Source organism: Pseudophryne corroboree, chromosome 8 (genome assembly GCF_028390025.1).
Source record: "Pseudophryne corroboree isolate aPseCor3 chromosome 8, aPseCor3.hap2, whole genome shotgun sequence".
In the NCBI taxonomy this organism is placed as follows: domain Eukaryota; kingdom Metazoa; phylum Chordata; class Amphibia; order Anura; family Myobatrachidae; genus Pseudophryne; species Pseudophryne corroboree.
In genome coordinates, this window is record NC_086451.1 from 44852332 (window position 1) to 45140689 (window position 288358).

General features: G+C 47.8%; 2 protein-coding genes across 2 annotated transcripts in view; one reads left to right on the plus strand and one right to left on the minus strand.

The window, feature by feature from the left end:
* The first annotated feature begins 41121 nt into the window (after window positions 1-41121).
* Window positions 41122-160335, plus strand: BCAP31 (B cell receptor associated protein 31). Its single transcript, XM_063936308.1, has 8 exons — window positions 41122-41256; window positions 44948-45058; window positions 74258-74358; window positions 81303-81447; window positions 90329-90464; window positions 92326-92446; window positions 108832-108932; window positions 159838-160335. The coding sequence occupies exons 2-8, from the start codon at window positions 44967-44969 to the stop codon at window positions 159874-159876; spliced, it is 735 nt and encodes a 244-aa protein (XP_063792378.1). The 5' UTR covers window positions 41122-41256; window positions 44948-44966; the 3' UTR covers window positions 159877-160335.
* Window positions 160336-261141: 100806 nt separating this feature from the next.
* Window positions 261142-288358, minus strand: part of SLC6A8 (solute carrier family 6 member 8) — a 95352-nt gene continuing 68135 nt past the window's right edge. The window contains exons 5-13 of the mRNA XM_063936309.1: window positions 287554-287688; window positions 286733-286836; window positions 282511-282635; window positions 281003-281115; window positions 279787-279924; window positions 276895-276997; window positions 268726-268826; window positions 266347-266517; window positions 261142-263550 (exon numbers count right to left, since the gene is read on the minus strand). Of these exons, the coding sequence (XP_063792379.1) occupies window positions 263413-263550; window positions 266347-266517; window positions 268726-268826; window positions 276895-276997; window positions 279787-279924; window positions 281003-281115; window positions 282511-282635; window positions 286733-286836; window positions 287554-287688 (1128 nt within the window). The 3' untranslated portion in view covers window positions 261142-263412. The remainder of the gene's footprint in view (window positions 263551-266346; window positions 266518-268725; window positions 268827-276894; window positions 276998-279786; window positions 279925-281002; window positions 281116-282510; window positions 282636-286732; window positions 286837-287553; window positions 287689-288358) is intronic.

Sequence of the window (288358 nt, forward strand, 5' to 3'; positions counted from 1 at the left end):
TATATACACATAATACAGTCTGGAAAACTGTATATGTGTAAAACCCCCGCCATTTTTAGTCAGAAACAGGACAGAAGCCCGCCGCTGAGGGGGCCGGGCCTTCTTCCTCAGCACACCAGCGCCATTTTCTCTTCACAGCTCCGCTGGAAGGAAGCTCCCCAGCAGTATCCTGGTACACAAAGGGTGAAAAGAGAGGGGGGGGGGGCACATAAATTTAGGCGCAAAATTTGTATATACAGCAGCTACTGGGTAAACACTGAGTTGTAGTGTAATCCCTGGGTTATATAGCGCTGGGGTGTGTGCTGGCATACTCTCTCTCTGTCTCTCCAAAGGGCCTTGTGGGGGAACTGTCCTCAATTAGAGCATCCCCTGTGTGTGTGGTGTGTCGGTACGCGTGTGTCGACATGTCTGAGGTAAAAGGCTCCTCTAAGGAGGTGATAGAGCGGATATGTGTGTGAGAGGGTGTCTCCGTCGACAACGCCGACACCTGTTTTGGATATGTGTAAGTGCTAAGGTGAATTTATTGCACAAAAGGTTAGGGAACAGACAGGAAATCTACCCATGTCTGTCCCTATGTCACAGAGACCTTCAGAGTCTCTCAATGCTCACTATCCATAATAACAAACACTGGTATCGACATGGAGTTTAACTCCACTGTCGACTACGATAATGCAAAGTTACAGCCAAGATGGCTATAAGGTATTCAATATATGATTATTGAACTAATAGATGATTTGCATATCACTGATGACTCATCTGTCCCTGACACGAGAGTACACATGTTTAAGGGGAAGAATGCTGAGGTAAATTTCCCTTCTCTCATGAGGAAAAAGAGACGGAATCTCCAGACAAGAGACGGCAGCTTCCCACAAGAGAATTCTCAGGCTGTATCCTTTCCCCACTAGGGCCAGGATATGTTGAGAATCTTCCCCTGGGGTGTCCTGTTTGCACGGTAGCACGGTAGCACTTGCTATTCTCAGGGATCCTGCAGATAGCGTGCACATTCTAGTATACTACCCAGACCGGCGATTGTGTCGGCATTGGTTTATAGCGCTTTGGCAGCGTGGACAGGTACCTTATCAGCAGAGATGAGACCCTAGTATGCAATATAAATATATTAAAGATGCTGTCTTAAGTGATAAATATATAGTTATAAAGCATGCCCAAAGAGACATGAGTATACTGGGTCCTAGAGTCAAAGCTATGTCGATCTCTGCTTGACGTATCCTGTAGAATATGCATTGGACAGATGATGCCGACTTAAGAGGCATATGGAAGGCTGAGGATTGTGTGGAGAAGGGTTCTCGGGCCTGGTCTCCACAGCTATAGCTGGTAATTCTGCTAGTTTGCCTTATATTCCTGCACAGCCTAAGAAAGCACGACATTATTAAATGCAGCCTTTCGTATAAAGAAACAAGAAAGTATGAGGGGCGTCCTTTCTTGTCAGAGCCGGGCAGCTAGTTCCCAGGAACAGAAGTCCTCCCCGGCCCCTACAAAAATCCACCAATGTCGCTGGGGCTCCACAGGCGGAGCTAGGCCCGGTGGGGACACGCCTTCGTAAGTTCAGCCACAAGTGGGTTTGATCCCTGGGCAATAGATATTGTGTCTCAGCGATACAAGCTGGACTGTGAGAAGATGCCCCCTCACCGACGGCCCTGCGGGCTTCCCCCCAAGAGAGGGAGCCAGTGTTATCTGCAATTCACAAATTGTATCTTTAACAGGTGGTGGTCAAGGGTCCCCTCCTTCAACAAGAGGGTATTATTATTAGACCATGTTGTAATCCCGAAACCAGACGGTTCGGTCAGACCCATATTGAATTAAAAATCCCTGAACATATACCTGAGAAGGTTCAAGTTCAAGATGGAATCGCTAAGAGCGGTGTCAGGAACTGGTGCAGAATCCGGAATTCGGGATCAGGTACCAAGTGGTTGACGTTACCCAGAACAGAGGCGCGGAGTCTAACACGCCGGAAGGTTTTCACCAGTGATAGGGTATGTTAACAATAGGTCTGATTATGAACTCTCTTCAGTCATCAGTCAGAATGCTGTTTCCCTTAGCAACCGGTTGGAGATCAGTGAATGAATAAGTGACACCGGATCATTGTGTAACCTAAGCAGTTCATAGTTGATCTGTTTGGGGGCCGTCATGGCTTTATTATTTATAGCTTGAACACAAAGGGTTTATGCTTGCCAATATATTTAGCCAATCAGAATACACCATGTATGTCTTGAAAATACATCGATTGTTATACAATGTTAGAAGTGGCAACTAGGACAGCCTTGAAAATGGTTATTGTTTCGTTTATCAGTCTTTCGGACATAAACTCAAAAGATTTCTTTCTTTATTCTTCTCAATTAGCCTTGGATATATCTGGTGTTGCTTTGTCCGTCCTAGATACATTTCCAATACATTTAATGTTGCATTTGTCTTGTACAAGTCATGCCTTAAAACAAGATTATTCAGCAAATACAACATTCTGACCAGCTCTGCACATTTTTCTTAAGGACATATCAACTCATTTTGTGATTAACAGTAAATATCTTAATAAATGCGAAAAACGTGAATCAATATATATATATATATACTAAACTGCGGAAGCTCCTACACTATCATTTCCCCTCTTTTTGATTCCACTTTTTCTCCCTATTCTACCTACACTATCTAGGCCTGAAACATTCTCTTTCAGTAAACCAGTCCCCTGGACTTATAGTCCAAACCTTGGGGATTACCCCTAACAACAATCAAAGGATAAGCAACTTCATTCTTCTGGCTGGAGAGTCACTGTCAACTTCTTCAAGTGGGATGCACGTAGTCAAGTATCACGACCTTTCATCTTAATTTAAGGTAGACATGGTTAGCAGCACTTGATATGGACCATCATATCTTGGTTCAAAGGTCTTTCTCACATGTCTCTTTAAATAGACCCAATCTCCTGGATTTAGCTTATGCGTAGCTGATCCTTCTGGGTCTGGAATGGAAGAAAACACTCGGCCATGGAGGTTAGTCAATGTTTTACAGACCTCCTGTACATAACCTGTAAAAATCATCATGATTATGTTGTAATTGTTGTGGATAATAACAACCTGTTCTTAGAGCTGACCCAAACAATATTTCATATGGAGTCAGTTTACTAGGTTTCATGGGTGTGGTCCTAATATTAAACAAGACTATAGGTAGGCATTCTGGACAAGTTCTTTTGGTTTCTGTCATTTTCTGTAGTTTTAGCTTAAGGTCAAAGTTCAGATGTTCCCCCTCCCACTCGCCTGGGGCTGGTAAGGCACATGGAAGGCCTGCTGTACCCCCAAATCTTTCATTATATGCTGCATGACTTCTCTTGTGAAATGTGTACCTCTATCTGATTCTATAACCTCAGGTATCCCAAATCTACATACTACTTCTGCTATCAGTTTCTTTGCAGTGGTTTTTGCTTACTGGCCAGGCTTCGGCCCAGTGACTAAACATGTCCGTTGCTACTAGTACATATTCATATGGACTGCTTCGTCGCCACTGTATATAGTCAATTTGTAGTCTTTCAAATGGGTAAGAGGCTTTGGGTATAGTTCCTAGAGGTGTCTTGGTTCTTTTTCCTGGATTGCTGATTCCACAGATCCAGCATCCTGCTACAAAGTTTGTTGCAGCTTTATTGAAGCCTGGAGCTATCTAATGCTCTTGTACTCTATTCACCGTGGCTTCCTTTGAATGGTGTACTTGTCCATGAGCTACTTGTAATATAGGTGGAAATAGAGCTGCTGGTAGACAGTACTCTAATTCTCTTGACTTCCAAAGTCCATGTTCATCTTCTTCTGCCCCCAATCGTCTCCATTTCTCCTTTTCTCCTTGTGATGCTTGTTGTTGAATTTTGATCAGCTCCTGTTCACTGGGCATTTGCTTCACATCTTGAGCTACAAAGACTTGCTCAGGTTCTTTTGATTGTAAGGCAATTCTCTTGGCTTCTGCATCTGCAAATGCATTTCCTTTAGCTTCCATGGTTTGGCTCTTAGTATGTGCTTGTACCTTGATTATTCCAATTCTTTTAGGTAGTTCCAATACTCTGAAGAGTTCCATAATCAAACTGGCATGTTTGATGGGTTTTCCGTTTGCACTTTTGAAGTCCCTACTTTTCCATATAACAGCGTAATCCTGGGACTAGATGTTAGCTGTCATGTTTTCAGCATGTATGCAGGCTTTGGTCATTGCTATGAGTTCTGCTTCTTGTGCTGACATACTTGGTAGCAATGCTCCAGAGTCTATGACTTCAGTTTCAGTTGTTACTGCATATCCTGTCTTTGGGGATCCATTATCATAATATCTTGATCCATCGACGAACAGGTTCATGTCTGGATTGTCCAATGGTGTATCTTGGACATTAGGAAGAGGTAAAGTCTCTAATTCCATGAAGGCTAGGCAATCACTTCATATTTGGTAAGTCTGGCTGCAGAAAGATGCTTGCTATTTTCTTGACTTAATATTTCTGTTACAGCGTGAGGTACTTGTATACACAGTGGATGATCAAACACAATGATGTCTGTCACCTTTTCCTTCATTATTGCTGCTGCTGCCACTGCTCGGACACAGGATGGTGCTCCTCTGATAATCGGATCCAGCTGGGCTGAATAGTATGCCACTGGTCTTTGTTTTGGTCCGTATTTCTGGGTGAGCACCCCTAAAGAATGCCCTCTGTTTTCATGGCAGAATAGGTTAAAAGGCTTTTTTGTAATCAGGCAATCCCAATGCTGGGGCTGTGATTATGGTTTGCTTTAGTTGTCTTACTGCTTCTTCAATGGTGTCCCTGTTTTCTGCTGACGCCTCCTTTTTTTATTAATTCATATAGGGGCTGCATCAGTAATGAGGCCGATGGAATCCATTCTCTGTAATAACCAACTAACTGGGTGTCTGTAAAGTGTGGTCTCCATTTCTGCAGAATTAATGCCATTGCCTCTGAGAAATCTGATGGACTAGTGGCTCCTGCCTTGGGGTAATTGTCCCTCCTTTTGAATCTTGAGATTCAACACCTTTATTGATCAATGTTGGAAAAGGGTTGCTGCGTTGAGGGTAATACATCTTCTGATGGTTACTTGTCGCATTTTGGCAGTGCTACTTCATACATGGTCAGCCTTGCCACTGACAGGTGTTTGGTTCTTGCTTGTTGAAGCTTCTCTGTACCTGCATGTGGACCCTGGATGATAAGTTCATGATTCAGCACTATGCCTGTGCTCTTGTCCTCTTCTAGGACTTCTGATTCATCACTGTGTCTGTGCTCTTATACTCTTCTAGGGCTGTTGCTGCTATCACTGCTCTGATGCCGGTAGGTGCTCTTTGATTACCGCTGTCAAGCTTGCTTAAGTTGTAGGCCACTGGTCTTCACCTCAGTCCATGATTTTGCATAAGGACTTCTATGTATGGCCTCCTTCTTTAATAGTCAGGTAGTTCTAGGGCTTGAGATGAGGCAACTGCTGTTTCCAACTGTTCAATAGCCTAATTCATCTGTTGCTGTATGTAGGATGCGGACCCTCCTCCCTTTCAGTGTTGTCATACAATGCTTGCTAGAGGTATCCGTGTTCTGTAGTATCCTACTAGGCCCAGGAATGATCATCTGACTTGCTTGACACTAGTTGGCATCTTAGCTTGCAGTCTGAATCTTTTCCTTTTCACTTTTGTTAGATGTCTGGTACCTTGAGTGTCCTAGGAAGATTAACTCTTGCTTGACTAGCTGCAATTTCTCCTTCTGAGGCTCTGCAGTCTTGTTCTTCCAGAAACTTCACTAAGGACACTGCCCCTTCTTGGTGCTTCTTTTAGTAGTGGTGGCAATCAGCAGTTCATTCACATCCTGTATTTAGCTGTGTGTTTTGTAGATAAATCACTTGGTGATATAGCCCCTCCACAGGGCTATTCTGGTCCAGTAGTATTGCTTCCTTTCTTCTACAACTGGTACTGCGGGAATGAGCCAATACTGAACTTCTGTTTTAACTTGCTTCTAAATGGCTTTTTTTTTTTTTTTTTTTCTTTCCTTTGATAAGTTGCTGGAAAGTTAAACTTCTGCTGGTGTGTACTGTATTCTCCTTAGATAAGGTTTAGTACATTGTGCTTCAGCAAAGTCACTGTGTTACGATTCCTGTACTCCAGACTGGAGAAGATCTTATGGCAGAGATCTGAGTACAGGAATGAAATACAGGTTGTGGGAGCTGGAAAGCCTAGTAACCCCTGGCACCCTAACTCCGTTGTCTCGCCCGTGTTATCAGAAATCCCCTGCGAGACTATGGTTGCTTGAGCCCATGGCAGCCGCGTTCGAAGGGCGGATTATGTCTGCCCAACCCCGATGCCCCCGCAGGTCTTAATGGGAGACAAGGGGAAGTCCGAGACAGGGTGATAACAAGGGGCCCTCTGACTAAGCAACCAAGCCAGGGGTTACAAGCTAACTTAACTAAATCAAAAGGTATGTGCGGACTAGCCGCCAGGGAAAAGGACAACCAAAGATCCACTGATCCGACACTCCTATCCGGCACCGCTGGACACCAGAGTGGATCTTGTGGAAGCGGAATCCTCCGCAAAGCTCCAGAACACAATATAAACAAAATAATAAATAATAGCGGACAAGCCGCAACACACGGCTGCGCCGCGACTCACGAACACCACCAGATGTTAAAGGTGCTCGATCAGACTCCAGGAACAGATGGTAACTTCCGAGTACAGGATCACTGAGAACAGGAACAAACGAACAGACCGGGACTGGGAACTCTCTCAGCAGCAGAATCAGACAAACAGGAAGCTATCACCGGCGTCTGTGAGGAGTCCTGGGAGTGCTTTTAACAGAGAGTCCTAATTAAACAATCCAGAGCAGCTGGCCCACTGCATGATTCCAACTGACAAAATGCAATCAGCAGCCAGGTGAGGCTGAACACATGGAACAAGCTGCAATTACACAGACTAACCAGCGGCAGCAGACAAGAGCATACTAAAACAGAGCAACAGGAAATCCTGGCATGCAAGACAACTAATAAACATGAAATACCTAACAAAAATGCAAAACAGGAATGAGCCACAGCCGTGGCTCATAACATTACCCCCCCCTTGAGGAGGGGTCAAAAGACCCCAAAATTCAGACTATCCAGAACAAGGGATACAAAAAAAAAAACCTGACACATTGGTCTAACAGACCAGAAAACAAAAAACAAGCTGTAGCAACAACTTGTAACAGTGCCCTCCCCTTGATGGTGGCCACTGGACACAAGACAAGGAAAAAAAAAAAAAAAAATCTCTCTTTTTTTTTTTTTATCAAGGCAAGAGTCAAAAATTATTTCTTTTTCTTCTTCTTCTTTTTACAAAGCTCTTTAGGTCTGACCAAGGTAATTCCCCAAACATTGTCTGAACTGATGGTACCACCCAGCAAGGCTGCGTTCAAATCAGAGACAGGTCTCTTACCCTTGGGAGCTGAACTTTCTGGTAAAGTACTATTATTAGAAGAAGAAGTCAGAAAAGCACATCCTGCAGTCAAAGCAACGGGCTGGGACTCTTGTGCCGAGTTTACAGTATTTGGTGGACTCTCAGCAGACAAGACGGGTGACTTAGAGGAACCTGAACCAATTTCTTTGAAACCGTATCTTTTAACAATTGCATCACAGAATGCTTGGGGATCCTGAAGAATGGGATCTTCAGCTTTCATTAGGCTGGTTGCCCACTCAGAAGGCTCTCCTCTAAAAGAATAAATCAGATAGAGCCCAAGGTTTTCTGAAGTGATGCCCAGAAATGGTCTAGACAACATAATAGTGTAATAGTGTTTGAAAAGCGCCATAAATTGGGCGAAGTCCCCATCAAAGGTTATGGATGTTGAAATATCAGAGTCAGGATCTGTTTCCTTTTCATCTGACTGACTGGAGTGCTTTGCTAGGACCTGGTCACTATTGACCTTACTCGAGGCTGAGACTCTCTGAACCCCACCCGGGGCTGAGACTTTCTGAACCCCACCCGGGGCGGTGACTTTCTGAACCCCACACGGGGCAGTGACTTTCTGAACCCCACCCGGGGCAGTGACTTTCTGAACCCCACCCGGGGCAGTGACTTTCTGAACCCCACCCGGGGCAGTGACTTTCTGAACCCCACCCGGGGCAGTGACTTTCTGAACCCCACCCGGGGCAGTGACTTTCTGAACCCCACCCGGGGCAGTGACTTTCTGAACCCCACCCGGGGCAGTGGCCTCCTGAACCCCACCCGGGGCAGTGGCCTCCGGGAACCCCGCTGGGGCAGTGGCCTCCGGGAACCCCGCTGGGGCAGTGGCCTCCGGGAACCCCGCTGGGGCAGTGGCCTCCGGGAACCCCGCTGGGGTCAGCACCTCGGATTCTTTTACTGGGACCGGGCCGTTGGCCTCCCTGACTGGGATCGGGCCACCGGCCTCCCTCTCTGAGTCGATAATTATCGAAAGTTCTTCCGTGACTATGACTTCCGGGACTTTTGCTGAAGCAATAACGTTCAGATCCTCCACTAATGCTATGCTTCTTAAGTTCTTTCCTGGGGAAGCGACTTCTAGACCCTTCTTTGGGGCTGCGTCTCTCGAGACCCCACTTGGGGATATTACTTCAAAGATCCCTTCTGGGGTTTTGCTTCTCGAGTTCCCTTCAAGAACTATGGTTTTAGATACCCTTTCTGGGGTTGCGCTCCTCAAGTCCCTACCTGGGGTAACAGCTTCTGAGACCCCTTCTGGTATGGAAACCTGAGCTACAATATTTGATTTCCCTCTATAAGCTTGGGTATCGGGTACCGCTCCAGCACTCTGGGCATCGGGTACCGCTCCAGCACTCTGGGCATCGGGTACCGCTCCAGCACTCTGGGCATCGGGTACCGCTCCAGCACTCTGGGCATCGGGTACCGCTCCAGCACTCTGGGCATCGGGTACCGCTCCAGCACTCTGGGCATCGGGTACCGCTCCAGCACTCTGGGCATCGGGTACCGCTCCAGCACTCTGGGCATCGGGTACCGCTCCAGCACTCTGGGCATCGGGTACCGCTCCAGCACTCTGGGCATCGGGTACCGCTCCAGCACTCTGGGCATCGGGTACCGCTCCAGCACTCTGGGCATCGGGTACCGCTCCAGCACTCTGGGCATCGGGTACCGCTCCAGCACCCTGGGCATCGGGTACCGCTCCAGCACCCTGGGCTACGGGTACCGCTCCAGCACCCTGGGCTACGGGCACCACTCCAGGACCCTGGGCTACGGGCACCACTCCAGGACCCTGGGCTACGGGCACCACTCCAGGACCCTGGGCTACGGGCACCACTCCAGGACCCTGGGCTACGGGCACCACTCCAGGACCCTGGGCTACGGGCACCACTCCAGGACCCTGGGCTACGGGCACCACTCCAGGACCCTGGGCTACGGGCACCACTCCAGGAACTTGCAACTCCGCTTCCACAGGAACCTCAAGAGAGGAGAGAAACATTCTCTTTTGATTCCTGAATCTATAATGGGGCTCCCTTGCCCAAGGACCCCAATTATAGGACAGAGAGCTTTTTTGTGTGGGTTGTGTGACAAGTACCTCTGCCACAGTAGAGACAGGAGTAGGTCTTGTATCATGACTCAACTTGGACAGAGGGCAAGACTCGTCACCACACTTTGGCTTGCGCAACTCACAGGTCTGCAGATAATGGCCTAAACCCCCACAATATAGGCATAAGTTTAAGTTTCTGCGACGCAGACGCTCCTCTTCTGAGAGCCTGGGCCGCAGAAAACTTTTAAACTTTTTCTCTTCAATTAAACCAGAGGATTCTCTTGTCACCATACTGTGAACAAGAGTCTCTTTAGAGATAGATGTACTCTCAACGACTTCTGGCAAAATAAGCAAGATTTTAGTCAGAAGGTTTTGCAGTTGCTTTAGGGATTGCTGAAAAGCTTCTAGTCGCTCTGGTCTCAAAGCACTGAATACAGAGTTCAGGGCTGCGAGAGATGCCTGCAGGGCTTGCATAGTAGACATAGGAGGATTTAAAACTAGACAAGACAAGACAAGGCAAGACAAGGCAAGGCAAGGCAAGGCAAGGCAAGGCAAGGCAAGGCAAGGCAAGGCAAGGCAAGACTAAATTTTGCTAAACAAATCAAGACTTTTTTTTTATATTTTTTTTTTTTTTTTAAAACACCGGACTGGATTCTAAACACCGGACTGGATTCTAAACACCGGACTGGATTCTAAACACCGGACTGGATTCTAAACTCCGGACTGGATTCTAAACACCGGACTGGATTCTAAACACCGGACTGGATTCTAAACACCGGACTGGGCCAAAAAAGAAAAAAAAAGTTTTATTTCTTTTTTGTGGTATGGCCGGTGATAATGTTACGATTCCTGTACTCCAGACTGGAGAAGATCTTATGGCAGAGATCTGAGTACAGGAATGAAATACAGGTTGTGGGAGCTGGAAAGCCTAGTAACCCCTGGCACCCTAACTCCGTTGTCTCGCCCGTGTTATCAGAAATCCCCTGCGAGACTATGGTTGCTTGAGCCCATGGCAGCCGCGTTCGAAGGGCGGATTATGTCTGCCCAACCCCGATGCCCCCGCAGGTCTTAATGGGAGACAAGGGGAAGTCCGAGACAGGGTGATAACAAGGGGCCCTCTGACTAAGCAACCAAGCCAGGGGTTACAAGCTAACTTAACTAAATCAAAAGGTATGTGCGGACTAGCCGCCAGGGAAAAGGACAACCAAAGATCCACTGATCCGACACTCCTATCCGGCACCGCTGGACACCAGAGTGGATCTTGTGGAAGCGGAATCCTCCGCAAAGCTCCAGAACACAATATAAACAAAATAATAAATAATAGCGGACAAGCCGCAACACACGGCTGCGCCGCGACTCACGAACACCACCAGATGTTAAAGGTGCTCGATCAGACTCCAGGAACAGATGGTAACTTCCGAGTACAGGATCACTGAGAACAGGAACAAACGAACAGACCGGGACTGGGAACTCTCTCAGCAGCAGAATCAGACAAACAGGAAGCTATCACCGGCGTCTGTGAGGAGTCCTGGGAGTGCTTTTAACAGAGAGTCCTAATTAAACAATCCAGAGCAGCTGGCCCACTGCATGATTCCAACTGACAAAATGCAATCAGCAGCCAGGTGAGGCTGAACACATGGAACAAGCTGCAATTACACAGACTAACCAGCGGCAGCAGACAAGAGCATACTAAAACAGAGCAACAGGAAATCCTGGCATGCAAGACAACTAATAAACATGAAATACCTAACAAAAATGCAAAACAGGAATGAGCCACAGCCGTGGCTCATAACACACTGGACATGTACTCCAAGGTCAAGAACTGGGCTGGTATTGGTGACTGTATTTCTTTCATCTCTTGTCCCTTTAAGAATTTCTGATATCACCAGTTCTTGTGGTATCTCCCTCTGCTGTCTTCTGCGTGTGCTGGCTCCAGTATTCATTAGGCACAGAAGTATTTCTCCAGTGGGCAAGGTGACTGTAATCATACCTTCTGCTGTTCCTTCTGGAGACATTATGTTCACTGGGGAGTACCTGAAGAAGCTTGTACTTCATATTGGCAGAAGAAGCATCATTCATTTGTTTTCTGGAACTTTTTTCTGTCTTGTTCCTTATTATTTGCTTTAAATCCCGGAGCTTCTGTTGCTTTAAATCATGGCATTATCTCTGTTAATCTTGCCAGGTAGTACTGACCACTTGTCAGATGTCTTTCTTTGTCCTTCTTAACTTGCATATTCTTTCTCACTGCTGCTAGCATGTCATTTTCTTAGTCCAAGTCCACCCAGGCTGATGTTTAACATAATGATGTTTATGCTGGGAGTTGTTGTTCCTCTTTGTCTTACTTTTCCTGTGAGAGTTGGTCTTGTATAGCAGCTTGTATTTCAGGTTACATCTTTGCTTTCTTGCAAGGGTAGGGCTTAATCTCCCAATCCAGTCGTTGCAATGGCTTGATCTGTAAGTAAACGTAGAGGAATCTGGTTGTGCATAAAAACAGCTCTTGAAACCCTTGGGTCTCCTGTGGGTAAAGTCACTTTTATCGAACTGCCAGTGGTGACTGAGTACACTGTTGTCGACACAGGAGTTGCACACCTTCATATTCTATCATCTTGTGTGTTGTATAGTGACTTTATCATAGTAAGTTCTGATGGACTCAGTCTTTTCCTGTTTCAAATCTGGGGCTGCTGGTGCCCTGAGTGTCTGTGCATGACACCATCTCTTAAGTCTTGTCATGTACATCTTTCCACTTTCAAACGTTGTTCTATTTTTCTCTGTCGGAACGTCCGTTATGGCTGGGCAATCATCTACTGCATCTGTTTTTAACATGGTGCTTACTGTTTGGGCAGTTGCTGGTCCTAGTATAGCTTCACACAACTGGTGGTAGTCGACCCATGCCGGTGTCCATATGGTTTGAATTCTTTCCATATAGGCATAAACTGCTATTGGGTTTTATCTAGGATCTGGGGATTCTGCAACTATATTTGCGAGGTCATTGCCATACCATGGTTTGTGGTGTTGGCTCTGTACGATGTATGGTTCGTTCGTCCTGGCTGCATTATCTGGGTTGCGTATTCTCTGTACTTGTGCTGGATACAGAGAAACAGGCAATGATCATATCCTTCTGGAACGCAAAACTGACATACCGGACACAATCTTTCTGGAAAATATGTCAGTTTATTCTGTACATTATGCACCTGGGCATGAAAAGCTGTAGAGGCTGTGTCTTGACCCCTTGCTTCTCCTCTTCACCTGATTTGCACCCTTTCGCCTATAGTTCCTGATTGTGGACTATTATTTTCTGGACTCATAACTTGATTGCAGGTGTCTATCACTCGTTTAAACATAAGGGGAACTTTAGCTGCCCAATTTCTTTGGTTGGTCTTGTTGGGGTTTCTTGTGATAAAGTATCAGGACACTGGGGCATACTCTGTACACATAGCTCAGGTAAATCATTCGGATTTTCAACCACAGATCCTTCTAAAATAGGGCTGATTATTCGTCACTCTTTTCCTTGCTCGTATCTTTTTAATTTCACTTTTAGTGAGCTTGTAGGTATTTGCATTCTGTTCATACTAGGGGTACCTGGGTGTGCATGCATGTCTGGGTATAGGGGTGGGGTATAGTGTGGAGGTGCTGTTGCTGGACTAGGTCTCAGTTATGCTTTAGGTTTTTCTTGCTGGTTTTCACACCATTTCTTGTATTTTCTGCAATTCTTCTTGAAATGTCCTTTTTTCTTACAGAAATAACACTTTCTGTCATCTTGCTTGGTTCCTTCTTTTGAGTTCCTTCCTGTGGCCCCTTGCGTTGGGTTTCTGATTTTCCACTTGCTTTGTTCCTGGACAACGTGAACTGTTACCTTCGGTATGGCATTCTTTTCTTTGGCTTTTCTTATTGTTTCATTTTCTCTTTCTTGTGCTTCAGTGATCCAGATGGATGCTTGATCTCTACTATTATGAATTATCCAACTCTTGTTACAGGAGGCAAATTTTTCCCATTTCTCTAGGTCAAGTGTCCCTTCTGCTCTTTTGATTCCTTTCCGAGATTTATTACCCTCCCTGTTATCAACAATATCCACGGGTTTGTCGGGCCCTGACATCTTTTCAGACCGCGCTCCCATGCCTGGGTGAACGTGCGCGGAACCCCTCCTGATGTGGTATTTTAATAACTCCTTTTGAGGGACTTAAAATCTCCTTTTAAAGAATCTCTATCTAGGTCAAGTGACGGGAAGCCTGTTCTTTTTGAAATTCCTTTCAGAGATTCATTACCCTCCCTGTTATCAACAATATCCACGGGTTTGAACCCATCCTGATGTGGTATTTTAATAACTCCTTTTGAGGGAATTAAAATCTCCTGTTAAAGAATCTCTAAAAGAGCTTCTTCAATCCGTCTGTGGACAAATGACTGGGGTTGTAGTGTTGCCCCTTCCTCCCTGTGTTGGTGGAAAATCTGTTAGTACTGCTCCCCAAGTGAGACCTGCATAATAGATTATTTCTTCTGGATCACTGAGATGCGTCCCTAATATTATTGTTAAGTTACTCCAAGGGTCTATCCCCCTGCCTATATGGACTCCTGCTTGTATCAGTAACCCTGTTGTAGTTTAATGCTTGTTTCTCTTCAGAAAGTAACAGCTAACTCCGGGGACTGCTTAGAAATACCTATCAGTGCGTGTAGGAGACTCTAGTTTCATTATTCAGCAGACAACCCGACTCCCCCCCACCTTTTCAAAAGCATATTGACAGAGTACATATAACAGTGCAAGGATACAAAAACAAAGATGACAGTAAATCCTATATCTGTTATCTGCGTGCACGGCAGCTGTTTGAGATTGCACGGCACATGGGTCTTAGACCTGGAATTATGTGGTTCCTAGGCCAATAGGTTATGATGTTAAATCAATCATTCTTAATGTAATGTTCCAACAATTCTCTTTTTAAAATGACAACCTTTTGTACAATAAAATTCATCATCATTTTCCACATAACCAAATGAGACTTCAGTGCCTGTAATTGCCAGCAATCTTGGTGCTACAGACCCTTCGTATTTTCTTAACACAACAACACAGGTACAAGATTTGCATATACCTCTTTGGTTATTTATCAATTCAAACTGGTTATCAGCATTAGAACATATCTTGGCCATGCGCCACCTTTATAAAACGGCTCTATTTTCTCAACAAACACACATCAGTATTTGCACAATTTAAAAGTTTTCTGCATACTTGATTAATTCCCCCTGTGCACTTGTGACAAATTATCTGAAATTATTTACCCACAATTCAACAATATAACATAATTCAACAATATAACACAATTCAACAATATAACATACATGTATGGTACCTTAAAAAAAATTTCTTCTGACTGACGCTGGGCTCTTTAAGATATTCTCTGACCTTCTCGACTGGACTTCCCCTTGATTTACACAAGAAGCGCTGAGTTCAAGTGAGCAGGTAGAAATCTACACAGTAAATCTCACTTACCGGTTTTGTTTGTTATCAGCGGTTCCTGAAAGATCAGAGGATTTATTGCCAGTGGAGGAGATGCTGGAATATCCCTGGACGAGATCCCCAAAATGATAGGGTATGTTAACAATAGGTCTGATTATGAACTCTCTTCAGTCATCAGTCAGAATGCTGTTTCCCTTAGCAACCGGTTGGAGATCAGTGAATGAATAAGTGACACCGGATCATTGTGTAACCTAAGCAGTTCATAGTTGATCTGTTTGGGGGCCGTCATGGCTTTATTATTTATAGCTTGAACACAAAGGGTTTATGCTTGCCAATATATTTAGCCAATCAGAATACACCATGTATGTCTTGAAAATACATCGATTGTTATACAATGTTAGAAGTGGCAACTAGGACAGCCTTGAAAATGGTTATTGTTTCGTTTATCAGTCTTTCGGACATAAACTCAAAAGATTTCTTTCTTTATTCTTCTCAATTAGCCTTGGATATATCTGGTGTTGCTTTGTCCGTCCTAGATACATTTCCAATACATTTAATGTTGCATTTGTCTTGTACAAGTCATGCCTTAAAACAAGATTATTCAGCAAATACAACATTCTGACCAGCTCTGCACATTTTTCTTAAGGACATATCAACTCATTTTGTGATTAACAGTAAATATCTTAATAAATGCGAAAAACGTGAATCAATATATATATATATACTAAACTGCGGAAGCTCCTACACTATCACCAGGGAACCCCGCAAGGGGATATGGGCTTCGCGGCTTCCGACGTGCAGGTCGCGGCCCCCTGTCTGGGTCACTTGATACCTGAACTTGACTAGAGTTATGGTAGAGGTGTTGTATATGATCAGCCGCAGGGATACACAGGAACAAACAGGAACTGGAGAAGGTGGCAGGGTGCACACGGCCAGATGGTATGCTGGGGCTGTGGAGATGGAACAGCAGCAGGCACTCCAGGGGTGACACAGGAGGTAGCGGCACACGGACGGACTGGGGTGCAGACACTTGGAGACAGGGTAACGGCAGTCGACAGACTAAAGTCGTCAGCAAGATGTTGAAGCTGGAATTCAATACTGGAACAAGGCAATACCCACTGGACAGATGAACTGAGACCAGAGAGGAACCAGAGAGCAGAACACCACATGGAGTAGCTATAACTGGCAAAGCTTCTTGGGATTGAGAGGCTTAAAAGAACAGGCTGGATCAATCAGTTGAGAGCACCAGACAGGCCCCCAGTAATTGATAGCTGCAGTGCAGACTGAGCAGGCTGACAAGCTGAATAGTAGTTTTCAGGTAACGAGCTGTAATTACAGAATCCAGACACCTGTGAAGTCAGTTGCTGAGTACAAGAGCAAAGGCACTGGGAGACAAATATGCAGGAGCTAGCTGTGACCTGTAGTTCCACAAACTGAAGCAAAGGTAATTATAACAATAACAAAACATGAGTGCTCAGGATTGTAACAAGCGGTCAGTGCAAGCCTAAAAAGGGGGAGACTTTATTGTGAATCAGGACCTAAGGGATGCATACCTTCAGGTCCCCATTTATCCACCTCATTAGGCGTACCTCAGAATTGCGGTACGGGATTGTCATTACCAATTTCAGATGTTGCCGTTTGGTCTCTCCACGGCCCCGAGAATATTCACCATGGTAATGGCGGATATGATGATTGTGCTCCTGCGGAAGCAAGGTGTCACTATTATCACGTACTTGGACGATCTCCTCATAAAAGCGAGATCAAGAGAGCACTTGCTGAACAGCGTATCACTTTCTCTGGAAGTGTAACGGCAACACGGCTGGATTCTATATATTCCAAAGTCGCAGTTGTTTCCTACAGCTCATCTGCCTCTCCTAGGCACGATCCTAGACACAGACCAGAAAAGGGTTATCTCCCGATAGAGAGAGCTCAGGAGCTCATGACACTGGTCAGGAATCTATTAAAACCAAAACAGGTGTCAGTGCATCACTGCACTCGAGTCCAGGGAAGGATGGTGGCATCATACGAGGCCATCCCCTTAGGCAGGTTCCATGCGAGGACCTTCCAATGGGACTTACTGGACAAGTGGTCCGGATCACCTCTTCAGATGCATCGGTTAATCACCCTATCCCCCAGGGCTAGGGTGTCACTCCTGTGGTGGCTGCAGAGTGCTCACCTTCTCGAGGGCCGCAGATTCGGCATTCAGAACTGGATCCTGGTGACCACGGATGCAAGCCTCCGAGGGTGGGGGGCAGTTACACAGGGAAGAAATTTCCAAGGTCTGTGGTCAAGTCAACTGACTTGCCTTCACATCAATATCCTGGAACTAAGGGCCATATACAACGCCCTAAGTCAAGCGGAGATCCTGCTTCGCGACCAACCGGTTCTGATCCAGTCAGACCGCAGGGGTTCATGTAAACCGCCAAGGCGGCACAAGGAGCAGGGTGGCGAGGGTAGAAGCCACCAGAATTCTTCGCTGGGCGGAGAATCAAGTAAGTGCACTGTCAGCAGTGTTCGTTCCGGGAGTAGACATCTGGGAAGCAGACTTCCTCAGCAGGCACGACCTCCACCCGGGATAGTGGGGACTTCATCAGGAAGTCTTCACGCAGTTTGCAAACTGATGGGAACTGCCTAAGGTGGACTAGATGGCGTCCCACCTCAATAAAAAGCTAAAAAAGGTTTTACGCCGGGTCAAAGGAACCCTCAGGTGATAGCTGTGGTCGCACTAGTAACACCGTGGGTGTTCCAGTCGGTCTCTGTATTCCCTCCTCTTCCTCTCATACCCAAGGGCTGAGAATTGTAATAAAAGGAGTGAAAACAATATTCTTTGCTCCGAATTGGCCAAGAAGGACTCGGTACCCGGAGCTGCAGGAAATGCTCTCAGAGGACTCAGGGCTTCTGCCTCTCAGACAGGACATGTTCAACAGGGGCCCTGTCTGTTCCAAGACTTACCGCGGCTGCATTTGACGGCATGGCGGTTGAACGCCGGATCCTAGCGGAAAAGGGCATTCCGGAGGCAGTTATTCCTACGCTGATAAAGGCTAGGAAAGACGTGACAGCAAGACTTTTTCACTGTATATGGCGAAAATAGGTTGCTTGGTGTGAGGCCGGGAAGGCCCTACAGAGGAATTCCAGCGGGGTCGATTCCTGCACTTCCTACAGTCAGGAGTGACTATGGGCCTAAAATTAGGATCCATAAAGGTCAAGATTTCGGCCCTATACATTTTCTCTAAAAATGAACTGGCTTCACTGCCTGAAGTTCAGACGTTGTTCCGGGGGTGCTGCATATTCAGCCTCCTTTTGTGCCACCGGGTGGCACCTAGGGATCTTAACGTTGTGTTGGATTTCCTGAAATCCCACTGGTTTGAGCCACTTAAGACCATGGAGCTAAAATATCTCACGTGAAAAGTGGTCATGCTATTGGCCTTAGCTTCGGCTAGGCGTGTGTCAGTATTGGCGGTTTTGTCATGTAAAAACCCTTATCTGATCTTCCATATGGACAGGGCAGAATTGAGGACTCGTCCCCAATTTCTTCCTAGGGTGGTATCATAGTTTCATTTGAACCAGCCTATTGTGGTGCCTGCGGCTACTAGGGACTTGGAGGATTCCAAGTTGCTGGACGTAGTCCGGGCTTAGAAAATTTATATTTCCAGAAAGGCGGGAGTCAGAAAGTCTGACTTGCTGTTTATTCTGTATGCAGCCAACAAGGTTGGCGCTCCTGCTTCGAAGCAGACTATTGTTCGCTGGATCTATAGCACGATTCAGCTGGTTCACTCTGCGGCTGGATTGCCGCATCCAAAATGGTGAAAGCCCATTCCACAAGGAAGGTGGGCTCTTCTTGGGCGGCTGCCCGAGGGGTCTCGGCTTTACAGCTTTGCCGAGCTGCTACTTGGTCGGGGTCAAACAAGTTTGCTAAGTTCTACAAGTTTGATACCCTGGCTGAGGAGGACCTGGAGTTTGCTCATGCGGTGCTGCAGAGTCATCCGCACTCTCCCGCCCGTTTGGGAGCTTTGGTATAATCCCCATGGTCCTTACGGAGTTCCCAGCATCCACTAGGACGTCAGAGAAAAAAAGAATTTACTCACCGGTAATTTTATTTCTCGTAGTCCGTAGTGGATGCTGGGCGCCCATCCCAAGTGCGGACTCTCTGCAATACATGTATATAGTTATTGCTTAACTAAAGGGTTAGTGTTATGAGCCATCTGTTACTGAGGCTCAGTTGTTGTTCATACTGTTAACTGGGTATAGTTATCACGAGTTGTACGGTGTGATTGGTGTGGCTGGTATGAGTCTTACCCTGGATTCCAAATCCTTTCCTTGTTGTGTCAGCTCTTCCGGGCACAGTTTCCTTAACTGAGGTCTGGAGGAGGGGCATAGAGGGAGGAGCCAGTGCACACCAGATAGTACCTAATCTTTCTTTTAGAGTGCACAGTCTCCTGTGGAGCCCGTCTATTCCCCATGGTCCTTACGGAGTTCCCAGCATCCACTACGGACTACGAGAAATAGAATTACCGGTGAGTAAATTCTTATTTTACCATACTACCAAGTCGCAGCTTCTGTTGTATCATTGCTGGTGTGTTGCTGCCATCCTGTGGTTAAGAATTAGTACTACACTTGGGGATCAACTGTATTGCCTGTGCCCTAATGATTTAATCATGTGGCTTTTCTGTCCTCTCGCTTCCATGTTTATGCTAGGCATCATGTGACTTTGTGTCTCAACTTTTGCTGGCGACAACTTCTCAACCAATGCTTCTAAACAATCAGATGAAAGCAATGTCCTCTTTAACTAACAAGTTGGACTTAGAAAATTGCAACTAGAGAGTGGTTGCCATCCCTGAGGGGGTCATTCCGACACGTTCGCATGCAGCGGTTCTTCGCTGTGGTGCAAACAGGTTGCCCGCTATGCGCACGCGTGTTGTTGCCCGGCCCAGCGATTGCATGAAGACTGACAGGCGGGAGGCGTCCGGGGTGTCAATTCCCCGTTTTCAAGGCGTGGTTAGGCAAACGCAGGCGGATCCAGACGTTTGACGTCAAATCCGGGACCTTCGTCGCTGGATCCGTCGCACAGTGTAAGTAGGTCTGACCCTGGTCTTGTTTTGTAGGATACTTTTTTAGCATAGCAGGGCTGCACAAGCGATCGCAGCCCTGCTATGCTAAAATACACTCCCCCCCATAGGCGGCGTCAAGTTGATCGCACGAGCAGCAAAAAGTTGCTATGTGTGATCAACTCGGAATGAGAGCCTGAGTCAGTAGGCTACTAGACCTTCTCTCCCAACTGAATCCTGCAACATTTGTCAAGGCTGTCTACTGGCCATTGTAAGAGCACATAGAGCGGGCCTGGATTGACAGAGGGAGTTGCATACCCTAGACCAGTGATCCTGAACTATGCAAACAAGAGGAAGCTACCTGACCATTAAAGAAGAAACACCACCTTAACTTATCTTGGGGAACATCTTGTCATTTTCCAGGACTCCACATTGTCAGTAAATGCAAACAATTTGCTCCTAAATGTAAACAATTATTTTAAAACAAGATCACATTTTCGCAACTGTATCCCAAAAAAAAAGTTCCATGGTTTTTTTTCATGTTGGGTATACAATGCCGGTGTTTGGGATGCCGATGGTCAGAATAATGACCACAGCGTCCTGATGGTGGGAATCCCGACAGGGGAAAGGTAAGTATACTTACCTTTCCCCAATGGCCCTCTAACCCTAACCCTCAGACTAACCCTACCACCCCCCCCCCCCCACCACCACCACACACACACTACGCAGCCTAACCCTAACAATCCTCCTACAGCCTAAACCTAACCACCCCCACCACCCCCCGTGTGCGGCTTACCTATCCGGTGGCACGGTAGATGATCGTTCGGATTTCCAACGGCCAGGATGCCGTCGCCGGTCTTGTTTACCTTGTCAGGATGTCGCCGCCGCCGCCATCCTCAGGCGTGTCGGGATTCCGGCGTTGGCACTTTGACTGGCGGGATCCTGACTGGATCCCTTTTTTTTTAAAAGATTGCTCACTAGCGACACTTACCTCGCTCACTTTACACATTTTCGCTAGTCATTCCACCCACAGGCATACGCTTTGCCTGATGTTTCTATAGATAACCTGCCTAATATAGAACAATACAGCATTGCTTGGATTGGAGATTGACTAGATTAGAGGCTCTTCCGCCTCTTGTGGAGGTACATCCCTGGAGTGTCCGTTATGTGCTCCTTTATCCTGTGTTCTACTGGCCAGAAAGCACATGCTCTACAACAGTCATATTCGCTATTCCATCCTTTTCTGGGAAACAGGCTTACTACATAATATTGCCGCACAAACCTTTTCTTGATATCACTTGGTGTCACCAAACTTACGCACCTTTTATGATGGTCCCAGATGCGGTTCAGATTTACCAAAGTTGTTGACAGTTCTCCTTCGGCTTCCACGCCATAGATTTTCATATCCACAAGTCAAGTAAACTGCAAAAAGAGACCACTTACTGCAGAGGAACGATATTAAACCCCTTAGATGCTCTCATTCAATATGGGTCAGACTCTACTGCTCTACTGCTATTTATGTTCGGATTAGAACAGAAATTGTCCTAGAAACAGAAATTTCTGGTGTCCAAAAGTGAACAAACCAACTTCCCCGACCTTTCCACCACTGATGTGCCATCTCATTCTCCCCTAAAGGTGACCCTTAATCAGCCCTTACATGGACGTCATGCGTACAAAGTGCCAGGTATAGGTGGCTAATCTCTCGCACTGTTTCAGGGACTGCCAACACAAATGGCACTTTTGGGATGAACTAATTTGCTGTGGCAATTACACTGTAGGAATCCAGTTCAAAGGCACTGTCCATTGGGCAACCTATGATATCTGGCTGACCAATCACGGATCCCAAGAAAACACAAGAAATGATTGATGATTTAAGTGGCAGTTGGCCAACAATGGACTCACATGTCCCCGTCATCTCTAGAGATGGACACATATAGGTTCCCCTGTTTGCTTTATATGGATTGGTTGGAAACCACACAAAACAAGGAGCTATTAGTGGCAGAATTGTTTAAATATAATTAGAAATATATCCAAACTCTTAAACAACAAACCAAACATTGTTTCCAACATACAACTTGGTTTTCCTACCAACTCTTAGCTATTATCTTCTCATATTTCCCACACACCTGCCCCTTGCAGGCTCGCTACACGCGCCACGCTATCTATTCTCCCTCCAGAGAGGTTGTGGACCCCCAAGAGGGAGAAAATGTGTCGGTATGCCGGCTGTGGGGATTCGGCGCCGGTATACTGTGCGCTGGGACCCCGACAGCCGGCAAACCGAAGACTACCCGCTGCAGGATAGATAATAATGTGGGTTAGCGGGATGGAGGCTCTGAAACGGGTTGGGTATGAAATGCCGGCTGTCGGGATGCCATCGATCACATGACCGACTGCAGCATGCAGACAGTGAAAATCCTGATATTGGACGGGGTAAGTATTTTACCCCTCTCTCTTCCCCTACCCTAACCCTCCAGGGCCGTCGGCCACGGCTAACTCTCCGTGGGTGTCGGCTAGGGCTTACCCTCCCTAGTGCCTAAACCTAACCCCCCACCAGTGCCTAACCCTAACCCCTCCAGTGCCTAACCCTCCCTCCCTGGGCCCTAATCACCACCCCAAGACTCAACTTTGGGATGTCGGCTGTCGTTGTCTCAATGCTGGTGTCCTGAGTGGTGTCCCATTGAATGGGCGTTCGGGATTCTGGCTGTTGATATTGTGACGCCAGTATCTGATGCGGCGTCAGTTTCTAGATGCCGGGATTGCAGCTTCCTTCGGGATCCCGGATGCAGTAACTGCTTTTCCATGCACCATGTTAGGACTCGGTCAGGAGATAGAACTAATATTGACATCTTCAGAAAACAACCCTCATCACCAACTTTTTCTTAGAATAAAGCTTCCTTTGAAAATCCAGGAACAGATTTTCTTCCCTCCCCAAAAAGAAAGGACTGCACCCTTAAGAAGAAAATTGAGGGTATTAGAAGAGGAGCTAGAGGAGGGTGGAAATGCCTCAAAGAGAAGACAAAATTAACTAACAATCAAGGTATCTTCATCATGAGTAGCTTACAACTACTTGATATGCACTCACAGCCAAAGTGAACCCAATCAATGTCTACATTGAACTCTATGTATATGTAAGGAACGTTAATGTAATGAAATATGTGTTTGAAGAACATCGTCAATCGTCAGTCAGGAACTACACAAGTATCTATTAAGGTTCTACACACCATGTTAAAGAAGAACTCAACCTTTATCTTTCTTTTGTGGAAACTTGGCCTTCGCAGGTAGTGTGAAAGGCTTATTTGCAGACTATATTAGTGAGGATCTACCATCAGCTGGAGATACTGGCGTATTCCCATAAAAAATGTGACGTTTCAATACTAGGCCTGCACGAGCCTATAAGGCCATGCAGTCCCAGTAAGCGTTGTCACTTTTTTAGTACTGTGCATGCTCAAGGAGAGTGTCCACCTCTTCCGTAAATCTGTGGGACTTCCCAAAATTTTGAGGGAATATCTCTGGCATTCTGGGAGAGTTGCCAAGTATGCACTAGTACTTAAACTGCACCTGCAACAACCTCTGGATTATTCCAATGATGTTAGAGATGACGCCGTCACACATATTCATTCAGCACAGGTCATCCCAGTTTGGAAATAAGCAGGAGAAGCTGAGTGGTAAGGTACAGTAGGGAAGGAGGCTAGTCTTTCTCAGGTAACACATAGCACTGATATGATACTATCTGTTTCCAGGCGTGTTATCTATCAGTGATAGTCTCATGCTTGTATTGTACACTCACACAGCTATTAAGATTACCATGCTTTGGCATAACATCATTTTATTATCAGCAATGGTTCCATTAATACATGCAGAGGTGCTAGTTTCTGCATGTTTTCAGTAACAGGCCTAATCCCTATTAGGGGCAGGATGTGGCTTACCTAGGTTGACCATACTATCCCTTTAATCCGGGACACCAATGAATTACACAAGTTCTGTGGCTGGATGACTTCAAGCATCTTGAAAAGGGGTGTGGCCTATGGAAAAGGGGGGGTGTATTTGTGGGAGTGTCGCTATAATGAGGGACAAGACCCCCGTTTTCGTCACTGAGGGGGCATGCCCAGCGCTCTGTCCCTCTTGTCTCCGCAGGGCCGGCTCCAGGCCTAATAGCACCGTGTGCGAGAAAATTTCAAAGCGCCCCATCCCATACGGTGCGCGCGCTCCTGGAAAAGTGGGCGTGGTCTCCTGGAAAAGTGGGCGGGGCCTCACACCCCCTCTACGCACACAATTAGCAGCATTACACATAACAGCTACAGCAGTGTTCCTTACACACAATGTCTCCAGTATAGTGACAGATACACATAATGTCTACAGTAGTGCAGTGCCAGATAGACATGACATGCCCCGCAGCAGTGCCAGCTACACATGACATGCCCCCCAGCAGTGCCAGATAGACATGATATACCCCCCAGCAGTGCCAGATAGACATGACATGCCCCGCTGCAGTGCCAGCTACACATGATATGCCCCCCAGCAGTGCCAGCTACACATGATAGTGTTCACTCTAGGATTGTTTTAGGGCAGGGGTGCTGATCACGGGGAGGGCACATTTTGCATTCGGGAGGGCACATATTTAAGTTAGAAGGGCAAAATTATGTACATACTGTAATGCTTGTTGCTCCGTTCAAAATCATGGACCTTGCGCGCCGAAGGCGCGCATCAAAAACTTAGGGCCGTTGCTTCGTGGGGAAGGGGCGCGGCCACATAATAGTGGCAATTCGCATTACACCACACAGTAGTGCAGTTAATACACACTGCACCAGGTAGAACCTCCTAGACACTTTGCGCCAGGCAGAGCACGTTAGACACTTTGCGCCAGGCAGAGCACGTTAGACACTTTGCGCCAGGCAGAGCACGTTAGACACTTTGCGCCAGGCAGAGCACGTTAGACACTTTGCGCCAGGCAGAGCACTGATACTCATTGCCTAGCCACAGACGCCTAGCGGGAACACTACATGATATGCTCCCCAGCCGTGCCAGCTACACATGACATGCCCCCCAGCAGTGCCAGATACAGAAATGCCCCCACAGTGCCATAAATGCCCCCACAGTGCCAGATACATAAATGCCCCCACAGTGCCAGATATGTCCCCACAGTGCCAGATATGCCCCCACAGATCCAGATATGCCCCCAGTGAGCCAGAAATGCCCCCAGAGTGCCAGAAATGCCCCCACAGTGCCAGAAATGCCCCCCACAGTGCCAGAAATGCCCCACGGTGCCAGAAATGCCCCCACAGTGCCAGATAAATGCCCCCACAGTGCCAGATAAATCCCCCCACAGTGCCAGATAAATGCCCCCAGTGTGCCAGATATGCCCCCAGTGTGCCAGATATGCCCCCAGTGTGCCAGATATGCCCCCACAGTGCCAGATATGCCCCCACAATGCCAGATACATAAATGCCCCCACAGTGCCAGATATGCCCCCACAATGCCAGATACATAAATGCCCCCACAGTGCCAGATATGCCCCCACAGAGCCAGATATGCCCCCAGTGAGCCAGAAATGCCCCCACAGTGCCATAAATGCCCCCACAGTGCCATAAATGCCCCCCACAGTGCCAGAAATGCCCCCACAGCCCCACAGAGCCAGATATGCCCCCACTGTGCCAGAAATGCCCCCCACAGTGCCAGAAATGCCCCCCACATTGCCAGAAATGCCCCCACAGAGCCAGAAATGCCCCCCACGGTGCCAGAAATGCCCCCACAGAGCCAGAAATGCCCCCAGTGAGCCAGAAATGCCCCCACAGTGCCAGAAATGCCCCCCACAGTGCCAGAAATGCCCATACAGCCCCACAGAGCCAGATATGCCCCCACAGAGCCAGATATGCCCCCAGTGTGCCAGAAATGCCCCCACGGTGCCAGAAATGCCCCCCACAGTGCCAGAAATGCCCCCACATTGCCAGAAATGCCCCCACAGAGCCAGAAATGCCCCCCACAGTGCCAGAAATGCCCCCACGGTGCCAGATATGCCCCCACAGTGCCAGATATGCCCCCACAGAGCCAGATATGCCCCCAGTGAGCCAGAAATGCCCCCACAGTGCCAGAAATGCCCCCACAGTGCCAGAAATGCCCCCCACGGTGCCAGAAATGCCCCCCACGGTGCCAGAAATGCCCCCACGGTACCAGATCAATGCCCCCACAGTGCCAGATAAATGCCCCCACAGTGCCAGATATGCCCCCAGTGTGCCAGATATGCCCCCACAATGCCAGATACATAAATGCCCCCACAGTGCCAGATATGCCCCCACAGAGCCAGATATGCCCCCAGTGAGCCAGAAATGCCCCCACAGTGCCATAAATGCCCCCCACAGTGCCAGAAATGCCCCCACAGCCCCACAGAGCCAGATATGCCCCCAGTGTGCCAGAAATGCCCCCACGGTGCCAGAAATGCCCCCCACAGTGCCAGAAATGCCCCCACGGTGCCAGATATGCCCCCACAGTGCCAGATATGCCCCCAGTGAGCCAGAAATGCCCCCACGGTGCCAGAAATGCCCCCACGGTGCCAGAAATGCCCCCACGGTACCAGATAAATGCCCCCACAGTGCCAGATAAATGCCCCCACAGTGCCAGATATGCCCCCAGTGTGCCAGATATGCCCCCACAGTGCCAGATATGCCCCCACAATGCCAGATATGCCCCCACAGAGCCAGATATGCCCCCAGTGAGCCAGAAATGCCCCCACAGTGCCAGAAATGCCCCCCACAGTGCCAGAAATGCCCCCACAGCCCCACATAGCCAGATATGCCCCCACAGAGCCAGATATGCCCCCAGTGTGCCAGAAATGCCCCCACAGTGCCAGAAATGCCCCCACGGTGCCAGAAATGCCCCCACGGTGCCAGAAATGCCCCCACAGTGCCAGATAAATGCCCCCACAGTGCCAGGTAAATGCCCCCACAGTGCGATCCATAAATGTGCCCCCCCCCCCCCACAAATACCTGCGGCGCTGAGAGGGGGAGGAATACTGCTGTCCGAGTGCGGGAGTGCTGGCGGGCGGGCGGCCGGGCGAGTGAGGGTCCGGGTGCGGGTGGCCACTTGTGTGCGCTATGCGCGTTGCACGGCGCCTGACGTCAGACACCGGCGCCGCGCAGCGCGCATAGCGCACACACGGACGGGCCGGGCCAATGCTGCACACACAGGGCCGGCTCCAGCTTCGAATATGGAGGCGCCAGCGCGCGGCGCCCATTAAGGGTGGCGCCCTGCGCGGCCGCTCTATTCGAACATGCCTAGAGCCGGCCCTGTGTCTCCGTGAATGAGTCTATTCACCGCTGCTGTGCTAAGCAGGGCAGCGATGACAGGAGCCTCCCAACTGCCCTTCCCCACCGTGGGATATTGCAGCCTGCGGGTGGGACAGCGGGATAGTCCCAGAAAAATGGGACTGTCCCACGAAAATCGGGACAGTTGGGAGGTATGCATCAGCGTCCCGGTTTAAAGGAACAGTATGGTAAGCCTAGGCCTACCTAATATTCAGCAAACTCTGAAAACTGAAAGATTCCGGAGATTGCCTGCCTATGGCAGCGCCAGAGCAGTGCTCACCGGTGCCGGCAGGAGTGTGGGAAGCTGCCCGTCCGCTCTGCGTGGCTTTACAACTACAGGGTACGTGCCTATATCCTTTGTACGGTCCGAGCTGCACTACTGGCCACAGCACCCTACTCGTCACATGCAGTGGCCGTGTGGCAGCCATGGTGCCACCCCAAGGGCCCTGCGCCCTGGGCGACGGCACCGGCTGCACACCCCTGCCTACTGCCCTGACCTACATCATCTTCAAATGGTGTTGGTTCACGGACCCCCTCACTCATCCCCTCCAGTCATAGCTGGCAGTGTATTGCTGCGCCGCTACTATGTATGTCAGCGTTCGGGGTCTTACCGGAACGCTGGGGCCACGGAGCGGGCTTCACGGGCGGCTGGGCAGCGGCGGTGGAGGGCTGCGGCACTGGGTTCAGGGGTACAGGCGGCGGTAATGTCGCTGAGGGGGTCCGCTCGTGGCGGTGGGAAGCCGCTGCACTGGCTCCCTCTCACTAAACCGTTGCCTAGGAGACATGGGGCAGTGAGTAGCATGTTGTCAGAAAAGGTCTGCATTACTGGGCGCCGCCATGTTGGAGACCAAGTTTCTGGCAAAATTCTTGTTCCTAGTTTTCCAGCCAATCCAGGGAGACTTCTTCCTATAAAAGGAGGCTGGTTTAGGACAGGGACACCAGTGCTTCAAGTTACAACCCTGTTGTAGGTGCTTTAGCCTGTGCTCCCAGGATTCCTGCTGTATTCTGGTACTTCTAACCCTGCTTTGCCAGTTCTCAGTTGCTGCTGCAGTCTTGCCGTCCCTAGCCTGCTGCTGCCCGTGGAGACGCTCTTGGAAAACCCGGATCAGTAAGACCCTTTGGACACGGACGACCCCGGGTCTCCTGCCTCGTCCTCCAAGCCACAGTCCGCAGATTCTTGCTTCCAGCCAAGTCCTCGAACCACCGTTCACAGTCCTCAGCTCGTTATCTCCAGCTTCATCTTTCAAGCCACAGTCTACAGTTCTCAGTCTCCAGTCCCGACCCAAACTACCGTCCACAGTTCTCAGCTCCCCAACCGCAGTCTCCTCTTATAAGTCACAGTCCACGGTTCTTGTCTTCAGCCTCGTTTTACCCTCACTCACAGTTCCGCAGTTCTTTGTCTACAACTACGTTCTCAAGTCACCATTCATCAACCTCAGTTCTCTACCTCAGCTCTGTACATAACAAATACTTTCCATTGACTCTCAATCCCCGCCTACATCCTTCATTGCTCCGTGTCCCATGCGAAGGAACTATATCCAACCCCTTCATCTTGTTCTTCCACAGCCTACTACCTCCTTGGGCAAATCTCAGCTGCCGGATCCTCAAACTTTGCTAGACGTGACAGTAGGCACTGGCCAGATGGATTCGACGGGTGATCAGGCCTCAGGAGGGGATTCAACCGCAGATATCTGGTCTCGCTTAAGTAAGCAGGAGGCCACACAATCTCAAATTGTGCAGTTCATGCAGAGTATGTCCAAACGTCTCGATTCTCTCTGTGTTGCCATGACGGCTCCTCAAGTTTCTACAGCTGCTCCCACATTAGTACCTCCGGTTCCGCTTCCCACTGTACCAGTCCCACTTCCACGGTTGCATTTGCCATCTCCCAGTAAATTCGATGGGAATCCAGAGCAATGCCGCGGGTTTCTTAACCAGTGCGAAATCCAGTTTGAACTACAGTCGGCCAATTTCCCATCAGCACGAACCAAGGTAGCCTATATCATTTCTTTACTTACTGGGCAAGCGTTGGAATGGGCGTCACCGTTGTGGGAGAGGTCGGATCCCATCCTGTCTAACTACTCGGAGTTTGTAGCCGCCTTTCGAAGAATTTTCGACGAACCGGGCAGGACTTCTGCTGCCTCATTGGAGATCCTGCGCCTGCGTCAGGGCACGCGTACGGTCAGTCAGTACGTGATCCAGTTTCGTACTCTCTCCTCAGAACTGAACTGGAATGAGGAGGCTCTCATCGCAGCTTTCTGGAGCGGTCTCTCCGAAAAGATCAAAGATGACCTCGCGACTCAGGACGTACCTGATAAGTTGGATAGGTTAATTTCCCTATGCAATAAATTAGACTTAAGATACAGAGAACGCTGTATGGAGAGATCACGGTCAGATCGTCCTAGGCCTCGAGTCGTTCTTCCACCAACTCCATCAACTCCAACTACTGAAGAACCCATGCAGATCAATCGGTCCCGTCTCTCCAACGAGGAACGTCAGAGACGGCGACAAGGGAACTTATGCCTGTACTGTGGTGCATCTGATCATTTTGTTAAATCTTGTAGCCAATGTCCGGGAAATGCCCGCTCCTAGCTTGTGCCGGAGAGGTCAAGCTAGGAGAATTTTCAGAATTACTTGCCAAGAAAGAGTCAGTCTTGTTAACCCACCTGGAGCTTCCTTCTTCCTCCATTCTCATTCCTGCACTACTCGACTCCGGAGCCGCCGAAAGTTTTATTACATCAGCTCTGGTCAAACGATCTGGGATACAAATGGTCCGTTTGGATCGTACCATCTCAATTACTGCTGTGGATGGAAGTCATATTCCTGAGGGAATTATCATTCTTCGTACAATTCCTCTTAAGATGAAGGTTGGAGCTCTTCATTCGGAAAACAACTCTTTCCTACTAATTCCTAAAGCCTCTCATGAACTGATCCTAGGATTTCCATGGTTAATAAGACACAATCCCCACATAGATTGTCAAACCATGGATGTTCTTTCCTAGGGACGAAACTGCTTCCAGAACTGTTTGCCCTCTGTAAGACCTCTCTGTTCTTCTAGTCCTTCCAGCCTTCCTGCAGAATACCAGGCCTTCCAAGATGTTTTTAGTAAGCATGGGGCGGACACCTTGCCTCCGCATCGCACTTGGGATTGTCCCATTGATCTGGTACCCGGCAAGACTCCTCCCCGAGGTCGAATCTACCCTCTCTCACTCCCTGAGACTCAGGCCATGTCGGAGAATATCCGGGAGAACTTGGAGAAAGGGTTCATTAGGTTGTCCACCTCTCCGGCTGGGGCGGGGTTTTTCTTTGTCAAAAAGAAGGATGGGGGTCTGCGGCCCTGTATTGACTATAGAGGTCTCAATGACATTACAATTAAGAACAGATATCCATTACCTCTAATTCCAGAACTGTTCGACCGTGTTAAAGGAGCTACTGTATTCACTAAGCTGGACTTACGGGGGGCCTACAATCTTATACGTATTCGCCCAGGTGACGAATGGAAGATGGCATTTAATACCCACGACGGCCACTACGAATATCTGGTAATGCCTTTCGGCCTATGTAACGCCCCAGCCGTCTTTCAAGAATTCGTTAATGAAATCTTCAGAGACCTCCTCTATGACTGCTTGGTGGTTTACTTGGATGACATCCTCATTTTTTCTAGGGATCTGAAGACCCATCGAGAACAAGTCAAAGAAGTTCTAACTCGTTTACGGAGGAATCAACTATTTTGTAAGCTCGAGAAGTGCACCTTCGAAGTACCCACGATTCCATTCCTCGGTTACATCCTCTCAGGGCAGAAGTTGCAGATGGACCCCACTAAAGTCCAAGCGATTCAGGATTGGTCGCTTCCAGCTTCCCTTAAGGGAGTTCTACGTTTCCTGGGGTTCGCTAACTTCTACCGAAGATTCATTCAGAATTATTCCTCTGTCATAGCCCCCATAACAGCATTAACTAGGAAAGGAGCCGATCCAGCCAAATGGTCTCCAGAGGCTTTAGAAGCCTTTTCGTCGTTAAAGAAGGCCCTCATGACCGCTCCTGTTCTTCGACAACGTAATCTCAGCCGTCCGTTCTTGGTGGAAGTCGATGCCTCCACGGTAGGAGTAGGAGCAGTTTTATCCCAGCTCTTCGAGGACAAGAAAGTCCATCCTTGTGCATTCTTCTCGCGAAGATTCTCCCCCGCTGAGCAGAATTACGCTATTGGGAACAAAAATTACTAGCAATTAAGTTAGCCTTTGAGGAGTGGAGGTATTTGTTGGAGGGAGCTCAGCATCCAATCTCAGTAACCACGGATCATAAGAACCTCTTGTATCTACAGTCAGCTCGATGTCTGAACCCACGTCAAGCAAGATGGGCACTCTTCTTTACCCGTTTCAACTTTAAACTTAGTTACCGTCCAGGGTCCCTCAACAAAAAGGCAGATGCATTATCTCGTTCCTTGAGTTCTGAAGAACCCTCTGACCGTTCAAAACAACAATACATCTTAGACTCCACCTCTTTTTCAGCAACCAATACCTCTCCACTTCCTCCTCCAGGAAAGATCTACGTTGCTCCAAATCTTCGCAAGAGATTGCTTACATGGGCTCACTCCTCCTCCTTCATGGGCCATGCGGGTGGTCATAAAACGCTCAAATTCATTCAGCGCTCCAACTGGTGGCCTCATCTCAGGACTGACGTTCAGGAATTTGTGGCTGCCTGTCCAAAGTGTGCTCAGCATAAAAGTCCCAAGGGTCCTCCAGCCGGGTTACTTCATCCGCTACCTGTGCCACAAAGACCATGGACACATATTTCTATGGACTTTATTACTGATTTACCTGCGTCTGGCGGACAGAACACTGTATGGGTCATAGTTGATCGATTTTCTAAAATGGCACACTTTGTTCCCCTTGCCAGTCTTCCAACAGCATCCCAGCTGGCAAAATTATTCATAGCAGAGATTTTCCGACTCCATGGTTTACCGCAGGAAATCGTATCCGATAGAGGTCCCCAGTTTGTGGCCAAGTTTTGGAGATCCCTATGTTCTGCTCTTGGCGTGAAATTGAATTTCTCCTCAGGATATCATCCCCAAACGGATGGTCAAACAGAGAGAGTGAACCAGGACCTGGAGACATTTCTGCGTTTATTCATGTCCTCCTCTCAGGACGACTGGCTGGACTTCCATTCACCGAATTTGCCCATAACAATCTTTATCACTCTGCCACAAAATCTTCTCCATTCTTCATTAATTATGGTTATCATCCGAAAGTTCCTGACTTCCAACTTCTGCCTACACTCGAGGTTCCTGCCGCAGAGTCAACACTTCGACAATTTACTGAAACCTGGAGACAAATTCACAAGGCCTTGCTCAAAACATCCAAGAAGTATAAGACCTACGCAGATCTGAAGCGAAAAGCTGTACCAAGTCTTAAAGTGGGAGATCGGGTTTGGGTTTCCACGCGTAACCTAAGATTGAAGGTTCCTACTAAGAAGTTTGCTCCCCGGTTTATTGGGCCCTACCCAATCGAAAAAGTTTTGAATCCTGTGGCTTACAAGGTGAAGTTTCCTCCGCATTTAAGAATCCCTAACGCTTTTCATATTTCTCTCTTAAAACCGTTGGTACTCAATCGATTCAGAGCTGCTCTGCCTAAATCACCCAAGATCCAGTCAACACAAGGAGACAAAATTGAGATTCATAAGATCCTCGACTCCCGCAAACGATACGGTCGCCTCCAGTACCTTGTTGATTGGAAGGGATATGGACCTGAGGAAAGGTCCTGGGTAGAGGCAGAAGACGTCCATGCCCCAAGACTTCTTCGGACATTTCATGCCAAATTTCCAGCTAAACCTTATAGGTGTCCGGAGTTCACCCGCAAAGGGGGGGGGGGGGGGTACTGTCAGCGTCCGGGGTCTTACCGGAACGCTGGGGCCGCAGGGTGGGCTTCACGGGCGGCTGGGCAGCGGCGGTGGAAGGCTGCAGTGCTGGGTTCAGGGGTACAGGCGGCGGTAATGGCGCTGAGGGGGTCCGCTCGTGGCGGCGGGACGCCGCTGCAGCGGCTCCCTCTCGCTAAACTGTTGCCTAGGAGACCAGGGGCAGTGAGCAGCATGTTGTCAGAAAAGGTCTGCATTACTGGGCGCCGCCATGTTGGAGACCAAGTTTCTGGCATAATTCTTGTTCCTAGTTTTCCAGCCAATCCAGGGAGACTTCTTCCTATAAAAGGGGGCTGGTTTAGGACAGGGATGCCAGTGCTTCAAGTTACAAACCTGTTGTAGGTGCTTTAGCCTGTGCTCCCAGGATTCCTGCTGTATTCTGGTACTTCTAACCCTGCTTTGCCAGTTCTCAGTTGCTGCTGCAGTCTTGCCATCCCTAGCCTGCTGCTGCCCGTGGAGACGCTCTTGGAAAACCCGGTTCAGTAAGACCCTTTGGGCACGGACGACCCCGGGTCTCCTGCCTCGTCCTCCAAGCCACAGTCCGCAGATTCTTGCTTCCAGCCAAGTCCTCGAACCACCGTTCACAGTCCTCAGCTCATTAACTCCAGCTTCATCTTTCAAGCCACAGTCTACAGTTCTCAGTCTCCAGTCCCGACCCAAACTACCGTCCACAGTTCTCAGCTCCCCAACCGCAGTCTCCTCTTATAAGTCACAGTCCACGTGTCATGACTGAGGTTTTGTGAACCCGGTGTTAGTGAAGTCTGTGCGGGCGACTGGAGGATTATACGAATACTACCACTGACCTGGTTTGGGAGTGTTGTGGACTCGGGACCTCCCCCGGCGACTGGGAAGAGGAACCGCAGCAGAGATGGCCGAATCTAGGTTCTCCTCATGCAGGATTAGGTCGGCAGACAGGAGGCACGTGTGGATGCTAAAGGTCTCCTGAAAGACAGAACTGGAAAGGCACTGATGAATCAGTGAAGAATACCAGGTACAACTGTGCTAAAGGGCACGGGGTGCTTGGAGACACTGAGATGCTTGGGGACACTGAGGTGCTTGGAGACACTGAGGTGCTTGGAGACACTGAGGTGCTTGGAGACACTGAGGTGCTTGGGGACACTGAGATGCTTGGGGACACTGAGATGCTTGGGGACACTGAGGTGCTTGGAGGCACTGAAGTGCGTAGAGGCACTGGGGTGCGTAGAGACACTGGGGTGCGTAGAGACACTGGGGTGCGTAGAGACACTGGGGTGCTGAGGCACGGAGGTGCTGGAAGCACGGAGATGCTGAGGCACGGAGGTGCTGAGGCACGGAGGTGCTGGAAGCACGGAGGTACTGAGGCACGGAGGTACTGAGGCACGGAGGTGCTGGAAGCACGGAGGTACTGAGGCACGGAGGTGCTGGAAGCACGGAGGTACTGAGGCACGGAGGTGCCGAGGCACGGAGGTACTGAGGCACGGAGGTGCTGGAAGCACGGAGGTACTGAGGCACGGAGGTACTGAGGCACGGAGGTACTGAGGCACGGAGGTGCTGGAAGCACGGAGATGCTGAGGCACGGAGATGCTGAGGCACGGAGGTGCTGAGGCATGGAGGTACTGAGGCACGGATGTGCTGAGGCACGGAGGTGCTGAGGTACGGAGGTACTGAGTCACGGAGGTGCTGGAAGCACGGAGGTGCTGAGGCACGGAGGTACTGAGTCACGGAGATGCTGGAAGCACGGAGGTGCTGAGGCACGGAAGTACTGAGGCACGGAGGTGCCGAGGCACGGAGGTACTGGAAGCACGGAGGTACTGAGGCACTGAGGTACGGAGGTGCTGGAAGCACAGAGGTACTGAAAGCACGGAGGTACTGGGATACGGGAGCTCTGGAGATCACAACTTTAGGGAGCTCAGTTTGAATGCTCATACATAGCTGTGTGTGACACAAGGAACTGGCCCCGTTTCTAACTCAGCCTCCTGATTTATACTTCCTGGTCCTTGGTGATTGGTGAGCAGGATTAGGTGATGCAGAGAGTCTCAGGCTGGCAGAGGATTGAACAACTCTGGGTCAGGTGAACAGTCACTGTCATGTGACTACTCTAGCCAAGGCTGTGATGTAGAATGAGGCCTAGCAGGCCGAGAGAACACTGAAGCCTGAACTTCTGCAAAACACAGGATGCTTGCTTTTAGACCTAAAGTTCAGATTACTGAATTCAGCCTCACACAGGAGATCACCACAGGTGGAGCTAATTAACTATTACCTCTCAGGCAGAGAACTCAGGAAAACTCATAGTGCTGACAAGCTGTTTAACTCCGTGAGTGAAAAGACACAGGATCCAGGACAGATGGCAGGGGTAAGTCACCAAATATAAAACCTACAGTCAGGATTGTGACAGTATCCCCCTCTTCAAGGGTGGACTCCGGACACCCATCTTGAATCTTAGAGGAACTTGATGAATAACTTGTACACAAAGCTTCTAAAAAGTGGAAACCAGAGGGTCCAGAAACAAAACTAAAGCTGGATTCTTTAGAAGTCTTCCTGATCTTCATCTTCAGAACAGGTAGACCATCCATCATAGACAAGACTGGAATTTCCTTCATCAGAAAGGACTGAGGAATAAACTGTAGAAGGTTCCTCTCCTCGTTTTGTAGTGCGAGAAGATTGTGCTTTCGAAGCTAGCACTCCACTGAGGCTTAAATTAAATCTTGTTCTATAACGAGGACTTTTCATACAGAGACCTGTAGAGCTTTTTGGTGATTCTGGAACCTCTTCATGCGTGGAAGCATAACAGGAAGGAACAGCACCTCCCAGGAAAGGAGTAGCATCATAAACTGGATCAAATTCAGAGTCTGAGTCCAAGTCTAACGGAAAATACGAATCTCCTTTAGATACACAATTTGAAAATGACCTAGAAGTGCACTGTAACTTTAAATTCTTTGGCGGAGAACTTAGTATTGAGCTAGGAGAAACTCCTACATGACCAACCTGAATGGTCGGATTCTTACGGAGGGAGATACTTGGATTATCTTTGGCAAGACTGCACAAACTTACTTTTGTATCAGACTGTTGTAGTTTGAATGAAGACGAACTGAGATTCTTTTTGGAGCATGATCTTTTAACTGAGTCAGATTCCGAGGGCTTTGGAGTAAATTCTTTAAAGACTGCATTACTAAACGTCTGTAAATCATGGAACACAGGATCATTCCTCTCAAAAAGCCTGTTGGCCCACTCCAAAGCTCTTCCTCTGAATGCCAGGAATAGATATCGAGTAACGTTTGAAGGAGTTACTGCACCTGAAGGATCAGACTCCATCAGAGAGAGAAATTGTTCAACCAGAGCGGCATATTGCAATAAATCTCCATCAAAGTAAATAGGTGGTAAACCATCAGACGAAAGGTTAGAGGCTGAAACTGGAGAAAGCTTTGGCTGGACGAGTAGGACTGGATTGGATTTGAGAACACTTGAATTGGCTGGAGCCAATGAAGACTGACCAGGCTGGTCCTGGAGTATCGCTGGACCGGATGGAACCGGGACGGACTGACCCCCTTCTTCACGGGGCTGAACTAAGGCAGGAGCCCCCTCTTCATGGGGCTGGGCTGAGGCAAGAGGCCCTTCTTCACGGGGCTGGGCTGAGGCAAGAGCCCCCTCTTCACGGGGCTGGGCTGAGGCAAGAGCCCCCTCTTCACGGGGCTGGGCTGAGGCAAGAGCCCCCTCTTCACGGGGCTGGGCAGCACTCTGTAGACTCTCTGGCTGGGCAGCACTCTGTAGACTCTCTGGTTGGGCAGCACTCTGTAGACTCTCTGGCTGGGCAGCACTCTGTAGACTCTCTGGCTGGGCAGCACTCTGTAGACTCTTTGGCTGGGCAGCGCTCTGTAGTCTCTCTGGCTGGGCAGCGCTCTGTAGTCTCTCTGGCTGGGCAGCGCTCTGTAGTCTCTCTGGGGCTGGACCCTCTGAACCCCTCACTGGGGCTGTAGACACGGACGCCCCTCCTTGGGCTGTAGACACGGACGCCCCTCCTTGGGCTGAAGACAAAGACGCCCCTCCTTGGGCTGAAGACAAAGACGCCCCTCCTTGGGCTGAAGACAAAGACGCCCCTCCTTGGGCTGAAGACAAAGACGCCCCTCCTTGGGCTGGACACTCTGAAGACGCCCCTCCTGGGGCTGGACACTCTGAAGACGCCCCTCCTGGGGCTGGACACTCTGAAGACGCCCCTCCTGGGGCTGGACACTCTGAAGACGCCCCTCCTGGGGCTGGACACTCTGAAGACGCCCTTCCTGGGGCTGGACACTCTGAAGACGCCCCTCCTGGGGCTGGACACTCTGAAGACGCCCCTCCTGGGGCTGGACACTCGGACTCCTCTGTGACTCTAAATGGCTTGAATATTCTTCTCTGGACACCCAACTTGGGATAAGGTCTTTTAATCACCGGACCCCAGTCATAAATTTGAGTCTCTTTCAGAGTAGCCTTCTTGATACCCCTGTCAGCAGTAGCAGGATCGGCTACTGTGGATGACTTGTAGACATGAGCACTGTGAAACTGAGATTTGTCACCATTCCCTGGCTTACGAAGAACGCAATCTTTAACAAAATGACCGGAATTTCCACAGTAAAGACAGAGGTGTAGCTCCCTACGCCGCTGACGTTCAGCTTCAGAGAGCTTGGGCCTTGGATAACTCTGATGAACAACTTTTCCTTGCACAGAGGAAGAGACTCTATTAACTGGATGGGACAAAACAGGATCAACAACGTTGGTAGTATTCCTGAAGAGATCAGGCATCACAGAAAGAATACTAGACAAAAGTTCTTGTAACTGTAATAACATCTGGTAGAAAATCTGCAGTTGGTCAGGAGTCCTAGTGCAGAAGGTCAGGGAATCTCTGGAGAAAGAATTCCGCTGCAGACACTGTGCCAATTGATGCTGAGTCGACTCCAGACCTTCCAAGCGTCCTGCAATATTGCTTAGGAGGTCCTGCGTCAGACAAACACTTTCGGCCGGGTCCATGTGGCCAGTTCCTACTGTCATGACTGAGGTTTTGTGAACCCGGTGTTAGTGAAGTCTGTGCGGGCGACTGGAGGATTATACGAATACTACCACTGACCTGGTTTGGGAGTGTTGTGGACTCGGGACCTCCCCCGGCGACTGGGAAGAGGAACCGCAGCAGAGATGGCCGAATCTAGGTTCTCCTCATGCAGGATTAGGTCGGCAGACAGGAGGCACGTGTGGATGCTGAAGGTCTCCTGAAAGACAGAACTGGAAAGGCACTGATGAATCAGTGAAGAATACCAGGTACAACTGTGCTAAAGGGCACGGGGTGCTTGGAGACACTGAGATGCTTGGGGACACTGAGGTGCTTGGAGACACTGAGGTGCTTGGAGACACTGAGGTGCTTGGAGACACTGAGGTGCTTGGAGACACTGAGGTGCTTGGAGACACTGAGATGCTTGGGGACACTGAGATGCTTGGGGACACTGAGATGCTTGGGGACACTGAGGTGCTTGGAGGCACTGAAGTGCGTAGAGGCACTGGGGTGCGTAGAGACACTGGGGTGCGTAGAGACACTGGGGTGCGTAGAGACACTGGGGTGCTGAGGCACGGAGGTGCTGGAAGCACGGAGATGCTGAGGCACGGAGGTGCTGAGGCACGGAGGTGCTGGAAGCACGGAGGTACTGAGGCACGGAGGTACTGAGGCACGGAGGTACTGAGGCACGGAGGTGCTGGAAGCACGGAGGTACTGAGGCACGGAGGTGCTGGAAGCACGGAGGTACTGAGGCACGGAGGTACTGAGGCACGGAGGTGCCGAGGCACGGAGGTACTGGAAGCACGGAGGTACTGAGGCACGGAGGTGCTGGAAGCACGTAGGTACTGAGGCACGGAGGTACTGAGGCACGGAGGTGCTGGAAGCACGGAGATGCTGAGGCACGGAGGTGCTGAGGCATGGAGGTACTGAGGCACGGAGGTGCTGAGGCACGGAGGTGCTGAGGTACGGAGGTACTGAGTCACGGAGGTGCTGGAAGCACGGAGGTGCTGAGGCACGGAGGTACTGAGTCACGGAGATGCTGGAAGCACGGAGGTGCTGAGGCACGGAAGTACTGAGGCACGGAGGTACTGAGGCACGGAGGTGCCGAGGCACGGAGGTACTGGAAGCACGGAGGTACTGAGGCACTGAGGTACGGAGGTGCTGGAAGTACGGAGGTACTGAAAGCACGGAGGTACTGAAAGCACGGAGGTACTGAAAGCACGGAGGTACTGGGATACGGGAGCTCTGGAGATCACAACTTTAGGGAGCTCAGTTTGAATGCTCATACATAGCTGTGTGTGACACAAGGAACTGGCCCCGTTTCTAACTCAGCCTCCTGATTTATACTTCCTGGTCCTTGGTGATTGGTGAGCAGGATTAGGTGATGCAGAGAGTCTCAGGCTGGCAGAGGATTGAACAACTCTGGGTCAGGTGAACAGTCACTGTCATGTGACTACTCTAGCCAAGGCTGTGATGTAGAATGAGGCCTAGCAGGCCGAGAGAACACTGAAGCCTGAACTTCTGCAAAACACAGGATGCTTGCTTTTAGACCTAAAGTTCAGATTACTGAATTCAGCCTCACACAGGAGATCACCACAGGTGGAGCTAATTAACTATTACCTCTCAGGCAGAGAACTGAGGAAAACTCATAGTGCTGACAAGCTGTTTAACTCCGTGAGTGAAAAGACACAGGATCCAGGACAGATGGCAGGGGTAAGTCACCAAATATAAAACCTACAGTCAGGATTGTGACACCACGGTTCTTGTCTTCAGCCTCGTTTTACCCTCACTCACAGTTCCGCAGTTCTTTGTCTACAACTACGTTCTCAAGTCACCGTTCACCAACCTCAGTTCTCTACCTCAGCTCTGTACATAACAAATACTTTCCATTGACTCTCAAACCCCGCCTACATCCTTCATTGCTCCGTGTCCCATGCGAAGGAACTATGGCCCTCTTTCCGAGTTGTTCGCTCGCAAGCTGCTTTTAGCAGCTTTGCACATGCTAAGCCGCCGCCTACTGGGAGTGAATCTTAGCATAGTAAAATTGCGAACGAAAGATTCTCAAAATTGCGATTACACACCTCTGTGCAGTTTCTGAGTAGCTTCAAACTTACTCGGCATCTGCGATCAGTTCAGTGCTTGTCGTTCCTGGTTTGACGTCACAAACACACCCAGCGTTCGCCCAGACACTCCTCCGTTTCTCCAGCCACTCCCGCGTTTTTCCCAGAAACTGTAGCGTTTTTTCACACACTCCCATAAAACGGCCAGTTTCCGCCCAGAAACACCCACTTCCTGTCAATCACATTACGATCACCAGAACGAAGAAAAAACCGTGAGTAAAATTCCTAACTGCATAGCAAATTTACTTGGCGCAGTCGCACTGCGGACATTGCGCATGCGCGACTAATCGCTCCGTTGCGAAAAAAAAATAACGAGCGAACAACTCGGAATGACCCCCCAGATCCAACCCCCTCATCTTGTTCTTCCACAGCCTGCTACCTCCTTGGGCAAATCTCAGCTGCCGGATCCTCAAACTTTGCTAGACGTGACAATGTAACTGCAACACCTGCAGTGATTTTCGGCTCAGCTGTCCATGCAGCTGAACAATCTTGTATGGCTCCTGAAATTTGGTATCCGAAGCGGCAACGCTTACTCGCTGTGAGTCGGATACCTAAAAAACAGTCTTGTTAGGGACAATATTGATGGATATGCCCTTTAGATGGGTAGCCATAAAGGTGCTAGTGGTTACTGCTGGTTACTAATAGTACACAACATTCACATTAATATTGATCTCATAGGCATACCCTGCCTGCTTGTCAGACTGTATCGCTTACAATAAAGTTTAATGATTTAAAAAACAAAAAACAAAAAAAAACAACCTAACCCTGATTGGAGGCCTCAGTTGCACGCCAGAATCCGTAAGTGACTGTATGTTGGCGGCGCTGCTGGCAGCAGGCAGGCGCAGAGTGTGGGCAGAGCATGCGCAGCAGCAGCTCGCCGGAAGCCGGAAGCGTCTGTCTGTATTATTTGGTGTGGCAGCTGCAGGAGACGGTAGTGTGGGAAGCAGCAGACGTGCGTGTTACTGGGAGCAGGTGCGTGTGATCTGGTGTATTACAGAGGCTGTAGGGTGAGGGCCCATGTACATGGCACGTCCATACGGTGTTACTGATCCTCATCAGCCTCCTGTACGCTGCTCTGGCAGTAGTGCTGTGTAGCCTGGCTGTACATGCTGTTATTAGTCCCACCACAGGGTGCTACCAGAGGGGGAGATGTATCAAACCTTGGAGAGGAAGAGAGATAAAGTACCGGCCAATCAGCTTCGAGCTGCCATGTTTCTGACTGTGTCTGAAAAATGACATTTGGGAGCTGATTGGTTAGTACGTTATCTCCATGGTTTGATACATCTCCCCCTGAGCCTTCTCAGTGTCCTCTAATACTAGAAGTAGCTTGCCCTTATCAGCTGCTGTGGTACTACAGGTCTCAGCATGGCTCCAGAGCTGCTGTTGGTGTGCTGCCTGCACGTGTGTAGTATATGCAGGCTATATTATAGATGTTGCCCAGCTCCTGCCTCTGTCAGTGTTACCTCTGTATCTGATATTCAGGAGGGTGAGCCTGGTATTGGCGTTATCTGGGCAATACATCTCACAATCAATGTGAACTCTCACCAGCCGCCAAAGTCCCAATTTGCATTTGTGCAAGAATCTCATTGTCTGGAGCTGGGTGGATGCCGGTCACATTTGGCACTAGAGAAGGCTGCTTATTACACAACTTTTATTTACTGAAATGGGGAAATATTTTGGTTATTTGCCATTGGAAAAATATTTTTATTTATTTGATTACTGACTAATTGCGTGTACACTTTTTCTCTTATGTAAACTCTGCCTAAACTGCAGTGCACGTGATTTGGTTAGATGCAGAAGGTATTGTTTAAAGTTGGCAATGTTGAAAAGATTTTTATTGCTAACAATGCACTTTTGGCAATTGCTGTCTGCTTATTCCTTGGAAATATAGAAGCAGCTTAATATAGGGGGAATTCAATTGTTTTTGGTCACCCGTCTAAAATGATGGGATGTGTTCGGTTTTTTGTGCTGATAGGCGTGAATACCATGGGCACCCATTGTTTCTGATTGCATCATCCTGAGGTGGCGAGCAAGAATCAGACTTTTGGATGCCCCAAACTGCCATTCTGGCAGCGTGCCCAATACTTTGCTTGGAGTTAGATGTTTTGTGCGTCTAAACCCGGTGTATTTGGGCACGATGAGTGCTCTTGTTACGCACTCCCATCTGCAGAACAATTTAATATCGCCGGTCAGGTGCCCATTACTTAAATGTGCCCAAAAACAATAAAATTCCCCCCTAATGTATGTGTTAACCTGTATATAAAGGGCTAACGCTGCTCCTCACCTCTACGGGGGGAATTCAAGTGTTTTGCACGCCTGACGGATTAATGACATTTTTGCTCCGCCTGGACACACACAGCCGCCGACACCCTTCCCCCTCCCCCATCAAGCTGGCGAGCAGAATTGACCGAAAAGTGACCTGTGCTCAAACAGGACTGTTGGTGTTGCACCCATTACTCTGGTTGGGTTTAGCTGCTGTACTTGGCTAAACTCTTCCTCTTTGTGCGTGACAATGTTTCGTCATCTTGATTGGCTGGTAACTAGTAAATATTTATTTGTGGCACTGACACAATTATTAAGTCAGTATCGCAACGAATATTTTAATTTTGAATGAAAATATCCCCGCGTCTGTTTCTGCCGCCAAGCGGAGGCTGTGTGATAGGGATTGTAAGGTTCCTCTCCTGCGGGCATGCCTCTGTCGGCTGAGCTGTTTACACCATCTCTGGATGGCATAAACTTACAGGTCCAAACTCTGAAAAAACGTTGCTTTTCAGTGTTTGGTACCTTGGGGACTGCTCTCTAACCCCTTTGACTATAATGGGGACTGCGATCTCCGCTGATAAGTTTTAGCATTTATTTGGGGATTATTGGAAACTGACGTCCATCCTACGTCACTGACCTGGAAGAGTTTATGTCCTTCTATAGAACGCTTCCAGTAAAACGTCATTTTCTTTGTTCTTAATGCAGTACTACACAAATTGGAAACCTCTGAATGTAGTGCTAATGAAATGTATGTTCTTTTTACACACAAACCAATCAATGAAATGCCAATTACTTATTATTTATTATTATTATTATTACCAGTTATTTATATAGCGCACACATATTCCGCAGCGCTTTATAGGCCCTACACACTGGCCGATTTTTAGAAAGATATGAACGATCTCGTTCATAAATGAACAAGAACTCGTTCATATCTTTCAGTGTGGAGACTCCAGCGATGAACGATGCGCGGCCCCGCGCTCGTTCATCGCTGGTCTCCCGTCGGCTGTGCATGCAGGCCAATATGGACGATCTCGTCCATATTTGCCTGCACTTCAATGCAGCCGCGTGACGGGGGGAGTGAAGAAACTTCACTCCCCCCGTCACTGCGCCCCCGCCGCCGGGTCGCTCGTCGGCCGTATCCGCTGTCGGGCAGCTCGGCGGCGGGTCGGCCAGTGAGTAGGGCCCCTTACAGAGCATATTTGGCCATTCACATCAGTCCCCATCCCAGTGGAGCTTACAATCTATATTCCCTACCACATGCGCACACACATTCACACTAGGGTTAATTTTTTTTTTGGGGAGCCAATTAACCTACCAGTATCATTTTTTTTGGGCTGTGTGAGGAAACCGGAGTACCCGGAGGAAACCCACGCAAGTACGGGGAGAATAAACAAACTCCACACAGTTAGGGCCACGGTGGGAATTGAACCCATGACCTCAGTGCTGTGAGGCAGTAATGCTAACCATTACACCGTCCATACTACTTCAATAGTAATTAATCAGATATGACCAGTTGTCGGGCTTGTGTGTACCATTTGTTTCAGTAACGTCATCTTCCCTGGGGTTTCACTATTGATATCTGTGTTAGACATTAATACCTGTTTCCGCAGGCACTATGTGATTTGCATAATTTACATAGATGGCTTTCAGGTTCCGTTTAATGCTTGGAACTTGGCATGAGTTATGCTGGCCGAGATAATATAGTATTGTGTAAACATAAGTAGAGCAGGGTTCTCTTTTCCAAGGCAAATTAAACAAACCTGGAATTATTTTTTATTCCTCCCTACCTAGTGTGGGGTGGTCTTCTGTTTGCCGGCGGTCGGGCTCCCGGCGCTCAGTATACCGGCGCCGGGAGCCCGACAGCCGGAATACCGACAATTATTTTCCCTCGTGGGGGTCCACGACCCCCATAGAGGGAGAATAAAATAGTGTGGCGCGCGTAGCGCGCCACCGTGCCCGTAGCGTGGCGAGCGCAGCGAGCCCGCAAGGGGCTCATTTGCGCTCGCCAAGCTGTCGGTAAGCCGGCGGTCGGGCTCCCGGCGCCGGGATGCTGGTCGCCGGGAGCCCGACCGCCGGCCAGCCGTAGTGAACCCCTAGTGTGTTGGTGTTGCATTGTATTACAATAATGCCTGACCCTTACTCTGTTGTCTGTACTGTGGGGCAGATGTATTAACCTGGAGACGGCATAAGGAAGTGATAAACCAGTGATATGTGCAAGGTGATAAAGGCACCAGCCAATCAGATCCTAACTGTTCATTTACATATCGGAGCTGATTGGCTGGTGCCTCTATCACCTTGCACATATCACTGGTTTATCACTTCCTTATGCCTTTTCCAGGTTAATACATCTGCCCCTGTATTACTTACTGTGCTTCCTAATGTGAATGTTTTCTTGTAGATAATAGAATTGGTGAACAATGAGTCTCCAGTGGACAGCGGTAGCCACCTTCCTCTATGCAGAGGTGTTCATGGTATTGCTCCTGTGCATTCCTTTCATTTCACCCACAAGGTACCAGCATCTCTTAGTAACTATTGGTTCTTCCAGCGTTCTCAAATGCCTTTATGATTCAGTATTTATTTTGTAAATTCTTACTCTCAAAATTGCATCCAACATTTTTGTAAAACCTTTAAAGGTGATTGCATTATACATATTAAACAGCGGCTTTTCATTCAAAGTAACTGTCAAACATTCCAATACTGTCAGCTATATAAGACCTATAAATGTAGAATGGAATTTGAAGGGGTGGAGAAAGGATTGCAGAATAAGAGGGGGGGGGGGGGGGGGGTTGGGAGAGGTGAATAAACATCTTTATTTTATAAATGTCCTAAGCATTCCCCTTTTTTAAACTTAATTCAGCATTGCGGGAAAAATTTGTTTTTTGGTTGGGAACAAGTTCTGTCTTGCATGCTTTCTCCCATTTAAGCATGCTCATTTGAACACTTGGCTATCCAGTGTTGGATTTCTGTCCATCGCTGCCTCCAAGCCTCTGGTCCAAGCTGCATTAACGGAGTCTCTAGGTTCATCTGATCCTGCTAAAACCACCTTGTAAATCCAAGATATCGTTCCTTTTTAAATTATGGATTGTTTTTGCCATCCTGTTTATACACTCCGAAAAAGAATCTGAGAGTCTAGAAACTATATGTACAGTAATGTCAGTTGTAAGTTTATAACATCTTTTATGTAGGACGTAGTGTCTTTCTCCGGCAGGGTCCACAGGTTATCCACAGGATAACAATGGGATATGATGGAGCGACAGCAGATTGGCACCAAACGATCACAAGCTTTCAGTCCTCCCAGGATGCAACGGGCCTGTCCATATATCTCCACCCACTGGCTCAGGAAAATCAGTTTTTTGTTTGGTGCGGCAGGAGCCGGACCGTGGTCACAGGGCTGCTGTTCTTGGCAGCCCTAAGCTTTCTTATATTATTTTTATAGTCTTACTATGTTTTTGAGCGATCTTTCTTAACAGCGTCTTATACGCATATTGGAAAGAGTCGCTCCAACAACTCTCCGCCAGGGTTGCAACAACGCTTACCCATGTGTACAGTGCTGTCTCGACGGGTGTCTGTGTCGGATATACTAGCAGGTCCAGCAGACGCTACCAGGCTGTGGCCGGAGCACGGGGAGAAGGTAAGGCATCGGTTCCACGTAGTCGGGGAATACGGACACAGCCGCACTGTATTGGGAGGAGACTACCAAACAGTAGCTGACGCGCTGCCACCACGGGTGCTCCAGCGCTAGGCCTTAGGGATCATAAGGCGCCAGGATTAGGTTGAGGCTGCGATCCCTAGGGTTGATGTCAGCGGTGAGGAGTTAGACGCTCTCCTGGTTGCCCCTCCCCCCAGTTCATGAGTTTCCGCGAGTCTCCTGCCATGAACTGTTGCCTCACTTCCATCTCAGACGCTACCACGAGGGGTCTCGGTCGCAGCATAGGCCGCTGCGTCTGTGTTCACTAAGCGCTACCGCGAGGAGACCCGATCGCAGTACAGGCGTCTGTATGACCGGTGCGTCTGTATGCACAGTGCATCTGTGTCCACTTAAGAGTTCCCAGAGCGGCAGTGTACACTAGTAGCATCTGGATCCGCTAGGTGAGTCTCCCTGTATCCCATTCTACTGAGTACGGGTTATACAGCACTAAATTTCTATCTACTTTTGTCAGTATGAATAGTTAAATTTAAGTGCCTATTGCATACGAGTCTGTGTACATTACTGTGGTTTTCTTCTCATTGCGTCTGAATACTTTAAGATCTGTATAAAACAGAATTCAGTAATATGTACTCCTGCATACTTTAAAATGTGTTTGTCGTTGATTATGTGCTCATATGACTAGTATATAACATATGACTGACTGCTAGTGTGATTGCTGACTTTAATATGTTTGTCAGTTGTTTCTTCTGGTCCTCAATGCAGGTGCATGGGTAGGGTCTGATTGATATCACTTTAGAAGGTTAGAGTGATTTCAGTCACAAATTGTGTAGTACACTGTGAAAGTGCAATTATTTATCATGTCTAAGAGCGGCAAAGGTGACGAGGGTACACTCACAGTAACACCAACACTCATATCGTATCATGTTTTGTTTTGCAAAACTGTATTATCCTCTCAGGATCTAGTACAGGATGGTTTATGTGCAAATTGTTTTGCGTTTCAGCAGATTACAATGCAGATCCCTGTTCAACGTCTGGTACAGATAGATCCACCTTGGGTGATGTTTGCACAGACCTTGTCCAGTATAGCTGAACGGGTTATTCCTACAGCTTCGCAACCAGGAATGGGGTACACTAATAACCCATACATGCAGCTCCCTACTTATGGGTATATCATTTCCCTCACCAGCTTCTCCAAAAAGACAAGCTGATAAACCAAGTGTAAGTAAACCGGCTACACAGGATGATTCATCGGACGATGAAAGCTCTATATACTCTACTTCTGCATACGAAGAACAAGTAGAAGGTCTCAGCTCAGTGGATATAGCTGAGCTAATTAGAGAAATAAAGGCAATTCTATCCTTAGGGGATTCAGCAGAGCCTGTATTAAAAACCAAGGTACCTGTATTTAAACGGCCCAAAGCAGGTAAGACTGAGTTTCCAGGGTCAGACCAGTTTACGGAAATCATGGAAGAGGCTTGGGCTACACCCAGTAAAAAAATATAAAATTCCCAAAAAATGGGATTCCAATTATCCTTTTCCAGCTGGGAACTGTTTAAATGGGAAATGGCTCCCAAAGTAGATACGCATGTCATTCGATTAGTGTGAAAATCTATATTGCCTTTGCCATCAACGTCATTGGATGATGTCACGGATAGGAGAGTGGATGGTTTTCTGAAAACCATATTTTCTCTGTCTGGGGCATTCACAAGGTCAGCCATGGCTTCAGCTTGGATGGCAAAAGCAGTTGCTGCCTGGATAGAGGTTCTGGAAGACGGCCTTTCAGCACCTTCAAGGGAGCAAGAATCCTATATAGCTCACATAAAACGGGCTGCAATATTCTTAGAAGAAGCAGCATTAGATATGGGCACTATCGCCTCCAGGGCGTCGGCTTCAACAATAGCTGCTCGCAGAGCACTTTGGTTACGTACATGGAAAGCTGATTCAGAATCTAAGAAGGTTCTGGAATCTTTGCGTTTTACTGGAAGCATTCTGTTTGGTAAAGAATTGACAGATATTCTGGAGTCAGAAGAAGACTCCAAAAAGGTAAAATTTCCTTCTACATATAACCCCAAACGTAGGGGTCCCGCTTTTCGGCCCTTTGGGTCACAAGGAAAAGCAAAATGAAAAAGTGATCGTAAGCAGCCCAAATATAATAAATTTGGTAAGGCGAAAAAGCAATGGGCTACCAGAACGTCAGCCTCAAAACCAGAGAATAAGCCATCAGCTTGATGGTGTGGGCCTCCTCCTGGGGGACCTCATGGTAGAGGCCAACTTCTTCAGTTTGTACAGATATGGCAGCAGTCTACAACAGATGCCTGGGTGCAAGAAGCGGTATCTCTGGGTTATGTTTTTCCCTTCAAAAAGCATCTGCCTCGAAGGTTCTTCTGCACCAGCCCATCTCGGTAGAGAAGAAGGCCAGGGCTTTGCAAGAAGCAGTTCAGAAATTGCTTCAGTCAGGAGTAAATATTCCAGTACCCCCTGCACAACGGGGACAGGGGTTTTACTCCAACCTGTTTTTGGTTCAGAAGCCAAATGGGTAATTCCGGCCAATTCTCAATCAGTGCTGAACAAATACATTTGGGTTCCTCTGTTTCACATGGAGACGTTATGCTCCATAGTTTTGGCCATGGAACACCAGGGGATTATATGGTATCCCTGGATATTCAGGATGCTTACCTACAGTACATGTTCCTATAGCACTGTCCCATCAGTGCTATCTCAGGTTCGCTATCCTCCAGCAGCATTTTCAGTTCCAGGCATTACTTTTTGGGTTAGCCACGGCACCCAGAGTGTTTACCAAGATCATGGTGGTTATGGCAACTTATCTTCGCAAAAGGGGATAAGAATTTTTCCATACCTCGACGACCTGTTAATTCTAGCACAATCACAGGAAATGCTCCTCGACCATCTCCAACAGACAATAACATGTCTGCAGAGGCACGTATGGCTCATAAATTGGGCAAAATCGCCTCTAGTTCCGTCACAACGGATGATTCACTTGAATCCAGTACAGCACCCAAGTCTGCACAAAATATTTTTACCTCTGGACAAGAAAGCCAAGGTACAGTCAAGGACTCAGGAGTTGTTACACAGTCAAACAATATCAATCCACGCAGCTATGCGACTGATGGGATTGATGGTGTCAACATTCGACATGGTGGAGTATGCACAATTCCACTCAAGACCTCTGCAGCGTCTGATTCTGGCCAGATGGAATGGAATACATCAGACAATAAAGAAAAAGACTATGGTACTTTCACACAAGGTAAGAAGGTGGCTACAAACATCCCATCTAAACAAAGGGAGACCCTTTTGGATATCAATATCGCCACTTTATCCTTCGGCTCTTTTTAGATCGGATGAATGACCGTTTCTAAACTCTGGCTCCTCAGGTGTTTCTCCAAAGCGGACAAATTCTCACAGCTTCTATATGCTCAAGAGATAAAGAAGAGGAAATCTCATAGTGTATCACCCCTTCAATAATTTTCACACACAGGGTTAGTAATATAGCCTCCTACCGGATTTGGTGGTCTACTGACTAAGTAGACAGTAACACTTTTTTACTGGAGCGGCTATAGCCTGTTATGAATCCCCTCCTTCCTTTAATATTCTTTCAATACTCCTCCATTGCATATGGAATAAAAGAAAAGCTTCCAATAGTGTATTAAAATCCCCAAAAAAGAACACAGTGCAAATAGCAAATTATGGATGGACTCTCACCCGGTCATATGGTCTACCATGTAAAAAGTAGACATAAGCGTATTATTAAACAGTGTCACAGGCGTCCCCGAATACCCACTGTACCATCTGACCTCTGGAGAGCTTCACCAAAACAGTCCTCACCAACGCGTTTCGATACCTAAGTATCTTCCTCAAGGCATCCTTGAGGAATTTGCTATTTGCACTGTGTTCTTTTTTTGGGGGGGATTTTATTACATTTATTACACTATTGGAAGCTTTTCTTTTATTCCATATGCAATAGAGGAGTATTGTATATTAAAGGAAGGAGGGGATTCAGAACAGGCTATAGCCGCTCCAGTAAAAGTGTTGTTGTCTACTTAGTCAGTAGACCACCAAATCCGGTAGGAGGCTATATTACTAACCCTGTGTGTGAAAATTATTGAAGGGGTGATACGCTATGAGATTTCCTCTTCTTTATCTCTTGAGCATATAGAAGCTGTGAGAATTTGTCCGCTTTGGAGAAACACCTGAGGAGGCAGAGTTTAGAAACTCATTCATCCGATCTAAAAGCGCCGAAGGATAAAGTGGTGATATTGTTTGTTTGTGTATTGTTTAGTGGTTTGGGTAGAAGCCACTTCACCTGCTTGTCCATTGGGCTGCTGTTGAGCACACTTGATCTGGTTACACAAAAATTTGTTCCCTTTTGGATATCGGATTGGGAGATCCTGACAATGGATGCCAGTCTTCAGGGATGAGGAGCAGTGTCCGGAAGATTATGGTTCCAGGGACAATGGACCACGGAAGAAAGTTGCCTGCCAATAAATCTGTTAGAACTTCGGGCCGTATACATGGCACTGATTCAGGCAAAGGAAACTCTTCAAGGAAGACCAGTCCAGATCCGCCCGGACAATGTAACGGCGGTAGCATACCTCAACCATCAGGGAGGACCGCGCAGTCAAACAGCAATGAAGGAGGTAAAACGGGCAGAACTCCATCTTCCAGCATTGTCGGCAGTATTCGTTCTGGGAGTCCTTAACTGGGAAGCAGACTTTCTCAGTCAACACGCCATTTAAGCAAGCGAATCCGGAAGTCTTTCAGACTCTCTAGTAGACAAGTGGGGTTTGCCAGAGATGGATCTCATGACGACCTGTCTGAACAACAAGAACAAAGGATCCCGGAGCGATCTTTGTGGACGCCCTGTCCGTTAAATGGGATTCATCTGGCGTATCTGTTTCCTCCGATCATCCTGCTACCCAGGGTGGTGAGAAAGATAAAAGAAGCAAAGGGTGCCGTGATTCTAATAGCCCTGGCTTGGCCTAGAAGGCATTGGTACGCAGATCTGCAGAGAATGTTGATGGATGCTCCACTTCTGCTCCCTCAACGTCCAGATCTACTAATGCAGGGTCCTTGTTACCAGAGGCATCTGTATCGACTATCATTGACGGCGTGGCTCTTGAAACCTCTATCCTGAAGTCAAGAGAATTTTCACAACAGGTAATTCAAACAATGCTCAGAGCAAGGAAACCCTCCTCAGCTCGCATTTATCACCGAATATGGCAGGCCTATATTCATTGGTGCAGTGAAAGAAATATGGACCAAATTTCTAGGGTCTTAGATTTCCTTCAAGCGGGAATGGTTAAAGGTTTGAAGGTGGCTTCCTTGAGAGTACAAGTATCAGCAATGACTGTATGGTTCCAAAAGAAAATTGCCAATTTACAGGATTTGCGTACTTTCTTCCAGGGAATGCTGAGCATTCAACCTCCCTTTGCATGTTTTTGCAAGTCTACTGCGTCTGAAATCAGTTGTGAATGCACCACTGAATCAGGCCGCCCTCCATGCATCGTCTTATGTAATGGTTGTTAGAGAGGTGAGATGTGTGGTAAATAAATATAATTTCTCTCACGTCCTAGAGGATGCTGGGGACTCCGTAAGGACCATGGGGTATAGACTGGCTCCGCAGGAGACATGGGCACTCTCTAAGACTTTAGATGGGTGTGAACCGGCTCCTCCCTCTATGCCCCTCCTCCAGACCTCAGTTAGATCCTATGCCCAGAGGAGACTGGATGCACTGCAGGGGAGCGCTACTGAGTTTCTCTGAAAAGACTTTTGTTAGGTTTTTTATTTTCAGGGAGCACTGCTGGCAACAGGCTCCCTGCATCGTGGGACTGAGGAGAGAAGCAGACCCACTTTCCTGGACTGATGGGCTCTGCTTCTTGGGCTACTGGACACCATTAGCTCCAGAGGGTCGGAACACAGGTGTCGTCCTCGCTGTTCGTCCCGGAGCTGCGCCACCGTCCTCCTCACAGAGCCGGAAGATAGAAGCCGGGTAAGTATATGAAGTAAGAAGATTTCAAAGGCGGCAGAAGACTTCGGATCTTCATGAGGTACCGCGCAGCGGTCGCGCTGCGCGCCATTGCTCCCACACACACACAAGGCACAGCAAGGGTGCAGGGCGCAGGGGGGGCGTCCTGGGCAGCAATAATTACCTCACATAAAACTGGCACCATTATCAGATACTGCGGAGGCAGTATGTTATGAAACCCCCGCCAGTATAAACAAATGAGCGGGACCGAAGCCCGCCATCGAGGGGGTGGGGCATGATTCTCCAGCACTAACCAGCGCCACTTTCTCCATGCTGCAGAGAAGCTGCTCACGGACTCTCCCCTGCTGAACAAGTGACAGGGGACAAAAAACGAGGGGAGGGCACATTTATTTGGTGCAAATTATATATAAAAAGCGCTGTACAGGCTGGGACTTTGTTTTCAGTATCTAGTGGCGCTGGGTGTGTGCTGGCATACTCTCTCTCTGTCTCTCCAAAGGGCCTTATTGGGGGGGCTGTCCCCATATTCATATATCCCAGTGTGTGTGGGGGTGTCAGTACGTGTGTCTCGACATGTCTGAAGCGGAAGGCTCGTCTATGGAGGATGCAGAGCAGATGGTGGTGGTGTCTCCGTCGGCACAGCCGACACCTGATTGGTTGGATATGTGGAATGTTTTAAATGCTAATGTGACCTTATTACATAAGAGATTGGACAAAGCAGAGTCCAAGGAAAAAGCAGGGAGTCAATCCATGGCCTTGACTGTGTCACAAGACCCTTCAGGGTCCCATAAACGTCCCTTTTCCCAGATAGCAGACACTGATACCGACACGGATTCCGACTCCAGTGTCGACTATGATGATGCAAGGTTGCACCCAAGGGTGGCCAAGAGTATTCAATATATGATTATTGCAATAAAAGATGTTTTGCATATCACAGAGGACCCCTCTGTCCCTGACACAAGGGTCTGCATGTTTAAGGAAAAGAAACCTGAGGTAACGTTTCCCCCATCTCATGAGCTGAACGCTTTATTTGAAAAGGCTTGGGAAACTCCAGACAAGAGACTGCAGGTTCCCAAGAGAATTATTATGGCGTATCCTTTCCCCTCACAGGATAGGTTACGGTGGGAATCCTCGCCCACGGTGGACAAGGCTTTGACGCGCTTGTCCAAAAAGGTTGCACTACAGTCCCCGGACACGGCAGCCCCCAAGGATCCTGCGGATCGCAGACAGGAAACTACCTTAAAATCAATTTATACGACTACGGGTGCCCTGCTCAGACCGGCAGTAGCGTCGGCATGGGTGGGTAGCGCAATTGCAGCGTGGGCAGAAAACTTGTCATCTGACATTGACACCCTAGATAAAGATAGTATTTTGTTGACCTTGGGTCACATTAAGGACGCAGTGTTATATATGAGAAAGGCTGCGAGAGATATTGGGCTGTTGGGTTCAAGAGCCAATGCCATGGCAGTTTCTGCTAGAAGGTCCATGTGGACCCGTCAATGGACAGGTGATGCTGATTCAAAGAGACATATGGAGGCTTTGCCTTATAAAGGTGAAGTTTTATTTGGGGAGGGCCTCGCGGACCTGGTTTCCACAGCGACCGCGGGTAAGTCTTCTTTTTTTGCCTTACGTTTCCCCACAGCAAAAGAAAACACCTCAATACCAGATGCAGTCCTTTCGGTCGCATAAGTTCAGAAAGGGTCGGGGCTCTTCCTTCCTCGCCAGAGGTAGAGGGAAAAGAACACCAGCTACGGCTAGTTCCCAGGAACAAAAGTCCTCCCCGGCCTCTACAAAATCCACCACATGGCGCTGGGGCTCCGCTGAGGGAGTCCGCACCGGTGGGGGCACGTCTTCGGCTCTTCAGCCAGGTCTGGGTTCAGTCGGATGTGGATCCTTGGGCGGTCGAAATTGTATCCCAAGGCTACAAACTGGAGTTCGAAGAGGTGCCTCTACACCGATTTTTCAAATCGGCCTTGCCAGTTTCTCCCCCAGAGAGGGAAATAGTTTCAGCTGCCATACAAAAGCTGTGTCAACAGCAGGTGATTATCAAGGTTCCCCTAATGCAACAGGGGAAAGGGTTTTATTCAACCCTATTTGTGGTCCCGAAGCCGGATGGCTCAGGCAGACCAATTCTGAATCTAAAATCCCTGAACCTATATTTGAAAAGGTTCAAATTCAAGATGGAATCTCTCCGGGCAGTGATCTTCAACCTGGAAGGGGGGGATTTTATGGTGTCACTAGACATAAAAGATGCATACCTTCATGTCCCCATATATCCGCCTCATCAGACGTACCTGAGACTCGCTGTACAGGAATGTCATTACCAGTTTCAGACGTTGCCGTTTGGGCTTTCCACGGCCCCGAGAATTTTCACCAAGGTAATGGCGGAAATAATGGTGCTCATGCGCAAGCAAGGAGTCAAATTATCCCATTCTTGGACGATCTCCTGATAAAGGCAAGATCAAGAGATCAGTTACTGAAAAGCGTGTCTCTCTCCCTGAGAGTACTACAACAACACGGCTGAATTCTAAATCTACCAAAGTCGCAGTTGGTTCCGACAACTCTGCTGTCATTTTGGGCATGGTTCTGGACACGGGGGGAAAAAAGAGGGTTTTTCTCCCAATGGAAAAAGCCCAGGAACTCCAGAACATGGTCAAGGACCTGCTAAAACCAAAAAGAGTGTCGGTTCATCAATGCACTCGAGTATTGGGAGAGATGGTGGCGGCTTACGAGGCCATTCCGTTCGGCAGGTTCCATGCGAGAACTTTTTCAGTGGGACCTTCTGGACAAGTGGTCAGGGTCCCATCTACAAATGCATCATAACATAAGCCTGTCCTCCAAGGCCAGGGTATCTCTCCTGTGGTGGCTTCAGAGTGCTCACCTTCTAGAGGGTCGCGGGTTCGGCATTCAAGATTGGGTTCTTGTGACCACGGACACGAGCCTCCGAGGATGGGGAGCAGTCACACAATAAAGACATTTTCAGGGAATATGGTCAAGCCAGGAGGCTTGTCTACACATCAATGTGCTGGAATTAAGGGCCATATACAACGGCCTACAACAAGCGGAGAATCTTCTTCGCAACCTACCCGTTCTGATCCAGTCAGACAACGTCACAGCCGTGGCGCATGTAAACCGCCAAGGCGGGACAAGGAGCAGAGCAGCAATGGCAGAAGCCTCCAGGATTCTTCGCTGGGCGGAAAAATCATGTAAGCGCTCTGTCAGCGGTCTTCATTCCGGTAGTAGACAATTGGGAAGCAGACTTCCTCAGCAGACACGATCTCCATCCAGGAGAGTGGGGACTTCATAAAGAAGTCTTTGCAGAGGTAACAAGTCGTTGGGGACTTCCTCAAATAGACATGATGGCGTCACGCCTCAACAAAAAGCTTCGGACGTATTGTTCCAGGTCGAGGGACAGTTAGGCAGTGGCGGTGGACGCCCTAGTGACACCGTGGGTGTTTCAGTCGGTCTATGTGTTCCCTCCACTTCCACTCATCTCAAAAATATTGAGAATCATAAGACGAACAAAAGTACACACAATACTCATTGTTCCAGATTGGCCTCGAAGGGCCTGGTATTCAGATCTTCAGTAAATGCTCACAGAAGAGCCGTGGCCTCTTCCTCCCAGGGAAGATCTGTTGCAACAGGGGCCCTGTGTGTTCCAAGACTTACCGCGGTTACGTTTGACGGCATGGCGGTTGAACACCAAATCCTAGCTAGGAAAGGTATTCCGGGGGAAGTCATCCCTACTCTAATCAAAGCTAGGAAGGAGGTAACGGCGAAGCATTATCACCATATCTGGAGGAAATATGTATCTTGGTGTAAAGCCAAGAATGCTCTTACGGAAGATTTTCAGCTGGGTCGTTTTCTCCATTTTTTACAGACAGGAGTGGATATGGTCCTAAAGTTAGGCTCCATTAAGGTGCAGATTTCGGCCTTATCTATATTCTTTCAGAAGGAATTGGCTTCTCTCCCAGAAGTCCAGACTTTTGTAAAGTGAGTGCTGCACATCCAACCTCCTTTTGTGCCCCTAGTGGCACCGTGGGACCTTTAACGTGGTGTTACAGTTCCTTAAATCACACTGGTTTGAACATCTTCAAACGGTTGAATTAAAATTTCTCACTTGGAAAGTGGTCATGTTGTTGGCCTTGGCATCTGCGAGGCGGGTGTCCGAATTGGCGGCTTTGTCTCACAAGCCCCTATCTGATTTTCCATGTGGATCGAGCAGAGTTGAGGACTCGTCCTCAATTTCTGCCTAAAGTGGTTTCGTCGTTTCATATGAACCAACCTATTGTGGTGCTTGTGGCTACGGGTGACTTGGAGGATTCCAAGTCCCTTGATGTAGTCGGGGCCTTAAAAATTTTATGTAGCCAGGACGGCTCGGGTTAGGAAAACAGGCACTGTTTGTCCTGTATGCAGCCAACAAGGTTGGCGCTCCTGCTTCCAAGCAGACTATTGCTCGCTGGATCTGTAACACGATTCAGCAGGCTCATTCTACGGCTGGATTGCCGTTACCAAATTCAGTAAAGGCCCATTCCACTAGGAAGGTGGCCTCATCTTGGGCGGCTGCCCGAGGCGTCTCGGCATTACAGCTTTGCCGAGCAGCTACTTGGTCGGGTTCAAACACTTTTGCAAAATTCTACAAGTTTGATACCCTGGCTGATGAGGACCTCATGTTTGCTCAATCGGTGCTGCAGAGTCATCCGCACTCTCCCGCCCGGTCTGGAGCTTTGGTATAATCCCCATGGTCCTTACGGAGTCCCCAGCATCCTCTAGGACGTAAGAGAAAATAAGATTTTAAACTAGTGATGAGCGGATTCGGTTTTACTCTGTTCTCAAAACGGCATCTTATTGGCTATCCAAAACACGTGACATCCGTGAGCCAATAAGATGCCGTTTTGAGAACCGAGTAAAACCGAATCCGCTCATCACCATTTTAAACCTACCGGTAAATCTTTTTCTCCTAGTCCGTAGAGGATGCTGGGCGCCCGTCCCAGTGCGGACTATTTCTGCAAGGCTTGTATTTAGTTGTTGCTTACATAAGGGTTGAGATCAGTCTCTGGCTGATGCTGTTAACTGGTTTAGTATATACCATGTTGTACGGTGTGGCTGGTATGTGTCTCGCCCTTAGATTAACAAAATTCCTTTCCTTGTACTGTCCGTCTCCTCTGGGCACAGTTCTATAACTGAGGTCTGGAGGAGGGGCATAGAGGGAGGAGCCAGTTCACACCCATCTAAAGTCTTTAGAGTGCCCATGTCTCCTGCGGAGCCCATCTATACCCCATGGTCCTTACGGAGTCCCCAGCATCCTCTACGGACTAGGAGAAAAAGATTTACCGGTTGTTTTAAAATCTTATTTCTCTGACGTCCTAGTGGATGCTGGAAACTCCGTAAGGACCATGGGGAATAGACGGGCTCCGCAGGAGACTGGGCACTCTAAAAGAAAGATTAGGTACTATCTGGTGTGCACTGGCTCCTCCCACTATGACCCTCCTCCAGACCTCAGTTAGATTTCTGTGCCCGGCCGAGCTGGATGCACACTAGGGGCTCTCCTGAGCTCCTAGAAAGAAAGTTTTATTTTAGGTTTTTTATTTTACAGTGAGACCTGCTGGCAACAGGCTCACTGCATCGAGGGACTAAGGGGAGAAGAAGCGAACCTACCTGCTTGCAGCTAGCTTGGGCTTCTTAGGCTACTGGACACCATTAGCTCCAGAGGGATCGACCGCATGGAACTGGCCTTGGTGTTCGTTCCCGGAGCCGCGCCGCCGTCCCCCTTACAGAGCCAGAAGCAAGAAGAGGTCCGGAAAATCGGCGGCAGAAGACATCAGTCTTCACCAAGGTAGCGCACAGCACTGCAGCTGTGCGCCATTGCTCCTCATACACACTTCACACTCCGGTCACTGAGGGTGCAGGGCGCTGGGGGGGGGCGCCCTGAGCAGCAATAAAAACACCTTGGCTGGCAAATATATCACAATATATAGCCCCAGAGGCTATATATGTGATAAATACCCCTGCCAGAATCCATAAAAAAAGCGGGAGAAAAGTCCGCGAAAAAGGGGCGGAGCTATCTCCCTCAGCACACTGGCGCCATTTTCTCTTCACAGTGCAGCTGGAAGACAGCTCCCCAGGCTCTCCCCTGTAGTTTGCAGGCTCAAAGGGTTAAAAAGAGAGGGGGGGCACTAAATTTAGGTGCAATATTGTATATACAAGCAGCTATTGGGAAAAATTCACTCAATATAGTGTTAATCCCTAAATTATATAGCGCTCTGGTGTGTGCTGGCATACTCTCTCTCTGTCTCCCCAAAGGGCTGTGTGGGGTCCTTTCCTCAGTCAGGTCATTCCCTGTGTGTGTGCGGTGTGTCGGTACGGCTGTGTCGACACGTTTGATGAGGAGGCTTATGTGGTGGCAGAGCAGATGCCGATAAATGTGATGTCGCCCCCTGTGGGGCCGACACCAGAGTGGATGGATAGTTGGAAGGTATAAACCGACAGTGTCAACTCCTTACATAAAAGGCTGGATGACGTAACAGCTGTGGGACAGCCGGCTTCTCAGCCCGCGCCTGCCCAGGCGTCTCAAAGGCCATCAGGGGCTTAAAAACGCCCGCTCCCTCAGATGGCAGACACAGATGTCGACACGGAGTCTGACTCCAGTGTCGACGAGGTTGAGACATATACATAATCCACTAGGAGCATCCGTTACATGATCCCGGCAATAAAAAATGTGTTACACATTTCTGACATTAACCCAAGTACCACTAAAAAAGGGTTTTATGTTTGGGGAGAAAAAGCAGGCAGTGTTTTGTTCCCCCATCAAATGAGTGAATGAAGTGTGAAAAAGCGTGGGTTCCCCCGATAAGAAACTGGTAATTTCTAATAAGTTACTGATGGCGTACCCTTTCCCGCCAGAGGATAAGTTACGCTGGGAGATATCCCCTAGGGTGGATAAGGCGCTCACACTTTTGTCAAAAAAGGTGGCACTGCCGTCTTAGGATACGGCCACTTTGAAGGTACCTGCTGATTAAAAAGCAGGAGGCTATCCTGAAGTCTGTATTTACACACTCAGGTACTAGACTGAGACCTGCAGATAGTGCTGCTGCAGCGTGGTCTGTGACCCTGTCAAACAGGGATACTATTTTGCGAACATAAGAGCATATTAAAGATGTCGTCTTATATATGAGAGATGCACAGAGGGATATTTTGCCGGCTGGCATCCAGAATTAATGCAATGTCCATTCTGTCAGGAGGATATTAGAGACCCGACACTGGACAGGTGATGCTGACTTTAAAAGGCACAGAGCCTTATAAGGGTGAGGAATTGTTTGGGGATGGTCTCTGGGACCTCGTATCCACAGCAACAGCTGGGAAGAAATTTTTTTTACCTCCGGTTTCCTCACAGCCTAAGAAAGCACTGTATTATCAGGTACTGTCCTTTCGGCTTCAGAAAAGCAAGCGGGTCAAAGGCGCTTCCTTTCTGCACAGAGACGAGGGAAGAGGGAAAAAGCTGCACCAGTCAGCCAGTTCCCAGAATCCAAATTCTTCCCTCGCTTCCTCTGAGTCCACCGCATGATGCGGGGGCTCCACAGGCGTAGCCAGGTACGGTGGGGGGCCGCCTCAAAAATTTCAGCGATCAGTGGACTCGCTCACAGGTGGATCCCTGGATCTTTCAAGTAGTATCTCAGGGGTACAAGCTGGAATTCGAGGCGTCTCCCCCCCGCCGTTTCCTCAAATCTGCCTTGCCGACAACTCCCTCAGGCAGGGAGGCTGTGCTAGAGGCAATTCACAAGCTGTATTCCCAGCAGGTGATAGTCAAGGTGCCCCTACTTCAACAAGGACCGGGTTACTATTCCACACTGTTTGTGGTACCGAAACCGGACGGTTCGGTGAGACCCATTTTAAATTTGAAATCCTTGAACACATACATAAAAAAATTCAAGTTCAAGGTGGAATCGCTCAGGGCGGTTATTGCAAGCCTGGAGGAGGGGGATTACATGGTATCCCTGGACATCAAGGATACTTACCTACATGTCCCCATTTACCATCCTCACCAGGAGTACCTCAGATTTGTGGTACAGGATTGCCATTACCAATTCCAAACACTGCCGTTTGGACTGTCCACGGCACCGAGGGTCTTTACCAAGGTAATGGCAGAAATGATGATACTCCTTCGAAAAAAAGGGAGTTATAATTATCCCGTACTTGGACGATCTCCTTATAAAGGCCAGGTCCAAGGAGCAGTTGTTGGTCGGAGTAGCACTATCTCGGGAAGTGCTACAACAGCACGGATGGATTCTATACATTCCAAAGTCACAGCTGGTTCCTACCACACGCCTACTGTTCCTGGGGATGGTTCTGGACACAGAACAGAAAAAAGTGTTTCTCCCGCAGGAGAAAGCCAAGGAGCTGTCATCTTTAGTCAGAGACCTCCTGAAACCAAAACAGGTATCGGTGCATCACTGCACACGAGTCCTGGGAAAAATGGTAGCTTCTTACGAAGCAAAATTCCATTCGACAGGTTCCATGCAAGAACCTTTCAGTGGGACCTCTTGGACAAGTGGTCGGGATCGCATCTTCAGATGCATCGGCTGATAACCCTGTCTCCAAGGACCAGGGTATCTCTACTGTGGTGGCTGCAGAGTGCTCTTCTTTAAGAGGGCCGCAGATTCGGCATACAGGACTGGGTCCTGGTAACCACGGATGCCAGCCTTCGAGGCTGGGGGGCAGTCACACAGGGAAGAAATTTCCAAGGACTTTGGTCAAGTCAGGAGTCGTCCCTACACATAAATATTCTGGAACTGAGGGCCATTTACAATGCCCCAAGTCTGGCAAGGCCTCTGCTTCAAAACCAGCCGGTACTGATCCAATCGGACAACATCACGGCAGTCGCCCATGTAAACCGACAGGGCGGCACAAGAAGCAGGATGGCGATGGCAGAAGCCACATGGATTCTCCGATGGGCGGAAAATCACGTCTTAGCACTGTCAGCAGTGTTCATTCCGGGAGTGGTCAACTGGGAAGCAGACTTCCTCAGCAGACACGACCTACACCCGGGAGAGTGGGGACTTCATCCAGAAGTCTTCCAACTGTTGGTAAACCGTTGGGAAAGGCCACAGGTGGACATGATGGCGTCCCGCCTAAACAAAAAACTAGATATTGCGCCAGGTCAAGGGACCCTCAGGCAATAGCTGTGGACGCTCTAGTGACACCGTGGGTGTACCAGTCGGTTTATGTATTCCCTCCTCTGCCTCTCATACCAAAGGTACTGAGAATAATAAGAAAACGAGGAGTAAGAACGATACTCGTGGTTACGGATGGGCCAAGAAGAGCTTGGTACCCAGAACTTCAAGAAATGATATCAGAGGACCCATGGCCTCTACCGCTCAGACAGGATCTGCTACAGCAGGGGCCCTGTCTGTTCCAAGACTTACCGCGGCTGCGTTTGACGGCATGGCGGTTGAATTCCGGATCCTAAAGGAAAAGGGCATTCCGGAGGAAGTCATTCCTACGCTGATAAAAGCCAGAAAAGAAGTAACCGCAAACCATTATCACCGTATTTGGCGAAAATATGTTGCGTGGTGTGAGGCCAGGAAGGCCCCAACAGAGGAATTTCAGCTGGGTCGTTTTCTGCACTTCCTACAGTCAGGAGTGACTATGGGCCTAAACTTGGGTTCCATTAAGGTCCAGATTTCGGCTCTGCCGATTTTCTTCCAGAAAGAACTGGCTTCACTGCCTGGAGTTCAGACATTTGTAAAGGGAGTGCTACATATTCAGCCCCCTTTTGTGCCTCCTGTGGCACCTTGGGATCTCAACGTGGTGTTGAGTTTCCTAAAATCACATTGGTTTGAGCCACTTAAAACTGTGGATTTGAAATATCTCACGTGGAAAGTGGTCATGTTATTGGCCTTGGCTTCGGCCAGGCGTGTGTCAGAATTGGTGGCTTTGTCATGTAAAAGCCCTTATCTGATTTTCCATATGGATAGGGCAGAATTGAGGACTCGTCCCCAGTTTCTCCCTAAGGTGGTATCAGCTTTTCACTTGAACCAACCTATTGTAGTGCCTGCGGCTACTAGGGACTTGGAAGATTCCAAGTTACTGGACGTAGTCAGGGCCTTAAAAATTTATATTTCCAGGACGGCTGGAGTCAGGAAAACTGACTCGCTTTTTATCCTGTAGGCACCCAACAAAATAGGTACTCCTGCTTCTAAGCAGACTATTGCTCGCTGAATTTGTAGCACAATTCAGCTGGAGCATTCTGCGGCTGGATTGCCGCATCCTAAATCGGTACAAGCCCATTACACGAGGAAAGTGGGCTCATCTTGGGCGGCTGCCCGAGGGGTCTCGGCTTTACAACTTTGCCGAGCTGCAACTTGGTCAGGGGCAAACACGTTTGCAAAATTCTACAATTTTGATACCCTGGCTGAGGAGGACCTTGAGTTCTCTCATTCGGTGCTGCAGAGTCATCCGCACTCTCCCGCCCGTTTGGGAGCTTTGGTATAATCCCCATGGTCCTTACGGAGTTCCCAGCATCCACTAGGACGTCAGAGAAAATAAGAATTTACTCACCGGTAATTCTATTTCTTGTAGTCCGTAGTGGATGCTGGGCGCCCATCCCAAGTGCGGATTGTCTGCAATACTTGTATGTAGTTATTGCCTAACTAAGGGTTATTGTTGAGCCATCTGTTGAGAGGCTCAGTTATATTTCATACTGGTAACTGGGTATAGTATCACGAGTTATACGGTGTGATTGGTGTGGCTGGTATGAGTCTTACCCGGGATTCAAAATCCTTCCTTATTGTGTCAGCTCTTCCGGGCACAGTATCCTAACTGAGGTCTGGAAGAGGGTCAGAGTGGGAGGAGCCAGTGCACACCAGATAGTACCTAATCTTTCTTTTAGAGTGCCCAGTCTCCTGCGGAGCCCGTCTATTCCCCATGGTCCTTACGGAGTTCCCAGCATACACTACGGACTACGAGAAATAGATTTACCGGTGAGCTAAATCTTATTTTCTCTGACGTCCTAGTTTAGACGGGCTCCGCAGGAGACTGGGCACTCTAAAAGAAAGATTAGGTACTATCTGGTGTGCACTGGCTCCTCCCTCTATGCCCCTCCTCCAGACCTCAGTTAGAATCTGTGCCCGGCCAGAGCTCGGTGCTCCTAGTGGGCTCTCCTGAGCTTGCTAGAAAAGAAAGTATTTGTTAGGTTTTTTATTTTCAGTGAGATCTGCTGGCAACAGACTCACTGCTTCGTGGAACTGAGGGGAGAGAAGCAAACCTACCTGCTTGCAGCTAGCTTGTGCTTCTTAGGCTACTGGACACCATTAGCTCCAGAGGGTTCGAACACAGGGCCTGATCTCGATCGTCCGTTCCCGGAGCCGCGCCGCCGTCCCCCTTGCAGAGCCAGAAGACAGAAGAAGGAGATAAAATCGGCGGCAGAAGACTCCGGTCTTCATTAAGGTAGCGCACAGCACTGCAGCTGTGCGCCATTGCTCCCACTGCATACCACACACTCCGGTCACTGTAGGGTGCAGGGCGCTGGGGGGGGGGGCGCCCTGGGCAGCAATAAGAATACCTTTTGGCACATTATGCACATAATACAGTCTGGAAAACTGTATATGTGCAAAAAACCCCGCCATTAAGATATACAAAACGCGGGAGAAGCCCGCCGCTGAGGGGGCGGGGCCTTCTTCCTCAGCACACCAGCGCCATTTTCTCTTCACAGCTCCGCTGGAAGGACGCTGCCCAGGCTCTCCCCTGCAGTATCCTGTACAAGTAGGGTAAAAAAGAGAGGGGGGCACATAAATTTATGCGCAAATAAGATATAAGCAGCTATTGGGAAAAATCACTCAGTATAGTGTAAATCCCTGTGTTATATAGCGCTGTGGTGTGTGCTGGCATACTCTCTCTCTGTCTCCCCAAAGGACTTTGTGGGGTCCTGTCCTCAGTCAGAGCATTCACTGTGTGTGTGTGCGCTGTGTCGGTACGGCTGTGTCGACATGTTTGGTGAGGAGGGTTACGTGGAGGCGGAGCAAGGGCAGATAAGTGTGGTGTCGCCCCCGACGGGGCCGACACCGGATTGGATGGATATGTGGAAGGTCTTAACAGACAGTGTTAACTCCTTACATAAAAGGTTCGATGACGCAGCAGCCTTGGGACAGCCGGGATCTCAGCCCGCGCCTGCCCAGGCGTCTCAGAGGCCATCAGGGGCTCATAAACGCCCGCTAGCTCAGATGGTAAACACAGATGTCGACACGGAGTCTGACTCCAGTGTAGATGAGGATGAAACAAATGTACAGTCTACAAAAGCCATCCGATGCATGATAACTGCAATGAAAAATGTATTGCACATTTCTGATATTAACCCGGTTACCACCAAGAAGGGTATTATGTTTGGGGAGAAAAAGCAGCCAGTGACTTTTCCCCCATCTGATGAATTAAATGAATTGTGTGAGGAAGCGTGGAGTTCCCCCGATAAGAAACTAGTGATTTCTAAGAGGTTACTGATGGCGTACCCTTTCCCGCCAACGGACAGGTTACGTTGAGAAACATCCCCTAGGGTGGACAAGGCGCTCACACGCTTATCAAAAAAGGTGCCACTGCCGTCTCAGGATACGGCCGCCTTAAAGGAGCCTGCGGATAGAAAGCAGGAGGCTATCCTGAAGTCTGTGTATACACACTCAGGTACTATACGGAGACCTGCTATTGCTTCAGCATGGATGTGTAGTGCTGCAGCCGCATGGTCTGATTCCCTGTCAGACAACATTGATTCCCTCGACAGGGATACTATTTTGCTAACCATAGAACATATAAAAGACGTCGTCTTATATATGCGGGATGCACAGAGGGACATTTGCCTGCTGGCATCTAGAATTAATGCAATGTCCATTTCTGCCAGGAGAGTATTATGGACTCTGCAGTGAACAGGTGATGCTGATTCTAAAAGACACATGGAGGTTTTGCCTTATAAGGGTGAGGAATTGTTTGGGGACGGTCTCTCGGACCTCGTATCCACGGCAACAGCCGGGAAGTCAACTTTTTTTTTAACCTCAGTTTCCCTCACAGCCTAAGAAAGCACCGTATTATCATATACAGTCCTTTCGGCCTCAGAAAGGCAAGCGAATCAGAGGCGCATAATTTCTGCCCAGAGGCAGGGGTAGAGAAAAGAAGCTGCACCAGGCAGCCAGTTCCCAGGAACAAAAATCCTCCCCCGCTTCCTCTAAGTCCACCGCATGACGCTGGGGCTCCACAGGCGGAGCCAGGTGCGGTGGGGGCGCGTCTCCGAAACTTCAGCAACCAGTGGGTTCGCTCACAAGTGGATCTCTGGGCTGTACAAATTGTATCTCAGGGATACAAGCTGGAATTCGAGGCGACTCCCCCTTGCCGTTACCTCAAATCAGCCTTGCCAGCTGCTCCCAGGGAAAGGGAGGTAGTACTGGCGGCAATTCACAAGCTGTACCTCCAGCAGGTGATAATCAAGGTTCCCCTCCTTCAACAGGGTCGGGGTTACTATTCCACAATGTTTGTGGTACCGAAACCAGACTGTTCGGAAATCCTTGAACACTTATATAAGGAAGTTCAAGTTTAAAATGGAATCGCTCAGGGCGGTTATTGCAAGCCTGGAAGAGGGGGATTTTATGGTGTCGCTGGACATCAAGTATGCTTACTTGCATGTCCCCGTTTACCCACCTCACCAGGAGTACCTCAGGTTTGTGGTACAGGATTGTTATTACCAATTCCAGACGTTGCCGTTTGGTCTGTCCACGGCACCGAGAGTATTTACCAAGGTAATGGCCGAAATGATGATACTCCTTCGGAAAAAGGGAGTTTTAATTATCCCGTACTTGGACGATCTCCTTATAAAGGCGAGGTCCAGAGAGCAGTTGTTAGTCAGCGTAGCACTCTCTCAGGAAGTGTTGCAACAGCACGGCTGGATTCTGAATATCCCAAAGTCGCAGCTGATTCCTGCGACGCATCTGCTCTTCCTGGGCATGATTCTGGACACAGAACAGAAGAAGGTGTTTCTCCCGGTGGAGAAGGCCCAGGAATTGTTATCTCTGGTCAGGGACCTCCTGAAACCAAAACAGGTGTCGGTGCATCACTGCACGCGAGTCCTGGGAAAGATGGTGGCTTCTTACGAAGCAATTCCCTTCGACAGGTTCCATGCAAGGATCTTTCAGTGGGATCTGTTAGACAAATGGTCCGGATCGCATCTTCAGATGCATCGGTTGATCACCCTGTCCCCAAGGGCCAGGGTGTCTCTGCTGTGGTGGCTGCAGAGTGCTCATCTTCTCGAGGGCCGCAGATTCGGCATACAGGACTGGGTCCTGGTGACCACGGACGCAAGCCTCCGAGGATGGGGGGCAGTCACTCAGGGAAGGAACTTCTAAGGACAGTGGTCAAGTCAGGAGACTTCACTACACATAAATATACTGGAACTAAGGGCCATTTACAACGCCCTGAGTCAAGCAGAGCCCCTGCTTCAAAACCAACCAGTGCTGATTCAATCAGACAACATCACGGCGGTCGCCCATGTAAACCGCCAGGGCGGCGATGGCAGAAGCCACAAGGATTGGCGGAAAATCACGTGCTAGCATTGTCAGCAGTGTTCATTCCGGGAGTGGACAACTGGGAAGCAGACTTCCTCAGCAGGCACGACCTCCACCCGGGAGAGTGGGGACTTCATCCAGAAGTCTTCACGCAGATTGTAAACCGTTGGGAACGGCCACAGGTGGACATGATGGCGTCCCGCCTCAACAAAAAGCTAAAAAAAATATTGCGCCAGGTCAAGGGACCCTCAGGCGATAGCTGTGGACGCACTAGTGACACCGTGGGTGTACCAGTCGGTTTATGTGTTCCCTCCTCTTCCTCTCATACCCAAGGTACTGAGGATAGTAAGAAAGAGAGGAGTAAGAACTATACTCATCGTTCCGGATTGGCCAAGAAGAACTTGGTACCCAGAACTACAAGAGATGATCTCAGAGGACCCATGGCCTCTGCCTCACAGACAGGACCTGTTACAGCAGGGGCCCTGTCTGTTCCAAGACATACCGCGGCTGCGTTTGACGGCATGGCGGTTGAACGCCAGATCCTAACGGAAAAGGGCATTCCGGATGAAGTGATTCCTACGCTGATAAAGGCTAGGAAAGACGTGACAGCACAACATTATCACCGTATATGGCGAAAATATGTTGCTTGGTGTGAGGCCAGAAAGGCCCCTACAGAGGAATTCCAGCTGGGTCGATTCCTGCACTTCGTACAGTCAGGAGTGACTATGGGCCTAAAATTAGGATCCATAAAGGTCCAGATTTCGGCCCTATCTATTTTCTTTCAAAAAGAACTGGCTTCACTGCCTGAAGTTCAGACGTTTGTTAAGGGAGTGCTGCATATTCAGCCCCCTTTTGTGCCTCCAGTGGCACCTTGGGATCTTAACGTTGTGTTGGATTTCCTGAAATCCCACTGGTTTGAGCCACTTAAGACCGTGGAGCTAAAATATCACACGTGGAAAGTGGTCATGCTATTGGCCTTGGCTTCGGCTAGGCGTGTGTCAGAATTGGCGGCTTTGTCATGTAAAAGCCCTTATCTGATCTTCCATATGGACAGAGCAGAATTGAGGACTCGTCCCCAATTTCTCCCTAAGGTGGTATCACCGTTTCATTTGAACCAACCTATTGTGGTGCCTGCGGCTACTCGGGACTTGGAGGACTCCAAGGTACTGGATGTAGTCAGGGCTTTGAAAATCTATGTAGCCAGGACGGCTGGAGTCAGGAAAACTGACTCGCTGTTTATCCTGCATGCACCCAACAAGCTGGGTGCTCCTGCTTCAAAGCAAACTATTGCGCGCTGGATCTGTAACACGATTCAGCAAGCTTATTCTGCGGCAGGATTGCCGCATCCTAAATCGGTAAAAGCCCATTCCACAAGGAAGGTGGGCTCTTCTTGGGCGGCTGCCCGAGGGGTCTCTGCTTTACAGCTTTGCCGAGCTGCTACTTGGTCGGGTTCAAACACATTTGCTAAGTTCTACAAGTTTGATACCCTGGCTGAGGAGGACCTTGCCTTTGCTCATTCGGTGCTGCAGAGTCATCCGCACTCTCCCGCCCGTTTGGGAGCTTTGGTATAATCCCCATTGTCCTTACGGAGTTCCCAGCATCCACTAGGACGTCAGAGAAAATAAGAATTTACTCACCGGTAATTCTATTTCTCGTAGTCCGTAGTGGATGCTGGGCGCCCGTCCCATGTGCGGACTCTCTACGATACATGTATATAGTTATTGCTTAACTAAAGGGTTGTTGTTATGAGCCATCTGTTACTGAGGCTCAGTTGTTGTTCATACTGCTAACTGGGTATGGTTATCACAAGTTGTACGGTGTGATTGGTGTGGCTGGTATGAGTCTTACCCTGGATTCCAAATCCTTTCCTTGTTGTGTCAGCTCTTCCGGGCACAGTTTCCTTAACCGAGGTCTGGAGGAGGGGCATAGAGGGAGGAGCCAGTGCACACCAGATAGTACCTAATCTTTCTTTTAGAGTGCCCAGTCTCCTGCGGAGCCCGTCTATTCCCCATGGTCCTTACGGAGTTCCCAGCATCCAATACGGACTACGAGAAATAGAATTACCGGTGAGTAAATTCTTATTTTTGTTTCCTACATGTCTCAAACTATGGGCTGTGCCATGCTATGTTCTGGCATTGCTGAGTCACGTTACAGCAGTTTGGAAAATGTGCCCAGTCCTCTCCTTCGGTACACCGCCCACTAACTGTGTATGGAGCGCCTGTGCCATAACTGGTAGGATGTTACATAGGTGTCCCCACCTTTCAAGGCTTTTTTGTTAATGTACGCCCTTATGTATTTAATGATTTGTTTGCCACGGTAGACCAAATATAAATTGGATCAATTCTCGGGTGACTTGCAATGTAGGGATTAGGCTTTTGTTTGGTTTTTGTATTCTGTAACTCCAGAGAAGTGTAGGTGTGTAGTCAGAGGTTGGGATTGCTGTAATAGCGTTGCAGAGTGATGCCCTTAATATCCACTTTGAGTGTAATGATGGCTGCCTGTATATATATATCCGTATAAGCCGACTTTTTCAGCACTTTTTTTTTTGTGCTGAAAAAGCCACTTCGGCTTATACTCGAGTCAGTGGCAGTGCAGTGTGACAGGCAGAGCAGTGTGAAGGAGGGACACGGAGGAATATGGGTTTCTACAGAGCCAGTGATATGTTTGGAATATGTGGAATCTGTAACAGATCTGTAAGGAGGTCGTCACAGGTTGTCGGAAAAGTCATCAATTAAAAAAATTAAACTGCACAGTAATTGAAATGAGCCGGACATGATGGGGTAGAAAAAGGATTAGTAGAGTATTAGGTGGGAAAACACCGCTCCTACCATAACACAACTCCTATAAAGATGGAGAAGAAGTGTCCTGGCTCTGCAGAGTAGCCTGCGTGATGTCATACAAATATTCGGGGCGTACACTTTAAAGGCAAGCTGACGGATGAGCACAAGAGTACCCGTGCAGCAAAAAAAGCAGCAGACCTCTCAGAACTAGAAGAGGAACGAGCGTCCGTTACTTCACATGGTCTTGGAATATCTACTGACTACAGGCCTGACCCGTCAGCCTCTCCAGTAGGCCCACGTAGTCGAAATGCCTACAGACATGAACAGACCAGGCTTTAAAGAGATCCATTCTTCAGCACAGGTGGCAAAATCAAAATGACTGAGGTACTATTTCAGTCACTTGTGCTCAAGAATGGATATACGTCAAACCTGGACTAGCCGTTATTGAGGATTGCAGTTTATGGATTGTTACCTCTCCCATCAAGGTTCTGTTTCTTTGTGCTGCTCTGCCGCTGAGCCGTCTTCTGGTTTAGACACATACTGTCTCTTAGCTCACCAATATTTCAAGTTCGGATTGTTTGGCAGGTCTTGTCATCAGCAGGCCTACAGCTGGGGTTGCGTAGGCGGTGCAACAGTCCGTCTTGGCATCTGCCTGTCCAGTTTTATTAGTGTATTGCATATACTGTATCTCTCCTGCGCTTCCAGGCTGCCATAACTACTCCATCAGGTCGGAGAGGCGCTCGCCTGTATATCATACTATTTTGTGTGTAATACAGGCAGGTTCCCTCTGTAGCAGGGATTTGTTTGCCCTCCAAAGTCACAGTTGCTGTACTTAAGTCGTTTATAGATTTATTGCAGGAGGTTTGAATTATTGATTGATTAAGTTGTACAATAATGTCTTTTGATTCATTTCCTTCTGTTAAGGGTTGTGTCAGGTAAGGTATATTTATTGTTAAATAATGTGCTTGGTTTATATTTTTGTTAATTATTAATGTCAATGTATGTGTCACTACTAAATAAAAAGTACATAAAGAAATAAGCAAGACAAGAAAAAAACGACTTACAGTGCAAGACAATGCAGGACAAGTACATGACTTAGAAATATTGCTGCATCCGCGGTCCTAACACTCAGCTAAGCAACAGGGCGGCATAAACGAGGGATAGGTGTCATTGTAAGGGGTATAGAGTAGATCAGTGGTTCTCAAACTCGGTCCTCAGGACCCCACACGGTTCAATTTTCCATGTCACCCAACAGGTGCACTGTGTATCACCAACTGCCACATTTTAAAAATCTACAGGTGACCTGCAAAACATGAACCGCGTGGGGTCCTAAGGACCGAGTTTGAGAACCTGTGGAGGAGATGATAGTATAAGTAAGGGGAACTAGGGCACATGAGGGTAGAGGGCCCTACTTGGGAGAGCTTACATTCTAAAGGGTAGGGGCAGTCAGTGAGCATGGGGCAGAGGGTTAGGATGAGAGCTGAATGGCTTGGATGAAGTGGGTCTTGAGAGGGCTTACGGTCATTAGGTCGACCACTATTGGTCGACATACATTAGGTAGACATGGGAAAAAGGTCGACATGAGTTTTTCACTTTATTTTTTATTTATTTTTTCCTTCATTTTTTGATCTTTTCATACTTTACGATCCACGAGGACTACGATTGGGAACTGTAACCTGTGCCGAGCGCAGCGGGGCACCTTGCCTGAAGCATTCGAGGGGACTGGGTGCACTAATTGGGGTTCCCTGTCACTTTTCGAAGGAAACAACAATTTTTTTTAAATTTATTTATTTATTAAATCATCATGTCGGCCTTTTTCCATGACCAGTAGTGGTCGACATAATGACTGTCGACCTAATTCTTGTCTACCTAATGACCCATACCCCTTGAGAGCCTGTTTGAAGTTTTATGGAGAGGGAAGAATTCCAGAGGTAGGGACCAGTGCTGGCAACATCTTGGAGATGAGTGGGGGGGGGGGGAGTAATAACTTGGCAGGAGAGGCAGCAAAGCGGACGGATGGCAGTGTAGAGGGAGATGAGGTCAGAGATGTAAATGGGAGAGGAATGAGGGAGAGCATAGTGAGTGTGAGAAGCTTGGAGGGGAATATGCCTGTGTAGGGCTTGTAGGAGATAGGAATCAGATGTAGTATGTTTGGAGAGGAAGATGACCCAGGCAGCAGCATGGAGAGGAGAGTGTCTGGGAGGCAAGATAGGAGGAGGTTACAGTAGTTCAGTCTAGAGATGACCAGTGAGTGGATGCAGGTCTTGGTTGCCTCCGGGGTGAGAAAGGGTCTGATCCTGGAAATACTCTTGACGTGCAAATGACAGGACTGCAAAAGCTAATGGATGTGGTTTCAAGGAGAGAGAGGATAACTCCAAGATGGCACACTTGGGAACTAGAGGAGATGGTGGTGCTGTCAATAGATAATGAGTTTGTAAGAGGTGAGGTTATTCGGGAGGGAAGGAAGATGATCAGCTCAGTCTTTCAACATGTTAAGTTGAAGAAAGCGCTGGTATATCCAGAATTAAATAGTAGAGACAGTTGGAGATACAAGTGAGGAGAGAGGACGACAGGTGAAGGAAGAGATGATAGATTCAAGTATCATCTGCATAGATATGATATTGGAGGTCAAAAGAGCAGATGAGCTCACTTAGAGGTGACATATAGGGGGGAATTCAATTGTTATGGCCAGATCTCCCGTCTAAAGTGACGATTAATGTCCCCTATCGCTCTAATCGTGGTCATTCGTGTCTGGTTTAGCTGCGTAAAGCGGCTAAACCCAACTAAACTAATGAGTGCGATCGGGGAAAAGTGTCACCTTTCACACATTTCAGCTCGCCACCCCCGGAATAGCTCTGTTCGGTGCCATCTACTGGTTGCCGGTGGCAATAACATTTCAACCTTGCCTGAAGAGTGAAAATATAGGTCCAAGAACAGAACCTTAAGGGGCACCTACTGCTAGTGGAAATGGGGGGGGGGGGGGAGAGATTGAGTAATGAGAGGAGACAGAACAATCAGAGAGGTAGGAGGACAGCCAGGAGAGGGCAGTATTGTGCAAACTAAAGGAGTGAAGGATTTGCAGGAGGAGAGGGTGTCCCACAGTGTCAGAGGCTGCAGCAAGTTTGATGAGACTGAGCAGAGAGTAGTGGCCATTGGATTTAGCAACAAGGGGGTCATCGCTGACTTTCATGAGGGCAGCTGGGGGTCATCGCTGACTTTCATGAGGGCAGCTTCAGCGCAGTGGCGGGGATGGAAGCCAGCCTGAAATGGGTCAAGCAGTAAAAGTTTGTGCGGGCAGCTAGTCAAACTCTTCACAAAACAGACAGGTGCTGTAAGTCCTTTTTGAGTGGAGCAAAGTGATGTTTGTTTTTTTTTATTACTTTTTGGAGCTTGAATTTTGCTGCTCTCTGATTTAAGGAGTTTGTATGGTCACAGGCATGTGGTTACTTTACGTGCCCAAAATAGAACTAAGCAGTAGGATTGAGTATTGGATTATTACTGATGCTGGCATCACATGTTTTCTTTCAATTGGCCTCCTGTCACCAGTGTAATGCCTGAGAATAACTTTCTCAGTCACCCCGTTCTTTTATGGACATGCTCCAAAATCCGGCAAGTGGGTAACCATCTACCTGTTGTGCTGATTATACTGCAATCCATAGTGTGACCTGCGTGCTGGAAGGTCAGAAATATCTATTTCTTCTTCAGGGTCCAAAGGCATCCACAGGGATGACATTGGGACATGATGTTTATCCCAGTTTAAGGCCCGGTGCTGTGATCTTCTTGTGTGCGAGCAGCTGGAAGGCTGTTTTATTGCCTGTACATAATGCGCTTATAGGCAGAGTATCTTCTGTTTTATAGTAATGCAGATCAGGGCTATGCTCTTCATCCATCCCTGCTGTACTTCACTTCTAGCACGGTGGCATAGTAGTTAGCATTGCTGCTTCACATCACGGAGGTCATGAGTTCAATTCCTGAGCATTGCTCCATCTTTCTGGATTTTGTATGTTTTTCGTCATGTTTGCACGTGTGTGTCCGGATGCTCCGGTTTCCTCCCACATAAAAAAGATATACTGGTAGGTTAATTGCATTCTGATCAGATTATCCCTGGTGTCTGAGCTCTGGTATATTGGGGAATTTAGATGGTGCTCTTCAGTGTGCAGGGACTGACATGTACCCCTTTTCCACTAGCTAAAAAAACACTGGTAAATGCATGGGGGCGCGCATTTACCCGTGTTTTTTGCTAGTGGAAACGGCTCCCTCTGCAAAAACCCGGATCAAGTGATCCGGGAATCCTACATGGGTAGTTTACCGGGTTGAACACTAGTTCAACCCGGTAAGCTGTGCAGTGTAAACGGAAGCCACACAGCTCCCGTTCAGTGTATGGAAGGGCGGTGCTGGGAGATCATGTGATCTCCCAGCGCCGCCCCTGCCGCGTCACCAGCAGCGACACCAACCCGGCAATATGCCGGGTTGTTGAGTGCAGTGGGAAAGGGGGCTCTGATGCGGGTCGCAGCCAAGTAGCACCCGTGTCGGGCTCCCGGCTGCGACCCGCAAGACTAGTGGAAAAGGGGTTTTACATGGCAAATATTCTCTGCACAGCACTGTGTAAATTGGCGCTACGTAAATAAACAAGAATAGTTCTATTAATGCTTTTTGATAAAAATGTGCCCTGTAATGTAAGTGACGGGTGCCTACGGTGATACCAGGCAAAGCGGCAGAATAATGCTTTAATTTTGTTTTGCAGATGGCAGAAAATCTTCAAATCTCGCCTGGTGCAGCTAATAGTGACATATGGAAACACTTTCTTCGTGGTACTAATAGTGATCTTATTGCTGCTTCTGCTAGGTAAGTGCATTGCTAGTTCCTAGTAGGTCTCCCCAGTTCCTAGTAGGTCTCCCCAGTTCCTAGTAGGTCTCCCCAGTTCCTAGTAGGTCTCCCCAGTTCCTAGTAGGTCTCCCCAGTTCCTAGTAGGTCTCCCCAGTTCCTAGTAGGTCTCCCCAGTTCCTAGTAGGTCTCCCCAGTTCCTAGTAGGTCTCCCCAGTTCCTAGTAGGTCTCTCCAGTTCCTAGTAGGTCTCTCCACCCCCCAATAAGAACAGCCTTAAATGGTTTGTGGCATGGCTTCAGCAAAACATCCTTTAGATATTGTGGTCCATGTTTTTGGTGTGTCACTGCGCATGCATTTAAATTGCACTGCGTATGTGCCACCACAATGGCGGTCGCAGAGAGCCAGGGGCAGTTTGTGGGAGGTATCAGGGAGTGGAGGCAGAAACACAGGTGCGTTGTGACCATTTCTGGGGTGTTTGAGCCTGTGACTATATGATCCCGTGTGCAGCTGCAATGGCTCAGACGTCTTACTTCCTGCGGTCATGCTGCGCGACTGTGGGGCAAATCGTATCTTTCATAATCGACTGATCTGCGACAGATGCTGCCTCTTTATACACAGTCACTGGGACATGCAAATCCGTTGCGTGCAATTTTGCAGTTGCAAATGCTTTCACATACGTCCCTGCACCAGGCCCAGAGTCACAAGTCCTAAATGAAGCTTGCCTGTTACCGAGGTACAAGGTAGCGCTTCAGAGTGCAGCTATACATCAATGCTACACAGCACTCTGAAATGGAGTCTTGTTTTGATGTTGCCGCAATGGGAAGAATAAACCTGAATGCCTGGTAACGCGTTCTAGATTCGGAGTAAGGAAGCTGGGAAAAGTGACAGCACTACGTTCAGCTAGCCTATAGCTTGGACTACAGATGGAGCCATGCTCATTTAGGCTTCTCTGCTGCACCTAGGTGCACCAAGGCTTATTAGCATAAACCTTTCATCTGTTCTCCGCTGCAATACAATACAGAGGGAACAATACAGCAGGGGATTAAGTCTGACTGCCCAGGCTCAATGAATCCTATTAAAGGGATAGATGAGGAGGGCTCCATCTGTATTTACAGAATGGGAAGATAATTCTGATTTATTGTGGGATAAGATTGTCTACGTGACTGAGATTTACTTTCCACCTACACACAATTGCTAGCAGATGTCGCAATACAAATGCCCGGCTGGTCCTGGCCACTCTTGATTGTGTGACCACCTCCCGCTCCTGCTTGAAGGACCCTAGAATTGTGGGCCCCAGGACAGCTGCCCAGTGTGCCTATATGTGAAGATGACTTTGTATATAGGGGATGCAGTTAGAATGTCACGGGCGGGATCCCGGTGGCCAAAATAGCAATGCCAGAATCACGCCCGCCGGCCATAATACCCACGGGCAAATGCCGACACAGGTGGGATTCCCAGCGTCAAAATACTGATGCCGAGAAGTCCTCTAAGAGGGACACGCTTGCGTCCTGCTGGGGGGAGGGGGGGGGGGGAGGATGATAAGGTTTAGGCAGGAGAAGTGGGGTTAGGGTGTCAGGACCGGAAGGTTAGGTACCAGGAAGGGGGTGGTTAGGGTGCTAACTACGGGGCTGTCGGGATTTTAATGGACAGAATGCCGACGTTGGTTTCTGACAATTGCCATTCCGTTCATCGGCATTACATACTGAACACGGTGTCTTATATTTGTACTCCTTTGAAGCCAGTTGTAATTTAGATGGAAACATAAGTAACGGTATAAAAGCATTGCTCTGCTTTCTTTTCCAATTACCGGGTGGCGATGTGTTTAATGTGTAAGCTTATTGGGGTCTTCTATTGACTCACAGATCTACAGAAAGCTGCAACAGTATGAAGAGATAGCGGCACAGTCTGGGCTCCCTGACAGGGTCTGTGTTAGGGAATAGGGAGGTCTATGTTGCGCCTACTGTGACTCCTTCTCAGTTCTGCCTTTTATCCCACCTGCAGAAAAGATAGATAAAATACTGCAACATGTCATCTGCGGGGGTGGCAGAGTACAGTAAAATGAAAAAGCAAATAGGCTTCTTTCTTTCTTTCTTTCTTTCTTTCTTTCTTTCTTTCTTTCTTTCTTTCTTTCTTTCTTTCTTTCTTTCTTTCTTTCTTTCTTTCTTTCTTTCTTTCTTTCTTTCTTTCTTTCTTTCTATATAGATAAAATACAAGATGCTCCGAGGCCGCTATGATTGTGTCAACTCTTCAGCCAACTCAGAATTGGCTTGCGCGGTGGTTGACTCCACTCTTTGTGGTCCAATCACTGATGAGTGAGACAGAGGTGTGTCCCTGAGCCACTGTCCTCTCCCCCTGACGCGGTTCTCTGCTCTGCCTCACTCCCTGACCTTTGCGGGGGTCACCACAAGCCTCACGTGCTCTCTGTTGAGCCTATCGATGGGTCCCCCTTCCTTCAACAACACCGTTCCAAATTCAGTGTATTGCAAAGGCATGTGGTGGGAGGAGGACTTAAACGAAAAAAGGTGATGGGAGATGTTGAATGACAATATCTAAATCGTATCTAAGTAAAGTGTTAGTTTTAGGTTTGTCCGGAATTGCACTTTAATTAGCAAACACAAACTTCTCTCTCAAAACAGGCTTCATCTACTGCATTGCGGCTTGGGGGATAGCAGGAGAAGCTGTGCATAGACACATACTTTGCCATGTGTCTCTGTTATTAGCTAGCAGTCTATTATGCCTGATGCATTAATAATGATCTATTAACATGAGTCACGTGCCTGAATTTGGATGAGTAGCCAGGTTTTCTGTCCCACCCCATTTCTGTTTATCACCATGTTATCAGCTGTGGATTGTGTGTATATCGGTTTGTGACAGATGGTAAGGGAATCCCTTTTGTGTACTGATTATTTGTTCAAGAAAAGTATAGTGGCACGTTCAGTTATGCAAGAGGTTCCTCCATAGCCCAGCGAGCTTATACTCCGCAGTATGTTAGAGCAGAAAACCTGGCCTGTTTTTATTCACATCCCCTAGAGGTGCCAGCCAAATCCATGTAGGTAAATAGAAGAAGAAAAAGAAAAGAGAGCTGGGAAACAGTTTATTCAAAGTGTTTGCCAGCGCTTTCTTTTCTCTCTTTTTTTTCCCCCTCCATTCTATTTACTTTACGGAGTGTTTGGTAACTCCCTCAGATTGAGAGCTGCAAGCAAACGGGCATCGTCGGCAAGTGATCGTGCTGAGCCGAAAAAAAAGTGGGTCCCGGGGAACCTTCACTTTTAAAAATAGGGGTCCTACCCATCCTTTTCTGTGTCCCATCGGAATGAAGGTTCTTATTAATTATTCAAATATAAAAACACAGACTTTATTTAAACGCTACAAAAGTGTTGCAAGGAGGGTGATGGGGGGGGGGGTGGAGGGGGGGCGCTGACAATGCTGCTGGGCCGTGTAGCATACAGGACACTCTGCACCAGAGCTGTAACTAGACATTTTGGTGCCCCTACCATATTCAAAGCAGGGTCACTCCGCGGCAGTTCCGTTGACTGTGGTGCGGCCATCCCGATGCAGAGCCCTCCTCACGCTATCTTAAGGTGCATACACACGGAGCGATATAACTGAGCGATTTTGACTATATAGTCAAAATCGCTCAGAAAGTTAGTGCAGATCGCTCCGTGTGTACACAGCCAGCGATAGCGATGCGCGTCCCCGCTAGGTCGCTATCGCTGGGAAAAATAGTCAGTGCAGGCAAGTCAATTTTGGCTATGTCGCTGCAAAAGTTAGTCAAAATCGCTAACACTTTAAGAGGCCAGCGATTTTTCCCAGCGATAGCGATGTGCAGGCGGCGGTGGTGCGGGCGGCGGCGGGTTGTGGCGGCGGTGCGGGCGGCGGCGGGTTGCGGTGGCGGTGTGGGCGACGGTGGGTTGCGGTGGCGGTGTGGGCGGCGGCGGTGCGGGTTGCGGCAGCGGTGCGGGCGGGGGAAATTTACCTTTCTATTGCAGAGTTTGGCAGCGGAGCGGTACCAGTTTCAAAAATGGCGCCTCAGCGTCATTTTTGAAATTCAAGATGGCCGCCGCGAGCCAATCACGGCTCGCCGCGTCATCGCCCCGCCCCCTCCCGCTGACTTATATAAGTCAGCGCGAGGCAGCGGCTGTCAGTCCGACGGCGGAGGAGGAGCGGAGAAGAGCTCCTGAAGACGCCGTGGAAGTCCTGGATGGGCGGCGGCTATGCAAAAGAGCTTAGCAGCCGCCGCCCACCAGGTGAAGACGCCGGAGCAAGACCCCAGAAGCCCTGGGGAGGTGGCGCCCCCCAAGGTGAAGACGCCGGAAGCCCTGGGAAGGCGGCGGCCATGCAAAAGAGCTTAAAGGCCGCCGCCCCCAGGTGAAGACCCAGTTTAATAAAGGATTTTTAAAAGAATGTGTTGTGTTTTTTTTTTTATATTTTCTTTACAGGTGGACTACAGGTGCCAGCGGGCCCTTTATGTCCGGGCATGCTGGCACTTGTGGTTCTCCAAGTGCCAACATGCTGGGGCAGGCTTGCTGGGACCTGTAGGCCTCCTGTAAAGAACAATATTACTATTGAAAGGCTATCAGCCTCCCATCCACCGGGCCACGGATGGGGGGGACAGCCTCGGGCTTCACCCCTGGCCCTTGGGTGGCTGGAGGGGGGGACTCCTTGATTTAAGGGGTCCTCACTCCTCCAGTGTACCCCGGCCAGGGGTGACTAGTTGGGGGGGTAATGGCACGGCCGCAGGGACCAATATAAAAGTGTCCCCCGGCTGTGGCATTATCTCCCTGGCTAGTGGAGCCCGGTGCTGGTTTGGAAAATACGGGGGACCCCTATGTCTTTTGTCCCCCGTATTTTTTAAACCAGGACCGGACGCAGAGCCCGGTGCTGGTTGTCTAAATATGGGGGAACCCTACTCATTTTTTCCTCTGTATTTTAACAACCAGGACTGGCTCAAAGAGCCCGAGGCTGGTTTTACATAGGAGGGGGGACCCCACGCAAAAATTTTTTTTAACTTTCAGCAATTTAAATACCAGCCACCCTGTAAAATCGTCCTATATATGACACTCATCCCCTTATTTAAATGAGATAGTCAAAATCTCCCATAGCCAAAATCTCTTGCATAGTTAGACAAAATCTCTGGTAAAGTTAGTCAAAATCTCCTACTGCCAGTTCAAGGGAAAAGTTAGTCAAAATCTCTCATAGCCAAAATCTCTCCGTGTGTATGCACCTTTAGTCTGGGAGCTTAGCCATCGTGCTTTGACCCCATGCAGTGCTCCTGTCCAGGAGAGACGCCAAAGAGGAGTAGAAAGGCTCCACCTCCTCTGTTTATACCTTGCAGCCGGGCCAGCATTAAGCAATCATTCAAATGTCAGCTCAGGATTGGCTGCAGCGGAGCTGGTCCCCCGTGTACCCGCCCATTTTAAAAAATTGAGTCCCAGGTCCACAAAACTGGGTGAAATACTTGCTATGGTGCATTTTTGCGATTACTGGCTGGATAGCCAATTAGCTCCAGGTGTTTTATTTTTCCCTAACTCCATGTAGGCCGCACATTATGTTGCAATCTCACAGCTGAGATCAGATTTTCATAAGTTTCAGGTGATGAATTCTCTTTTCTTACACTGCAGTGCAGAAACATGGCCAGTAATAATTAATCTGCATGTGTACTGCAGTAATGGGGAGAATGGGGAGGCTTATCCCCATACATGATGTATATAAATTTGGAGAATACGGATGGATTGCCTGTCCAGTTTTCTTATTAATAGCTTATTGTCAGGACAGACCCGTGTACATTCCCTTGCTGGCGTGTTCCCAATTATTGCTGCTGAAAACGTATTCCAAACTTCCACTACTTGGACAATAATCCATGCTGATCCCTTACCACCAGCTTAAGGCATGTCACCCGGGAAGTTATCTCCTGCACCTTGTTGAAAACCTTAACTTCTTTAACCCCTTGCCAACCTCTCACTAAAGTCTGTGTGCTATTTTGCAGGTCCTTAAGACAACACGTCTCTCCCCCCTTCCTCCTCTCTCTCTCCCCTTCCTCCTCTCTCTCTCCCCTTCCTCCTCTCTCTCTCCCCTTCCTCCTCTCTCTCTCCCCTTCCTCCTCTCTCTCTCCCCTTCCTCCTCTCTCTCTCCCCTTCCTCCTCTCTCTCCCCCCTTCCTCCTCTCTCTCTCCCCTTCCTCCTCTCTCTCTCCCCTTCCTCCTCTCTCTCTCCCCTTCCTCCTCTCTCTCCCCCCTTCCTCCTCTCTCTCCCCCCTTCCTCCTCTCTCTCCCCCCTTCCTCCTCTCTCTCCCCCCTTCCTCCTCTCTCTCCCCCCTTCCTCCTCTCTCTCTCTCTCCCCTTCCTCCTCTCTCTCCCCTTCCTCCTCTCTCTCCCCCCTTCCTCCTCTCTCTCCCCCTTCCTCCTCTCTCTCCCCCTTCCCTCCTCTCTCTCTCTCCCCTTCCTCCTCTCTCTCTCTCCCCTTCCTCCTCTCCCTCTCTCTCTCTCTCTCTCCTTCCTCTCTCTCTCCTTCCTCTCTCTCTCTCCTTCCTCTCTCTCTCTCCTTCCTCTCTCTCCCCTTCCTCTCTCTCCCCTTCCTCTCTCTCTCTCTCTCTCTCTCTCTCCCCTTCCCCTTCCTCTCTCTCTCTCTCTCTCTCTCTCTCTCCCTCTCCCTCTCCCTCTCCCTCTCCCCCTCCCTCCCTCTCCCTCTCCCCCTCCCTCCCTCTCCCTGCCTCTCTCCCTCCCTCTCCCTCCCCTTCCCCTCTCTCCCTCTCCCCTTCCCCCCTCTCTCCCTCTCCCCTTCCCCTCTCTCTCCCTCTCCCCTTCCCCTCTCTCTCCCTCTCCCCTTCCCCTCTCTCTCTCTCTCTCTCTCTCTCTCTCTCCCCTTCCTCCCCCCCTCTCTCTCTCCCACCCCCCTCTATCTCGTATACTGGAAGCGCGTTGTCTCCCTCTATCATAATAGCTCAGGGTTCCTTTTTGCTTCACAGATGCGTTTCGTGAGATCCAGAAGTATGGCGTCGGAGAGCAAGTGGATCTCAAGAACAATCCGGTGGCTGTGGAACATATTCACATGAAACTGTTCAGAGCTCAGCGTAACCTGTACATTGCAGGATTCTCCCTCCTCCTGTCTTTGTAAGTAGAAAATCCTCCCCTCCTCTTTAGGGGTTAATTCAGTGTTTTTTTTAAACTTTTTTTATTTTTTGAATCATGGCGCCCTAGGGTATCGAATCTTTTTCACGGCACCCCTAGGCCAAGCTTCTTCTTGAGAAATTCAGGGGGGAAAAAATTCAATTAAATAAATAGCATTTATTGGTCAGCCCTAGGTTCCGTGATGTGATGAGGGACAGGATTCACTTCTGTTTCTCCACATAAGTTATGACTGGAAGCCACAAGGATTGGTACATTTGTCCATAAATTTTAATTGATCCTGGACCACCAACCCAGGGCACCCTTCGTTGTTAAACTGATTTGACCCTGTAGTGTTGAACACTTATTTCTTTGCATTATTATGTTCTGACCACAGGGTGGCAGTAGAAGTCCTCTTACTATGAAGTTAGCATAATCCAATGTAACACATTGGGGTATATTTACTAAGCTCCCGATTTTGACCGAGATGGTGTTTTTTCTTCAAAGTGTCATCTCGGTCATTTACTAAACACAAATCTCGGCAGTGATGAGGGCATTCGTATTTTTTTTTAAGTCAAAGAAAAAAAATACGAACGAATACACCATCGGTCAAATACGCCTGTTATTTGATAGAACTCGTCATTTACTAAAATTTGTATTTCACAAACACTGCCGGCAATAGGCAAACACTGCCGTGAATAAATATAAATCGTAAAAAAAAGCAGTTTTAAAATAGACCTGCTTTTTTTTACCGTGTTCTGATGGGCATGCACGGATCCGTGAGATCCGTGCATGTTTATCAGTGGTAACGGGTGGGAAAGTGTTAAATGTATCAAAAAAAAATGCGTGGGGTCCCCCCTCCTAAGCAAAACCAGCCTCGGGCTCCTTGAGCCGGTCCTGGTTGAAAAAATATGGGGGGAAAAATGACAGGGGTTCCCCCGTATTTCATCAACCAGCACCGGGCTCTGCGCCTGGTCCAAAAAATACGGGGGACAAAAAGCGTAGGGGTCCCCCGTATTCTTATGAACCAGCACCGGGCTCCACTAGTCAGGTACATAATGCCACAGCCGGGGGACACTTTTATTGTGGTCCCGGCGGCCCTGGCATTACATCCCCAACTAGTCACCCCTGGATGGGGTACCCTGGAGGAGTGGGAACCCCTTAAATCAAGCCCCCCCCCCCCCCCCCTCAAGCCTCCCAAGGGCCAGGGGTGAAGCCCGAGGCTGTACCCCCCATCCAAGGGCGGCGGATGGGGGGCTGATAGCCTTGTGAAAAAAATGAGAATATTGTTTTTAGTAGCAGTACTACAAATCCCAGCAAGCCTCCCCGCAAGCTAGTACTTGGAGAACCACAAGTACCAGCATGTGGTGGAAAACCGGGCCCGCTGGTACCTGTAGTAGTACTACTACTAAAAAAATACCCAACAAAAAACAGGACACACACACCGTGACAGTAAAAGTTTATTACATACATGCACACCTCCAAACATACATACTTACCTATGTTCACACGAGGCTCGGTCCTCTTCTCCATGTAGAATCCTCGGGGTACCTGTGAAAAAAATTATACTCACATAATCCAGTGCATCTTCTGTGCTTTGTATAATCCACGTATTTGGCAAAAAAACAAACCGGAAACCCGACCACGCACTGAAAGGGGTCCCATGTTTACACATGGTACCCCTTTCCCCGACTGCCAGGACCCCCCCTGACTCCTGTCAAAGAGGGTCCCTTCAGCCAATCAGGGAGCGCCACATCGTGGCACTCTCCAGATTGGCTGTGCGCTCCTGTAGTGTCTGTGAGGCTGCACACGGCAGAGATACAATGTAGCGCCTATGCGCTCCATTGTATACAATGGTGGGAAAGTAACCTCACCGCTGACCGCAAAGTTCCCACCATTGTATACAATGGAGCGCATAGGCGCTACATTGTATCTCTGCCGTGTGCAGCCTCACAGACACTACAGGAGCGCACAGCCAATCTGGAGAGTGCCACGATGTGGCGCTCCCTGATTGGCTGAAGGGACCCTCTTTGACAGGAGTCAAGGGGGGTCCTGGCAGTCGGGGAAAGGGGTCCCATGTGTAAACATGGGACCCCTTTCAGTGCGTGGTCGGGTTTCCGGTTTGTTTTTTTTTGCCAAGTACGTGGATTATACAAAGCACAGAAGATGCACTGGATTATGTGAGTATAATTTTTTTCACAGGTACCCCGAGGATTCTACATGGAGAAGAGGACAGAGCCTTGTGTGAACATAGGTAAGTATGTATGTTTGGAGGTGTGCATGTATGTAATAAACTTTTACTGTCACGGTGTGTGTGTCCTGTTTTTTGTTGGGTATTTTTTTAGTAGTAGTACTACAGGTACCAGCGGGCCCGGTTTTCCACCGCATGCTGGTACTTGTGGTTCTCCAAGTACCAGCTTGCGGGGGAGGCTTGCTGGGATTTGTAGTACTGCTACTAAAAACAATATTCTCATTTTTTACACTTGGCTATCAGCCCCCCATCCGCCGCCCTTGGATGGGGGGACAGCCTCGGGCTTCACCCCTGGCCCTTGGGTGGCTGGAGGGGGGGGACCCCTTGATTTAAGGGGTTCCCACTCCTCCAGGGTACCCCGGCCAGGGGTGACTAGTTGGGGATGTAATGCCAGGGCCGCCGGGACCACAATAAAAGTGTCCCCCGGCTGTGGCATTATGTACCTGACTAGTGGAGCCCGGTGCTGGTTCAAAAAATATGGGGGACCCCTACGCTTTTTGTCCCCCGTATTTTTTGCACCAGGCGCAGAGCTTGGTGCTGGTTGATGAAATATGGGGGAACCCCTGTCATTTTTTTCCCCATATTGTCAACCAGAACCGGCTCAAAGAGCCCGAGGCTGGTTTTGCTTAGGAGGGGGGGACCCCGCGCATTTTTTTTTTTTTTTTAACAATCTTTTTGTTTTACGAAAGGTGCACAATGAAGCCCTGCACGGATCTCACAGATCCGGCCGAGATTCATTGTGTTAATGTCGGCAGTGTTTTACTATTCACTCCCGTAAAACACTGCCAAAAAATACGAATGACATCGACATCGGAAAACACAAAAATGCAGAATACGACAGCATAGTAAATCAGTCGTAATAAATTCAAAAAGTTGCAATTTTACACATTCGATGTCATTCGTGTTTGAACTTTAACCTCATTCTGAAAATTATGAATTTTAGTAAATATACCCCATTGTGTGTAATCCCTATTCACTAACTGAAAATGTGACATGCACTGTAGTATGTTATACCTTATCAGGGCAATGTGTGATTCCACTATAGAAGCTTAATCCAAAATTAACGGGGACTCGAGGTGGAAACATCGCCAGATTAAAAACAGTGGGGGAAGGGGTGTGTACAAGTGTAATATAATTTCCATGTCATACAATCTCATCTACAAGTTTTTACTTGGGATTTATTTGTGAGATACCTGAGTGTAGACGGCATTAAAACAGATATTTAAGAAATAAATATGAATAATTACTTTTTGAATTATCGACACCCGGTTCCGTTATTGAGCGTAGAGCTAGGACTTCCTACATGTAGTGATAAGCCTTCAAGTAGTCCGAAGTGCATTCAGTTTTAATTACTTGAGGTTTAACAAGATTTCTGTTTGGTTTTGTTTTGTTCTTGTGTGCAGTTGGTCAGTTTTTACCTCCAAATTTGGCTAGCCCTGCACTATACAAGATTTAAGTCTAAAACTACCAAAAGAACCATCCAGATTGCTAAATGTGTAGGCATCTTAAATGCAGGCTGTCAGCAGGATATAATAAGGGGGGTACTCATGGAGCGATAATTAAGCAATCTTACTAGATTATTAGCCATCTGGCTATCGCTGGTGCTAGATTGGCCTGCATGCAGGCTCAGTCTAGCAGGTCGCTCATTTCACCCGCTGGGTTTTTTGGGCTCTTCCTTTAAAGACATGGGCGCTTTTTGTAATAGCAAAATGCGGCCATGGGCACTATTCCAGCTACCCATAGTTTTAAAGTAGAAATAATTTAAAAGACAAGATTGTTTTGCCATTTTAAATGTTTGCCACTTTAAAAGTACGGACACACTAGCAGGAATCGGGCCAGTGCTTGCATCTTGCAAGCCCATGGTGTCTTCTGACTTAGAGGATCGAATACCTCTCTCAGGACCAGCACATTAATCAGAAGCTTTGGATCCTTTTGAGTCCAAAGCTAGACGTTGACCTTTTGGTATTTAACAGTTGTGACGATGAAGCGGTGACCCTTGATGAAACTTTGGTTCCACAGCTACCAGAGAAGTCTTGTTCAGTTTCCAATTTAACTCCATCTGGAGTGGAATATTCACCATTTTGAAGATGGACACCATCTTGCCTATGACTTTCAAGCAATATAGATCGGACAACCTTGTGTGATCTACCTTGATCTTGTTTTTCAGTTAGCAAGGACTTCACAAATCCCTCTATATAGAGCAATGTCTCCACTGGCATGAATACCACCTCTTGTCGAGAGATGGCCAAGCAATACCAAGCACTGGGAAGGTGTGAGGTAGTATTCTTGTGGCTGGTAATCCAACTATGAGATATTAAGATATGGGCCATCTGTATAACATGAGCCTGCAGTAATTGGCCTGCCTTGATCTATAGATTGTCCAGGTAGGCAATAGCGTCCACTACCCTGGATCACTGCCCTGAGTTTGGTCACAGTCAGACACTTTCAAATGTAGATTTCCTTTTAAAGGGGGTTATGCATGTGCAATCTCCATGCATTCCTCCTATTGTTCCTTTTGGATATTAACCTGGTGTTAAAATCCTTTAATGTTTTACTCCTTTCAAATACTTGGATTCACAATTTGTTTTTGGCTATATCTAGAGATAGATGAGTATTATGTCCTACAAGTCTACATGTCTCCTTTTTCTTGAAGAGCGGACTGTGCTTCTGTTTAGCCGCCTTTTCATCCCAAAGTTGTCTTGACGTTCCATCTAAATCAGAATATTGTGATTCCAGTGAAGATTCCTTGATCGGTTTCTGGTAGAATAGAACTCTCTTCATTCGCTTCATGTTTTCTGGTGTTTCAGGACCTATATTTTATTGAGTTGCACAAGAAGGTTACTTACAGGATAGTTTTGGCTTGTTTCCAAGCAGACCCTGGCTTGCTGGCATACATCAGTCTTCCATTGAAGAACGGCCAGCCTGTTCTGTAAAATGTCGCTGGTTTTATAGGTTTCATATGTTTGTACCGGTTCTAATGAGTGTACCAACCTTTTGTTGCATCTTTTAAATGAAGGAAGAAATGGGCTCGGTGCATAAAATAGTTGACTCCTCAGGACTCTACACAGTTTGTTTTCCAGGTCACCCAGCAGGTGCACAGCTGTAGTCATTACTCACTGACACATTTTAAAAGATTCACAGGTTGAGCAAATTACTTCACTTGTGATTCTGTGTTGAGACCTGGAAAACATGAGCTGATTGGGGCCCTGAGGACCAAGTTTGAGAACCTATGGTATAGCGCTGACCTGGCCAACCTGTGGCTCTCCAGATGTTGTGAAACTACACATCCCAGCATGCTCTGTCACAGTTATAGCATTCCCTAATGATGGGACTTGTAGTTTTACAACAGCTGGAGAGCCACAGGTTGGCCAGGCCTGGTATAGCAGAAGGGGAGATTCTAGTCTGTGCCTGTGCTCCTGAGGGTCTATACCCTGAGGTCTCCAGTGTCCGTCAAAGGATACAAAGAAAAGGCTTTACACAATTCTTGTTCCTATTGGAAAATTTCTGCCATTAACACTGCCCTGCGTTGGTTAATCGTTGCAGGGTTTGTGCACATTTCACTGCAAAGAATATTTCTTCTATATTTAATGAGATTGCAAAGTTAATGACTGTTTGTTTGTACCCCCTCTGCTTACACACTGGGCGATATTCAATTCATATATTGCGTCCGTAGCAGTTGGGTTTAGCCGCTTTACGCGCCTAAACCCAACTAAACTACTGTTCGCCCGAACGGGTCACTTTTGCGCATTTCAGCTCGCCACCCCCGTTCTCAGCTGGAAAATGATCTGCCATCTGTGATGGATTGCCAGCAAGGCAGCATAGAAAGAGAATGTTTCGCTCTAGCAAGATAAGTAGTGGCAAAATTGCAGTTGTGTTGGTGGCGATATAATCTCCTTGTTAAATGATGATTTGGGAAAGTAGGTTCATCTACTGGAATAGTCCCATTGGGTAACATCTCTTATATCTCTTTGAGAAACACTAGGGAGCTTGCGATAGAGGCTCATCAACATGAAATGTCTACACTAAGACTTGGAACTCCTGCCCCCGCTATACTGCTCCTCCATCTTGTTATAAACTGCCCGCTGCAGCATTATCCATTCGTTTTTAATCCGTTTATTTCAAATATGTGACCTATTAACAAACTATGCACACAGATAACAGCGCTAATTAAAAAGGTATTCACTTTTAATAACAAATTAAAATTTAAACATACAATAAATTCACATCATACTGTCGGTCAGTCCTGCAGGACTACAATATAATTCTGAGCCTTTATAAAGATATATATTAATATATATATATATATATATATATATATATATATATATATATATATATATATATATATATATATATATATATATATATATATATATATATATATATATATATTATTATATCCAGGCTTTCTGGGCAGGGTTAGTTTTTTAGCTCTTTCCAAATTAGCAAGTCCTTTGCAAAGCAGTAGTTCTTGCCACCGATGCTGGCTAATTGGTTAGTTGCAACAACCATTCAAAGCATTGTTAGTTATTATAGCATGCTGTTTATATTATTTAGACAGAGCAAGTAGCAGTGATCCACATTTTTGTATAAATAAAACCTGCTTCCTGGGTCTAGAAGTAAGCCCTTTGGTCCAATCTGATGGTATCTCCCGGCTCCTGGTGCTTTAATTACCCTTTGGTGGTGCCATATCTGGAGTGTCCCAATGATGGTCCAAAACGCCTGCAGGTTGTCAATTTGTAGACCGATATCAGATGAGCGTGGTAGAGACCTCTTACGCGTTTCTCCGCCTCTCAAACGTTCAGCGGCTTCCTCAGAGAGATGTAGACCTGTTAACAACTGCTGCAGTTCTACGGCATATGCACAATGCCAGGGGCTCTGAGATGCATTAAAGCAAGCAGGGAGGTACCATTGCAGTGCCTAGTTTAGCTTCCTGTACCCCCATCCTCTACCAGGGGAGCCAGTCACTGTCATCATATCTGTCCTTGTAATAGTGCAGCACCAAATGCACAGACACGCAGGGTAAGCGTTCCCTTCTCTGCCTGCCGGGAAGCTGAGACCACTGTTGACTTCTTTACTGGAGCCTGCATAACGGCAGTAGGTGCAGACCCACTAGCACTGTAGGAGGCAGGTCAGATTGGGGGCCATCCTTGTGGACGTGCACTACTACTTCCTTCCAGGATTCTCATTCCCTGTGATAAGCCCACCATACAGGGCTCCATGAGCTACTGTGGCAATAGCTACATCCCTGGTTATATGCATTAGATGTATAACAGCAAGCAAAATATCCAACAGAGGTTCTTGGATCCATCTGTATTTGAGCCTCAGAGTTGTGCATTCTACAGAATAGAAGACACTGGTCTTATGGATCACATCTTTACCTAATATTCCCATACGGAGAGAAACTCGGATCTTTTATGCTTTATTTACCTTCGTAGTAGTGATGGCAGGTTATTTAGATTTAACCATTTAGAGGCTTTCATCCATTCCCCCCTCCCCCAAATACGATGTGGCCATATTTATTTATTTAAGACCCCAATGTTCAGTTCCATTTTATACATGTGTTAATGTTGCTGGAGTGGTACACGTTGCACCGAAGACCTAGTGTGTCAGCATCTCTGTGCAATTGTTGTGCACGGATGGTTGCAGCTCCCGTTTCTGAAATCCAGCATGCAGTCTAGTTGGAAGGTGGCACAGAAATGTGGACCAGGCAACTTGTTTTATTGTTAAAATGGTGTTATTTTAAATCACCTTCCATCCACATTTCACCGTTTTTAGCAGTTGTGCTGAATTGCAAAGCATATAACACTTTAGAATGTAAGCTCTCACAAGCAGGGCCCTCTTCCCTCATGTGCTTATCCTTTCTCTTTAATAATCTTCAACTGCATCAACTCCAGCAGTCCCCTGCCATCTGATACTTATTCCAGTGTCATCTGCTGATGCAGATATGTTTAGTTACCCTGTACTTGTCTTATATTGTCTTCAATTGTAAGTTGCTGTTTCCCTGTTTTGATTATTTATGTACTCTGTAATTGGGCGCTGCGGAACCCTTGTGGCGCCATATAAATAAAGGCTAATAACACACTAATGCAGGCCTGGCCAACCTGTGGCTCTCCAGATGCTGTGAAACTACACATCCCAGCATGCCCTGCCACAGTTTTAGCATTCCCTAATAGCAAAACTGTGGCAAGGCATGATGGTACTTGTAGTTTTACAACAGCTGGAGAGCCACAGGTTGGCCAGGCCTGCACTAATGTATTGCTGGCTGGGTTACAACTTTTACACCTGCAGTGTGATAAAACAGCCAGCAGAGGGCACTGTTGAGATGGTTTGTGAACAGTGCTATCTAATTGATAACTGTTGCATGTTTTCTTTGCTCTGTTTGTGAGTAGGTTCCATTTGTTACGAAAGCCTTTGCATTGGTAAGTTCCAGAGAAATGTCTAATCGACTTGGTGATAGTCATATCTTGCACATTGTACTGCAGTTTTAGGTTTTGAGATAAATCGATGTGGCCTAGATGAAATAGACCAGCCCATTAGTTAGTCACATGTGAACTGTTTAAACATGTTTACTACACACGTTTGGCGTGTTGCAACACCTGTAACCTTTATACCCACTTTCTCTTTTCTCCGCAGCCTGCTGAGACGTCTGGTCACACTGATATCCAAACAAGCCACTCTCCTTGCGTCCAACGAGGCCTTCAAAAAGCAGGCTGAGAGTGCAAGCGATGCTGCCAAAAAGTACATGGAGGAGAATGATAAGCTCAAGAAGGTATCAGACCCCTGCTCTGCTCATTTATGATGTCATTGGGGGTACCCCTAGCTGCTGTGTCCCACGTCATGCAGCGGGGACCTGCATCAGAAATGTCACCTCTTGTTAGATCCAATCGGCTACTAATAGAGCCCAGTCACACTGAGATTGCATGTCGTCTTGTGTAGGCCTTAAAGGGGAAGTCCACTAAAAACAATTGGGATTTGGAGGGAACCAAAGCCGACACAGTATAAGTTCCACTTATTGTTATTCTGCCATTACCCCCAATACTGCGAGTTCTCCTAATGGCTGTTGGAATGTTGACAGTGGTGATGTCGGGAGAATTAGTCCCTGGTGGCCTATGTGGTCTTTTACCTTCTCCCGACGGCAGCGGCGGCTGCAGCATCGTTTTCAGGTTGCGGCGGGGCTGTGATAGTCTCTTCCGGTGCGGACCTGTGATGTTGCAGTGTTCTAGTGAGTGTTTCTCCCCCTGACCTCCCCATGCAGTCTAACCCTCCCGGCGACGCCGTCTAACGCTAACTGTTGACATTTCAGTTGTAGTATGTCGACCCTTTTGAATGCCAACGTGGTTACTGTCAACCATTCGGCCATATTTGCTTTCACTGTGGAAAGTGTCTTTACCTGACAGAGGAAAACCACTGCTTAATAAGTCTTGCACAGTATATAAGTCGTTAATCACTAGTTGACAGATGTCGGCGAAATACCCGTGTGAAGCACTTTTGCTGCATCTGTTTTTCTGCAACCTCTAAACTGTGCAGCTTCTTTCGACGGCTTTATCTTAAAAACAAAATAAATATGTATACTTGGCTTATTCCTGGAAGAATAAACACCAATCTCTGCATAAGGGTTAAGTGATACTCAGCCTCGGCTAGAATGTGGTGTGCTTCTTTTGGTTCAAGTCACAGTTTACTGTGCCCGGTTCTGCAAAGCAAAACGGCAGTGTGAAAACGTTTAACTAAAAAGGCAAAAAGTTCACACATCCACGTTAATTAAATTGACCAAAGTCTCACCATTTGAGCAAGTTTAAGGTAATCCTACACAAACTGAGCAATTGACTTTATTTGTCCAGATTGCCCAGTTTTACCTAATTCCCCTCATATGGTTTAGTTTTTGGGAAAGAAAAGTCCAGTCGTGCTGGAATAGAGTTGCTGTAATAGTTTATAGTGCTGCTTTTAAGGGCCCTACACATTTGTCGATCCGCCGCCGAGCTGCCCGACGGCGGCTACGGGCGACCCGGCGGCGCGTGCGTGGGGGGGTGAGAGGGAAGTTTCTTCACTCCCCCGTTCACGCGGCTCCATAGAAGTGCAGGCAAATATGGACGAGATCGTCCATATTAGCCTGCATGCACAGCCGACGGGGCACCAACGATGAACGAGCGCGGGGCCGCACATCGTTCATCACTGGTGCCTCCACACTCAAAGATATGAACGGTGTCTTGTTCATATCTTTGAGTGATATCACCCAGTGTGTAGGGCCTATTAGAACCATCCGAGCTTCTGCCCAAGCTGTAATTACTCATGCGTTTCTAATTGTGCGTGTAGTTCATTCATAAGAAGGACATTGTGTTTCTGCCGACCAGATTGAAATCTTTTTTTTGATGGATCACACACACTGTATTTAGCCGCATTTGATTCGAATCTGGTTAGGGGTGGCCGATGGAATAGATTTTTATTTTATTTTTTAAATTCACTCAAGCCGTTTGCTCTGTGTGTGCGTCTAGCTCTAAAATGAAACAAAGTATATAAAAATAGTCCTGGCCATTGATTTGAGAACATCACTTATAGGAGACTGTTAATGTTTGACGTTGGTTTCTCAACATTGCAGTAACCACACAGCTCCTCTCTGTCTCCTCTTTGTCCAGCAACTGAAGTCCTCTGGGATTGAGGTTAGTGACCTGCCAGAAACCAACGCTGAGGAGGACAACAAGAAGCTCCAAGGAGAAGTCCGAAAACTCAAGGAAGAGCTGGAATCCACCAAGAAATGTAAGTTGTTCCCAGTGACTCCGATGGGCTGTAAACCTTGTCACCTTTGTCCTCTATTAACTATCATTGTCTTCTGTCCCATCAATGTGTAACTGATAATACCTGCTGAAGTCATGCCATTCAGTTTATAATCCAACGTGTACGAATGACAAGGGCATCTTGCTGATTGCAGCAATTGAATGATCATGTCCTGATGAATCCACCAGGGAAGGTCACTTTGTCCTCCGAGCTTAGAATAGAAACTCCAGAATTGTTGAGTCTCCAGTCACTGTTATGGAAAAGTCTGTTTTCCTTAATAAATGGGGAGGTCTGTTCAAACAGCCACGAGGTTGGCAAGTTACCGCTGCCATGACGTTGGATTTCTGGCAATGGCACCATACCCCCTCACCCCCTCGTGAGTCTAATCGAATGGACCCCAGAGTGTCCAGTTGTAAACCAGCCATTACACCAACACTTACATCTGTATATGAGGGACGTGTGAATGGTGGCGAGTATACAGTATATCTGTCTAAACTAGTTACCATGGAAGCACCAGCGGGTCATGTCTCCACCACACACAGGGGGAGAAGCACAGGGCCGCAGACAATGTAGGAGGAGTATAGGAGGAAAACCTTAAACCTAGTATTAGTGCACAAGGTTCCAATGGCGTGTTGGCCAGTGAAGTCTGTATGAGGTGATCACCCACTATGTCCAGGTTATGGTTTAATTTAAATTACTGGTAGAAGGCAGCTCTGTGGTTCTGTCCCATTGCACGTTCTTTTTGGGTTCAAGAAGACATTGGGGCAGATGTATTAAGCCTGGAGAAGGGATAAAGCAGTGATAAGTGGAAGGTGATAACGCACCAGCCAATCAGCTCCTAACTGTCGTTTTTCAAATCCGTAATGATTGGCTGGTGCATTATCCAGGGCTTAAAGTGGTCCTGGTGAGGTGGTGGAACTCATCAAGGAGAACCATGGAGGCACCAGGACCTGAGGAAGGAGTAGGTGGCTGCAGCTCATCAGTAACACTAGTGCCGTCTGTATCATCGATTATTGCAGATGATGGGGTGGGCTTTTCTGTTGGAATTACTGTGCAGGGCAATGGAGATGGTGGAACCTAGTTCCCCCTACCATTACAGGTGGTGGAACTCTGTTCCACCTCGTTCCCCCCCACTTTAACCCCTGGCATTATCCCCTTGCGCTTATCACTGGTTTATCACTTCTTTATCCCTTCTCCGGGTTAATACATCTGACCCAGTGTTACTGACCAATATGGGTGGCGAAAAGGCATTTGCTCACTCTTGAGTGTCCACACCCAGGCAGTTTTTTTTATTTCTCTATCGTCCTAGTGGATGCTGGGGTTCCTGAAAGGACCATGGGGGATAGCGGCTCCGCAGGAGACAGGGCACAAAAAGTAAAGCTTTTCCAGATCAGGTGGTGTGCACTGGCTCCTCCCCCTATGACCCTCCTCCAGACTCCAGTTAGATTTTTGTGCCCGGCCGAGAAGGGTGCAATCTAGGTGGCTCTCCTAAAGAGCTGCTTAGAAAAAGTTTAGCTAGGTTTTTTATTTTACAGTGATTCCTGCTGGCAACAGGATCACTGCAGCGAGGGACTGAGGGGAGAAGGAGTCAACTCACCTGCGTGCAGGATGGATTGGCTTCTTGGCTACTGGACATCAGCTCCAGAGGGACGATCACAGGTACAGCCTGGATGGTCACCGGAGCCGCGCCGCCGGCCCCCTTGCAGATGCTGAAGTCAGAAGAGGTCCAGAATCGGCGGCTGAAGACTCCTGCAGTCTTCTAAAGGTAGCGCACAGCACTGCAGCTGTGCGCCATTTTCCTCTCAGCACACTTCACACGCAGTCACTGAGGGTGCAGGGCGCTGGGGGGGGGGCGCCCTGGGAGGCAAATGTAACCTATATAAAGGCTAAAAATACCTCACATATAGCCCCCAGAGGCTATATGGAGATATTTAACCCCTGCCTGGATTCACTAAATAGCGGGAGACGAGCCCGCCGGAAAAGGGGCGGGGCCTATCTCCTCAGCACACGGCGCCATTTCCTCTCACAGCTCCGCTGGTCAGGACGGCTCCCAAGTCTCTCCCCTGCACTGCACTACAGAAACAGGGTAAAACAGAGAGGGGGGGGCAAATTTATGGCGATATTTTGATATAACAAAGCAGCTATAAGGGAGCACTTATTATAAGGCTATCCCTGATATATATATAGCGCTTTTGGTGTGTGCTGGCAAACTCTCCCTCTGTCTCCCCAAAGGGCTAGTGGGTCCTGTCTTCGTTAGGAGCATTCCCTGTGTGTCTGCTGTGTGTCGGTACGTGTGTGTCGACATGTATGAGGACGATATTGGTGTGGAGGCGGAGCAATTGCCAAATATGAGGATGTCACCCCCTAGGGAGTCGACACCAGAATGGATGCCTTTATTTATGGAACTACGGGATAGTGTCAACACGCTAAAGCAGTCGTTTGACGACATGAGGCGGCCGGACAATCAATTAGTGCCTGTCCAGGCGACTCAAACACCGTCAGGGGCTGTGAAACTCCCTTTGCCTCAGTCGGTCGACACAGACCCAGACACAGGCACTGACTCCAGTGGTGACGGTGACGAATCAACCGTATTTTCCAGTAGGGCCACACGTTATATGATTTTGGCAATGAAGGAGGCGTTACATTTAGCTGATACTACAGGTACCACTAAACAGGGTATTATGTGGGGTGTGAAAAAACTACCTATAGTTTTTCCTGAATCAGAAGAATTAAATGACGTGTGTAATGAAGCGTGGGTTGCCCCTGATAAAAAGCTGATAATTTCAAAGAAATTATTGGCATTATACCCTTTCCCGCCAGAGGTTAGGGAGCGCTGGGAAACACCTCCTAGGGTGGACAAGGCGCTAACACGCTTATCTAAACAAGTGGCGTTACCCTCTCCTGAGACGGCCGCACTTAAAGATCCATCAGATAGGAGGATGGAAAATATCCAAAAACGTATATACACACATGCAGGTGTTATACTACGACCAGCTGTAGCGACTGCCTGGATGTGCAGTGCTGGGGTAGTTTGGTCAGAGTCCCTGATTGAAAATATTGATACCCTGGACAGGGACAATATTTTACTGTCGTTAGAACAAATAAAGGATGCATTTCTTTATATGCGTGATGCACAGAGGGATATCTGCACACTGGCATCACGGGTAAGTGCTATGTCCATTTCGGCCAGAAGAGCTTTATGGACGCGACAGTGGACAGGCGATGCGGATTCAAAACGGCATATGGAAGTTTTGCCGTATAAAGGGGAGGAGTTATTTGGAGTCGGTCTATCAGATTTGGTGGCCACGGCTACAGCCGGGAAATCCACCTTTCTACCTCAAGTCACTCCCCAACATAAAAAGGCACCGACTTTTCAACCGCAGCCCTTTCGTTCCTTTAAAAATAAGAGAGCAAAGGGCTATTCATATCTGCCACGAGGCAGAGGTCGAGGGAAGAGACAGCAACACGCAGCTCCTTCCCAGGAACAGAAGCCCTCCCCGGCTTCTACAAAAGCCTCAGCATGACGCTGGGGCTTCTCAAGCGGACTCGGGGACGGTGGGCGGTCGTCTCAAAAATTACAGCGCGCAGTGGGCTCACTCGCAGGTAGATCCCTGGATCCTGCAGATAATATCTCAAGGGTACAGGTTGGAATTAGAGACAGATCCACCTCGCCGTTTCCTGAAGTCTGCTTTACCAACGTCCCCCTCCGAAAGGGAGACGGTTTTGGAAGCCATTCACAAGCTGTACTCTCAGCAGGTGATAGTCAAGGTACCTCTTCTACAACAAGGGAAGGGGTATTATTCCACTCTTTTTGTGGTACCGAAGCCGGATGGCTCGGTAAGGCCTATTCTAAATCTGAAGTCCTTGAACCTGTACATAAAGAAGTTCAAGTTCAAGATGGAGTCACTCAGAGCAGTGATAGCGAACCTGGAAGAGGGGGACTTTATGGTATCCTTGGACATCAAGGATGCGTATCTCCACGTTCCAATTTACCCCTCACACCAGGGGTACCTCAGGTTCGTTGTACAAAACTGTCACTATCAGTTTCAGACGCTGCCGTTCGGATTGTCCACGGCACCTCGGATCTTTACAAAGGTAATGGCCGAGATGATGATTCTTCTTCGAAGAAAAGGCATATTAATTATCCCATACTTGGACGATCTCCTAATAAGGGCAAGGTCCAGAGAACAGCTAGAGATGGGATTAGCACTGTCTCAAGAAGTGCTAAAACAGCACGGGTGGATTCTGAATATTCCAAAATCCCAGTTAATGCCGACAACTCGGCTGCTGTTCCTAGGGATGATTCTGGACACGGTTCAGAAAAAGGTTTTTCTCCCGGAGGAAAAAGCCAAGGAGTTATCCGAGCTTGTCAGGAACCTCCTAAAACCAGGAAAGGTGTCTGTACATCAATGCACAAGAGTCCTGGGAAAAATGGTGGCTTCTTACGAAGCAATTCCATTCGGCAGATTCCACACAAGAATTTTCCAAAGGGATCTGTTGGACAAATGGTCAGGGTCGCATCTTCAGATGCACCTACGGATAACCCTGTCTCCAAGGACAAGGGTGTCTCTTCTGTGGTGGTTGCAGAGTCCTCATCTATTGGAGGGCCGCAGATTCGGCATACAGGATTGGATCCTGGTGACCACGGACGCCAGCCTGAGAGGCTGGGGAGCAGTCACACAAGGAAGAAACTTCCAGGGAGTATGGACGAGTCTGGAAACGTCTCTTCACATAAACATTCTGGAACTAAGAGCAATATACAATGCTCTAAGCCAGGCAGAACCTCTGCTTCAGGGAAAACCGGTGTTGATCCAGTCGGACAACATCACGGCAGTCGCCCATGTGAACAGACAGGGCGGCACAAGAAGCAGGAGTGCAATGGCAGAAGCTGCAAGGATTCTTCGCTGGGCAGAGAATAATGTGATAGCACTGTCAGCAGTGTTCATCCCGGGAGTGGACAACTGGGAAGCAGACTTCCTCAGCAGACACGATCTTCACCCGGGAGAGTGGGGACTTCATCCAGAAGTCTTCCACATGCTGGTAACCCGTTGGGAAAGACCAATGGTGGACATGATGGCGTCTCGCCTCCACAAAAAACTGGACAGGTATTGCGCCAGGTCAAGAGATCCGCAGGCAATAGCTGTGGACGCGCTGGTAACGCCTTGGGTGTACCAGTCGGTGTATGTGTTTCCTCCTCTGCCTCTCATACCAAAAGTATTGAGAATTATACGGCAAAGAGGCGTAAGAACGATACTAGTGGTTCCGGATTGGCCAAGAAGGACTTGGTACCCGGAACTTCAAGAGATGATCACGGAAGATCCGTGGCCTCTACCTCTAAGGAGGGACTTGCTTCAGCAGGGTCCCTGTCTGTTTCAAGACTTACCGCGGCTGCGTTTGACGGCATGGCGGTTGAACGCCGGATCCTAAAGGAAAAAGGCATGCCGGAAGAAGTCATTCCTACTTTGATTAAAGCAAGGAAGGAAGTAACCGTGCAACATTATCACCGAATTTGGCGAAAATATGTTGCGTGGTGCGAAGATCGGAGTGCTCCGACGGAGGAATTTCAACTGGGTCGATTCCTACATTTCCTGCAATCAGGATTGTCTATGGGTCTCAAATTGGGATCTATTAAGGTTCAAATTTCGGCCCTGTCGATTTTCTTTCAAAAAGAATTGGCTTCAGTCCCTGAAGTCCAGACCTTTGTTAAGGGAGTGCTGCATATACAGCCTCCTGTGGTGCCTCCAGTGGCACCGTGGGATCTCAATGTGGTTTTGGACTTTCTAAAATCTCATTGGTTTGAACCACTAAAAAAGGTGGATTTGAAATATCTCACTTGGAAAGTGACCATGCTTCTAGCCCTGGCTTCTGCCAGGAGAGTATCAGAATTGGCAGCTTTATCTTACAAAAGCCCATATCTGATTTTCCATTCGGACAGGGCAGAACTGCGGACTCGTCCGCATTTTCTCCCTAAGGTGGTGTCAGCATTTCATCTGAACCAGCCTATTGTAGTGCCTGCGGCTACAAGTGACTTGGAGGACTCCAAGTTACTGGACGTTGTCAGAGCATTAAAAATATATATTGCAAGGACAGCTGGAGTCAGAAAATCTGACTCGTTGTTTATATTGTATGCACCCAACAAGATGGGTGCTCCTGCGTCTAAGCAGACGATTGCTCGTTGGATCTGTAGCACAATCCAACTTGCACATTCTGTGGCAGGCCTGCCACAGCCTAAATCTGTAAAGGCCCACTCCACAAGGAAGGTGGGCTCATCTTGGGCGGCTGCCCGAGGGGTCTCGGCATTACAACTTTGCCGAGCAGCTACGTGGTCAGGGGAGAACACGTTTGTAAAATTTTACAAATTTGATACTCTGGCTAAGGAGGACCTGGAGTTCTCTCATTCGGTGCTGCAGAGTCATCCGCACTCTCCCGCCCGTTTGGGAGCTTTGGTATAATCCCCATGGTCCTTTCAGGAACCCCAGCATCCACTAGGACGATAGAGAAAATAAGATTTTACTTACCGATAAATCTATTTCTCGGAGTCCGTAGTGGATGCTGGGCGCCCATCCCAAGTGCGGATTATCTGCATAAATTGTACATAGTTATTGTTAACTAATTCGGGTTATTGTTGAAGGAAGCCATCTTTCAGAGGCTCCGCTGTTATCATACTGTTAACTGGGTTTAGATCACAGGTTGTACGGTGTGATTGGTGTGGCTGGTATGAGTCTTACCCGGGATTCAAAATCCTCCCTTATTGTGTACGCTCGTCCGGGCACAGTACCTAACTGGAGTCTGGAGGAGGGTCATAGGGGGAGGAGCCAGTGCACACCACCTGATCTGGAAAAGCTTTACTTTTTGTGCCCTGTCTCCTGCGGAGCCGCTATCCCCCATGGTCCTTTCAGGAACCCCAGCATCCACTACGGACTCCGAGAAATAGATTTATCGGTAAGTAAAATCTTATTTTTCTCTTAGTTGCCTAGTCCTTTTGCCCTTCCAAAGTCTGACATATGACCTTCGTGTCCAGTCACCTCCTGCTAGGAGCGTCAGATTGCACATGTGTTATTGAGCACAGATATACCCATTGACCTGTCTGTAATGTCACTTGACAGAGCTGAATTACGGCCTCTCCTCAGTTCTTGGAAAGTTTGCTCACATGGCTAGCACGTGGACATGAAGTAGGTTTTCCTGTGTCCCTTGGACTATATGATTGAGCTGTAATGCCTTTTTCCGATTGACTTTTTTTTTTTTCTTCTTTTTTTTCTTTTAGTTGTATCCTCGTTCTATAAAGGGTTAATCAGTCCTGCCCTATACATATAGCGCAATTTTCCTCCATACTGCATTCCCTGAATCAGGGCACTGACTAGCACGGTGCGCCTGGAGGGGTCTACTATGGTATGCCGGTGCTCGGGATCCCGTCGCCAGTATACCAGCAGCAGGGTGAGCGCAAAAGAGCCCCTTGCGGGATCGCCGCGCTACGGGCACGGTGGCGCGCTAAGTACGCCACGTTATTTATTCTCCTTTCATGGGTGTCATGGACACCCCAAGAGAGAAAATAGTTGTCGGTATGCCGGCTGACGGTATTCTAGCGCCAGTATGCTGAGCGCCGACAGCCGGCATATAGAGTGCCTCTCCGTCTGGAGCTGTGGTTGGCTACAGTGTGCTTGCATTTTCTGCAGGGAAATCTTCCACCAATACTACGCAGTGTTCTCTTGCGTTTAGATAACAAGATCCTTACGCTGCAGGATTGGTGAGGAATATTTGTTTACTAGTGGATGCCTCCTTTATTTGCTTAAAAGCATCTGTGTGTCTTGTGCGTTTTCTCAGGATGAGTAAAAATACCTTCTCATTTCAGTATATTTTGTTTTCTGCAAGCTGGCAGAATGTGGGGGTTGCCCTCCCCCTCCCTTCTTTGTTCTTGAGAACCTGTAATGGAATAGTGTCAAAAGAGTTACTTGTAACGGGGAAACGAGGGATTTCTATCCGTGGCTTCCTAATGCTTGGTTTAGGAACGAAGGGCGATTCATGTTTGTAAGTGGTCAAAACCATGTGTACTGCAGGTGGGGCAGCTGTAACATGTGCAGAGAGTTGGGTGGGGTGTGTTCAAACGGAAGTCTAAATTGCAGTGTAAAAATAAAGCTAATGTGTGGGCTACATGTAAAAGCAGCGCATATTAACAGAAAACATAAATGTATTTGCTCCCCTTGTATTGGGAGTTTTTTTTTTTTTTTTTTTTAAGGGGGCAATTGCTTATAAGGCAAAACCATACCTTGTGAGTGCCCCTTTAAAAAAAAAAAAAAACATCCGAGTGTGTCCGGCATCCCACGCGGCCGCTGAACTTGGGCGTCATTACATCTGGTCTGTGGTCGTTGCTGCTGATTGAACTTCATCTAAATTGCTAAAGCTTATGTTTCCATGGTGACACCTATTGTGTTTCAGCCCTTGAAATAAATACTGTAAGTTACAAATATACAATCGCAGCCAATATTACACATACCCAGGCCACTACATCATAAAATGTAGCTTGTGCAATGGCTACTGACGAACGTGAGGACACAGGTCCCCGACACAAACTCACTGGCAAGACAAACACAAGTAGGACTCGGATAGACATAGTACATTGCTAGAAGACACATTTTACATACACACGGACAGGACAGACAGAGACACAAGCAGAACTGAGGGACCGTGGTAGAAGACGGGCTCACAGGTCAGAGAGACACACTGACAGGACTCACTCACCCGCAAATCACGCAGCTACGGAGTTCCCTAAAGAGAGACTTCTCCTCCCAGACCTGTGTGCTGGGAGACACTCTGCGCACGATTAGTCTGTTCTCTTGCTTCATGACCTAACCCCACCCCACAACTCAGCTGCAGTGCCTGATCTCCTGCATGACAGAGAAGGGGACCCACTCATTATCTAGACCCAGGGGGGTTTCCATGCAACAGGAACCCCCCCTCCCCACCCTCCCTCCTAATCCTGATGCTAATCAGTAGACTTTTGTCCGCAGGGCACTCTCTCGGGAACAGTGTGGGTCTTGTAAGACTGACCACCTCTATGGGCAAGTTTCTGACTGCCTTGTGTGGTATTGACAAATCAGGGGAAGGCTTTATATTTCCTTAATTGTCATTCTATGCCAGTGTTTCCAAACCTCGGTCCTCAAGGCACATGGACAGTGAAGGTTTTAGTGATATCCATGTTTGAGCACGGATGGTGAAATCAGAATAACGGAGGTACTGATTAAGGGCCTAATTCAGACCTGAACGCAGCAGCAAAATTTTTCTTTACCATGTGCATTGCAGGTGGGGCAGATGTAACATGTGCAGAGAGAGTTAGATTTGGGTGGGGTGTGTTCAACCTGAAATCTAAATTGCAGTATAAAAATAAAGCAGCCAGTATTTATCCTGCACAGAAACAATATAACCCACTCAAATCGAACTCGCTCTGCACATGTTACATCTGCCCCACCTGCACCGCACATGGTTTTGCCCATTAGAGAAAAATGTTGCTGCTGCGATCAGGTCTGAATTAGGCCCCAAGTCACGTGCTCAAGTATGGCTATCCTTAAAACCTGGACCGTTTGTGTGCCTTGAGGACTGTAGTTGGAACACCTGCTCTAAGTGTTATAATACAGGCGTTTTTACATGGAGATTCTGCTGTACCAGTAGATGCTGCTTTGTAAATCCCAGAGTCTTCCCACTTTGGTTTTTCACTTCATCTGTTACTGTAGTTGGCTAGAATCCTGTTTTCTCATCTAGCATACGGGTTCCCCTCTGGATACACCACATGCAACTAAATTTCTTCCTTGAGATTCTCTTATTGTTCTAGAACTGGCTAGAATTACCTGTTGTATCACAGTCCAGCTTCATGACCGCTCCTCATGAGTTCAGAAGTCATTGAGGATTATCCTATTGCACCACTATTAGGTTTGGGAGACATTTCATCATCCACAGTTGATAGCACACCAGGTACAAGAATAGAGTAGTATGAAGAATGAAACCCAGTGACACAGATAATGCACTCCGTCCTCTCTGAGAAACCAGATCATGTATTCCTCGCCCATTCCCAAAGCCAAGTCCTTTCCCAGAATACGCTGTTCTTCCTTTAGTTTATTTATTATTTATTACCAGTTATTTATATAGCGCACACATATTCCGCAGCGCTGTACAGAGAATATTTGGCCATTCACATCAGTCCCTGCCCCAGTGGAGCTTACAATCTGTGGGGCAGATGTATTAACCTGGAGAAGGCATAAGGAAGTGATAAACCCACTAGCCATTCAGCTCCTAACTGTCGATTTGTATATTGGAGCCGATTGGCTGGTGCGTTTATCACCTTGCATCTATCACTGGTTTATCACTTCCTTATGCATTCTCCAGGTTAATATATCTGCCCCTATATTCCCTACCACATGTACTCGCACACACATTCACATTAGGGTTAATATTTGTTGGGAGCCAATTTACCTACCAGTATATTTTCTCATACATCCTAGAGGATGCTGGGGACGACATCAAGACCATGGGGGTATAGACTGGATCCACAGGAGACATGGGCACTCTAAAGACTTTTCATTGGGTGTGAACTGGCTCCTCCCCCTATGCCCCTCCTCCAGACCTCAGTTTAGAAAATGTGCCCAGGCAGACTGGATGCACCCCAGGGGAGCTCTACTGAGTTTCTCTGAAAAGACTTATGTTAGGTTTTTTATTTTCAGGGAGATCTGCTGGCATCAGACTCCCTACTTCGTGGGACTGAGGGGGCAGAAGCAGAACCAACTTCCTCAGAGTTTCATGGCTCTGCTTCTGGCTGACAGGACACCATTAGCTCCTGAAGGGAAGTGAACGCTAGCCGTGCCTAGATGCTCACTCCCACAGCATGCCGTCACCCCCTCACAGAGCCAGAAGACAGGTGAGTGTTAGAAGACAGATCTTCAATCAAGAAAGTGACGGCTAAAGGTACCGCGCGGCTGGCGGGAGCGCAGCGCGCCATGTTGCCCACACATACACAGGCACTGCGGGGGGAGGGGGGGGCGGCGCCCTGGGCAGCATGAAACCTATGGAAACGGCATAAATAAGGGCATAAGTTGCTGAGGCACAGCCCTACCCCTGCCAGTATAAAAAATTACCTCATAAAAGCTGAGGAGAAACACACCATTGAAGAGTGGAGCTTCCTCCTCAGTCAGCCAGCACACTGCTCAGCGCCATTTTCTCTCTCTCCTCAGGCTGCAGAGACCACACTGGTCCTCCTCCACTACTGAACAAGTATCGGGGTGCAAAACAGGGGGGGCCACAGTGAATTTGGTGCTATATAATTGTGTGATTAACATTATAAAAGCGTTGAATGTCAGTGGGCATTTTGTGTTCACAGACATTGTGTTACTGGCGCTGGGTTGTGAACTGGCAAAATCCTATCTGTGTCCCTCTGACAGATTTTACTGTGGGTCTGTCCCCTATAAATCCCGGAGTGTCTGTGGTGTGGTTGTGCAAGTGTGTGACATGTCTGTGGCAGGGAACTCTGTGGAGACATGTTAGGGACACAGAGGTGTAATGACACCAAGAGCCTGACTGGGTGAAAGGTTACATGATAGTGTGAATCATATCAGTAAGAGGTTGGACTGAATCTCATACAGAAAATGAAAATAATCTGTTGAAGATGTGATTTTTAATAGTTCTGCCTTTCATCCACAGGGACCTTTCTGGGTCACATACAAATTTGCACAAGTAGTACTAACTGATACCGACACGGATTCTGATTCCTGTGTCGACACTAGTGATTCCAGGGGAATAGGTCCTAAGTTAGCAAAAAAGCATTCAAAACATGTTTTCGCTATAAAGGAGGTGTTAGAAGTTATGAAGCCCCCTCTTTTACCACAAGGAGAGGGTTTACTTTAGTAAAGAAGTAATGTATGTTTCCATCCACCTCAGGTCTGATTTAACCTGAAAAGAAATTTCTGATTCCCAAAAGTATATCAGGCAGCTTACCTTTTTCCAAAAAAGGTGGGAGTCACCCCGCATTTTAGACAGGGCCCTGTCATAAAAGAGAAAAGGTGTTTCTCCCTGCGCCTGGAATGGCTTCACTTAAGGAGCCGACAGACCGCAAGTGAGTGAGCGATGTGGCCAATGGGACACTACTTAGGCCTACCATTGCCTGTGCGTGGGTGAGTAGTGCTATTGAAAAGTGGTCAGAAAACTTGTCATTAGACATTGACACAATAGATGGAGATGAGATACTCCTAACGTTAGGTCATATCAAAGACGCTGCTGCGTACGTACTAGAAACCATGAAATATATTGGTCTCTTGGGATCCAGAACCGCTACCATGGCAGTATCTGCTCGGAGGGCGTTGTGGAATGCTGATGCAGATTCCAAAAGAAATATAGAGGCTCGCCCGTATAAAGGTGAGGCCTTGTTTGATGATGGGCTGGATGTGTTAGCCTTGGCGGCTACCGCAGGTAAGTCGACATTCTTGCCTTATGCTCCTACACCGGCGAAAAGACACATCACTCTCACATGCAGTCCTTTCGGCCCAACAAATACAAAAAGGCCAAAGGTTCCCCCTTTTTTTTTTTTTTTTTGCAGGTAGGGGAAGGGGAAAAGGAAAGAAATCCGCAGCGTCTCTCGACCACCTCTGCTTCTGCCAAATCTGCAGCATGACTCTGGGGCTCCCTTGCGGGAGTCCGCTCGGGTGGGAGCACGTCTGAAACTTTTCAGCCAAATCTGGATTCAATCTGGCCTGGACCAATAGGTCTTACAAATAGTGTCCCATGGGTACAAACTAGAGTTTCAAGACGTCCCCCCATGCCGATTTTTCAAATCGACCTTGCCAGCTTCTCTTCCCGGAAGAGAGGCAGTAACAACGGCAATTCACAAATTATGTCAGGATCAGGTCATTGTCCTGGTACCCTTGGCACAGCAAGGAGAAGGTTTTTATTCAAGCCTCTTCGTAGTTCCGAAGCCGGACGGCTCGGTCAGACCGATTTTAAACCTGAAAAATCTGAATCTCTACCTGAAAAGGTTCAAGTTCAAGATGGAATCCCTGAGGGTAGTGATTTCCAGTCTGGAGGAGGGGGACTTCATGGTGTCAGTAGACATAAAGGATGCTTACTTGCATGTTCCCATTTATCCTCCTCACCAAGCTTATCTGAGATTCGCAGTACAGGATTGCCATTACCAGTTCCAGACGTTGCCGTTCGGACTCTCCACGGCACCGAGGGTATTCACCAAGGTGATGGCTGAGATGATGATCCTCCTTCGTTAAAAAGGAGTCCATATAATTCCTTATCTGGACGATCTCCTGATAAAAGCGAGATCCAGGGAACAGTTGGTGCAGAACATCGCACTCTCCCTGTCAATACTCCAACAACACGGTTGGATCATGAATTTTCCAAAGTCGCAGTTGGAACCGACGACAAGATTGTCCTTTTTAGGGATGATTCTGGACACAGAAGTACGGAGAGTATTTGTTCCAGTGGAAAAGGCTCTGGAAATCCAGAAAATGGTCAAACAAATATTGAAACCAACAAGGGTGTCGATCCATCAATGCATTCGGTTGTTGGGGGATAATGGTAGCAGCCTACGAGGCCATACAGTTTGGCCGATTTCATGCCAGAGTATTCCAGTGGGACCTGTTGGACAAGTGGTCTGGATCCCACCTACACATGCACCGGAAAATAATCCTGTCCCCCAAAGCCAGGATTTCGCTCTTGTGGTGGCTACACAGTTCTCACCTACTAGAGGGACGCAGGTTTGAGATTCACGACTGGGTCCTAAAAACCACGGATGCAAGTCTCCGAGGCTGGGGAGCTGTCACACGGGGGGGAAGCTTCCAAGGAAAATGGTCAAGTCAGGAAGCCTGCCTTAACATAAACGTTCTGGAATTGAGAGCCATTTACGACGGCCTTCTACAAGCGGTACATCTTCAAGATCCCGTGCAGATCCATTCGGACAATGTAACAGCAGTCGCGTACATAAACCGGCAAGGCGGAACGAAAAGCAGAGCGGCGATGGCAGAGGTGACAAGGATTCTCCTCTGGGCAGAAAGACATGTTAGAGCTCTGTCAGCAATTTTCATTCCGGAAGTGGACAACTGGGAAGCAGACTTCCTCAGCAGACACGATCTCCATCCAGGAGAGTGGGGCCTCCACCAAGAAGTCTTCGCAGAGGTGACAAGTCTGTGGGGAGTTCCTCAAGTAGACATGATGTCATCTCGTCTCAACAAGAAGCTTCAGAAATATTGTTTCAGGTCGAGAGACCCTTAAGCAATAGCAGTGGATGCACTGGTGACCCAGTGGGTGTTACGGTCGGTATATGCCTTCCCTCCACTTCCACTGATTCCAAAAGTTCTCAAAATAATAAGAACAAGAGTTTGAGCAATCTTCATTGCCCCAGACTGGCCAAGGAGGGCTTGGTATCCAGATCTTCAGGAGTTGCTCATAGAAGATCCTCGGCCTCTTCCTCCTCGAGAGGACCTACTACAGCGGGGGCCGTTTGTGTATCAAGACTTACCGTGGCTACGTTTGACGGCATGGCTGTTGAGCGTCGGATCCTAGCCCGAAAGGGTATTCCCAAGGAAGTCATCCCCACTCTTATTCAGGCCAGGAAAGGAGTAACGTCTAAACATTACCACCGTATTTGGAGAAAATGTGTCTTGGTGTGAATCCAAGTAGGCTCCTACGGAAGAGTTTGAGTTGGGACGTTTTCTCCATTTTCTGCAGGCTGGTGTGGATGCGGGCCTTAGATTGGGGTCAATCAAGGTCCAGATTTCGGCCTTATCCGTTTTCTTTCAAAAACAATTGGCCTCCTTTCCAGAAGTTCAGACGTTCGTGAAAGGGGTTCTGCACATCCAGCCTCCATTTGTGCCTCCAGTGGCACCATGGGACCTTAATGTGGTGTTGCAGTTCCTTCAATCAGATTGGTTTGAACCTCTGTAGGAGATAGAATTGAAGTTTCTCATTTGGAAAGTGGTGATTCTTTTGGCCTTGGCATCCGCAAGGAGCGTGTATGAGTTGGGGCCTTGTCTCACAAGAGCCCTTACCTGATCTTCCATGAAGATAGGGCAGAGTTAAGAACTCGTCAACAATTTCTTCCAAAGGTGGTTTCGTCCTTCCACATAAACCAACCTATTGTAGTGCCAGAAGCTACTGACACTTTCACAGTCTCTAGATGTGGTTAGAGCTTTGAAGATTTTTTTGTCGTAAGAGCAGCTCGGTTACGGAAAACAGAGGCTCTGTTTGTCCTGTATGCTCCCAACAAGATTGGGTGTCCTGCTTCTAAGCAGACTATTGCGCGCTGGATCAGAGGGACAATTCAGCACGCTCATTCTCCGGCAGGTTTGCCGGTACCGAAGTCGGTGAAGGCCCATTCTACTAGGAAAGTGGTCTCATCCTGGGCGGCTGCCCGTGGCGTCTTGGCTTTACAACTTTGCCGAGCAGCTACTTGGTCAGGGTCAAACACATTTGCTAAATTTTATAAGTTTGACACCTAGGCCGATGAGGACCTCAAGTTTGGTCAATCGGTGCTGCAGGGTCATCCGCACTCTCCCGCCCGTACTGGAGCTTTGGTATATCCCCATGGTCTTGATGTTGTCCCCAGCATCCTCTAGGACGTATGAGAAAATAGGATTTTGATAACCTACTGGTAAATCCTCTTCTCCTAGTCCGTAGAGGATGTTGGGCGTCCGTCCCAGTGCGTACTTTACCTGCAGTTTAGTTATTACAGTTACACAAGTTGTGTTATCTTGGTTTCAGCATGTTGCTGCAATTAGTGCATACCTGTTGGCGTGTGTTATGTTGAATGCCATGTGTGCGGCATGGTTGAGGGTGTGAGTTGGTAGATATCTCACCACTAGTTAAGTAATTCCTTTCCTCGAAATGTCAGTCTCAATGGGCACAGTTCCTACAACTGAGGCCTGGGGGAGGGGCATAGAGGGAGTAGCCAGTTCACACCCAATGAGAAGTCTTCAGAGTGCCCATGTCTCCTGCGGATCCCTTCTATACCCCCATGGTCTTAATGTCGTCCCCATCATCCTCTACGGACTAGGAGAAAAGGATTTACCGGTAGGTTATCAAAATCCTATTTTTGGATTGTGGGAGGAAACTGGAGCACCCAGAGGAATCCCACGCAAGCACGGGGAGAATATGCAAACTCCACACGGTTAGAGCCATGGTGGGAATCAAACCCATGACCTCAGTGCTGTGAGGCAGTAATGCTAACCCTTACACCATCCGTACTGCCCTACTTCAGTTGAATTTGGCTGCAAATAAAATAATTCTGTAGTTTTTGTTTTGTTTTTTTACCTGTTTGGCCGTCTTTCCTATACTTGTTTGCACATTAACTGCTGGAAAACTTACTGGTTTTTCCTTTGTTTCTACAGCTCTGCAGAAGTCGGAGAATGAGGTGTTTGCTATCAAAAAGCAGAGTGAGGGCTTAACAAAGGAATATGACCGGCTCCTGAGCGAACACGCCAAACTGCAGGTGAGTGTTTGGTTGCCCCGCTCCATTCTTATCCGAACAGGATACATCCAGGGATGATAAGGGGGCAGATGTATTAAGCCTGGAGAAGTGATAAAGCAGTGATAAGTGGAAGGTGATAACGCACCAGCCAATCAACTCCTAACTGTCAATTTACATATTGGAGCTGGTTGGCTGGTGCGTTATCACCTTGCACTTATCACTGCTTTATCACTTCTCCAGGCTTAATACATCTTCCCCAATGTCGCACAACAGCAGCAATGTTTTAGGCAGCGCCGTAACTAGGCATTTTAGCGCTGTGTGCATGAAACTGCATTGGAAACCCCCCGCCCCCATGCAAGATGGTGGCAGTGCGCGCCGTAGACGCGCAAAAAATATATAGGGGCGTGGCTTCATGGGGAAGGGGCGTGGCCACAAAATAATACCAATTCCTACTACGGTGCACAGTAGTCTCCATTATTGAAATTACGCTGCACAGAGCCCCTTTTACATATTACGGCAGACAGCGTCCCCCTTTTACACATTACGGCAGACAGCGTCCCCCTTTTACACATTACGGCAGACAGCGTCCCCCTTTAACACATTACGGCAGACAGCATCCACCTTTTTACACATTACGGCAGACAGTAGAGAGAGAGAGACAGACAGATACTTACCATCTCTCCCCGCTGGCAGTCAGGCTCCTCGGTGCTGGCAGATCCCGGGCAGGGGAGGAGGAGGGAGGTGGATTGGAGCCGCAGCAGCGCTATGTAATTGGTAGAGGCGCCGCTGCAGCTGTCCCTCTCCTTCCCCATTGGCTGCCCGCCGCTGTTGTGACTGCTGGGATGAGTAAAGCGCATCCCAGCATTCACAGCAGCGCCGGGCAGCCAATGCGGAAGGAGAGGGACAGCTGCAGCGGCACCGCTACCAATTACATAGCGCTGCTGCGGCTCTAGTCCCCCTCCCTCCTCCTTCTCCCCTTCCTCCGGTGCTGCTCTCCCCTCCCCTGCCTCTGGCTTCTCCAGCGCGGCGCAACCAGCACAGCAGAGGCGGCTTGTAATGAGTCAATTTGACTCATTACAAGCCGCTGCCCGTTGCGCCCTCAGTGCGACTGCGCTGTGTAGTTATGGCGCTGGTTTTAGGGACTATTTTCGTGCTGCTACAAAGCATATCGTTGCTCACGAAGAAACCGCATATACCTGGTTAATGTAGTAATAGCAGAATTGTGTATGCATAACCAAACTATAATTGATGCAAAGATTGGTTGCTTAGCAGTTGTATCTGTATGTATTTACACACACATCTATGTGCTGCTGTTATCATGGTCAGTCTATTTTGAACTGACTATTTTGGCATGGGCCCAAAATGCTGATTGATCAGCAACTGATGAGGGGTTATTTGGGTGAGATGGTCAGACGGTTGATAGTTGCATTTGTCATTGTATGCAGTCATCCTTCTGCTAATGGAGTGCTATGGGATCCAGCAATGAATGGCCCCAAGGGCACTTGCTGGGGTGCCCCGGGTTGGTGGTCCATAACCAGTTAAAATATTTATGGTCGTTGAAATAGGCAAGACCTGTGCTGGTGGCCTAGATTCCTGAGGCAGCTCAGTGCTCCACTTTGTCGGACTGTGGGGAAAGCATGGGCCACATACAGCAGATACTTGCATGTTAGGCAGAATAAACACAGATATGAAAATGAAGGGTAAGGAACCTGTATGTGAGCACTCTAGTGGGGAGTAAAGGTAAAAGCTGAGACAAGGAAGGGTGGAGATTGGCACAGCGCAGGATAAGCTGTAGTGCAGGGGTCGGCGGTTTTAGAGAGAATTTGTGTTTTGAAGGTTTGTGGAGCGTCTGCTGAAGTGGAGTAGGGATTCCCATTGGTGGCTTACGGCTCAGTATGTAATCTTATACATGGTGGTTGTAAGACGCACTGTAGTTTAAGGAAGACTGTATAAGATGCAGTGTGAATTGTGACAAGGATTTTCTATTTAGTTTTAGTTGCTTACTTAAAATTGTAGTTTGTTTATAGTCACATTTTAATCTTTATCTTTTGCTTCGTTTTAGTCTGGATTTAGTCAGTGGATCTCTGTTTTAATTTTCGTCTAATTTTAATCCAGGTTTTAGTCCTAACTTTTGCAAACAATTTAACCAATTGACTTTGCTGAAGAACAATTCCCTTGAAAAGTTTGCATGTCTTTTCACTATGGGCCTAATTCAGATCTGATCGCAGCAGCAAATTTGTTAGCTAATGGACAAAACCATGTGCACTGCAGGTGGGGCAGATATACATGTGCAGAGAGTTAGTTTTGGGTGGGTTATTTTGTTTCTGTGTAGGGTAAATACTACCTGCTTTACTTTAACACTGCAATTTAGATTTCAGTTTGAACACACCCAACCCAAATCTAACTCTCTCTGCACATGTTACAGCTGCCCCCCTGCAGTGCACATGGTTTTGTCCATTAGCTGACAAATGTGCTGCTGCGATCAGATCTGAATTAGGCCGTATGTGTTTAGTAATCTAGGCTCAGTAGGTTGAGAATGTGTTACATACAGAGTGTGACTTACCGTATTGTGTGTGTGTGTGTGTGTGTGTGTGTGTGTGTGTGAGATATAGATATAGATATATAATCTCAAATCAAAGCCATTTGTTGTGAAATACGCAATCCTATTTCCTTCACAGCATGTTATATTCATTGTCTGCAAGTAGTGAAAACATTTACTCTAAAACCCTACTTCCAGTGTCCTTTTGATTTTGACATGGCTTTTAAGTGTAGTTTATAGGTCCGTATACATTAGACGATGTCGCTCTGTGAGCGACGTCGTCTAATGTTTCCCCTCCCGAGCCGGCCGGTCGGCGGCCGACTGTACACACTGAGCGATATGACCGCTCATATCACTCAGTGATGTCACGCCTCCGCCAGCCCTGCATGCAGGTCGTGGACGACAGCCCATATCCTGCATGCATGCACTGGCGACAGCGACGATCGTTTCCGACCCGTGGGGCCGCGCATTGGTCGTCGCTGGCGGCATACACACTTGCCGATAAAATGAGCAACGTCGCTCAGGGAGGGGGGAAATGAGCGACTGCGCTCATTTTATCGGCAAGTGTGTATGGGCCTTTAGTCTGTCGCTATTTATTTTTTATTATTATTATTTTTTTATTGCTTTGTTGTAGTTAAGATTTAGTCAGTGGACCTCAGTTTTCATTTTAGTCTAATTTTAGTCCTGAAATAAACTGGGGTCGACGAATACTTTTAAGATGTATGAAGGGGTGCTATAGAGGAAGGCATTGTGAGTGGAAGTAAATCCAGTTGGACTCTGGAGCATTTGGGGAACCAGTGGTTCCTACTGATTGCTGTGGTGGGTGCTGAGCTATAAAAGTAATGGATCAGTTTTGCCACTTAGAAGCTGGAACATATGGAAGTGGGAATGCCTGGTAGGAGGAGGTTGCATTACTCTCGTCAGGAATGGGTGAGCGTTATGGTTGCATCTTGGGTAAGAAAAGGGTCTTATTCATACAATATTTTAAGGACAACTGGATTAATCTAGAGATTGAATGCAAGAAATAGAGCAGAGGCCATTACAGACATTGGTATATCTTATTGTGTAACTCCATAGCTCACGCGGGGCAGATACTGTAACATTGCCTACATAGTGCTTCATGAAATACCTTGGATAACGACTCCAGACACGTGTGTGTATTGACCTTCCCAGTAAGACAAATAGCCAAATCAATAATTTTCCATTGACTGCTGGCTAATTCCTGCACTGCTGAGTGCTGACCAGTGACTGATTTCTGCTGTAAAACAGATGAAAGCTCCTTGTTTGATCCGTTGCTGTACGTAAATACGCTCGCTGCTTTACTTTCTATACGTATACTTGATGCCGTATTCCCATGCGTCATTTATACTTCATACATTTATAGATCTCTCTGGATTGCTTTGATGTGTTTAGCGGTTATGAAGGCTTTGGCTAAACAGTGTTTTGGCTTCTGGTTGGCTTTTACCTAGAACTCCTCAAATGATACATGCGACTGATATACTAATGATATTATTAAATACACATTGAATCTAGGACATTTAAAAAAAAAAAACAAGTAGTACTATAATACCCCTTTCAGACCGCCTGAGGCGGGTCGCACCTGGGAGCCGTAGACCGGTGCTTTCCGAGTGCGAATCGCCTCAGACCCCTCGCCGCCGCTGTCCCCAACCCGGGATATTGCAGGGTTGGTGACGTGGGTGGGGGCGGTGCTTGGAGATCACATGATCGGGTCCCGAGTTGCATCGACCCGGCTTCCTGTTCACACAGCACAGCGAGCCAATTTGAACGCGCGTTCAACCCTGCTCGCTACCCAAGTTGGAATACCGTGTCTCTCGACCCAGATTATTCCAATTGGGCCCTTTCAGACCGCACATGAACACGGATTATGCACGCTCATGTGCAATAACCCGTGTTTAAAGCTGGCATTCTAAAAGGGGTATTTATATGCATCTCCATGATAGAGGAGAGGGAGTGGGGAACCTGCCTTTCCCAGCACATAGTAATTGCACATTAAAACGGTGTTAAGAATATGCCAAATCAAACATTGGGGCAGATGTATTAACCTGGAGAAGGCATAATGAAGTGATAAACCAGTGATATGTGCAAGGTGATAAAGGCACCAGCCAATCAGCTCTAATATGTAAATGAACAGTTAGGAGCTGATTGGCTGGTGTGTTTATCACCTTGCACATATCACTGGTTTATCACTTCCTTATGCCTTCTCCAGGTTGATACATCTGCCCCATTGTGTGTATCTGGTTATGTGGTAAGATAGTTTCTTTGTGCCCCCCACCGCCCCTAAATTGCTGGATGTCGCCACCTCAGGGGCGACTGGACTGAAGGGCCCCATACACTTATGCAACATGTCCGACCGTCAGGCGATTACCCTGGCAACCTCCCGGGCGACAGAATCGCCCAAGATACATTGGGGGTAATTCCAAGTTGATCGCAGCAGGAGTTTAGTTAGCAATTGGGCAAAACCATGTGCACTGCAGGTGTGGCAGATATAACATGTGCAGAGAGAGTTAGATTTGGTTGGGTTATTTTATTTCTGTGCAGGGTAAATACTGGCTGCTTTATTTTTACACTGCAAATTAGATTGCAGATTAAACACACCACACCCAAATCTAACTCTCTCTGCACATGTTATATCTGCCCCCCCCCTCCCTGCACTGCACATGGTTTTGCCCAATTGCTAACTAAATTCCTGCTGCGATCAACTTGGAATTACCCCCATTGTACGCTGTCCTTTTGCATACGATGTATCTTGTGTGATCCTAGCCACACCTGTGGGGTCGGACATGATCGCTAGTGCAGCACGGTCAATCTGGAGGATCCGATGCTCAGGGGAACGCGCATCGGATCAGAGACACCTCCAAAATGCCTGATTTCATCCAATATATCGGGCAGAATGCCCGAAATCGGATTAAATCGGGCATTAACGTTCTAGTGTATGGGGCTCTTTACCCAACACACCACCTACCCTATAGATAGATAGATAGATAGATAGATAGATATATTAATACATATCTCTTTCTGTCTATCGAGGGGGAAGTGGAGAGAGGATTGAGGGGGAGCTGAGGGGGAAAACGTGAGGAACATATGACGTTGGTGGTGACACGTGCACAGGGCTGGTCTCAGATGGGGGTCCAGCCCACAGTAACAGGGACTAGAGCTGGGTGCAGGGCGCAGGAGATCCCTGGAAGCAGCTGGAGAAGGGCTACGGGGAGAGAGGAGGTGGAGCAGCCGGAAAGGGGATTTACCGCCATGATTTTTAAGCTTGGAGAGAAATCCATTAGTTAATAAAGTAACTTTGGGATGACTATAGACACTCCTGAAAAGTCACCCTCAGCACTAAGTGAGAGAGAGTGTTTTTGTGTGTTTTTTTTTATTTTTTAGTCTCCTTTTGCATGAAGGGCTAAGAGAGAACCATCACCAGGATGGAGGTATATGAGGTGTTAGCAGTCTGTATTAAATTGATTCCGTCTCTTAGCTAATGCCTGATGACCTGAATAACTCCTACCTGGTATGGTGTGCTAGCAAGGAGCAAGCTCCACACAGTCTATTAGCGAAGAGCTTAGCAAGATGGAATAACCAGTCTCAGCCCTGGTAGTGGAACCAGCAAGATATCATTAAACCAGTCCACCATAACAAGGATTTTACATTTCTGGAGCTTTTTGTAGTCTATACAGTAGCTGACAAGCCTTTAGGTCGGGAACCAATTCATTTTGAAGACCTAAATGGTTAAGGAGACCTCAGGAGTTACATCCATGTTCATTTTGGATTGTGAGAGAGACCTGACATTGGAAAGGGAGCACTTGCCAAGATTACATTCTATCTGGGGCTTTAATCCTTCTTTTAAGTGCATGGCAGGCCGAACGTGTGCGTTTCTGGAGAGATTTAAATAATGGCGGCGGGCCGCTTGTGCAAGGGGTCAACCTTGGTTCGCAGCGTTCACAATTTAATTGTACACGTTGTATGTAGGTCTCAATATGAGGTTCACACTATAGGGGTAGTGACCATTCTCAGGCTGTTCCAGAATAGGGTGAAAAACCAACACAAGGGTGTACACTGGATAAAATCTTTGATTCTAAAAAGAAGAAAAGTGTGTGTGTGAACACTCGCCTATTATAGGTAAAAGGAACTGCTTGAATTCTAGATTTTCAGCTGTTGTAGTGTTAGAGATACTTATTGAAACAGTAGCATTTTTATGTTTTGAGTTACTTTTATTTTTGTTTGTCCTTTTTATTACAATGAAACGGTAAGTTGATGCGATCCATCTCGGCTATTCCATTAAGTGAAATTTTCAGTCTCTTATGGGACACACACACACTTTTAAAAACTATATTTTCTCTGACGTCCTAGTGGATGCTGGGAACTCCGTAAGGACCATGGGGAAAAGCGGGCTCCGAAGGAGGCTGGGCACTCTAGAAAGATTTATGACTACCTGGTGTGCACTGGCTCCTCCCACTATGACCCTCCTCCAAGCCTCAGTTAGATTTTGTGCCCGGCCGAGGTTGGATGCACACTAGGGGCTCTCCTGAGCCTTTAGAAAGAAAGATAGAAATTAGTTTTTTTATTTTCAGTGAGACCTGCTGGCAACAGGCTCACTGCAGCGAGGGACTAAGGGGAGAAGAAGCGAACCTGCCTGCTTGCAGCCAGCTTGGGCTTCTTAGGCTACTGGACACCATTAGCTCCAGAGGGATCGACCGCAGGCCCAGTCCTTGGTGTTCGGTCCCGGAGCCGCGCCGCCGTCCACCTTACAGAGCCAGAAGCAAGAAGAGGTCCGGAAAATCGGCGGCAGAAGACATCAGTCTTCACCAAGGTAGCGCACAGCACTGCAGCTGTGCGCCATTGCTCCTCACACACACACTTCACACTCCGGTCACTGAGGGTGCAGGGCGCTGGGGGGGGGGGGCGCCCTGAGAAGCAATAATAACACCTTGGCTGGCAAAAATACCACAATATATAGCCCCAGAGGCTATATATGTGGAAAATACCCCTGCCAGAATATAGAAAAAAAGCGGGAGAATAGTCTGCGGAAAAGGGGCGGAGCTATCTCCTGCAGCACACTGGCGCCATTTTTCCCTCACAGCTCCGCTGGAAGGAAGCTCCCTGGCTCTCCCCTGCAGTCTACACTACAGAAAAGGGTAAAAAAGAGAGGGGGGGCACTAAATTTAGGCGCAGTATACAATTATAAAAAGCTATAGGGGACATAACTCAGTTAGTCCCTGCATTATATAGCGCTCTGGTGTGTGCTGGCATACTCTCACTCTGTCCCCCCAAAGGGCTTTTGTGGGTCCTGTCCTCTGTTTGAGCATTCCCTGTGTGTGTGCGCGGTGTGTCGGTACGGCTGTGTTGACATGTTTGATGAGGATAATGATGTGGAGACGGAGCAGATGCCTTTAGAAGGGATGTCACCCCCTGCGGGGCAGACACCTGAGTGGTTGACCTTATGGAAAGAAATGAGTGCACGTATAGACTCCAGTGATCGCGCTGAGCCAAAAAAAAAGTGGGTCCCAGGGACCCTTCACTTTTAAAAATTGGGGTCCTACCGGTCTTTTTCTGGGTCCCATCGGAATGAAGGTTCTTATTAATTTTAATCTTGTTTGGACACTACAAGTGTTGCAAGATGGGGGGGATGGGGTTACAGTGCTGCTGGGCTGTGTAGCATGCAGGACACCCTGCACCAGAGCTGTAACTAGACATTTTGGTGCCCTTAGGCAGAAAGTGAATTGGTGTTAGACCATAAAGAATAGGTAGTGCGCGCCGCAAAATTTTAGGGGCGTGGCTTCATAGGGAAGGGGCGTGACCACATAATAGTGTCAATTCACATTACACCACACAGTAGTGGCGCTTATACACATTGCACCAGGTAGAACCTCCTATGCACACTGATCCAGGTAGATCATGTCATACACTTTGCTCCAGGTACAGCACGTCATACACTTTGCACCAGGTACAGCACGTCATACACTTTGCACCAGGTACAGCACGTCATACACTTTGCACCAGGTACAGCACGTCATACACTTTGCACCAGGTACAGCACGTCATACACTTTGCACCAGGTACAGCACGTCATACACTTTGCACCAGGTACAGCACGTCATACACTTTGCACCAGGTACAGCACGTCATACACTTTGCACCAGGTACAGCACGTCATACACTTTGCACCAGGTACAGCACGTCATACACTTTGCACCAGGTACAGCACGTCATACACTTTGCACCAGGTACAGCACGTCATACACTTTGCACCAGGTACAGCACGTCATACACTTTGCACCAGGTACAGCACGTCATACACTTTGCACCAGGTACAGCACGTCATACACTTTGCACCAGGTACAGCACGTCATACACTTTGCACCAGGTACAGCACGTCATACACTTTGCACCAGGTACAGCACGTCATACACTTTGCACCAGGTACAGCACGTCATACACATTATGCCAGGTAGAGCACGTTATCATACACATTGCGCCAGGTAGAGCACGTTATCATACACACTGCGCCAGGTAGAGCACGTTATCATACACATTGCCGCTAGGTAGAGCACGTTATCATACACAGTGCGCCAGGTAGAACACGTTATACACACTGCGCCAGGTAGAGCACGTTATCATACACATTGCGCCAGGTAGAGCACGTTATCATACACATTGCCGCTAGGTAGAGCAAGTTATCATGCACATTGCGTCAGTTAGAGCACGTTATTATACACAATGCGCCTGGTAGAGCACGTTATTATACACATTGCACCAGGTAGAACACGTTATTATACACAATGCGCCTGGTAGAACACGTTATTATACACAATGCGCCTGGTAGAGCACTGAGGCACATTGCAGTAACCACTTATCACCTCCAGTTGCACGAAGGGGCTGTCTGACACAAGTGGCTCCGCCCCCAGCAGCAACTCACTGACACTCACCATTTTTTCTGACAGCACAGTGCAGTGAGTGCACTGGCACAAGTAGCCAGCCTGCGCCTGTAGTAGCCGCAGCCTGGAGGAGCTCTATGTGAAATCGCAAGCAGAGGCTGTTCTCTGGCAAGAAGGAGCTCCTCCAATCGCTTCCCCTGACGGGCTGGCCACTGCTAAATATACCGATAATCAGTTACAACTGTGTCAAAGTAGTGGAGCCCCAGGTGCAATGGGAAAGTCAGTGTCACTGCACAGTTGTACTGATTACTGGTATATTTAGCAGTGGCCAGCCCGTCAGGGGAAGTGATTGGAGGAGCTCCTTCTTGCCAGCCTCTGCTTGCGATTTCACAGATAGCTCCTTCAGGCTGCGGCGACTACAGGCACCGGCTGGCTACTTGTGCCAGTGCACTCACTGCACTGTGCTGTAAGAAAAATGGTGTCAGTGAGTCGCTGCCGGGGGCGGAGCCACAAGTGTCAAACAGCCCCTTCGTGCAGTCTGCCTCCTGGCCCTGCATGCCGGTCATTTACATCTGCCGCCCGAGGTCAGGCCCCCGAACCTTACATTCTATCTCCCTGCGTTCCCGGCTCCCGCCGCCCGAGGTCAGACCCTGACACTCTGAGCGGCCTCACATTGCACACACGGAGCTTGCAGCCCCCGGACATCCCGCATCTGCACCAGCTACTCCAGGTGAAGCAGGGCGATGCAGCACTGTCTACTGCTTACCTACAGCGGGAGCTGCGCAGCCCGGGCGGCTCCTGCTGGAAGGTGGTTGTCGGGTCTCGGTGGGGCGTTGAGCGGGTCCCGGGTAGGGGGGTGGCGGCGGGCAGATCCGGAGCTGTACTCCCAGTCGCAGAGGAGGGTGCTGGCGGCAGAGCGGAGGTGGAGCCGGATGAGCGGGGCCAGTCTGTCAGCCCTGCAGCACAGATTCATGTGCTGGCGGGGAGCAGGATTCAAAGCGGGAGATGCTGCAGGCTGTGATTGGATGGAGCCTACAGGAGGTGATTGGCTGAGGAAACAGCCAGTCACCACCTGCATTCCGCTGACAGGCTTAACACATGCAAACACATATTCAGATGAGCGCGTCCTGTGGGACCCGCTCATCTTCTAAATGTGAGTCCCGGGCGGCTGTTTCTGGGTAAAATACGCGCCATAGCGCGTTTTTGCGATCACTGGACTCCTTACATAAGAAATTTGACGACATGCCAAATGTGGGACAGCCGACTTCTCAGCTCGTGCCTGTCCAGGCGTCGCACAGGTCATCAGGGGCTCTAAAACGCCCGCTACCTCAGACCGCAGACCCAGATGTCGACACTGATACTGACACCTGGTGCAAAGTGTATGACGTGCTGTACCTGGTGCAAAGTGTATGACGATACTGACACCAGTGTCGACGACGATGAGTCTAACCTGATGCCCGCTAAGGCCATTCACTGCATGATTGAGGCAATGAAAGAGGTGTTACACATTTCTGATATAAATACAGGTACCACTAAAAAGGGTATTATGTTTGGGGAGAAAAAACTACCCGTAGTTTTTCCCCCATCAGATGAATTAAATGAAGTATGTGAAGAAGCGTGGGCTTTCCCTGATAAAAAATTGGTAATTCCTAAGAAGGTACTGATGGCGTTCCCTTTCCCGCCAGAGGATAGGTCACGTTGGGAAACACCTCCTAAGGTGGATAAAGCGCTCACACGTTTGTCTAAAAAGGTGGCACTACCATCTCCGGATACGGCCGCCCTCAAGGAACCTGCTGATAGAAAGCAGGAGGCGATCCTGAAGTCTGTATATACACACTCAGGCATTATACTTAGGCCAGCTATTGCGTCAGCTTGGATGTGCAGTGCTGCCGCTGCGTGGTCAGATAAACTGTCAGAAAATATTGACACATTAGACAGGGACACGATCCTGCTAACCATAGACCATATCAAAGACTCAGTCTTATATATGAGAGATGCACAGAGGGAAATCTGCCGACTGGCATCTAAAGTAAGTGCATTGTCCATTTCTGCTAGGAGAAGCTTATGGACTCGCCAGTGGACAGGAGATGCAGATTCTAAAAGGCACATGGAAGTGTTGCCATATAAGGGTGAGGAATTATTTGGGGATGGTCTCTCGGACCTAGTTTCCACAGCAACGTCTGGGAAGTCAGCATTTTTACCCCATGTCCCCTCACAGCCTAAGAAGGCGCCGTTTTATCAGGTTCAGTCCTTTCGGACCCAGAAAAACAGGCGTGGAAAAGGCGGGTCTTTTCTGTCCAGAGGCAGAGGTAGGGGAAAAAGGCTGCAACAAACAGCAGGTTCCCAGGAGCAAAAGTCCTCCCCCGCTTCTTCTTCCAAGTCCGCCGCATGACGGTGGGGCTCCACAGGTACGGTGGGGGGCCGCCTCAAGAATTTCAGCGATCAGTGGGCTCGCTCACAGGTGGATCCCTGGATCCTTCAAATAGTATCTCAGGGGTACAAACTGGAATTCGAGGCGTCTCCACCCCATCGGTTCCTAAAATCTGCCTTGCCGATTGCTCCCTCAGACAGGGAGGCGGTGCTAGCGGCTATTCACAAGCTGTATTCCCAGCAGGTGATAATCAAGGTACCCCTACTTCAACAAGGCCGGGGTTACTATTCCACACTATTTGTGGTACCGAAACCGGACGGTTCGGTGAGACCCATTCTAAATTTGAAATCCTTGAACACATACATAAAGAAATTCAAGTTCAAGATGGAATCGCTCAGGGCGGTTATTGCAAGCCTGGACGAGGGGGATTACATGGTATCCCTGGACATCAAGGATGCTTACTTGCATGTCCCCATTTACCATCCTCACCAGGAGTACCTCAGATTTGTGGTACAGGATTGCCATTACCAATTTCAGACGCTGCCGTTTGGACTGTCCACGGCACCGAGGGTATTTACCAAGGTTATGGCAGAAATGATGATACTCCTTCGAAAAAAGGGAGTTTTAATTATCCCGTACTTGGACGATCTCCTAATAAAGGCGAGGTCCAAGTAGCATTTGTTGGTGGGAGTAGCACTATCTCAGGAGGTGCTACACCAGCACGGTTGGATTCTGAATATTCCAAAATCACAGCTGGTTCCGACGACACGTCTACTGTTCCTGGGTATGATTCTGGATACAGTCCAGAAAAAAGTGTTTCTCCCGGAGGAGAAAGCCAGGGAGTTGTCATCTCTAGTCGGAGACCTCCTGAAACCAAAACAGGTATCAGTGCATCGCTGCACGCGGGTCCTGGGAAAGATGGTGGCTTCTTACGAAGCAATTCCCTTCGGCAGGTTCCATGCCAGAATCTTTCAGTGGGACCTGTTGGACCAGTGGTCCGGATCGCATCTTCAGATGCATCGCTTAATAACCCTGTCTCCAAGAACCAGGGTGTCTCTACTGTGGTGGCTGCAGAGTGCCCATCTTCTAGAGGGCCGCAGGTTCGGCATACAGGACTGGGTCCTGGTGACCACGGATGCCAGCCTTCGAGGCTGGGGGGCAGTCACAGAGGGAAGAAACTTCCACGGACTATGGTCGAGTCAGGAGACTTCCCTTTACATAAATATTCTGGAACTAAGGGCCATCTACAATGCCCTAAGTCAAGCAAAATCCCTGCTCCTACACCAGCCGGTGCTGATCCAGTCAGACAACATCACGGCAGTCGCCCATGTAAATCGACAGGGCGGCACAAGAAGCAGGATGGCGATGGCAGAAGCCACAAGAATTCTCCGTTGGGCGGAGAATCATGTACTAGCACTGTCAGCAGTGTTCATTCCGGGAGTGGACAACTGGGAAGCAGACTTCCTCAGCAGACACGACCTCCACCCGGGAGAGTGGGGACTTCATCCAGAAGTCTTCCAGATGCTGGTAAACCGTTGGGAAAAACCACAGGTGGACATGATGGCGTCCCGCCTCAACAAAACGTTAAAAAGATATTGCGCCAGGTCAAGGGACCCTCAGGCGATAGCTGTGGATGCTCTAGTGACACCGTGGGTGTACCAGTCGGTTTATGTGTTCCCTCCTCTGCCTCTCATACCAAAGGTATTGAGAATAATAAGAAAGCGAGGAGTAAACACAATTCTCGTGGTTCCGGATTGGCCAAGACGAGTGTGGTACCCGGAACTTCAAGAGATGCTCTCAGAGGACCCGTGGCCTCTACCGCTCAGACAGGACCTGCTACAGCAGGGGCCCTGTCTGTTCCAAGACTTACCGCGGCTGCGTTTGACGGCATGGCGGTTGAACACCGGATCCTGAAGGAAAAGGGTATTCCGGAAGAAGTCATTCCTACGCTTATTTCTCCAACGTCCTAAGTGGATGCTGGGGACTCCGTAAGGACCATGGGGAATAGCGGCTCCGCAGGAGACTGGGCACAAAAGTAAAAGCTTTAGGACTACCTGGTGTGCACTGGCTCCTCCCCCCTATGACCCTCCTCCAAGCCTCAGTTAGATTTTTGTGCCCGAACGAGAAGGGTGCACACTAGGTGGCTCTCCTGAGCTGCTTAGTGAAAAGTTTAGTTTTAGGTTTTTCATTTTCAGTGAGACCTGCTGGCAACAGGCTCACTGCACCGAGGGACTAAGGGGAGAAGAAGCGAACTCGCCTGCGTGCAGAGTGGATTGGGCTTCTTAGGCTACTGGACATTAGCTCCAGAGGGACGATCACAGGCCCAGCCATGGATGGGTCCCAGAGCCGCGCCGCCGGCCCCCTTACAGAGCCAGAAGACTGAAGAGGTCCGGGAAATCGGCGGCAGAAGACGTCCTGTCTTCAATAAGGTAGCGCACAGCACCGCAGCTGTGCGCCATTGCTCTCAGCACACTTCACACTCCGGTCACTGAGGGTGCAGGGCGCTGGGGGGGGGGCGCCCTGAGACGCAATAAAAACACCTTAGATGGCTAAAAATACATCACATATAGCTCCTGGGCTATATGGATGCATTTAACCCCTGCCAGTTTTTCCGTAAAAAAGCGGGAGAAAGGCCGCCGAGAAGGGGGCGGAGCCTATCTCCTCAGCACACAAGCGCCATTTTCCCTCACAGCTCCGTTGGAGGGAAGCTCCCTGACTCTCCCCTGCAGTCCTGCACTACAGAAACAGGGTAAAACAAGAGAGGGGGGGCACTAAATTTGGCAGATTAATAATACAGCAGCTATATAAGGGAAAAACACTTATATAAGGTTATCCCTGTATGTATATATATATATATATATATATATATATATATAGCGCTCTGGTGTGTGCTGGCAAACTCTCCCTCTGTCTCCCCAAAGGGCTAGTGGGGTCCTGTCCTCTATCAGAGCATTCCCTGTGTGTGTGCTGTGTGTCGGTACGTTGTGTCGACATGTATGAGGAGGAAAATGGTATGGAGGCGGAGCAATTGCCGGTAATAGTGATGTCACCCCCTAGGGAGTCGACACCTGACTGGATGGTCGTATGGAAGGAATTACGTGATAGCGTCAGCACTTTACAAAAGACTGTTGACGACATGAGACAGCCGGAAAAACAGTTAATACCTGTCCAGGCGTCTCAAACACCGTCAGGGGCTCTAAAGCGCCCGTTACCTCAGATGGTCGACACAGACCCAGACACGGACACTGACTCCAGTGTCGACGGTGAGGAAACAAACGTATTTTCCAGTAGGGCCACACGTTACATGATCACGGCAATGAAGGAGGTTTTGAACATTTCTGATACTACAAGTACCACAAAAAAGGGTATTATGTGCGGTGTGAAAAAACTACCCGTAGTTTTTCCTGAATCAGATGAATTAAATGAGGTGTGTGATGAAGCGTGGGTTTCCCCCGATAAAAAACTGCTAATTTCTAAAAAATTATTGGCATTATACCCTTTCCCGCCAGAGGTTAGGGTGCGTTGGGAAACACCCCCTAGGGTAGATAAGGCGCTCACACGCTTATCAAAACAAGTGGCGTTACCGTCTCCGGATACGGCCGCCCTCAAGTAGCCAGCTGATAGAAAGCTGGAAAATATCCTAAAAAGTATATACACACATACTGGTGTTATACTGAGACCAGCAATCGCCTCAGCCTGGATGTGCAGTGCTGGGGTGGCTTGGTCGGATTCCCTGACTGAAAATATTGATACCCTGGACAGGGACAGTATATTATTGACTATAGAGCATTTAAAGGATGCATTTCTATATATGCGAGATGCACAGAGGGATATTTGCACTCTGGCATCAAGAGTAAGTGCGCTGTCCATTTCTGCCAGAAGAGGGTTATGGACGCGACAGTGGTCAGGTGATGCGGATTCCAAACGGCATATGGAAGTATTGCCGTATAAAGGGGAGGAGTTATTTGGGGTCGGTCTATCGGACCTGGTGGCCACGGCAACGGCTGGGAAATCCACCTTTTTACCCCAGGTCACCTCTCAGCAGAAAAAGACAGTCTTTTCAGGCTCAATCCTTTCGTCCCCATAAGGGCAAGCGGGCAAAAGGCCACTCATATCTGCCCCAGGGCAGAGGAAGGGGAAAAAGACTGCAGCAGGCAGCCTCTTCCCAGGAACAGAAGCCCTCCCCCGCTTCTGCCAAGTCCTCAGCATGACGCTGGGGCCTTACAAGCGGACTCGGGTACGGTGGGGGGTCGTCTCAAGAATTTCAGCGCGCAGTGGGCTCACTCGCAAGTGGACCCCTGGATCCTGCAGATAGTATCTCAGGGGTACAAATTGGAATTCGAGACGTCTCCCCCTCGCCGGTTCCTGAAGTCTGCTTTTACCAACGTCTCCCTCCGACAGGGAGGCGGTATTGGAAGCCATTCACAAGCTGTATTCCCAGCAGGTGATAATCAAGGTACCCCTCCTACAACAGGGAAAGGGGTATTATTCAACACTGTTTGTGGTACCGAAGCCGGACGGCTCGGTGAGACCTATTTTAAATCTGAAATCCTTGAACACTTACATACAAAGGTTCAAATTCAAGATGGAGTCACTCAGAGCAGTGATAGCGAACCTGGAAGAAGGGGACTATATGGTGTCTCTGGACATCAAGGATGCTTACCTCCATGTCCCAATTTGCCCTTCTCACCAAGGGTACCTCAGGTTTGTGGTACAGAACTGTCACTATCAGTTTCAGACGCTGCCGTTTGGATTGTCCACGGCACCCCGGGTCTTTACCAAGGTAATGGCCGAAATGATGATTCTTCTTCGAAGAAAAGGCGTCTTAATTATCCCTTACTTGGACGATCTCCTGATAAGGGCAAGGTCCAGGGAACAGTTAGAGGTCGGAGTAGCACTATCTCAAGTAGTGCTACGACAGCACAGGTGGATTCTAAATATTCCAAAATCGCAGCTGATTCCGACGATGCGTCTGCTGTTCCTAGGGATGATTCTGGACACAGTCCAGAAAAAGGTGTTTCTCCCGGAGGAGAAAGCCAGGGAGTTATCTGAGCTAGTCAGGAACCTCCTAAAACCAGGCCAAGTGTCAGTGCATCAATGCACAAGGGTCCTGGGAAAAATGGTGGCTTCTTACGAAGCGATTCCATTCGGCAGATTCCACGCAAGAACTTTTCAGTGGGATCTGCTGGACAAATGGTCCGGATCGCATCTTCAGATGCATCAGCGGATAACCCTGTCTCCAAGGACAAGGGTGTCTCTCCTGTGGTGGTTGCAAAGTGCTCATCTTCTAGAGGGCCGCAGATTCGGCATTCAGGACTGGGTCCTGGTGACCACGGATGCCAGCCTGAGAGGCTGGGGAGCAGTCACACAGGGAAGAAATTTCCTGTGCTTGTGGTCAAGCCTGGAGACATCACTTAACATAAATATCCTGGAGCTAAGAGCCATCTACAATGCTCTGAGCCTAGCAAGACCTCTGCTTCAAGGTCAGCCGGTGCTGATCCAGTCGGACAACATCACGGCAGTCGCCCACGTAAACAGACAGGGCGGCACAAGAAGCAGGAGGGCAATGACAGAAGTTGCAAGGATTCTTCGCTGGGCAGAAAATCATGTGATAGCACTGTCAGCAGTGTTCATTCCGGGTGTGGACAACTGGGAGGCAGACTTCCTCAGCAGACACGACCTCCACCCGGGGCAGTGGGGACTTCACCCAGAAGTCTTCCACATGATTGTAAACCGTTGGGAAAAACCAAAGGTGGACATGATGGCGTCCCGCCTCAACAAAAAACTAGACAGATATTGCGCCAGGTCAAGGGACCCTCAGGCAATAGCTGTGGACGCTCTGGTAACACCATGGGTGTACCAGTCAGTGTATGTGTTCCCTCCTCTGCCTCTCATACCCAAGGTACTGAGGATCATAAGAAGGAGAGGAGTAAGGACTATACTCGTGGCTCCGGATTGGCCAAGAAGGACTTGGTACCCGGAACTTCAAGAGATGCTCACAGAGGACCCGTGGCCTCTACCTCTAAGAAAGGACCTGCTCCAGCAGGGACCCTGTCTCTTCCAAGACTTACCGCGGCTGCGTTTGACGGCATGGCGGTTGAACGCCGGATCCTGAAGGAAAAAGGCATTCCGGATGAAGTCATCCCTACCCTGATCAAAGCCAGGAAGGATGTAACCGTACAACATTATCACCGTATTTGGCGTAAATATGTTGCGTGGTGCGAGGCCAGGAAGGCCCCTACAGAGGAATTTCAACTGGGTCGTTTCCTGCATTTCCTACAAACAGGACTGTCTATGGGCCTAAAATTAGGGTCCATTAAGGTTCAGATTTCGGCCCTGTCGATTTTCTTCCAAAAAGAACTGGCTTCAGTTCCTGAAGTACAGACGTTTGTCAAGGGGGTACTGCATATACAACCTCCTTTTGTGCCTCCAGTGGCACCTTGGGATCTCAATGTAGTTTTGGGATTCCTAAAATCACATTGGTTTGAACCACTTTCCACTGTGGACTTAAAATATCTCACATGGAAGGTGGTAATGCTGTTAGCCCTGGCTTCAGCCAGGCGTGTCTCAGAATTGGCGGCTTTATCCTATAAAAGCCCTTACCTAATTTTTCATACGGACAGGGCAGAATTGAGGACTCGTCCTCAATTTCTCCCTAAGGTGGTTTCAGCATTTCACTTGAACCAGCCTATTGTGGTGCCTGCGGCTACTAGGGACTTGGAGGACTCCAAGTTGCTGGACGTAGTCAGGGCCCTGAAAATATGTTTCCAGGACGGCTGGAGTCAGAAAATCTGGCTCGCTATTTATCCTGTATGCACCCAACAAGCTGGGTGCTCCTGCTTCTAAGCAGACTATTGCTCGCTGGATTTGTAGTACAATTCAGCTTGCACATTCTGTGGCAGGCCTGCCACAGCCAAAATCTGTAAATGCCCATTCCACAAGGAAGCTGGGCTCATCTTGGGCGGCTGCCCGAGGGGTCTCGGCTTTACAACTTTGCCGAGCAGCTACTTGGTCAGGGGCAAACACGTTTGCTAAATTCTACAAATTTGATACCCTGGCTGAGGAGGACCTGGAGTTCTCTCATTAGGTGCTGCAGAGTCATCCGCACTCTCCCGCCCGTTTGGGAGCTTTGGTATAATCCCCATGGTCCTTACGGAGTCCCCAGCATCCACTTAGGACGTTAGAGAAAATAAGAATTTACTTACCGATAATTCTATTTCTCATAGTCCGTAGTGGATGCTGGGCGCCCATCCCAAGTGCGTATTGTCTGCAATACTTGTACATAGTTATTGTTACAAAAATCGGGTTATTATTGTTGTGAGCCATCTTTTCAGAGGCTCCTCTGTTATCATGCTGTTAACTGGGTTCAGATCACAGGTTGTACGGTGTGATTGGTGTGGCTGGTATGAGTCTTACCCGGGATTCAATATCCTTCCTTATTGTGGTACGCTCGTCCGGGCACAGTATCCTAACTGAGGCTTGGAGGAGGGTCATAGGGGGAGGAGCCAGTGCACACCAGGTAGTCCTAAAGCTTTTACTTTTGTGCCCAGTCTCCTGCGGAGCCGCTATTCCCCAAGGTCCTTACGGAGTCCCCAGCATCCACTACGGACTATGAGAAATAGAATTATCGGTAAGTAAATTCTTATTTAACGCCAGGAAAGACGTTACAGCAAAGCATTATCACCGCATATGGCGGAAATATGTTGCATGGTGCGAGGCAAAAAAGGCCCCAACAGAGGAATTTCAGCTGGGTCGATTTCTGCATTTCCTGCAAGCAGGAGTGAATATGGGCCTAAAGCTAGGCTCCATTAAAGTACAGATCTCGGCTCTGTCGATTTTCTTTCAAAAAGAACTAGCTTCAGTACCTGAAGTTCAGACATTTGTGAAAGGAGTGCTGCATATTCAGCCCCCGTTTGTGCCCCCTGTGGCACCTTGGGATCTCAACGTGGTGTTGAGTTTCTTAAAATCACATTGGTTTGAGCCACTTAAAACCGTGGATCTAAAATATCTCACGTGGAAAGTGGTCATGTTATTGGCCTTGGCTTCAGCCAGGCGAGTGTCAGAATTGGCGGCTTTATCATGTAAAAGCCCTTATCTGATTTTCCATATGGATAGGGCAGAATTGAGGACTCGTCCCCAGTTTCTTCCTAAGGTGGTATCAGCTTTTCACTTAAACCAACCTATCGTGGTGCCTGCGGCTACTAGGGACTTGGAGGACTCCAAGTTACTGGACGTAGTCAGGGCCTTGAAAATTTATGTTTCCAGGACGGCTGGAGTCAGGAAAACTGACTCGCTATTTATCCTGTATGCACCCAACAAGCTGGGTGCTCCTGCTTCTAAGCAGACTATTGCTCGCTGGATTTGTAGCACAATTCAGCAGGCGCATTCTGCGGCTGGACTGCCGCATCCTAAATTAGTAAAAGCCTATTCCACAAGGAAGGTGGGCTCATCTTGGGCGGCTGCCCGAGGGTCTCGGCTTTACAACTTTGCCGAGCTGCTACTTGGTCAGGGGCAAACACGTTTGCAAAATTCTACAAATTTGATACCCTGGCTGAGGAGGACCTGGAGTTCTCTCATTCGGTGCTGCAGAGTCATCCGCACTCTCCCGCCCGTTTGGGAGCTTTGGTATAATCCCCATGGTCCTTACGGAGTTCCCAGCATCCACTAGGACGTCAGAGAAAATAAGATTTTACTCACCGGTAAATCTATTTCTCGTAGTCCGTAGTGGATGCTGGGCGCCCGTCCCAAGTGTGGATTGTCTGCAATACTTGTACATAGTTACTGTTAACTAAAGGGTTATTGTTGAGCCATCTGTTGAGAGGCTCAGTTGTTTTCATACTGTTAAACTGGGTATTGTATCACGAGTTGTACAGTGTGATTGGTGTGGCTGGTAAGAGTCTTACCCGAGATTCAAAATCCTTCCTTATTGTGTCAGCTCGTCCGGGCACAGTGTCCTAACTGAGGCTTGGAGGAGGGTCATAGTGGGAGGAGCCAGTGCACACCAGGTAGTCATAAATCTTTCTAGAGTGCCCAGCCTCCTTCGGAGCCTGCTATTCCCCATGGTCCTTACGGAGTTCCCAGCATCCACTACGGACTACGAGAAATAGATTTACCGGTGAGTAAAATCTTATTTTTAAAACATTAAGCAAGAAATCTTCAGATAGACACAAGGATTGTTATAGCCTGTTGAGACCAGATCTTCAAAGGGGGTGGTATTCATGTGACCAGCGGTCGGGAGACAGACAGTCATATGACCTCCTCCAGCATGCTGACCAACAGGGACTATTTCCACTCGTGGGTGTCCATGACACCCATAGAGTGGGAATAGAACGGTCGCCACCGAGCCCGCAGCGTGGCAAGCGCAGCGAGCCCGCAAGGGGCTTGCTTGCACTCACCCCTCCCCGCCAGTATCCCGGCGTCTGTGTGCTGACCGCCAGTCAGCCATACTACACCCTTCAAAGGTCCTTCTGGTGTAACAGAACAGACAGTCCCTCTCAGCAACTTTTTCCCCCCAATGGATGATCTATTCTGTCTGTCTTATTATCTACTTAAATAAAGGTAGATAAGGACAGTCTGTGCCAATACACAGGAAGGACCTTGTAAGAGTTCATCTCTGCTGGCCATTATCTGAAGATGTTTCCTGTGACTGCAGTATTCTTTATGTATTTAAGGTGTCAAAGAATAAAGAGAGAAGTGTTTATCCTATGCGGTGTGTACATTTCACATTGCTCAACTCGCTGTTTCCTTTTTATAGTTTTAAAATAAAATCTAAAAACACAATAGTTTTTCTCTAACGTCCTAGTGGATGCTGGGGACTCCGTCAGGACCATGGGGAATAGCGGGCTCCGCAGGAGACAGGGCACATCTAAAAAAGCTTTTAGGTCACATGGTGTGTACTGGCTCCTCCCCCTATGACCCTCCTCCAAGCCTCAGTTAGGTTTTTGTGCCCGTCCGAGAAGGGTGCAATCTAGGTGGCTCTCTTAAAGAGCTGTTTAGAAAAGTTTTTTTTTAGGTTTCATTCAGTGATTCCTGCTGGCAACAGGATCACTGCAACGAGGGACTTAGGGGAGAGATCTCCAACTCACCTGCGTGCAGGATGGATTGGGATCTTAGGCTACTGGACACTGAGCTCCAGAGGGAGTCGGAACACAGGTCAGCCTGGGGTTCGTCCCGGAGCCGCGCCGCCGATCCCCCTTACAGACGCTGAAGAAGACGGCAGAACGGAGGTCCGGAAACAGGCGGCAGAAGACTTCACAGTCTTCATGAAGGTAGCGCACAGCACTGCAGCTGTGCGCCATTGTTGTCACACGGCTCACTGACCTAGTCACGGAGGGTGCAGGGCGCTGCTGGGGGCGCCCTGGGCAGCAATATAAGTACCTTATTGGCAAAATAAATACATCACATATAGCCATTAAGGCTATATGTATGTATTTTAACCCAGGCCAGTTCTTAAAAACCGGGAGAAAAAGCCCGCCGAAAAGGGGGCGGAGCTTATTCTCCTCAGCACACAGCGCCATTTTCCCTCACAGAAAGGCTGAGGGGAAGGCTCCCATGCTCTCCCCTGCACTGCACTACAGAAACAGGGTTAAAACAGAGAGGGGGGGCACTGATTTGGCGATATAAATATATATAAATGCTATAAGGGAGGAACACTTTTATAAAGGTTGTCCCTGTATAATTATAGCATTTTGGTGTGTGCTGGCAAACTCTCCCTCTGTCTCCCCAAAGGGCTAGTTGGTCCTGTCCTCTATCAGAGCATTCCCTGTGTGTGTGCTGTATGTCGGTACGTGTGTGTCGACATGTATGAGGAAAATGTTGGTGAGGAGGCGGAGCAAATTGCCTGTAATGGTGATGTCACTCTCTAGGGAGTCGACACCGGAATGGATGGCTTACTTGTGGAAGTACGTGATCATGTCAACACGCTGCGAGCCGGTTGACGACATGAGACGACCGGCAAACAAATTAGTACCTGTCCAGGCGTCTCAGACACCGTCAGGGGCTTGTAAAAACGCCCATTTACCTCACGAACACTGACTCCAGTGTCGACGGTGAAGAAACAAACGTATTTTCCTTTAGGGCCACACGTTACATGTTAAGGGCATGAAGGAGGTGTTACATATTTCTGATACTACAAGTACCACAAATAAGGGTATTTTGTAGGGTGTGAATAAACTACTTGTAGTTTTGCCTGAATCAGATAAATTAAATGAAGTGTGTGATGATACGTGGGGTTCCTCCGATAGAAAGTTATGGGCGGTATACCCTTTCCCGCCAGAAGTAAGGGCGAGTTGGGAAACACACCTTAGGGTGGATAAGGCGCTCACACGCTTATAAAAACAAGTGGCGTTACCGTCTCCAGATACGGCCACCCTCAAGGAGCCAGCTGATAGGAAGCTGAAAAATAGCCTAAGAAGTATATACACACATACTGGTGTTATACTACGACCAGCAATCGCCTCAGACTGGATGTGCAGCGCTGAGGGGGCTTGGTCGGATTTCCTGACTGAAAATTTTGATACCCTTGACAGGGACAAGATTTTATTGTCTATAGAGCATTTTAAGGATGCATTTCTATATATGCGTGATGCGCAGAGGGATATTTGCATTCTGGCATCAAGAGTAAATGTGATGTCCATATCTGCCAGACGAAGACACGACAGTGGTCAGGTGAGGCAGATTCCAGACGGCACATGGAAGTATTGCCGTATAAAGGGGCGGTCCATCGGACCTGGTGGCCATGGCAACAGCTGAAAAATCCACCTTTTGTTCCCCGAGTCACATCTCAGCAGAAAAGGACAGTCTTTTCAGTCCCAGTCCTTTCGTCCCCATACGGGCAGGCGGGCAAAGGCCAGTCATATCTGCCCAGGGGTAGAGGAACGGGAAGAAGACTGCAGCAAGCAGCCCATTCCCAGGAACAGAAGCCCTTCACAGCTTCTGCCAAGTCCGCAACATGACGCTGGGGCAGTACAAGCGGACTCAGGTGCGGTAGGGGGTCATCTCAAGAGTTTCAGCACGCAGTGGGCTCACTCGCAAGGGGACTCCTGGATCCTACATGTAGTATCCCAGGTGTACATTGGAAATTCGAGACGTCTCCTCCTCACAAGTTCCGGAAGTCTGTTTTACCAACGTCTACCTCCGACAGGGAGGCAGTATTGGAAACAATTCACAGGCTGTATTCCCAGCAGGTGATAATCAAAGTACCCCTCCTACAACAAGGGAGGGGGTATTATTCCACACTATATTGTGGTACTGAAGCCAAACGGCTCGGTGAGATCTGAAATATTTGAACACTTACATACAAGCGTTCAAATCAAGATGGAGTCACTCAGAGCAGTGATAGCGAACCAGGAAGAAGGGGACGAGATGGTGTCACTGGATATCAGGGACATTTACCTACATGTCCAAATTTGCCCTTCTCACCAAGGGTACTTCAGGTTCGTGGTACAGAACTGTCACTATCAGTTCAGACGCTGCCGTTTGGATTGTCCACGGCGCCCCGGGTCTTTACCAAGGTAATGGCCGAAATGATGATTCTTCTTAAAAGAAACTTGGACGCTTTCCTGATAAGGGCAAGGTCCAGAGAACAGTTGGAGGTCGGAGTAGCACTATCTTTAATAGTTCTACGACAGCACGAGTGGATTCTAAATATTCCAAAATCGTAGCTTTTCCGAGGACACGTCTACTGTTCCTAGGGATGATTCTGGACACAGTCCAGAAAAAGGTGTTTCTCCCAGAGGAGAAAGCTAGGGAGTTATCAGAGCTAATCGGGATCCTCCTAAAACCAGGAAAAGTGTCAGTGCATCATTGCACAAGAGTCCTGGTAAAAATGGTGGCTTATTACGAAGCAATTCCATTCGGCAGATTTCACGCAAGAACTCTTCAGTGGGATCTGCTGGACAAATGGTCCGGATCGCATCTTCAGATGCATCAGCGGATAACCCTATATCCAAGGACAAGGGTGTCTCTCCTGTGGTGATTACAGAGTGCTCATCTTCTAGAGGGCCACAGATTCAGCATTCAGGATTGGATGCTGGTGACCACGGAGGCCAGCCTGAGAGGCTGGGGAGCAGTCACACAGGGAAAAAATTTCCAGGAAAGTGTGATCAAGTCTGGAGAATTCTCTCCACATAGATGGAGCTAAGAGCAAAATTATAAGGCTCTAAACTTAGCAAGACCTCTGCTTCAAGGTCAGCCGGTATTGATCCAGTGGGATAACATCACGGCAGTCGCCCACGTAAACAGAAAGGGCGACACAAGAAGCTGGAGGGCAGTGAAAAAACTGCAAGGATTTTTCGCTAGGCGGAAAATCATGTGATAGCACTGTCAGCAGTGTTCTCTCCGGGAGTGGACGACTGGGAAGCAGACTTCCTCAGCAGGCATGACCTCCACCTGGGAGAGTGGGAACTTCATAGGGAAGTTTTTCCGCATGATTGTGAGCCATTGGCAAAGACCAAAGGTGGAAATGATGGCGTCCCGCCCGAACAAAAAACGGGACAGGTATTGCGCCAGGTCATGAGACCTTCAGGCGATAGCTGTGGATGTCCTGGTAACACCGTGGGTGTAACAGTCGGTGTATGTGTTCCCTCCTCTGCTTCTCATAACCAAGGTATTGAGAATTATAAGACATAGAGGAGTATGAACTATACTCGTGACTCCGGATTGGCCAAGAGGGACTTGGTACCCGGAACTTCAAGAGATGCTCACAGAGGACTAAGGGCCTGGGGAGCTAAGAAGGGACTTGCTTCAGCAGGTACCATGTCTATTCCAAGACTTACCGCGGCTGCGTTTGACGGCATGGCGGTTGAATGCCGGATCCTGAAGGAAAAAGGCATTCCATAAGAGGTCATACCTACCCTGGTCAAAGCCAGGAAGGAGGTGACCGCACAACGTCATCACCACATGTGGTGAAAATATGTTGCGTGGGTGAGGCCAGGAAGGCCCCACGAAGAAAATTCAACTAGGTCGAATTCTACACTTCCTGAAAACAGGAGTGTTTTGAGCCTAAAATTGGGGTTCTTTAAGGTTTTAAGTTTCGGCCCTGTAGAATTTCTTCCGAAAAGAATTGACTTCAGTTCCTGAAGTCCAGATTGTCAAGGGAGTATTGCATATACACCCCTTTTTGTGCCTCTAGTGGCACCGTGGGATCTCAACATAGTGTTGGGATTCCTTAAAATCATATTGGTTTGAACCGCTCAAATCTGTGGATTTGAAATATATCACATGGAAAGTGAACATGCTGTTGACCAATATCTCACATGGACAGTGACCATGCTGTTGGTCCTGGCCTCGGCCAGGCGATTGTCAGAATGGGCGGCTTTGTCTTACAAAAGCCCATATTTAAATTTCCATTCGGACAGGGCAGAACTGGGACTCGTCTCCAGTTTTCTTCCTAAGGGGGTGTCAGGTTTTTCACCTGAAACAACCTATTATGGTGCCTGCGGCTTCTAGGGACTTGGAGGACTCCAGGTTAATAGACGTTGTCAGGACCCTAAAAATATATATATATATATATATATATATATATATATATATATATATATATATATATATATATATATATATATATATATATATATATATATATATATATATATATATATATAGTTTAGGACGGCTGGAGTCAGAAAGTCTGACTTGCTGTTTATATTGTATGCACCCAACAAGATGGGTGCTCCTGCGTCTAAACAGACGATTGCACGTTGGATCTGTAGCACAATCCAACTTGCACATTCTGTGGCAGGCGTGCCACAGCCTAAATCTGTAAAGGCCCACTCCACTAGGAAAGTGGGCGCATCTTGGGCGGCTGCCCGAGGGGTCTCGGCATTACAACTTTGCCGAGCAGCTACGTGGTCAGGGGAGAACACGTTTGTAAAATTTTACAAATTTGATACTCTGGCTAAGGAGGACCTGGAGTTCTCTCATTCGGTGCTGCAGAGTCATCCGCACTCTCCCGCCCGTTTGGGAGCTTTGGTATAATCCCCATGGTCCTGACGGAGTCCCCAGCATCCACTAGGACGTTAGAGAAAATAAGAATTTACTTACCGATAATTCTATTTCTCGTAGTCCGTAGTGGATGCTGGGCGCCCATCCCAAGTGCGGATTGTCTGCAATGCTTGTACATAGTTATTGTTACAAAAATCGGGTTATTCTTGTTGTGAGCCATCTTTTCAGAGGCTACTTCCTTTTGTTATCATACTGTTAACTGGGTTCAGATCACAAGTGGTACGGTGTGATTGGTGTGGCTGGTATGAGTCTTACCCGGGATTCAAGATCCTTCCTTATTGTGTACGCTCGTCCGGGCACAGTACCTAACTGAGGCTTGGAGGAGGGTCATAGGGGGAGGAGCCAGTACACACCATGTGACCTAAAAGCTTTTTTAGATGTGCCCTGTCTCCTGCGGAGCCCGCTATTCCCCATGGTCCTGACGGAGTCCCTGGCATCCACTACGGACTACGAGAAATAGAATTATCGGTAAGTAAATTCTTATTTTTTGTTTTGTTTTGTTTTTGAAATGTTTTGAGCATTACGGCATCAATAAGGATTCATAATGATGCACCATATGCAAAAATATCATTCAGGCCTTTATTTTCAACTATGATAGGGGGAGTGTATTCACCCATTGCGTTTTATTTCATAAAATATCCCAAAGATATTTTTTCCCCCAATGTACACCCAGTGGTTTTTATTTCTGGTGTCATTGTGCATACACACTGTGGAATATTTTAGTCCCCCTTCGGAGCAATATTGACTAAAATATCGCACAGCGTGTACGTTGCAAATGGCGCTGATGCTCGTTACCCCTCTGTGCATGCTGCTCAATTTTGGCTATGTTGCCAAAACGGCATGTTAGGGCCGGTGGTGGGGTGACGCCACTGGGCGATATCGATTGTGGTATCGCTTAGTGTGTATACACTATGAGGGTAATTCAGAGCTGATGACTGGGCAGTGATTTTTGCAGCCCTGCGATCAGATAGTCGCCGCCTAAGGGGGAGTGTATTTTCGCTGTGCGATCGCATGTGTAACAGAGCTGGACAAACTGATTTTGTGCAGCCCAGGACTTACTCAGCTGCTGCGATCACTTCAGCCTGTTCAGAACCGGATTTGATGTCAGACACCCGCCCTTCCAACGCATGGACACGCCTGCGTTTTTCCTGATACTCCCTGAAAACGCCCTCTTCCTCTCAATCTCCTTGCGAATGCCCATGCAAATGGATCCTTTGCACAAACCCATAGCTGACCGGCTATCTCCATTGGCGTTTCTTTTTGTTCGCCTGTCCCGGATCCCGCTCCATACTGCATGTGACATTTGGCAGCTGCACTACTCTTGGCTGCCGTTTCTGGGACTTTATTTAATTGGACTTTCTACAGGTATTGATCATGTCTGACATTTTGGTGTGGATTTCCTATCCCCCTAAACCAGACAAGTCTGCACGGTCCACCCCTGATCAGCCCCATTAATAGTACATTACATGAAGTGAATTAGAAGGCTGTGCACTTTACACAGCACACTGTGGTTGTCAGCCAACACCCTGGTTGCTGAGGAAACGGCTAAGACCCGTGCAGTGCTCGGTGTACTGTACACTACGTATAATATAAGTGTTTCACACGGAGTACAGAATGTGCCGGGTTAGGGTTTCCCTCCATGCCTAACCACCATGCTTTTTTTTTTTTTTTTTAAATAGGGGTAATACTTCCGTGTACTTTATGTAGATGTCCAGTCAGGCGCTCAGTAACTAAGTAGAAAGAAAGTAAGAACTGGCGCTAATGTTTCTCCAATGATAATAAATGACTGTGGATCGATTTCAATAACGGCTGTGCAGCCACCCATTGGTTTCGATGGGGTCGGTGCAACATGGGTTCCTATGGTTCAATATGCTTAGTAAATACTCCCTGTGCTTAGATGTTTTCATACATCCTTTCCAAGATTGGTTATGTGTCAGTTCATTTATCTACTGAGTATCACTAAATATCCATTGCTGCGATAAGTCGACTTGTAACCATAACGAATGTTATAATTTCATCATTTTTAAATATGTCTTTTCTAACGATCCTGAGTACCTATCATAGGAGAAGGATATCTACACTTAAAAGTTACCTATAGGGGTTAAACAATAAATATCTAACTGTTTCTTCTTTAAGTGGTATGGATGCTATAATCTCGTAACTTACTTTGTGATCCTATTAAGATTCTATACTAAGATCAGTCCCGGCCATGGTGGCCGTCCAATAACATATATCGAATCGCTAAATTCAATATCCAATGGCTCCCAGTGACTGTCTGTTTAATGGTTGTATCATATTAAACTATATAAGTCTACTTTTTAACATGTTCTGTTTTGCCCACTAGTGGGAATATATGTTTATTGTAGTATAAATGTAGCCCTCCGGGTTCCCGGTCAGGTCACGTGACAGCGGGATGAAGTCATCGCGCGCCACGCCGGTGCACGCTCAGGTCGCTTAGCAACCAGGGCGCCCCTGCAAGTTAATTCTATTGGATGCCACCTGTCATGTGACCCGGAAGGAGCGCACAATGCTCCACGGAGTCCCGCAGGCTAACCCCTCTCCCCACACCAGATTGGGGATATTTCTGTAAGTAATGTGGATTGCGGGGGCACTTTACTCCCGTAAACCGGGGGGGGAGTGTAACGAACTAATAGATCCGATTGGGGATGATGTTTCCAATGCTCAGGGGGCGAGTCATGTGACTACACTGACCTCTGACCTCCTTGATTCTAGATTCATGTTCTACTGTGTTTGCTGTTTACATATTAAGTTATTTTTTCAATATGGGTTTGCCTCCTACTGATCTCTCTCTCTCTCTCTCTCTCTCTCTCTCTCTCTCTCTCTCTCTCTCTCTCTCTCTATATATATATATATATATATATATATATATATATATATATATATATATAGCGTGAAGGGATGACGGCGGCACTCAATCAGACTTTGTAGCTGAAGTATAATCTTTTATTATGCCAACATGTTTCGGGGGTAGAACCCCGTCCTCAGGGCCCGAAACATGTTGGCATAATAAAAGATTATACTTCAGCTACAAAGTCTGATTGAGTGCCGCCGTCATCCCTTCACGCTGTATTGTGGAAAGCATATTCCACTAGGAGGGCACCGCAGCAGTTTACATCAATCAATCTGGGGAGTGCCGGGACCATTTGTTTGCTATATATATATATAATATATATATATATATATATAGAACTATATTGAAAAAACGGCACTCGGGAAACTTCCAAGGTAATATAAATTCGGACCGAATTTATATTACCTTGGAAGTTTCCTGAGTGCCGTTTTTTCAATATAGTTCTATCCATTACTGATCCTGGCACCGGGACCAGCTGTTACATTATTGGAGTGCCGGACACCTTTCTGTTGTGTGTGTGTGTGTGTATATATATATATATATATATATATATATATATATATATATATATATATATATATATATATATATTTCTCTGACGTCCTAAGTGGATGCTGGGGACTCCATAAGGACCATGGGGAATAGCGGCTCCGCAGGAGACAGGGCACAAAAGTAAAAGCTTTAGGATCAGGTGGTGTGCACTGGCTCCTCCCCCTATGACCCTCCTCCAAACCTCAGTTAGGTTTTTGTGCCCGGCCGAGAAGGGTGCAATCTAGGTGGCTCTCCTAAAGAGCTGCTTAGAGTAAAAGTTTTGTTAGGTTTTTTATTTTCAGTGAGTCCTGCTGGCAACATGCTCACTGCAACGCGGGACTTAGGGGAGAAGAAGTGAACTCACCTGCGTGCAGGATGGATTGGCTTCTTAGGCTACTGGACACTAGCTCCAGAGGGACGATCACAGGTACAGCCTGGATGGGTCACCGGAGCCGCGCCGCCGGCCCCCTTGCAGATGCTGAAGAAAGAAGAGGTCCAGAAATCGGCGGCTGAAGACATCCCTGTCTTCTTAAGGTAGCGCACAGCACGGCAGCTGTGCGCCATTGCTCTCAGCACACTTCACACCAACGGTCACTGAGGGTGCAGGGCGCTGGGGGGGGCGCCCTGGGCAGCAATGAAAGTACCTATGCTGGCTAAAAATACATCACATATAGCCTCTGGGGCTATATGGATGTATTTAACCCCTGCCAGGTTGTCAGAAAAACCGGGAGAAGAAGCCCGCCGAAAAGGGGTTTTGGTGTGTGCTGGCAAACTCTCCCTCTGTCTCCCCAAAGGGCTAGTGGGGTCCTGTCCTCTATCAGAGCATTCCCTGTGTGTGTGCTGTGTGTCGGTACGTGTGTGTCGACATGTATGAGGACGATGTTGGTGTGGAGGCGGAGCAATTGCCTGTAATGGTGATGTCACCACCTAGGGAGTCGACACCGGAATGGTTGGCTTATTTATGGAATTACGTGATAATGTCAACACGCTGCAAGGTCGGTTGACGACATGAGACGGCCGGCAAACCAATTAGTACCTGTCCAGGCGTCTCAAACACCGTCAGGGGCTTTAAAACGCCCATTACCTCAGTCGGTCGACACAGACACGGACACTGACTCCAGTGTCGACGGTGAAGAAACAGACGTATTTTCCAGTAGGGCCACACGTTACATGATAAGGGCAATGAAGGAGGTGTTACATATTTCTGATACTACAAGTACCACAAAAAAGGGTATTATGTGGGGTGTGAAAAAACTACCTGTAGTTTTTCCTGAATCAGATGAATTAAAAATTGCTAATATCTAAGAAATTATTGGCGTTATACCCTTTCCCGCCAGAAGTTAGGGCGCGTTGGGAAACACCCCCTAGTGTGGATAAGGCATTCACATGCTTATCAAAACAAGTGGCGTTACTGTCTCCAGATACGGCCGCCCTCAAGGAGCCAGCTGATAGGAGGCTGGAAAATATCCTAAAAAGTATATACACACATACTGGTGTTATACTGCGACCAGCGATCGCCTCAGCCTGAATGTGCAGCGCTGGGGTGGCTTGGTCGGATTCCCTGACTGAAAATATTGATACCCTTGACAGGGACAGTATTTTATTGACTATAGAGCATTTAAAGGATGCATTTCTATATATGCGAGATGCACAGAGGGATATTTGCACTCTGGCATCAAGAGTAAGTGCGATGTCCATTTCTGCCAGAAGATGTTTATGGACACGACAGTGGTCAGGTGATGCGGATTCCAAACGGCACATGGAAGTATTGCCGTATAAAGGGGAGGAGTTATTTGGGGTCGGTCTATCGGACCTGGTGGCCACGGCAACAGCTGGAAAATCCACCTTTTTACCCCAAGTCACCTCTCAGCAGAAAAAGACACCGTCTTTTCAGCCTCAGTCCTTTCGTCCCCATAAGGGCAAGCGGGCAAAAGGCCAGTCATATCTGCCCAGGGGTAGAGGAAAGGGAAAAAGACTGCAGCAGGCAGCCCCTTCCCAGGAACAGAAGCCCTCCACCGCTTCTGCCAAGTCCTCAGCATGACGCTGGGGCCTTACAAGCGGACTCAGGTGCGGTGGGGGGTCGTCTCAAGAGTTTCAGCGCGCAGTGGGCTCACTCGCAAGTGGACCCCTGGATCCTACAGGTAGTATCTCAGGGGTACAGATTGGAATTCGAGACGTCTCCTCCTCGCAGGTTCCTGAGGTCTGCTTTACCAACGTCTCCCTCCGACAGGGAGGCAGTATTGGAAGCAATTCACAAGCTATATTCCCAGCAGGTGATAATGAAAGTACCCCTCCTACAACAAGGAAAGGGGTATTATTCCACACTATTTGTGGTACCGAAGCCAGACGGCTCGGTGAGACCTATTCTAAATCTGAAATCTTTGAACACTTTCATACAAAGGTTCAAATCAAGATGGAGTCACTCACAGCAGTGATAGCGAACCTGGAAGAGGGAACTATATGGTGTCCCTGGACATCAAGGATACTTACCTCCATTTCCCAATTTGCCCTTCTCACCAAGGGTACCTCAGGTTCGTGGTACTGAACTGTCACTATCCGTTTCAGACACTGCCGTTTGGATTGTCCACGGCACCCCGGGTCTTTACCAAGGTAATGGCCGAAATGATGATTCTTCTTCGAAGAAAAGACGTCTTAATTATCCCTTACTTGGACGATCTCCTGATAAGGGCAAAGTCCAGGGAACAGTTGGAGGTCGGAGTAGCACTCTCGGGTACTGCTACAACAGCACGGGTGGATTCTAAATATTCCAAAATCGCAGCTGATCCCGACGACACGTCTGCTGTTCCTAGAGATGATTCTGGACACAGTCCAGAAAAAGGTGTTTCTCCCGGAGGAGAAAGCCAGGGAGTTATCCGAGCTAGTCAGGAACCTCCTAAAACTAGGAAAAGTGTCAGTGCATCATTGCACAAGGATCCTGGGAAAATGGTGGCTTCTTACGAAGCGATTCCATTCGGCAGATTTCACGCAAGAACTTTTCAGGGGGATCTGCTGGAAAAATGGTCCGGATCGCATCTTCAGATGCATCAGCGGATAACCCTGTCTCCAAGGACAAGGGTGTTTCTTATGTGGTGGCTGCAGAGTGCTCATCTACTAGAGGGCCGCAGATTCGGCGTTCAGGACTGGGTCCTGGTGACCACGGATGCCAGCCTGAGAGGCTGGGGAGCAGTCACACAGGGAAAAAATTTCCAGGGAGTGTGGTCAAGTCTGGAGACTTCTCTCCACATAAATATACTGGAGCTAAGGGCAATTTACAATGCTCTGAGCCTAGGAAGACCTCTGCTTCAAAGTCAACCGGTGCTGATCCAGTCGGACAACATCACGGCAGTCGCCCACGTAAACAGACAGGGCGGCACAAGAAGCAGGAGGGCAATGGCAGAAACTGCAAGGATTCTTCGCTGGGCGGAAAATCATGTGATAGCACTGTCAGCAGTGTTCATTCCGGGAGTGGACAACTGGGAAGCAGACTTCCTCAGCAGGCACGACCTCCACCCGGGAGAGTGGGGACTTCATCTGGAAGTTTTCCACATGATTGTGAACCGTTGGGAAAGACCAAAGGTGGACATGATGGCGTCCCGCCTCAACAAAAAACTGGACAGGTATTGCGCCAGGTCAAGAGACCCTCAGGCAATAGCTGTGGACGTTCTGGTAACACCGTGGGTGTACCAGTCGGTGTATGTGTTCCCTCCTCTGCTTCTCATACCCAAGGTACTGAGAATTATAAGACGTAGAGGAGTAAGAACTATACTCGTGGCTCCGGATTGGCCAAGAAGGACTTGGTACCCGGAACTTCAAGAGATGCTCACAGAGGACCCATGGCCTCTGCCGCTAAGAAGGGACTTGCTTCAGCAAGTACCATGTCTGTTCCAAGACTTACCGCGGCTGCGTTTGACGGCATGGCGGTTGAACGCCGGATCCAAAGGGAAAAAGGCATTCCGGAAGAGGTCATCCCTATCCTGGTCAAAGCCAGGAAGGAGGTGACCGCACAACATTATCACCACATTTGGCGAAAGTATGTTGCGTGGTGTGAGGCCAGGAAGGCCCCCACGAAGAAATTTCAACTCGGTCGATTCCTGCATTTCCTGCAAACAGGAGTGTCTATGGGCCTCAAATTGGGGTCCATTAAGGTTCAAATTTCGGCCCTGTCGATTTTCTTCCAGAAAGAATTGGCTTCAGTTCCTGAAGTCCAGACGTTTGTCAAGGGAGTACTGCATATACAACCCCCTTTTGTGCCTCCAGTGGCACCGTGGGATCTCAACGTAGTTCTGGGATTCCTCAAATCACATTGGTTTGAACCGCTCAAATCTGTGGATTTGAAATATCTCACATGGAAAGTGACCATGCTGTTGGCCCTGGCCTCGGCCAGGCGAGTGTCAGAATTGGCGGCTTTGTCTCACAAAAGCCCATATCTGTTTTTTCCATTCGGACAGGACAGAACTGCGGACTCGTCCCCAGTTTCTCTCTAAGGTGGTGTCAGCGTTTCACCTGAACCAGCCTATTGTGGTACCTGCGGCTAATAGGGATTTGGAGGACTGCAAGTTGCTAGATGTTGTCAGGGCCCTGAAAATATATGTTTCCAGGACGGCTGGAGTCAGGAAAACTGACTCGCTGTTTATCCTGTATGCACCCAACAAACTGGGTGCTCCTGCTTCTAAGCAGACGATTGCTCGTTGGATTTGTAGTACAATTCAGCTTGCACATTCTGTGGCAGGCCTGCCACAGCCAAAATCTGTAAATGCCCATTCCACAAGGAAGGTGGGCTCATCTTGGGCGGCTGCCCAAGGGGTCTCGGCTTTACAACTTTGCCGAGCTGCTACTTGGTCAGGGGCAAACACGTTTGCAAAATTCTACAAATTTGATACCCTGGCTGAGGAGGACCTGGAGTTCTCTCATTCGGTGTTGCAGAGTCATCCGCACTCTCCCGCCCGTTTGGGAGCTTTGGTATAATCCCCATGGTCCTTACGGAGTCCCCAGCATCCACTTAGGACGTCAGAGAAAATAAGAATTTACTTACCGATAATTCTATTTCTCGTAGTCCGTAGTGGATGCTGGGCGCCCATCCCAAGTGCGGATTGTCTGCAATACTTGTACATAGTATTGTTACAAAAATCGGGTTATTATTGTTGTGAGCCATCTTTTCAGAGGCTCCGCTGTTATCATGCTGTTAACTGGGTTCAGATCACAGGTTGTACAGTGTGATTGGTGTGGCTGGTATGAGTCTTACCCGGGATTCAAGATCCTTCCTTATTGTGTACGCTCGTCCGGGCACAGTATCCTAACTGAGGCTTGGAGGCGGGTCATAGGGGGAGGAGCCAGTGCACACCACCTGATCCTAAAGCTTTTACTTTTGTGCCCTGTCTCCTGCGGAGCCGCTATTCCCCATGGTCCTTACGGAGTCCCCAGCATCCACTACGGACTACGAGAAATAGAATTATCGGTAAGTAAATTCTTATTATAATCATAAGTACATAGATTATAGAGATTCTTTGTTTTTATCATTACTGTGGATGATTGAATAGTTTTGCATCACACCTGCTGGGCATTAGGTCATCAAACGGGGTTTAAATAGATCCCAAAATTCAGATTGAGCTGTACTTCTGATGAAGCTAGGTGACCGAGCCTAGGGAAACGCGTTAAGTGTTAAAGCTGCTACTACTACAAGTGTCCCATTCTCAAAACGGATCCAGATATGGACTTTTAAAATCTGCCATTGGAACTCTGAGGGACTTCATCTATACAGCACCGATTGGAGAGACCCAGTTTCTGCATAAACGGTACAGCTTGCTTGCTGGCAATTCTCAAACTTGTGAAAGTCTCCGTCGTCACGGGTAACACCAGCTGTATTCAATCTCTTTTCCCCAGGGAACTTTGCATACTGTTTTCAGTCCGGGATCCTGTGTGGACACTTAAAAGCAGCCATTACCAATTCATTCTCAGCTCCATTTATGCCCTTAACTTCATGTTTACATTTGAATTTTATGCTTCTGATTTTTTAGCATGTGATGTTTAGGTAATAAATTATATGTTATTTTATTGAAATCGATCCACAGTCATTTATTATCATTGGAGAAACATTAGCGCCAGTCCTTACTTTCTTTTTAAAACATTTTCTAGGGACTGACCATCCCTACTGGCAGCTGTGACAGCGCGTCTGGGTTACTTTTCTTGCTCAGTAACGAAGTAACTACTCTTGTTGCTGATGCAGATTTAGAAATAGGAATACTTTTTTATTTTCAATTTTTTTTTTTTTGTCTAGAAATGAGCAGTAAATACGTAACAAAGAATCTGGTGAGAAGTTTGTTTTGCATTTATAAAATTCTCTCTTAGTTCTGCTAAGCTAAAACACAATTTTGTATATGAGCGATTAGCGGCCTAGAATTGCACTGCAGTTCTTCAGATGGCGGTAGCCAAAGCATTCCGGAGCCTGGTAGATCTCCGCTTCGTATCCCTCAGAGAAACCGGTGGGGGGTTGCGGCTGCTGGGGGAAGTGGAGGGATCACGGCAGGTATCGGAGAGATCTGCCGCAGTCTCTCAGCCACGCATTTAAATGATACTAAATATTTGAGGTTACCCCCTGAAAACTGCTGCAAATATTTCATTATAAGGTAAGACTTTCCCCTAGTCTCCAAAGCTACCCTAGTCCCTGACATACTTTCCTCTTCTGATAGTGTTATCAAATTCCTACTGCACCTTCGTAATCTAGTCAGCTGTTTGATTACAAAACCTACATACATATATTCTCTTCTTAAGGTGGGTACACACTGAAAGATATATATGTCGATCAATTGATCTGCAGATATATCTCTGGACGGATCGGGCAGTGTGCTGTGCATACACACTGCCCGATACGTTGGGGACTGACGTCATGAACTGGGTGGGCGTGTACACACGCCCGCCCAGTTCAGCTGTCAATCGCCGCCGGCCGCCGCAACATGTGTACGGGCGGTTGACCGCCAGCCCATACACACACAGCGACGTGCCAATATATCGGTAGATATATTGGCCGTCGGCTGTGCTGCGGGGGCGACGCAATACATCTGAACGAAGGAGTTCACAGACGCATTGGCCGTACACACTGGCCGACGGACCCGCGATATATCGGCCATTCAAGAGAACGGACGATATATCGGCCAGTGTGTACGTGCCTTTATACTCAAACGTCCCGCTGACCCTCCCCCTTCCTTCCCGTATGGCTGGATTACATATGCTATCTATGACACTTAAGGACCTCTATAACAGTATGGTATCCCAGCTGTCGGGTTCCCGGTGCTCAGGACACGGACACTGGAATACTAACAGCTGGAATGTCCCCTTGCTGGCTCGCTGCGCTTCCATTCCCCCTCTGGTGGTTACATGGACCACCACCCAAGTGGGAAGTCTGGGCGGCAGTTGGGATTCTGTCAGCCGGATTTTCGTCGTGATTCTGGCGTCTGTATCCTGACCATCGAGATCCCGACAGCCGGTAACGTGATTGCCTCCCCTCTATAACATGCCTAGTTATTGTGGGTTGTAAGCTTTGCCGACCCAGCTCTCGTACCTGTCTGTCTGCAGTACCCAGTCTTTGTACTATGGCTGGTCCACATTGTGGGTGTGGATCATAGGGTCGACAGTCATTAGGTCGACCACTATTGGTCGACATGGTCATTAGGTTGACATGAACAAGGTCGGCATGGAAAAAGGTCGACATGAGGTTTTTAAATAAATAATTGGTGTTGTTTTCTTTGCAAAGTGACCGGAAACCCCAATTAGTGCACCGTATCCCCTCACATGGCTCGTGGCTTCGGGCAAGATTACTATTCCCAATGAAAATTCAAAAAGTGTAAACTCATGTTGACCATATAAGTGGTCGACCTAATAAGTATCGACCTAATGACCGGATCCCCAACTTGTAAAGGGTGGTAGAGTATGATGAATAAATGCTTGTTTATACTGTTTATATTTTTATTGAAGTCTTAAAAAATAATGGAAGGGTTATGATTAAGTGGTTAAAATAAATATGTATATATACATACATACATACATACATACATACATACATACATACATACATACATACATACATACATACATACATCATACATGTGCTTGGAGTTTTTGACTTCTCTCTCCCAGCAGCGTGCTCCAGCAGGGCATGTGATTATGTAGATTGAGTAAGATAGCACTCCGAGGGCAGAAAGCCAGCAGTGATATGCGGGCAGCCAGTGCCTCTAAGAAGGTCCCTGCGGGCTCTGCCAGCTGGGACTGAGCGCGCTGGGGTTTGTTTTGGCACCACAGCCTGAGAGTCACTCGCTTCCCCTATCTGTATTTACAGACCGCAAAAAGAAATTTGGAAGCGGATGGCTAGAATATCCCTCACGTTGGCGCTACGTGACTCCGTAGTCGCCCATATTTAATTTGGTGGCGGAGTTAATGCTCTATAAAAGCTATCAGAACCCTGGGAATGACTAATACAGCTTGTGTGTTTTATCGAAGTGTATGGGACTTGGATTGAAATGATTATTGATCTTAGATACCCGGCAGTCCATAAAAGTTCATTGAGCTGGTAAGTTTCCAAGCAGGCTGATGACATTGTAGACTAGAGGATGCTCTGTGGACCTTAGGAGGGAGGGGATGGTAGGGCCTGGATCCGGAGGAATTCACCTGCCGCTGTGTACGTGCAGCCCAGCCTGTCCTGTTGGCATTTTTGAAGTCACAAGTTGAGCTTCTGTTTAATTACATTCCGAGTCACTCTAGGTGCTGGTAATAAAGATAACCCAGAGACCGGCAGGAGGAGGGCCTGGAGGACACTCCTGTTGCACGCAATGTCATGGGGGCAGATGAGTTACTGCTGGGCTGCCTCTGAATAGAAGCAGGAGGAATGTGGGAACCAGCGGGAGGGGAGGACTGCCGGATACTTATACATTAGGAGGATTGTCTCCACGGGTCTCTGTGTTTTACCCGCACAGTACTAGGCAGATGGAGAGTGATTGACAGCCGGATGTTAACCTTTTAGTTGCCCAATATATTCCTACAGAGCATTGTGGTGGAGTTCAGCTAGCTCTGGAAAGCCCACTTACTGCCATCTGTAGGTACAAGGCACCCTGTACCAGACCCATGATTTGGGGGAGGGGGGGGGGTTACACATATCTGATAAATTGGCTGTATCCAGTAACCCTCCACTTACTCAGGATGTCCTTCCAGACCATGCAGCCGGAGCCAGTGACACTGCAAACAAGGATGCAACCAATTGGCTTTGGCGCTGTGCAGACACGCCCCCCTTTACTGTAACGGTCCAATTCAACACCCCGGAACGGCTGCAGTGTGTCACTTACCTGACGTCTGCAGCCGCACTGCATCCGATTATCACTACATCTCATCTGATCATGTGCAGTCCGGGTCCTGAAATTTAAAAAGAAAAAAAAAATGTTCCGCTGCAAAGTAATCGCTCCAGCGTCCACCTGCTGAGTCAGCCCCTCAGTCCTTTGTGTCATGAGTTTGAGATGGCTCATCTGTGCAGCATTTACTAAGGTTTTACTATGGTAGCTCGCTCCCTGCTAGTAAATCCTGACCCTGTGCTATAAACTGGTGGTTTTTATGTGCAGAGGCATAAAATAGTCAGAGTGAATAACAGCTGATTTTAAAGTGTAAAAATAGTTTCAGTGAGAGATGATATAGGTACTGTAGTAATACTTATTCTAGGTTAGCCATAATATCCCTTTAATCTGGGACACACAGGTTCTGTGGCTGGTTAAGTTCAAGCCTGCACTTCACTGCTTCAATCAGCCACAGAACCTGTGTGAAACGCCGGTGTCCCGGATTAAAGGGAATTTATGCCAAGTCTACCTATTTTAGACTCTGCAATTTCCCAGATCGTTGTGGAAAAAGGGGTATAAAGTGTTCCTGTTCTGCAGAGATTATCTGGTAGCCATGCAATTGGTAAACCCTATCCCGGTGATGGGGAACCTTGACACTCCAGCTGTTGCTGAACTACACATCCCAGCATACCCTGCAACCGTTGAAGCATAGCCAAGGAGCAAAACTGTAGCAGGGCATGCTGGTATGTGTAGTTCAACAACAGCTGGAGTGCCAAAGGTTCCCCATCACTGCATACGGTTCGTGAGTTTTGTTAATCTTTATACTGAGTAGTAGTAGTAGTAGTAGTAGTATATATAATGCAAGTTTTAAAAACTACTGTTCAGGATATATAAAATTGGCAATTTATTTTTAAATTTATTTTTATTTTTCTCTTACGTCCTAGAGGATGCTGGGGACTCCGTAAGGACCATGGGGTATAGACGGGCTCCGCAGGAGACATGGGCACTATAAAAAACTTTAGAATGGGTGTGCACTGGCTCCTCCCTCTATGCCCCTCTTCCAGACCTCAGTTAGATCCTGTGCCCAGAGGAGACTGGGTGCATTACAGGGAGCTCTCCTGAGTTTCTCTGAAAAAAGAATTTTGTTAGGTTTTTTATTTTCAGGGAGCACTGCTGGCAACAGGCTCGCTGCATCGTGGCACCGAGGGGAGAGAAGCAGACCTACTTAAATGATAGGCTCTGCTTCTTAGGCTACCGGACACCATTAGCTCCAGAGGGAGTCGGAACGCAGGTCTCCCCTCGCCGTTCGTCCCAGAGCCGCGCCGCCGTCCTCCTCACAGAGCCGGAAGATAGAAGCCAGGTGAGTATAAGAAGAAAAGAAGACTTCAAGGCGGCAGAAGACTTCAGATCTTCACTGAGGTAAGCGCGCAGCGGTAACGCTGCGCGCCATTGCTCCCATACACTACACACACTGGCAGGCACTGATGGGCGCAGGAGGGGCGCCCTTGGCAGCAATATAAACCTCTGGAATGGCATTTTATTGATATAGGCTGCGGAGGCAGTTAATATATAAATTCCCCGCCATTTTTTTATACAATTGAGCGTGACCGAAGCCCGCTGCTGGAGGGGGTGGAGCTTGGTCACACAGCACTAACCAGCGCCATTTTCTCCACAGAGCACTGCAGAGAAGCTGGCTCCCCTGCTGAACACGTTGACAGAGGGCTGAAAAGAGGGGGGGGGGGGACTTGTAAGGCGCAGTGAGTGTATTACACTATTATTATTATTATTATTATATATAAAAGCGCTATATCTGGGAATTTGTTTCCAGTGTCAGCTGGCTCTGGGTGTGTGCTGGCATACACTCTCTCTCTCTCTCTCTCTCTCTCTCTCTCTCTCTCTCTCTCTCTCTCTCTCTCTCTCTCTCTCTCTCTCTCTCTCTCTCCAAAGGGCCTTGTTGGGGAACTGTCCCCTTATAAATATATCCCTGTGTGTGTGGGGGTGTCGGTGCGCGTGTGTCGGTATGTCTGAAGCGGAAGGCTCGTCCAAGGAGTAGGTGGAGCAGATGATTGGGGTGTCTCCGTCGGCAACGCCGACTCATGATTGGTTGGACATTTGGAATATTTTAAATGCAAATGTGACCTTATTACATAAGAGAATGGAAAAAGCAGAGTCCAGGGAAAAAGCAGGGAGTCAGTTCACGGATTGGACTGGGTCACAGGGCCCTTCTGGGTCTCAAAAACGTCCCCTATCCCAAATAGCAGACACTGATACCGACACGGATTCTGACTCCAGTGTCGACTACGATGGTGCAAGGTTACACCCAAAGGTGGCCAAATGTATTCATTATATGATTATGGCAATAAAAGATGTTTTGTATATCACTGATGACCCCTCTGTCCCTGACACGAGGGTGCGCATGTATAAGGAAAAGAAACCTGAGGTAACTTTTCCTCCATCTCATGAACTGAACAAATTATTTGAAATATCTTGGGAGACTCCAGACAAAAAACTGCAGATTCCCAAGAGGATTCTTATGGCGTATCCTTTCCCTACACAGGACAGGGTACGGTGGGAATCCTCGCCCAGGGTGGATAAGGCTTTAACGCGTCTGTCCAAGAAGGTGGCGCTACCATCTCCAGACACGGCAGCCCTCAAGGATCCTGCTGATCGCAGACAGGAAACTACCTTAAAATCTATTTATTCGCATACGGGTGCTTTGTTCAGGCCGGCGATAGCATTGGCTTGGGTATGTAGTGCAGTTGCAGCATGGACAGATACCTTATCAGCTGACATTGATACCCTAGACAGGGATACCATTTTACTGACCTTAGGTCACATTAAAGACGCAGTCTTATATATGAGAGACGCTCAAAGAGATGTTGGGCTGCTTGGTTCCAGAGCCAGCGCCATAGCTATTTCTGCGAGACGAGCTCTGTGGACCCGCTAATGGACGGGTGATGCCGACTCAAAGAAGAATATGGAGGTTTTACCTTACAAGGGTGAAGTTTTGTTTGGGGATGGTCTCACGGACCTGGTTTCCACAGCTACCGCGGATAAATCTACTTATTTACCTTTTGTTCCCCCACAGCAAAAGAAAACTCCACAGTATCAGATGCAGTCCTTTCGGTCGCATAAGTCCAGAAGAGGTCGGGGCTCCTCCTTCCTTGCCAGAGGTAAGGGTAGAGGAAAGAGAACACCTGCTTCGGCTAGTTCCCAGGAGCAGAAGTCCTCCCCGGCTTCTGCTAAATCCACCGCATGACGCTGGGGCTCCACTGAGGGAGTCCGCACTGGTGGGGGCACGTCTTCGACTCTTCAGCCAGGTCTGGGTTCTTTCAGACGTGGATCCTTGGGCCATGGAAATTGTATCCCAAGGCTACAAACTGGAATTCGAAGAGGTGCCCCTTCGCCGATTTTTCAAGTCGGCCTTGCCAGCTTCTCCCCCGGAGAGGAAAGTAGTATTGGCTGCAATTCAAAAGCTGTGTCAACAGCAAGTGATTGTCAAGGTTCCCCTGGTCCAACAGGGAAAAGGGTACTATTCAACCCTGTTCGTGGTCCCAAAGCCGGATGGTTCGGTCAGACCCATTTTAAATCTAAAATCCCTAAACCTGTACTTGAAAAAGTTCAAATTCAAGATCTTGTCGCTCCGGGCAGTGATCTCCAGCCTGGAAGGGGGGGATTTTATGGTATCACTGGACGTGAAGGATGCCTACCTTCACGTCCCCATATATCCTCCTCATCAGGAGTACCTGAGATTTGCTGTACAGGACTGTCATTACCAGTTTCGGACGCTGACGTTTGGGCTTTCCACGGCACCGAGGATTTTCACCAAGGTGATGGCGGAGATGATGGTGCTCCTGCGCAGGCAGGGAGTCACAATTATCCCGTACTTGGACGATCTCCTGATAAAAGCGAGATCGAGAGATCAATTGCTGAAGAGCGTGTCGCTCTCTCTGAGAGTGCTACAACAGCACGGTTGGATTCTCAATCTGCCAAAGTCACAATTGGTTCCAACGACTCGACTATCATTCCTAGGCATGATTCTGGACACGGAACAGAAGAGGGTTTTTCTCCCAACGGAAAAAGCCCAGGACCTCCAGAACATGGTCAGAGACCTGCTGAAACCAAAAAGAGTGTCTGTTCATCAATGCACTCGAGTTCTGGGGGAAATTGTGGCAGCCTACGAGGCCATCCCCTTCGGCAGGTTCCATGCAAGGACATTTCAGTGGGACCTTCTGGACAAGTGGTTAGGGTCCCATCTACAAATACATCAGAAGATAAGCCTGTCCCCCAGGGCCAGGGTGTCTCTCCTTTAGTGGCTGCTGAGTGCTCACCTTCTAGAGGGTCGCAGGTTCGGCATTCAGGACTGGGTTCTGGTGACCGCGGATGCGAGCCTCCGAGGATGGGGAGCAGTCACACAAGGAAGAAATTTTCAGGGGCGATGGTCAAGCCAGGAAGCTTGTCTACACATCAACGTGCTGGAATTGAGGGCCATATACAACGGCCTACGACAAGCGGAGAATCTTCTTTGCGACCTACCGGTGCTGATTCAATCAGACAACGTCACAGCCGTGGCTCATGTAAACCGCCAAGGCGGGACAAGGAGCAGAGTGGCAATGGCGGAAGCCACCAGGATTCTTCGCTGGGCGGAAAATCACGTAAGCGTACTGTCAGTGGTCTTCATACCGGGAGTGGACAACTGGGAAGCAGACTTCCTCAGCAGACACGATCTCCATCCAGGAGAGTGGGGACTTCATCAAGAAGTCTGTGCAGAGATAACAAGTCATTGGGGACTTCCTCAAATAGACATGATGGCGTCACGCCTCAACAAAAAGCTTCGGAGGTATTGTGCCAGGTCAAGGGACCCTCAGGCAGTAGCGGTAGACGCCTTAGTGACACCATGGGTGTTTCAGTCGGTCTATGTGTTCCCTCCTCTGCCTCTCATCTCAAAAATATTGAGAATCATAAGATGAAAAAGAGTACAGACAATACTAATTGTTCCAGATTGGCCTCGAAGGGCCTGGTATTCAGATCTTCAGAAAATGATCACAGAAGATCCGTGGCCTCTTCCTCTCAGGGAGGACCTGTTGCAGCAGGGGCCCTGCGTATTCCAAGACTTACCGCGGCTACGTTTGACGGCATGGCGGTTGAACACCGAATCCTAGCTGGGAGAGGTATTCCGGAGGAAGTCATCCCTACTCTGATAAAGGCTAGGAAGGAGGTGACGGCGAAACATTCTCACCGTATCTGGAGGAAGTATGTATCTTGGTGTAAAGCCAAGAATGCTCCTACGGAAGATTTCCATCTGGGCCATTTTCTCCACATTCTACAGTCAGGAGTGGATATGGGCCTGAAGTTAGGGCCGAAATCTGTACCTTAATGGAGCCTATCTATATTCTTTCAGAAGGAATTGGCTTCTCTCCCAGAAGTCCAGACTTTTGTGAAGGGAGTGCTGCACATCCAGCCTCCTTTTGTGCCCCCTGTGGCACCTTGGGACCTTAACGTGGTATTAAGGTTCCTAAAATCTCACTGGTTTGAACCTCTTCTAACGGTGGAATTAAAATTTCTCACTTGGAAGGTGGCCATGTTATTGGCCTTGGCATCTGCAAGGCGGGTGTCCGAATTGGCGGCCGTGTCTCACAAGAGTCCCTATTTGATTTTCCATGAGGATAGAGCAGAGTTGAGGACTCGTCCTCAATTTTTGCCTAAGGTGGTTTCTTCATTTCATATGAACCAACCTATTTTGGTGCCTGTGGCTACGGGTGACTTGGAGGATTCCAAGTCCCTGGATGTAGTCAGGGCCTTAAAAATTTATGTAGCCAGGACGGCTAGGGTTAGTAAAACAGAGGCACTGTTTGTCCTGTATGCAGCCAACAAGGTTGGCGCTCCTGCTTCTAAGCAGACTATTGCTCACTGGTTCTGTACCACGATTCAGCAGGCTCATTCTACGGCTGGATTGCCGTTACCAAATTCGGTACAGGCCCATTCCACTAGGAAGGTGGGCTCTTCTTGGGCGGCTGCCCGAGGCGTCTCGGCATTACAGCTTTGCCGAGCAGCTACTTGGTCGGGTTCAAACACTTTAGCAAAATTCTACAAGTTTGATACCCTGGCTGATGAGGACCTCGCGTTTGCTCAATCGGTGCTGCAGAGTCATCCGCACTCTCCCGCCCGGTTTGGAGCTTTGGTATAAACCCCATGGTCCTTACGGAGTCCCCAGCATCCTAAGAGAAAATAAGATTTTAAACCTACCGGTAAATCTTTTTCTCCTAGTCCGTAGAGGATGCTGAGCGCCCGTCCCAGTGCGGACTAAATCTGCAAGACTTGTATATAGTTGTTGCTTACATAAGGGTTATGTTACAGTTGGGATCGGTCTTTGACTGATACTGTTCTTTGTTCATACTGTTAACTGGTTGCGTATATTCCAGGTTATATGGTGTGGGTTGGTATGAATCTTGCCCTTAGATTAACAAAATCCTTTCCTCATGTTGTCCATCTCCTCTGGGCACAGTTTGTCTAACTGAGGTCTGGAGGAGGGGCATAGAGGGAGGAGCCAGTGCACACCCATACTAAAAGTTCTTTATAGTGCCCATGTCTCCTGCGGAGCCAGTCTATACCCCCATGGTCCTTACGAAGTCCCCAGCATCCTCTACGGACTAGGAGAAAAAGATTTACCGGTAGGTTTAAAATCTTATTTTTTCTAAATTAACTCTTATAATATGTTGCTTTCCAGTCTATCTATGATTTCAATATTACTAGACGGTCTGTTTTTTTGGAGATCAAATCCTCCGCCATTTACCCCCTTACACCTCTCCATCTCCTTTTAAAATAGTGGCAAGCACAGATGCTAAATTCCTTGTGGATCACATGTATTGCATTACCCACTGATATAAATAGTTTGACATGGTGGTTTTAACCTGGGTTCCATGTAACTTCCTCAAATCCATATGTGGTAACAAGCCTAGAGATGTGACCTTAACCTGTTCACTGCTGGGGCTTGTAATAAGTAAGGCTGCTTTCCGTGCTAAAATCTTAATCTGTAGCATAAACGTGGATCCTATATAATGATTGCAGTGCATAAAACTCAATCAGTACATTTTGTTGATGTAAAGGATTAAAGCAAGTTTATAAATGAATCCAGTGTTTGGGAACTTTGCCCGCTGTTTATTACTAAAACTTCCGCTTCATCTACCTATAGTTTCCATGCATGCTTCTGCGTATATTTGGCACAACTAGCATATGACCGAATCACTGAGAAACTGATCAGACTTTGCGGTTCATGCACATCAGTGTGATATACATACTTAGGTAGTTGCCACACCAACAACTTAGTTGTTTGGCACATGATTTTGGCCATAATTAGCAAAATAAATTGTACTGCGTGTGAATTATAGGCTGACAATTACTTATTCCCCTTTTTAGACATAAGTAGAAACCTAAGATATTTCCTGGCCGCGGCGAGTTGACCTGGGTTCTACTTATGGGAATCATTCCGAGTTGTTCGCTCTTTAAATTTCTTCGCATTGCAGCGATTTTCCGCTTAGTGCGCATGCGCAATGTTCGCACTGCGACTGCGCCAAGTAAATTTGCTATGTAGTTAGAATTTTACTCACGGTTTTTCCCTCGTTCTGGTGATCGTAATGTGATTGACAGGAAGTGGGTGTTTCTGGGCGGAAACTGGCCGTTTTATGGGTGTGTGTGAAAAAACGCTACCGTTTTTGGGAAAAACGCGGGAGTGGCTGGAGAAACGGGGGAGTGTCTGGGCGAACGCTGGGTGTGTTTGTGACGTCAAACCAGGAACGACAAGCACTGAACTGATCGCAGATGCCGAGTAAGTCTGGAGCTACTCAGAAACTGCACAGAGATGTCTTTTCGCAATATTGCGAATCTTTCGCTCGCAATTTTAAGAAGCTAAGATTCACTCCCAGTAGGCGGCGGCTTAGCGTGTGTAAAGCTGCTAAAAGCAGCTTGCGAGCGAACAACTCGGAATGAGGGCCCATGTCTGAACTAGCTGTTCTACCCGCTTTTCACACGGGAGTTTCTGATTTTCACGGTTGTAAATCTAAATTTTGTTAAGTTTGGTAAATCTATAGAGATGTACATTTGAGACGTCTTAATGTAAGTAGATATTAATACATTGTTCTTGGCGTTATCTGAGGAGCACCCGTAGCAGATACGGTAAAAAGTGACAGGACTATTTTTGTAGTTTATAATTTACCCACTGGAGGTGCAATCCAAATTTTGATCCGATTGTGCGTTTGGGCGTTATTGTTCACGCAACGCAAGCCGCGCATCGGTAATTATGTCATTTTCATCACCTTAGGGGAGTTTTATTAAAATTCTAATTATGTCGTTTTCCTATTTTCCACCTGCAGAAGACCTATGTTAAGTTTCAGATTCCTAACATATAGGGAAGTAAGAGAATTAGTGATCAGTCAGTGAGTGAGGGCTTTTGCACTATTATCTATAAAAACCAGATCTCTGGTTGCGCAGAATATCCATGGCAATTAAGAGGCTGGGGGGCTGGCGGACCCCTCCCATAATCTGTTGAGAGACGCCTGCATTTGAGTCACCACACCCCCGCTACCTCCCACAAACAGTTGCTGTCTGTCAGTCTCTGTGTCCTAATCAACGGAACTACGTCCTAGCAACGGAGTATTCTGCGCTATTTAAGAAACTGCACTATAACTGCTGCTGCAAGACCATCGCGGCGCGTGCAGTGCCACCAGCACTTGCAAAGTAGAAAAACATCACCCGACAGCGCACAAATGGGTTTTACACCCACCTCTAAATCAGGCCCCGATTGGCATCACTATAAAAAGGTCCGTAGTGGTGGAACACCCACCACACAAGAACGTGAGCTTTCTGCAACACTTGATAATTGGAGTGTCTAGCTCTTGTATCTTACGTTTGGTATCCTGCAAATGTTTGCTTATCTCTGACACTGGTGTGACTCGTTAATCCATGCATTTGTGTAGGACATGTAGCAGGAAGGGAGTACGCAGGGCCGTTGAGGCACAATTACTGCAGTCTGCATGGAACAGTCCTGTATTTTATCCACAAACTAAAAACGGAATTGTCAGGAAGAGACTAAGAAGTGTGTTGATGCTTCCTAAGTGCAGCAGTGTGACACTGTGTAATGCACATTGTAGTTTTGGCACTTTAATCTGAGTGTACACGGAGTGCTGCTCTCTCCCTACAGACCTATCAGTCATATCCTTTCATACGCTTCGTATCTCCCTCATTAAACTTTCATGGAATATTTAATACTGAACTTCTGAAAACCGTGTCTGTGTCCTCTCTGCCCTCCTATCCGATTCAACCAAGCAAGCTAAGAAATGAAAAGTTATAATGGGATCATCTGATGTATTTTTATGTTGGCAGTAGAACCACAGACCTCAGAGGAAATTCTATCCGTCATTTTATTTACCGACTTTTTCTTTTCTCTTTTTTTTTTTTTTTTTTTTAATTTTTATTATTTTTTTTATATCACATAGCAATAGGTAAGTGCCATACAAATGTACATCCTCTGCTAACTGTTGGTACAGTAACCAAGAGGCACGTTCTGATGAATGCCTCTGATGGAAGGGAGGCTGTACGGTTACAAAGGCTCTGCAGACTTTCCCACTAAGGGGCCAATTCAGTAAAGTTAGCAAATTTTAATCAGCAGAATTTGCTAACCATTAGCACGCATGCTGGGGGGCGCCCATCGCTGGGCAAGGCCGCCCAGCATGCTGACCGGCGCCTCCCCCCCTGCTTCAAGCAGAAATTGCGAACAGCACGCAATTTCTGCTTGTTAGCAGAAATTAAGGATGCCTCCTGCCGGCGCAGCTTAGCTGCGGCCGCAGGAGTCCCGGCTCCATTTTAGTTGTTGCAGCGGCAGTGTGTGACGTCACGTGGCCGCACCCCCCAACACGCCCCAGTTCGCACGTACCAGTCCACCGTTTGGGCTGGCATGCCCCCGCAACGCTCCACTTCCACCCAGAAAACGGAGCGTTGGCGCCCCCCTCCTGTCCCGCGACCGCCTCTGCCTGATTGACAGGCAGAGGCGATCGGAATTTCTGCGGCCCCCCGCAGAAATTGCGGGAGCATGCTCAGTAGGCCCTGCTGCGCATGCGCCCGCGGCCCCTCAGCAAAAATTCTGTACGAATCGCTACTTGTGATTCATACTGAGTTTGCCCCTAAATCTGTAGTTCCCAACTGCGTCCCATCCGTTCATCTAGAATCATGTGGGAGGAGAGCATTGTACAGCTATGACCTGAATATGGATAATTGTGTTTTTTGTCTCGTACTTGCAGATGCCTGATTTTTGCAAGCCCTTACGTTGCAAAATTAGCCCCCTTCTTGTGGACGTTTTCCATAGTAATGCCCGTCTGTCCTGTCCTATTTGTCCTCTGCAATGTGACGAAGCTATATACATGGCAGAGATGGAGCTAAAACCATAGCCCCCAGCTAAACCTGCACAGGACCCATAATCTACTTGTGGGTGTTTTTGTTTTGTTTGTTTTTCCGTTTGATCACAGAAATTCTTCAGTTACACATTTTTACATTTTATTAGTGATGAAGCTTCGTCTTCATCACGTCTTATATCCGAGCTTTTTGTAATTAAGCCGTTTGAAAGCTGCTCATCTTGTCTTTCATTTAAACCCCTAATTCCCAAGTGAATGGGAACTTAGCATTTTTGGGGTCTGTTAATTAAAGGGCGAGTTTGTTCGATTTCAGATCGATCTTAATCGATGTTGGGCTTCCAGGGCTAAAATTCACATTTACTAACTGATGATTTTCTATATTCATTTTTAAATGTTAGTAAATGTTTGTCTTAACCATGGGAGCCTAGATAAATCTGAAATAAAACAAAATCGACCTTTAGTAAATATACCCCCTTGGAGAAGCCTCTTTTGAGGCTCCAAAATGTATCCATTTGGCTATGTCTGTAGCATTGATTTTGGATGCTGACGTAGCTACGCGCCAGGCACAGATTTGAGAAAAGGTCTGGCAAGCCTGGGACAACAGTATGGAGACAATGGTTGGCGGCTGTGTGTGTCGTTGACCACATTTTGCAGTTCCTACGTCGTATGCCTTCCAGCATTAAAGAAAAATATTTCAAAATACCAATAGAATAAAACCAGTGTTTCCCAACTCCTCCATTACAGTCCAGGGTTTAATGATATCCGTGGTTGAGCACAGATGCCTAAATTAGTACATTAGTCCATTTAATTTACCCATCTGGCCTGAAGCATGGCAATCCTTAAAACCTGGAATGTAATGGCGGAGTTTGGAAAATAAGATGATTTCTGTACTGCTAGTGGTTGGATGTTTGGGCCCTGAAATGATGATGATGAAAACTAGCTGGTCAAAAGATAAAATAAAGTACCTGCCCTCATACTGCCTTTTTTCATTGTTTTCCCCCTACAGGCAATTAACGATGGACCAAAAGATAAGAAGGAAGAGTGAAGAGTTTGCGCCATGTGTAGGGAAGACCTTCCCTGATCTGTTTCCATCCAGCCGTCATGCAATTTTCTTGAGCGGTAGCCCAGTTGGCAGCATTGAGCATCACTTCACACTGGCATCTCCTTGGCGTCAGTCTTCAGTCCGCTGCAGGCTGCATCTCCGCCTCCCTCTGCTCTGACTCCTCCCCTTTCCCCTGTTTGTCTCCTGCACAAGTCCGCAATGTCCACGTAATTTTGTAAGCAGGTCCATTCCTGCAGCTCCTTTCTTCCTGTCCTGTTGGGCTGAGAGGCGTTTATACCTGAAAGAATGAGGAATTTTTTGTTTTTTTGTTTTTCACATGTTTACGGTTAAACTTCTTCTCGTTTACCTGTCACAGCGGCAATCTCATGCTTTTCTCTTTAGTGTGCATTATCAGATGCCTCTCTGAATATGGATTACATGTAATAAAATCTCTCCATCCCATATCTGTGTTACTATGTTATGAATGTGCGTTATCGCCTCTGCACGCCTGCTCCAGAACGTTGTTTATCTCCAGTAATATTCCACTCCGTGGCTCCCTTCTGTGTGACACCTCTGTACACCTTGCTAGGTTTGCATTTTCAGGATGTTATTCTGTTATGTATCGGAGCACAATAAGTGACAAATGCCCCACACCCCTGCTATTGGGTGACTGGCTTGCACTAAATCTCAGTCTCTGCCTTCCTGCTGCATCCATTCCCCTTAACACAGTATGTCCCATGCCACCAGATCACACGAGGAGATGGGTCTCTGTCTCCCATCAGATTTATATCCTGCTGGTGTCTTCTGTTAATCTGATTTGATGACTATGAAATACCATAGTGTGACCCAACCAAACACAACCGACACCTTTCTACGGTTTGTGGCTTTATACTCGTGTAATATATTTTGGTGTCGCCCCATTGATGATGATGGCTACCATTTGAACTGATGGAACCCTCTGCGGGAACCGTGGTACATGCTCTGAGCTTACAGTTGGCCTGCAGATCAAGTGACCATTAACGTTGAATAGATCCTATGGTTTACGACCTCCCAAAAATAAAAAATGCAGAGTGGATCTTACTTGGAAGCTGAGAATTGGCATATATACTGCTCAACATCTGAAATGGAGCGGACTAGCCAGATACAGGGGGAGATTGGTCGTTACTTTAGCTCTCTCCAAGCTTTGATACATCTCCCCCCACAATCTTAGAACTCCAATATGGATTCTTTTTTCTCATGCGGCTTAGCACGCCCTTTCCGGGTGTCAGAAATTTTTGATTCACAAAGTATGTCTTGCAACACACCCAAAAAAAAATTATAATAATAATTTTCCTGTAGAACAAACTGGAAAAAAAGCCCTACGCATCACTGACTCCTCCGTTTTGTGGACTAATCTAGTAAGCAGCCGGCCCGTTTGCAAGTGCCCAGCTTTTATTTATGAGGCACTAGTTCTAGTGAAGTGGGGCTACAGTCTGATGAATATTATTTCAACCCACAAAATGGATGAAAGACTTCCATTCTGAAAGGTTCACCATCTAATGTCTGTGTATTGTATGAGCACAGTGCTGGTGGCCATTTTGTGAGCTCAGCCAACATCATTGAGAATCCCTGGTTCCTAGTGCATTCTCTCAAATTTGGAGTCTCCAAATGGCTGCCTCACTGTATAAGGAGCTGGCGCACTTATGTATGAGTTTCTGGGGCTTAACATTCAGACGGTAAAAAAAATATATATATATATTTTATTTTTTTGCATGTTTGAAAACTGCATATTTTTATTTTTTTTAATCCGTTACTAAAACAACCCAACCGCATGCTCACTAGGTAGCTGCTATAGTGCCTGTAATGGAAATAACACGCTTTGTTTATAAAACTAATTGCTTTCATGGTTAAGCAAAACTACATATTATGGTTGTGGTGAACCGGGTAATAGTGGTGTCCATTTTGCTTTCTCTAGGCGTGGAGATTACGAATGTAAAAATTGTACAATGTGCAATAAAACTTTGCTTTGATAATGAAATATCAAGTCGAGTGAAGATTAATTTGCCTACCGCTGCAAAATAGTGCATGCAGCCAGCGTGCTCGATCTGCAACCGTTACTGTCATTTTGTTAGACGAAGGTGATATGAATAAAGCTTGGACACATGTAGAATCGCTCCAGAAATAAGGGTAACCTATGAACCACAGCGCAAAGGCTTTTGGGATTTCATAGGTCTACTTTTGCACGATTGCTCCCTGTTTTAAGGGGAACATGGTGGTGTCTGCATGGGGTGCAAACATTTCGGGGGAGGAAATGGCAGTTCATGGTTGGTCCTTGCTATGTGCAGATCAGGAGCATTTGCACTGGAGTGCAGAAATGACCTGTCCTTTTTGCAGGATCTGGATGATATAAATGAGGTGTTGGTGTGGAAAAAGCTCGCTTACAAAGGCTCCTCTCTCGATGTGTTATGCACTGTCTCGAGTTCTTTGCAGTCTCATTATGCACCTTCAAGTAGAATATCTACAGGGACTTCTTTTAAGGTGCACTTAGATCAATGTAGTAATGAACTTCAGACACACTCTAATGTAATAAAGATAATTCAGGTGTTTCATAAATGACTGAACAAGTTGCCTCGTTCTTGTTTTAGCAGTGAATGCAAACAATGGGTAGAAATAGTAAATCAAGGTCACGCCAGTGTTTGATAGTGACACATTTGGTTAACGTCCAACGTGTTATCATAGAGCCACTCTGTGGAGGGTGGAGAAGCACCGTATGCCTGTTACAGAGCACAGCTGATGTTATATTACTACAGACAAAAGACAAGTGTATCCTTTTATCGCCATCCCATATAGCGATAAGTCATTAGTTGGCTAGCTATTCACTTTTCTCTAACGTCCTAGTGGATGCTGGGGACTCCGAAAGGACCATGGGGAATAGCGGCTCCGCAGGAGACTGGGCACAAAAGTAAAAAGCTTTAGGACTACCTGGTGTGCACTGGCTCCTCCCCCTATGACCCTCCTCCAAGCCTCAGTTAAGATTTTGTGCCCGAACGAGAAGGGTGCAATCTAGGTGGCTCTCCTGAGCTGCTTAGAGTAAAAGTTTAAATAGGTTTTTTTATTTTCAGTGAGACCTGCTGGCAACAGGCTCACTGCATCGAGGGACTAAGGGGAGAAGAAGCGAACTCACCTGCGTGCAGAGTGGATTGGGCTTCTTAGGCTACTGGACATTAGCTCCAGAGGGACGATCACAGGCCCAGCCATGGATGGGTCCCGGAGCCGCGCCACCGTCCCCCTTACAGAGCCAGAAGACTGAAGAGGTCCGGAAAATCGGCGGCAGAAGACGTCCTGTCTTCACTAAGGTAGCGCACAGCACCGCAGCTGTGCGCCATTGCTCTCAGCACACTTCACACTCCGGTCACTGAGGGTGCAGGGCGCTGGGGGGGGGGGCGCCCTGAGACGCAATAAAAACACCTTTTTTGGCAAAAAATACATCGCATATAGCTCCTGGGCTATATGGATGTATTTAACCCCTGCCTATTTCTCTGACGTCCTAGTGGATGCTGGGACTCCGTAAGGACCATGGGGAATAGCGGCTCCGCAGGAGACAGGGCACAAAATAAAAGCTTAAGGATCAGGTGGTGTGCACTGGCTCCTCCCCCTATGACCCTCCTCCAAGCCTCCGTTAGATTTTTGTGCCCGGCCGAGAAGGGTGCAATCTAGGTGGCTCTCCTGAGCTGCTTAGAATAAAAGTTTAGTTTAGGTTTTTTTTTTATTTTCAGTGAGTCCTGCTGGCAACAGGCTCACTGCATCGTGGGACTAAGGGGAGAAGAAGCGAACTCACCTGCGTGCAGAGTGGATTGGGCTTCTTAGGCTACTGGACATTAGCTCCAGAGGGACGATCACAGGTACAGCCTGGATGGGTCACCGGAGCCGCGCCGCCGTCCCCCTTACAGAGCCAGAAGAGACGAAGAGGTCCGGTGAAATCGGCGGCAGAAGACATCCTGTCTTCAGACTAAGGTAGCGCACAGCACCGCAGCTGTGCGCCATTGCTCTCAGCACACTTCACACTCCGGTCACTGAGGGTGCAGGGCGCTGGGGGGGAGCGCCCTGAGACGCAATATAACAGTATATACCTTAGGTGGCAAAAAGAATACATCACATATAGCTCCTGGGCTATATGGATGTATTTTAACCCCTGCCATTTTTACACAAAAAAGCGGGAGATAAGGACGTCGTGAAGGGGCGGAGCCTATCTCCTCAGCACACAAGCGCCATTTTCCCTCACAGCTCCGCTGGAAGGACGGCTCCCTGACTCTCCCCTGCAGTCCTGCTTCAGAATCAGGGTGAAAAAGAGAAGGGGGGGCATTTTTGGCAGCAAATAACGATAATAACAGCAGCTATAAGGGAATAACACTTATATAAGGTTATCCCTGTATATATATATATAGCGCTGGGTGTGTGCTGGCAGACTCTCCCTCTGTCTCTCCAAAGGGCTAAGTGGGGTCCTGTCCTCTATCAGAGCATTCCCGGTGTGTGTGCTGTGTGTCGGTACGCGTGTGTCGACATGTATGAGGAGGAAAATGATGTGGAGGCAGAGCAGTTGCCTGTGTTGATGTCACCCCCTAGGGAGTCGACACCTGACTGGATGATTGTATTTAAACAATTAAGTGATAATGTCAGCAATTTGCAAAAAACTGTTGACGACATGAGACAGCCGGCAAATCAATTAGTGCCTGTCCAGGCGTCTCAGACACCGTCAGGGGTGCTAAAACGCCCGTTACCTCAGTGGGTCGACACAGACCCTGACACAGATACTGAGTCTAGTGTCGACGGTGACTAGACAAACGTAATGTACAGTAGGGCCACACGTTACATGATCACGGCAATGAAAGAGGCATTGAACCTTTCTGACACTACAAGTACCACAAAGAAGGGTATTATGTGGGGTGTGAAAAAACTACCAATAGTTTTTCCTGAGTCAGAGGAAATAAATGAGGTGTGTGATAAACCGTGGGTTTCCCCCGATAAAAAACAGCTAATTTCTAATAAATTATTAGCATTATATTCCTTCCCGCCAGAGGTTAGGGCGCGTTGGGAAACACCCCCTAGGGTAGATAAGGCGCTCACACGTTTATCTAAACAAGTAGCGTTACCGTCTCCTGATACGGCCACCCTCAAAGAACCAGCTGATAGAAGGCTGGAAAATATCCTAAAAAGTATATACACACATACTGGTGTTATACTGCGACCAGCAATCGCCTCAGCCTGGATGTGCAGTGCTGGAGTCGCATGGTCGGATTCCCTGACTGAGAATATTGATACCCTGGATAGGGACAATATTTTGTTAACTATAGAACATTTAAAGGATGCATTGCTATATATGCGTGATGCACAGAGGTATATTTGCACCCTGGCATCAAGAGTAAGTGCTATGTTCATCTCTGCCAAAAGAGCGTTATGGACGCGACAGTGGTCAGGGGATGCGGATTCCAAACGGCACATGGAAGTATTGCCGTATAAAGGGGAGGAGTTATTTGGGGCTGGTCTATCGGACCTGGTGGCCACGGCAACGGCTGGGAAATCCACCTTTTTACCCCAGGTCACTTCACATCAGCAGAAAAAGACACCGTCTTTTCAAACTCAGTCCTTTCGTTCCCATAAGTACAAGCGAGCAAAAGGCCACTCCTTTCTGCCCCGGGGCAGAGGAAGAGGAAAAAGACTGCACCGTGCAGCCTCTTCCCAGGAGCAGAAGCCCTCCCCTGCTTCTGCCAAGTCTTCAGCATGACGCTGGGGCTTTACAAGCAGACTCAGATATGGTGGGGGCCCGTCTCAAGAATTTCAACGCGCAGTGGGCTCACTCGCAAGTGGATCCCTGGATTCTACAGGTAGTATCGCAGGGGTACAAACTGGAATTCGAGGCGTTTCCCCCTCGTCGGTTCCTGAAGTCTGCTTTACCAAAGTCTCCCTCCGACAGGGAGGCAGTTTTGGAAGCCATTCACAAGCTGTATTCCCAGCAGGTGATAATCAAGGTACCCCTCCTGCAACAGGGAAAGGGGTATTATTCCACGCTGTTTGTGGTACCGAAGCCGGACGGCTCGGTGAGACCAATTTTAAATCTGAAATCCTTGAACACTTACATAAAAAGGTTCAAATTCAAGATGGAGTCACTCAGAGCAGTGATAGCGAACCTGGAAGGAGGGGACTATATGGTGTCTCTGGACATCAAAGATGCTTATCTCCACGTCCCAATATACCCTTCTCACCAAGGGTACCTCAGGTTTGTAGTACAAAACTGTCATTATCAGTTTCAGACGCTGCCGTTTGGATTGTCCACGGCACCTCGGGTCTTTACCAAGGTAATGGCCGAAATGATGATTCTTCTACGAAGAAAAGGCATTTTAATTATCCCTTACTTGGACGATCTCCTGATAAGGGCAAGATCCAGGGAACAGTTAGAAGTCGGAGTAGCACTATCTCAGGTAGTGTTACGTCAGCACGGGTGGATTCTAAATATTCCAAAATCGCAGCTGATTCCAACGACACGTCTACTGTTCCTAGGAATGATTCTGGACACAGTCCAGAAGAAGGTGTTTCTCCCGGAGGAGAAGGCCAGGGAGTTATCCGAGCTAGTCAGGAACCTCCTAAAACCAGGCCAGGTCTCAGTGCATCAGTGCACGAGGGTCCTGGGAAAAATGGTGGCTTCCTACGAAGCGATTCCATTCGGAAGATTCCATGCAAGAACGTTTCAGTGGGATCTACTGGACAAATGGTCCGGATCGCATCTGCAGATGCATCAGCGGATAACCCTGTCGCCAAGGACAAGGGTGTCTCTCCTGTGGTGGCTGCAGAGTGCTCATCTACTAGAGGGCCGCAGATTTGGCATTCAGGATTGGATCCTGGTAACCACGGATGCCAGCCTGAGAGGCTGGGGAGCAGTCACACAGGGAAGGAATTTCCAGGGCTTGTGGTCAAGCATGGAAACATCTCTTCATATAAACATTCTGGAACTAAGGGCCATTTACAATGCCCTAAGTCAAGCAAAACCTCTGCTTCAGGGTCAGGCGGTGTTGATCCAATCGGACAACATCACGTCAGTCGCCCACGTAAACAGACAGGGCGGCACGAGAAGCAGGAGGGCAATGGCAGAAGCTGCAAGGATTCTTCGCTGGGCGGAAAATCATGTGATAGCACTGTCAGCAGTGTTCATTCCGGGAGTGGACAACTGGGAAGCAGACTTCCTCAGCAGACACGACCTTCACCCGGGAGAGTGGGGACTTCACCCAGAAGTCTTCCACCTGATTGTAAACCGTTGGGAAAAACCAAAGGTGGACATGATGGCGTCACGTCTAAACAAAAAAACTGGACAGATATTGCGCCAGGTCAAGGGACCCTCAGGCAATAGCAGTGGACGCTCTGGTAACGCCGTGGGTGTACCAGTCAGTGTATGTGTTCCCTCCTCTGCCTCTCATATCAAAAGTACTGAGAATCATAAGAAGGAGAGGAGTAAGAACTATACTCGTGGTTCCGGATTGGCCAAGAAGGACTTGGTACCCGGAACTTCAAGAGATGCTCACGGACGAACCGTGGCCTCTACCTCTAAGAAAGGACCTGCTACTGCAGGGGCCTTGTCTGTTCCAAGACTTACCGCGGCTGCGTTTGACGGCATGGCGGTTGAACGCCGGATCCTGAGGGAAAAAGGCATTCCAGAAGAAGTCATCCCTACTCTGGTCAAAGCCAGGAAGGACGTAACCGCAAAACATTATCACCGCATTTGGCGTAAATATGTTGCGTGGTGTGAGGCCAAGAAGGCCCCTACAGAGGAATTTCAACTGGGTCGTTTCCTTCATTTCCTGCAAACAGGACTGTCTATGGGCCTAAAATTAGGGTCCATTAAGGTTCAAATTTCGGCCCTGTCGATTTTCTTCCAGAAAGAACTGGTTTCAGTACCTGAAGTTCAGACATTTGTAAAAGGGGTGCTGCACATACAGCCTCCTTTTGTGCCTCCAGTGGCACCTTGGGATCTCCAATGTTGTGTTGAGTTTTCTAAAGTCACATTGGTTTGAACCACTTTCCACTGTGGACTTAAAATATCTCACATGGAAGGTGTCGATGCTGTTAGCCTTGGCTTCAGCCAGGCGTGTGTCAGAATTGGCGGCTTTATCATATAAAAGCCCTTACTTAATTTTTCATTCTGACAGGGCGGAATTGAGGACTCGTCCTCAATTTCTACCTAAGGTGGTTTCTGCATTTCACATGAACCAACCTATTGTGGTGCCTGCGGCTACCAGGGACTTAGAGGACTCTAAGTTGCTTGACGTTGTCAGGGCCTTGAAAATATATGTTTCCTGGACGGCTGGAGTCAGAAAATCTGACTCGCTGTTTATCCTGTATGCACCCAACAAGCTGGGTGCTCCTGCTTCAAAGCAGACGATTGCTCGTTGGATTTGTAGTACAATTCAGCTTGCACATTCTGTGGCAGGATTGCCACAGCCAAAATCAGTAAAAGCCCATTCCACAAGGAAAGTGGGCTCATCTTGGGCGGCTGCCCGAGGGGTCTCGGCTTTACAACTTTGCAGAGCAGCTACTTGGTCAGGGGCAAACACGTTTGCTAAATTCTACAAATTTGATACCCTGGCTGAGGAGGACCTGGAGTTCTCTCATTCGGTGCTGCAGAGTCATCCGCACTCTCCCGCCCGTTTGGGAGCTTTGGTATAATCCCCATGGTCCTTACGGAGTCCCAGCATCCACTAGGACGTCAGAGAAAATAAGATTTTACTTACCGATAAATCTATTTCTCGTAGTCCGTAGTGGATGCTGGGCGCCCATCCCTAGTGCGGATTGTCTGCAATACTTGTATATAGTTATTGTTACAAAAATTCGGGTTATTATTGTTGTGAGCCATCTTTTCAGAGGCTCCTTTGCGTTTATCATACTGTTAACTGGGTTCAGATCACGAGTTGTACGGTGTGATTTGGTGTGGCTGGTATGAGTCTTACCCGGGATTCAATATCCTTCCTTATTATGTACGCTCGTCCGGGCACAGTATCCTAACTGAGGCTTGGAGGAGGGTCATAGGGGGAGGAGCCAGTGCACACCACCTGATCCTTAAGCTTTTATTTTGTGCCCTGTCTCCTGCGGAGCCGCTATTCCCCATGGTCCTTACGGAGTCCCAGCATCCACTACGGACTACGAGAAATAGATTTATCGGTAAGTAAAATCTTATTTTTTACATAAAAAAGCGGGAGAAAGGCCGCCGAAAAAGGGGCGGAGCCTATCTCCTCAGCACACTGGTGCCATTTTTTCCTCACAGCTCCATTGGAGGAAGGCTCCCTGACTCTCCCCTGCAGTCCTGCACTACAAAAACAGGGTAAAACAAGAGAGGGGGGGCACTAAATTGGCATATAAATATATACAGCAGCTATATTAGGGAAAAACACTTATATAAGGTTATCCCTATATATATATATATATATATATATATATATAGCGCTCTGGTGTGTGCTGGCAAACTCTCCCTCTGTCTCCCCAAAGGGCTAGTGGGGTCCTGTCCTCTATCAGAGCATTCCCTGTGTGTGTGCTGTGTGTCTGTACGTTGTGTCGACATGTATGAGGAGGAAAATGGTGTGGAGGCGGAGCAATTGCCTGTGTTAGTGATGTCACCCCCTAGGGAGTCGACACCTGACTGGATGGTCTTATGGAAAGAATTACGTGATAGTGTCAGCACTTTACAAAAGACTGTTGACGACATGAGACAGCCGGCAAATCAGTTAATACCTGTACAGGCGTCTCAAACACCGTCAGGGGCTCTAAAGCGCCCGTTACCTCAGGTCGATACAGACACGGACACTGACTCCAGTGTCGACGGTGAGGAAACAAACGTATTTTCCAGTAGGGCCACACGTTACATGATCACGGCAATGAAGGAGGTTTTGAACATTTCTGATACTACAAGTACCACAAAAAAGGGTATTATGTGGGGTGTGAAAAAACTACCCGTAGTTTTTCCCGAATCAGATGAATTAAATGAGGTGTGTGATGAAGCGTGGGTTTCCCCCGATAAAAAACTGCTAATTTCTAAAAAGTTATTGGCATTATACCCTTTCCCGCCAGAGGTTAGGGCGCGTTGGGAAACACCCCCTAGCGTAGATAAGGCGCTCACACGCTTATCAAAACAAGTGGCGTTACCGTCCCCTGATACGGCCGCCCTCAAGGAACCAGCTGATAGGAAGCTGGAAAATATCCTTAAAAGTATATACACACATACTGGTATTATACTGCGACCAGCAATCGCCTCAGCCTGGATGTGCAGTGCTGGGGTGGCTTGGTCGGATTCCCTGACTGAAAATATTGATACCCTGGACAGGGACAATATATTATTGACTATAGAGCATTTAAAGGATGCATTTCTATATATGCGAGATGCACAGAGGGATATTTGCACTCTGGCATCAAGAGTAAGTGCGATGTCCATTTCTGCCAGAAGAGGATTATGGACGCGACAGTGGTCAGGGGATGCGGATTCCAAACGGCATATGGAAGTATTGCCGTATAAAGGGGAGGAGTTATTTGGGGTCGGTCTATCGGACCTGGTGGCCACGGCAACGGCTGGAAAATCCACCTTTTTACCCCAAGTCACCTCGCAGCAGAAAAAGATACCGTCTTTTCAGGCTCAGTCCTTTCGTCCCCATAAGGGCAAGCGGGCAAAAGGCCACTCAAATCTGCCCCGGGGCAGAGGAAGGGGAAAAAGACTGCAGCAGACAGCCTCTTCCCACGAACAGAAGCCCTCCCCCGCTTCTGCCAAGTCCTCAGCATGACGCTGGGGCCTTACAAGCGGACTCAGGCACGGTGGGGGCCCGTCTCAAGAATTTCAGCGCGCAGTGGGCTCACTCGCAAGTGGACCCCTGGATCCTACAGGTAGTATCTCAGGGGTACAAATTGGAATTTGAGACGTCTCCCCCTCGCCGGTTCCTGAAGTCTGCTTTACCAACGTCTCCCCCCCGACAGGGAGGCGGTATTGGAAGCCATTCACAAGCTGTATTCCCAGCAGGTGATAATCAAGGTACCCCTCCTACAACAGGGAAAGGGGTATTATTCCACGCTGTTTGTGGTACCGAAGCCGGACGGCTCGGTGAGACCCATTTTAAATCTGAAATCCTTGAACACTTACATAAAAAGGTTCAAGTTCAAGATGGAGTCACTCAGAGCAGTGATAGCGAACCTGGAAGAAGGGGACTATATGGTGTCTCTGGACATCAAGGATGCTTACCTCCATGTCCCAATTTGCCCTTCTCACCAAGGGTACCTCAGGTTTGTGGTAAAGAACTGTCACTATCCGTTTCAGACGCTGCCGTTTGGATTGTCCACGGCACCCCGGGTCTTTACCAAGGTAATGGCCGAAATGATGATTCTTCTTCGAAGAAAAGGCGTCTTAATTATCCCTTACTTGGACGATCTCCTGATAAGGGCAAGGTCCAGAGAACAGTTAGAGGTCGGAGTAGCACTATCTCAAGTAGTACTACGACAGCACGGATGGATTCTAAATATTCCAAAATCGCAGCTGATTCCGACAACACGTCTGCTGTTCCTAGGGATGATTCTGGACACAGTACAGAAAAAGGTGTTTCTCCCGGAGGAGAAGGCCAAGGAGTTATCCGACCTAGTCAGGAACCTCCTAAGACCAGGCCAAGTGTCAGTACATCAATGCACAAGGGTCCTGGGAGAGATGGTGGCTTCTTACGAAGCGATTCCATTCGGCAGATTCCACGCAAGAACTTTTCAGTGGGATCTGCTGGACAAATGGTCCGGATCGCATCTTCAAATGCATCAGCGGATAACCATGTCTCCAAGGACAAGGGTGTCTCTCCTGTGGTGGTTACAGAGTGCTCATCTCCTAGAGGGCCGCAGATTCGGCATTCAGGATTGGGTCCTGGTGACCACGGATGCCAGCCTGAGAGGCTGGGGAGCAGTCACACAGGGAAGAAATTTCCAGGGCTTGTGGTCAAGCATGGAAACGTCACTTCACATAAATATCCTGGAACTAAGGGCCATTTACAATGCCCTAAGTCAGGCAAGACCTCTGCTTCAGGGTCAGCCGGTGTTGATCCAGTCGGACAACATCACGGCAGTCGCCCACGTAAACAGACAGGGCGGCACAAGAAGCAGGAGGGCAATGATGGAAGTGGCAAGGATTCTTCGCTGGGCGGAGAATCATGTGATAGCACTGTCAGCAGTGTTCATTCCGGGAGTGGACAACTGGGAAGCAGACTTCCTCAGCAGACACGATCTTCACCCGGGGGAGTGGGGACTTCACCCAGAAGTCTTCCACATGATTGTGAACCGTTGGGAAAAACCAAAGGTGGACATGATGGCGTCCCGCCTCAACAAAAAACTGGACAGATATTGCGCCAGGTCAAGGGACCCTCAGGCAATAGCTGTGGACGCTCTGGTAACACCGTGGGTGTACCAGTCAGTGTATGTGTTCCCTCCTCTTCCTCTCATACCAAAAGTACTGAGAATCATAAGAAGGAGAGGAGTAAAGACTATACTCGTGGCTCCGGATTGGCCAAGAAGGACTTGGTACCCGGAAATTCAAGAGATGCTCACGGAAGACCCGTGGCCTCTACCTCTAAGAAAGGACCTGCTCCAGCAGGGACCATGTCTGTTCCAAGACTTACCGCGGCTGCGTTTGACGGCATGGCGGTTGAACGCCGGATCCTGAAGGAAAAAGGCATTCCGGATGAAGTCATCCCTACTCTGATCAAAGCCAGGAAGGATGTAACCGTACAACATTATCACCGTATTTGGCGTAAATATGTTGCGTGGTGCGAGGCCAGGAAGGCCCCTACAGAGGAATTTCAACTGGGTCGTTTCCTGCATTTCCTGCAAACAGGACTGTCTATGGGCCTCAAATTGGGGTCCATTAAGGTTCAAATTTCGGCCCTGTCAATATTCTTCCAAAAAGAACTGGCTTCTGTTCCTGAAGTTCAGACGTTTGTCAAGGGAGTACTGCATATACAGCCTCCTTTTGTGCCTCCAGTGGCACCTTGGGATCTCAATGTAGTTTTGGGATTCCTAAAATCACATTGGTTTGAACCACTCACCACTGTGGACTTAAAATATCTCACATGGAAAGTGGTAATGCTGTTAGCCCTGGCTTCAGCCAGGCGTGTCTCAGAATTGGCGGCTTTATCCTATAAAAGCCCTTACCTAATTTTTCATACGGACAGGGCAGAATTGAGGACTCGTCCTCAATTTCTCCCTAAGGTGGTTTCAGCTTTTCACTTAAACCAGCCTATTGTGGTGCCTGCGGCTACTAGGGACTTGGAGGATTCCAAGTTGCTGGACGTAGTCAGGGCCCTGAAAATATATGTTTCCAGGACGGCTGGAGTCAGAAAATCTGGTTCGCTGTTTATCCTGTATGCACCCAACAAGCTGGGTGCTCCTGCTTCTAAGCAGACGATTGCTCGTTGGATTTGTAGTACAATTCAGCTTGCACATTCTGTGGCAGGCCAGCCACAGCCAAAATCTGTAAAAGCCCATTCCACACGGAAAGTGGGCTCATCTTGGGCGGCTGCCCGAGGGGTCTCGGCTTTACAACTTTGCCGAGCTGCTACTTGGTCAGGGGCAAACACGTTTGCTAAATTCTACAAATTTGATACCCTGGCTGAGGAGGACCTGGAGTTCTCTCATTCGGTGCTGCAGAGTCATCCGCACTCTCCCGCCCGTTTGGGAGCTTTGGTATAATCCCCATGGTCCTTTCGGAGTCCCCAGCATCCACTAGGACGTTAGAGAAAATAAGAATTTACTTACCGATAATTCTATTTCTCATAGTCCGTAGTGGATGCTGGGCGCCCATCCCAAGTGCGGATTGTCTGCATTACTTGTACATAGTTATTGTTACAAAAATCGGGTTATTGTTATTGTGAGCCATCTTTTCGGAGGCTCCTTCTGTTATCATGCTGTTAACTGGGTTCAGATCACAAGTTGTACGGTGTGATTGGTGTGGCTGGTATGAGTCTTACCCGGGATTCAAAATCCTTCCTTATTGTGTACGCTCGTCATGGGCACAGTATCCTAACTGAGGCTTGGAGGAGGGTCATAGGGGGAGGAGCCAGTGCACACCAGGTAGTCCTAAAGCTTTTTACTTTTGTGCCCAGTCTCCTGCGGAGCCGCTATTCCCCATGGTCCTTTCGGAGTCCCCAGCATCCACTACGGACTATGAGAAATAGAATTATCGGTAAGTAAATTCTCATTTTCTCTAACGTCCTAGAGGATGCTGGGGACTCCGTAAGGACCATGGGGAGAGACGGGCTCCGCAGGAGACATGGGCACTTTAAGAAAGAATTTAGTTCCTGGTGTGCACTGGCTCCTCCCTCTCTGCCCCTCCTCCAGACCTCAGTTTGATTCTGTGCCCAGAGGAGCTGGGTGCTTTTCAGTGAGCTCTCCTGAGTTTGCTGATAGAAAGTTTTTTGTTAGGTTTTTTTATTTTCAGGGAGCTCTGCTGGCAACAGACTCCCTGCATCGTGGGACTGAGGGGAGAGAAGCAGCCCTACTCTCTGAAGCTAGGTACTGCTTCTTAGGCTACTGGACACCATTAGCTCCAGAGGGATCGGTACGCAGGATCTCACCCTCGCCGCCCGTCCCAGAGCCGCGCCGCCGTCCCCCTCGCAGAGCCGGAAGACAGAAGCCGGGTGAGTATGAGAAACAAGAAGACTTCACAGGCAGCAGAAGACTTCGTGATCTTCACTGAGGTAACGCACAGCACTGCAGCTGTGCGCCATTGTTCTCACACACCTCACATACTCCGGTCACTGTTAGGGTGCAGGGCGCAGGGGGGGGGGGGGGGCGCCCTGGGCAGCATTTGGGACCTCATTCTGGCAAATAAACACATATATACAGCTAGGCACTGTATGTATGTAGGAGCCCCCGCCAAAGAAATAAAATTTAAGCGGGACAGAAGCCCGCCGCCGAGGGGGCGGGCTTCTCCCTCAGCACTCGCCAGCGCCATTTCTCTGACGTCCTAGTGGATGCTGGGTACTCCGTAAGGACCATGGGGTATAGACGGGCTCCGCAGGAGACTGGGCACTCTTAAAAGAAAGATTAGGTACTATATCTGCCCCTCCTCCAGACCTCGGTTAATATCTGTGCCCGGCCCGAGCTGGATGCACCCTAGGGGCTCTCCTCCTAGAAAAGAAAGTATTTGTTAGGTTTTTTTATTTTCAGTGAGATCTGCTGGCAACAGACTCACTGCTACGTGGGACTGAGGGGAGAGAAGCGAACCTACTTGCTTGCAGCTAGCTTGGGCTTCTAAGGCTACTGGACACCATTAGCTCCAGAGGGATCGAACACAGGCCCAGTTCTCGGTCGTCCGGTCCCGGAGCCGCGCCGCCGTCCCCCTTGCAGAGCCAGAAGAACGAAGAGAAGTTGAAAATCGGCGGCTGAAGACTCCGGTCTTCATTAAGGTAGCGCACAGCACTGCAGCTGTGCGCCATTGCTCCCTTAGCACACCACACACTCCGGTCACTGATGGGTGCAGGGCGCTGGGGGGGGGCGGGGGGCGCCCTGGGCAGCAATTAGATTACCTTACTTGGCGAAAAGCACATAATACAGTCTGATAAACTGTATATGTGCATTAACCCCCGCCATTAAAGTACATAAAAGGACAGAAGCCCGCCGCTGAGGGGGCCGGGCCTTCTTCCTCAGCACACCGGCGCCATTTTCTCTTCACAGCTCAGCTGGAAGGAAGCTCCCCAGGCTCTCCCCTGCAGTATCCTGGTACACAAAGGGTAAAAAAGAGAGGGGGGGCACATAAATTTAGGCGCAAAACTGTGTATATAAGCTGCTATAGGGGGAAAATCACTCAGTATAGTGTACATCCCTGTATTATATAGCGCTGTGGTGTGTGCTGGCATACTCTCTGTCTCTCCAAAGGGCCTGGTGGGGGAACTGTCTTCAAATAGAGCATCCCCTGTGTGTGTGGTGTGTCAGTACGCGTGTGTCGACATGTCTGAGGTAAAAGGCTCCTCTAAGGAGGTGATAGAGCGGATATGTGTGTGGGAGGGTGTCTCCGTCAACAACGCCGACACCTGTTTGGATATGTGTAAGTGCTGAGGTAAAATTATTGCACAAAAGGTTAGGGAACAGAAAGGAAATCTACCCTGGTCTGTCCCTATGTCACAGAGTCCTTCAGAGTCTCTCTATGTTCACTATCCAAAATAACAAAGTATCGACACGGAGTTGAACTCCACTGTCGACTACGATAATGCAAAGTTACAGCCAAGAGGGCTAAAAGATATTCAATATATGATTATTGGAATAAAAGATGATTTGCATATCACTGATGACTCATCTGTCCCTGACACGAGAGTACACATGTTAAGGGGAAGAATGCTGAGGTAAATTTCCCTCCTCTCATGAGGAAAAAGAGCAGGAATCTCCAGACAAGAGACTGCAGCTTCCCACAAGAGAATTCTCAGGCTGTATCCTTTCCCCACTAGGGCCAGGATGTGTTGAGAATCTTCCCCTTGGGTGTCCTGTTTGCACTAGCTATTCTCAGGGATCCTGCAGATAGCGTGCACATTCTAGTATACTACCCAGACCGGCGATTGTGTCGGCATGGGTTTATAGCGCTGTGGCAGCGTGGACAGGTACCTTATCAGCAGAGATTGAGACCCTAGTATGCATATAAATATTTTAAGATGCTGTCTTAAGTGATCGATATATAATTATAAAGCATGCCCAAAAGGACATGAGTATACTGGGTCCTAAAGACAAAAGCTATATCGATTTCTGCTTGACGTGTCCTGTAGAATATACTTTGGACAGATGATGCAGACTTAAGAGGCATATGGAAGGCTGAGGATTGTGTGGAGAAAGGTTCTCGGGCCTGGTCTCCACAGTTATAGCTGGTAATTTTTGATATTTTGCCTTATATTCCTGCACAGCCTAGGAAAGCACGACATTATTAAATGCAGCTTTTCGAATAAAGAAACAAGAAAGTCTGAGGTGCGTCCTTTCTTGTCAGAGCCGGGGGCAGAGGAAAGAAGCTGTACAACACAGCTAGTCCCCAGGAACAGAAGTCCTCCCCGGCCTCTACAAAAATCCACCGCATGTCGCTGGGGCTCCACAGGCGGAGCTAGGCCCGGTGGGGACACGCCTTCGTAAATTCAGCCACAAGTGGGTTCACTCCCTGTTAGATCCCTGGGCAATAGAAATTGTATCGCAGGGATACAGGCTGGACTGTGAGAAGATGCCCCCTCACCGAGGACCCGGCGGGCTTCCCCCCAAGAGAGGGAGCCAGTGTTAACTGCAATTCGTAAATTTGTTTCTTCAACAGGTGGTGGTCAAGGGTCCCCTCCTTCAACAAGAGGGTGTTATTATTCGACCATGTTATAATCCCGAAACCAGACGGTTCGGTTAGACCCATATTGAATTAAAATCCCTGAACATATACCTGAAAAGGTTCAGGTTCAAGATGGAATCGCTAAGAGTGGTCATTGCATGCCTGAAATGAATCGGGACATAAGGGATGCATACCTTCGTGTCCCCATTTATCCACCTCATCAGGCGTACCTCAGAATTGCGGTACGGGATTGTCATTACCAATTTCACCAAGGTAATGGCGGATATGATGGTGCTCCTGCGGAAGCAAGGTGTCACTATTATCACATACTTGGATGATCTCATAAAAGCGAGATCAAGAGAGCAGTTGCTGGACAGCGTATCACCTTCTCTGGAAGTGAAACGGCAACACGACTGGATTCTATATATTCCAAAGTCGCAGTTGGTTCCTACAGCTCATCTGCCTCGCCTAGGCATGATCCTAGACACAGACCAGAAGAGGGTTTATCTCCCGATAGAGAGAGCTCAGGAGCTCATGACACTGGTCAGGAATCCATTGAAAACCAAAACAGGTGTCAGTGCATCACTGCACTCGAGTCCTGGGAAGGATGATGGCATCATACGAGGCCATCCCCTTCGGCTGGTTCCATGCAAGGACAATGGAACTTACTGGACAAGTGGTCCGGATCACATCTTCAGATGCATCGGTTAATCACCCTATCCCCCAGGGCCAGGGTGTCTCTCCTGTGGTGGCTGCGGAGTGCTCACCTTCTCGAGGGCCGCAGATTCGGCATTCAGGACTGGGTCCTGGTGACCACGGATGCAAGCCTCCGAGGGTGGGGGGCAGTTACACAGGGAAGAAAATTCCAAGGTTTGTGGTCAAGCCAACAGACTTGCCTTCACATCAATATCCTGGAACTAAGGGCCATATACAACGCCCTAAGTCAAGCTGAGTTCCTGCTTCGCGACCAACCGGTTCTGATCCAGTCAGACCGCAGGGGCTCATGTAAACCGCCAGGGCGGCACAAGGAGCAGGGTGGCGAGGGTAGAAGCCACCAGAATTCTTCGCTGGGCGGAGAATCAAGTAAGCGCACTGTCAGCAGTGTTCATTCCGGGAGTGGACACGACCTCCACCCGGGAAAGTGGTGACTTCATCAGGAAGTCTTCACGCAGTTTTGCAAATTGATGGAAACTGCCTCAGGTGGACTACATGGAGTCCCACCTCAATAAAAAGATAAAAAAGGTTTTACGCTGGGTCAAGGGACTCTCAGGCGATAGCTGTGGTCGCACTAGTAACACCGTGGGTGTTCCAGTCGGTCTATATATTCCCTCCTCTTCCTCTCAGACCCAAGGGCTGAGAATTGTAATAAACGGAGGAGTGTGAACAATATTCTTTGCTCCGGATTGGCCAAGAAGGACTCGGTACCCGGAACTGCAAGAAATGCTCTCAGCGGACCCATGGCCTCTGCCTCTCAGTCAGGACATGTTGCAACAGGGACCCTGTCTGATCCAAGACTTACCGCGGCTGCGTTGGACGGCATGGCGGTTGGACGGCATGGCGGTTGAACGCCGGATCCTAGCGGAAAAGGGCATTCCGGATGCAGTTATTCCTACGCTGATAAAGGCTAGGAAAGACGTGACAGCAAGACTTTTTCACTGTATATGGCGAAAATAGGTTGCTTGGTGTGTGGCCGGGAAGGCCCTACAGAGGAATTCCAGGGGGGTCGATTCCTGCACTTCCTACAGTCAGGAGTGACTATTGGCCTAAAATTAGGATCCATAAAGGCCAAGATTTCGGCCCTATCCCTTTTTCTCTCAAAAAGAACTGGCTTCACTGCCGAAGTTCGGACGTTGTTACAGGGGTGCTGCATATTCAGCCCCTTTTGTGCCTCCAGTGGCACCTTGGGATCTTAACGTGTGTTGGATTCCTAAAATCCCACTGGTTTGAGCCACTTAAGACCGTGGAGCTAAAATATCTCACGTGGAAAGTGGTCATGCTTTTGGCCTTAGCTTGGACTAGGCGTGTGTCAGAATTGGCGGCTTTGTCATGTAAAAGCCCATATCTGATCTTCCATATGGAAAGGGCAGAATGGAGGACTCGTCCCCAATTTCTCCCTAAGGTGGTATCATCGTTTCATTTGAACCAACCTATTGTGGTGCCTGCGGCTACTAGGGACTTGGAGGATTCCAAGTTGCTGGACGTAGTCCGGGCCCTGAAACTTTATGTTTCCAGGACGGCTAGAGTCAGAAAAACTGACTCGCTATTTATCCTGCATGCACCCAACAAGCTGGGTGCTCCTGCTTCAAAGCAGACTATTGCTCGCTGGATCTGTAGCACCATTCAGCTTGCACATTTTGCGGCTGGACTGCCGCATCCTAAATCAGTAAAAGCCCATTCCACGAGGAAGGTGGGCTCTTCTTGGGCGGCTGCCCGAGGGGTCTTGGCTTTACAACTTTGCCGAGCTGCTACTTGGTCGGGTTCAAACACTTTTGCAAAATTCTACAAGTTTGATACCCTGGCTAAGGAGGACCTTGAGTTGCTCATTCGGTGCTGCAGAGTCATCCGCACTCTCCCGCCCGTTTGGGAGCTTTGGTATAATCCCCATGGTCCTTACAGAGTACCCAGCATCCACTAGGACGTCAGGGAAAATAAGAATTTACTCACCGGTAATTCTATTTCTCGTAGTCCGTAGTGGATGCTGGGAGCCCGTCCCAAGTGCGAACTCTCTGCAATACATGTATATAGTTATTGTTTAACTAAAGGGTTATTGTATGAGCCATCTGTTGAGAGAGGCTGTTATTCTTCATACTGTTAACTGGGTATAGTTATCACGAGTTGTACAGTGTGATTGGTGTGGCTGGTATGAGTCTTACCCTGGATTCCAAATCCTTTCCTAGTAATGTCCGCTCTTCCGGGCACAGTTTCCCTAACTGAGGTCTGGAGGAGGGGCATAGAGGGAGGAGCCAGTGCACACCAGATATAGTACCTAATCTTTCTTTTAAGAGTGCCCAGTCTCCTGCGGAGCCCGCCTATACCCCATGGTCCTTACGGGGTACCCAGCATCCACTACGGACTACGAGAAATAGAATTACCGGTGAGTAAATTCTTATTTTTTTTCTCCACAGCACGCTGAGAGGAAGCTCCCCATGCTCTTCCCTGCTGATACACGGTAGAAGAGGGTTGAAAAGAGAGGGGGGGGGGCACATAATTAGGCGCAAAAAAGTATATTAACAGCAGCTACTGGTTTAACATTAAGTTACTGTGTTATTCCTGGGTTATATAGCGCTGGGGTGTGTGCTGGCATACTCTCTCTCTGTCTCTCCAAAGGGCCTCGTGGGGGAACTGTCTTCAGAAAGGACATTCCCTGTGTGTGTGGTGTGTCGGTGCGCTTGTGTCGACATGTCTGATGTGGAAGGCTATGTGGGAGAGGAGCGGGAGCAAATTAATGTGTTGTCTCCGCCGACGGCACCGACACCTGATTGGATGGATATGTGGAAGGTTTTAAATGATAATGTTAATTCTTTGCATAAAAGATTAGACAAGGCTGATGCATTCGGAGAGTCAGGGTCTCAACCCGTGCCTGATCCTATGTCGCAGGGACCGTCAGGGTCTCATAAGCGCCCACTATCCCAAATTGTTGACACAGATACCGACATGGATTCTGACTCCAGTGTCGATTACGATGATGCAAAGTTACAGCCAAAGTTGGCTAAATCACTCCGATATATGATTATAGCAATTGAGGTTTTGCACATCACAGAGGAAACCCCTGTCCCTGACACAAGTGTTTATATGTATAAGGGAAAGAAACCTGAGGTAACTTTTCCCCCCTCACACGAACTGAATGAGTAATGTGTAAAAGCTTGGGAATCTCCAGATCATAAACTGCAGATTTCCAAACGGATTCTTATGGCGTATCCTTTCCCGCCAACGGACAGGTTACGATGTGAATCCTCCCCTAGGGTGGACAAAGCTTTAAATCGCTTATCCAAAAAGGTAGCCCTGCTGTCCCAGGATACGGCTACCCTCAAGGATGCTGCTGATCGCAAACAGGAGGGTACCCTGAAGTCCATTTATACACATTCAGGTACCTTGCTCAGACCGGCAATCGCGTCGTCCTGGTTCTGTAGTGCAGTAGTGGCATGGACGGATACCTTATCAGAGGAGTTTGATACCCTAGATAGGGATACTGTTTTATTGACCCTGGGGCATATTAAAGACGCTGTCCTTTATATGAGAGATGCTCAAAGAGACATTAGTCTGCTGGGTTCTAGAATAAACGCTATGTCGATTTCTGCCAGAAGGGTCATGTGGACTCAGCAATGGACAGGTGATGCCGACTCAAAACGGCATATGGAGGTTTTACCTTACAGGGGTGAGGAATTGTTCGGTGAAGGTCTATCGGACCTGGTCTCCACAGCTACTGCTGGAAAGTCAAATTTTTTGCCTTATGTTCCCTCACAGCCTAAGAGAGCACCGCATTATCAAATGCAGTCCTTTCGTTCACAAAGAAACAAGAAAGTACGAGGTGCGTCCTTTCTTGCCAGAGGGAGGGGTAGAGGAAAGAAGCTGCACAATACAGCTAGTTCCCAGGAGAAGTCCTCCCCGGCCTCTGCAAAATCCACCGCATGACGCTGGGGCTCCACTGGCGGAGTCGGGGCCAGTGGGGGCGCGTCTTCGGAATTTCAGCCACATGTGGGTTCACTCTCAGGTGGATCCCTGGGCAATAGAAATTGTGTCTCAGGGTTACAAGCTGGAATTCGAAGAGGTGCCTCCTCGCCGGTTTTTCAAATCGGCCCTACCGTCTTCCCCCCTAGAGAGGGAGATAGTTTTAAATGCAATACAAAAATTGTATATTCAGCAGGTGGTGGTCGAGGTTCCCCTCCTTCAACAAGGAAGGGGGTATTATTCGACCATGTTTGTGGTTCCGAAACCGGACGGTTCGGTCAGACCCATATTGAATTTAAAATACCTGAACATATACCTGAAAAGGTTCAAGTTCAAGATGGAATCGCTAAGAGCGGTCATCGCCAGCCTGGAAGGGGGGGATTTTATGGTGTCACTGGACATAAAGGATGCGTACCTTCATGTCCCCATTTATCCACCTCATCAGGCGTACCTAAGATTTGCGGTACAGGACTGTCATTACCAATTTCAGACGTTGCCGTTTGGTCTCTCAACAGCTCCGAGTATTTTCACCAAGGTAATAGCGGAAATGATGGTGCTCCTGCGCAAGCAGGGTGTCACAATTATCCCATACTTGGACGATCTCATAAAAGCGAGATCAAGAGAGCAGTTGCTGAACAGCGTATCTCTTTCACTGAAAGTGTTACAACAACACGGCTGGATTCTCAATATCCCAAAGTCGCAGTTGGGTCCTACGACTCGTCTGCCCTTCTTGGGCATGATTCTGGACACGACCCAGAAATCTTCCGATAGAAAAAGCCCAGGAACTTATGACTCTGGTCAGGAACCTTTTGAAAACAAGACAGGTGTCCGTGCATCATTGCACTCGAGTCCTGGGAAAGATGGTGGCCTCATACGAGGCCACTCCCTTTGTCAGGTTCCATGCGAGGACTTTCCAATGGGATCTGTTGGACAAGTGGTCCGGATCACATCTACAGATGCATCGGTTGATCACCCTGTCCCCCAGGGCCAGGGTGTCACTCCTGTGGTGGCTGCAGAGTGCTCACCTTCTTGAGGGCCGCAGATTCACCATTCAGGATTGGATCCTGGTGACCACGGACGCAAGCCTCCGCGGTTGGGGAGCAGTCACACAGTGAAGAAATTTCCAGGGTCTTTGGTCAAGTCAAGAGACTTGCCTGCACATCAACATCCTGGAACTAAGGGCCATATACAACGCCCTACGTCAAGCGGAGGCCTTACTTCGCGACCAACTAGTTCTGATCCAGTCAGACAACATCACCGCAGTGGCTCATGTAAACCGCCAAGGCGGCACAAGGAGCAGAGCGGCAATGGCGGAAGCCACCAGGATTCTTCGCTGGGCGGAGAATCATGTAAGTACACTGTCAGCAGTGTTTATTCCGGGAGTGGACAACTGGGAAGCAGACTTCCTCAGCAGACACGACCTACACCCGGGAGGGTGGGGACTTCATCCAGAAGTTTTCGCACAGATTGTGAGTCGGTGGGAACTGCCACAGATAGACATGATGGCATCCCGCCTCAACAAAAAGCTGCAGAGGTATTGCGCCAGGTCAAGAGACCCTCAGGCAGTAGCGGTAGACGCCCTCGTGACACCGTGGGTGTTCCGGTCCGTCTATGTATTTCCTCCTCTTCCTCTCATACCAAAGGTGTTGAGAATAGTAAGAAGAAAAGGAGTGAGAACAATCCTCGTTGTTACAGATTGGCCACGACGGACCTGGTATCCAGATCTGCAGGAAATGCTCACGGAAGATCCGTGGCCTCTTCCTCTATGGCAGGACCTGTTGCAACAGGGTCACTGTCTGTTCCAAGACTTACCGCGGCTGCGTTTGACGGCATGGCGGTTGAACGCCGGATCCTAGCGGAAAAAGGTATTCCGGTGGAGGTTATCCCTACGCTGATAAAGGCTAGGAAGGAAGTAACAGCAAACCATTATCACCATATATGGCGAAGATATGCTTCTTGGTGTGAGGCCAGGAATGCTCCTACGGAAGAATTCCATCTGGGCCGTTTCCTTCACTTCCTACAAACTGGAGTGGATTTGGGCCTTAAATTAGGCTCCATTAAGGTCCAGATTTCGGCCCTATCCATTTTCTTTCAAAAAGAATTGGCTTCTCTCCCAGAAGTTCAGACTTTTGTTAAGTCTGCATATTCAGCCTCCTTTTGTGCCTCCGGTGGCGCCTTGGGACCTTAATGTGGTCTTGGGCTTCCTAAAGTCACACTGGTTTGAACCACTGAAAACGGTGGAGTTGAAATATCTCACTTGGAAGGTGGTCATGTTATTAGCCCTGGCTTCAGCTAGGCGAGTGTCGGAATTAGCGGCTTTATCACATAAAAGCCCCTATCTGGTTTTCCATATGGATAGAGCGGAATTGCGGACACGTCCTCCGTTCCTGCCAAAAGTGGTTTCATCCTTTCATATGAACCAACCTATTGTGGTGCCTGTGGCTACACGGGACTTAAAGGATTCCGAGTCCCTTGATGTGGTCAGGGCTTTGAAAATTTATGTAGCCAGGACGGCTAGAGTCCGAAAAACAGAAGCACTGTTTGTTCTGTATGCAGCCAACAAGCTTGGCGGCCCTGCTTCAGAGCAGACTCTTGCTCGCTGGATCTGTAACACGATTCAGCAGGCGCATTCTACGGCCGGATTGCCGTTACCTAAATCGATCAAGGCCCATTCCACTAGGAAAGGGGGCTCTTCTTGGGCGGCTGCCCGAGGAGTCTTGGCACTACAGCTGTGTCGAGCTGCTACTTGGTCGGGTACAAACACCTTTGCAAAATTCTATAAGTTTGATACCCTGGCTGAGGAGGACCTCATGTTTGCTCAATCAGTGCTGCAGAGTCATCTGCACTCTCCCGCCCGTTTGGGAGCTTTGGTATAATCCCCATGGTCCTTACGGAGTCCCCAGCATCCTCTAGGACGTTAGAGAAAATAAGATTTTACTTACCGGTTAATCTATTTCTCGTAGTCCGTAGAGGATGCTGGGCGCCCGTCCCAAGTGCGGACTTCTTCTGCAATACTTGTATATAGTTATTGCTTCAATAAGGGTTACGTTATTGTTGCATCGGGCATGAACTGATGCTATGTTATTGTCATACTGTTTACTGGATTGTTATCACAAGTTATACGGTGTGATTGGTGTGGCTGGTATGGCTGGTATGAATCTTGCCCTTGGATTAACAAAAATCCTTTCCTCGTACTGTCCATCTCCTCTGGGCACAGTTTCTCTAACTGAGGTCTGGAGGAGGGGCAGAGAGGGAGGAGCCAGTGCACACCAGGAACTAAATTCTTTCTTAAAGTGCCCATGTCTCCTGCGGAGCCTGTCTATCCCCATGGTCCTTACGGAGTCCCCAGCATCCTCTACGGGCTACGAGAAATAGATTTACCGGTAAGTAAAATCTTATTATCTATGATGTGTCTTCTGCATATGACCTGTATAAACCAGATGACATTTTTCATTTCTCATGTAACACTTGGGGGGGGGGGGCTGGTGGGATGCCGTTGGGCGCCAGTACTTATCGTGCATTGCTGCACCCAAATGCATTGGGATTACCCGCGTAAACCAGTTTGGCTGCCCAAAAGCCCGACTTTGGGTAGATTTCTGCTTGCCACCTCAAGAAGATGCAGGCAGAAATAATGGGCGTCGGTGGCATTTGCGCACATCGGCAAAAACTGTTGAATAGCTCCCCATTACCAGACGAGAGCTGCAGCAGCGCAAAACAATTGAATGCCCCCACCCCCTCCTTTTGTGGCTTTAACAAGAATTAAAGTATACACAGAATAGAACACCCCACTCCAGATGCTGCAAACATTCCAACTCTCCTGATCTTTGGTGGTCAGAGTCTTGGAGAAGGCAAGCAGATGGTTTTATAGTTATTGTGAATTGGGGGCAAGAGGCAAGACTCCTTGCAGACAAATTGGAGGTGTTTAGAACAGTCTGAGAAGCAGTAAAAAAATAGGGCAATGGAATGGTAGACAGGAGTGAAGGGAAAAGAGGTTTCCTCTGGGTGCAAGTCTCGGTAGATAGTAAGGTCCACACCACTCCTCTAAACAGAAGAATACCAGCATCCACTTGTGGGTTAACAAGGTAAAAAAAAGGATTAACTCTTAGGAACAGGCTGGTTAGATGAATTTATATTGAATACCAGTGTTGGTCCAGTAGCCTTAAATGGTAGAGTGAATGGTCCAACAAAGTCATATATCTTCCAAAAATATTTATACCAAATTGGAGGTTATATGAGCAGGTAACGTCTCATAAGCTTTTGTCTATTTTAGTTTCCTAAGTATATATGCTTTGAAAATGAAATCGACATAAGTCTATGAGGTAATAGCTAGGAGTGTAATATGGCACCTGGAGTTGGGTAATTCCTCTTACGTCCTGGAGGATGCTGGGGACTTCGTAAGGACCATGGGGTATAGACGGGCTCCGCAGGAGACGGCACTACAAAGAACTTTTAGTATGGGTGTGCACTGGCTCCTCCCTCTATGCCCCTCCTCCAGACCTCAGTTAGATCTTGTGCCCAGAGGAGATTGGGTGCATTACAGAGGAGCTCTCCTGAGTTTCTCTGTTTAAAGAATTTTGTTAGGTTTTTTATTTTCAGGGAGCACTGCTGGCAACAGGCTCCATGCATCGTGGGACTGAGTAGAGAGAAGCAGACCTACTTAAATGATAAGCTCTGCTTCTTAGGCTACTGGACACCTTTAGCTCCAGTGGGAGTCGGAACGCAGGTCTCACCCTGCAGTTTGTCCCGGAGCCGCGCCGCCGTCCTCCTCGCAGAGCAGGAAGATAGAAGCCGGGTGAGTATTAGAAGAAAAGAAGACTTCAAGGCGGCAGAAGACTTTCAGATCTTCACTGAGGCAAGCGCGCAGCGTTAACGCTGCGCGCCATTGCTCCCACACAACACACACAGAGCAGGCACAGATGGGTGCAGGGCGCAGGGGGGGGGGGGGGAAGGGGGGCGCCCTGGGCAGCAATAAACCTCAAGGCTGGCATATTAGAGAATATTAGGCTGCGGAGGCAGTAAATAGATAAACCCCCGCCATTTTTTGTAAATCAGAGCTGGACCGAAGCCTGCCGCTGGAGGGGGCGGAGCTTGATCCCTCAGCACTAACCAGCGCCATTTTCTCCACAGAAGCTGCAGAGACGCTGGCTCCCCGGACTCTCCCCTGCTGAACACGAATCAGAGGGCTGAAAAAGAGGAGGGGGGCACAATTATTGGCGCAGTGAGTGGGGAAATCATTATTATAACATAAAAGCGCTATCTGGGTTTATTCCAGTGTCAGTTTGGCGCTGAGTGTGTGCTGGCATACTCTCTCTCGGTCTCTCCAAAGGGCCTGGTTGGGGATTTGTCCCCTTATAGTTATATCCCGGTGTGTGTGGGGTGTCGGTACGTGCGTGTCGGCATGTTTGAAGCGGAAGGCTCGTCCAAGGAGGAGGTGGAGCAGATGAGTGGTGAGTCCCCGTCGGTGATGCCGACTCAAGAATGGATGGATATGTGGCATATGTTAAATGCAAGTGTAGCATCCTTACATAAGAGACTGGACAAAGCAGAGTCCAGGGAGACAACAGGGGGTCAATCCACGGATTGGACCGACTCACAGGGCCCTTCGGGGTCTCAGAAACGTCCCTTGTCACAAATAGTAGACACGGACTCTGACTCCAGTGTCGACTATGATGAAGCAAGATTGCACCCTAGGGTGACAAAAAGTATTCAGTGTATGATTATTGCAATAAAGGATGTTTTGCATATCACTGATGAACCCTCTGTACCCGACACGAGGGTACACATGTTTAAGGGAGAGAAGCAAGTAGTAACCTTTCCCCCATCTCATGAACTTAAAGAGTTATTTGAAAAAGCTTGGGAAACTCCAGATAAGAAACTGCAGATTCCCAAGAGGGTTCTTATGGCATACCCTTTCCCTACGCAGGACAGGGTGCGTTGGGAATCCTCACCCAGCGTGGACAAGGCTTTAACACGCCTGTCTAAGAAGGTGGCTTGCCGTCTCCTGACACGGCGGCCCTCAAGGATCCTGCGGACCGCAGGCAGGAGACTACGTTAAAGTCTATTTATACACATACTGGTACCTTGCTCAGACCGGCAATTGCGGCGGCATGGGTATGTAGCGCAGTTGCAGCTTGGACAGATACCCTGTCCGCTGACCTTGATACCCTAGATAGGGATACCATTTTGTTAACTTTAGCCCATATTAAGGACGCAGTCTTATATATGAGAGACGCTCAGAGACATTGGATTGCTGGGTTCCAGAGCCAATGCCATGGCTATTTCTGCGAGACGATCCTTATGGACCCGCCAATGGACAGGTGATGCGGACTCAAAAAAGCATATGGAGGTTTTACCTTACAAGGGTGACGTGTTGTTTGGGGACGGTCTCGCGGACCTGGTTTTCACAGCTACAGCGGGTAAATCTACCTTTTTACCTTTTGTTCCCCAACAGCAAAAGAAAACTCCACACAGTATCAGATGCAGTCCTTTCGGTCGCAAAAGTCCAGAAGAGGTCGGGGCTCCTCCTTCCTTGCCAGAGTTAAGGGTAGAGGAAAACGAACACCTGCTTCGGCTGGTTCCCAGGAGCAGAAGTCCTCCCCGGCTTCTACTAAGTCCACCGCATGACGCTGGGGCTCCCCTACGGGAGTCCGTACTGGTGAGGGCAAGCCTTTTCGACTCTTCAGCCAAGTCTGGGTTCGGTCAGACGTGGATCCTTGGGCGATGGATATTGTTTCCCAGGGCTACAAGCTGGAATTCGAGGAGGTGCCCCCGCGCCGGTTTTTCAAGTCGGCCTTACCAGCTTCTTTCCCAGAGAGGGAAGTAGTGTTAACTGCAATTCAAACGCTGTGTCAACAGCAAGTGATTGTCAGGGTTCTCCTGGTCCAACAGGGAAAAGGATATTATTCGACCCGGTTTGTGATCCCGAAGCCGGATGGTTCGGTCAGACCCATTTTAAATCTAAAATCCCTAAACCAGTACTTTGAAAAGATTCAAATTCAAGATGGAATCGCTCCGAGCTGTAATACCCAGCCTGGAAGGGGGGGATTTTATGGTGTCGCTAGACATAAGGATGTTTACCTTCATGTCCCCATATATCCCTCTCATCAGGAGTACCTGAGATTCGCTGTACAGGATTGTCATTACCAGTTTCAGACGTTGCCGTTTGGGCTTTCCACGGCCCCGAGGATTTCTCCAAGGTAATGGCGGAAATTATGGTGATCCTGCGCAGGCAGGGAGTCACAATTATCCCATACTTGGACGATCTCCTGATAAAGGCGAGATCAAGAGATCAATTGTTGAAGAACGTGTCGCTCTCCCTGAGAGTGCTCCAACAGCACGGTTGGATTCTCAATCTGCCAAAGTCGCAATTGGTTCCAACAACTCGATTATCGTTCCTAGGCATGATACTGGACACGGAACGAAAGAAGGTTTTTCTCCTGTTGGAAAAAGCCCAGGACCTCCAGAACATGGGCCCTCATTCCGAGTTGTTCGCTCGTTCTTTTTCATCGCATCGCAGTGAAAATCCGCTTAGTACGCATGCGCAAAGTTCGCACTGCGACTGCGCCAAGTAACTTTACTATGAAGAAAGTATTTTTACTCACGGCTTTTTCTTCGCTCCGGCGATCGTAATGTGATTGACAGGAAATGGGTGTTACTGGGCGGAAACACGGCGTTTCAGGGGCGTGTGGCTGAAAACGCTACCGTTTCCGGAAAAAACGCAGGAGTGGCCGGAGAAACGGTGGGAGTGCCTGGGCGAACGCTGGGTGTGTTTGTGACGTCAACCAGGAACGACAAGCACTGAAATGATCGCACAGGCAGAGTAAGTCTGGAGCTACTCAGAAACTGCTAAGTAGTTAGTAATCGCAATATTGCGAATACATCGGTCGCAATTTTAAGAAGCTAAGATTCACTCCCAGTAGGCGGCGGCTTAGCGTGTGTAACTCTGCTAAATTCGCCTTGCGACCGATCAACTCGGAATGAGGGCCATGGTCAGAGACCTGCTAAAGCCAAAAAGAGTGTCAGTTCATCAATGCACTCGAGTTCTGGGAAAAATGGTGGCCTCCTACGAGGCCATTCCCTTCGGCAGGTTTCATGCGAGGACGTTTCAGTGGGACCTTCTGGACAAGTGGTCCGGGTCCCATCTACTAATACATCAGAAAATAACACTGTCCCCCAGGGCCAGGGTGTCTCTCCTATGGTGGCTGCAAAGTGCTCACCTTCTAGAGGGTCGCAGGTTTGGTATTCAGGACTGGGTTCTGGTAACCACGAACGCGAGCCTCCGAGGATGGGGAGCAGTCACCAAAGGAAGAAATTTTCAGGGACTATGGTCAAGCCAGGAGTCTTGTCTGCACATCAACGTGCTGGAATTAAGGGCCATATACAACGGCCTTCGACAAGCGGAGAGTCTTCTTCGCAACCTACCGGTTCTGGTTCAATCAGACAATGTCACAGCCGTGGCTCATGTGAACCGCCAAGGCGGGACAAGGGGCAGAGTCGCGATGGAGGAAGCCACCAGTATTCTTCGCTGGGCGGAAAATCACATAAGCGCTCTGTCAGCTGTCTTCATTCCGGGAGTGGACAACTGGGAAGCGGACTTCCTCAGCAGGCACGATCTCCATCCAGGAGAGTGGGGACTTCATCAAGAAGTCTTTGCAGAGATAACTGGTCTCTGGGGAATTCCTCAAATAGACATGATGGCGTCACGCCTCAACAAGAAGCTTCGGAGGTATTGTGCCAGTCCCGGGACCCTCAGGCAATAGCAGTAGACGCCCTTGTAACACCATGGGTGTTTCAGTCGGTCTATGTGTTTCCTCCTCTTCCTTTCATCGCAAAAATTTTGAGGATCATAAGACGAAAAAGAGTACAGACAATACTCATTGTTCCAGATTGGCCTCGAAGGGCCTGGTACTCAGATCTTCAGGAAATGCTCACAGAAGATCCTTGGCCTCTTCCTCTCAGGGAGGACCTGTTGCAGCAGGGGCCCTGCGTGTTCCAAGACTTACCGCGGTTACGTTTGACGGCATGGGAAGGGTATTCCGGAGGAGGTCATACCTACTCTAATAAAGGCTAGGAAAGAGGTGACGGTGAAACATTATCACCGTATCTGGAGGAAGTATGTCTCTTGGTGTGAAACCAAGAATGCTTCTATGGAAGATTTCCATCTGGGCTGTTTTCTCCACTTCCTGCAGACAGGAGTGGATATGGGCCTGAAGTTAGGGCCAAAATCTGTACCTTAATGGAGCCTATCTATATTCTTTCAGAAGGAATTGGCTTCTCTCCCAGAAGTCCAAACTTTTGTGAAGGGAGTGCTGCACATCCAGCCTCCTTTTGTGCCCCCAGTGGCACCATGGGACCTGAACGTGGTGTTACAGTTCCTTAAATCACACTGGTTTGAACCCCTTCAAACGGTTGAATTGAAATTTCTCACTTGGAAGGTGGTCATGTTATTAGCCTTGGCTTCGGCAAGGCGGGTGTCAGAATTGGCGGCCTTGTCTTACAAGAGCCCCTACTTGATTTTTCATGTGGATAGAGCAGAATTGAGGACTCATCCTCAATTTTTACCTAAGGTGGTGTCTTCATTTCATATGAACCAACCTATCATGGTGCCTGTAGCTACGAGTGACTTGGAGGACTCCAAGTCCCTGGATGTAGTCAGGGCTCTAAAGATTTATGTAGCCAGGACGGCTAGGGTTAGGAAAACAGAGGCACTGTTTGTCCTGTATGCAGCCAACAAGATTGGCGCGCCTGCGTCGAAGCAGACTATTGCTCGCTGGATCTGTAACACGATTCAGCAGGCTCATTCTACAGCTGGATTGCCGTTACCAAATTCGGTAAAGGCCCATTCCACTAGGAAGGTGGGCTCTTCTTGGGCGGCTGCCCGAGGCGTCTCGGCTTTGCAGTTATGCCGAGCAGCTACTTGGTCGAGTTCAAACACTTTTGTAAAATTCTACAAGTTTGATACCCTGGCTGATGAGGTCCTCACGTTTGCTCAATCGGTGCTACAGAGTCGTCCGCACTCTCCCGCCCGGTTTGGAGCTTTGGTATAAACCCCATGGTCCTTACGGAGTCCCCAGCATCCTCTAGGACGTAAGAGAAAATAAGATTTCTCTGACGTCCTAGTGGATGCTGGGAACTCCGTAAGGACCATGGGGAATAGACGGGCTCCGCAGGAGACTGGGCACTCTAAAAGAAAGATTAGGTACTATCTGGTGTGCACTGGCTTCTCCCTCTATGCCCCTCCTCCAGACCTCAGTTAGAATCTGTGCCCGGCCAGAGCTGGGTGCTCCTAGTGGGCTCTCCTGAGCTTGCTAGAAAAGAAAGTATTTGTTAGGTTTTTTATTTTCAGTGAGATCTGCTGGCAACAGACTCACTGCTACGTGGGACTGAGGGGAGAGAAGCAAACCTACCCGCTTGCAGCTAGCTTGTGCTTCTTAGGCTACTGGACACCATTAGCTCCAGAGGGTTCGAACACAGGGCCTGACCTCGATCGTCCGTTCCCGGAGCCGCGCCGCCGTCCCCCTTGCAGAGCCAGAAGACAGAAGAGAAGCGATGAAATCGGCGGCAGAAGACTCCTGTCTTCATTAAGGTAGCGCACAGCACCGCAGCTGTGCGCCATTGCTCCCACAGCACACCACACACTCCGGTCACTGTAGGGTGCAGGGCGCTGGGGGGGGGGGGCGCCCTGGGCAGCAATTATAATACCTTTTGGCATAAAATACACATAATACAGTCTGAAAACTGTATACGTGTAGAAACCCCCGCCTTTAAGTTACATAAAACGCGGGACAGAAGCCCGCCGGCCTTCTTCCTCAGCAAACCAGCGCCATTTTCCCTTCACAGTTCCGCTGGAAGCAGCTCCCCAGGCTCTCCCCTGCAGTATCCTGATACAAGAAGGGTAAAAAAGAGAGGGGGCACATAAATTTAGGCGCAAATAAGATATTTAAGCAGCTATTGGGTAAATCACTTTTTATAGTGTAAATCCCTGTGTTATATAGCGCTGTGGTGTGTGCTGGCATACTCTCTCTCTGTCTCCCCAAAATACTTTGTGGGGTCCTGTCCTCAGTCTGAGCATTCCCTGTGTGTGTGCGGTGTGTCGGTACGGCTGTGTCGACATGTTTGATGAGGAGGGTTACGTGGAGGCGGAGCAGGGGCAGATAAGTGTGGTGTCGCCCCCGACGGGGCCGACACCTGATTGGATGGATATGTGGAAGGTCTTAACCGACACTGTCAACTCCTTACATAAAAGGTTCGATGACGCAGCAGCCTTGGGACAGCAGGGGTCTCAGCCCGCGCCTGCCCAGGCGTCTCAGAAGCCGTCAGGGGCTCATAAACGCCCGCTAGCTCAGATGGTAGACACAGATGTTGACACGGAGTCTGACTCCAGTGTAGATGAGGATGAGACAAATGTACAGTCTACAAAAGCCATCCGATCCATGATTACTGCAATGAAAGATGTATTGCACATTTCTGATATTAACCCGGTTACCACCAAGAGGGGTATTATTTTTGGGGAGAAAAAGCAGCCAGTGACTTTTCCCCCATCTGATGAATGAAATGATTTGTGTGAAGCAGCGTGGAGTTCCCCTGATAAGAAACTAGTGATTTCTAAGAGGTTACTGATGGCGTACCCTTTCCCGCCAACGGATAGGTTACGTTGGGAAACATCCCCTAGGGTGGACAAGGCTGACACGCTTATCTAAAAGGGTGGCACTGCCGTCTCAGGATACGGCCGCCTTAAAGGAGCCTGCGGATAGAAAGCAGGAAGACAACATTGATTCCCTCGACAGGGATACTGTTTTGCTAACCATCGAACATATAAAAGACGTCGTCTTATATATGCGGGATGCCCAGAGGGCAATGTCCATTTCTGCCAGGAGAGTATTATGGACTCGGCAGTGGACAGGTGATGCTGATTCTAAAAAACACGTGGAGGTTTTGCCTTATAAGGGTGAGGAATTGTTTGGGGTCGGTCTCTCGGACCTCATATCCACAGCAACTGCTGGGAAGTCGACTTTTTTTTACCTCAGGTTCCCTCACAGCCTAAGAAAGCACCGTATTATCAAATGCAGTCCTTTCAGCCTCAGAAAGGCAAGCGGGTCAGAGGAGCATCCTATCTGGCCAGAGGCAAGGGTAGAGGAAAAAAGCTGCACCAGGCAGCCAGTTCCCAGGAACAAAAATCCTCCCCTGCTTCCACTAAGTCCACCGCATGACGTTGGGGCTCCACAGGCTGAGCCAGGTGCGGGGGGGGCGCGTCTCCGAAACTTCAGCAACCAGTGGGTTCGCTCACAAGTGGATCTCTGGGCTGTACAAATTGTATCTCAGGAATACAAGCTGGAGTTCGAGGCGACTCCCCCTCGCCGTTACCTCAAATCAGCCTTGCCAGCTGCTCCCAGGGAAAGGGAGGTAGTACTGGCGGCAATTCACAAGCTGTACCTCCAGCAGGTGATAATCAAGGTCCCCCTCCTTCAACAGGGCAGGGGTTACTATTCCACAATGTTTGTGGTACCGAAACCGGACGGTTCAGTGAGACCCATTCTGAATTTAAAATCTTTGAACACTTATATAAAGAAGTTCAAGTTCAAAATGGAATCGCTCAGGGCGGTTATTGCAAGCCTGGAAGAGGGGGATTTTATGGTGTCGCTGGACATCAAGGATGCTTACTTGCATGTCCCCATTTACCCACCTCACCAGGAATACCTCAGGTTTGTGGTACAGGACTGTCATTACCAATTCCAGACGTTGCCGTTTGGTCTCTCCACGGCACCGAGAATATTTACCAAGGTAATGGCCGAAATGATGATACTCCTTCGGAAGAAGGGAGTTATAATTATCCCGTACTTGGACGATCTCCTCATAAAGGCGAGGTCCAGAGAGCAGTTGTTGGTCAACGTAGCACTCTCTCAGGAAGTGTTGCAACAGCACGGCTGGATTCTGAATATCCCAAAGTCGCAGCTGATTCCTGCGACGCGTCTGCTTTTCCTGGGCATGATTATGGACACAGAACAGAAGAAGGTGTTTCTCCCGGTGGAGAAGGCCCAGGAATTGTCATCTCTGGTCAGGGACCTCCTGAAACCAAAACAGGTGTCGGTGCATCACTGCACGCGAGTCCTGGGAAAGATGGTGGCTTCTTACGAAGCAATTCCCTTCGGCAGGTTCCATGCAAGGATCTTTCAGTGGGATCTGTTGGACAAATGGTCCGGATCGCATCTTCAGATGCATCGGTTGATCACCCTGTCCCCAAGGGCCAGGGTGTCTCTGCTGTGGTGGCTGCAGAGTGCTCATCTTCTCGAGGGCCGCAGGTTCGGCATACAGGACTGGGTCCTGGTGACCACGGATGCAAGCCTCCGAGGATGGGGGGCAGTCACTCAGGGAAGAAACTTCCAAGGACAGTGGTCAAGTCTGGAGACTTCACTACACATAAATATACTGGAACTAAGGGCCATTTACAACGCCCTGAGTCAAGCAGAGCCCCTGCTTCAAAACCTCCCAGTACTGATTCAGTCAGACAACATCACGGCGGTCGCCCATGTAAACCGCCAGGGCGGCACGAGAAGCAGGATGGCAATGGCAGAAGCCACAAGGATTCTTTGATGGGCGGAGAATCACGTGCTAGCACTGTCAGCAGTGTTCATTCCGGGAGTGGACAACTGGGAAGCAGACTTCCTCAGCAGGCACGACCTCCACCCGGGAGAGTGGGGACTTCATCAAGAAGTCTTCACACAGATTGTAAATCGCTGGGAACTGCCACGGGTGGACATGATGGCGTCCCGCCTCAACAAAAAGCTAAAAAAATATTGCGCCAGGTCAAGGGACCCTCAGGCGTTAGCTGTGGACGCACTAGTGACACCGTGGGTGTACCAGTCGGTTTATGTGTTCCCTCCTCTTCTTCTCATACCCAAGGTACTGAGGATAGTAAGAAAGAGAGGAGTAAGAACTATACTCATCGTTCCGGATTGGCCAAGAAGAACTTGGTACCCAGAACTACAAGAAATGATCTCAGAGGACCCATGGCCTCTGCCTCTCAGACAGGACCTGTTACAGCAGGGGCCCTGTCTGTTCCAAGACTTACCGCGGCTGCGTTTGACGGCATGGCGGTTGAACGCCGGATCCTAACGGAAAAGGGCATTCCAGATGAAGTGATTCCTACGCTGATAAAAGCTAGGAAGGACGTGACAGTAAAGCATTATCACCGCATATGGCGGAAATATGTCGCTTGGTGTGAGGCCAGGAAGGCCCCAACAGAGGAATTCCAGCTAGGTCGATTTCTGCACTTCCTACAGTCAGGAGTAACTATGGGCCTAAAATTGGGGTCCATAAAGGTCCAGATTTCAGCCCTATCTATTTTCTTTCAAAAAGAACTGGCTTCACTGCCTGAAGTTCAGACGTTTGTAAAGGGAATGCTGCATATTCAGCCCCCTTTTGTGCCTCCAGTGGCACCTTGGGATCTTAACGTTGTGTTGGATTTCCTGAAATCACACTGGTTTGAGCCACTTAGGACCGTGGAGCTAAAGTATCTCACGTGGAAAGTGGTCATGCTGTTGGCCTTAGCTTCAGCTAGGCGTGTGTTAGAATTGGCGGCTTTGTCATGTAAAAGCCCTTATCTGATTTTCCATATGGACAGAGCAGAACTGAGGACTCGTCCCCAATTTCTCCCAAAGGTGGTTTCAGCGTTTCATTTGAACCAACCTATTGTGGTGCCTGCGGCTACTCGGGACTTGGAGGATTCCAAGTTGCTGGACGTAGTCAGGGCTTTGAAAATGTATGTTTCCAGGACGGCTGGAGTCAGGAAAACTGACTCGCTGTTTATCCTGTATGCAGCCAACAAGCTGGGTGCTCCTGCTTCTAAGCAGACTATTGCTCGCTGGATTTGTAGCACAATTCAGCTGGCACATTCTGCGGCTGGACTGCCGCATCCTAAATCAGTAAAAGCCCATTCCACGAGGAAGGTGGGCTCTTCTTTGACGGCTGCCCGAGGGGTCTCGGCTTTACAGCTTTGCCGAGCTGCTACTTGGTCGGGTTCAAACACATTTGCTAAATTCTACAAGTTTGATACCCTGGCTGAGGAGGACCTGGTGTTTGCCCATTCGGTGCTGCAGAGTCATCCGCACTCTCCCGCCCGTTTGGGAGCTTTGGTATAATCCCCATGGTCTTTACGGAGTTCCCAGCATCCACTAGGACGTCAGAGAAAATAAGAATTTACTCACCAGTAATTCTATTTCTCGTAGTCCGTAGTGGATGCTGGGCGCCCGTCCCAAGTGCGGACTCTCTGCAATACATGTATATAGTTATTGCTTCACTAAAGTGTTATTGTTATGAGCCATCCGTAAAAGGAGGCTCAGTTGTTATTCATACTGTTAACTGGGTAAGGTTATCACAAGTTGTACAGTGTGATTGGTGTGGCTGGTATGAGTCTTACCCTGGATTCTAAATCCTTTCCTTGTTGTGTCAGCTCTTCCGGGCACAGTTTCCCTAACTGAGGTCTGGAGGAGGGGCATAGAGGGAGGAGCCAGTGCACACCAGATAGTACCTAATCTTTCTTTTAGAGTGCCCAGTCTCCTGCGGAGCCCGTCTATTCCCCATGGTCCTTACGGAGTTCCAAGCATCCACTACGGACTACGAGAAATAGAATTACCGGTGAGTAAATTCTTATTTTTAAACCTACCGGTAAATCTTTTTTTCCTAGTCCGTAGAGGATGTTGGGCGCCCGTCCCAGTGCGGACTAAATCTGCAAGACTTGTATATAGTTGTTGCTTCCATAAGGGTTATGTTACAGTGGGAATCGGTCTTGGACCGGTACTGTTTTTTGTTCATACTGTTAACTGGTTATGTGTATTCCAGGTTATACGGTGTGGTTGGTGTGGGCTGGTATGAATCTTGCCCTTAGATTAACAAAATCCTTTCCTCATATTGTCCATCTCCTCTGGGCACAGTTCTCTAACTGAGGTCTGGAGGAGGGGCATAGAGGGAGGAGCCAGTGCACACCCATACTAAAAGTTATTTGTAGTGCCCATGTCTCCTGCGGAGCCCGTCTATACCCCATGGTCCTTACGGAGTCCCCAGCATCCTCTACGGACTAGGAGAAAAAGATTTACCGGTAGGTTTTAAATCTTATTTTCCAAAGTACTGATCGATTGAGAAGTTTGTGGGTGCAATGGTGAACTGGTTGCACCCTGGGACGCAGCTTGTACTTATTGTATGTTCAGTAGTTTGATAAGGACAGCTGCAGTGGCAGGTCAGCATTTGCAATATGCAGGGTCAGCCCCTTGTTGCAATTGGTCATGTTTATTGAAAAAAAAAAAAAGCTATAGGTGAGCCCTATATAAAACAGTGGAAGTGGTTACTACAGCGTACAAAGCAGGCTGTGATAGCAGCAGCGACCCTGGTCAGTGAGCTGCTGAGTGTGGAAAGTGTTGTATTCCGGGTAAGACTGGCGCTGACCAGATCTAAGTTGCTGAATGGTTCTACAACAGCGCAATTTATCATTTTGTTTTATTGCTCATACCTCCAGCAAAGTGACTTAAATAAACACACGAGCCGGGATCTATAAAATGCAAGGTCACTGGCTGTCACACGTAGCTGCATAAGTACAAGCATGAAATTTAAGCAATCTTTCTATTAAATGTGGCTATTACATGATTTTTTATAATTTTGTGCATGGGACTGAGGGGGACATTTACTAACCAGTGATAAAAGTGGAGAAGTGAGCCAGCGGAGAAGTTGCCAATGGCAACCAATCAGCACTGAAGTAAGTAATGTCTATAATTTGCATACTGTACAATTGTACGGAGCAGTTGATTGGGCAACTTCTTCACTGGTTCACTTCTCCACTTTTATCACTGCTTAGTACATTTTCCACCAAAGTCTGTGTACATTGAGTCATCAGATAGTGACACCTGTGCTATCTCAGTCGCATTCAAAAACATCTGTGTTTTGGATATGTGAGACTCAACCTGCAGCTGTTTTGGGACATGAGGGTGCCTGTCCTAGAGTCGCAAACACCATTGGGTGAGATGTAATATGGTCCAAAATCCCCAGATCTTTAAAAAAAAAAAAAAGTTGCCGTTATTTACAAGGCAAAACCATACCTTGTAAGTGATTGCCCCTTTAAAAAAAAGTCTGAGATTGGCTGTCATCCTGCACCTCCGGCTATCACGGACCCTATTACATCTCGCCCCATGTCTGTAATTCCGTCTATCTGAACTGTGATCACCGCTGCTGGAACAGGTGAAAATGAAGGGATCACACATGGAAATTTTTGAAAGCTTCAGGTCATTTTGCACCTTGTTATATCTGCTCTCTGTCCCCCGCAGACGGTCGTACACCAGGCATGGAGAATATACATTCACACCCCCGGGGCGGTGCTCAGAGGTTAACCTGCTGATTGCCGCAGCCATGGGAGTAAGGCATTCCCAACCAGCTGCTGCGCTGCCCGGCTAGGTGTATATGGGTTGGGGCCGGGAGACAGGTGCTGGGGGTCCCAGCGGTCAGCATACCGACTGAGGGATCCCAGCAACAGAATGCCAGTATGAAGGGGGGTGAGCGCAACAAAGCCCCTTGCGGGCTCGCTGCGCGTGCCGCATGTTCTGTTACATCTCTATAGGTGTCCCAAGTGAGAATAGTCCCTGTTGGTCGGCATTTTGTTAGCCAGCATTTTGATTGTTCGGGATCCCGGTGTCGGCATGGTGACTGCCACATCCTGAGTGCAGGTCACATGACCGCATCCCATGTCTACTGTAGGTAATGGTGGGAGAAGGGTCCGGGAGTACCCCACCACGGGCAGCGCTGCTGGTGGTGGTGGTGGTGGTCGCGTCCCTGCGGGTTCTGCTGGCGGTCCTGTGCCCACAGTGCTTTTGCGCTGTGTGCCAGGCATTGCTGGCTCATACAGCCCTGAGAGGAAGAACTGAGCACATTTAAGCAGAAATTCTAGAGTCCGCAAACGTCTTCAGGTCCACGGAAGGTCACTGGCCACAGAAAGACTGACTTATGGACCGCCTGGAGGAGCAGATAAAGCCCCAAAACACTCTCTCTTACTGCTCCTGCTGTCTGAAAGAGATGCACCTGTTTAAGTCACATCTGTCAGATATGTTAAATCCATGGTGACCTAAATGGCGTAAAGACTGGGAACGTCTTAGCGGCAGCCAGGTGAAGCCAATTATCACCAGGAGGATAAAACCAGGAGGGTTATAAAGGCACACCAGTCACAGGGCAGGGGGTGTTCATTGTTGGATATAACTTGGGCTGCGGCTGGACTGGAAACGGGCAGTAAGGTTTGGCTGCAGAGAAGGGGCATAGCAGCGAGGGTTGGCAGTAAGTGGTGCCGGAAGTCTCCACTGACTTTGCTGGATAAAGGAGTGAAGACCATGGACCAGTAGCCTGGAGTACTCATCCAAGAGACAGAGATTATGATACTGCTGAGATATAGGTGCGAGAGAAAAAAACGGCGGCAAAAACTCAGGCGTGTCAAGTCCGTTATCTGCGCAGATATCGGTCTTCAGCATCGCTACCACCGCGTCCAGTCTGCGTGACTATAGATTCGAGGGGAGTTGCATGAATCGGTGAAAAAAGTGGAGAAGTGAGCCAGTGGAGAAGTTGCCCATGGCAACCAATCAGCTGCTTCGTAACTTGATAACTGTTACCTCAAAGCTGATTGGTTGCCATGGGCAACTTCTCCACTGGCTCACTTCTCCAATCCTTTCACTGCTTCATACATCTTTTCCTCACTCTGGGAGTCGGTGTTCCTCATTATTGCGGCGATGCTGCATAGACAGTTGCTGAGGACCTTGCGATGGCCCCGGTTTGTGTCTGTATTGTTTTATAGGCGACAGCTTTGTTTGCGATGATTAGCAAGTCCGTATCCTGGAAAACCACAGCTGCGGAGCCATGTGCGTACGCACAGGGATTAGTCTCTGAATTTGGTAGCAGAGGTGTCACAACATTTGCAAATAATAATAAAAAATAAAAAAAAGTCTTACCTCCGCTCCAGGAATGTCTGTGAGATTCCTGCGTTTTGAGTCATTCGCCCTGACAACCAGGAGCGTAGACCAACCTCCCGGCCCCAGCTCCACTGCAGAGAGTGGTGCGGAAGTTGATGACATGATCAGTGGCGAATCGCATCATTGCGGCCCATCTGCATGATATGGCATGAGTTGCACCCTTGCAAAGCAGGGTGGGGGTCACTGTAGCTGTCCCTGCATTTTCCACTTGGACCTCTGCCCCAGTATTTCCCTTAGAGCACAGGTTCTCAAACTCGGTCCTCGGGGGTCCACACAGTGCATGTTTTGCAGGTAACCCAGCAGGTGCACAGGTGTATTAATTACTCACTGACACATTTTAAAAGGTCCACAGGTGGAGCTAATTATTTCACTTGCGATTCTGTGAGGAGACCTGCAAAACATGCACTGTGTGGCCCCCCGAGGACCGAGTTTGAGAACCTCTGCCTTAGAGGATGAGGAAACGGTAACCTAGAATGTATTGTGAATACTGTCCAGACAGCAAATTGGCTGCATGTGACAAAACTATTCTAGAACCGCAGATTGTAAAGTCGGAAGACACTTCGTAATGCTAAATGCAGCTACTGGCACCACTGATCTATCAATAGTCCCTGTTCTAGGAACTGCCTTGGAAGCTATAATAACACTGAAACCTCAGTGTCAGCTCTTTGTGGCACATGGTGTAGCGTCAGTGTGACAACAACCTACAGGGTGCGTGGGCTACTGCCTGCAAGCAGCCATCTCTCACTCTCTCTGTACAATGGGGGTCATTCCGAGTTGCTCGCTTACGCTTCTTGCAGTGCGGCAATCAGGTCTCTACTGCGCATGCGTATGCACCGCAATGCGCAGGCGCGACGTACGGGTACACAGCGGATCGTTGCTGAGCTATGGATTTAACGAAGAATCCATTCGCACGGGCGATCGCAAGGTGATTGACAGGAAGAGGGCGTTTGTGGGTGGCAACTGACCATTTTCAGGGAGTGTTTGGGAAAACGCAGGCGTGTCCAAGCGTTTGCAGGGCTGGTGTCTGATGTCAATTCCCGGACCGGACAGGCTGAAGTGATCGCAAGGGCTGAGTAAGTTCAGAGCTACTCAGAAACTGCAAAAAACTTTTTCGTCCCGCTCGGCTGCACAGGAGATCGCACACTTGCAAAGTGAAAATACACTCCCCCGTGGGCGGCGACTATGCGTTTGCACGGCTGCTAAAAGTAGCTAGCGAGGGATCAACTCAGAATGAGGGCCAATGTCTGGCATTCAGGGGTAGAAAAGCAGGAAATGAAATACAATTATTTATAATCTATACATGCCTACTTGTAAATACTCTTCTCCAGGTGAAGCCCGGAGAGGTAAAGTATGTAGGGATGGACATCGGAAGCCCACCATCATATGGTGGCTGTGCTTCCACCATCTAATCTTTCAATGCAATGGTAACTAACCATCATATCAAAAGAATTAAATCTAAAAAAAAAAAATCATGTGATTTGTGCATGCGCAAAAAATCTGTTTGCGCATGCGCAAATCCTCTGCAGCATGTCCAGGTGAGGATGGGACTGGGGGCGGGACTCAGAGCAAACATCAGAACACCATCAAATGCTTACCATTTGATGACGGCAAACATCGGAATACCGCCATCGAATGGTAAAAGACACAAACATCAAATAAAATACATCGATGGTTACAAACCTTTCCGATGTCCATCCCTACTTCCATGTCATTAAACCATGTTCCGTCACGGTACATCCCGCAAACTGTGGAAGGGGTGGGGCTAAAATGACAGTGATTTGCATCATGTAGCCCCGCCCCCTCCATATGGACCACGATTCCTGCCGTTATCTCCCTCGGCGGTGCGGGAGATTACCCAAAATATTGTGATTCTACCACACCTTCCGGGAGAGTAGGTATGTTATAATCATTATTATACAGCACGGAAACACGTGCAAAGGAAAACATGATGTTGCCCATAGTGATCACATGCATTGCTGTCATTTTCTAGTGTAGTTTCTAAAATTAAAGCAAATAATAGGATTTTAATACCTACCGGTAAATCCTTTTCTCTTAGTCCGTAGAGGATGCTGGGGACACCAAAAGGACCATGGGGTATAGACGGGATCCGCAGGAGACATGGGCACTTTAAGACTTTGAAAAAGGGGTGTGAACTGGCTCCTCCCTCTATGCCCCTCCTCCATACTCCAGTTATAGGAACTGTGCCCAGGGAGACGGACATTCTGAGGAAAAGGATTTAATGATAACTAGGGTGGGACCCAGACCAGCTCACACCTCAAACACGCTGTACAACATGGCAATTAACAAAACTCCAGTCAACGGCATGAACAACGTCAGCAACAGGCTGACTATAATCATAACACAACCCGTGTGTAAACAGAACTAATAACTAAAAATTGCAGATAGAGTCCGCACTGGGACGGGCGCCCAGCATCCTCTACGGACTAAGAGAAAAGAATTTACCGGTAGGTATTAAAATCCTATTTTCTCATACGTCCTAGAGGATGCTGGGGACTTTAAAAGGACCATGGGGTATAGACGGGATCCGCAGGAGACATGGGCACACTATAAGACTTTGAATGGGTGTGAACTGGCTCCTCCCTCTATGCCCCTCCTCCAGACTCCAGTTAGACTCTGTGCCCAGAGAGACTGGACACATACTAGGGGAGCTCTCCTGAGTTTCTCTGAAAATACTTTGTTAGGTTTATTATTTTCAGGGAGACCTGTTGGCTACAGGCTCCCTGCATCGTGGGAGTGAGGGGAGAGAAGCAGACCTACTTCTTCTGAGTTCAAGGACTCTGCTTCTTAGGCTACTGGACACCATTAGCTCCAGAGGGTCTGATCACTTGGTTTGCCTAGCTGCTCGTTCCCGGAGCCGCGCCGTCACCCCCCTCACAAAGCCAGAAGAAAGAAGCCGGGTGAGTAAAGGAAGAACAGAAGACTTCAGGGTCTCTGAGGTACCGCGCAGCGCCATTGCCACCACACACAAGCGGCACTACAAGGGTGCAGGGCGCAGGGGGGGGCGCCTTTGGCAGCAAAAATATCTCACATACATGCCTGGCAAAGAGGTATACAGTGCATAGGCACTGTATACTGACCCCCGCCAGTATAAAAAGGTAAAAAAATAGCGGGTCTGAAGCGCGCAGAGAAGGGGGCGTGGCTTTGCCCTCACAACTCTATACAGTGCCATTTTCTCCTCACAGAGACGCTGGCCCAGCCAAAAACACTGTTGAACAACTAACAGTGTAAAACGAGGGGGGGCACAGTTGTTTAGTGCTATAGGTTTATAAATGAAGCACTATATATATATATATATATATATATAAATGAGCGTGTGGTTAATGAGTTGTTAAAAGTTTCTGTGTTTTCCCTGTCAGATACTGGAATCTACCCATTATAGCAATGTCGGTGGGTGTTTTAGTACATGTGGGTCGACGTGTGAGTTCTCTGCCACAAACAGCTAGGGGAATCCCTCTGTCGGCATTGCCGACTCCTGATGGTTCTTGATTCAGGAGATGAAATGTCAGTATTTGTAAGCTTTTCCAAAGTAAACACTGTATGGGAGTGTGGCCGGAGAGATCCCCAGCCCACGTGGACAATGGCCGCCGCGGCACTGAAGGGGTTAACCCCTAGTGCCCGGCGCCATTATAAGGACAATGGGCGCTTGGCGCTATATTTAAAATGTATAGGGCGCTAGGCGCCAGGTGTTTAAAATGCGTTAAAAATGTATTTTTAAATTGTGTGCCGCGGTCCCGGACCTCTCCGGCGACCGCGGCAGTGAGGGAGCTCCCCGGCGCGCTGATCTGTGTGTGCGCGCTGGGGGAGAGGAGGCCACTGAGTGAGTGCCACACTGGGGGGACAGGGAGAGCCAGCTCCCTGGACCCCAGTGGCGGGCATTACAGGCAGGCTGGTGGATGGGGGAAGCCAGCCCCATACCTCCAGCACAGACAGAGTCCTAGCAGCCAGGCTGCAGGGCTAGGGGACAGTATTTAGAGAAACAAAAACATTGTTTTAAATGTAATCACATATATAGTGTGTTGTAAGGCACTGCAGTGCCTGGGTATGTGGAGCCTGTGCAGGGCACAGGCTCAGAGTATATTTAAAGGGAAACACATGTATTTAACTGAAATGTATTTAAAGGAAAAATGCAGTTACTATAGCTGTCTGAATAATCATCTCCTGTCAGTAGGAAGTGGCATGCTAATGGCCCTGTCCTAGCAGAGAGGTGTGAATGACAAAACCTTTTGATGTGTAAGTTCCTTAGAGAAAGATGCTAATCACGGGGTCTATGGGCTTGGAACCTGTTTCATGTACCTGATTTAATTGATATACGAACCCTGAATGGCAGATGCAGGAAGGAAGACTGTTTGTTGTGTTTCCTGTTGTAATCTCAAACACTGGGTTTGCCTGGAGATGTGAATGAGACAGAAACATTTGTATTTTGAAGCTATGTGATAAATTTATCAATAGTGAATGTTAATCTGATACCAAACGTTGTCTGGGTGACAGGAAGGAGGATATTGTTTTTTGCACTTACTGACATCCTTGTAAAATGTAATTTATTTATATTTTGTGCGATAACCTGATTGGTTGGAGAAGACAGGGAGGGCTTACCCCCCTGTGGTACTGTGTGGAAAATTGACATAAAAAGGAGGCCTGCGTGCCTCCAGTATGGTAGTTGTACCATCTTTATTCTGCTGGAACATCTTGCTGTATGCTGTTGCCCCTAGCAATAGGGAAGAGTCTTTTTTAAGGCTATTATTGAGCAAATAAACATCTCATCTGCCTCAAGAAGATTGCTTCATCTTGTGACCTACAGGGTTATGCCAAACATAGCCCCGTCCTCCGGCTGTCCAGGGAAGCACCTAACGTCTCCAAGTTCCGCCTTCCGCCAGCTACCGGTAGAGGCCTAGCAAGTGGCTAGTGGGGATTCGTCAACACCACACAGGTGTGGTAAGGCAGTGCGTCGGCACATACAGAGCAGAACCGTGGTTCCAAACGCCACGGCAGGTTAGGAGTTTGGTGGTGGCAGCATAAACCCGCCCACAGCGCAGTGGGTGGAGTCAGTAACAGGCGGTTACTGACGGTAAGCGTGAATCCCCTATGTGGTCAGGCCTCGTGTGACCTGACCCTCCATTCTGTGCGCAGGAGACGGGACGCGAAAGCGGCGAGTGCTTTCGTACGGGACCGTCCTGTCACAGGGAGACACAGTCGTATGTGGGTGACCCTGTCGGCACCAACTGTTATAACTGGGTGTAAATTAACATGATAATGTAAAAACCTATACCTGTATATATATATATGTATGGTACGGTTGCATTGAAGCACAGACGTGATATTAAAATTATGTATATATTTCCCTCAGACCCCTCGGGGTCGCAAGAATGTTATTTTGCCCGGTTACTACTTACTCCCTGTTGTCGACGAATACTATGTCTTATGTCGACCATAATGTTTCCTAGTTAGATACACAACATTGACATTCAGTACATGTTCATACACATTCAGAACACATTAATGTCACTAGGGACCCTGCTGTTTCTGACAAAATATATATATATACACCTTTAACGATACACCATTAGGAACGACAAAACTAACAACTTGATCGATAAACTACAGACACAGGTAGACACCTACAAAAAAGAGATTACCGCATTCAAACGCAGTAAACTCTCCACTGTCACGTCTGATTATCAAAATCACACGGTGTATAGGTGGCTGATTGGCGACTCTAGATCAAATAGACCACAAAGGCCCTATAGAACACGTAGACCAGGGCGTAGACAGCTGAACTTCAACAAAACTGGTTCTTCAGCATCGGCTTCTGAAACAGAATCCTCTGATAGCCGCCCACCACAAAGACCTTTTTTAGATCACACCACCACCGCCAGCCGACCACCAGCCACAGATCGCGGAGACCGCACCCAAGGAAGGGGAGACACATGGCGCAAATGCAGAGACAAGACCCTGAACTAGTTTTTAACTTATCTAGTAAGACCCTAGATGAGGCCACATTAAAACTTCTTTCTAGAGGCCTCTCATTTGTCCCCACGACTCCCCATAGCCAGTTTGACACCACAGTTGATATATACAAATTTGGCCGTAAGTTCAGACTACGTGAATATTTCCCCACAGACCTGGAGGGAGAGAGCACACGTTTTCATAGGCCCTCCACATTCGATCCGACCTCCTCTAACCCTAGTATTAGGACCTTCACCCGGCTCGTTGAACATGATGCACATACGCCTACGCCTAATAAACGCTTTGATAACTTGTCCAGCGCAGAACGTAAGGCCCTCACTGCGCTAAAAAAAAGACACTAGCATTGTTATTAGGCCAGCCGACAAGGGTGGTACGGTGGTAGTGCAGGATTGGGATGACTACAACACAGAAATAGTGAGACAGCTGACTGATGACGTGACCTATACCTGTCTCCAGAGCAACCCCATCCCAAGCATAAAAACAAGGGTGGATGAACTACTGCGTATAGGGTTCCAATCACAGCATATCGACAAAAACTAGAGATGAGCGCCTGAAATTTTTCGGGTTTTGTGTTTTGGTTTTGGGTTCGGTTCCGCGGCCGTGTTTTGGGTTCGAACGCGTTTTGGCAAAACCTCACCGAATTTTTTTTGTCGGATTCGGGTGTGTTTTGGATTCGGGTGTTTTTTTCAAAAAACACTAAAAAACAGCTTAAATCATAGAATTTGGGGGTCATTTTGATCCCAAAGTATTATTAACCTCAAAAACCATAATTTACACTCATTTTCAGTCTATTCTGAATACCTCACACCTCACAATATTATTTTTAGTCCTAAAATTTGCACCGAGGTCGCTGTGTGAGTAAGATAAGCGACCCTAGTGGCCGACACAAACACCGGGCCCATCTAGGAGTGGCACTGCAGTGTCACGCAGGATGTCCCTTCCAAAAAACCCTCCCCAAACAGCACATGACGCAAAGAAAAAAAGAGGCGCAATGAGGTAGCTGTGTGAGTAAGATTAGCGACCCTAGTGGCCGACACAAACACCGGGCCCATCTAGGAGTGGCACTGCAGTGTCACGCAGGATGTCCCTTCCAAAAAACCCTCCCCAAACAGCACATGACGCAAAGAAAAAAAGAGGCGCAATGAGGTAGCTGTGTGAGTAAGATTAGCGACCCTAGTGGCCGACACAAACACCGGGCCCATCTAGGAGTGGCACTGCAGTGTCACGCATGATGTCCCTTCCAAAAAACCCTCCCCAATCAGCACATGATGCAAAGAAAAAGAAAAGAAAAAAGAGGTGCAAGATGGAATTGTCCTTGGGCCCTCCCACCCACCCTTATGTTGTATAAACAAAACAGGACATGCACACTTTAACCAACCCATCATTTCAGTGACAGGGTCTGCCACACGACTGTGACTGATATGACGGGTTGGTTTGGACCCCCCCCAAAAAAGAAGCAATTAATCTCTCCTTGCACAAACTGGCTCTACAGAGGCAAGATGTCCACCTCATCTTCACCCTCCGATATATCACCGTGTACATCCCCCTCCTCACAGATTATCAATTCGTCCCCACTGGAATCCACCATCTCAGCTCCCTGTGTACTTTGTGGAGGCAATTGCTGCTGGTCAATGTCTCCGCGGAGGAATTGATTATAATTCATTTTAATGAACATCATCTTCTCCACATTTTCTGGATGTAACCTCGTACGCCGATTGCTGACAAGGTGAGCGGCGGCACTAAACACTCTTTCGGAGTACACACTTGTGGGAGGGCAACTTAGGTAGAATAAAGCCAGTTTGTGCAAGGGCCTCCAAATTGCCTCTTTTTCCTGCCAGTATAAGTACGGACTGTGTGACGTGCCTACTTGGATGCGGTCACTCATATAATCCTCCACCATTCTATCAATGTTGAGAGAATCATATGCAGTGACAGTAGACGACATGTCCGTAATCGTTGTCAGGTCCTTCAGTCCGGACCAGATGTCAGCATCAGCAGTCGCTCCAGACTGCCCTGCATCACCGCCAGCGGGTGGGCTCGGAATTCTGAGCCTTTTCCTCGCACCCCCAGTTGCGGGAGAATGTGAAGGAGGAGATGTTGACAGGTCGCGTTCCGCTTGACTTGACAATTTTGTCACCAGCAGGTCTTTCAACCCCAGCAGACCTGTGTCTGCCGGAAAGAGAGATCCAAGGTAGGCTTTAAATCTAGGATCGAGCACGGTGGCCAAAATGTAGTGCTCTGATTTCAACAGATTGACCACCCGTGAATCCTTGTTAAGCGAATTAAGGGCTGCATCCACAAGTCCCACATGCCTAGCGGAATCGCTCCCTTTTAGCTCCTTCTTCAATGCCTCCAGCTTCTTCTGCAAAAGCCTGATGAGGGGAATGACCTGACTCAGGCTGGCAGTGTCTGAACTGACTTCACGTGTGGCAAGTTCAAAGGGCATCAGAACCTTGCACAACGTTGAAATCATTCTCCACTGCACTTGAGACAGGTGCATTCCACCTCCTATATCGTGCTCAATTGTATAGGCTTGAATGGCCTTTTGCTGCTCCTCCAACCTCTGAAGCATATAGAGGGTTGAATTCCACCTCGTTACCACTTCTTGCTTCAGATGATGGCAGGGCAGGTTCAGTAGTTTTTGGTGGTGCTCCAGTCTTCTGTACGTGGTGCCTGTACGCCGAAAGTGTCCCGCAATTTTTCTGGCCACCGACAGCATCTCTTGCACGCCCCTGTCGTTTTTTAAAAAATTCTGCACCACCAAATTCAAGGTATGTGCAAAACATGGGACGTGCTGGAATTTGCCCATATTTAATGCACACACAATATTGCTGGCGTTGTCCGATGCCACAAATCCACAGGAGAGTCCAATTGGGGTAAGCCATTCCGCGATGATCTTCCTCAGTTGCCGTAAGAGGTTTTCAGCTGTGTGCGTATTCTGGAAAGCGGTGATACAAAGCGTAGCCTGCCTAGGAAAGAGTTGGCGTTTGCGAGATGCTGCTACTGGTGCCGCCGCTGCTGTTCTTGCGGCGGGAGTCCATACATCTACCCAGTGGGCTGTCACAGTCATATAGTCCTGACCCTGCCCTGCTCCACTTGTCCACATGTCCGTGGTTAAGTGGACATTGGGTACAACTGCATTTTTTAGGACACTGGTGAGTCTTTTTCTGACGTCCGTGTACATTCTCGGTATCGCCTGCCTAGAGAAGTGGAACCTAGATGGTATTTGGTAACGGGGGCACACTGCCTCAATAAATTGTCTAGTTCCCTGTGAACTAACGGCGGATACCGGACGCACGTCTAACACCAACATAGTTGTCAAGGACTCAGTTATCCGCTTTGCAGTAGGATGACTGCTGTGATATTTCATCTTCCTCGCAAAGGACTGTTGAACAGTCAATTGCTTACTGGAAGTAGTACAAGTGGGCTTACGACTTCCCCTCTGGGATGACCATCGACTCCCAGCGGCAACAACAGCAGCGCCAGCAGCAGTAGGCGTTACACGCAAGGATGCATCGGAGGAATCCCAGGCAGGAGAGGACTCGTCAGAATTGCCAGTGACATGGCCTGCAGGACTATTGGCATTCCCGGGGAAGGAGGAAATTGACACTGAGGGAGTTGGTGGGGTGGTTTGCGTGAGCTTGGTTACAAGAGGAAGGGATTTACTGGTCAGTGGACTGCTTCCGCTGTCACCCAAAGTTTTTGAACTTGTCACTGACTTATTATGAATGCGCTGCAGGTGACGTATAAGGGAGGATGTTCCGAGGTGGTTAACGTCCTTACCCCTACTTATTACAGCTTGACAAAGGGAACACACGGCTTGACACCTGTTGTCCGCATTTCTGGTGAAATACCTCCACACCGAAGAGCTGATTTTTTTGGTATTTTCACCTGGCATGTCAACGGCCATATTCCTCCCACAGACAACAGGTGTCTCCCCGGGTGCCTGACTTAAACAAACCACCTCACCATCAGAATCCTCCTGGTCAATTTCCTCCCCAGCGCCAGCAACACCCATATCCTCCTCATCCTGGTGTACTTCAACACTGACATCTTCAATCTGACTATCAGGAACTGGACTGCGGGTGCTCCTTCCAGCACTTGCAGGGGGCGTGCAAATGGTGGAAGGCGCATGCTCTTCACGTCCAGTGTTGGGAAGGTCAGGCATCGCAACCGACACAATTGGACTCTCCTTGTGGATTTGGGATTTCGAAGAATGCACAGTTCTTTGCTGTGCTGCTTTTGCCAGCTTGAGTCTTTTCATTTTTCTAGCGAGAGGCTGAGTGCTTCCATCCTCATGTGAAGCTGAACCACTAGCCATGAACATAGGCCAGGGCCTCAGCCGTTCCTTGCCACTCCGTGTGGTAAATGGCATATTGGCAAGTTTACGCTTCTCCTCCGACAATTTTATTTTAGGTTTTGGAGTCCTTTTTTTACTGATATTTGGTGTTTTGGATTTGACATGCTCTGTACTATGACATTGGGCATCGGCCTTGGCAGACGACGTTGCTGGCATTTCATCGTCTCGGCCATGACTAGTGGCAGCAGCTTCAGCACGAGGTGGAAGTGGATCTTGATCTTTCCCTAATTTTGGAACCTCAACATTTTTGTTCTCCATATTTTAATAGGCACAACTAAAAGGCACCTCAGGTAAACAATGGAGATGGATGGATTGGATACTAGTATACAATTATGGACGGGCTGCCGAGTGCCGACACAGAGGTAGCCACAGCCGTGAACTACCGCACTGTACTGTGTCTGCTGCTAATATAGACTGGTTGATAAAGAGATAGTATACTCGTAACTAGTATGTATGTATAAAGAAAGAAAAAAAAACCACGGTAAGGTGGTATATACAATTATGGATGGGCTGCCGAGTGCCGACACAGAGGTAGCCACAGCCGTGAACTACCGCACTGTACTGTGTCTGCTGCTAATATATAGACTGGTTGATAAAGAGATAGTATACTCGTAACTAGTATGTATGTATAAAGAAAGAAAAAAAAACCACGGTTAGGTGGTATATACAATTATGGACGGGCTGCCGAGTGCCGACACAGAGGTAGCCACAGCCGTGAACTACCGCACTGTACTGTGTCTGCTGCTAATATAGACTGGTTGATAAAGAGATAGTATACTCGTAACTAGTATGTATGTATAAAGAAAGAAAAAAAAAACACGGTTAGGTGGTATATACAATTATGGACGGGCTGCCGAGTGCCGACACAGAGGTAGCCACAGCCGTGAACTACCGCACTGTACTGTGTCTGCTGCTAATATAGACTGGTTGATAAAGAGATAGTATACTACTAATATTATATATACTGGTGGTCAGGTCACTGGTCACTAGTCACACTGGCAGTGGCACTCCTGCAGCAAAAGTGTGCACTGTTTAATTTTAATATAATATTATGTACTCCTGGCTCCTGCTATAACCTATAACTGGCACTGCAGTAGTGCTCCCCAGTCTCCCCCACAATTATAAGCTGTGTGAGCTGAGCAGTCAGACAGATATATAATATATATAGATGATGCAGCACACTGGCCTGAGCCTGAGCAGTGCACACAGATATGGTATGTGACTGACTGAGTCACTGTGTGTATCGCTTTTTTCAGGCAGAGAACGGATATATTAAATAAACTGCACTGTGTGTCTGGTGGTCACTCACTATATAATATATTATGTACTCCTGGCTCCTGCTATAACCTATAACTGGCACTGCAGTAGTGCTCCCCAGTCTCCCCCACAATTATAAGCTGTGTGAGCTGAGCAGTCAGACAGATATATATAATATTATATATAGATATTATGATAATAGATGATGCAGCACACTGGCCTGAGCCTGAGCAGTGCACACAGATATGGTATGTGACTGAGTCACTGTGTGCTGTGTATCGCTTTTTTCAGGCAGAGAACGGATTATAAATAAAACTGGTGGTCACTAATCACTATCAGCAAAACTCTGCACTGTACTGAGTACTCCTAATGCTCCCCAAAATTAGTAAATCAAGTGTCTCTCTAATCTATTCTAAACGGAGAGGACGCCAGCCACGTCCTCTCCCTATCAATCTCAATGCACGTGTGAAAATGGCGGCGACGCGCGGCTCCTTATATAGAATCCGAGTCTCGCGATAGAATCCGAGCCTCGCGAGAATCCGACAGCGTCATGATGACGCTCGGGCGCGCTCGGGTTAACCGAGCAAGGCGGGAAGATCCGAGTCGCTCGGACCCGTGAAAAAAAACATGAAGTTCTGGCGGGTTCGGATTCAGAGAAACCGAACCCGCTCATCTCTAACAAAAACACATATGAATTTCTGACTGTTGACTATCCGGTATGCCCCATTATTTACACCATCCCTAAGATTCACAAAACCCTCTCACATCCACCTGGCAGGCCAATCATTTCGGCCAGAAATTCGTTTCTACAACCACTTGCCATCTATATTGACACCTTCTTGCAACCCATAGTACAACTTAGCAGTAGCTATGTGCGGGATACTTCAGATTTCCTCCACAAATTGTCCACTCTACCTCAAAATTTGGACAACACCATACTGGCGACAATGGATGTGTGTTCCTTATATACCATCATTCCTCACGAACAAGGCCTTCAAGCATTGGAAAGGGCCCTACTACAACAACCACCCATCGGACCACCAATAGAATTCCTTTTGGAACTAGCAAGTTTAGTCCTTAAACAAAACCATTTTTTGTACCGAGGAAAGTATTATCTGCAACGAGAGGGGACAGCCATGGGATCGAACCTCGCACCGGCCTATGCGAACATATTTATGACTGAATATGAGCAATCTCACATCCTGCCCACATATGGGACACAGATATTATTCTACAAACGATTTATAGATGACATTTTCCTATTGTGGAAAGGCCCTATGGAAACGTTCAATCAGATGATTAGCTCTTTGAATGGACTCGAAAACCCGGTCAAATTCACCTATCATAGTGATTCGCGCAGCATCAACTTTTTCGATATCACTCTGGAGGGAGGCCGCATTAGTACGAGTCTTTACAGAAAACCCACTGACAGAAACACTCTGCTACTTTCAAGCAGTCAACACCCACCGGCCTTAAAAAATAACCTCCCAGTTTCACAATTACTCAGGGTGATGCGGAACAATTCTGAAAATGAGACCATGGAGAGCCAATTGTCTGAGATGACCACGCGATTTCTACAACGAGGCTTCAAGAAGGAGACAATTGCAGGGTGTCTAATTAAAGCCAGGAAGAAGTTTGCGGCACCTACAACCAACACACAGGGAATACCGACCACGAATCGGATGGTATTTACCACCACATACAGCAACCAATCCAACGATGTCAGCAGATCAATTCGCAAGCATTGGCCCATCCTCACAACAGACGACCACCTTAGATTGAAAAAAAGTGCTCCCCCTATGATGGCTTTCCGCAGAGCGGCAAACCATAAACAACTACTGATGAGACCCCTGGCTGAACATAACACCTCCACGACATCAACATGGCTCCATGAACGACGCCCTGGCTGTTTCAGATGCATAGGGTGTATTACCTGCAGGGGTATGCTTACAGGATCCACCTTTCCTCATCCCCACTCTGGATGACCAATAGCGACCAATAGTCAAATATAGACTGCACTGTATGATGGACCATCTCATTTATATTCTAACCTGCCCATGTGGACTTTACGATGTCGGGATGGCCTCCAGACGATTCCGTGATAGGATGGCCAACCACAGAACGTCAATTCACCAAGCGATCTCATCAGGGACTGCTACACTGCCAGTAGCCCGGCACTTTATGACATCTCGACACCAAGTATCGGACCTTAGATCGAAGCTAATTGACTGGATTCCCCCACCGCCTCGAGGGGGTGATCATACCCTCTTGCTTAGAAAAAGGGAAAGTTCATGGATCTATAGACTGGACACTTTTGCCCCCAGGGGCATGAACGAAAACAACCCTTTGTCTATTTTCTTGAAATAACTTTGAACGGGATCGGTATGAAATACCTCCAATCAATATACCGACGTTCAAAATCCCGACACCAATTGACCGATGGTCAAAATCCCGACATGGACAAAATACCGACATTTAAAATACCGACAAGGTCAAAATACTGACATGTAAAATGCCAACAGGTCAAAATACCGACATGCGGTTTTTGTTGTTTTTTTGTGTGTATGCCGACATAAGTCAACATGGACACCATATAAAGTGCACAGCATCCCCTCGCATGGCTCGCTGCGCTCGCCATGCTTCAGGCACAGTGCCTCGCTGCGCTCGGCCCACTATTATATTCCCCCTCCAGGTCCACTGGGATGGTAAAGTATGAACAAGTCGGTTTCAATGGAAAAAATAATGAAAAACTCGTGCCGGTATTTTGACCTGTCGGCATTTTACATGTCGGTATTTTGACCTTGTCTGTATTTTAAATGTCGGTATTTTGTCCATGTCGGGATTTTGACCTTGTCGGGATTTTGACCATCGGTCAATTGGTGTCGGGATTCTGAACGTCGGTATTTTGATTGGAGGTAAACTGACTACATCCCTTTTGAACCTGTATATGTATTCTGTTGTTTAACCCAATCCATGTACCCCTTACCTCTTTAGATACACATAATCTCAAACAGTGTGTATAGTTATCACTATATTTTGTACAAGTTTTGTTCTATTGTTGATTTACACACGTGTGTTTCCTCTTTAGTGATCTCATAGGCCTCTTTTATACCGTTATTTTTTTTAAAAATTTGTAACAATTTATTTAATTTTTTGTGCTATACCTACTAGCAATGGGCAACTATAGATGGATCTCCATGGTCACGTGACTCACCTCCGTTATTTACCGGAAGTGACGTTTGCTATTCATATTTGCGTTCCACCTCCATCCCAATTTTTAACACCCGCCAGTGGATTATGTGATATGTTAACTTTGTATCCACACCCAGGCAGGCGCACACATTATCTAACGTTATGCTCCCTGTAGCCACTTTGCCTGTGACGCGGCTCACTTCCGGTCAATAGAGGAAGTGATGTCAGCGGTCCAGGTTTGCGGTTCACCATCGCACTAGTGCGATGGAAACCGCTATGTTTTAAAGTCATTAAGAGCACTATGCTCTCATACTGTGTCCACAAGATATGTGTGCCACTGGTTGTATAATCCATGCCCATATACTGCTCAGCAGTGATACACGGCTCACTTCCGGTACTGACCGGAAGTGACGCCTGCGGTTCACCGATCGTTCCACCCCGTCTCCTAGTGCGTTGGATACCGCTGCTATAAGTTATTAAGAGCACTATGCTCTCACATTGTGCCTTAATAGATATATGTGCCACTGGATGTCTATCTATGCCCATTTACTACTCAGCAGCGATACGCGGCTCACTTCCGGTACTGACCGGAAGTGACGCCTGCGGTTCACCGTGCGTTCCACCCCGTCTCCGGCGCCGCTGGAGGCGGAACTAGCACCTTTTGTAGGTATATAACAGGGGCCTGTGAGGCTCTTATCTGGTGCTCCAGTTTCCTACCATCACTTTGACTTGTGCTGCAATGCTGAACCTGTTGATTGTGCTGCCGTAAACCTTGAAAAAGGTCCAGGTGTGGACCGAAACGTTGGACACTTCCTGGAAACTGTGAGATTGACTTTGAAATAAATGTGAACTTTTTTTATTTATTTGTGATACTCTAGTCTGGAGAGTGCTATCATTTCCACATAGTGGAGATACTGTATGTTGTACTATGGGTCCCATCTTGTATTAGGTTGGACCTTGATTGGCACCCCAGCTGCTGGCTGTGTTGTGTGTGAGAGTGCAGGGATACCCACCCATATATATATATATCTCCTATATAATAGCCCAGATCTGTGATCTTGTGATTCATTTGCTAACGCTGGGCGGAGTCACAACAGTGGGCGGAGTTAGTCAAATGAGTCACAGATCTGGCCAAATCTATAGGACACTAGGAGCAGCTGCAGAAGCAGATAGTATGGACATGGCACAGGCAGGGTGCATACCTCCCAGCTTTCTTCATGAGCACGCACGCACGCACACACACACACAGCGAAAAGGGGGCGTGGCTTCACGGGAGGGCCCCGTTTTCGTCAGTGAGGGGGCATGCCCAGCGCTCTGTGAGCTGCTGGCATGCCCCCAGGGGCTGATTATGAGTCCGGGGGGCACAGGGTACTTGAGACAGGGGAGCCCTATCTCATTGCTGTGCCTGCTGTGGGTTGGGGGCATGGCCTAATCGCGGGACGCAAGGCCACGCCCCATTATGCAAATTCCGGGATTTTTTTTTTTTTTTTTTATGGAATTTTGGCCCCTCAGCTAGGGCTAAATCCAGAGGAGGTGGTCGCTCCCCCTACACACCCGCACAGGCAGAAGAAAGCAGGGAGACTGCTGCCTCCCTGTAACACCACAGACCTGCCAATACGCAGCAGCGTGTGCTGACTGTAGGACAATGCTGCCGCTGTTGCTGGCAGGACGGGGGGGGGGGGCTTCTGAGCTGGGACAGAGCTACTCCAGCCGGGGGGCCCCCTAAAACTGTGGGGCCAACGGTACGTACCGCCTGCCCCCCCCCCCTTAATCCGGCTCTGCTGCTGGAACCTCCCCTTAATCCGTACCCCCTGATGCCCCCTCTCCCTCTGTCTCCACTATTCACCGCTGCTCTGCTAAGCAGAACAGCGAGTACAGGAGCTTTCCAACTGCTCCCCCCCCACCGCAGGACACTGCGACCCGCGGGTGGGACAGCGGGACAGACCCCCAAAAATGGGACTGTCCCGCGAAAATTGGGACATTTGGGAGGTATGGGGGTGTGTGAGGGGGTATGCCATACTTGACCCCCACATCAGCATACTCAGCAGGGTCTCTCTGGCGGGGAGGAGCGTCACATTCTGGCACACTCCACGCTTCTTAGCTGTAGATTTGTGGGTCACCAGCCGCTGTGCACTTTCCGTACTGCCTCTGTTATCTCCAGCCCCGGCAACCCCACCGCTAGCTGCAGCGCTGCCACCCGCAGTGAGTTGCGCCCAGCTCCTTCACACACTTTAGCCGGCGGGTAGCGCTGCAGAAGTCCGCGCTGCTTGCAGGCTCTGACCCCCTCCTCCCTCCAGCATCAGCGTCTCCTGGGAGCTAACCAGTCACTCCCAGTCTCCCCTTACCATAGTGCCCAGCAGCCGTGAGGTCCGCGCCACGTGCATGCTATGACCCCCTCCTCCCTCCAGCCGCAGCATCTCCTGGGGGCTAACCAGTCACTCCCAGTCTCACCTTACCACAGTGCCCGGCAGCTGCGCGAGGTCTGCGGTGTGTGACTGAGGAGAGGGGGGAGTGATGTGGACGGGCAGAGGAAGCAGGAATACAGCCTAAGAGAGTCAGCCATGCCAAGTCTCCACCAGCAGCAGATGCCAACAGGTTGGAGTGGAACAGCAGCAGCCAGCAGCAGTGACTCCGGTAAGACACATCTGTCTGTCACCACTGTTCTGTCCCTAATACCAATCTCTCCCGTGCCCTGTGTTCTGTCATGTCCCTGTCACCCCTGGCCTTGACCTGCCACCCTTATCCTGGCCCTTTCACCCTTATCCTGGCCCTTTCACCCTTATCCTGGCCCTGTCACCCTTATGCTGGCCCTGCTACCCCTATCCTGGCCCTATCACCCCTGTGCTTGCCCTGTCAACCCTATACTGGCCCTTTCACCCCTGTCCTGGTCCTGCCACCCCTACACTGACCCTGTCACCCCTATCCTGTCCCTGTCATTTCTGTCCTGGCCCCGTCGCCCATGTCCTGGTCCCGTCACCCCTGTCCTGGCCCCGTCACCCCTGTTCTGACCCTGTCACCCCTGTTCTGACCCTGTCACCCCTGTCCTGGCCCAGTCAACCCTGTTCTGACCCTGTCACCCCTGTCCTGGCCCTGTTACTGCATACCCTCCAACTACCTTTTTGGCAGGTACAGTACCCGCAGCACCTCCAGACCTCTCCCCAATGCACCACACCTCCGCACCTTCCCCTCCACCGCATGCGGCACTCCACCCCTCCCCCACATGCTGTGCCTCCAGACCCCCTACACCACCCGCGGCTCCCACTCCTCCGCCCCTTCACCACCCCCAGCAATCTCCAGGCCCCCTCCACCATTCACCCCCCTTATATGTCTCCCCCACACCTGCCCCCCTCCACCCGCAGCATCTGCAGACACCCTCCTCCATCTGCGGTCCCCCTCTCACCCACCCCTCCCCCACCAATGGCACCCCCGCACCTGCCCCACCACCACCTGCAGCACCTCCGGACCTCCTTCCCCATCTGCCGCAACACCCGTACCTGCCCCTCCCCTACCCATGGCGCCTACGGACCCCTACCCCACCAGTGGCACTCCCGCCCCTTCCCATCCCACAGCACCTCCGGAACCCTTCACCCATCTGCAACATCCCCACACCTGCCCCTCCCCCACCCATGGCACCCCTGCCCCTCCCCCACCTGCAGTGCCTCCGGACCCCTCCCCCATCTGCATCCCCCACTCCTCTGCCCCTCCCCCACCCGCAGCACCTCCCAACCCTTCCCCATCTGGGCCCCACCCCCACTTCCGCCCCCCCTCCATCCGCAGCATCTACAGACACCATCCGCAGTACCCCCCGCACCCGCTACATTCTGTACATTGTGGCCTGCAGGTGCTGTTCACGCCGTCGCAAGGGGCTGCGCCTCCTTCACCATCGCACACCCTTTCATTGTGCAATATTTAACCACTAACAAAGGAATGCAGGTGATACTCCATATAACACAAATATTGAACCCCAGAAAGGCATGCAAGGGTTAAGGGGGCGTAGCCCCTTGCGACGGTGTGAAGAGCGCCCGTAGGGCGCGATGAAGCACCTAGTATATATATATATATATATATATAGATAGATATATATATAGATAGATATATGTGTATCTAAATGTGTATATTTATAATGAATGCTGAAGTAAAGTTATTCCTTCTCATGTGCTGGTCGCTCTGGTTGATAAAGTTCTAGGTCAGCCGTGACAAGATGGTCTCAAATTCTCACGAGGAGTCCGAGTGTTTATTCTTTTCCCGCCGTGGATAGAAAAAAGTGAAAGTCAATCCCTGCTCTGCACGGGGCCCTGTCACAAAGGATCGTATACAGGAAGCTAAGTGATATTTTAATTATATGCTTTGATGATATTTGCATTACATACGCATGGGGGAGTGCTTGTATTCAGAAATGGTCGGTTACCTTGTCATCCGATATAATTACCCTGGGGAGAGAGGAGATATTCCTAAAGTTGGGTCTTATCTAGAACATTGCAGCTTGCTGCCGTGCGACTACAAGAGGTATGGGACTCTTGGGTTCGTGGGCCAATTCCATGGCCGTCTCGACTAGGAGGGCGTTGTGGATTCACCAAGGGAATGCTGAGGCTGACTCCGAGAATTACTGGAGTATCTTCCCTATGAACAGAGGCGTCACTAGGAGTGGTGTCACCCGGTGGGGTAACTCATGGTGTCACCCCCCCCCCCCCCACCCCACCCTGGACCTCCTCCCGTATCAGACCACACAGAATCCTTGGGTTATAAAAAAAAAAAATGGCCTCAAATTACATTAAAATCATCTTTTTCATTAGATTATGCACCCCAAATTTAATGAAATTTCAACAAAAAATAATAAGAATTTACTTACCGATAATTCTATTTCTCGTAGTCCGTAGTGGATGCTGGGAACTCCGTAAGGACCATGGGGATTAGCAGCTCCGCAGGAGACTGGGCACAAAAGTAAAGCTTTAGGACTACCTGGTGTGCACTGGCTCCTCCCCCTATGACCCTCCCCCAAGCCTCAGTTAGATTTTTGTGCCCGGCCGAGAAGGGTGCACACTAGGGGCTCTCCTGAGCTTCTTAGTGAAAGTTTAGTTTTAGGTTTTTTATTTTCAGTGAGACCTGCTGGCAACAGGCTCACTGCATCGAGGGACTAAGGGGAGAAGAAGCGAACTCACCTGCGTGCAGAGTGGATTGGGCTTCTTAGGCTACTGGACACCATTAGCTCCAGAGGGACCGAACACAGGCCCAGCCTCGGAGCTCGGTCCCAGAGCCGCGCCGCCGGCCCCCTTACAGAGCCAGAAGCAAGAAGAGGTCCGGAAAAATCGGCGGCAGAAGACATCCTGTCTCCACCAAGGTAGCGCACAGCACTAATTCACTTCTCCCAGGTCATATTTTGTAGAAAATTTGCAACCCCTCACTGCAAGTACTGCAATTTGGCTTTTTTTTTTTTTATTGTAGCTCACATTTCTTAGGTATGTACAGTCATGCGGAAGTCTGTTTCATGACAAAACAATGCATTTGCAGACTCGCATTTACAGATGTGTCCTCTTACACTCCCGCAGCTAACAAAGGGGCTGATTCAGCATGGATCGCTGAAGTGCTAAAATCACAATTTGCCAGTGCGCATATGTGCAAGGTCTTAAACTGTGTTCTCTTCAGAATGCAGTGTAAGTGCTGGCAGGAGGTGGTGATGAGGCGTTGATGCACTGTTTGGGGAAAGTGGTCCAGACAACGCAGGAGTGTCCGGACGTTGTACGCTCTCCCACTTTTGGCTGTACCTTTCGGCTCGCCTGTAACTTCCGCGGATAGCCCTCTCCCAATGGCCCCTGTGCCAGCATGAACGGGCATGTACATTTGTTATTTGTGGATGCTGGGGACCAGTGGACACATGGAGAGGACATACCTCTCCCTGTGGACAGGGAGGGTTAGTGGGCCACTGGAGGAAGGTAAGTATACTTACCTAGCTCCTGTCAGGATTCTCACTATTGGGATGCTGCGGATGGTCTTCTGACTGCCGGCATCCCAAATGCCAGCATATCGTACCCAACACACTTTGCTCTTCCCTTCTGCACTACTGTCACACCTTGATAAAGGATCAATTATGTACCGAAACATTGGATTCTTTATGTTTCCTTTGTTAAGACTGAGTGTCACTGATTGTTCCACATGCTACCTACTGCGCAGGCAGGGATTGATCACAGATCGATGCATTCACAATTAAATTGCAGACGAATTGTGGGGTGGCACAACACACATGCTGGGCGGCCCCCAGCATGTGAGTAGATGGATGCAGATCTTGCTGCGGAATCAAGATCCGTGTCCATCTCTGAATAATCCCCATTGTGTACTGCGGGTCACGGGTGTCACAGTAAATGTTCATAAGTGAGTGTGCTCTGAGCACTGTATGACTGCATGATTCCTGCCCCAAGAGTTACATTTTATTAGGCTCCTATGTTGCTCATCAGTTTTAAATGAGCATACAGTAACTAAACTCCACAGTAATTAATGCAAAATACTGCTTAAAACCAGTTAATTACAGCATGCAGCATACATACTTGCTGACATTCTGGCTGCCCCCACAAATTACCTGTGTCATGTCTGATTTGTCATTTAGCAACAACAACAAAAAAAACAAAAACAGAAATATGTGCACAGGTGGCAAAAGTACCCACATGGTTCAGTGATGGCTGTGGAAGCTGCAGTCTCTGGAAGTAGCAGTGAGCGGCTGGAAGGACCAAGGCGGAGTCGGAAAGCGGCATCTGCTCTCTCTGCACAACCCGCGATTTGCGGGTCTTCAAAGGGGCGGGGCTAAATGGCGGGGGTGGGGCTTAAATCGCGGGCTGCGGTAGGCAGCTCTATTACACGGGAAACAAATTGGTTGGTCAAGGGGGGATTGCTGGGAACTTAGAGACCTCCTGCGTGCGTTACTGGATGGGGAGTGCGTGTGCGGCTCGTTTTGGTGTCACCCCATTTAAGGGTGACATCCGGGTGCGGGCCGCACCCCCCGCACCCTCCTCATGACGCCACTGCCTATGAAGGTGTAACCTGGTTTGGGGATTGCTTTGTTAAGTTGATCTCGGCAGATACCACTGGTAAGTCTACCTTCTTGAGCTATGTTCCCTCACATCGGTTGGTGACGCATTTTCTCTGGCTGGGTCCACAGGATTATCCACAGGATAACATTGGGATATTGTCGAGCGACAGCGAAAATGGCTCCAACACGGTCATGAGCTTTCTGGCCTCCCAGGATGCATTGGGGCCCTCACCATATAGTCCCGCCCACTGACTCAGTCAGATCAGTTTTTTGCTTGGTGCGGCAGGAAGCCGCATGGTCACAGGGCTGCTGTGAGATCAGCCTCAAGCTTTTATTATTTTATTTTTATAGACTTACTATATTGTTTTTTTGAGCGACTTCTCTTAACAGCGTCTTAAACGCATACAAGAAAGAGTCGCTCCAACAACTCCCCACCGGGTCGCAACAACGCTTACCTTCGGGTATCAGTGCTGTCTCGACAGGCGTCTGTGTCGGATGTTCTAGCAGGTCCAGCAGACGTAACCAGGCTGTGGCCAGAGCATGGGGAGACGGTGAGTCTATGGACTTCCTCTTACTAGAGGGGTCAGGACACAGCTACACTGATTTGGTGGAGACTACAAACAGTGTGTTGATGCGCCGAACATCTCGAGTGTGACAGACTAGGTAGAGGCCGCGATCCTGGGAGTTTAAGTCAACAGGGGGATTCAGACGCTCTCCTGGCCGCACCTCCTCCGAGTTCATGGCCAGTTCCCGCGTGTCTCTCGTTTCATGAACTAAATGACCTCACTTTCGTATAAACCCGCCCAGACCGAGTCGCAGGCCTTAGCGTCTGCATACACGTGGAAGTCGCTCAGCGTCCGTGTCCGTCAGTGAGCGTCCGTGTCCGTTATCAGTTATCAAGAGCGGTAGCGTACATCAGTAGCGTCTGAATCCACTCAGCGTCTTACGAGCGTATGTGCTTGGATATGGAAGTGTGGTGAGTCTCCCTGTATCCCGCTCTCAGGAGGCAGGGTATACAGTGCTAAAAATTCCTTCTGCTTGTTAGTATGGTGAAAGGGTTAAAGCTCGTCTCTGCTTCAATGTCATAGAATTGCTTGTGTTATAGAACTTAATGTTCCAGCACATTTTTGCTACTGTCCTTGTCTGTTATCTTTTTTATACCGTGTGAATAACCTTCCTATTTGAGTACCAACTTGCCCATATATGCATATCCTTCCACTGCGGCAGTTCCTAGCCAATCATGTTATGTTAGCCCCTTTGTGTTCTGTCCAATTAGTTATTGACTTTGGATATACACGCCCTAAATCCTTTCTTTTATATACTTTTGTTAAACCAACAATAAACAGTGTGAATCTTTACTGCTTGTGTTGTGCATGTAACTCGTAGCAAAAAAGGTTTACACTCACGGACGTCTAAGAGGCTATCACATCGAGGGTTAAGAGAAAGAGGAGGAATCCTTTCAAGTGGGGGCTCCGTCCGTGATTCAGTTGGTCGTCCCCGGATGGTAAGATAGAGAATTTATTGTCTGTCTTTGCCATACGGGATTGCGGTCATACACTGAAGCTGAATCCGTGTCAGTGTTCTGGGAACACGTGACCAAACATCTTTAATGTCTGGGACTTAAAGATACGTCTGAGAAGGGACCGGGGGTCCAAGCGCAATTCTCCAAAGACGTTAGTATCTGGGATACTTAAAATAGACCTGGGAGTCTATACATAACGTAGATTATACCTCGATTTGATTGTCTACTTATTAATAACAGATATTAGAGTATAAGTTTCATGTATTCAGCTTGACGGGTGGTAAGTGCACGTCTGTTGAATACCCTTATAACTTTCTTGCTTCCTATCACAATACGCTGCATTTCCAAGTCCCTGTACGAGTGGTGAGTAAACGTACAGATTATTACTATCAATTGTTTTTTGTTAAAGTACTATGCAGATGATATTGTGATCTTGTCAATAACTAATTAACTGGTTAGCTGATGCATGCATAGAAAGTTGTTGGAAATTGTGTTTTTACTATGGGCTCTGGTCAGCGTAAGAAAACTGTATACCCCCCTCCGAGACATGTAAAGAATACGTGGCCCGTAGTTCTACCTCTGATTATTATTTGATTGATCCCTGGGTGGATAATTTAGCAGGGTAGACAGAGAAAGCAGGACAGGACCCATTCCTACGGGAAGGCAGTAATTACCCTTTCTATATGGAGGATTAAAAATATCAGTTCCCAACAGCACAGAAGGGAGGAAGTGAGAAACTGTAAATCTTTGAAAACCCTCTCGCCTCCCCCTTACATTCCAATATATCCTGCGCTTAAAGACACAGATCTCTTAGCAGCAGTAACCCTTTCACACCAGATGGGATCGCCTCCAACTCCACTGCTAGAAAATGCGTCCACTAGTTCTATCCCTAACGCACCAGTAACCCAGAGTTTAGATAATAGTAAAACACTGTCCCAAGCCCACCATTACCCCGATGGCTGTATATCTTATTTGCGCCAAGCTTGCAAAGGACTGCTGGACAGATGACGCTGGCTTACCTTTGCTTAACTCAGAAAGCTTACTCATTTCCACCTTCATTAACAACCTTCTACCTTCTGTCATAGTTTCTGTTAAGCAAAGCGTCTCTTCCTGGACTTCTGATAGTACGATAGATTTTTAAAAAAACATCTGTATGAGAAAGAGGCTGCAGGGTGTTTTGATGTAAAGAAACCTGCACTCACTCATAACTATCAGAACTCCAGACGCTTTGACAGACAGAACCAACCCCGCAGTCAGGGAAAGATTCACCTCTGCTGCCACTTATTATAAATGGAAGTAAAGTTCCCTTTTTTGTGGACAGCGGTGCAACAACCAGTGTTTTGTGTTCTGACCTATATGATGGTGATTTGGAAAAGACTGCTCCTTCAATGGGAGTCAATGGGATACCCACCAATGCCTGACTTAGCTCAAGTAAACCCCGCTCTTTGGTCGGAAGGTCCATATGACACTGGCCTAATCTCATGCACACCATATAAGGCCAATCTCAAACCCGACTCACAACCTGTTTATAGAAGGTCTCCGCCCCATGATACAGCAATTCTTACAACAGGGTATTCTCAGACATATTGTATCACCATACTGTACTCCTGTGAACCCTGTTGCCAAAGCTGATGGCAGTATAAGATTTGTACAGGATCTCAGAGCGATCAATCAGTTAATTGTCCCAATTGCACCAATTGTTCCAGATGTAAACTCACTCATTTCTGCAATCCCTGCAGATGCTGCGTTCTTCTCTGTAATTGATTTGAAGAATGCCTTTTTCAGCATACCTGTAGATTCACAGACACAATTACTTTTTGCCTTTTCTTTTGAGGGTAAACAACTTACCTGGTGCAGATTATTGACGCACCTGTTGACTCCAGGCCACATTGGGGCCCTGGCAACCTCACCATGGTTCAGTCCTGCTACAGTATGCAGATGATCTGCTGCTCTGTAGTCAAACTGAGGAGGCCTGCCGAGAGGATGGTGTTTCATTACTAAACTGGCTTTGTGAATGTGGACACAAGGTGTCCAAAACAAAAATGCAATGGTGTAAAAAGCATGTTGATTACTTAGGTTTTGTGCTCACTCAGGGAGAGAGGAAAATCAGTCCACAACGCATACAGTCTGTATTGGGCCTGGTCACCCCAACTACCCAGAAGGAACTACTGTCCTTCCTGGGTATGGTAAATTACTGCAGACAGTGGATTTCTGATTGCTCTTATTATGATAACATTTTGAGACAAGCCACACTAAAGGACAAACCTAAAACTGTACAATGGTCACAAGAAATGTTAACTGCATATGAAAGTTTAAAATGTATGTTGATGAAAAGTCCGGCACTTGGCCTCCCCAATTATGTACTACCTTTCCATCTATATGCAAGGGACAATTGTAAAACCATGGCGGGGGTGCTCACACAGTTTCATGGAGGGAAGTTGCGCCCCGTGGCATTTTTTTTCCAAAGTCATGCCAGTGTCTGTGCAAGGTATGCCCGCCTGCCTCAGGGCTTTGGCAGCCTGTGCAATGGTTGCAGAAATGGCCACTACCCTCACTTTAGGCCACATCACAGTACTCCACACCACACATGATGTCCTGGCAATACTTAAAGGCTTACACACACAGCACATGTCAGCACAACGCCTTAGTGGATATGAAGTACTCCTTTTGAGTAACCCTACCCTTACCATCAAGTACACTGCTAGTTCTTCTGGCCCTGCACCCATTCTCAATGCCCTTTTAGGCTTGAAAGGTCCCGAGGATGAACCACCCGACCTACATGACTGTGCTGCTTCCATTGAAGCTGAAACTTCTCCCAGACTTGACATGTCTCCCGTTCCCATACCAGGCGCAGACATAGTTTTTGTTGACGGCTCCCGTAGTAGGCCCAATGACAATACATACCAGGCTGGCTATGCCATTGTCACCCTCTCTGACACTGTGTTGGAAACCCTACCAATACCTTATCAGTCCGCGCAAGCTGCAGAACTCATTGCACTCACTAGAGCATGTCCCTCCCTTGACAACGTCCATCTGCTCACTCAACTTCAAGCTGCTACGACTAATACTGATCTCTCCGACTGGACTTACCCAATTCTGCAGAAAAATCCTAAATCAGGATTAATCTGCAAAGAGGGGAAACCCTGTATACCCCAGTCCAGTGCCCCTTTGCTCATTGCCCATTACCATGGTGTTGGTCACCATAGTAAAGCCACAACACTCCTCCTACTAACCAATGATTTTTATGTTACTAATGCCAAAACACTTGTGGACCAATATGTTAGCAGATGCATCACCTGCCTCAGGAACAACCCTAACAACCCTAATAAAGCTAAACACCAGCATCTTGAATACCCCACCACCCCTTTTACACACTTACAAATTGATTTTACCCATATCCCTGGTACAGGTAAACAAGAATATCCCCTGGTCATTGTAGATATGTTCTCTCGCTGGCCAGAGGTATTCCCAACTAAGTCAGAGGATGCTAAGACAGTAGCTAGAATCCTAACACAGAAAACTCTAGGATACTCACCCTTTGAAATACTAATGGGTAGACCCTTCCCCACACCCTGGGCTAAGAAACCGTTGATGATACAGGAAGGAGATCTAGAACTTATAAGGGAAGAGTATGTCAGGGCCCTCATAACCAAACTTGATGAGATTGAACATGATGTCGCTTGTAAAAAAAACCTCTGAATCCACAGGAACCAACACACCCTTTTAAGGTCGGAGACAGAGTAGTGGTGAAGATCCTCCCCCACAGCAAGAGCCCAGGAGACTTCACCTATGGCCCAGAGGCGGAAGTCGTTGCTGTAACCCGAACCGCAGTCCTGACAGAAGAGAGTTCCACCTGGATCCATGCTTCCCGAGTAAAGAAAATTCCTAGACCAGACCTAGAGGAGGAAACAGGTGATTCCAGTGAGGTACGAACAGGGGCGGACAGCCCTGACCTCCCACCTAGCGAAGACAGAAGACCAGAGGAGGATGAAGAAAATGCCCCCTATCTTTACCCTGGGGACTATCTTGATAGCCCTACGGGTCCATTTTCCCCTCTCAATGACTGAGGTTGATATAACTCAGAATAAGGGAAACTGACACTATGGTATAACTCTTCCACCACATACACCGCAACCTACATACTAGATTATTTCCAATTCCCCCAACTAGCTGCTATCCAAAAGTCTGTTGACTACCAGATCCGCGCTGACACCACAGACAACCTAAGCCCCGAGGTACCTTATATTTGCGTTACAGGCCATAACTGGGGAAATGATTGCAGCTCATGGTCCGCGGCTGCCTGGAACACAGGTACCCCATGGGGCTATAAGCCCGCTGAAGCCTTAGATGAAAAGGATAAACACGGAACATCATTAACTCAACGATTAACCCTTCGTAAAATGCCCAACAATTACTGCAACTCCCGCTCAGGCTAAAAATTGCGCCATTGGTGTGCAGAAAGACGTAAGCTTTGCAAGAATCATATAGTATAACAATAATGATTCTAAGAGGGGATTGAAAGGGTTAAAGCTCGTCTCTGCTTCAATGTCATAGAATTGCTTGTGTTATAGAACTTAATGTTCCAGCACATTTTTGCTACTGTCCTTGTCTGTTATCTTTTTTATACCGTGTGAATAACCTTCCTATTTGAGTACCAACTTGCCCATATATGCATATCCTTCCACTGCGGCAGTTCCTAGCCAATCATGTTATGTTAGCCCCTTTGTGTTCTGTCCAATTAGTTATTGACTTTGGATATACACGCCCTAAATCCTTTCTTTTATATACTTTTGTTAAACCAACAATAAACAGTGTGAATCTTTACTGCTTGTGTTGTGCATGTAACTCGTAGCAAAAAAGGTTTACACTCACGGACGTCTAAGAGGCTATCACATCGAGGGTTAAGAGAAAGAGGAGGAATCCTTTCATATGGGAATTGTTAATTTTTAGTACCTATTGCATATGAGACCTGTATATTACTGTGTTTTCTGCATGTTATGTTAAAAAACAGAAGTACAATTTTCCTACTTATGTATAAGTTATTATGGAGGTTGTATTCTCATATGACAATGTCTAATGCTTTAACATGTGACTGACTGCTAGTATGCGTGCTGACTTTTCTGTGTAATGTCAGTCCTGTTCTGACCCTCAAATCAGGTGCACTGTGGTCAGATTGATCTCACCTCTATATACTGACATATAGGGTGACTTTCAGTCACAAATTGTGTAGTCAATAACAGGTTAATACCATGTCTGTGAGCGGCAAAAGTGATGAGGAGAATTTATCAAGCACTCCCACAGCCCTAATATGCTTATCTTGTAAGTCAGGGGTAATTGATATGAATCAATTGGTCACTTATGAGGGTTTGTGTGCAAACTGTTTCGCTTTTCAGCGAAGTAAAAAACAGGAGTTGGTTCAACCACCAACAGAGCCACCATGGAATATGTTCGCAAAGACTCTGTCTTCAATAGCGGACAGGTTAACTCCGGTAGCACCACCTCAAGGGTTAGGTTACACTATGAACCCATACATGCAGCTCCCTTCCTATGGCTTGGTTCCAGTAGCCTCTACAAGCAACCAAGAGACAGAAGACTAAGACAGATACGTCTATGTGGCAGACTACACAAGATGATACATCGGACGATGAGACAATAGATTCGACTCCGTATGATGATCAGTCGCAGAGTTTTAGTTCAGAAGATGTAGCTGAACTTATTAATGCTGTGCAGGCTGTTCTCTCGTTGGAAGAGCCAGCCAAGACAGTGTTAAAATCTAAAAGCACCTGTATTTAAACGAACAAAATGAGTGACACGCCCACCTCTCTCCTTCTATTCTATGCCAACGCCAGCCACTGATGAGGAGCAGCATGCAGCCAGCATTCCTCTTAGGAAGACAAATGCAATATTGGCAGGCGTTCGGCAGCAGCATTGACACGTAACGCGTTTTTTCAGCAGCAGCAGTAACTAGTCTGCGACTGTCAGTGTCAGTGAGTGACTGCAGTTTGCAGGGGAAAGAGAGGGGGAGCCAGACCAGGCTGTGTAGGAGCAGCGTAATTGCAGTGAGTGCCATCAGGGGTGTTTGTTTGGTGCACACCACAACATCTGACAATGCATCTGCATTATTAGGATTGGCACAAGGGTGGATATTTTATAATAAGAATTTACTCACCGGTAATTCTATTTCTCGTAGTCCGTAGTGGATGCTGGGACTCCGTAAGGACCATGGGGAATAGCGGCTCCGCAGGAGACTGGGCACAACTATAAAGAAAGCTTTAGGTCTAACTGGTGTGCACTGGCTCCTCCCACTATGACCCTCCTCCAGACTTCAGTTAGGATACTGTGCCCGGAAGAGCTGACACAATAAGGAAGGATTATGAATCCCGGGTAAGACTCATACCAGCCACACCAATCACACCGTATAACTCGTGATACAATACCCAGTTAACAGTATGATAACAACTGAGCCTCTCAACAGATGGCTCAACAATAACTCTTTAGTTAAGCAATAACTATGTACAAGTATTGCAGACAATCCGCACTTGGGATGGGCGCCCAGCATCCACTACGGACTACGAGTAATAGAATTACCGGTGAGTAAATTCTTATTTTCTCTGACGTCCTAAGTGGATGCTGGGACTCCGTAAGGACCATGGGGATTATACCAAAGCTCCCAAACGGGCGGGAGAGTGCGGATGACTCTGCAGCACCGAATTAGCAAACTCTAGGTCCTCCTCAGCCAGGGTGTCAAACTTGTAGAATTTAGCAAACGTGTTTGACCCCGACCAAGTAGCTGCTCGGCAAAGTTGAAGAGCCGAGACCCCTCGGGCAGCCGCCCAAGAAGAGCCCACCTACCTCGTGGAATGGGCTTTCACTGATTTAGGATGCGGCAGTCCAGCCGCAGAATGTGCAAGCTGAATCGTACTACAGATCCAGCGAGCAATAGTCTGCTTTGAAGCAGGTGCACCCAACTTATTGGGCGCATACAGGATAAGGAGCGAGTCAGTCTTTCCGACTCCAGCTGTCCTGGAAACATAGATTTTCAGGGCCCTGACTACGTCCAACAACTTGGAAGCCTCCAAGTCTTTTGTAGCCGCAGGCACCACGATAGGTTGGTTCAGATGAAAAGCTGATACCACTTTAGGGAGAAACTGGGGACGAGTCCTCAATTCTGCCCTATCCATATGGAAAATCAGATAAGGGCTTTTACATGACAAAGCCGCCAATTCTGATACACTCCTGGCCGAAGCCAAGGCCAACAACATGACCACTTTCCACGTGAGATATTTCAGATCCACGGTTTTCAGTGGCTCAAACCAATGTGACTTTAGGAAATCCAACACCACGTTGAGATCCCAAGGTGCCACTGGAGGCACAAAAGGGGGCTGAATATGCAGCACTCCCTTAACAAAAGTCTGAACTTCAGGTAGTGAAGCCAGTTCTCTCTGGAAGAAAATCGATAGAGCCGAAATCTGGACCTTAATGGAACCCAATTTAAGGCCCATAGTTACCCCTGACTGTAAGAAGTGCAGGAAACGGCCCAGCTGAAATTCCTCCGTTGGGGCCTTCCTGGCCTCACACCACGCAACATATTTCCGCCATATGCGGTGATAATGGTTTGCGGTTACTTCTTTCCTAGCTTTAATCAGCGTAGGAATGACTTCCTCCGGAATGCCCTTTACCTTCAGGATCCGGTGTTCAACCGCCATGCCGTCAAACGCAGCCGCGGTAAGTCTTGGAACAGACAGGGCCCCTGCTGCAGCAGGTCTTGTCTGAGCGGTAGAGGCCATGGGTCCTCTGAGATCATTTCTTGAAGTTCCGGGTACCAAGCTCTTCTTGGCCAATCCGGAACAATGAGTATAGTTCTTACTCCTCTTCTCCTTATTATCCTCAGTACCTTTGGTATGAGAGGAAGAGGAGGGAACACATAAACCGACCGGTACACCCACGGTGTCACTAGAGCGTCCACAGCTATCGCCTGCGGGTCTCTTGACCTGGCGCAATACTTTTCTAGCTTTTTGTTTAGGCGGGACGCCATCATGTCCACCTGTGGCCTTTCCCAACGGTTTACAATCATTTGAAAGACTTCTGGATGAAGTCCCCACTCTCCCGGGTGGAGGTCGTGCCTGCTGAGGAAGTCTGCTTCCCAGTTGTCCACTCCAGGAATGAACACTGCTGACAGTGCTAACACATGATTTTCAGCCCATCGGAGAATCCTTGTGGCTTCTGCCATCGCCGTCCTGCTTCTCGTGCCGCCCTGTCGGTTTACATAAGCGACCGCCGTGATGTTGTCTGACTGGATCAGTACCGGCTGGTTTTGAAGCAGGGGGTTTTGCCTGACTTAGGGCATTGTAAATGGCCCTTAGTTCCAGAATATTTATGTGCAGGGAAGTCTCCTGACTTGACCATAGTCCTTGGAAGTTTCTTCCCTGTGTGACTGCCCCCCAGCCTCGAAGGCTGGCATCCGTGGTCACCAGGACCCAGTCCTGTATGCCGAATCTGCGGCCCTCTTGAAGATGAGCACTCTGCAGCCACCACAGCAGAGACACCCTTGTCCTTGGAGACAGGGTTATCAGCCGATGCATCTGAAGATGCGATCCGGACCACTTGTCCAACAGGTCCCACTGAAAGGTTCTTGCATGAAACCTGCCGAATGGAATCGCTTCGTAGGAAGCTACCATCTTTCCCAGGATCCGCGTGCAGTGATGCACCGACACCTGTTTTGGTCTTAGGAGGCCTCTGACTAGAGATGACAGCTCCTTGGCCTTCTCCTCCGGGAGAAACACTTTTTTCTGTTCTGTGTCCAGAACCATCCCCAGGAACAGTAGACGTGTCGTAGGGACCAGCTGTGACTTTGGAATGTTTAGAATCCAGCCGTGCTGTTGTAGCACCTCCCGAGATAGTGCTAACCCGACCAACAACTGCTCTCTGGACCTCGCCTTTATCAGGAGATCGTCCAAGTACGGGATAATTAAAACTCCCTTCTTTCGAAGGAGTATCATCATTTCGGCCATTACCTTGGTAAAGACCCTCGGAGCCGTGGATAGACCGAACGGCAACGTCTGGAACTGGTAATGACAATCCTGTACCACAAATCTGAGGTACTCCTGGTGAGGATGGTAAATGGGGACATGCAGGTAAGCATCCTTGATGTCCAGTGATACCATGTAATCCCCCTCGTCCAGGCTTGCAATAACCGCCCTGAGCGATTCCATCTTGAACTTGAATTTTTTTTATATATGTGTTCAAGGATTTCAAATTTAAAATGGGTCTCACCGAACCATCCGGTTTCGGTACCACAAACATTGTGGAATAGTAACCCCGTCCTTGTTGAAGTAGGGGTACCTTTACTATCACCTGTTGTGAATACAGCTTGTGAATTGCCTGTAACACTGCCTCCCTGCCTGAGGGAGTGGTTGGCAAGGCAGATTTGAGGAAACGGCGGGGGGGGAGACATCTTGAATTCCAGCTTGTACCCCTGAGATACTATCTGAAAAATCCAGGGATCCACCCGTGAGCGAGCCCACTGATTGCTGAAATATTTGAGACGGGCCCCCACCGTACCTGGCTCCGCCTGTGGAGCCCCAGCGTCATGCTGTGGACTTAGAGGAAGCGGGGGAGGACTTTTGCTCCTGGGAACTGGCTGTATGCTGCAGCTTTTTTCCCCTACCTCTGCCTCTGGGCAGAAAGGACGCGCCTTTAACCCGCTTGCCCCTATTGGGCCGAAAGGACTGTACCTGATAATACGGTGCTTTCTTTTGCTGTGAGGGAACATGGGGTAAAAATGTAGACTTCCCAGCTGTTGCTGTGGAAACGAGGTCCGAGAGACCATCCCCGAACAACTCCTCACCCTTATAAGGCAGAACTTCCATGTGCCTTTTGGAATCTGCATCTCCTGTCCACTGCCGAGTCCATAACCCTCTCCTGGCAGAAATGGACATTTGCACTAATTTTGGATGCCAGCCGGCAAATATCCCTCTGTGCATCCCTCATGTATAAAAGTGCGTCTTTTATATGCTCTACGGTTAGCAATATAGTGTCCCTGTCTAGGGTATCAATATTTTCTGACAGGGAATCTGACCATGCAGCTGCAGCACTGCACATCCATGCTGAAGCAATAGCTGGTCTCAGTATAACACCTGTGTGTGTGTGTGTGTGTGTGTGTGTGTGTGTGTGTGTGTGTGTGTATATATAGATTTCAGGATAGCCTCCTGCTTTCTATCAGCAGATTCCTTCAGGGCGGCTGTATCCGGAGACGGTAGTGCCACCTTCTTTGACAAGCGTGTGAGCGCTTTATCCACTCTAGGGGATGTTTCCCAACGTGACCTATCCTCTGGCGGGAAAGGGTACGCCATTAGTAACCTCTTAGAAATTACCAGCTTCTTATCAGGGGAAGCCCACGCTTCTTCACACACTTCATTTAACTCCTCAGATGGAGGAAAAGCTACTGGTAGTTTTTTCTCTCCAAACATAATACCCTTTTTTGTGGTACCGGGGGTAACATCAGAAATGTGCAACACATTTTTCATTGCCTCAATCATGTAACGTGTGGCCCTACTGGAAGTTACATTAGTCTCATCGTCGTCGACACTGGAGTCAGTATCCGTGTCGACATCTGTGTCTGCCATCTGAGGTAGCGGGCGTTTTAGAGCCCCTGATGGCTTTTGAGACGCCTGGGCAGGCACAGGCTAAGAAGCCGGCTGTCCCACATTAGGTATGTCGTCAAACCTTTTATGCAAGGAGTCGACACTGTCGCGTAATTCCTTCCACAGCACCATCCACTCAGGTGTCGACCCCGCAGGGGGTGACATCACATTTACAGGCATCTGCTCCGCCTCCACATAAGCCTCCTCATCAAACATGTCGACACAGCCGTACCGACACACCGCAAACACACAGGGAATGCTCTGACAGAGGACAGGACCCCACAAAGCCCTTTGGGGAGACAGAGAGAGAGTATGCCAGCACACACCAGAGCGTTATATTTAGTGCCCCCCCCTCTCTTTTTTACCCTTCTGTAGGTTTCAGACTGCAGGGGAGAGCCAGGGAGCTTCCTTCCAGCGGAGCTGTGAGGGAAAAATGGCGCCAGTGTGCTGAGGGAGATGGCCCTGCCCCTTTTCCGGCGGACTTCTCCCGCTTTTTCTGGAATACTGGCAGGGGTATTTTTTACATCTATATAGCCTCTAGGACTATATATGATGTAGATTTGCCAGCCAAGGTGTCATATATTGCCCTCAGGGCGCCCCCCCCCCCCAGCGCCCTGCACCCATCAGTGACCGGAGTGTGAGGTGTACATGAGGAGCAATGGCGCACAGCTTCAGTGCTGTGCGCTACCTTGGTGAAGACCGAAGTCTTCTGCCGCCGATTTTCCGGACCTCTTCTTGCTTCTGTAAGGGGGACGGCGGCGCGGCTCCGGGAACGAACACCAAGGTCGGGTCCTGCGGTCGATCCCTCTGGAGCTAATGGTGTCCAGTAGCCTAAGAAGCCCAAACTACCACCTGTTAGGTAGGTTCGCTTCTTTTCCCCTTAGTCTTCTTTCTAGGAGCTCAGGAGAGCCCCTAGTGTACATCCAGCTCAGCCGGGCACAAGATTCTAACTGAAGTCTGGAGGAGGGTCATAGTGGGAGGAGCCAGTGCACACCAGTTAGACCTAAAGCTTTCTTTATAGTTGTGCCCAGTCTCCTGCGGAGCCGCTATTCCCCATGGTCCTTACGGAGTCCCAGCATCCACTTAGGACGTCAGAGAAATTACATTGACCGCCAATAGATGGTGCTAGACACACCCAAAAAGCCGGGGCTAGACACACCCCTCCAACAGTGCACCCCCTAATAAAATGTGCTGCGCACACCTATGGTCTTGGGTAGCGCCCAGTAAAAAGTATAAGATTCCTAAGAGATGGGATTCTTATTATCCATTTCCAGCTGTGGATTGTTCGAAAAGGGAAGTTCCTCCAAAAGTAGATGCACATGTTCTGCGACTCGTGCATAAATCTGCTTTACCACTGTCATCTACCTCACTAAATGATGTCACAGACAGAAGGGTAGATAGCCTTTTGAAAAATATATTTTCTCTAGTAGGAGCAGTGGTAAGACCTGCTATGGCTTCGGCCTGGGTAGCAAAGGCAATGGGCGAATGGATAGAGGAACTAGAGAATGACATCCCTTCTCCTACTTAGGAGCAAGAGGATCGTTTTTGCCATTTAAGACAATCTGCCCAGTATTTGGAAGAAGCAGCCATTGATGTAGGTACAGTTGCTTCTAAAGCTTCAGCCTTGACAGTAATCACTCGCAGAGCAATTTGGCTACATACCTGGAAGGCAGATGCGGAATCCAAGAAAGAATTGGAAGCTTTGCCTTTTTTAGGTAATATATTATTTGGAAAACCTTTATCGGATATCCTAGAATCAGAGGCTGAATCGAGAAAGGTCAGATTTCCAGCTACCTATAACCCTAAGTCCAAGGGTTTAAAATTTCGCTCTTTTCGTTGGCAAAGCAAAGCGAAAGCTAAAGAGGAGCCTAAGCAACCCCAGTTTAAATCCAGGGGTAGGAAGCAGTGGGCTAGCAAAAAGCCAGCTTCCAAACCTGAACAGAAACCATCAGCCTGAAGAGATGGGCCTCCGCCTGGAGGATTCCAGGGTTGGGGTCCGACTCCTTCAATTTGCACACATATGGCAACAGTCAATAGCAGATGCTTGGGTGCAGAAGGTAGTATCTCAGGGGTATGGGATCCCATTCAGAAGGCAGCCTCCTCAAAGATTTTTTTGCACCAGCCCGTCTCGTATAGAGTCGAAGGCCAATGCCCTGCAAGAAGCAGTCCAAAAATTACTGCAGTCAAGTGTGATTGTCCCAGTACCTCCAACACAAAGGGGACAGGGGTTTTACTCCAATCTATTTCTAATCCAGAAACCAAATGGGTCATATCGACCAATTCTCAATCTGAAAATGTTGAACAAATACATATGGATCCCGAAGTTCCACATGGAGACGCTACGCTCCATAATGTTGGCTATGGAACCGGGAGATTACATGGTATCTCTGGATGTACGGGATGCTTACCTACATGTGCCTATAGCACTGTCGCATCAGTGTCACCTCAGGTTTGCCATCCTCCAGGAACATTTCCAGTTCCAAGCTCTGCCTTTCGGGCTAGCTACAGCACCCAGGGTGTTTACCAAGATCATGGTGGTTATGGCAGCTTGTCTGTACTAATAGCTCCCAGTAATAGACATACTTCTGGTGGGGGCCAGGGATGGTCGCACGGTCGCAGAGCTCCCGTCCCCGGCTCCACAACTCACAACCCCCTGTACTCACCCTGCAAGGTAGCTGGTCACCGCTTCCAACATGGGGACACCGCTTCAGCCATGTTTTAATTACTTTCACTTTCGCTAATACTTTTACAACATTCATAAACTTAATTTGAGAGCTCTTTGTTATTCAGTCACACTGTCCTTTATTACATTTCAAGATGCTGACATATCCGGGATCCAAACCCATTACCTGTGGCATTGCAGTCAGACAATCTTTTCATTCATAGAAAGGTAGATAATTCGAACTATTTGAAACTTACCTTGTACTTTGTGAAACAATGATCAGCGTTGCGGCTGAGCAGAGCTACATAGTGTGCAGCTGCAAGGGATTGGATGTATGGCTGCACACTACATAGATCTGCTCAATTGCAATGCTAACTGTTTTTTTTTATAAAGTACAAGTAGCTTCATATAGTTAGAAATCTCAGAGTTTTCTATGCAGGATCAAATAACTCATGAGTTGGCGTTCTAGAGTAGAGGGTTGAGGGTAAATTTTATACATAACTTTCACCTTTTAAAAAAACGGTCTCTTCAGTGTGTAGCGTAAAGCCGCACAACATTACAATGACTCCTCTGTTGCAAATGGGCCCCTGAGTGTCTACAGTGGAGCTTTAGTGATGATGTAAACATACGGCCATTTTGTATTCCTCACTAGCAATGTCAATATGGTAAAATGCACCTTTACAAAACAAGACTTTAGTCTAATTTAACACGGGGAGCGCAGTTCCTTTGCCTGAAGCTCCTGTCTAAATAAGGAACAGGAGGTGTCCAAATTAGTAGCAATCAGTATTTCTATGAAGAACATAATCACGGGTATCTGCAGCTTCTGTTACATGTGGAAAACCCGAGCTGCAAGATGCAGGGAATTCCCATTGGATGACACTGACTGATGGAACAGTGGGAGATCTTCTTGACAGGATCCTAACAGCTGATACATCCCTGAACTCCCTCACTTATGTTATGATCGGCTTCTGCTGCTTGTGACTTGGATCAGGAGGGTTGGGGGAATATCTACAGGCAGGGGGTGAAATTCTGAGTTACGCTACATGTCCCTATCACGTACACAGCCTCCTCATTTTTCCAAGCACCCCGGTAAGGTTAGTGGAAGGCACTGGTACAGTATGTATTCAAAACAACTACAAAAATTACAAGTTGCGTAACTATGTAAGTATTAGTTGTGTTACATACTCTTGTGGTAAATACAGTATTCATTTATCTTTTACAAGCACATTGATTTGTATATACCCAATGGATAATATTAGAAACTGCATAAGGTTGACATTAGCAAGACACTTTTGGAATATTGTAATGTATGTATATATTTTACATTTTATTTTTATTGCACCCGGAGCTGCGGGCCCAGATCAGAGCTTCCCATACCATTTGCCCTGGCAGTCTAGTGGCTGTGCTCTCAGACTGGCGTTTGCTGTGAAATTTCGCCGAAATCACAGAGGGAGGGACTTATATAGAATCCAAAACATGCGGCAAGATGACAATTTCCCTCGTTTTGGAATTGGCATCCAAACATATAAGAAGAGAAATCTGCATCAAATCAATATTTGGTGTGACCACGACTTGCCTTCAAAACAGCATAAGTTCTTCTAGGTACACTTGCACATAGGTTTTCAAGGAACTCGGCAGGGAGGTTGTTTCAAACATCTTGGGGAACTAACCACAGATCTTCTGTTGATGTAGGCTTGCTCAGATCCTTCTGTCTCTTCATGTAATCCCAGACAGACTCGATGATGTTGATATCCGGGCTCTGTAGGGGTCATATCATCACTTCCAGGACTCCGCGTTCTTCTTTACGTTGAAGATAGTTATTAATGACATTGGCTGTATGTTTGGGGTCGTTGTCTTGCTGCAAAATACATTTGGAGCCGCCTGCCTGATGCTATTGCATGATGGATAAGTACAGTACCTGTATTTTCTCAGCATTTATGACACCATTAATCCTGACCGAATCCCCAAACCCATTTGCCGAAATGCAGCCCCAATATTATATATATATATATATATATATATATATATATATATATATATTAAAGTCAACATGTGATTATTTGTGTTTGGAGCTATTTGGGCCCTGTCTAAGTATGTGGACATAAGTGTGGACCTATTCCGTACTTCCAAATATTTGTAAATATTTCCAATAGCGTTTGTGTCTGTGCAGGTAAGTATTCAATATATGCACCTAATTTCTCATGAAATTTTATAACTCCCTTTCCTATATCAAAAGTAGTCATCCAGCGTTCATGATGGAGAGTCTCCAGCCTGACGCATTTTAATTTACCAATAACTGGAGGCCTGGGAGATCAAATGTTTCAAGATAAATTGTTTGGCCACCGTGACTGGGAAAAATTGTCTTTGATGTGTGACATACTTACATGCTTACCTAATTGTTGCGATGCAGGAAAGGCTATTCAATTAAATAGCCCTTTTCCCGCAGCTGAAATTGAGATTCAGGCGCGGAAACCCTCTGATTCTACGTAAACTGTGAATCAATGGGGTTTTTTTTTTTCACGCGTGCGAAACCGATTTTGTATTTATTTTTTTACACTGACTTAACCTCGCACCTAATAGAATCTGACTGTCAGGACTTGCGCGCAGGGTAATACCGGCTAATTGAATACCTCCGGTGCGGCACGTAATCTCAGGGCAAACCCCGCGGCTAATTGAATTCCCCCCAATTATTTTCCTGATTAGATTGTATGATAAACTGCGCAGAAAATGTATCAAAGGCTTTAGGACTATTCACTTACCTCGGTGTCCTCATTTTAGATATGGTGCTGTTGCCTATAGCAACCAAACAGATTCTACTTATAATTTATCTAGCACCTTCTAGAAGATCTAGAAGAGCAGCACAGGGCCGGCTACAGGGCTACTAGCACCCTGAGCGAGAATTTTAAGGAGTTTCCCCCACCTCCACCCACCGCAATGACATGGGAAGAGGAGGGTGTTACTTGCAGACGCGCTCCCGGAAAAGTAGGCATTGCCTCGCAACAAGGGTGTGGCCTGAAAGGGAATGCGTTCTCTCAGATATTATGTTTTGATATAGTGTCTAGCTACTTACATGTATATAGTCACCAGCTGAGGTACCGGCGTTGCCCGGGTTACATGGTAATGTTATCATGTGATCAATGAGTCGCATGTAACTGTCAGCATTAAAAATATAATTCTCAGCTTAGCAGCGCTTCCAACACCCCCATGAGGTGGCTGCCCGTTTTTTTTTCTTTCTTGTGGTGTCGCCAGTAGCCCTAATCCCCAGCTCTCTTTTTTTTTTTTTCCTTGGGGTGTCGCCAGTAGCCCTAATCCCCAGCTCTCCTTTTTTCTTTTCTTGGTGTGTCGCCAGTAGCCCTAATCCCCAGCTCTCTTTTTTTTTCCCTTGGGGTGTCGCCAGTAGCCCTAATCCCCAGTTTTTGTGACATAGGCATGGAGGAATAGATGGGCCGATAGTACAGGGAGGTCTTTATGTGGATGGTGGGAAGCACGGGCTTCGGCACAGAGGGCAGGTCTCTCTAATCTGTACCCACTCTGCAATGCAGGAATGATGGAAGACGTGGTCACAGGGAAGCTGAGTGACTGTCCCCATTGCTGTAGTTTATAATACAGATGCTGCAAGAGTCTGTGGGTTCCCCTTGGTTGTATTCACGGGATGGAAGTCTGTCACGCGGTCCGATCTCATTGAAGCTCGCTAGCAGGCTGTGAAGAATTTCAGGGATGTTCCATCCTCCCCATGGTGCAGCCGCGGGCCTCTGGTCACGTGCAGGACTCCTGGAACGAGCCCTCTGCTCTAATGCCCTCCTCTGAGAGGCGCGTGTTCTAAGCCTCTGATTCCCTTCTCCCTGGCCTCTTTCATCTCTATACCCTCTCCATCCTATCTGGTCACTCACAAGTCGTCGCAGTTCTCTTCGGCTCATCGCGTTGCCAAAATCTTCGTTTTGTAACAACAAAAAGTAGCGCGTTCAATCCAAGAACTGAACAAATGCCACTCATAAGCTCCAGCGTATAATGGACCTAATTCAGATGGTTTATGTACAAATCTGATGGTGTGGGGTCTGTGCAGGCGCACATTACCAGTTATTACCAGTTATTTATATAGCGCACACATATTCCGCAGCGCTTTACAGAGGATATTTGGCCATTCACATCAGTCAGCACATGTGTGATATCGCTCGCAGTCCCGTCAGCCACAGCATAACTGACATGATGCAGCATTTTGGGGGGGGGGGGGGGTCGGTGCCTGGCACCGTTCTTCAAAATGGAAGCGTGTCGTCTTCATTTTGAAGACGTGATGGGTCCAGGATCTGCTTTGTCGGACGCAGACTTACTGGACCCTGGTGTCCAGATCAAACAGCCAAAAGCTTCAGTTACGCAGGCTGACCGGTGCTTAAAGACACTGTGAATTACAACCGATGGTTGCGATGGTGATGCGAGGCTGCATTCTCAGACGTAGCACTTGGATATGGCAGATGCATGCAGGAAGCGGCTATCTCCTACAGGCTCCTCCTGCTGCATTTAATCTTTTTTTTTTTTTATACATTTTATTGACTGGTGATGTAACAATAGAACAAAATGATACATCATGCATTACATAACCATTGTAACATAGACATTTAACAACAGTATTCATAATTATACTCCATGTAAGCCCTAGGCAATAATAGTGTTGGAACAGTAGAGGAGGTACACCAATATCAAAATTGCACGAGACCTAGCTGATGTATGGAAGCGGCATGAAGCCTTAAGCTCAAAAGGGGGCTACGGAGTCCAGGGTCTCTAGTAAGTACCATTTAGTGTCTTTGAAGCATTTCCGTAGGGCCTCCTTTGTAACCTGGGGGAGGGTCTGGACATAGGGTAGACAAATACGGAAGTATTTCTCCGTCAATTTGTCTTTCTGTAAGGCAGTATTGGTCCAGTCTAAATGGAATAGGTGAGAGATCCTAGGGTGTAATAGTGAGATGGGGATATGATCAGTGGAGATCCATTGTGAAAGGATCGTCTTTTTGGTAGCAGTCGCCAATTTAATTAATAAAATATGTTGTCCCTTGGACAGACCGGTGTTGGATGGTTTCGGGAATATGCCCCAGAATGCCCATGTCTTAGTGATGGTAAATTGTAACTGTAGGTCGGTCATGATGTATAATTGGAGTGCCTGCCAAAGTGTACGTACCTTGGGGCATGACCATAGACAGTGTACAAGGTCTGCTTCTGGAGCAGTGCACTTGAAACAGTGAGATGAGGGGGCTGCTCCGATGAGGTATCGTAACTTGGGAGTGACATATGCTCTATGTAGGATTTTCTGGTGCATTTCTGAGTATGATACTGAGCCTAGTGTTTTATCTAAGTAGGTGTTGGCCTCCAGAATCAGTTTCATAGTAAGATCTGGGAATTCCAGTTTCCATTTCAGGAGGCCTACTGAGCCGGATTCCACATTTAGTAAAGTGCGTGAGTGTGTGTATATGAGCGCCGTGGGGAAATTACTATTTGGGGTGAGTCGTAATGTTTTGTCTAGGGTATGGGAGGTATCTTGTATAGATAATAGAGATGTAACTTTTTGTACATAGCTGCATGCTTGAAGAAAGGGGAAAAATGGGATTCGTAAGGATGGAAAACGTGTCATAATTTGAGAGTGTGTAAGTAAGGTCAGAGTTTCGGCATGTAAAAAATGATGTATGTATTTTAAACCGCCATCATACCAAGTCTGAAAAATGGGGGATGTGATGTGAGGCGTGAAGTCTGGGTTACCCCAGAGAGGTAGGAATAGTGAGATATGTCTTGATATTTTGAGTCGCGAGCGAATCTGTTGCCAGGCAACACAGGTAGAGGAAACAAGTATATTGTCTGCCACGCAGTGTGGCATGGAGGTGGGCGTGGTGTGTAACAGGGACACCAAGGTCTGAGAGGGAGCAAAAGATTGTTCCAGATGTGAGTTGGCATATGTGTCTCGACCGCCAATCCAGTCTAAAGCGATCCTGTAGTTGGCTGCCAAGGCGTATGAGTGAAGGCATGGTAAATTTAAACCCCCAAGGGAACGGGGTTGACGTAATTTAAATAATGAGAATCTAGGGTGCTTGTCCGCCCAAATAAATTTGGACAGTGCCTTGTCTAGTTGAGCTAGCATGTGTTTGGGCGGAATCAGCGGGAGCATCTGTAATACATAAAGGAAACGGGGAAAGCTTATCATTTTATACAAGTGACTTCTGCCAGTATATGTGAGAGGGAGGTGAGCCCATCTGGCAAAGTCTGCATATGTCCTAGTAAATAGTGGGGGGAAATTAAGAGAGTATAGCTTGGAGGGGTGATCAGGGAATAAAATCCCTAGGTAAGTAATACAATTGTTTGTGGCCCAGTTAAATAGGAATGTGTCCCCCCAGCCTGTTTTCATTGAGGGAAAGAAAGCCAAGGCTTCTGTTTTGGAGTGGTTAATTTTAAAGCCAGAAACTAGTTCAAATGAGTATATGTTGAGTAGGTGTGGTATGGTCTTTCGGGGGTTGCTAAAGTAAAGTAAAATGTCATCTGCAAATGCTGAGAATTTAATTTCGTGGTCAGCCAGTTTTATACCGTGCCATCTGCGTTCTCTATAGAAATGGCGAAGGAGGGGATCTAAAGCCAAATTAAATAAGAGGGGGGATAAGGGGCATCCCTCTCTGGTACCTCGATATAAGGAGAACAGTCTCGAGCTGTGACCATTAACCGTCAAGAAGGCTTGGGGCGTTTGGTAGATGATGTGAAATACCTTAATAAAATCAGGACCAAAATTTTGAAGTCTAAGCAGTCTGTCTATGTGGGCCCAAGATACTCGGTCAAAGGCTTTGTCTACATCACAGCTCAAGACCATATTCTCCTGCTCCAATGAATCATGTGTTTTATACATGGCTGCCAGCAATGTGCGAGCATTGTGTACTGAGTGTCTATTACGCATGAATCCTGTCTGGACAGGATGTAGCAATTTGGGTAGAATCACTTGGAGACGGGTGGCAAGAATCTTTGTGAATATTTTAAAATCCTGGTTTAGCAATGAGATTGGCCGATAAGATGAAACCAAGGAATAATCCTTATTAGGTTTGGGGAGAACTATGACTCGGGCCGTGTTAAAGCCTGTCGGGGCAGGTTGTCCCATCAAGAGCGCATTATACAATTGTCTAAGGTGGTCACTTAAATGTGGGAGAAGTAGCTTGTAATAGGCCGCCGACATACCGTCGGGGCCTGGGGATTTCCCATTTGCTAGGGATTTGATGGTCGATTCCAATTCCGCTGCAGTGACGGGGTTGGTAAGAAATTCTCTATCGCTCTCAGAGAGCTTAGGGAGATTAGCCTGAGTCAAAAAGTCCATGCCAGCAGTAGGGTGGTCGGGTGGTGCGGTGTATAATTTCTCATAAAAGGCCAGAAATGCGTCGCTAATCTGTTCCTGTGTTACTGCGGGGGGTCCACCTGTGTCTCTAATTGAGGAGATATGTTTTGGTGTTGCATGAGTTTTTACCATGTTTGCCAATAGTTTCCCTGGGCGATTGCCCAAGCGAAAATATTTGTTAGATTGGAAGGAGAGAAATAGCTTGGCCTGTTCAGCACAGAGGGTATCATGTATCAGTTTGGTGTCTTTATATAGTTTCCTGTTAGTCTCAGACGGATCCGCCAACAGGTGGGAATAGGCCGAGGCAACCTGGAGGGACGCCTCTGCCATCCTTTCTCGAAGTTGCCTTTTTTTGGCGGCAACGTATGCGATAATCTGCCCTCTAAGAACGGGTTTAGAAGCCTGCCAGAAAAGATTTATGTCATTGATATGTGCTGCGTTATCGTTTGTGTAATTGAGATATGATTGTGACAAAAAGAGTTTGAAGTCTTCAGAATGGGCAAGGTATTCAGGGAATCGCCAGATATAGGAGTATTGTCGGGGTGTGGTTAACGTTATTGTCAGGGTAATGGGGGCATGGTCGGATATTAGAATATTAGCTATGGTAGAGTCAATTATTCTATGAATCGAAGATGCAGGTATTAGCCAGTAATCCAGTCTGGAGAATATTTTATGGGGGTGTGAGAAGAAGGAGTACTCCTAGAGTCAGGGTGGAGAAATCTCCATGGGTCCAGAAGCTGCAAAGAGTCCTGCATTAGGGACAGGGAGGGTGGCATGGATCTATTGCATTTCAGCTGTCTGGGGCCACCGGAGACATCTAGTAGCGGGTCCATAACAATATTGAGGTCTCCCCCTACAATCAAAATTCCCTCCATCCAGTCCTGTAATTTAACAAATATATCTGAGAAAAAGGAAGCATTCGGTCCTGTAGGGGCGTAAATACTAGAGATGAGCGGGTTCGGTTTTACTCGGTTTTACTCGGATTTACTCGGTTCTCAAAACGGCATCTTATTGGCTCACGGATGTCACGTGTTTTGGATAGTTAATAGGAAAAATCCGGATAAAACCGAACTTGCGTTAATTCTGGCGTTAAATCCGAACCCGCTCATCTCTAGTAAATACATGCTACCGTAAAAAGCTCTCCTTCGACCTCCACCTTTAGAAACAAAAACCTGCCTTCAGGGTCTACCCAATCATCCTTGATCTTATAGTTCAAAGATCTATGAAACAGAATAAGCACTCCCCTTGCTTTAGTAGTATAGAAAGCGCTTCTGAAGTCTCCAACCCAGTTATCTCTAAGTGTATTGGGGTCATTGAGACGCCAGTGCGTCTCCTGCAGAAATACTATATCAGGATGAAATTTTTTGAGATGGGTCAAAAAAATTTTCCTCTTGATTGGTGTATTCAGGCCCTCTACGTTCCACGAGACCAGTTTAAGAGACGTCTTTGAGCCATCCATAGATGCCCCCGCGTCCCTAGGGGTTGGCATTATCCAATGCCTAGTCTAGCGGAACGCAGAGGGAGAAGCCACAAGCGAAAGTCCAATCCCCCGTCCCAGCACGCAAGGGGAGGACAAAAATGATGTGTCGGGCAAACTAACTGAGTTAGAATATACATACAGTAACAAAACAATGTAATGCAAAAAGGAAACGGTAGCCGGTGTAGTGTAGACCACCAGTCATGACAATTTTTAAATTTTTTAACCCAAGAAGACAGTAATAATAACCGTCCATCTGTAATAGAAACTCTAGTTTGATTAGAAGAAGGGGAGGGAAAAAAAATTGACAGAAGAAATTTAATAAATTGACTAAATTGAATAAAGGAGTCCCACTGTCCCCGCATCTGCGGCAGGTTTGGAGAACTCCCATTTAACCCTATATGCAACAGCCATATAGAAACAATCAACAATATGCTATTCATTAGGAAAGAAGAAAAGATAAAATAACATAGAAAGATACTTGAGTCTAGGAGAGTCAATCAGCATCGTCCATTCGAGAATTAGACTGTGATGAGGACAGAGATTTGAGAAAATTCCAAGCAGAATCTGGTGTGTCGAAGAAATGTGGTTTGCCGGCATGGAAGATTCTCAGCTTTGCCGGGTATAGGAGAGCAAATCTGATGTTTTTAGCATAGAGTTCCTTGCATACAGGGGATAACTCCCGTCGTTGCGTCGCAACCTGAAAGGAAAAGTCCTGAAAAAGAAGAAGCTTGGATTCCTCATATCGTAGGTCAGATCGTTTGCGGTAGGCTTCCATGATCTTCACTTTGTCAAGGTAGTTTAGTAGCTTAAAAATTACTGGTCTAGGACGTGACTGAGAGGATTGTGAAGATTGCCTGTCAGGGCCTATGTGGTGGGCTCGTTCCACAAGGTAAGAGGTGGGGGAGGATGGCAGGTCAAGGGTTGTGGGGAGCCAGCGAGTGACCAAGTCCAGTAGATCTGTCTGTCTGACGGATTCTGGAAGACCAATCAGGCTTAAATTGTCCCGGCGATTCCGATTTTCTAAATCTTCGATCTTATCGGTCATGGCCACCAGGGTGTTGTCGTGTGTTTATTGTTGGGATTGAATCGTTTGATAATCATCTTCCAAGGTAGATATTCGGTCCTCGGCCTCGGCCGGGCGTTGAGTGTGTTGAGTCAATTGAGCAGCTGCTGACGTAATTGCCTCCATCAGGGGTGCTAATTTTGCATCCAGTAAAGGTGATATGATGTCTGATATTTCTCTGGCCCTCTGTATTGAGGATGGACTAGCATGGACGTCAGCAGGTACCATGTCGTCATTGACTCTCTTGCCTGGCGAGAATGGAGATCCCTGCCGAATAGGGCTGAGTTCCCTGTCTTTGGCCGTTGATTTATTTTTGTTTTGAGAGTTTTTATTCGCACAGAGCGTTTTGGCCACATTTTTCCATATTAGGGGGTCTGGTCTAGTCATGGCGTCAAGCAAGGGGCACAATGAGCGCAGAAGTATCGCTGAAAATTATGAGTCCCTCGGGAGTATAGCTGGTAGGGCCTGGAGGAGTGGGTAAGGGACCGGGGGAAGCGCTATGAGGAGTATGTAGAGGTTTTTCCAATCAGGACACAGGTCAGGGAGGCACATGTACAGTAAGGAATGGAGGGAGATGGGAGATGAAGATCTACTTGTGATCACAGCAAGGCCTGGGCCCAGGCAGCGACCAGCGCGGTACCCGGAAGACCCCCTGTTTTAGTTTTGTTTCGATTTTTGAATTTGGTCTGTCTGTGTGGATCGTTGCTTATGGAGTTACAGCTGGAAGGTGACAGTTTATCAGTATCGCCGCCAGCATTAGTTGAGTGATGATCCCAATCAGTGGAGTAGTGGGGATAGGGTCTGAGTCTTGCGTATCTGCTAAGGGGGCAAGAGACTCCAGACAGTCTAGAGTTTCAGCCAGGAGAGCAGGGAATCGTGGCCTCCGCGCCGGCGAGATGTGGCTCCTTTTCACGTAATTGTGTTAAGGGAATCTGTCAATCAGCAGTATGGGATCCAAGGGGCTGGCGAATGAGCACAGCGGCGTGCTGTGAGCGGCCAGGGATCCCTCAGGCAACCGGGTCAGCGTTTTTCACGAGACCCAAGGTGGCTGCCGTCATCTTATGCACACTGCTTGTGTGCGTTCCGGTGGGTGTGATGGGGGGGGGGGGGGAGCGAACCGGGGTCTATGCCACTTTGCTCCGGGGTATCCTCGGGACCCACTGATGTGGTTGCAGGGTCACCGGTCCAGGGAAAGCCGTTGGTCTGGGCTATTGGGTATGCCCGGAGAGATAGCTCTCAGAGGGAGCGGCCGGGTCGTTCGGTGCGCCCACCGGAGGTAAGGGCCTAGTTCCGAAAGCTGATGGAGGGGATAGTGGGGCTTTCAGGCCAGGGTGGATGGTCTGCAACTTGTGTGGGCAATTCCAGGTCTTCACATTTAGCGAGAGGTACGTAGTGAGGGGTTTCCGGACAATAACAGCCGTGTAGCTGGGTATCAGATACTAAGTGTCCGTAGCCTTCAGATGTCAGGCCTCAATGATGGGGGTGTTGTGTGATAAAGGAGGAGATGACCTACCAGGCTGTCCGAAGGCTGTATGTGGTTTGGCGCTGACGTTTTCTTTCCAGGGTTCAGCGTCTCACACCGGGGCCCCCGTGTGATGTTAAAGGTGGTTGTCAGATCGTGCAGCCCCCCAGCAGCCTCTGGTTTATTTTGGCCTGTTCTTTCACTGCGGTCTCACCACCATCCGGCCGTCCGCATGCTGTGTAAGGCCGAGATCTAGCTGTGCGGGTGGGAGCGTTCCAGTCCAGGTAGGAGCGTCGCCGCTATGCGTCCGGACGTCTGGCGAGGGCACGGTCTCAACAGGGGGAGCAGGCAGCAGTCCGCGGGAGCCTCCTTGTCGCTTCCCGACTTCGCGGCTCAACTCCGTCAGCGGCTGGGGGAGACACAGGGGAGCAGGCACGGTCAGGTGGCCGCTGGGGGAGACCGTCAGGAGGGCGCCAAGCGCAGCGCCAGCCGGCTGCGTGTGACTTCCGGTCCGGGCTCCGTCCAGGCTCGAGGTCCCGGCTTCACTCCCCGCTTAGGCCGCAACCTGCACGGGCACACAGGGTGTCCGCTGGCTCCGCAGCTCGAATCAGGGGGTTAGCACAGGCCTCTAGGGATGATAATGTGCCTTTAAAGTTTCCAGATAGGGGCAGGAAAGAAGGGATATTTCGGCGTTGGCCGGGAGCTACAGGAGAGCACGTCCACCCTGGATAGTAGCTAGGCCACGCCCCCTGCATTTAATCTTATAATATTGCAGATCCGCTTCCTTGCAGCTGTGCAGTTCCATCCATACATGAACTAGGCCCAATATATCCTGCAGCTCTCTAAGTATCACTGACGTATCCTCATTTGCCGCCAGTACACACAGATCTGGACTTCTTTGTAAAGTGACTGTATTAGCGGCATCTCTGAGCTTTTATAGGTCACATCAATCTCTAGAAATCCAGACTTCTTTTATTTATTGCTGTGAGTTATATCACTATTCAGAGATTCGCTTTATAAATTCCTCTGTTGCACAATGCTCTTCACATAATGGATATATTCTGCTTATCCTGTATATATGATGACAGGGGCGTAAGTTCATACCATTTTACCGCTATGTGGCCAAAGTGGCTGCTTGAGCCCGGCAGAACTCGGAGGCCCGGGCCGCCTGCCCACAGGGCTATCTAATTGCGTGCATTAATATTGCCAGATTCAGCTGATTAATATCCCACCGATCAGAAATGGTTACACTGACCGGGAGGATCATGGCTGCTTAGTATCTCCCTAGCTCCGCCTCTCCAGTGTACATGCGTGACGCGATGACATCATCCAGCCACACACACCCACTCTCTCCACTGTGTGGCTGTGTGTGCAGTGGAAGAGGAGCAATACGGACACTCCTCCCTGGCCGCCCTCTCCCAGACAGCACATGTTTTGCTTGCGTAGAAGCGGCCAGTCCATTCTGATTTATATTGCCTGTGTTACTGACCAGTTGGTTAGCTGCTTCAACAGGTACACATACCCCTACTGTGTACTTAGGGTACACAAACTCCGCGCATAAAATACTCCAGTACTTAGCTACCGCTGCAAGATAGCGTACCAGTCCTTTATTTATATTCTGTTCCCTTTACCTGCAGTTTGTACCAGTCCTGCCCGTGGTCCCAATCCTGTGCCCACAACAAATAAAGAATCTGACAATTACCTCAGGACTATGTATGAAACGTGTTTACACTCGGATCCCATCCCCAAGATATCTCATTCTGGTATGCAAATATCCCAAAATACGGAAAAATCCCAAATCCTTCAGGTCCAAACCATTTCGGATACAGGAGACTCACCCTGTACTGTATTTTGTGCACTCTTTTAGATCTATTTTTTTTAATTATTATTATTATTATTATTATTATTTATTTATTACCAGTTATGTATATAGCACACACATATTCTGCAGCGCTTTACAGAGACTATTTGGCCATTCACATCAGTCCCTGTCCCAGTGGAGCTTACAATCTATGGGCCTAATTCAGGGCCTAGTTCAGACCTGATCACTAGGCTGCGTTTTCGTACAGAGGGCGATTAGGTCTAAACTGCGCATGCATATGCAGAGCAATGTGCAGGCGCGTCACACGGGTACAAAGCGGATCGCCGCACAGCGATGGGTTTGTGCGAAAGATCCATTTGCACGGGCGTTCGCAAGGAGATTGACAGGAAGAAGGCGTTTGTGGGTGGTAACTGACCGTTTTCCGGGAGTGTTTGGAAAAACGCAGGCGTGTCCAATCGTTTGCAGGGAGGGTTCCTGACGTCAATATACAAACTCCACACAGTTAGGGCAATAGTGGGAATCAAACCCATGACCTCAGTGCTGTGAGGTAGTAATGCTAACCATTCCGTGCTTGCATACAGTTTTTGAAGGAACTCCGCAGGGAAGTTGTTCCAAACATCTTGGAGAACTAACTACAGATCTTCTGTGGATGTAGGCTTGCTCAGATCCTTCTGTCTCTTCATGTAATCCCAGACAGACTCGATGATGTTGTGATCCGTGCTCTGTGGGGTCTGTATCATCACTTCCAGGACTCCTTGTTCTTCTTTATGCTGAAGATAGTTCTTAATGACATTGGCTGTATGTTTGGGGTCGTTAACTTGCTGCAGAATAAATTTGGAGCTAATCAGACGCCTCCCTGATTGTACTGTATGATGGATAAGTACCTGCCTATATTTCTCACCCCCTCCACTGGTGCTGCAGGAGGTGGTTAAGGGTGGGTGTTGCAGCTGGGGGTGTTGAGGGGGGGGGGGGGGGGGGGGGGGGTCGAGGCTTCGGACGATATGTGGCCACTGCCAAACTGGGTACCACTGCCTGCCAGTATCATTTAGCTGCTTCATCGATATTTTCTTGGCAGATCCCAGTTATTACCCAATAGGTCTGATTCATATGTGGTTGGAAGAGCTATCGCTGCAGCTTCCATGACAGCAGCAGCGACAGCACTAATATGGTAGGCACGCTTCTGCACTGCATGCATTACTGATCCGAGCTGCTTCCGGGGATGCAGGTATCGGATCATCCGCCACACTCAGCCACTTCTAATCTGCATTCTATGATTACGTTTTCCGGGGAATTGTATCAAATCTTGGGGATAAAGTGTACAACCAACCAATCCCCTTCTGTCCCTTTTCAAACACAGCATGACAGTTAGAAGCTGATTGGTTGGTACTTTATCTCTTTCCATTTTCTCTCTCTCCAAGGTTTAATACTACAGGAACACAACGTGTTAAGAAGACAAGATGCAGATGACAGTTACTACTCCAGTTTTGGTACGCAGACTTCCCATGTCTCTGGCATTCTGCATTCTGGTTTCCTATTCTGACCTGTAACGGTGACCATCGGAGGCCTCTTACCTCTTTGTCCTGTACCTGATGCTTTTCTGTCCTCATCCTAAAATAATTTCCTGTCTGTGTCTTCCATCCTGATCTTTAACCTGTTTTCCACACCTACCAACTGTGTCCATACTGACCCCTAGTTCTGTTATTTTCTGTATTGTTTTACCTCTATGCCTGTCTAAGTACCTGTAGTTCATGTTTATATGGGGCTCTGCAGTTGCACAGTGGTTAGCATTACTTCCTCAAGGCACTGTGGTCTCAACTTCAACTTCAATTCTATCTGTGTGGAGTTTGTACGTCCCTACCAAATTTGTATGGGATGCCTCTGTGTGCTCTGGTTTCCTCAAACTGGCCAACACATAATCACCAATGGTGTATTTATCATGCATACAGGGCGTACTTGCCGACTTACCTCCAGCAGGGGTAGCCAGGTCAACTATGTGGGTTTGTGGCAGAAACAAGAGGCATGGGGATGCAATTGTGTCCTAGGTGCTCCCTCCCCCTGCTCTACAATGCCGCAGTTACCAGCAAGTACTGAGTGGCGTGGGCAGCCATTGGAAGACTTGATTACTCTTCTGGGTATCCAGGAGAGCTGTTGAGATTCGGGACCCTCCCAGACCTTCCAGGAAAATAAGAAAGTATTGTGCATGGTGTGCAGCACACATGGGCCCAAGAGTACTCGGGGTGCAGCGCAGGGCACCCAGGCCCGAACACTGTGCCTGCTCTTCTCCCTATGCTCAACCCACGGTGTCATCTTTCTCGTTATATAGAAAGAGATCATATGAGATTATATCAGAAAGATGGTGCCGCACAGAAGCTAGCAGAGTCATTGCTCTCTACTGCACTGCAGCCGAGGCAAAAATCACTGCCAAAATGGGCGCCGTGCATGCGCAGTAGTATTTAGTCTCTGTAACACGGCAGGCACCATGTTTCCGGAGACCTGCACATGCTCAGTAGACTCCAGCACAATTCCAGAGCCTACCGCGCCACGGAGAGGATGGGGCCCACCCAGAGTCTGTACATGGGCCCCCACCTCTGTTAAAACGCCCCTGGCTGTTTCTGGGTGATGGGTATGGTATGCCGGCGGCAGGGATCCTGACGGTCAGCATACCAACGCCGGGATGCCGGCAGGGGGGGGGGGGGGGGGGGGGGGGGGAGTGTGCAGCAAATCAGGAATAGCCCCTGTTAGCCAGGCTTCTGGCTGTTGCTATTGTCAGTGGCGGGATTCCGACGTCGGTATCAGTCGACGCCGGGATCCCAGTCTCTCTCCCCGGTCCAGCACATGTAGCTGCATCCTGGGCATTGGAGGGTCCAGGGCGGGTGCTGCCACTGAGCAGTAGCAGTCTCCCCTCTCACCCTGCAAGTGTTATGTGGCGAATGAGGGTGTAATTGCAGTGATTGTTCCCCCCCCCCCCCCCAAGTTCTGCCCCCTGGCCGAAGGAGACAAATCCACCCCCCCTTACCAAGGCGCACATAGGGGGTAATTCTGAGTTGATCGCAGCAGGAATTTTGTTAGCAGTTGGGCAAAAGCATGTGCACTGCAGGGGAGGCAGATATAACATGCAGAGAGAGTTAGATTTGGGTGGGTTATTTTGTTTCTGTGCAGGGTAAATACTGGCTGCTTTATTTTTACACTGCAATTTAGATTGCAGATTGAACACACCCCACCCAAATCTAACTCTCTCTGCACATGTTATATCTGCCTCCCCTGCAGTGCACATGGTTTTGCCCAACTGCTAACAAAATTCCTGCTGCGATCAACTCAGAATTACCCCCAGAGTACTTTCATTTGTTTTATTTTGCACAATCTGCGTTTTATGTTGTAATAAGAAAATTATAGGGGTCACGCACTCCCAGGGAACATAGGGCCCAATTCATATTTGCAAAAATGATGTTTAGGGGTCTGCGCATATGCAGAACAGGTCTTGCCATGTCACTCACAGCCCCGTCAGCCGCAGAATGATTGACACACTAAGGCATATGGGGATGGAGCAGGGGCGGCACCTGGCACCGCTCTTCAAAACGGGTGCGTCACAGCCGTTTTGAAGGCACGACGGGTCCAGGATCTGCGTTGTTGGATGTAGACTTCCTGGGCCCCTGTGTCCGGATCCCACGGCCGGCTTATGCTGGCTGGCCAGTGCCTGTGACTAGCAGATATTGCTATAAAATCCTATGTGCAGAATCCGTCGTTTAGTTGTTTTGCAGAGCTGATTACCAATAAATTACCAATCAATCAGTTCCTATCATTTTTTTGTTACTACTTTATCTCTCTTCGTTTACTCTCCAAAGTTTGATACATCACCCCCTATATCACAAACATCCAAATGCCTGATTCCCTTTCCTATATCTTATTATCTTGACGCGTTCCATTATTATGTTATTGTACATTCCTACTGGACATCAGCTCATACTGGACAGATAGCATTCTAATAGTAAATCAAACCTTCATGAGAAATATTGTTTGGGAATGTTGTCACACAGCTTCTGAGTTTTTCAGATATTTCTCTGGACTCCGATGATTTGAATGTCTGATAAAGCAGATCTAATGCAGAATGGGAAACCAAATGCTGATTGGAGCTATTATCAGTGAGGTGCGGTGGGGTGAGCCAGTGCCTCCTGAGCCATTTAGCTCACCGCATGTCCCTGGCTATTATATGAGAAGTATACTGATGCTTCTATTACCCCTTTCAGATCTCCAATGCCGGATTCCACCCGGGAATTAGAAACAGGTCCTTCCCGGGTGGGATCCGGCATTGGAGCTTCTGCGCTGGCTGTCCGACCCAGCAATATGCCGGGACGGTTGCTATAACAGCGGAGGGCGGAGCTGGCAGCGGGGGCGGCGCTGGGCGATGAGGTCATCTCCGCACCGCCTCTCCCCATGTAGTAAACAGGTCCCGGGTCGCATCTACCCGGGAATCCGTTTACCCTGCCACTGACCCGGCATTCAACCCGGGAATAACCCTTCTTATTACCCGGGTTGCATTACTGGGTCAGGCGACTCGGGAATTCTCATGGGACCCTTTCACATCGCACACTGACCCGTGTCGACTCAGCAATATGCCGGGTCAATGGCTGTGTGGCTTGCCGGACGAACTCAGACTTTTTAAAAAAAATTCATTTGCAAGGCATGGTCTCGCATTGTAAGTGATTGCCCCTTTAAAAAAGTCAGAGTTCGGCCGGCATCCCTCACGGCCGCCGAACTTGGGCGTCATTACATCCGGCCCATTGTGTTCTTTAAGCTCTGAGAAGATAGTAGGCAGATACAGGACCCCCTCACCTCTGCACCCCCTGTAACAGCTATCTTCCTCTACTGACTACAACCCTGCTGTTCTCCAGGCGTAAGAAAGGGACTTTCTTACCGCACATTTGTAATTGCAGGGACAGAGTGTTTAGTTCCACATATAAACATCAGCATTACCTGGACTTACCATACTAGCCTTTTAAACTGGGACACTCATGAATTACACAGGTTCTGGGGCTGGTTGATTTCAAGCCTGCATTCACCTGGTATTCATCAGCCCCAGAACCTGTGTACTTCATGAGTGTTCCGGTTTCAAGGAATAGTATGGTAAGCCTAGCATTACCCCAATTCCTTAATTGTTCCTTAATTGCAATCTGCAAACAGAAAGTAACTACAATGATTAAAAAAAACAAACACAAAATGCCATTTTTTTTTCCAAAAATCAAATCTTTTATTTATTATTCATATTATTATTGCCATATTCAGTGAATTAATTTAGCAGACAATCACAGTGCAAAAGCATGGAGCGCCTTGCGCTATATTAGAGAGGTATGTTATAATGCTCCTACAGGAAGACGGAGATAACGCTCATTGGGGACACCCAACGGGACTGTACAGTAACTGGCTCAGTGGTGGGTGCAGGGGCGGTCTGTATCATAGAGCACTGGTGGGGGGGTAGCAGCTAATTCTACACTTAGGGTCAGGTGTAATAAGTGCTAAGGTCTAAGGCACCTTACAACCCATATGCCTTCATGGGCTATAATTGACTGTACGGCTTAGCAGGGCTTACTATAGCTAGGCCTCAGCTGAGAAAAACACAGATGTACTGTACATCTACCACACTACTTCTTACAATTACAATTAGCAAAGCCAGTTCATTCAGATATGTCAGCGGCATATTCGAAAACATTTTGTATTTTTATGGAATCCCACCGTCGCAGCGGAGTATCGTCCTTGTGACAGCGCACAGATTATGCAAGGCCTATACCACGGGTGACAAAGGCGGCGGCATTTATAGAATTAGAACTATACAGTTTTATTTATATTTTTAAATGAACACGCTTAAGCGTTGCTTACTGATAAGAGCAAATGTCCAGATACACGTATCAACCAAACCGTAAAGTTTTGGTCGGTCTAGTGCGGTGTTTTCCACAGCTGTTCCTCATGGTCCACTCACAGTCCAGACATTAGGGATATCCCTGCCTTAGCACAGGAGGGTAAAGCAAATTGTCTGAGGTAATAATTCAGCCACCTGTTCTCATGCATGGATTTCCTTAGCACATGGACTGTGAGGGGGCCATGAGGCCCGGGTTTGGGAAACACTGGTCTAGTACAAGACATGCTGACCACACAAAAATGATGTTGGTGCTATGAATATAGTCTAAATGTGAGGGCAATGCCAGAGAACGAGCCAATCAGAATCAGTTTCATCATTTCTGGGGATGTCCATAAATAAGGTCAACAGATGACCTCTGTAAGCCAATGGGGGGGGGGGGGGGGTGATGTATCAAACCTTCTGAAGAGGACAGACGGAGAAAATGGGCATGGGAAAAAGTCAGCTTGTTCCTATCATTTTCTAGAATGTACATGATAAATGCTAGCTACTAGCTGATTGGTTACGATGGGCACCTTCTGAACTTCCGTACTTGCCATCAGATCAGGAAGGGCCCAAATTTGGGGGGCTCTCCCGGCCTCTCAATAGACTGAAGCCGGAGGCCAGAAGGTTGGATGACACAATTTGTATTTAATCACTTTATCTTAGCCCCACCCCCGCTGTAAAATGCCACAAACAGCATCTTTGAACAGCCTGGGGCAGGGTCATGATGGAATGTAGACCCACCCCCTTGTAAAAGGGTGTAAACTGTGACTTTAAACAGCAAGTGGGGGCACAGGCCACACGGATAAAAAGGCGCCCCCCCCCCCCCCCCCCCCCCCCCTCAATCTCCTTCCCCGCCTATTGGAGTGGGTTGTTCCCTCCAGGACTTTACTGGAAGGTGATTAATAAGAGGGCATGTATGTCCACCTGTCCTCTTTAGAAAATTTGATACACTTCCCCCTATGCGTCAATTCTTCCAAACACACTTGCAGGCCACCAACAGCGTTACTCGGTGGTGCAAACCTACACAAGCACAGCAATCCGACATTTGCTTTTATTCTCTAACTTTGCAGATTATCTGATTTGGGTTTACGGTAGATTTCAATGCTATTGAATAACCCTATTTGTACATTGTACTTTCTACCGTCACAAAAGTGCAGCCGCATCTGAAACGACGTAAATAGCAACAACATTTAATCGTATCGCCATTAGACCTTATTTACATATGTTTACATTTACTTTTGAGACCAATTCCGTCAGAAGCGGATTTAGCAAAAAAAATGGCTAATTTGGCATCCAATAGATCTGACTTTAGAATGTTACTACTAAATAACAGTCAAATGTTGTTTCCGATGTATATTAAGTTGAAAAAGCATAGTTTCTATGCAGCAACCAAATATGGAAGCCATCTTGATTTTACCAATATTTTGTTAAAATATTGCTAAATAAATAGTCCAATCAATTCTTAAATGACTGGTTCAGCTGAGGGAAATGTTTTCAATTACATCTATCGACAGGGCCCTAACGGGGGTGTTACTTTGCCCACCAAGCTCTACTAAACCCTTACCGCTAACGGCATTACACAGTCATGTGGTGCAAAACAAGGGTGCACCGCAGCTGGCGACGTTCCTATAGTACATCCAGACTCCCTGAATACTGAACAGTTCACAATACTGCTGTAGGTACCATGAAACACGGTCTTCACTCTGCGGTGTTCAGGTATCATTGTTTGCCAATGACACCGCACGTTTCTGGCTTCATTTCTAAGATTCAGTCTTATCTGCCACATTCCAGATTTGCTGGTGAATGAAACAATATTCAAGGACACTCACTCAAAACTGCCCAAGGCTTACTTAGGCTTAAGGAGAAGCGGAATCCAACAAAACAGATATATTACACAGAAAAAAAATAGATTCCAAACAAGCATATCTTAACACAAAAAAACTATTTACAGAAACAATACACAAAGGTGCTTTGTGACGATATTCCCTCCCTGGATTGTTCGAGAACTTCGGCAGCGTTAAGGCCTTCAAGAGGGAGCAATGTTACATTGGGGGTGATATATCTAGCCTTGTAAAGGGGAGAAATGAAGAAGTTTCCCATAGCAACCAAATCAATCATTCTAATGGACAACTGTTTCACTTTTCCACTCTTTAGCAGGATTGATGTATCTCCCCCAGAGTCGGCTATCTAGCCTAGAAGGGTTCCTATATTTGTTAGAACAGGAGAGGGACGAGAAGCAATGATCCCAACCCTCACGCACAGCCCCCCTTTGAGGGGGAAGTTGCAACGTGTTAAAACTAAGATACTACAGAATCTAACATCATAAACTGGTATAGAGAAGTATTTGGTAAAAGGGAACGTTAACCAATAAGCAAAATATTCACAGAGATGGTAATAAAGGGATTAACCACTCGCTAACTCATCATTACCCATAGCAATCATTACCCAGTAGTGCAGACAAGAACTATAGGACATACTTAGTCTGCACAATTCTTCTAAATACTCATTACCTCACACATGCTGCCTCTGCACTACTAACACGTAATCTAGGCCTAATTCAGAGATGGAACCATTTGCACAGCAAATGCGTCTTTGGCCGCAGCTGCTGTGCAAAAATCTGCTAATTCCTACAGGAGGGATCTAAGGTAAAAAGACGCCTCCTGCCAGCATCGCAAATCTGAGTGCTGCGTCCGTAGACACAGCATTGGATCACCATCATGGCCATCGGTTGCGATGTTTGCAGCACTGGCCATCTGATTAAGCCCAAGCTTGCTCAAAATGGCCGCCGCCTGCCAGCATGGCATAGACGCACCATTGGATCAACATAACGGAAATCAGTTGCAATGTTTGCAGCACTGGCCATCTGATTAAGCCCAAGCTTGCTCAAAATGACCGCCTCCTGCCAGCATCGCATAGATGCAGCATTGGATCACCATCACGGCCATCAGTTGCGATGTTTGCAGCATTGGTCATCTGAGTAAGCCCAAGCTTGCTCAAAATGGCTGCCTCCTGCCCACTTGCAAGGCCAGTAAATCTGCATCAGTAGACGCAGTTCCCGGCCTCGCCACTCCCAGAAATTCAGACTGACACACCCTAGTTTTCTGGAAACGCAGGCAGCACCATCATACCCTCAAATGCGCCGTCAAACAATCATCGGAGAAACCATTGGGTCTCTAAATTAGGCCCTCTGTGAATACTTTGAATACATGGGCACGGGCAGTATAACTGAGGGGGGATCTGGGGCACTTTATGTCCCGTACTGTTTATAAAGGTAAGGGCAGTTCAGTGGTGCTATATAATTGAGACACTGAAAGGGTGGGAGAGTCACACCCACTGAAAATATGGTGTATAGGAGTTTCCTAAATAGCTAAAAACAGTTTCCATTCTATTCAGCAATATAACAAGACAAGAAATATAAATGTGCATGTTTTTTTGTTGCTATAGTATTAACCATATTATTCAAATGTCAGTGTGGTATTTATGATAACCAACCACATAATGTGGCGCATCAACTGTAATGGCAGAACTAATTAGCTGCAAGTTTTCAGTGTCGCTACGCACATATCAAGTTAATATGGGCGACAAAACTATTTTGTTTTTTTGCTCGCACCTTTACAGGCTGTAAAAACAAGGACATTTTTTCTGCCAGGGTAACCCACGTAGTGTTAGCGCGCGAGGTTCCAAATATGGAACCTTCCTCTAATTGAATCTGCCCCTCTGTGTGGTAATGTCTACTTCTAAACGGGATTAGACATATACGTGATGATTAAGCACAGATACTGATGTAATTGGTTGCATTGTCATGCATATTGTAGCAGACCACAAAATGGCTGCCGCCTCTCTGAGAAGGTGACAGGTGCAGTTTAATAGTAAATAATGAAAAATTAAATTAAATTCAAGTGAGTTTTCAGGACGGTGAACAAGATGTGATGTGACAGTTCTTCACTTCTGTCACTGTAGTTGTGCTGAAAGGTTACTTCACTAGTGTCGTAATATTACATTGCTTGAACTAATAGCAGCACCTTGTGACAACATTATCTACAACTGTTCATAATAATAACATATATACACTCTATTACTTTAACGTACACATTTTTTAAGAATATACACTGATTTTCTGTGTTATTATTAATTTTTTTTTTTTTTTTTTTTAGCTCTTTAGCTGTTTCTAATGAACAGCTGTCTGCAAACGACAGAACACTTCGGACAGATGTCATCCACAAACAGCTGAAGGCCCAAAAGATGATTTCCCCTAAGCTGAGGGCAAAAGTAGCTCAAATAACTCATTACCACAGTGCAAGGTGCATCAAATGTGCTGTAACCCTCAGCAGCCAATCAGGCAACAGCTTTCATTTTGTAAGCTGCATTAGAAGAAAGAACTGATCTGATATGCTGTGAGCTACTGCACATCCCAGCCCATTGCACCAAGGTATCAAATATGACCCAGAGTCTCCTTTCAGGCCTATTTCACAGTACTAGAGATCCCTTCACATCATACTTGCCTACCTGACCCTCCCCACGAGGGAGAAAATGTTCTGTTCCTGGACTTTCCTGGTAATGTATGATTGCCATCACCTGTGATGAGCTAGTTAATTGATAGGAAAGGTTATTTCACCACAGGTGATGGCAATCATACATTACCAGGAAAGTCCAGGAACAGAGCATTTTCTCCCTCATGGAGAGGGTCAGGTAGGCAAGTATGCTTCACATGTTCACCGCTGCATACTGTATCACAGCGATTACAAAATACAGATCAATATCTTTTATCACACAAGTAACACTGGGTCTCTCGTCTTTCAAAAAGTCACAAAATATAGCAATCTTTTCCATGTTTTTTTTTTCTCGATAAAAACTTCTCTATACATTGTTTTTTTTGTTTTTGTTTGTTTTTTCCCACCAAAAAAATAAAAATAAAAAATTACATTGTTTTTCTGCGGCACAAAAATATTTATAACAAAATTAGAAATTTGCATCTTTTAAAAGCTCATGAGCGTGATAATTCTGCTGCTTAAGGTTGCTGGGATGGGAAGCACGAACGGTTCCAGTCCATTATTGGTTCACATAATTTAAAAATAAATCATGATTTAGGAGTATTTGTGTCATTTATCTATCAGTAAATCCCCCCCCAAAAAATAAATAAATAATGATATTCAATTAATGCTACAGGCATTTTTGTTTTGGAAACGTCTCCTGAGTTCCATGATGCATCTCGCCATGACGTACCTTCCCAGCATGCCCCATAACGTATTATATGTCAATACCATTAATTCGGAAGCCTTAGCTTAAATTAATATTCACACACCGAGTACTGTTACTCGAAGGCAATGTCGGGATTTTGTTTATGGGATGTTTAAGTTTTTCGGTCAATCTTTCCTTGCACGCCCACCTTGTCTTTGAGGCAGTTTTGGGCCCACATGGTTTTAATACTGCCTGACTGAAAATGTTGTAAATGTATGCGAGTGAGGGGGAAACACATGATGTATTGCTGAGCACACTGACGTGTGCATTGGTTGATGCATAGATTTAACTGTACAGTATGTCGAGGCACAAAATGGACACCCGCCACAGCAGTAACTATAGCAGCAGAGGACGAGCAGCGATTTAGTGTTATACATGTCTGTTAATACTTTTGGTTTCCTCACGGGTCGCCTGTACAAACAACATACATGTACACATATACTGATAAAAAATAAAATTAAAAAAAGTGCAAATTTAGCTTTTGCTGTTTTCTGCAGTGATGCATACGGGTGTTACAATGTGCCAAGCGGAAAGACCTGACCATTATAAAACGGCTTTACTGCAAGGGGTGTTGGATATAAGCAATGCAACGGATGGTGATGCGGACGCCTCTAGGGGTTAATCCTGTCAGCGATAGTGTTTTAAATTCACCGTGTGACTTCTGGCTGACTGTTGGCGCCCAGTAATCCAAGACCAATCCTTGCAAACACAAGTGTTACTTACATTGGCAAGCACCGCACTGCAGTGCATTGTGGGTGCCTGCCCTGCTATTTGCTAGCAGTGATATTTCGGGATGAGTGTTCCTGGTAGTAAAAGGAAGACATGGATTTGTTTTGATATCGCAAAAGCATTTGGCAAAACCCCTTAAAAAGCAAATCTGCTGTTGCAGTGATATCTGTTCACTGTATTCCCCCACGTGATTCATTTGGCATCAGGATTCCCTTTGCAATTCTTCCAGCCTTGAACATCTCCTTCATTGAGACTATCTAGAACTTGTTTGCTAAGCAAACTGTTGGTGAAGTGAAGGTGACATTGGTTTGGGGTGACTGTCCACTTGCGGTTCTGTATTTACAATTAGGCAAAGTAGCAGTTGTCTGCGGCTCATTGGAACTAGCCACTGAAAGGCGGCACAGCCCAATGTACTGCTCTCCGTGCCGACCTCTCCAGCAACACCGTCGAGTTGTGTTGAGGGCAGCACCACCAATTGTAAATACAGTCTTGTTTTAAACGTACCATTCAGGTACTCGATTTCAGACCATGATGATGTGGGGATGGGGAATTTCAGCTAAATGTTCACTTATTTACCATCTCATTCTACCCATTTAGTGAGATAAAAAGAACTGTTACAATTTTGGTCTGTACAGTCACATTCACAAATCGTCTCTGATAAGGACCATATCCAGGAGATCGGGAGGGCCTACCACCGTAAATTCTCCATGTTCCATCAAGCACAGCTGGAAGATGCTTCATAAGATGTGGGACAATAAAATCTGCTTCATCAGTATGAGGAGATGTAGGCATTGGGAAACTAGTGTCGGTTCTAGATCAGCAGGAAGATGGAGACTGGGACACACGAGTAAAAGCTCCGGGGATCGCAGTTGGTGGACGCTCACTTCACATAACGCTCTCGAAGATGATTATTTTATTATCTGACACCGGGCTCATGCTGGTCAAGCTCTTGACATCTGGATCAGGTGCCATGTACTCTAGATGGTGAGCTCCCCAGACGGGTTCAGTCAAACGCTGCCAACGCTGTAAATGAATATCGACAAGGTCATTAGATACAGTGTGGAGATGGGTACGGGACGTTGGGTCGACTCAACTTAGGTCGACAGTCATTAGGTCGACCACTGAAGGTCGACATGAGCATTAGGTCGACATGTACTAGGTTGACATGGGCATCAGGTCGAAATGTACTAGGTCGACAGGTGAAAAGGTCGACGTGAGTTTTTTTCTCTTTTTTTGGTGTCGTTTTCTTCGTAAAGTGATGGGGAACCCCAATTAGTGCACCGTGTCCCCTCGCTTCGGGCAAGGTGCCTTGCTTCGCTCGGCACAGGTTACCGTTCCAATCGTAGTCCACGTGGCTCGTCAAGTTTGGGAAAATCCCCCAAATTAAAAAAAAAAAAAAAAGTTGTGAAAAACTCATGTTGACCTTTTGACCTGTCGACCTAATGCACATGTCGACCTAATGCTTATGTCAACCTTCAGTGGTCGACCTAATGACTGTCGACCTAAGTTCAGTCGACCTAACGACCGTATCCCGTGGAGATGTACAACGATCTAAGTGCAAAGCATTAACACGGATGGTCATTTATATCATGCAAATGTGGTGGAGTCACTCTTGCAACATTGGCCCCAGTTTGTGGGTCTCCTTGCATTATTGGCCCCAGTATGTGGGTCTCCTTGCATTATTGGCCCCAGTATGTGGGTCTCCTTGCATTATTGGCCCCAGTATGTGGGTCTCCTTGCATTATTGGCCCCAGTATGTGGGTCTCCTTGCATTATTGGCCCCAGTATGTGGGTCTCCTTGCATTATTGGCCCCAGTATGTGGGTTTCCTTCCATTATTGGCCCCAGTATGTGGGTCTCAAGCCCAGACCGAAACAGTCTCTGGCAGTGAGTTTAACATGTACAAAGGTCTGACTAAGCACCATGGGCGGGATGTGCTATAAGACATTGCCGCCCCTCGCCGCCTACCGCAGCGATACTAATCGCATATGTACTAACATATGCGATTAGTATCGCAATGCGGTATAGGAGGCTCCCAGCGATGATGTCTGCCAGGGTCAGTGGAGGTCGGCGGGGGTCTCCGTCACCTCCCAGACTCGGGAGGTGACCTGTGCAGGGAGACCCCGGGCTGCTCCTCCTCCCCCCTGCAGCCGGAAGGAGACATGCGGGGGAGAAGGAGGAGGGGGGCCACACCAGCAGCGGCTCAGGTATGCCAGGGGGAAGGGGGGGCCGTCGTGAGCGGTGCGGGGCGACGGAGGGATGCGGCAGGATCCGGCAGCGGCGGTAAGAATCCCATAGACTTCTATAGGGTATCGCCATAAAAAGATGGCGATACCCTATGGTGCGAAAACACGGCGATCGGGAGTTAGTACATATGAAAATGCGGTACAACGGGGGTTTTACCGCATTTTCCCTTTAGTAAATCCCGCCCCATAAGAGATCCAGGGGTCTGTGTACCAAGGCATATATAGAGTAAAACAACAACGCATGTCTACTCTTTCTTCCAAATCTGGACCCCTTTGCACAGCCATCCACCAGAGGGTGTGTCCAGCGGACCTACATGGTAATGAGATTATGGGGCAGATGTACTAAGCCTTGGAGAGAGATAAAGTGGAGAGAAATAAACTACCACAGCCAGGTAGAGCTCGGATGTGGTAGGTAACGCCATCATTTGCAGGCGTGCCCCAACAAAAAGAGTTTTTCTTTTCTTTCCTTTTTGCCAGTTCCAATTATAACTCAAGGGTGCACCACCAACAGAGCTATTAGATAAACCCATTTGGAGCATAAATTTCATAACGTTGGTCCTTACTACTGGATCTGATATTTCTATAATACTAGTGTAAATGATTGGGTAAGTGCGGAACCCTCTGCTCTCTCGCAATACGGTACCCTATAGAAGCCTATAGGCTTCTCATCACATTTTCCCCCAGTTGGATCCCTCCCAGCAACTCCCTCGGCCACGCGTCACTCTGTGCATGTGCAGAAGGACTACTGGGTCCGAAACTCTGAAGTCCCGTGATTACAAATGACAACTCTTATCTGGAGAGCTGTCCTTTGTAGTTATAACCGTATTTCTAGGCTTAATACATCTGCCCTTATGAGAGGATTGTGTGCCGTTCACCCTCCATGCAGCAACTTTCTCCACCACCACCACTGAAGTGGTGGAAAGCAGAGATGCGCTGTACAAAATGCCTATCAGTGGCGGATTTTACCAAGGGGTTGCAGTCCCTATTAAAATCTGCCACCCCCAGTGAGTCCGTGCCCAGGCAGTGGCTTCCCATTGAAAGTGCTATCTGCTAATCATATGGAAGGAGCAGTCCCAGGGGGAGGTGTTTTCCTCACTTGGGACTGCCAGTACGGGTCGTAATTACCAGAGACAGTGCTTTCAATAGGAAGCCACTCCCTGCATTACTGTCAGCCTTACCTGACTTCTAGGGGCAATAGCCAATGTAGAAACCAGTGCTTTTGCGCATACTAGATCCACTGTACAGGTGCCGGGACTGATGAAGCTGCTTGTGTGCATGTGCGGGTCATGGAGCCTTGCAGATTGATTGTGCAGGTGCTGGGACTGTGGACTGCAGCACGTGCAGCCCCCAACATCAATGAGGGTACGAGCCGCTGCTGTTAGCTAAAGATTGCCTATGTGGCTCCACCTACTTTCCTGAAAGTACACTGTATTCTCACCACTGGTAACTCCCATATTTACAGTGAAATATCATGAAAAGAAAACAATGACTGTTGTTTTAGTAACCTATTCATTGATAATACATGATGAAATAAGTGATTATATCGCAGTACAAGGAGAAGCCAGGGCACGTACTTCTTTCAGTGTTCCCTTGGCACGTGCGATTTTATAAAGGAAGGTCACAGGAACACACAGCATGGATAGCATAGCAAAGCACCAGCCGATGGCCTCGCCCCACCACGGGTACGTGTAGGTCTTGTTGTACGTCAGAGGCTTGTAGTTCACTAGGTTGAAGATGAATATGGACTGTGAAGAAAACAAAAATGACAGATATAATTTCCGCTGCAAAATAAACTACAGATGGCTGTCACCATCTGTGGAAGCATTTACAGCACTTGTCTAATGTACTTTACAGTGGCCCTGTCTCCTGCATGCAGTGAAGGCATTAATAACACCTTTACTTCCTGATATGCTGATAGGCCGCTGTCTCATCAACATTGTTTTACCCCACAAAATGGCAGCTTCCACCAGGAGTAGGCAATGGCTAACCTTGACGGAGCGCTTTGTGCACATGGAGCTTTCATACATAGACATAATTCTATCTATACATTCAGGGGGAGCTAAATCAAAGCTTGGAAAGTGATAAAGTGGGGAAAGATAAAGCACCAACCACGTAACTGTCATTTTTTTTGTTCTGTTTTTTAAAACACAGGGGGGACATGTACTAAGCAGTGACAAAATTGGAGAAGTGAGTCAGTGGAGAAGTTGCCCATGGCAACCAATCAGCTGCTCTGTATAATTTTATAATATGCAAATTATAAATGTTACGTCAATGCTGATTGGTTGCCATGTGCAACTTCTCCACTAGTTCACTACTCCACTTTTATCACTGCTTAGTACATCTCCCCCACAAGCTGTAAAGTGACAGAAGCTGATTGGTTAGCACTTTACCTCTCTCTCTATATTGCCATGAGACCATCTAAGTGAAACCTGAGGTAATGTAAGCACAGCAACTTATCTATTTTAATTTGGACCAATCATCAAATAGCCAGACATGTGGCCAAATCTGCCATATATCAATGGTGTGGTGACAGGACTAGATTGAATATAACTGAATGAAACGTCATTTTCTGGTCAGATGACACAAGCCATCTGCAGGTGGGCGTGACCGGCTTTGTTGAATGTCCATCCTATCCCATCAGTTTCGGTATGACTGGATCGTACTTATTGATGAAACATGAGAGATGTCCGCTCGGCCGGACTTACTACGACGTCAGATTAAACCGGTTTAATATTACTGACTAGGCTATCATCTTCTCTGCCAGCTGAAGCCACTGAGATGTCCCTCAGAAACAAATATGTATTACATGAATATGGAGAAGATGAATAGTGGAACAAATATTTAGCTTGATGTAATTTAGCTCTTATATTACTGTGCTGCAAGACATGGAGGCCATGAAAGGAATTAGTCCGGATGTCCACACGGACAGCTGTTTGCTGAGACACAGGAGCTCGGTGAGTGAGTATGGTGAGGCAGCTGTCGGGAGGCGACATCAGTAATATACAGAGAAACCAGAGACTATCACATTGTCTGCAGTGACTTCAGTATTATAAGTACAGTACTTGATTACTCAAGGATGACATAATGCTATTAGACAATTAAGACACAGTAGTAGGCTTCAGGAAGAGCCCAAGTCAACATACAACAGTGACATAGGGGTCTATTCATGAAGTATGAAAAGAGTGGAGAAGTGAGCCAGTGGAGAAGTTGCTCATGGCAACCAATCAGCTGCTCCGTATAATTTTATAGAATGTACTTCATAAATGTTACGTCAATGCTGATTGGTTGCCATGGGCAACTTCTCCACTGGCTCACTTCTCCACACTTTTCACTGCTTCATGAATAGACTCCATATTGCTTTAGAATAATGCTAATCGTCTTGGAACTTACTGTTTTAGCACTGAATTTGGGGCTCCTATCCAACAGAGGCTCTGAGCTTTCCTGTAACCCAGTGGTTCTCAAACACGGTCCTTGGGAACCCAAACAGTTCATGTTTTCCAGATATCCTAGTAGGTGCACAGGTATAGGAACAACTGGCAGATTTTAAAGATCCACAGGTGACCTGGAAAACATGCACTGTTTGGGACCCTGAGGACTGAGTTTGAGAACCACTGGATAATCTAAAGGAGGTACCAGGATTGCCAAAGCTAGAGGAACAGATCACATAGGTTAATATCTATTATATACTGATGGAATGTACTGATCTCTTATATGAATGCTCCCAGGAACCCTATTTTGGGGGATGGGGTTGGTTATGTCCTAAAATAGCATATTCAATTTTAAATATGATTTATGCACGTTCCAATTAAGTTATCGCTTGGAATAGACTAGGTCAGCAAAATTTGTACCACTGCTGTAAAGGTATAGATGGGAACCATAAATGTCCATGCCGTATCAATATACCCCAATAAAGTTTAGGATTCTAGTCATCATAAAGGAAGATGAAGTCTTACCATGCAGACGAACGGAGTAATCACAGACCAGCACCACTTCATCCAAGGGAAAGGACGGTAACCAATCATACGGGCAATATCATCCATGAATCTGTCAGCTCCTGAAGAGATGAGACGAGAGGTCAGCGAAGGCAGATCATCTGCTTTCCTCTTAGCTCATACTTTCCATCTTCCCAGCATTTGGTGTGTCAGTGTCCCCTGAAGAAATAGCTGCAGTGTGGAGACTGTGACTATGCGCTGTCCTGTACTATGTCTGACTAATTGTGTTGTGGGCGAACAGTCCCGTCCAGCAGCCATATCTCTCTGCAGAATATTTCATTTGTGAGGTATTCCTAGGCATAATGAATTAAATGGGAACTCCACCTGCAGACAACATTGTCTTCCTGACAGATGTGTTAGTTTTAGTCTTTTTTTATACTATAACAGTTCTCTGTGAATAAATATTTGTATGCAATGTACAGAGCTACATTGAGATTATACATTATCTTATCCAAACGTGATGTAGAGAAACAAATCTGCCTGAGCGATATGAATGACTGAATGTCCACTTCACGTGTACTTGCTGCAAAAGATTGATCTGAGATGTGACAATAGCATACCTCCCAACATGACCCTCTCCAGGAGGGACAGAATGCTCTGCTTCTGGTCTTCCCTCTTAATGTATGATTGTCAGCACCTGTGGTGAAACACCTTTCTTATCCATTAACCTGTTCAAAACAGGTGACAGCAATCATACATTAAGAGAAAATTCCAGAAGCAGAGCATTGTGTCCCTCCTGGAGAGGGTCATGTTGGGGGGTATGCAATGGGGGCGATATTTTCTTGCGCACAGTACACTTCCTGTCAGTAAACCAACTCAGTTACACTAAAGAAACCATATGTATGTGTGTGTGTATGTATATATATATATATATATATATATATATATATAGATATACCGTATATACTCGAGTATAAGTCGACCCGAATATAAGCCGAGGCACCTAATTTTACTACAAAAACCTGGGAAAACTCATTGACTCGAGTATAAGCCTAGGGTGGGAAATGCAGCTCTAGCCGTACACAGCCCTCAGTGCCAGATATGCCCTCATACTGCCAGATATGCCCTCATGCTGCCAGATATGCCCCACAGTGCCAGATATGCCCTCATGCTGCCAGATATGCCAGATGTGCCCTCATGCTGCTAGATATGCCCCACAGTGCCAGATATGCCCTCATGCTGCCAGATATACCCACAGTGCCAGATATGCCCTCATGCTGCCAGATATGCCCCAGTGCCAGATGTGCCCTCATGCTGCCAGATATGCCCCACAGTGCCAGATATGCCCTCATGCTGCCAGATATGCCCCACAGTGCCAGATATGCCAGATATGCTGCCAGATATGCCCCACAGTGCCAGATGTGCCCTCATGCTGCCAGATATGCCCCACTGTGCCAGATGTGCCCTCATGCTGCCAGATATGTCAGATATGCCCCACTGTGCCAGATGTGCCCTCATGCTGCCAGATATGCCCCACAGTGCCAGGAAGGGTACTTACCCTCCATCGCTCCCGCGTTGTCTTCTGAAGGAGGGACACGGAGGGCACAGCGCGCGGCTCTCCTGTGTCCCTCCTGCGTCTCCGTCTCCGGCGGCGTGTGTGTATTAAATGAAGTGCCGGTTTGTGAGCCAATCAGAGCTCACGAACGGGCAGTTCATTTAACACACACACACACACACGCCGCCGGAGACGCAGGAGGGACACAGGAGAGCCGCGCGCTGTGCCCTCCGTGTCCCTCCTTCCACTGACTCGGGTATAAGCCGAGGGGGCTTTTTCAGCACAAAAAAACATGCTGAAAAAGTCGGCTTATACTCGAGTATATACGGTATATAGATATATACACATATATATATATATATATATATATATATATATATATATATATATATATATATATATATATATGTGTATGTGCCAGTAGAGGAATGGGCGCACTTGGGTTGTTTTTCCACCCAATATTCAATGGGGAAAAACAGCAGTCTCCCTAAGATATTTACTCCTAATTCGTGAGCATAAAACCACATTTAACATGTTCCATGTAAAAATGTATTACAACATAAAAGCAATGATACAAAACGGTATAGTATCTCTTCTTGCAGATAACACCATATAGTACAGAGGACCAGTTGAAATAACTTTGATAGATTCCTCCTTCTCCTTTGACAATTCGGAGATTTGATGTTGATGAACAAATAACCCGACGCGTTTCGTCTTATTCTAAGATTTCATCAGGGGTATGTCTCTAGTGCTTGATAAATACTGTTAGTGCATCAATGAAATGGCAATTACGTATTCTGGATACTTGAAAAAAAACACACACCGGTGGGGTAGACAGGTGAAAGCTAGATTAAGCCTTATGGTTATGTGCTTGAATAACACTGGTTGTGACTTGAAGCTATTGTAGCTACTGGTAAGGTTACACACGCATATGAAATTGTGGTAGACCTGTATATTTGAACTTGTTATCCAAATCCCTGAATCATAAGGTCGCATACCTATATGAACTTGCGTTCAGGCCTATGCGTTTGAACTTGTTATTCAAGCACTTAACCATAAGGCTTAATCTAACTTTCACCTGTGTACCCCACCGGTGTGTGGTTTTTTCAAGTATCCAGAATACGTAATTGCCATTTCATTGATGCACTAACAGTATTTATCAAGCACTAGAGACATACCCCTGATGAAGTCTTAGAGTAAGACGAAACGCGTCGGGTTATTTGTTCATAAACATCAAATCTCTGAATTGTCAAAGGAGAAGGAGGAATCTATCAAAGTTATTTCAACTGGTCCTCTGTACTATATGGTGTTATCTGCAAGAAGAGATACTATACCGTTTTGTATCATTGCTTTTATGTTGTAATAAATTTTTACATGGAACATGTTAAATGATGTTTTATGCTCACGAATTAGGAGTAAATATCTTAGGGAGACTGCTGTTTTTCCCCATTGAATATTGGGTGGAAAAACAACCCAAGTGCGCCCATTCCTCTACTGGCACATATTTGTATCTTTTTAGTCCCTCCTAACAAGGGATTTAGTGGAATTTGGCAGCCCAAACCCAATCCTTTCTCACTTTCTGTTTAATAGCGCAAAAGGGAGAGTATCTGTTTTGTATATATATATATATATATATATATATGTGTGTGTGTGTATATATATATATATATATATATATATATATATGAGCAATTGGTATAAGGGTTCTGGCGACCACCGGTGTATTAAAAATATGTATCAGTCCATGTATATAATAAAATAAGATATACAAATTTATTTGGTACAGATAAAATACGAATAGAGTAACAGTAACAAAATGTATACTACTATAAATTTAAACTCTTAAAAAGGTGGGAAAAGGGGATGGATTGTACTATAAAAACACATAAACGTGGTTCTAAAACCAGAATAAATAAATAAAAAATGTTCCAATAACTAGAACGAATAAAGGAGAGTCTTAACTTTTAGGTAGAGGGTCACAGAGGGATATATATAATTTCAGGGTGCAAACCTTTTTATCAAGATATGTGTAAATATATGTATGTATGTATGTATGTATGTATGTAAGTAAGTAAGTATGTATATATATATATATGCATTTTATTGGTCCTGGTACCAATTGAGAATTATTAGTAGTGAATAATCTTGTGAAGTAAAAAAAAAAAAAAAAGGATGTAAAAGTAATAGCTTATCATGACTGAAACAACTTTTTTGTGCCATGACCACATCCCCATGTCTGCAAATCTTTCCTCTACCAAGTAACTACCAGTATTAATGCTATTAGTCACATTTAACAGCACTGCAGCTGTACAATACGCAGTAAGCTTTTGAAGTAAAGTGTAAAACTGGCAGCATATTGTATACATTAGCTAGGAAAGCAGATCTGGTACACCAAGTGTGACCAGTCTCTCAGTGTAACAGCCGTCTGAGAGATGCTCTGCGGCATGTCGGCAGCTCAGCAAATCCCAAGGACAAGGCTATATTAAGGCTTGGTTTAGGCCTAGGAGCGCATGCTCTGGATTACAGCCAGCAGTTTTTCACGCTCCAGCTCCTACATCTGCCTCTAAAGGATTTGGGGAATATCTGTCGGTTTCATTGCTACATATTATGGTTCTAAATTACAAACAAAAAAGAAAAGAGAAAAATAGAAAAACAGTGTGTTGCGATGAATCTGTTCAAAATGACTGTTCTTTATTAACAGCGAGAGATGACAACAGACAACAGTGGGAGATGGTCAGAGATATGAAGTAAAGATTTTTTAAGTGGTTCTTAATTGTGTTACACTGAACTTAAAATGACTATTGTATCAGCGATGATGAAAGTACAGTATATTCCATATAATTCAGAGCGGGTAGTTAATAGTTATTAAAACATGTACTGACATCAGGAATTTTGCACGTTAGAGCAAAAGTCGATGCTTCTCCGGATCTTGGGAAACTAAAAGTCCCAGCATGCACCACCTGCTCAATATAAGAGTACAAGCTGGTACTTTTAGTTCTACATCAGCTTGAGAGGCATAGGTTGCATAACCCTGCATCACTGGGTTCTTTCTACACAGTCACACATTATAGATGGCAACTGGTAAAAATGCACATACAGCAGAGGTCGTTGCTGAGCTTTTTTCGTACATGCTACAAGATACTTTGCGATAAAAGGTATGGGAAACCCTTGGATAGGCAGTGGATGCAGAGAGTTGTAATACCAATTTCTGTCTGTAGAGGTCTCTTCTCATCTATAGTTAGAGTTTAATCTAGATCAGATGGCACATCCTGATAGACCTCGATCTGAAGGCGTATTCACAAAGACATCTATATGGGCTGCGATGTATATTTCATGTGCACAAAGAGTTTTTCAGTATGAATGACAGAAAGAAATGATGTCAGCAACAGCTTTTAAACTTTGCCCACCCCAATTAGCACCTACTTGCTAGAAATACGCAACCATGGGGTGAGACGCTATGTCGTATCTCTATACATTGTGCAGGAATAATAGAGGTACATATTTCACATTTAGGCCAAGGGTACCTTCACATACTGGGTACCTTCAGGGCTATTCTTCCCATAAATTCCTAGGGATGACAGACATGGTTCCTGCCTCACCACCTGGTTCCCTACCCTGGCTAGGTCGACAGGGTCTCTAGGTCGATATGTTCTAGATCAAAAGGTCAACATGAGTTCTTCACAATTTTTTTTCTCTTTTTGACCTTTTTCATGTCTATAAAATGTGACTATAAAATGATGTACAAGACCCTTTCTCTCCCCCCCCGGGACTTCTACACGTACTGTCCCATATTGCTGATGCAATGGTTGTGTCTATGTTACCTTCGTGCTCAGGACCTGGGAGTGACAAAACGAGAGGCCACCAGAGGCGTCGGAATGGGGGGGGGGCAAGGGGGCAGCTCGCTCCCCCCAAACATGAGAGAGGCGCCTGCTGCCACAGTACGCGGCTGAGATAGGCGCCACACATACAGGGCGCTTCAGCCGCGGACCACAATTCATTGACTGTCACTGTCATTGACAGTCAGTGCTGCTGCTGCTCCTCCCGTATGCTCTGATCACGCATATGTAATATGCGGCATGACGTCAAGCCGCTCATTACATATGCGCAAGCTTTGCTGGGGCAGGACGCGGACGTCGCAGGGGAGAGACTGAAAATGCTGGGGCCGCCCGCTCCTGCTTGCCCGCGCGGCCAGCCAGCCAGCCAGCCAGCGTCCTATGGGGGTATGTGTCCCTGACACTGAGGGGACATATGTATATCTGTCTCTGGGGGCATATATGTTTATCTGGCACTGGGGACATATGTATAACTGGGTCATGGGGCATTTATGTATCTGGCACTGGGAACTTGTGTATAACTGCCTATAGGAACATATATATACATATATATATATATGTGTGTGTGTGTGTCTCTATATATATATATATATATATATATATATATATATATATATATGGGGGCATATATCAGTGATATGTGCAGTGGGCATGTATGTATAACTGGCTCTGGGGGCATATACTGTATGTATATCTAGCTTTGGGGTATATATGTATATCTGGCACTGGGGAAATATGTATAACTGGCACTGGGCGCATATATGTATATCTGGCTCTGGGGACATATGTATAGCTAGCTCTGGGGGCATATATGTATATCTGGCTCTGGGGGTATATATGTATAACTGGCACTAAGGGCATATATGTATATCTGACACTGGGGGCATATATGTATATCTGGCACTGGGGGCATATATGTATATCTGGCTCTGGGGGCATATATGTATATCTGGCTCTGGGGGCATATATGTATATCTGGCTCTGGGGGCATATATGTATATCTGGCTCTGGGGGCATATATGTATATCTGGCTCTGGGGGCATATGTATAACTGGCTCTGGGGGCATATGTATATCTGGCTCTGGGGGCATATATGTATATCTGGCACTGGGGTCATATATGTATATCTGGCACTGGGGTCATATATGTATATCTGGCTCTGGGGGCATATATGTATATCTGGCTCTGGGGGCATATATGTATATCTAGCTTTGGGGTATATATGTATATCTGGCACTGGGGAAATATGTATAACTGGCACTGGGCGCATATATGTATATCTGGCTCTGGGGACATATGTATAGCTAGCTCTGGGGGCATATATGTATATCTGGCTCTGGGGGTATATATGTATAACTGGCACTAAGGGGGGCATATATGTATATCTGGCACTGGGGGCATATATGTATATCTGGCACTGGGGTCATATATGTATATCTGGCACTGGGGTCATACATGTATATCTGGCACTGGGGTCATACATGTATATCTGGCTCTGGGGGCATATATGTATATCTGGCTCTGGGGGCATATATGTATATCTGGCTCTGGGGGCATATGTATATCTGGCTCTGGGGGCATATGTATATCTGGCTCTGGGGGCATATGTATATCTGGCTCTGGGGGCATATGTATATCTGGCTCTGGGGGCATATGTATAACTGGCTCTGGGGGCATATATGTATATCTGGCTCTGGGGGCATATGTATATCTGGCTCTGGGGGCATATATGTATAACTGGCTCTGGGGGCATATATGTATAACTGGCTCTGGGGGCATATATGTATAACTGGCTCTGGGGGCATATGTATATCTGGCACTGGGGACACTCTACAGTGTATACAATGGGCTCTGTCAGGCATAATGTGTGTAAGGAGCTTTGGGGGTAATTCAGACTGGATTGCTGCAGCGGCAGTGATCACAGTCTGAATCCCGTTTGTGGAGTGCGCACGCAGCCCCGGTAGCCCAGTGAGATGCTGACAGCATCTCTGGGCTGCGATCGCCTCTGCCTGATTGACAGGCAGAGGTGGTTGCGGGGCAGGAGAGGGCGCGCCAACGGCGTAAGAACACCGTTGGCTGGGTGCTATCCAGACAATGCAGGTGTGTCCGGTCCGTTGCGGGGGCGGCCGCGGCGGCTGCGTTGGAAGGGAGATACTAGCCAGGTGCAAAATCATCACCGCTATGCGATGCTTTCACACCCGTGCAGGGGGGGGGGGAGCCAGACATGCTGGGTGGACTAGCCCTGTGCTGGACGTCCCCCCGCATGTCTGAGAAACTGATCGTAGATGTGCTAAATTTAGCACATCTACGATCAGATCTGAATTAGGCCCTTTACCAGGCACATTGTAAGGAAGCTACCAGACATAATGTATATAAGGGGTCACTCACTCACTGCTACTCCATAAAGTTTCGTACAGGTACTAGTGACCTGTCTAAGGTGGCCATAAATTAGGGGCGCCAAATTGAGATTTTATCTTGCCCCCCCCAACTGAAAAACGTTCTGACGCCCCTGCTCGCCACGCTTCGGGCTCGGTGTCTCGCTCTGCTCCGCTTCGCTCGCCACACTTTACTATTCCAAATAGATTGTGTCATGGACCCAGCGGGGAAAGGTCCTCTCCACGAAGAGAAACTAGACGCTACCCTAATGCAATGACTGTAGGAGGAAGTGCAGGTGATGAGTGTATCACTGCACTTCCTCCCGCACACATGACCGTGGAGAGCAAAGTGAGGTGACAGAGGGATTTCTCATGACCCCTTGAAACATCTGATTTAATATTTTTGGCATGATGGGCACTGACTTACCATACACCCAGGCAACGACTACACACTGCCAAAATGTCTGCCACAGGAGAGTCATTCCGCTGGCCGAGTAATAGTCAAACAGCTGGAAAACATACATGCCGCCCTGAGGAGAGAATAGCATACGTGCAACATTATGTGTAGTGCACAGTTATTTAGCCCTACGATGACTTCCTCAAATGACATTTGTTCTATATTTACTGAAATAACCAGAAAACACTAGTTGTGAAATAGAATTTACAAGAAAAGCCGTGATCAGATAAGAATCCTGCTGTATATGACTTTCAAACAGGACACTATACATAGACTGTTACTCGTTATTCCTAACAAGTTCTAGAAGGACCAAGGGGGTCATTCCGAGTTGTTCGCTCGCTAGCAGTTTTTAGCAGCCGTACAAACGCTATGCCGCCTCCCACTGGGAGTGTATGTTAGCTTAGCAGAAGTGCGAACGAAAGGATTGCAGAGCGGCTACAAAATAATTTTGTGCAGTTTCAGAGTAGCTCCAGACCTACTCAGCGCTTGCGATCACTTCAGACTGCTCAATTCCTGTTTTGACGTCATGAACACGCCCTGCGCTCGCCCAGCCACGCCTGCATTTTTCCTGGCACGCCTGGGTTTTTCCGAACACTCCCTGAAAACGGTCAGTTGCCACCCAGAAACGCCCTCTTTCTGTCAATCACTCTGCGGCCAGCAGTGCGACTGAAAAGCTTCGCTAGACCTTGTGTGAAACTACATCATTCTTTGTAATAGTACGACGCGCGTGCGCATTGTGCCGCATGCGCAGAAGTGGCGATTTTTTTACCTGATAGCTGCGCAGCGAACGAAAGCAGCTAGCGATCAACTCGGAATGACCCCCCAAGTTCAAGCACAGTATATCATTGGAGAGATTTGCTGGTACGCTGTTTGCAGTGCTCACGTAGCGTTGGACTGCAGTGCACTACCTGCAGACAAGCCGCTGACAGAACAGAGCAGCCACACAGAATATTGTTTCCAATTATAAACTTTGTTTCTCGTTCACATGTTAATGTGTGTGAAATATCCAAGCACAGAAACAGGAACCTGCTCCGTTTTCAGCTCCCTGACATGAAGCTTGTATTACAGTGTGAATGAGCAGGACAATCAGTTGCGTGCTGTTGCCTGTAGTTGTAGAATATTTAGATTGGGCGCTTACTTGAATACAAAGGCTTGTGGCCACGGACACGGATCCAGCAAGGTGGCCTGTATTTTTAAATGGATTTCAAAATAAAAAGAGGAAATTCGCCGGGAATTCCGCCCATGCCTGCAGCCTATTAAATTAGTGCCTTAGGCTTAAAAGCCACTCTTTGGACATAGTCGCTTTTAAGCATATTGTAAACCAGTGAAAACAACAATTGGTGACATTTCATTGAAGAAAGGGCCTAATTTAGGATTGTTAGTAAATTAAAAAAGTTGGCAATTGGGCAAAACCATGTGCACTGCAGGTGGGGCAGATATAACATGTGCAGAGAGAGTTATATTTGGGTGGGTTATGTTGTTTCTGTGCAGGGTAAACACTGGCTGCTTTATTTTTACACTGCAGTTTAGATTTCTAACCCAAATCCAACCCTCTGTGCACATGTTACATCTGCCCCCCTGCAGTGCAGCATGGTGTTGCCCAATTGCTAACTTTTTTGAGTTGCTAACAAACCTGAATAATCCCAAAAATCAGATGTAGATGTCTGAATTGATTGATAATGCGCCGACAATGAAAGAAAAGGATCATCTGGTGCAGGATCGTAACTAGGGGTGTGCAAGCACTGTCATCACACAGGGCACTATGTATTGTGGGCAGCACCATCACAGCCCCACGGCACCTGCATGTGGCACCCAGTAGACTGCAGTACCAAGGGACTTTCCTAACAGGCACTTCACAGCCTATGGAGTTGCCCGGAGCATACTTAGGATAATTCCCAGAACTGGCGTCCCCGTCCCCTAGATGTGATCACATGCCCCTATATGTGATTACATGATATCACATGTTTAGGGGCTGCAGCCAACACAGGGCGCACTGCCTCTCTGGTACGGCACTGATCTGGTGGGTGAGGTGAAGTTCTTTGAAGCATCTAGTAACATATGAAGCCATCTTTTGTTGTTATTCTATTCATTTTCAAACATCAGATTTTATTTTATATGAAACAAGTGTCATAACTGCATGTCCCCGTGAATAAGGCGAGGGTGCCATATTCCTGTAGACCTGTGCATATATATTAGATATGTCCCTGGGAATTAGGCACGGATGCCATATTGCTGTAGACATGTGCATATGTATTAGATATGTCCCCGGGAATAAGGCGCGGATGCCATATTCCAGTAGACCTGTGCATATATAGTAGATATGTCCCCGGGAATGAGGTGCGGATGCCATATTGCTGTAGACATGTGCATATGTATTAGATATGTCCCCGGGAATAAGGCGCGGATGCCATATTCCAGTAGACCTGTGCATATATAGTAGATATGTCCCCGGGAATGAGGCGCGGATGCCATATTCCCTAAGACCTGTGCATATGTACTAGATATGTCCCCAGGAATAAGGCAAAGATTCCATATTCCCATTGAACTGTGCATATGTAGTAGATATGTCCCCGGGAATAAGGTGCGGATGCCATATTCCCGTAGACCTGTGCATTCGCAGTAAAGGGTATCCGCATGACCGGTTGACTATTGGTCAATATGCATTAGTTCGACATGGGCCAAGGTTGATACGGTCGACACAGGAAAAGGTTGACATGAGTTTTTTACTTTTTTTTTTCATTTTAAACTTTTTCATACTTGTATATTTGTATATATACACTAAAGAGACAGGCTCTTGGTTTATTTTGAATGCACAATACAAATCATATGAGGATAATACATAGGCATCTTGATTTAACCCACCTCTGTCAACATGGATAGGTCAATGAAGAACATGACCGTACAGCAAATGGCCACAGCCACCTCTCGCTGGAAGCGGAAGTAATATCGGGCTGGCAGTAAGTCCAGGATGGCGGTGATGAATCCTTCCACTCCCACAAACTGTAATAAGATACAAAGCTACTTTCAGTTTCAGTATTGGACAAGTTGCATTATACAGAATGTGCTCTGCACTAGACCCAGTGGTGCACCCAGGGGGGGTTTCCGAGCACCCAGAAACCCCCCTCCACCTAAAAAGAAATTTTTTTATTTTTTTTTTGCTGCATGAGTATTATTACTGGCTGTCTAGCGTCCTCTGCAGCCTGCTGTCTTCCTGGTGGCACTTGTAAGTGCTTAATAAAAGTTTACTTTATTTTAATTATAGTACATATATATCCATGTGCAAACATATACACACATGTATATATATATACATACATACATACATATAAACACACACATAAATGATATATACATGTGTATAATATATACGTGTACTGTATGTATAGATATATATATATATATATATATATGTATGCATGTTTAATATGCTATGTATATATATATATATATATATATATATATAGGTGTATATATGTATGTATATATATATATATATATATATATATATATATACACATACACACACACACACACACACACACACACACACACACACACACACAGACATACTAGTTTTACGGACCCAGCATATGCTGGGTCCCCTCAGTCCCCACCCACGTGATTGGCTCCACCCAGTTCTGGAAACCCCCCCATGCAAATCCTGCGTTTGCCACTGAGACCCCAGTACACTTATAGTATATGTGAATTGTAATTATAGCTAATATTTTGGAGTTATTTTTCTAAAAATAGACAAATACAGCAGTTAGCGTGCTTTTCTACTTTATGTCTCAGTGATGTCACTAGCACCTAGTGAATTGATAGGCTGCATGCATCAACATAAAGTTTGGCTGAGCTCACAAAATGGCTGCCTCCACCATGTTAATCTCAGGCTCCATTTTATTTAGCCTCTATAATCTGCCTGCAGTTAAATTTGAGCATTTTGCAATCCATTCTATAGCTTTGTCCCTTTGACAGGTCTGGTCTCCAGACTCTCCACACAAGATTTAATCTACAGCTTTGTTGCTCTGTGAACCATGACAGTGTCAATGATAAATGTATTTTCCAATGTGAAACTGACCTGGCTGTCCAAGCCGAGGAGAAGCAGCATAAAGAAGAACAGAGCGGACCAGAGAGGCGCCACTGGCATCAGACTCACAGCCCGGGGATAAGCGATGAAAGCCAAGCCAGGCCCTGTACACAGAAACATGTTTATTGTATGGACAGCCTTTAGTGATTGTGCTACGCATTTCGCTGTATTTCTTTCATGCTTGTAGACAAACGGAACAGAGAAGCATGACAGGGGTCCCAGTTTGAAATCACAAGGTAGATGGGTCATGGCATGTTAACATAGCTGGAAGAAATCCAATAGTAGAGATGCAGGAATTGACCGTGCATTGTTTTTTGAGCCGGCTAGTCAATTAATCGATTTGGGGGGGGGGGGGAAACAACACTTAACGTCAAGAGAATTTTGACCATATTTGAGCTGTTTTGAACATCTTTGTGCTTAAATTAATAAATTTTAGCTGCTTTTAATAGTGAATGGCGACACCCGAACGATCAATAATGGAGACTGTAGTATTCCAAGCTCCGTTGAAAATAATGTTAAAAAACTTCTTCCGTTATGGTACAATCTTAATTATCTGGGGTGGGATGTACTATCAGTAAAATGCGGTCAAATCTGAGAAAACTACCATAAACCAGGAAATCCTCACAACACAAAGGATAGCTCTTATATTGCCAATTATTCATTCATTCAGCGTTATCCCATCCCCAGTTTTTAAGAATAAAAACATAAAAAATCCAATAATTTCAAAAAGAATGCGAACCTCAAACGCTATTGGCTAACATGAGCTACAAATTTTGGACCACAAAATCGAATTGCGGTCAACAGGTGATTGTAACTCGCTCAAGGAACTACTCATTGCCATGGAACTGGTGAAATTAGACCAAATTATGAACCGGTTCATAATGTTTAAGCAACTATATTCAAGGGTAGTTGCACAGGGATCCGGTCTAAAGATCGACAGTGTCTAGGTCGACAATGTTTAGGTCGACCACTATAGGTCGACAGTCACTAGGTCGACATGGATGGAAGGTCGACAGGGTTTCTAGGTCGACATGTGCTAGGTCGACAGGTCTAAAGGTCGACATGAGTTTTTCACATTTTTTTTTTGGGGGGGGGGGATTTTTTCATACTTAACGATCCATGTGGACTACGATTGGAACGGTAAAGTGTGCCGAGCGAAGCGGTAGCGGAGCGAAGGCACCATGCCCGAAGCATGGCGAGCGAAGCGAGCCATGCGAGGGGACGCAGTGCACTAATTTGGGATCCCGGTCACTCTACAAAGAAAACGACACAAAAAATAAATAAAAAATCCTCATGTCGACCTTTAGACCTGTCGACCTAGCACATGTCGACCTAGAAACCCTGTCGACCTTCCATCCATGTCGACATAGTGACTGTCGACCTATAGTGGTCGACCTAAACATTGTCGACCAAGATACTGTCGATAAAACGAACCACACCCGTTGCACACTGATACTATAACAAGATACGTTATGCGCAAGTTGCAAGAAAATACTCACCCGATTCAGCCACTTTTGAAATATCCACACCCTGCTCATTTGCCATAAATCCAAGAATGGAGAAGACCACAAAGCCAGCGAAGAAACTGGTCCCACTGTTAACTAATGCAAGGATAAAGGCATCTCTAGGAATAAACAGAGGGGTGGGTTAGCAACTCATTCCGTATACAAACTAAAATAAACATTTATACAAGGGGCGCACGCAAATATAATATATATTTTTAGAATTGTTAGAATTACCAGCAAGTCTTCTGCAGTGAGGCATTTTTACATTAATTCCCTTCATTTTCGCTTCCCCTAATGCTGGTCACCTGAGCTAGCTCCCATGGTGTGCCCCTGATGCTGGTCACCTGAGATAGCTCCCTTGGTGTGCCTCGTTGCAAGCTCACCCCTGTAGTTAGTTTTATAACCACCTCTTGAATCATAATCCCTTTGTTGTAGTTTAATGTTGACTAGAGGAAAAAAATATTTTTATACGTATTTCTCGAAGTGTGCTGAAAGCGGATGAGAATAGGGCAGAGCTGGGAGACGTCTTCCTCCAGGACCTATTTATAACCTACGAAAGTGAAATCTGCCTCAGAAATACAGATTATAAAGGTTCCATGGCCTGTGGTGCAACTGGTCAGGAGCTGGGCTAGGAATCGCTTCCATAAATTGAGGAGGGAACTGAGAGTTCTGCAGGAGCCATGCTCTTGGTCCATGAACGCTGCCGTCCGGCCTATCATCTAAATTACACACAACAGCTGGGGTGTCATACTGCCCCAGTTCGCAGGTCTAAGATTACAGCAGCTGCTCCGGCCCAGCCATCAATCACTATATAACGTTTCTGTCAGAAACAAAGTGCCCTTTTGTTGGTCGTCCTGTGGTGATTTAACATTTTCTGACTCAATAGTAAAACTGCACAATACCTAGAATTATATGGTATAATGTTCATAAATGGTTGACTGCAGCCTCCCTGGACCATTCTATCTGCCTAATATATCATACCGCTGATCACAAAAATAGTCTTTTTATTGTCAGTTGCCTCTCTAAACCGTTTTCCAAATGTCCCTCAGTTCATCGTACTATGGGGGTGATTCACCGCTGTCAATCACCTTGTAACAAGGAGAAGGGTCGCGCACGCTCACTGCGGTAGGTGCACGTGCGCAGACTCTCTGAATGCAGGGCTGCGTACCGACGCGTGGCTGCGTTCGGGTCTGAATAAGGCCCTATATGTATGGTCAGCTTTTGACCTTTGTACGCTGCATAGATAAAGCTCCAGCAATAAGCCATATTGGTCATAATCTAACCTACACGCTCTGATGAATATAAATATCGTGACATCTGGCTATTATCAAGATAGAGGTTATTATGCTTTTATAATATGTATTTTATGTATCTATGCCCTTTGGAGGAAATATACGTGTGTTTATACAAATAAAGTTACACAGTTCTACCAAAACTGTTCGCCCATTTTGAGTTTCCTAAAGGAGGCAGCCATTTTGTGGGACGAACCACTTCATGTTTTTCTGATATTATGTGTTCCTGGGGAACTGATAGACTTCTCGTGAATATAGTTCAGCCCACACACCGGCCATGCCCTCAGTGCTTTGCTGATGGGTACATAATGTTTGTTAACGTTGCGAGCAGAAAAATATAAGCAATCATATCTGTGGAGCCACGCTTTTTTTGGGTTTAAAAAAAGTGGGGCTCAAAGCCTTTGGCTTAATGTCTCTGTGGGTAAATCGGAACCTAAAATGTATGAAAGTTTATCACAAATGCCTTGGGTTTGGCAGAAAACTGGACAACAAGTTTACCCCGAGAGAGTCTGTGTTTCTCACAAGCTGCTCTCAGTACTGTATGTGCCGAAACGTCTGCCCACACAACTGCACGAGGGATGGAGTGCATGCAGTTACTGGGCAAGACAACTTCTTCTTGGGTTTAATAACATCTCAGGTCTACTGAGGTAAACTGATGCTTGCTTGTCTCTCGTCACGCATGTTACAGAAATAGATGAGAACATTATGCTTTCCTAGCAGATATTTGTACCAGAATTAGCATAAGAACCATCGTAAAAATTGACTATAATACCGCTGGTGTGTTCAAAATAAATGTCCAACCTTTTACAGAATTACATTTGAGATATATATATATATATATAAACTGGAACTACACATAGGGGGGTAATTCAGACCTGATCGTAGCACCAAATTTGTTAGCAGTTGGGCAAAGCCATGGGGCTAATTCAGATCCGATCGCTGCTCTGCAATTTCGCACAGCCGGGGGATCAGGTCTGAACTGCGCATGCACCGCAGTGCGAATGTGCATGCCAGAGATGCGATCGGCATCTCAGCCCAGCGATCGCCTCTGCCTGATTGACAGGCAGAGGCATTCGCCGGGCGGGAGAGGGCGGGACGGCGGTTTTGGGTCGGAGGCGTTAGGCTGCCGTTTTGGGGGCACGGTCCAGGCAACGCAGGGGTGCCCAGACCGTGCGGCGTGTGGGCCGTGGCGGCTGCATGATGTCACACACAGCTGCTGCGACCCGGGATGCGGCGAAAAGTCACCTACCAGCGCAGCAATGCTGTGCAGGTAGGGACTTCCTCACCGGGTGCGCTAGCATCGCCGCCGTGCGATGCTATCGCACCAGTGCAGTGGGGGGAGGGCCAGACATGCGGGGCGGACTAGTCCTGTGCTGGGAGTCCCCCCACATGTCAGGGTGGCTGATCGTAGCTGTGCAAAATTTTGCACGTCTACAATCAGGTCTGAATTAGGCTCCATGTGCACTGCAGGTGGGGTAGATGTAACATGTGCAGAGAGAGTTAGATTTGGGTGGGTTATATTGTTTCTGTGCTGGGTAATTACTGAATTATTTTTACACTGCAATTTAGATTTCAGTTTGAACACACCCCACCCAAATCTAACTCTCTCTGCACATGTTATATCTGCCCCACCTGCACTGCACACGGTTTTGCCCAACTGCTAACAAATTTGCTGCTACGATCAGGTCTAAATTACCCCCATACAGCGCTCCAAGACCTAGCAATGTATACAAACCTCTCAACTTTTTCATGTGAATATTCGGGGGCCCGCAAAAGGGGTGGAGCCTCATCAGAAAGGAGGCGGGACCTCACAGCTCTCCCTGCGCTGTGTATAGATGCTGGCATCTATTCATCTGCTGCTCTGCTATACAGAGCAGCGCTGATAGTGCCCCCCCCCCCCTCCCAATCCCACGTACCCTGGGACAGTAGGACAGGCCCAGAAAAAGTTATTATAACAGCACGGATGGTGTAATGGTTAGCATTACCACCTCACAGTACAAAGGTCATTGGTCATGGGCCCGTGCTTGCGTGGGTTTCCTCCGGGTGATCCGGTTTCCTCTCACAATCCAAAAATATACTGGTAGGTTAATTGGGGTGTGGTTCGTTGGGTCGACAGTAACTAGGTCGATAGTCATTAGGTCGACCACAAGTGGTCGACGGTGACTAGGTCGACACCTAAAATAGGACGTCAAAGTCAATCAGCCGACATGGAAAAGGTTGACATGTGAAAAGGTCGACATGAGTTTAAAAAAAAATTGGTGTTGTTTTCTTCGTAAAGTTACCGGGAACCCCAGTTAGTGCACCGTGTCCCCTCGCATGGCGAGCAAGCTTCAGACAAGGTGCCTCGCTCTGCTACCGCTGCGCTCGGCACAGGTTACTATTCCCAATCGTAGTCCACGTGGATCGTAAAGTATGAAAAAGTAAAAAAACCTACATTTTTATTGAAAAACTCATGTCGACATTTCATGTGTCAACATTTGCACGTCGACTTAGTGAACATGTCGATCTAATGACCATGTCGACATAATGCATGTTGATGACCAATAGTGGTCGACCTAGTGAGTGTCAGCCTAAGTGATGTCGACCTAAAGACCGGATATCGGTTAATTGGCTCCCAACCAAAAAATGATCCCTAGTGTGGGTGTGTGTGTGCGTGTACATGTGGTAAGGAATATAGGGGAAGATGTACTAAGCAGTGAAAAGAGCGGAGAAGTGAGCCAGTGGAGAAGTTGCCCATGGCAACCAATCAGCATTGAAGTAAAATGTTATAATTTGCATACTATAAAATTCAAATAATACAGAGCAGCCGATTGGCTGCCATGGGCAACTTCTCCACAATGGCCGAATGTTCTCTGTGAAGCGCTGAGGAATATCATATGTTAAGTGAACGTTTGGTATTCCTCAGTAGTACTATATTCTCTTACTTGTAGCAGTCATTATTAAAGCGATTATAGCTGCCCAGCGCTGTCAGGGCTCCGAGTCCTATGGCATAAGAGAAGAAGATTTGTGTCCCGGCATCAATCCACACCTAGCGAGAGTAGGAGAAGCGACATAAGAAGTGCACAGAAGGTCATTCTCCAGACATGGATGTTACATGTATAAACCATTTCCCGCTCATTTATCCTTTCCTCAGAATACCTCCTCAGAAGTGCATTATGTTCTGCTTTGTTATTGAACTTCCTCTGTAAAAAGGGCCATGGATTTACATATGTTCCTGTTCAGTGAGCCAGCTCATTACTATAGGGTGAACAATTAAATGGAACGCATTTTGTTTAAACTCGTTTCTCAGCAGAGTTAATGACATGACTTAAGGAGCATCCATTAACTATTAACACTGTGCATAAGAATAAAATGTGCACTATAAAGGGTTGGTATACAGAGGCAGAAGCTAAAGTACCACCTGCAGGTGTGCAGAGAGGGAGGTGGTGGTACGGGAACAGAATGGGCCAAGACCCTTCTGGGAGTCCCAGGTCAGCCAATAAGATACAGGAACGCCCTCCCGACACGGCCCGCTTCCTGGCAGAGCATACATTCGTAACAGTATAGAACATGCTTAGCGAAGGGTGCCCCAGGCTGCCACAACTGGCCCCGCCCTGCCACAGCTCCAGCTGGGGGCCTGCCTGATGTCTTGGCAGCCCAGACCACCTGAGGAGTTATGGTCAAGACTTTTTTAAGGGTTGGGTCAAAAGATCCGGAGAATAATGGCAGATATGCTAATAATAAGGAATAGAGCAACAGGTTTTACCTGGGCAGTCCAAAGCTTGGACCAGTCGGGCTTAAGGTAGTATATGATGCCTTCAGTAGCACCCGGCAACATGACACCACGAACAAGAAGAATCAGCAGGACAACGTAGGGGAACGTGGCTGTGAAGTAGACAATCTAGAACAGAACAAAAAGTCTCTTTAGTGTTAGTGGAGTTTTTGTTTTTGACATTTTTGTTTAGCTGTATAATATAGGTGAACAACAAGTTTTACAGTGACAAGTATAATGTGGCCGTACATTTGTTGTATAAATAGCATAAATAGAAAAACGCATTGAAACTAAACCTGTAAGACCTTGCCTCTCTAATAAGCTTACCCTTTACATCTCAGAGAGTTACCGATTACCTGGACAACATATAAACATTAAAAGCCATACATTTATTTTAGCAACGCGGCATCCTTCAAGCACAGCAGATAATCCTCATTACTTAACTAATAGGCGCTTCGAAAAGCAGAAGACTACAAATATTTTTTTTTTTTTTAAATAGGGGGGGGGTTTCAACCAGGCAATTCCAGTCCATAAAATATATCTTCCGAGATATCTGAAGGGACTTACATACAGTACAAGGAGCAGATGACCAGCTGCGGCATCAACATCTAACTATTACAGACACAGCCTCATTTTTGAAGCACACTGGACGTACACCCCAACACGCAAAAAGGACAATCACTTATTATAAGGACGCTCAGTAATACCGTTTTCTCTAACGTCCTAGTGGATGCTGGGGACTCCGTAAGGACCATGGGGAAAAGACGGGCTCCGCAGGAGACAGGGCACTTTAAGAAAG

Excerpts from the sequence above, each read along its gene's own strand:
- BCAP31 (XM_063936308.1), top strand. The coding sequence starts at position 44,967 with ATGAGTCTCCAGTGGACAGCGGTAGCCACCTTCCTCTATGCAGAGGTG. Across the intron at positions 45,059-74,257 it reads CCTTTCATTTCACCCACAAG|ATGGCAGAAAATCTTCAAAT; the intron begins GTACCAGCATCT and ends TTTGTTTTGCAG. Across the intron at positions 81,448-90,328 it reads TTCTCCCTCCTCCTGTCTTT|CCTGCTGAGACGTCTGGTCA; the intron begins GTAAGTAGAAAA and ends TTTTCTCCGCAG.